The 231,927-nt window shown below is 35.0% G+C and overlaps 7 protein-coding genes and 1 pseudogene across 8 annotated transcripts; 4 read left to right on the top strand and 4 right to left on the bottom strand.

Moving 5' to 3' along the window:
- The first annotated feature begins 250 nt into the window (after window positions 1-250).
- LOC137923047 (uncharacterized) lies at window positions 251-15,390 on the top strand. The gene is made up of 5 exons (XM_068766168.1): window positions 251-346; window positions 8,299-8,584; window positions 11,998-12,144; window positions 13,054-13,170; window positions 14,981-15,390. Exons 1-5 carry the CDS (start codon window positions 251-253, stop codon window positions 15,142-15,144), a joined length of 810 nt encoding a protein of 269 aa, XP_068622269.1. The 3' UTR covers window positions 15,145-15,390.
- Window positions 15,391-26,100: 10,710 nt separating this feature from the next.
- On the top strand, window positions 26,101-30,121 carry LOC137923103 (oocyte zinc finger protein XlCOF6-like). Its single transcript, XM_068766245.1, has 2 exons — window positions 26,101-27,014; window positions 29,203-30,121. The coding sequence occupies exons 1-2, from the start codon at window positions 26,191-26,193 to the stop codon at window positions 30,086-30,088; spliced, it is 1,710 nt and encodes a 569-aa protein (XP_068622346.1). The 5' UTR covers window positions 26,101-26,190; the 3' UTR covers window positions 30,089-30,121.
- A 4,815-nt stretch (window positions 30,122-34,936) lies between these two features.
- LOC137923104 (zinc finger protein 846-like) lies at window positions 34,937-37,583 on the bottom strand (annotated as a pseudogene).
- A 2,867-nt stretch (window positions 37,584-40,450) lies between these two features.
- LOC137923046 (zinc finger protein 718-like) lies at window positions 40,451-42,121 on the top strand. Its single transcript, XM_068766167.1, has one exon. The coding sequence runs from the start codon at window positions 40,538-40,540 to the stop codon at window positions 42,119-42,121; it is 1,584 nt and encodes a 527-aa protein (XP_068622268.1). The 5' UTR covers window positions 40,451-40,537.
- Window positions 42,122-42,486: 365 nt separating this feature from the next.
- Window positions 42,487-44,676, bottom strand: LOC137922856 (methyltransferase-like protein 25B). The gene is made up of 3 exons (XM_068765946.1): window positions 44,176-44,676; window positions 43,216-43,756; window positions 42,487-42,896 (listed from the first exon to the last, which is right to left on the bottom strand). Exons 1-3 carry the CDS (start codon window positions 44,572-44,574, stop codon window positions 42,487-42,489), a joined length of 1,350 nt encoding a protein of 449 aa, XP_068622047.1. The 5' UTR covers window positions 44,575-44,676.
- Window positions 44,677-46,857: 2,181 nt separating this feature from the next.
- On the bottom strand, window positions 46,858-50,217 carry LOC137922681 (presequence protease, mitochondrial). Its single transcript, XM_068765705.1, has one exon. The coding sequence runs from the start codon at window positions 50,168-50,170 to the stop codon at window positions 47,123-47,125; it is 3,048 nt and encodes a 1,015-aa protein (XP_068621806.1). The 5' UTR covers window positions 50,171-50,217; the 3' UTR covers window positions 46,858-47,122.
- Window positions 50,218-51,324: 1,107 nt separating this feature from the next.
- Non1 (nucleolar GTP-binding protein 1) lies at window positions 51,325-64,795 on the top strand. Its single transcript, XM_068766205.1, has 15 exons — window positions 51,325-51,465; window positions 51,546-51,698; window positions 51,827-51,948; window positions 53,257-53,392; window positions 54,028-54,129; window positions 54,299-54,391; window positions 56,667-56,816; window positions 57,550-57,707; window positions 58,712-58,853; window positions 59,305-59,485; window positions 60,431-60,540; window positions 61,413-61,531; window positions 62,437-62,570; window positions 63,125-63,291; window positions 64,545-64,795. The coding sequence occupies exons 1-15, from the start codon at window positions 51,418-51,420 to the stop codon at window positions 64,698-64,700; spliced, it is 1,971 nt and encodes a 656-aa protein (XP_068622306.1). The 5' UTR covers window positions 51,325-51,417; the 3' UTR covers window positions 64,701-64,795.
- A 1,715-nt stretch (window positions 64,796-66,510) lies between these two features.
- da (daughterless) lies at window positions 66,511-125,992 on the bottom strand. 2 transcript variants are annotated; one of them, XM_068766203.1, is made up of 15 exons: window positions 125,841-125,992; window positions 100,469-100,983; window positions 86,767-86,935; window positions 85,698-85,849; window positions 84,802-84,990; window positions 84,209-84,382; window positions 82,063-82,131; window positions 80,113-80,218; window positions 78,899-78,973; window positions 77,728-77,833; window positions 76,296-76,385; window positions 72,693-72,788; window positions 71,759-71,904; window positions 70,732-70,841; window positions 66,511-69,730 (listed from the first exon to the last, which is right to left on the bottom strand). In XM_068766203.1, exons 2-15 carry the CDS (start codon window positions 100,901-100,903, stop codon window positions 69,680-69,682), a joined length of 1,968 nt encoding a protein of 655 aa, XP_068622304.1. In that variant the 5' UTR covers window positions 100,904-100,983; window positions 125,841-125,992; the 3' UTR covers window positions 66,511-69,679. The 2 variants fall into 2 exon arrangements, with proteins under 2 accessions (XP_068622304.1, XP_068622305.1); XM_068766204.1 differs by lacking the exon at window positions 72,693-72,788 and having other exon boundaries at window positions 76,296-76,403.
- Between the last annotated feature and the right edge of the window lie 105,935 nt (window positions 125,993-231,927).

Genomic DNA, 231,927 nt, shown 5'->3' with positions numbered 1-231,927 from the left:
AGTTGTATTATTTATTACATCTGAAACAATTGATTTTTGGATCGGGTACTGTACATAAATTTACTACAAATGACCCATTGGTACATCTTTTTAAAGCTTTTACATCTAAAACCAATAAACCTGTATTGATGCCTACAAAGAAGTTATTAATTTTATCGCTCCTAAAGTAGCATAGGTAGGAAGCAACCAGGAAGTCTATAAAAGCTGATTGTCATAGGATGGGTAGAAAAATCTTTCCCTACGACCAAGAATGTGGTCACCGACCCAATGGGCGGACTCTGTGAAGTTGGTGACGGGCCTCAGAGAGACGAAAGCGCTCAGAAAGGAAACAACGAGATCTGTAGAGGTAACTCGCCGATTCCTCCACGAAGGCTTTCCAGGAGGGTTGCGAATTTCACCAATGAACATAAACGACCAAGAAGAGAATAAAAAACTCATGTTTATTTATAATGATTTTTGTGTGTGATACTAGGCAAGTTTTTCATATTAGCTATGTATTGTAAATAATTATTCGTAACCAAACATTTAGTTGTGTGCTCTTTTCAACTTTAGAGCATTATGTATACAATGAATCTTGAAGTATACATTGTAAATAAAGATATGTAATTTCTCTTACAATCTGTATTACTGCTTCAACCATGAATTTATTAAATAAATATATATTCTTTCGTATAGGTTTGCTACCTTCGAAAAGTCAAGTCATTGATATAATGTTCAACTATTTTTAACACGATAAGTACGTTCATCAAAAAGTATGAAAAAAATACATGAATGTTGCATGTTAAATTAGCCAACATTTAAGATAAAAAAACGTTTACATATTTTCCTAACAAACCGTGCAAATAAATATAAAATTGATGCGTGTGTCTGTCTGACGAAGAACTCAAAAACCATACATCCAATCGCCGTAAAAATTTAGTAAATTATTAGATAAATTTCAGACTATGTTTTTGACAAATTGTTTTTTTTTATCTATTTATGTTTGAGGCAATCGGTTTTTTTTGACATTTTTAATTAGATGCATAACATGGCAACAAGTAAAAAAAAATCAACTCATGAGTATGAAACATATAAATGAATGGAATAAAATGTATATACTATTTATTAACAACTATTTTTAATGATACCAAAGAAATATAACTTCTCGTGCAGCTACATAAATGCAAGCAGCCATTTTTTTTCTATTGCATTACGAGATGACAAAACCTTTTGACATAGAAAACTAACACTTTTATTACACGTAACATTTATAACTATTACAGCGAGTTAGTTTAATATATTAATATAAAACCATTAAAATATATAGAGCTTATCAGAAGTTGTTTCCATTGGTTGCAATAAAGTGCTTTAAAAATTTGACCTAATTAACAATAGCACCACGCACTCTTTTTATAGGAAAATCCTTCACTGACAATCATATGGATTGCTGAGATTTAAAATTATTACGGCGTTTAGAGCAAACTTTACTCCTTAAAACTGACCATAAATCATAATCTATGACTAGATGACAGCCAGTCTTCAGCTCTGATGAAATCGGGAACGTAATATTAAGCATATGGAGAATTTTAAAAATTGTATTTGGCACCATACCTACTTTATACAACGCACAGCGATTCGGTTCTTTTTATCATCACACTACATATTAATAACACAAAATATTTTACAATATTATTACAAAGCACGAGTTACAGAACCCTCTAAACAATAAACACTGAACCCTAGAATCAAGAACACGCGTGACTATACAGTTATTCATAGATTTTTGTGTACGGTTCTCGGAAATTCTAATCGAGTACTATCGCGAACTTACTAGAACCTTCTCCGTAGTATAAATAGGTGTACTTCCCATGTCGACAGTTCAATTTTGTTTTTTGATTTTTAAGATTGAGATCTACGATCAGTGATACAAAGTGACTATTTGGCAAGTTATTTGGACAGTGATTTCTTGAGCGATTTGAAAGCGTAGTTTGGACTAAGCGAAAGCATACTTTATGTTAAAGAAGCATCTGATTTGTAAATAAAGGACTCCTTGTGAACCATTGATGTTGCATTCCGAGTCAGAACACACAAGATGAACAGTCGTATAAAATGACAGATTCCAAATTTAAAAGTGATATAACTTTTATTTTTAATTATGACTGTATTTATGGCCAGACTAAATAATATAGGCTCTGTTGATTATTAGTCTACATTCAATTCCAGTTTATCTCTTACCCGGGTTACCGACAGTGTGTAAGCGGGCGTGACACTATACAGTTCATAAATGTAAGTGCTCTGTTTTATTTTAATACGTTACTATTACAGTCATTGTACGTAGTAATTAGAAATTTTTACTTTACTACCTTATCTGCCTTTCCTTAGAAGAGGACCTGATGATATTCTATATATCTTTGAGAGCGACTCTTTGCGGTTTAACTATATATTCTTATGATAATAAAGCTTGAACTATGGAGACAACTATGCTCAGAATTTTTCTACTAGACCTATAGATGAACGTAAGTAAATGACGAAGTCTAGTGGATTAGCAAGTAGTAGTGGCAGTGGACCAACCAAATAGAGAGCAGAACAGACGGTCGCTGAAGCTTTGAGACTCTAGAATGGAGACCATAGAGCAGGTCTTCAGACCTCGTTAAAGGTCGTTAAACCTCGTTAAAAGACCTTGGCTGTAGGTCGCTTTTAACTAATGTTATTGGAAATCTATAATGGCGGTATATTGCAATAGACGCTTTGCAATTGAAATATGACGATATGTTTTGAAAAAAAAATGTATTTACAATTATCATTCCAATTTATTCATTTATTCGTGCAAAAAGTAAAAATTAAAAATACGGATCTTGTATACTTCGTTTTGCTTTTCTTCCACTTTTACGATTTCTTTCTTTCCGATAGGATTTTCTCCTACATATTCCAGCAACTTCCAGAATCTTCTTCTGTGTGTTTTTGTTTTGGGTTCCACTTGAAGATGGTATTAACAGCCCTGGTGTCGGTCATTCTTCAAGTGGCTTGCCCATCTGAGTCTTTGTGACATGCAGAACCTTATAATTGCTTGTAATTCATTCCTACACGGTAAATCGTTTTCAAGATTTTCCTATCAAACATTGCCAGCTTTATTTCGTCTTTGCGTGAATTGAAACGATTCTTGTACAAATTTAAATATTCTTTATTCAACAAACGATAGACCTCACCTTTTGTTAACGTCAAATTTAATCTACCACGTGTTTGAATTACAAATTTCTCAGACCACAAAAAAAAGACGAAAAAAAATTCGAGGAGAAAATTATAAGATATTATAATGTAAGACTACATATATTATTATATAATTTCCTAGATATGTTATATAAGTCATTTAGTAAGCGTACAAATATTCTGTGACATTTTTAAATCAAGTAATAGAAGCTTTATAATCTCGGTTCCGTCCATTTATAAAAGTGTATACATAGCCTAAATAAAAAAGTTAAGTTAAGTTAAATGTTAATTCAACGATGTCGCGTCTTAAGAACACAAAAAATTATTTCTGCCTCTCGTATTTACATAACATAATGCTATCAATGAATTTCTTTTAATTTTACCTACTGGTTTATATATATTTAATATGACAAAAGGTGCTTCGATAAGTTACAGATATAAATAAAAGCAAATACAAATTTTCCGATAAGGCATACTTGTAATGAACCGCAACAAATCAAACACCTCCCGTGGATTTAGTACACAATCTCCAATTATATACCGAACATACATAGCCACGGTAAATAAGGCCCCAATCAATACACGGAATGTTTCTATCCTGCTCCAAAGCATATCGCCGTCTCTATCGGATCAATAGAACCTTCCTCCGGGTTAGAATTGGAAAACGTTTTAAAAATTTATCCATTTATTCAAATTATTATCAACACGATCATTTATAGTTACTTAATATAAGCATGAATAAACCTAAGTTTTTATATAATGGCGTCCTGAAGCATAAATAAAACTACGAGCTTCGTAACCTGATGAGAGAAAATCCTACAACAACCTCAAGGCTTTTATCCGTAATCAATTTGACAAACAACGTTATTTAGAGCAAGATTTTCAAGTTTAATTATCGCTTATAAATCCTTTTCGCAGAAATACGATTTTACGACTTTTAAATTATATATTAAAACTAGCTGATCCCGTAAACGTTGTTTTGCAAAAAAAATTAAAGTTTTTAATTAACAATTAAAAAATTAGGGTTGATCGTAAAGGGGTGAAAATTGGGGTTGTATGTATTTTTGTATGCTGTATTATAATAAAATAAAAACCAAAAATTTTGTCTAAAAAATAAAAAAAAAGATTTAGGGATGGACCACCCTTATCACTTAGGGGTATGGAAAATAGATAGTAGCTGATTTTCAGACCTACTGAATATGCGTATAAAATTTGGTAAAAATCGGTCAAGCCGTTTCGGAGGAATACGGTAACTAACATTGTGACAAGGAAATGTTATATATTTGATAAAATATGAACATATGTACAAAAGATTTTAATTATCCTAATAGATATATTATTATAAAGTATATATAATGTAAAAGCTTCAAATAAGCTGTAAGATTTCAGAAATAATTACGTAATTATGACATATTAGGAAAAAAAAGTTTAAAAAAATTCGTATTATCATTACTATATGTCCCTCAGATTTTATTCTACCTGTCACATTCATATAGAAGAAAAAAATATTGTAAAATATTTCAAGGTGATCAAAATCTTTAAAGCTTTTGGCTGATAAATGAACTACATTCACCCCTATGAAGCATTGACATCTTTTTCTGATCATCTAGTATGTATAAATTAAAAAACTTATTTATTCAAAAAGGTTTTACTATATTTCAAGTTATTACTATTGCTTTTTATATAAATGTACATATACATACAAAAGAAACGAAAAAATAAGCAACGAAATAAAATCTAGATGAAAAAATTTAAAAAAAAATCGCAAAACTTTGACGCAAACGTTTAGTTTTGTAATCTAGAGCGGAAACGTGACGCACGCCACAAAGTGCAATCGAATACAAAAGTGTTTTTGCCTCTTATATTTAATAATTATTATTTTAAATTTAATTTCAGGCTCTAGCGAATCGATATAATATAAGTTAGTAGTAATCTTAAATAATTTAGTCATTTATTTCTTCTAATTTATTTTTTATTGGAATGTGACGGACCAATAAATTCTGAAATTTTATTCTGTAAAAACTACAGAGTCAGTAAACAATAAATCATTACGTTATTTATTATTTCTGAGACTGTTGATTTTGATAGAGGTACATTAAAAGCAAGTGTACATACAGTTAAATTACTTTTATACAGAATTAGATTTTAGCATAAAAAAAATTCTCAATTATTAACAGGTGCCATAAATGTTATTACAAAGAAAAACAACTTTTTTTATTGTACGTATCATTTATTTCTATCTCAGTGTGTTAATTTAATACATTAACACAAAACCTTCAAACGTATAAATCTTTTTCTAAATAGTCTTCGTCGGAGGCAATACAATCTTCCAGACATTGATCATCCAGTTATCAATAGCAGTGCGGACTCTTTCTATGAGAAAATTCGTGCCAATTGTATAGATTATTTAGTTTTTATTTATCATGGCGTTTAGAGCAAACCTTACTCTCTAAAACTGGCCACAAATCATAATGCAATTTAAGATCCGGACTGGATGATGGCCAGTCTTCAGCTCTGTTGAAGTCCAAATCATTGGTCCAAAACCAACATTGGGTGGATCGAGATTTATGACAGGCACAGAGTCTTGCTGAAGGGTCTATTCTTGGTCATTGGACATGATGCTGTTGAGAAACTTAACTACCTTCTCAAGAATAATACCTTAATACATTTGAATCTACTTATTTAGAATCTTTTTTCACAAAAATATGGCTCAGTCACTTCTTCGTAACTAACACCCCATCAAACCATCACTGATGTCGGATAGTGACATCCTTGTACTCTATTGACTAATTGCGAAGCTTCTTAAGAGCTTTCAGCAAAAATACGATAATATTTTTTTTGTTAAAATATCGATGAATTGTAAACATTTTTACGTAACGCTTCAGTAATTATTTTTGATTTTTCCATACCATATTTTTTTTAAATTACCAATTAAGAAATGACCAGTACACCTCTAAAAGGCTGCAAATCCTTAATGATCTTTTAAAATACACAACATGGTTTTAGGTACTATCTTCATCTCCCAAGATAAAATCTTTTGCTTTCGGACAGGATTTCTTATAATTATTCCTTTACTGCTTCGATTGCCTTTGTCGATCGGCCAGATATTTTTCTGTCACAAACAGAGAACCTTTAATTGTACCTATCAATAACCCGGTACACAAACATTTGACTAATACGAGGCCTATGGAGGCTTTTAAAAATTGTATTTTGCACCATACCTACTATATTTAATGCAAACACAGCACGTTTCTCTTTATCGCCCCACTCCATTTTAATATCCCAAAATAAACAATCATATAAAAATGACAGATTCTAAATTCAAATGTTCTTATCAAATTTTTTTTTAATTATAGCAGTATTTGTCGCCAGACTAAGCATAACCGTCTCTTCTAACTTATTTTGATATTTACGATTTTTCGATGATTTTTGACCCTTTGAAATTAAAACTTCAACAGCTTTGATAGCAAAGCGGTGACGGTAATTTTCATAGACCTCTTTATAGTATCTTAACTCGGGGTACTCCCTCAGGGACCTCTGATTATTAACCTCCCTTCTCGTAGCCTCTATAAAATGATTAACTTATTAGTTTCCTGGAAAATTATTATATCATTTATTAATGGGGGGACAGTTTTCAGAACGTAACGTTTCTACTTTTCTTAATGACTGTACATATTTTGTTTTTCAATCTTCAGCCTACAATAGAGTTCTCTCTGCTCCAGTTTGCACTTTGTCTTGTTATTTCAAATTTTTTTTCAAGAAATTCAAATAGCCAAAGACACGGCGGTTGTACGTCACATTGATACGATGCTCTTTTTTGGTAAATGTAAAATTAAAACGATGATAAAACTTGATATATTTGTAACTTAACATTTAGTTAATTATTACTTATGCACTTAATATTGCGTATTTGCGTGCATATGTGTTTATCTATATGAAATTATATATTATATAGTTATGCATACAATAATTCAAATTTATTATTATTAAACATTTCTTTTTGACATACGTTTCCTATTTTTTACATATAATACCTCAGAACTAACATAAAAAAAACTTATGACATTTATATATAACTAGCTGTACCCGCGGCTTCGTCTGCATGAAATTTTACAAAATAAAAGTAACCTAAGATAATCATTATATCAGCTAACTGCTAGTATAAGTCACGTCAAAAACAGTCCAGACATTTCAAGGATTACCCGTAATAAACAGACAGAAATATGTAAGACTGTATCTCCAGAATTGAAAACATAAATAAATAAACCTACTTTTCGAGGTTCTTGACATGGAATGTTTTTTTTCCTGACATTTAGTTTGCTTTGCAACACTCATGGTGATATCAAATTGGTTTTGATCCATTTGACGTTGTACCTTCTAACTTTCTAACTTTTCAACCCATAAACGTCTTCTGCAAGGCATAAGCCAAAGATAGGTATTATATATTAATCTTCACATTTGGGAGGTGAGTTAGCGATCGCTGTGTGGTATTATGGTACGCAAAGGATGGCCCATCTTTTATAAACTTGTTTGTGAGCAGTGGCAATCTGATATAATTAATGTAAAAAAATGTGAATTATATGCAACTGTATCCTTAGAATCGAACCCGTGACTTTGATCGCTAGCTACCACTGTACTGCAGAGGTAGTGTCTTAAAATTTAATAATTATTTTTAGTGATACAATCCACGTGGTACGCTCATGGTATTTTAAAGTCTTACTTGTTGTGATTAGTTTTTTATTTAATTATACAGAGTGATTAGTTATGTATCTAATTTGTCATCAAAAACTTTTAAAGCTTTTACAGTTTTTTAATTAGTCTGTATAAAATAATCACTCTTATAACTTACTAAACGGATTATATTTACGATTATCCATGTTGTAAAATGAATGAATTATTTCACGTTTTTCGCTGAATAATTTCGAAAAGTTCTTTTTTTTAATACAATAGTAATATATTTAGAAATATCATATTATAAAAAAAACATTATATTAATAAAGCGGTAACAGATGAGCGGTCTTTTGTTTAGACGCAAACATTAGAACACAAAAACAATCTGCACAGGCCGAACAAAGAGCTTTTTATCCTTAATATAAACCCTTTGTGCCGCAGATGAAGGCAAAAACGATTCTCACCCTCCTGGGCGTATCGTGGATAGCATTCGCCCTTGGCAACCACAGCGAATCGGAAGACGGGGTGGTTGCGCCGCAGCCAATGGAGTTGAGGGATGCAGGAGTGGGAGGGAGGACGATCGAAACCCCGGAGGTGGTTCTTCAGTTGAAGTACGACAGGGGGGAGTTGGATAGAGTCTACCTCGCCCAGTTCCGACAGGGGGTGAGCAAGTGGGCGCCTTCAGTACCTGCCCGGAGCGATCTTTGTGCGGACCTCTGCCACGCAGGTTTTACTTTTTTTTTTGTTTTTTTTTTATGTTGCGTGATGTTAGTGAAAACTCTTGATTCTCTGCCCGGTAACAACAATGGAATTTCGGTAAGGAAACTTTTTATAATTTTTATTGAATTAATTTAAACAAAATTGAACTATGTTATTTTTATGTTATACGTAATTATTATTATTTTATTCAGTATATTAAAAACGCTTTATTTCTGTTAAAATATTTAGTATTGATATCGTATAATTTATAAAGAGTTAATAAAAACTCTAAATTGTTTTTCCAATGTACACAATAAAAATAAATAATTTTGTATATTATGAATTTAAATTGGTAATATTTAGCATAATTACAGTTTTTTTTGTTACAATGCGACATGCAACTTGCAGCTTGCAGCATTTTCTGTTGTTAAATGTTTTATTTGTCATAAGCTATTTTACTTTTGTTATAACAATTGTTTGATTTGAGTAGCTAATAATCTTTACAGAAAATTAAAATGGTAGTGTCTGTTTGTTACGTTAACCGCTTTTTGCTACGTGCATATGAATATATACACGGTACATATACCAAAATTATGTTTTTTTTTTTATTTTTCTGTCTGTTTGTTCCAGCTAATCTCTGAAATGTCTGGACCGATTTTGATAGGACTTATACTGGGAGATATCTAATGTAATAAGGAATAACTTAGGCTACTATTATAGTTTTTAACCAAAAAAAAAAAACTAAATAAACATAAGTATTTTTTTGTTAAATTTCAAGCGGACGAAGTCACGTGCACAGCTAGTATATTATAAAATATAACTGTTTGATATTGTACTTCGTCTGTGCCATGGTTTCTTGTGTGTTATATAAACTAGATTAAAATAGGTCTATAGTTAGTACCTTCAATGCTCTGTAACTTAAAACCCGATGTAAACTGTAAAATGGGCATGTAATTATTTATTTATTTATTTAATATTCTTTATTGTACACGATAAGATACATTTAATAAGTTTTACAATAATATACAGAAAAGTACAATGGGTGGTCTTATCACACAAGGCAATCTCTTACAGACAACCATAGTAAGGAAAAGATAAAAGTACTTATAAAGGGTAGTTCACGTGTACAAAAAAATACATATTCACAAACAAATGAACATAAATATACATAGACATACAAACTTAAACATACACACATACGTATATAACATATATACTTATAATAAAAAAGGTAATTAATTCATGACCAAAATAAATCATAGTGTTTGTCAAGTGGCAACCTCGAGCTGGTACACGCAACGTGGGTAAGGACGCCTAGGTTGACAGGCAACATACTTAACACGTTCACTGCGGGCCCAATTTTGAAGAACTTTCAGCTGATGCGGCTGAGGTCGAATCAGCCTCAAGCTGAACTTCCTAGTAGTGCGGTTGAGGCCTTTTCTGCCTCATGTTCATCAATATTTTTTTACAATATTGAGTCAATGCTTCGCAGACATAAAGAAAGCTAAATTTGTCTTTGTCATACCTCATACGGTTGAGTGTAAACAGCCGCCGCACTAGAGAGAAAACACGAGTTTTACGCGCCGCACCAGTGCAAAGTCTACCATGAGGCTGAATCGACCTCAAGCCGCAGTGAACGTGTTAAAGTCGCTAGATGCGGGCAAAGATAGACCAATCATTATGGCGATCTTTAAAATGGGCTTATGGTTTACAATGGGCGTCTTTGAGCTAAAAAGAAAAAATAAAGAAATAAAAAACATTAATATTGTGACAAAGTTTAGTTACAAAAACATAACAAATTATTGTGTAACAGCCATGATACTGACTGATAAATGATAACTCTGTGTTTGGCACTAATCGGTGTAACATAACTCCTAAAGATGCCCCGTTGAGGGGTGAAGCGCGTGTTGAGCGATTTAACGGTGGCGGTTGTGTAATACGCATTGTTTGCCGCATGCGTATTTATCAGCGGGCTGGCGAGAGTCGCACTTTGTTGCACGACTACCGCTGCATGAAGAAGTGGCTAAATATTGGTCCTTATCTTACTTAGGATGGACTTCCGCAAAATAACGCCTGATTCCATTAAAACAGCCACGATATAGAAAACCATAATACCATTCATCATTAGCCATAGAACGTTCACTGCTGCACATAGGCTTCCCCCGTAGATTTTCAATAGAACCAAAAGATAGCATGTCCGCAGGCGATCCGAGGCTCATCAGCACTCGAGTTTTGCTAATGCAACAGCTAAGCTCTTTCTCATGACCCTTAAAACTGCGGAATCTGCAATCCATAGCATATTGGGTTGCAGTGATACTACAGTTCTAAAATTAAAATTAATCAAAATCTGCTAATTACGTGAGTACTTCTTAACAGTAAACGTTTTAAAAAAGAAAAAAGTTTAAATGTCACCATAGATAAACAAAAAGTAAACATTTCTTAGTGTTTATTATAAAAATCTAGATTTTTTATAGCCTCGTTTTTGGATCGTCTCCTTAATCTCTGAGAGGGACGGGTTCTTTTATATGTTTATAATAATTTTTCCATATTTCTATTTTCTTTCTCTCCTTTTTAATCGTAATTTCATTCATTCGTTCATCTATTATGGAGACCGGAAAGTAATGTCGTCTTAAGTTAAATTCACACGGCTACATTTTTAACAAATCTTCAATTCTAATCAAAAATATACTCATCTTCGTTATCAACAACCTTTTGCAATCTAGTACACAAATACGGAGCGGTAAAAATCAATCAGTTTTTCTGTAAATATGTCGACAGAAACGACATAACTTTCCGGTGTCTTGAATATTTGTCGCAATATCTTACATTACTCTAGCTTACTTGTCTAATTTTATACATCGCCTTCCTTCCATTTCCTCCCTTCATATCACAATTGGTTATTACTTTATATCAAGTACAGTTATTTCAAATCCTAGATATTTTTGGTCTTTCTTGTTTATGTATTTTCTAGTTGAAAAAAATACTATTTACGTTTTGACATTGTTTTGTTTTTATTCCTTGCAACCCGTATGATTTCTCTGCAGTATTTTAGGAACGAAGGGTGATATTTATCGTCGCCCACCAAGGAGGTTCCTAACATCAATCCTTTTTCCCATCTCAATTCCCAATTTCGTTTTTTGTCTTTCAAAGGCAGAACAGCCGGTGACCAGAAAGCACGAGCGAATCTCCTTGAGCTTGCACCTATTTAGGTGCTCCGAGAATCGCCCATGCTCCGCGAACATCTGGACCAGTACCGTATATAGCTGCACTTGGCGAAGTGCGAGATAGGTCTTCGTGATGATCGAGAAAAATATCAGCGTTATTTAAGCTATATTTCCATCCACATACCTCCTAGTCCATTAGTCGAGCGACTCTATATAATGAACTGAATGATTTGGTTGTACTAGTACATTATACTATACATTATATTGCCTCTATAAGGGCTAGGTGGCGCTGCATGCGGTTCCAGCTGCCAGCAGATGGTTCCCGTGGGTCTGAAGTCAGCTCTAACCGATGGCAACCAGTCAGACATCGTCTACGGTAAACCCAGAGACTACGTTTGCCCTACCCTTTGCGACAATCACCTTGGTAAGTTTAATACAAGTTGATTGGATACTGTGATCAAAAAGTCAGATAACATTTTCATTTAAATCTTACAAAAGCAGGGCGTTTTCCTAGATAGGTAGGACTATGTATAACATTTGCCATGCGTCTGTTTGTTAAAGTTGAAATATCATTTGGTTCAGCCCAAAACATTTTGAGAATATTAAACGAATTCTGCATTGATTGTTCTCGACATTTTTGCCAAAAAAACGACAGATATCGTTTCGCAACCACCGTATTCGCCTGATATGACTCCGTGCGACTTTTGTCTATTCAGCAAACCTAAAACACCAATTTGGAGACGTCGTTTTGACACGATCAAGGAGATAAAAACCTAATCGAAGATCTTGAAGGCTAAACTGGAAAAAGACTTTTTCTACTTTTTCAACGGCTGGAAAAACGTTGGCAAAAGTGCGTTTTTCGAACCGGGATTACTTTCAAGGAGATAAGATTCAGTTGGAAGACTAAACAAAGAAGCATTTTATTAACAAAACCGCCTCACTTTTTAATCAAATTATTAGGTGTAAAAGTTCAAAAAGTGTAAATAGTATAATGTGGTAAAATAAGGTAAATGGCTAATATAGCTATAGCATATAGCTCATTTGTTACGAAAAAGCTTTCAAAGCTTTTACAGATAACCGATTACCTTGTATAAGAATACAAAATTTAAAAATCTCCACAGTATTAGAACCTCGCTTTCTTTTTAGACCTTTTAGTATACTATTCACGCTATTTAATTTAGCATGTGACTTTTTAATTTATTTTTGTAATTTGTTGTAATAAACAACTTTGTTATAGCACACTCAATCTCTCAAATGTCAAAGTGACATTAGTAATTTTTTTTTATCTTTGACAACCCGGTCACTATCATTAATAAAAATAAATTGAACGCAGGCGATCCATTATGCAGTTGCGCAGAAAAGAAACAACTGGAAGCGGATATGCGCAGGGAAGTAGACTGGAGTGCGATTTGCGATGCATTCTGCATTACTGACAGATTCCAGTTGGCGGGTAAGTTTTACGTAATAATACACAACATTGAACAAGACAATAACGCGTTCAACTAAATATGTGTCTACTCTACAGAAAATTTGACTAAAATTAAAAAGAATAAATATAATTATCAAAAGAAGCAAATGATACTTGTTTTAACAGCTCCTAATAGATTTGAGACTGTTTGTATTTCGTGCGACACAGACAATGCTCTCCGAAGCCGAAATTAGCCGATTATCTCTTTCCAAAGGTCGATATGCAATATTTAACGCCGGCTATTGTAAATTACAACGCGGTGACTTAATTTTTGACAATTAATATAATTAATGTTAAATAATGTTTTTATGTGTTTGTTTAACACTATTTAAAGTTAAATGAGTTTCCAAGAAATATTGTGCAATTTTGATTTTAATAGCAAATTTCTTATTAAACAAACCTAGTTAATAACAGTAACATTGTTTTATTGAAAATCTTGTATTTATTTAGAGCATAAATATGTAAATAAATAAAGTAATTAAAATTTACATATATAAATAAAATAAATATTGTAATACGCGTATAATAAATGTACTAAAAATAGTGGTAAAATTAACATTTAACTGGTAACACCCGATTTAATTAATACGATGGCAACAATATTACAGTTATTCATTCTCGACTCTATGACCAGTTGGTGCATATGTACATTGTTATTGTTAATTCAATCAGTTCACAAAGGTCTCCTCCATTAGAATTAGTTAAAATTATGGAAGTTGGTCTCTTTAATAATATTCACGCCACTACTTGTACCGTGTACGTCTAGAGCAGTGATTCCTAAAGTGGTCTACATCGACCCCTAGGGGTCTATGACAATCTGCAAGGGGTCTACGTCAGCGAAAAAAAATTTGAGGGTCCATGAAATGAAAATGGGGGTCCACGATAGTGGATCTCAACACATACTCTGATAGTACCTATTTACTTACATCATACTATCTTATAATATCAAAACATTTACATTATTTATAAAAGTACCTATGAAGTAAAAAATTTGTTTTTTAATGTTACGCATATTTTACATAACAGATACAAAATTTTATTTTAAGTAGTTTAAATTTAAATTCAATTAATAAATGTATAAATTAACATGTGTTTTTACTTTAAGTTTTTAACACTAAACTTCACTACAGTTAGAAATTTACAGGAAATGAATATCAGGTAAGTAGGGGGTCTACCCAACACGGAAAAACATGGCAAGGGGTCTACGACACAAAAAGTTTGGGGAACTCTAGTCTAGAGCAAAATAGTAGCAAGTTTTGCTTTTTTTCGTTTTTATTGATCATCACCATTTTAGCCATAAGCCGTCTATTTCTCTATATATTTCTCACGCAAAGATTTCCAAAAGAAAATTTACAAACACCTTCCAACAACATCGACGTGCGTTCGCCGGTCTGTAGTCCCCACACTAGAACCTTAGTTCCGGTTATATTAGTAACTATCTAATTACTGATATAAAGACTAATATTTCAAAGACAGAACTGGTATTCAACATCATGATTGTTAGTTCAGCCATAAGACGTCCACAGCTTGTTTGAGGTCTTCTCTATATATTTCCTATAGCATCAGTTGAAAGCGGCTTGCTTAGAGCGTCTTTCAACGACCAAAGTCAATTTGCCGATCCTTGACCAACTCCAAAGCCTTAAGACCTAAGCGGTTCTGCAACGCTATGTAATCTGCTCAAGTTATAGGTATTGCACCATAACAAAATACATCGATATAGCAATTATTGTCGTGTCAAATTAAAAAACAAAAACTCAAAGTGAAATAAAGAATAAACTGTTCATTTTAACAGGTTGTCCAGCGTGTCGAGAGAATTATCAATCCTCAGTGCCCGCGCTAACAGGTCAGATGAGAGTCCTGAACACGGCCGAAGGATGGTCATCCTGGTGCAACGTGCAATGTCGCCAGGGTCAAGGTGGCGCCGCTTGCAACTGTGACCGAGCCCCATTCCAGTAGACCTTAACATTCTAGACAACCGGAATGCTTTTCGAACAAAGGTGATTTAATTGTTGGCAACACTTAACTACGAAATTTGTTTTATTATATTTAATCCTTTTTATAATAAATTAGTTTTCTTGCAGTGAACACAATGCTTATATAATGTAAAAATTATAATGTATAAGACATATCAAAATCAAATAATATTCGTTATACCGTTAGTATATGTACAATAAGTTAATCTTTAATGTGCAATTAAGTAAATTAAAATCGATAATTTTTAATCATTTAACATATAATCTTATATATGTCAATGTATATTGTAATAGGGTCTAGCTATATTCCCTATGATACGTCTTTTATCTAGTCACTTATTAAATTTTATTTTCATTTTTTTCTTTCTTTTATTTTTATTTTCTTACTTCCTTTCATACCTACCAGTCAATTAATATCATCGACCGAATTATTGTGATTTTTAATGACGGTTAAAGTTTAATTAAATCACAATAATTAAAAAAAAAGCGTCGACATACATTTATTTCGACTCCCTAAATTTTTCAATTTTAAAAAAGTCGTGTTACAGTAGATAGATTCGGTGTAGCCGGTGTTGTGAAGGTGACATAATGATATTGATTTTTTTTTTCATTTTATTTATTTTGTAAATACATTATTTTTTTTATTTAGCTTTAAAAAACCTTTCGTAATTCTTTACAAAAAATCTACATTACATTAGTCATAAATTATTTTAACGTAATTAAACATACTCACCTTTTAAAATGATCATATTTAACATAAAAAAAACGACAGTTAAAAAAAACATGCAAAATGGCAGTAATAGTTGACATAACACTTGCCGCGCACAATAAAAAAAAACACATCCATAGATTTTCGCGCCTTAATTTTGACTGATTAATACTGCATGATGTCAGAATCGCTCGACCTAATTAATTGCCAGCGTGTTAAAACAGATCTTAATAAAGACATATAACTGTTAATATTATAATAACAGGTATGATTTCTTTGATAATTCATATTTATTGTTTTTGTTAGACTTGTATATAATTAATTGAATAGAAATAAAATATTTAACCAGTAAATTAAATTACTGATATCAAAACAATACATATTATATATGTACAATTCTTTTTGTCAATAAATAATTCGTAGTTTGTAGTTATTAATTGTAAAATTAGGTTATAATATTTGGTACGGTCTGTGAGTGAATGAAATACATCTAAATTTTATTATTTTTTATCGGCATTTATTTAACATGATATAATTACGTAATTTATTAATAATTTCATTTTGGGTTCTAATAATTGACAACGGGTGGAACTAATTTTTCTAGAATCTTTATTATTAATAGTTCAAGAATTTTATCGAGAAAAATGGAATATTGATATAATATTAAATACAAGAGCTCTTACGTGCATATCTAAACATATTTAATTTATAATGTAAGCAATCTTGTATAGGAAACTGCTTATAACGGGTGTTTGGTGGCAGATTTATGTTTTTAATTTATAACAATTATTTTAAAAAGTAAAAACTGCGCGGGAAGGGGGATAGTGCCGTTGGAATCACTGCTTGTTTCTTAGTCACGATGTTGCAGCGGTCGAACGAGGTACGCGCTTTCGCTGTTGGGACATTTTTTAAGAATAATGATTCTTACTGCTCGTTCACACATTGATATTCGACGAATAAATATCTAAATTTAAATCTGTTCCTAAATTCAAAGATTCTATTAGATCTAGATTCCACGCAACTGCTTCGGCTATGAACACCCTACGGCTAGTGTCTAGTCGATTTTTAAGAACTCCCGTAAACATTGAAATGGTTCAAAGCAGTTTACTTTTAATATGAAAAAGGGCAGTCTCACTAAGACTTCTAAGATATATCAAAAAAGGATCTGAAGTTCCATCATTTTAAATTTTAGTTGTTCAAGAACTAAAAGGTGGTGCGATGTCGGATCATTTTCGCACATCAAAACCCATTTTTTTGAAGCGATGAATCTTATTTTAACTTAAACGGCCACATCTAAAAGCAAAACCGCTTCCACCGGTCTCCAAAACCGGCAACCCTCGAATTAAATACCAAAAGCAGTTGCATTGACCCAGGGTAACTGTTTGGTATACTTCATCCACGACAAGGATAATCGGACAATTTTTTTTTTAAATACTCGAAGCGAAAGCTGTCCAATGTCAGTAATGAGAATTGTCGACTCATGATTACGAGTTTTTTACTCATATGGTTCTAACAGGATGGTGCAGCTGCATAAACTGCCCCTTCTTCTCCTACTTTCGTCAAAAAACTGATCTGGAAATATCCCATGGCTGCCGAAGTCACCGGACTTAACTCCAATCGGATACGGAACTATCTCGAAGAGAAAGCTTACAATAACAATTTCTGGACTATTGTAAATTTAAAAGATAATATTCGTTGAGAAATCAGTTTAAATGAAGCATGTTTGTTGCAGCGTGTGGCGCAGAACACAAGGCTGCGTTTTGTAGTGTGTGCAATTTAACAGAAGACATTTCGTTGACATACTACTTAAATACACAATATATAAAAACCTCATTTGTATTCTATCTTTTAATGTTTTTTTTAAAAAAAAAATTTCAATTGTTATATTCTTTATTTAAATTTGAAAATATAAATTTGCCACCAGACACCTGTATAGAGTGACAGTCATCAGAATGCAATAATATCTGTTACTTTTTATATGTAATTTTCCGAGAGATGCACCTGTCTAAATATTATTAATTCTCCACACGAGAGAAGATTTATTGGCTGACGCAACGGATACTAGAATAATAATTATTACATTGAGAAAATCGTTTAAAGTTTCCAGTGACCAATATAGATGGCGCTATTATTAATATTTGAGCTACATGAATATCTTTCTGCATTTTCCAGTATTTACGAGAATTTATCATATATATTACATTCCTGATATGGTAATTACAATATTTAAACAAGATATATGGGAGATATTTCTAAATAACTTGAATTTTTTTGTAATACCGGATATATTCGTATATACGTTTGTCATCGTTTTCCATAAATCGATCTAGTCTTGTGTTTACATTGTAAAATATGCATTTTTTTTTTAAATTAGCCTACTGAACCCCTTTTGCAAGAAGAATTTTGTGTCTTTTCTTAGGTAATCTTTAAAAGGCAATATGAATATTTGAACCAAACTTCAAGGCTCTAAACCTTATGGTTCCATAGATATCGTGATGAGTATGTCATACATATAATATTAATTGTGGCCATTTGGCATTCACATCTTTAGTAGATTAAATAAAATCCATTGGTTTTAAAGTTTTTATATTTTCGATAAGCAAAATTATATATTTATATATCATTTATTTTAACATATTATTAAAGTTAGTATGTATGTATGGAGATGGATGAAATACAGGTGGTTGCAGCAAAATATAGTCTTTAGGAGATTCATTGCGAATTTATCTTCTGTTTTTAACTATTTTAAGTTATTTGAATATTGGTGGAAAATTATAACGTGTAACTAATTTTTTAATTTATTATCTGTATTCTCTTTTGTCTGGCAACATATGGCACGTCATAATAGATAGTTACTAAAGGAATAGAAGAATCTCTTGTTCGTTATTTAAATATTTATATCTGTTGATATATTTTGCTGCAAAAACCTCTTTAGTATTAGGATTCAACCAAGAATTATCACGACGAACAATATCACAAAAGTCTTCCAATAGTCGATAAGTTTAATGTAAAAATAAACTACATATGTGTATTAAATTATCTTTATTAAATGTTAATGCATAAAATATATTTAGACGTAAATAAACGTATCTGTACTTTAATAATTAGATTAGAGATAGTAACACGCCCGCGGCCCATCAACATGCATTTCTAAAATTGAATGTATTTTAACGACTTTCTCCCATCAATATTTTGTTGTAAAATTGTTTATTATAACGCTTGTGGACTTATTCAAATATGAAATCTTTTTCATTTAATTTAAAAAAAAACTGCATACGAACCGACATACAATTTAAAAAGATAAAATGGTACGTTGACTAAAAAGGTTGCTCACTCCTGAACATATCGAATAATCGAATGCATATCTACTAGAAGTTTTGCCATGTTGAAACTTATGGGTTGCGGCGGGTATTCATCGAATGAAAAGAAGTAATGTTTATAACGTGTCATATCTTTTATTCCTCTTATTAAACATTAAACATATGCAAAAGATTGTAATAATATGCTAGTAAAACAAGAAACTCTTAGGATCAGTATTTTTATAACGAGGTTAGCGAAAAAATTCCCCATGACATTTGATGTTTACGAAGTTAGAAAGATATCTTGAAACGAATGGAAGAATACAATAAGGATATATTTAATCGCTAGAGGAAGCCTACATCCAGAAAAGTCAAAATCATGTATAATACAATTAATACAAATTAATAACATTACACCAAAATAACCTAATTACATTCGAAATACATTTTTTAAAAATTTTGTAATAAATGTATTCTATTCTGATTATTAAACGTTCTATCTTTGAATTCAAATCACCGGATTAAAGATCCGCTTTTATAATTTTTTAACCAAAAAAACTAATTCAATAATTAACATCATGATTTAAAAATACTACACTGTATCGTATAATGAGTATTAATTCAATTATACGAACTCTAGCATTAAGTTTAAAAGTTATCAATAATAATTAAAAATAAGTACATTTGACATTAGTTCATAGGTGTTACCATATGATAAAATTTGAAAAAAAATGAATATATTTTAACAGCGCGCTTTATGTATCTTCTTATCATGAAATATTAACGCACAACGTTACGTAATTCTAGTTTAGATAATATTAAATATTCCATTTATAATATCTATTTAGAGTATCAAAATATAAATCATTAGTTACGTAAAAAATACTTTAAACAATGGTTGGTTGTTTCTAATATCGTAACAAAAAGCATTTAGGTCATTGTATATAACTTTTAATTGTAATATAATATACTATCCTACCAGAATAACAATTTTAAGTATTTTTTTTAAATTATTTCATTTATACCAATAACAGAATTTTAATGATTTATTAACTTTCAGAACAATTTTAAAAAGTTTAAAATTTACAATAAACAATTCTATAACAATTATATTTATTTAATATGTTCACCAAATTTTTAATCTGTAAAACTAAATGCACCTTTTATCTCCCATAACGCTGGCACGACGTGTATATATTTTAAAAGAATATTTCAAATTTCGAATTGCTATAGACACTTCGATTCATAAGGATTAATAAAACAATAACTTTCAAATTTTTATTATCAATATATAAATTGCGTATTAACTATTAACAACACGTATTAGCACAAAGCTTATCTGTATTTGGCTATTTTATCTGCTGAAATACATTTTTATATGTACCAACTCTGTACATTCATTATATTTTATAATAGATTTGATTTAAATTAAATTATTTATCTTTAAATATAAAATACTTTTAAGTACACACACGTTAAGTATTAAATAAGATTGATTATAAATACATTGTTGTATTGTCCTTAAATTTAACATATATAGATATATAGATTTAATTAGTTATAATAAACAAAGCTGCTGTGCTGACAATAATTAAATAGGATATTCATTATCATAGTGCGTGTACACTAGGTATAATTTAAGATTTTAACCTAATATAACCTAAAATAAGAGTATAAATAGATTCGAATCAATATCTCTATAACTTATGTATTAAAACATGTAGATATTTTTATCATATGTGTATTATAAGTACTATGCATTTTCATAGCAATCGATACAATAATTTTCATGTTAAACCTCTTAAAATATCACTTTTTATGCAGTATGTCCTATGTATATATATTTAATCAAGGTCAAGTAGCTATACTGAAAATAGTTTAATAAAGCAAGTCAAGAATGTTTTAATTAATAATTTCGAAAATATGATTAGATAAATTGCACATTTTCCTTTTAAAATCTAGTATGTTTACTAAATTTGTATGTACATCGCATCTCTTTCTATAACTTGATGACGCGCTCTCTCTCTCTCTCTCTCTCTTTCTTTCTTTCTTTCTATTAAAGTTGATGTTGATTTCCTTGCGGGCTGTAACAGCTCCGTACAAATGAATTCGCGGAAACAGTGTGGTCCCAAAGTATATAGATAAACAACAGTTTGTTGAAGACTTCCGCAGGGCTATACCCTGTGTATGTGTCCTCCGGTGATAAGTGTGCATGTGGCGATTTGACGAAGCGGCCCTCTTTGTTTTTTCTTGGTAACCAAGCCCATCCAACGGTTTTAAAAAAATGACCGTTTGCGATAAGACCGCACTTCTTCCATTGTATATTATATTTATTTTTTACTTATGTCTTGATTTAAAATATCAATGATCTAACATTTATTCTTTAGAATAGATTTTGTTAAACACCTTATACATGGTGTTATTTATTCCAATTTTTCCTATATACTACTGGCAGGTTCGAAATGTTGATTCTATTGACAAAAAACCGGTCATAAAACTTTAGTTGTACTATCAACGTCAATTTTACAATTTTATTATGTTATAAATCTTCTATCTGACACATGAAAGTCAGCCATGACACTAATCAAAGGAATTTTTATCTTCTATATAATCTTTAATAATATGCTTTATTAATAAATCTTTACTTAATCAAAAGCTTTATTTTTTCGCGTAGGATTATAAAATTGCTGCAAGCATTTTATCATAAAAGCGTTTATATTGTTGCAAAGAAAATTTTTCGCTGTTCTTTTTAAAATTATTGTCGTGATATTGTGTGTGTGCGTGTGTGTTGTGATATTGTCAATAAATGTTTTTTGTTATTTCATTTATGGATTTTGTGCATTGCTGTCAATATATATGTACATAATAATAATAACACTATTTAATTATATAACAGGAAATTTTCGTTATAAAATGGAAAAAAAATAGCGGCTCTACGTCATACGTAATATTATTCATACTTTGAAATGAAATAGGCGTGTAATTAAAATAATGCTTATTTATGAATACAATATACAATTAAACTATAAAACAAATATTTATTTTATGTAATAATAAATAGTTAATTTATTGAAATGCTAAATTATCACATAACAAGATATTTATTTTTCAAAATTAAAATCAAATGATAATTATCGCATGCATTTTACTCTTATGTATATACATAAATATCAAAATTAAATTTTTGTAACTAAAATTTTCTATTATGTTAAGTTATAATAACTTTCGCACCATTTCTCGTCCTTTTTTAAAAAATGCTGTCAATGTACCGAAGATAATATTTAGTCATCCATTTAAAGTATTCCTCGTAGTAACATGAGATTTAAATAATAGAATGTATATGATTAATTTTTTTAACGATTTTTGTAAATTATTATTATTATAAACGTCATTTATCTTGATTGAAGTTTAAAAAAATATTTATTTTTGACAACTAATATCAACATGATAATAATCGCATACATTTTGGTCTCCTGTATATAGGTAAATATGGAAGTTAAATTTTTCTAAATAAAATCTTCAATAATTTTAGGTTATAATAATTTTCGCGCTGTTTCTCGATCTTTTTTAAACATGCTGTCAATATACCGAAGATAATATTTAGTTATTCATTTAAATTATTCGTCTACAAATATATACTTGAGATTTAAATAAAAAAAAGTATTTGATAGCTTTTTTTCAATATTTTTGTTAATTATTATTTAAATATCTTTATCTTAAAAAAATGTTTTTTAGTTACTAATTTATCTTTATGGGACAATATATGTAATTGAATATTACAGATAACATATGTACACCATTAGGTAAGTTATTATGTAATGAAAATAGGTATAGTCTACGTGTTTCTGTTGTAAAAATGAATATTACTTCCTTCGGCTTACTTCATACTATGTTTTAAATGTTTAGCTTTAACATATAAATGTGTAGCGAGCAATAGGCACTATATATTACACTTGCGTGCAATAATATACTTAATCTTATAAGCTAAATTGTTAACGCTTAATATATATGTGTGGTTCTTGAACATAATAAAGTTATTTCGTTAGTGGTTCATTCATTGTTCCTATGTATCAATATAAAAAGCATATTACAATATCTTTGACATGTGTGTGTTTTCGGTGATGGTCCATAACACTTTTTGAGCTTCGATGTTATCGAATTAGAAATTCGATGAATAACCTGCGTTGCTTATGTTCTTCGAAGAAATGCCGTCTGAAGTGGCAATGGGCAGTACACATCGCTCATACTTCCGACGAACGTAAGAGCTGGAAGGTGCTATAGTGGTGACCACGAGCCGGTATACGCGGCGTGGTTAGATCGCCCCCCCCCCCCCAAGGTTTTTTTAATAGCCTCCTCTTTTGAGTCCCCTCTCATACAAACCCTTCCTGGGTTCACAGATACCGTTTTTTTCTAATTTATTTATTCACTTTTCCTCCACTAGTTGGACCGACGACATAGTTATGACCAAACACAGAGTCTAGCACTAATCGGTGTAACATAACTCCTGAAGATGCCCCGTGGAGGGGTGAAACACGTGTTGAGTGATTTGGCGGTGGCAGTTGTGTGATTCGCATTGTTTGCCGCATATGCATTTATCAGCGGGCTGGCGGGTGGTGCACTTTGTTGCACGACTATCACTGTATGTGCGGAAGTAGCTAAATATTGTTCCTTTTCTGACATAGTTATGGTCGCGAAGTCGCATGATGTGGGCAGCGTAAAACTAGTCCTCGCGAGATACTTTGTCAGTAAAATAAACACGTAAATTATGATGTGCTAATTAAAAACTCCTAACGACGCTATAAAATCGGTAACTACTCAATAAATAGAGCTATATTGATATAGCAAAATGTAATGAATATTGTAAAATTGATCAGACTGTTTTTGAAATATTCATTATGAATATTAATACTCCAAATACCACTCAAATTGCTTAAAAACACACGACTAAAACAATATCGGAAAGTTAAAAGTGCAACATAAAATAAAATGAAAAAATGTCGCTGCCACGTTGTCTGTCACTAGACAAATTACAAATAATAATTGTTATTACAGCCTATATACAGGATGATATACCATGATCACCTCTCTAGGCAGACGGTTTGTCGACGAGATGTTGGGAGCTCTACAAGTGACTTCGGCCCTGTTTTAAATTTCCATGTCCACATGGATGTAATATTTTAAAAACTACAAAATCCGAGCCAATTCAGATTAAAAAATACTTTTGTACATTTTGTGGGCTTGGGTCGATTTAGATGCACGCGTGTGTATTATTTTAATATTTACTAATTATTGAAAATTAGTAGTCCGTACTGGTTTTGGCGAAAAAAAAAATGTCGTAACTGTCAGTTCAAATCGTATAACTGTTACAGATAAGCAAAGGAAATAAACTATAGGAAAATATTAATTCATTTGAATATTATTACGCTTACATCTTTTAAAGCAACTTAAAATGATAAAATGAGTTATAATCCATTCCAATATGTGTAGCTCCTGTACTAGAAACTACAACCAATAATTATAAACATTGTTAACACACTTTTTGCGCGTCATATCCGCGGAATCTGCAAATACATTTTGAAAAAAAAAATTTATTTACATTCGACCTTTCACCATACCATTTCACGCCGCCACAAATGTGTTGACAAACATCTCAACATCTTGCCATTCATAGTTCGGGCAAGTGTGAAAACTTTATGATATTACTCTCGCTGTACACCCGCCAGTGTGAGTAAATGTTGACAAAGTTACATAGCTATCTAAACTTGTCAACGTAAACATTCCTTAGAAGCACTCCGTATTGAACAATTATAATATAGAACCTAGCTCTTTTATATGTGAGACCAAAAATTATTACAACAAAGCACAAGAACAAAGCAGCTAACTTTAGACAATTTTTCAAATATAAGTATAATATATAAGTAAACAATTCGGCCAGTATATTTCCTAAACGAAAAAGTTTCTATTGCTCTACTTTTTTATAATTAGCTTATGACGTATGGCATTATTTGACGCAATTATCGCAAAAAGAATTACTTCCGAAATTTACTTTTATTTTGGACACAATTTACAAAGCATTCATAGAGAAATGTCAAAGATCAACACTGGCGCTGGCATCGGTATCCCTAACTACCCCTAGATCAATCCATCGTAAAAATTAATAATATTATTAACATTGAAAATTAAAATTTTAAAATATGGCTTTTTGAAAGTTTTTTTAATACATGAAATAATATAATCTACAAATATTGAAAATTTATTATTATAAGATAGATGTATTTTTAACAAGATGATGTTAAAAAGTAATGATTGAGGGTAGACTTGTTTTATTATATTACATATAATTATAGCACAATAGAAAATGTTGTTGCTTTTTGCTGTTGAAGCGGCGTGTTGTTAGGATCCGTCAATATGTTATTGAACGATGGCTGTGAAATATAAGAGGATGTCCGAAATTAAATCTGTAAGTAACAGAAATATGTTGGAGTCGCTAATAATATGTAAGTGATTTGAGGTTATTTTTCCGAAATATATACTCTTTATTTGCCGGACAGAGTTAGTATAATCTAACGCGCTATCTTTTAACCGCACTTACCTCGCTATTATTAAGCAATGAGATAAGAATAAGAGTGTATTTTGAAATATTTCCCGCTAAAGTTTATATAACCATTTATATATTATACATTGTTTATTAAAACCATAGAAGTCCTTTCGAAAAAATATAATGAATTATTATTTATATGAATATATTTTTTCCCATTTTACTATATTTTACTAAGATTAAATATAAGAAATATTTAATCTTCCAACAGTACTTATGATTTCGAATAGGATTTCGTTAAAGATAAGCATCTTTATCTTTTGACGAAAGTAGAAAGGTAAACAGACCTTAGTATTGTCTGTGGCATACGGGCAAAAAAAAGGTTATGATTTATTTTGTTTGGCAATGTTTCTGATTGATTTATAAATCAATGTTATTGAAATTGAAATTTACCGGAGTCGATAATGAATTAGTGAAACCACAATGGCGAAGATCGAGCCCTGCTACTCCTATTGCCGGTTATGTGCGGAACCAAAGGCTTCGGATAAAGTGTTAAATTTAATTAAAAGCAATGAGAAATACGAAGAAGTTTTACATAAATTATCTTTCTTAAATGCGATTTACGTTAATATATCTAGTGATAATAATATCTTACCTAAGACTGTATGTTTCGTATGCTACGATTCATTAAATAAATCCTACGAATTTCTGGAGAAAGTGAAAAGATCACAGGAAGTTCTGTTGTCTTTACTCACAAATGACTGCACGAAGACTGATCTTTCTGACGAGGATAGAATGGGATACGATGATTACGTCTCACCGGACTCTGTTGCAGAACAATCGCCATTAATAAAGGAAGAGGATTCTCTTGACGACACAAAGTTAACTATAAATCTAGAAAATATTTGTGACGGTGTTTTAAAAGTTAAAGAGGAGCCTAAAGAAGAGATATTTAATAAAACAGCGGACGGTGACACCGAAAGTACTGTATCCGGCATTGATAAAACACTTAAAGTCCAGGATATACTTGGAGCAACTATATGTGATGTGCCATACTCATCAGATGTGACAATCTACGCTAGAGAGATCCCTGACAGAAGTAAAAGAATAGTTCCACAATGGAAGAATTATCCTTGGATATGTGCACACTGCAACATTGAGTTCCTAGATTTACCAACATTAAGATCTCATTCTAAGATAACACATGGAAAATGCAATGCATTTGTTTGCATTGATTGTAAGGGTTACGCTAAGAGTGACTTTGAATCATTCATAAAGCATGTAAGAAGACATAGGAGAAGACTGAGGTATTGGTTAGTTTTTTATGATATTGCATGAGTTATTTATGATAATCAGGTGTATACAGGACACATTTAATGATGATAAGTGATTCCATACTGCCAGCAGTATTGTCTAGAGGATTTTGTTATTAAACAACAGATTGAGAATTAATTTTCATAGTAATATCACATGCTTTATTTTAGTTGCAAGTATGGTGTATTGGTGGCACATAAACAGTCTAGAGAACATAACTAGTCTTACACTCTATAATGTCTTTAATTATACTATGTCCCTTGATCTACATAGAAACAAAAAGGAAGTCATATCATTATCATTTCAGTCACATGAAGTCCACGGCTGGACATACATTCCTCAAAGATTTCCTATAGGACTTTGCTCTTTGGACTTTGCTCCAGAACCTTAAAGCCACAGAAGCTATTTGTTCTATTTTCTGTATATTCAGCCCACTGCCAAACCGCCAGGCTATTTTGGTAGCTTTTATTTGTCCATGGAATTGGAGCTCTGTTTTCTTTTAAATATAATGTAGAAATAATTAAATTGTCTAGAGTTTCTTATCAATGTTAAACATATTACCCTACAAGACTTCTGCATATAGACCATGGCAATCACAATCCATTCTTTGTCAGAGTTTATTGCCTCAATAGCTCCTTACCATGTAATATATATATGAATTTATACTTAATATTATACCTATTGATTTGTTTTATGTCAGTATATGAAAACTGAATTTTTTTTTACTTAACAATTAATCAAAATTCAATGTATGCAACTAAATCTATTTAATTTTTTTATTAAATGGACAGTTATTATTTTTTCTCTATGTCAAATTTGGTAACTGGCATACAGTGTTAGTGGCCATAAAATTGCATAATAAACTATTTTAAAAAGATGTGGACAATATACAGTATTCCATTTTTTTAATTTACAAATTGGTAACTAATATATTTGAAACAAAAGATTTTGCTAAACATGAAAGAAATGCATAGTCTAAACAGTATTTGTTGTATGAAAATAATAAATGTTTTGAATATTACCCCACAAAATCCAGTTTCCAGTTTTTTGTGAGCCTAATCACTATGAGATGCTTTTTAAAACACCATTACACAGATTTATCATCTGTTTTATAAGATTTTATATAATCAATAATAAGAATTTAAAATTAAGAATGAAAAAAAGAAGAACGCTTTTGTAAATTATAAGTACCTATTGATAAGGAGAAAGTCTTTTTTAAACAAAATAAAATAATTACTTTGACTTATTGAAAGAAAAATCCCAATTTTTTGTAGAAGTTACCAAACGTCTTTGAATCTGTTTTTTGAATACCACAATTTTTTTCAGTTTTCATTACAATTTTTCAGTTTTAAAAATACAAAAGGCACTACATACCCACAAAAAATCATATGTAACATTAACTATTATGATATTTATTAATAACAAACTATAATAAATTACCTAATTGGATTCTCAATCAGACATGAATGTTATGTGCAATGTTACTGGACTTCTGCAATCATAAATAGTTTCTAAGCAATATATATGTATTACAATTGCGATTATCAATTTTTTAAGTCTAAACTACTTATTTCTGCAATTTTTTTTTTAAATTAACACATTGCCACGTATGAAGAATTACAAAAATTATGGAGGAGGCTTTCGTTCCGAAAGGAATACCAAGTTTAACTGTGGAATGACAGACAGCACCTGCTTACGATGTTGTTCGTCATCACGTCATAAGCAGGTGTTGTCTGTTATCTCACTAGGACAAGCAGCAATAATTCACCATAATTTTCCATTCACAAAATTAATTTCAAAAATGGCTTCCATAATAAGCCAACACTTCATCATTGGGTAAATATGAATCAGGTTATCTGTTCTCTGATCTTAATGTGTAATATATGTGCATAGTAATAATAAAATATAATACAATCTATGTAAACTCGTACTGAATGTCAAACCCTAGAGAAATGACTTCTGATTGGAGATGTCATTTTTTTTAAATTCTGCTTATTTTTTTCTTCTGGTTGTTTATTAAAATTAATTTACTGAGTTTCATGTTAAGTTTCTGAAGTGCCACAGCTAATTTTAGTTTTTTTGACTAAATTTATTACTTATATTTTCCAATGGATGTTATTTATGATTATATGGTAATGAGTTTTTACTTAGTTTGAAGGTAAAAGATAGTATTGATTTCAGAAAGCGATGCCACTATTGTGATGCTCACGTCACAGAGGACTCCCTCTCCACACATGTGGCACAACATCTCATCAAACTACAGGTCCCTTGTGGTCTGTGTGGTGAAATATTGAAGAATGAAGAAGCGTTACAGAAGCATTTGGGTGATTACAATTCCACAAAACCTAAACGAAAACCTCGCAGAAAACGAGGAACACCAATCACAGTTGCTGATCTAACTTGCGAATTATGTAAGAAGGTATATAAAAATCCTAATAGTCTACGGGATCATATGAAAATTCATACGAATGATCGAAAGAGAAATTACACATGTGACCGCTGTGGTAAAATGTTTTATAACAAAGGTACTCTAACATCGCACATTATGTCCCATGATCAGATCAGACCACACATATGTAGGATTTGTAACAAATCATTTCTCTTTCCAAACATGTTACGCAGGCATGTTGAAATGCATTCCGGTGTGAAACCGTTTTCTTGTGAACAGTGTGGTCGCTGCTTTAGACTCCAGTACCAACTGAACGCGCATAAAATCATTCACACAGATGCAATGCCTTACGTCTGTGTATACTGCAATAAAGCGTTCCGTTTCAAACAGATCCTCAAGAACCATGAACGGCAGCATACTGGAGCTAAACCATATGCATGTCAGAATTGTGGCATGGAATTCACTAATTGGTCAAACTACAACAAGCATATGAAACGTCGACATGGTACAGACACTTCCAAGAAAAAAATTACACCAGATGGTGTATTTCCCATCAACCCTGAAACAGGACAGATTGTGCAATTAAGAGATGCTGGAACAGAAGAATGGAAGACGAAAATAATGATACCTGGAAAGAGAGGAAAAAAGAAATTAATAAAGGAAGAAGATGCTAGTTAGTAAGATATAAATAATAGAGGCTTTATGAAATTATCACGAAATAGTTTTCTTTATTATACATATACTGTTTATACAAATGTCAATTATTTCAGTTTTACATCAGGTTTATGTGGACCAATTTCCAACTATCCTTCAAACCATAGAGCCTGTCCTATCCTTTTTGTCAAACCTTAAAATATATTTAATAAAATATTAAACAAAAAGAAGGCACATGTTGCTGTGATATGGAAATGTAAAAAACTTAAAATCATTTTAATCATGGCTTAATGTGAGTATTAAACTTGAAATGTCTGGCACACAATAACAACCTTATTTATTTACACTTTATTGTACACCATAGATGATAACTAAAACATACAAGGAACTATTCATATAGGGGTACAAGGGGTGGTCTTGTCACTCAAGGGGATCTACCAGACAACCTTTGGAGATAAGAAACGTGAAGGAGAGGGCAATTTAAGATGTACATACATACAAAAACATTTATACAAAAATACTTATATATACATATGTCTGGAAAACGTTTTACAAATAGATAAAAAATGTTACACAATATCCTATTAAGAGACCAAGGAAGTGTTTTTTTTTACCATTTTTAAAATGCTGACAGCGATTTAGCACATTTTATTAATTCTGGTAGCTCATTCAATAATCTGACAATAAGCACAAAAAAGATTTCATTAATTTTCATAAATATAGTAGAACAAGCAGACATAGTCAATTTCAAGTCAATCTCGGAAGATATCAAAATAAAATTATAATTTATATATAGAAATTTTTATTATTGACTACATCATATAATTTAATGAGTAATGTTCATCATCATCACCATTTCAGCCATAGGATGTCCATTGGACAAGACCTCCCAAATATTTCTAATAGGACCAGTTAGAGGCACCTGACATCTTCCGAGTAACATTCATACTTGGAAGACATTATGAGTATTGACTAAAACAATAATATATATTTACTTCTAAATATTATGTATTTAATTTATAAATTCAATTTGTTTACTCTTACTTTTTGTACATTAAACCATCCATTGATAAATGCCGATTAGTGCCAAACACAGAGTTCTGTGGTGTTGGTGTGGATTACCAGCGGGCTGGCGGGCGGGTATACTTTGTTGCACGACTACCACTGCATGTGCGGAAGTGGCTAAATATTGGTCCTTTTCTTACTTCGCTACATTCGCCGTGGAACAGATCTTAGACTCAGAATTGTAAGACACGTTGACCGCTTCGTACTTGAAATTGAAAAAATTTAGCGTACCAGGTACCGACATTTCTATTTTTTGCGATGTATCCGCTAAAAAAAAGTCGTCCTTACCTGACTCAAAACTTCCGTCGTCCGTTTAAGAAAATCCATATTCTCAGTCACCCAGGAGCACAGGCAACTTCGAAGCTAGTAACCCAAAGATTAGTGTGGCTTAACATGATTAGAGATTGTCGCAAACTGGCGCGATAATGCATTGCCTGCCAGCGCAGCAGTTTCCAAGCAAACTTTTATTCCTCGCGAAACCTTCTTCAGTCAATCTGTACAGGAAACAGCTAGTATTTGCTAAATTTACAGACTGTATGATGAATATGAAAATCCCTACCCTTGTTGCATGTTGATGGAGAAGTCTCCACTAACCTTTCGACCACAGTCACCCTGGAAAGGTGGAAGACCAGACTCTAAGGTAGCAGCAAGATACGACGTTACGTGATGGGTGTGGTTCATATTATTTAAAGGAAACAAAATTCGGATAGCATGGATTCCAACAAATGATTAGTTAAAATAATTAACAATAAAAGCACCTAATTAGCGCTTTTTTATACCAAACGTTCGTAACGATGCGACGGCGCAGGGAGCTTCCTGCCGTTATTCGAATAAAATTAGTAGCGCTTTGAAATATTATCCTACCCACTTTGGTTTATATATGTATATGTGTTTCATTTGTCCCCTAACTCATAATCTAGGCTACCAATATCGTAACACAGGCTTAGTTGCTGCCCCGACGCATAGCCGGTTGTTAATACGACGGCGGAAGAATGCGATAGAACCTATTTCCGTGGGTGGATTGTGCGTTTGGTGTTCCTTTTATTGTTACGGAGGATCAGGATCGACAATTTGAGCCGTCACTTTATCAGGCCCATACAACTTTGCAGCTCCAAACGACTGCTCACCACAAGCTGGTTCCTTGCTGGTACGGTCTCGTAGAGAGCTTGCATAGGCAACTCAAGGCGTCAATAATCTAACAGCAAGAGTCATGGCATAAAGTTTTACCTATTATCCTTCTAGACATGCGCGCTGCTCTATAAAACCTTCAGAGTTCCTGCCGAGCTTGTTTATGGGGAACAACTTTGCTTATCCGGCAAGTTTTTTCAGTTCTCCATTGACAGATCGCGTTGAGGACATCAACACACCGCCACTTCATCAACACATTACCCGTTTACGCCCAACACTAGCTTGATGCCACGGTCAAAGACCTACATTAGTATCCAAGGACCTGTAAACCGCGTCAAAAATATTTTTATATGACGAAACTGTAAGGCCCTCGCTGAAACCGTTATTTTCCGGACACCACAAGGTTATTTCCAAGAGGTAACAAAACCATCACTATCGGCGTCAACTTACAGGTGTTTGGACGGAGTTAAACTAGCATTATTTTACAGCGACTTGCCTTCGACAGCTCCTGAGGGACCAGCTGCAGCTATGACGTCACTTTCCATATCATCAATTAGTCCTCCAGTTTCAATCATACTTGAGGCTGCCATTCGAAACACAGGTTGGTAGAACGGGCCAATCGCGACACGATTAATTTTATAATTATTTTAAAGTGTTACATTAAACCATTATGTTTTATCTGTTGTCTTAAGGATTCTCTAACACATGGCGCGAAAATGTACGTCATAATGTAAGGTAGGTTAAAAATATAATATATGTTACTAGTTTTTTTATCAGAATTTTCCTCTGACTCCATTAAACTAAGAATTTTATTAGTTTCTAGATTATAGACAATAATAGGACCTTGAAAAAGTTCTCGCTGTTTTTTGAAAGATGGCGTTGCGGCACTCTGTGCCTGGAATTTCGTACGGTAACAAATCACCACAGTAGTGCTATATGTAACCTCAAATTATAGTAGAATAGAGTTTACCACAGTGTCAACTACATATTTATTTGCCTTTTGTGAAAATGTGTACTTTTGTGCCAAATAAAGTGTTTTTGCGGGGAATTTTATTGCACTGCTTTATTCAGAAAAAATCTGCAGCAGAAGCACACAGAATTCTCGTTGAGACATATGGTGACAATGCTTTGTCGAATACAACGTGCAGAGACTGGTTTAGGCGCTTCAAAAGTAATGATTTTGACCTTGAAGACAAAGAGCGTTCTGGAGCACCGACAAAATTTGAAGACAAAGAATTGGTGGCATTGCTTGAAGATGATCTATGTCAGACGTTAGTAGAGCTTGGGAAAACGTTACAAGTAGATGCGTCAATAGTTTCAAAACGTTTAAAAGCGTTAGGAATGATCCAAAAGCAAGGACATTGGGTGCCGTATGAGTTGAAGCCGAGAGACATAGAGCGACGTTTTCTCATGTGTGAATTGTTGCTTCAACGACAAAAGAGAAAAGGTTTTCTGCACCGTATCGTCACTGGGGATGAAAAGTGACAATTCAAAGCGAAAAAAATCGTGGGGTATGCCGGGTCACGCATCAACATCGTCGCCTAAACCAAATATCCATGGTTCTAAGCTTCTTCTCTGCATTAGGTGGGATCTGCGGGGCGTAATTTATTATGGGCTGCTTAAACCTAATGAAACTATCACGGGAGCTCGCTATCGACTTCAGTTGATGCGTTTGAGTCGCGCTCTGAGAGAAAAGCGGCCACTATACGAGCAGAGACACGACAAAGCGATTTTATTACATGATAATGCCACGTGTGGCAAAACCAGTCAAAACTTACCTGGAAACACTTCAATGGGAAGTTCTACCCCACCCACCGTATTCACCGGACATAGCCCTCTCCGATTATCACTTGTTTCGGTCGATGGCGCACGGTTTAAGCGAGCAGCGCTTCCATTTTTTTGAAAAAGCCGAAAAATGGCTTGATTAATGGATTGCCTCGAAAGATGAGTCATTTTTCCGACGGGGGATTCAATTGCTACCAGAGAGATGGGAGAAAGTGGTCTCTAATGATGGACAATACTTTGAGTAATGTCATTGTAAGCATTGTATTTTACATAAACTTTTTTGAAAATAAAAAACAGCGAGAACTTATTCAAGGTCCTAATATTATTGTAAAACACAGCTTTAAGTTGATACGTTTTACTTATTCTCTTTCATTGTTTTTTTAATTAAATTATAATTTAATTTTCTCATAGGCGGGTGTGGCAATTTTCTCTTCCACTTAATATTGAAAATTCAATATTCAACGCCACTCTTTTAGAAACGGTAATTGAAAACACATGACCCACTTTGGAAATATCCAGCTGTTCACATAATTGCGGATTCATGTAACATATGCTTCATATAATATTATGCGAGTGAACTTTAAATCAAGTGTTTCCGTTATGCTTTTTTATGATATACAGATGAACGATATTACAAAATATGTAGGTAATGCTATATATATTAGGGGGACCGGAAAGTAATGTTTCTATCGACATATTTTCAAGGGCGGCTCTAACTCGTGTAGCGCCAGTGTGCAATGAAACCCTGGCGCCCCTATGCTTGACCCCCCCCCCCCCCCCCGGTTATAATTATTAACTTCAAGAGTCAAGTAATTATGAATTTTATTTATTAAATTACAATACATTAATGAATAATTTAATTTAATAAAATTAATAATTTAATTATGGCCAAAGCTGTTTCAAGTCTAATATGCGAACATTTATTTTTATGCAATAATGCATAAAACTTTTGTTTACATATATTATCTTGCCTATATGAAATATATGTGGACATAATACACAATTATCAGATCTATATTCTCTAGCTCAGAAGAAGTTTACGCTAAATTGATAAAGCCATTGTTTCAAAGTTCTTTTGAGACTTTAAATAATAATTAGTGGGTAAATCTCTCATACATATTAAAATTCAATGTTTATTACGGCCCAAAAGTTCCATTATGGTTAAGTTCAGATCTCTCATATCAGAGCACATTGAAGTTAATAAATTGAACAAAGAATGAAAAATGTCAAGCTTAAAAGGCAATGGCTACTATAAGCTGCCGGCTCCCACAACCCTGCCTCGGCTGTAATGACTCTCACTACATCTAGCAGCAGTGATTTTAACTAAACATGGTCCTATTGACAAACATCTGTTTACTTTTGGTGTAATAGACAGTGCTCTGTGCAGGGTATGTCTAGAAGAGTAGACTGCTGCTCATGTATTGCTCCAGTGACTGAGTGTAGCATAGGAGCCATCCACCTTGGTACACTGGTTGGCCTCTCAACATCATCAGCAACATTAAGGGTCTGCTGGAATATCTTGAGGAGTTGGGCTGGCAAAACTAAAGCCATACTTGACACAAAATTTATGCAATTTCGCATTATTGCCAGACCTTCAGTTCAGACAAATTCTTGTCTTAATATGCAGTGGAGAGAGAGATACAATCTAAAATTATTTTTATAATAAATATGATAAATTATTTACAGAAATTAAAGACTATTGTCAATACATAATAGAGTTCAATTGCTAATAGTAATAAATTCAAATGCTTTTACAACTATTCTTATAACTGTTTACTACCTAAGTTCACTTTAATTTCTAATTGTTCTTGTTCTAGTATATTGAAATTGTTAGACTCCTTTTGAAATAGTTGAGGCGTTCCTTGCATATTCCTCTGTGAAACCTGATTTTGCCATTCAACAGTCTTGTGAGTTTCATCAATCCTTATAATTTCTCCTGTAGATGGATTGAATAAACTCCTTCTGGGGTTCGTTTCTTCTTAGCCATATCTAATCCATGTTTTCTTTTCATATGTTTGTTATAATTTGTTACATGTGAAAAGTCTTTTTGACAAATATCACAAGAATACGGTTTGACATTGCTGTGCTCACATAGATGCTGGTTTAGTCTAGTTTTGAAACGAAATTTTTTATTACAATAACTGCATACATGCGGCAATAAGTCTGTATGCATAATTCTATGTGAGTTGAGATACCTTTGTAAACGGAATCCTCGACCGCACTGATCACATCTATGTGGTTTATCATCATTGTGAGTCCCTTCATGGTCTTTCAATTCCCTTGAAGTTTTAAAGCTATATATACAGAACTTGCACTTATATGGTCTGACGTTGTCATGCATTATCATGTGTGATGATAAGTTGGATTTATTTAAAAAACCTTTACCACATTTCCCACAAGTGTGTTCCCGCTTTCTATTAGTGTGAATAAGTAAATGTGAGTTTAGTGCCGAATTTGTTTTAAAGGTTTTCTGACAAGTCCCACATGTTAAGCAGTCATCTTGATTAAACATGAGACTGTGCTCATTAAATTCATCTATATCATGAAACTCTGTATTGCAATAAAGACAAACATAATCTGATTTTGGAGCATGGTCCTTCTTCATATGCCTGTGCAATTGATATGAGTACTGAAATTTTTTATTGCACTTATAGCACAAAAGTTTTAAATATTTTCTATGGCTTTTCACATGAACAATGAAGAGTTTCAAATGAAATTTTCTTTTATTACAGTCTTTACATTTAAATGCATTACAACAATGATGGTATTGTATTGAATGAATTTTTAATTCCTCTATACTGGCAAACTGTGTTTCACAGTATGCACATATACATGGATAATCATTCCAAGATAATTCAGAGTGTTTTAAGGAAATTATATTGGAGTTTTCACTTATTTCATTGACTTCCATACTCTGAGATTTGTCAAAGCTATTGTTTGTAATTTCTACCGCTACAAAGTTGTCTGACTGTACTTGCTTAACAGAAAAGTCATCGGGATTATCGCTTATTACATTAATTTCCATCTGCAAATGTTCTTCCTTCATTTTTCTATTCTCTGATGCAATTGAATTGTCTAACTGTGCATCAAATTCTTCTTTGATTGTTATACTGCAATCGGACTTGTTCTCCGAAACTTCACACTTTTGGTCTACCTCAAATGAACAGTCCTCTATTTTTATTTGATTTATAAGTAGTTCTTTTAAAGTTTTCTGAGCATTTTCAACCTCAAACACAAACTCGGCCGCTCTATTTAGACTTTCTATGCATAATAGACAGATTGTTTTAGATGAAATCTCTTTGAAATTCTCGTAAAGAATATTTAAACGCGCCAATTTCGCCTCCGTTTTGTGAAGCAGCTCGGTATCTTTTTCGACATGTATCAATTTGAAAAAGGATTTCAGTTGGGCACAAAGTAAGCAATAAGCTGGAGGCGTCTTTTCCATATTGTCAATTTTATAATATCACAATTATTTCGAATAATTCACAGTTATTCCGTTAAAATGTATACATTACTATTGTATTATTTTTATACTGTTCAAATTGACATTTGCTGCAAAACACAGATAAGTCACAAATAAACACGATTTAAACAACTGATTGCACTTTTGAATTTCCTGTTTTTCCTTTAAATTTATAGCTTTTAATATTATTACAATTTAGACCTACCAAAGTAATTTGATATTATGATATAACAAAAATGTCTAATCTAATAAAATAGTACCTTAAAACTTAAGGAATTCTAAAGGCGTTTTTACACATTATTTACATCTTTTAAAAATTAACTGTCAGTTTCTTTTATGAATTATTGTTATTAATATTAAGCAAAAGAATATTTTCAGACTTTCAAAATAGTTGCCATATGTAAGCACGAGCTCAGATTTTATTACAATTGTTGACAATCACTATATTTATGTAGCTTTGCACACCTCTAGCCCGAATCAATATTTTCATTAAATTTAAAGGAATAATTCAAGGGTGATAGAGCCTTAAGTTATTCCTTTTTCACATTTTTTTAAGTAATAAAATCCATTGAGACTAAGTAGACGTAGAGTCGGCAATCAATAAAAGTCTCAGTCACAATAAAACAATTTACAATTATTATGTACTTTTATTTTTTACAATTTTCTTCAATATTAAACTGTTAAATTCAGATAAATAATTCCAACTGCATTTCATTCTACATTTTTTATTAATTATTATCAAGGAACATTTTAGGTAGTGGTAGAGGGGAAGTTCCCTGGCCTTGAAAAGAGATTGCGGCTGGGACCTTATGGTTCTGAAGTGTACATTAAAGAGCAGATAGCATAGCGTATAAGTCCACTTGCAAGGTGAACAGGTGAAATCTATTTACGGTTGTTGAAAAAAACTTGATGCAAGACATTTCCTGCTGGTATTACTACAAATCTATGAGGAGGCCTATGTCCAGCAGTAGATGTAATGAAGTGTCAGCTGAAGTGATGATGTAACATATCATTTTTAACTGTTTTTTTAGCTTATTCATATTTTATATGCTTTTCCTCTGTAAAATCAAATTTTTCAATTTGAAATCACATAACATTTTTCTAGTACTATAATTTCTACAGTTGATGAATTACTTGGATTAACACCTCCTGGGGTTAGTTTTATTCTAACCATATGTGAGCCCTGCCACATTTTCATGTGTTTGCATGGCCATGTGATTGTATTTGGCCAATGTTGTCTCTCTTGCAAATAACACAGGAGTAAGATTTAACATCAGTGTGCTCATGTAGATGTTGGTGCAATGTTGTAGAGAATCAAAATTTTTCATTATAATGACTAAGTATGTATGATAGTAATCCTGTATATATAATTTTATAAGAGGGTATCTTTGTGGGTGGAATTCTCATCAACACTTGTTGCAAGTATATGCTCCATCACCGTTGTGAACACTGACATGATCATTTAATTCCTGTGTAGTTTTATGGCTGCATTTACATAACTTGCATTGATACACATTTGATATTGTCATGGATTAACATGTGTTCTGCTAAATTGTGTTTATTTAAAAACAATTTACCGCATTCCACACATGAGTACTCCCTCTTTTTATCAGTATGTGTAAGTAAGTGTGCATTGAGTGTGCCCTTTGTTTTAAAAGATTTTTTACAAATTCCACATGCCAAGCTCTCAATGGATTTTATTGCTATGGGCGCTTCTCTTAAACTCTTGCCTTTAAAGAACAACTCATTGTGCTCATTGAGTTTATCTGAACTCTCAAACTCTGCATTGCAACCAACACAAACGTATTTCGATTTTGGTGCATGGGCTTTCTTCATATGCAAGTGCATTTGATGCGGGAACATAAACTTATTGTTGCATTTATAACATAGGAGTTTTAAATATTTTCTATGCCTTTTCACATGCACAATGAAGCGTTTCAAATGTAAATTTCTTTTATTACAGTCTTTACATTTAAATGCATTGCAACATTGATGATATTTTATTGAATGTTCATTAAGTTCATCTATACTGGAAAACTGTGTTTCACAGAAGGCACACGTCCACATATAATCATTCCAAGATAATTCTGGATGATTTACAGAAACGACTTCAGAATTATCGCTTATTACATTGACTTCCCTACTCAGCAATTGTTCCTCATTTGTGTTTGTATTCTCTGATGCTATTGAATTGTCCGACTGTGCATCAAATTCCTCTTTGATTGTTATAATGCAATCAAACTTATTCTCAGAAGCTTCATTTTGGTTTTCTTCTGACGAATATTCCTCTATCTTTATTTGGTTTTTATTTAGATCTTTTAAAGTTTTCTGAGCACTTTCAACCTCCAACACAAATTCGACTGCTTTATTTAGACTTTCTATACACAGTAGACAGATAGTTTTTGATGAAATCTCTTTGAAATTCTCATAAAGAATATTTAAACGCGCTAATTTTGCCTCTGTTTTGCGAAGCATATCATCATCCTTTTCAACCTGTACCAATTTGTTGAAACATTTCAATCGGGCACACAGTAAACAGTAAGTTGGATCTCTCTTTTCCATGATAACACTTATAGGTCAAATACTGTGTTTTATCTGTTTAGAATAAACAATAACACATCCAATGGTAATTAATTAAAATCCAAATACACTATATTTTTATTTGTATTTTGTTTCAGATTGACATTTCTTAACAACACAGATAAATTATTACTGGCGATTGAAAGGTTAGAGATGCGTTATAGAAAAAAAATGAGTTTTACAAAGATATTTATTTATTGCCTCTTAATAAAACCCTTTATTTATCATTCTATAGGTACCAAAATTATTTTAAATTAGAAATAAAATTTAATGTAAGAATTATTAGAAATGCCACTAATAAGTTATCTGTTTTAAGATAGATGTCAATGTAAAAGGTATATAAAAGATAATATACAAGATATGTTTACATTTTATTTTAAGTCAATAAAAGTAAATGTTTTAGAATTTTTGTGACATCCTATACGGATAAAATACTGTTTTTGGGTGATATCATGGAAGAGAAAGATGCGACTTTCTGTTTACTGTGTGCACGATTGAAATGCTTCAACAAATTGATACAGGTCGAAAAGGACAATGTGATGCTTCACAAAACAGAGCGTAAATTGGAGCGATTAAATATTCTTTACGAGGATTTTAAAGTTATTTCACCTAAAACTATCTGTCTTATGTGTATAGATAGTCTAAATAAAGCCACAGAATTCGTGTTGGAAGTTGAAAATGCTCAAAAAACTTTGAAGGATCTATATAAAAAACAAATAAAGGCAGAGGATTATTCATCAGAGGAAGACCAAAGAAATGTAGTTTCGGATAATAAGTCTGATTGCAGTATAACAATCAAACAAGAATTTAATGAACAGTCAGACAATTCAGATGCATTAGATAATACAAGTATAAACTGGGAAGCGTCTAACAGTAGAGAAATCAATGAAAGGAGCAAAAACTCCAAAGTGACTTCATTAAAACACCCAGAATTATCTTGGAATGATTATCTGTGGACGTGCGCGTTTTGTGAAACACAGTTTGCCAGTATAGAGGAATTAAAAATCCATTCAATGCAATACCATCAATGTTGCAATGCATTTAAATGTAATAATTGCAATATAAGAAAGTTACATTTGAAACGCTTTATTGTGCATGTTAAAAGGCATAGAAAATATTTAAAACTTTTATGTTATAAATGCAATAGAAAATTTATGTTTCCGCACCAATTGCATCTGCACATGAGGAAGGCCCATGCACCAAAATCGAATTATGTTTGTCTAGGTTGCAATGCAGAGTTTGAGAGTGTAGATGAACTTAATGAGCACAATCGCATGTTCAATCGTAGTAAGCGTCTAAGAGAAATACCCATGGCACTGAAATCTGTTAACAGCTTGGCTTGTGTCATTTGTAAGAAAACTTTTAAAACAAAGGGAACGTTGAACACACATTTGCTTATACATACCAACAGAAAAAGGGAACACACTTGTGAGAAATGTGGAAAATGTTTTTTAAATGAACATAACTTGGTGGGACACATGATAATGCATGATAATATAAGACCACATCATTGCGAGATATGTAAATGTAGCTTTAAAACCTCAAAGCAATTGAAAGATCATGTAGGTATTCACAATGGTGATAAACCACATAGATGTGACCAATGCGGAAGAGGCTTTCGTCTACAGAGGTATCTTAATTCACATAAAATTGTTCATACAGACTTATTACCATACATTTGCAGCTATTGTAATAAAAAATTTCGATTCAAAACTATACTTAACCAGCATCTTCGTCAGCATACCGGTGTTAAACCTTATTCTTGTGATATTTGCAAAAGAGACTTTACAAATTGGCCCAATTATAATAAGCATATGAAAAGAAGACATGGCTTAGATATGGCAAAAAAGAAACGAACTCCAGAAGGAGTTTATCCAATCAATCCATCTACTGGAGAAATTATAAGGATTGATGAATCTCATGAGACTGTTGAATGGAAAAATAAAATTTTACAGAGGAAGAGTAAAGGAAGGCCTAGAATATTGCAAAAGGAGTCTAACAATTTAAATGTGCCCAAACAAGAACAACTATTATAAATTGAAATGAAAGAAATAAATAAAAAGTAAAAAAACTTGTTTTGAAATTATTTACTTCATTAAATAATTATAATTATTTTGAGCTGTGGGTATATTAGATATTAATGGTATCTATAGCCCAAAATCATTTCAAATAATTATGTAAAATGATTTTGGGCTATAGATATACAAATCCTGGCCAAAGGCCCTGTAGTATACAAAATTATGAAAATATTTTTTTTATATCTACAGGGTGCTTAAAGTGTAAAAGAGAGTAATAAATATGAAGCATATAGTGTATTTTAATGTGGACAGTGTTAATATTATCCAATTGTCAATCATACACATATTATAATAGAAAAGAAAAAAGTCTTAATTTTTATAATTTATTTGTGAGCAAATAAAGCTAAACATCTTGGTGATATTTTATCATTGACAATCTTCTTACATGATATATTTAATAAACCTTTTTCCCTAAAATATACAATTCTATCCAATAAAATAAAGTTTTCAATCACTGGTTGCAAATAATTTTGTAATAAAATAAAAATGGCTGCCTTTTTAAATGTCAGCGGCGGTATTTCGCGCCAAATCAACTTCAGCTCTTCAAATATAACTTTATGACCTGAAGATTTGTTTTTATGTTTAAAATCAATGCATTCATTTAGCTCTGTAGGGTCATTATTGATGAATAAAAATCCTTCAGTGCAAGCGTCATACGCGTAACTTTTAAAATTGTTTTCAATTGTTCTGACCTTGACTGCCTTGCGTTTTTTTCTTTTAATTTTATAATGATCTGAAACAAATATATTTTTAAATGGACATTTTAACAAAAAATGAATTTTCTGTAAAGTTGAAATACTACAATACCCTAATAAATATTGTACATCGACCTTTGGAAAGAGACAATCGGATAATTTCGGCTTCGTAGAGCGTTATCTCTGTCGCACGAAATACAACGACTGACAAAACGTCACGTAGGTAGTGTGGGACAGAGACAGTGCTCTACAAGCCGAAATTAGCAAATTGTCTCTTTCCAAAGTTCGATGTGCAATATTTATCTCTGGGTACTGTAATATTTTTGTAAACACTCGAATAAAATAATAAATACTTACGTTTGTGCGCGTATACTTGAAGAACTGCTCTTGCAAGTAAATTAAAAACTAAATTCTTTATGTTACACTGGCTGGTAAGATGCGGTTGTGCCGCTAACCTAAGAAACGGTACTCTCATATATTCAAATCCACTCTTCTTCAGAAATTTCTCTTTTAGACAGTTACTCAGTGGGAAATTAGCAAATTTCTCGTCGGATAAATTTTCTAAGCGCATTTTGTGATAACAACATGGCATCAGGATCATGGATTTTGCGTCGGGCATTTTTAAAAATATATTCATTGCGTCAACTGTCAAATCTGCACAAGCATGGAGGCCGGTGATGCAAAAGTTTTTATAATTCGGAAACTTATCGTTCAAAAATCCTTCCAGATTTAAATTCGATTGATCAGTTATCCTATGCCTAATAAATTTAACGCTGTCGGTTGAATCGATGTGATATTTATTCTGCCGTTTCTTCGCTCCAACATAGTGATTTTCGTTAGCTTCTAAACCCAATACATTATAATTTGTTATATCGAAAATTACTTGATCTAGGTAACCCTGGAATACGTTAATAATATTTAGTAAAATCTTACAGGAACTACAATTAATTTCATGTCTATTAACTATACTGCTAATTATAAACAAATATAACTTTTAAATGATAAGACAGGCGAAGGTAATTTTAACTTAAAGGTTTAGGGTCGAGCTACATTACGTTCGTCCGGGATGTCCCACATGAGGATCTCACGCCAAAATAATTTTATTTTTCTTAATTAAGTTATAATTATATTAAATATTACATATTAAAGTTACTTGCCTTTCGAATTACAATAGTATTTCAGAGTGATCGGAAATAAGTGTAAAAGTTTTAAGGGTTTTTTATGACAAATGAGTGGAATATTCACCCCTGCTAGGTTCCAACATATTGTCAATCACCCTGTATATTTATATATTCAGTTAAAAAGAGAAATACTCACTAATCCAGAGCCGAAGTCAACGACAGTATCACAACCAATTTTTTCACATAATTTCGCTATTTCCGTCGCTAGATATACGATTTCATGCTTTTTCTTTGGACCTAATGGTACGTTGATAGTGTGGACATCTTGTTCCTCGACGAAAGAATAATCAGCATGCAGTCTGTCTAACTTATTAAAGAATTCATCTATAAATGGATCATCTATTTCATTGCGGATATTAAAGTCATCCTTGTAAACATCGATGTTTATAAGGTCATCTATACATATGTCATCTAAAACACCCTTTATAAGTATATCGGTGTTCGCAAAATTATACAAATGCTGATATTCTTCGAAGAACGCAGTGGACTCCTCAAAATAGTCGTCGTAACTGTCAAAACATGGTGGCAGAGTCATGACAAAGACCTGGAATCAGAAATGAATAAAGCTTTAATTTATCTACAATAAGTAAACACGAGAAAGGGGAGATTCGCGGAAGGTCCAGGGTAATTGGAAAAATTGAGGTATGAAGTGGCAATGGAAGAGGCTGAAAGGTTCTCGAATGGCGACCAGTGCGTAAACGCAGGTTGAGTGACCCGGTAGTAATTGATCGACTAGGTGGACAAAGGACATAGTCTAGATACCTAAGGATACAGGCAACGCAAGACTGGTCATCTTGGTGATCTTTGAGGAAAGACTATGCCTTGTAGTGAGCGTCTATCGGTTGACATGGTGATAATGGACAGACATTGTTAATATAAGATGAGAAATTCAAGAAAGAATCGAGGAGGGAGCCACCCCCTCACTAGTGAACAAAAGGGAAAGTCACCAGATCGGAAGGTCATAGGACCTATGATAAGAGCCAACCAATAAAGGATATATGTAATTGAAACAAAAAAAAAAGAAAGTAATTTTAAGAGTCTACTAAATATGATCTGTGATATAGACAATAATGACACAAAATTTTATTAATACTAAACTAAGGTTTTAGCGACGCGCGAAGAACCGCCCTCGGTCACGAGGAGTACGAGAGGTCATTGTATTGTTTCTGAAGGTGTTAATGCTGTTAGCCTTAAGACATTTACAGCTTCGTCTCTACTGAATTCACGGAGCTGAAGGATCCGTGAACTAGATTTAAAAAGTAAAAACCAAAGCTGGGGGAGCGCCTACCAGTTGCACGGGGACTCGCATGTTGTTAAGGCTTTTAGCGGTAGAGCTTTGACGGGGTGTGTTGCTGGAGTGTGCTTGCGGGTTGGGACGGCAGCGTGGACCACAGGCGAGCCGAAGAGGGATCCGGATCCAACCACGGTCCGCCCACGCTGTTCGCGGTTAGGGAGCGGGCGGCCGCTCACTAAAAACGGGACGAGCGATCAGCGCGGTGTGTCGCGGCGTGAATTATATTTAAGAAATAGTCAGTACGAATTTACGAACCTTACGTGCGGTCTACACTTCCGTTCATGGTAACTCTTTTTAATTTGGACCCATTTTTTGCGAAATATAAAAATTCTCAAAAAGTTTCCGGGAGGTACTTTTTTTATTCCTACTGCGAGACCTGGGTAGTCTACATAAGGCAAATGTAAATCTAGGATCCTTCAGAGAAGGCGATGGAAGTAGTGTTGTACAAAAGGAAAGGTAAAAAAAGGAATGCACGTTATTGTGAAGGGAAAAAAAGAAAAATAAATAGAAGATATTAAGATAAGAGGGTAGTAGTAAAAAATATTAATTGTATGAATAGTCCCCGCTTTGCTGTGGTAGGGGAGAACGAGATGTTCCTAAAATCGGGGCCAAAACAAAAAAAAAACTATGACAAGAGTACAATGAGGTTAAACTTGCTCTTTCTCCACAACTATAACACCTTGCGAAGCAGAGCAGAGTCAAGAAAAAAATAGATTCAGATAAAAAGTTGACGAGTGCTGTTAAAAGTGGCAGTGTTAATTAAATTAGTTTTAGCCTTATGTTTATAAAGTCTTTATTGTGCATTTTGCCTTGACTATTTACGTTTTAATGTAAATGTAATATATGTATCTTGTATTATCTGCAAGATATATATATACACTACAATGCAAGGAAAAATAGCATATATGTAAAATAAATTTTTTACATTTATTTTTTGATAAGCCTTATTTTGCAGATATAGAACACCATGCATTTGCTGTACACTACATTTAAGTTCCATCTAAATTCAAAGTTAGCTTTCCCCATAGATAATGCCTATACTAATGAATGAAAACATGCATGTACATGCATTCTATTGTTAATTTCAACAAAATCAAAAACCTAATAGCTGTACTGTTTTTTCCCATTTTTCACAATGTTCATGCTATCCAAAGGGGTAAAAAGGTAATTTTTTTTCAGATAACACCAAGTAATTAGCTAGATTGATTGATCTCAGAGGGCCTTTGCGTTTATCCTGGTGGAAAATTCAATGTAATTGCATTAACTTTCAAAGTAAAAAAAAGTCGCTGAATAAAATGGAGGATATAGAATATTAAAAGAAAAAAAAACGATTAAATTATGTTTATTGACAGACAGACAGAGAGACAGTATTGGTTAATAAATTTTGGCATTTTTGACTACCTTTTCAAATTTTAAACAATTATGACATATCAATTTTATTTAATTGTAAGGTTTACGAGAATGTCAACATAAATCAAGACTAAAAAGGAATATTAAGTCTATTAAGCAAAACAAATTAACATTGACACAAATTAAACTTTATTTTATATTTATAACTGGACTACAATCTCAGATTAAGTCACATTTTAACTCAATAATAACAACATATCTCAACAACGCCATAAAACCTCTGTTTTTTATAAAATAATGTATCTTTCCAACTTATCTAATAGCTATTTTAACTCTAATTGCCAATTTGTTCAATGTTGTATGAATTTCTCACAATTCTAACCTAAAAATGCTTATTTATACAGCAGTCTTCAATTATTTTTTGTATGTTGCATACATTTTACTGCTGAGGTCCGCTCAACTTCTTCCAGACTTCATCATTCTTCTGCAACTCTTGAGAAGCCCCGTCTCCAATAACACACCTTCCCGCCCATCTGTCTGGGTTTAGATATTTTTGACAAACTTCTATCAGATCTTCCTTAGTAACTGCCAGTACTCTATCTCTTTGAGTCTGCCAAATGTCAAAGGATAACCCATAGAGAAATAGATCCATACCCTTCATGTACTCAGCTACTGGTTGATCCATTTGCTGCAATATTGAGAGCTTAGCTTCAAAGAGGTTTTGATCATCCAATAGACTAACATTATTCTTCATCCATTCCGTGGTTTCATCATACACATCCAAGGTTTTACGAGAGTTAGGATCTCTGTATGAATAGTAATTGAAAATCCCATCAAGTGATAATAATGCACCACCACCATATGCCCCATTCTGTTCTCTAACTATTGGGTGAAGATATTTAGATGTTAAAAACCTAGATAATACTCTTAGTTTGGGGAAGTCCGCATCCGTGTAAGGTACAGTTTGGATCGCTTTAGCGCAGAAGTTGACTGGGATATTCATGGAGATGTGAATACCTTTTTGTTGTTGGGGCATTTGCTTAGATTCCACCCAGTTGATGCGATTTACATCCTTGTTTTCATCTGCGTTACTTAAATTTGTACAGAAACCATTGACATTGTCATAGAACTCATTATTAGTGCTACTGTAGTGAAAGGCTGCTCTCAAATTATTTCCCGAGAGTATTTGTGTGGCTATTTCATCAACAGCTGTTTGTATTTCATTCACTTTGTACTGTTTTTGAATAGCCTGCATATTTATTACATGACATAAACCTAGTAAACTTTCCTTGCATTCATCAACAGATGATATTAATGATCTAGCTGCTTGCATAGCATATGTATGCCCACTATCAATAATTCCACTTGTTAAAGATGAACAATAATTTGTTAGAAGCATGGTCATCCTTTCTTCATTCCCAAAGTTGGGCTTATTGAATATCTCTGACCAAATATCAAGCATTTTTGGCAAATTTTCATCAAGGCAATGGCTTCCAATCAGTACTCCTTGTTCATACTGACCATGCTGATCAATATGCTCTGTGACATGAGTCAGAAAACTTAATCCTGAGGTACTTTTACTAACATATTTATCAAAATCTCGGAAATTATAGGATTTGGTATCAAATTTATCAATAATATAGTTGAAGAATGGCAAAAACCTCCTTTGTTCATCATTTAAGGCCTCTGTACCTAATATACCTTTAAAATATATGACTCCATTGGTATTCGCTTCACATAGTTGTAGTGGTATTGTACCAGAAACAGTGTGTTTTAATGGTGGCGCTGTTTTATTAAGAGTAATATCGTCAATTTTCAAACAAGGTAACACATCCAAATTCTGTGCCTTCTTTTGTGCTTCCGACAACTCCAACCCATCGGCATAAATTTGTTTTTTCTCATCCTCTGTCAGTGCTTCTACTTTTTTCTTTAGTAATAATTGCTCAGCACTATTGAAAGCCTCGTCAAATTGTGAATCTGGCTGCATGGTCATAATCAATTTGTGATTATTTGATAAAAAGTATTTATCCAAGACATTCTTGACAAAATTATAGTCTTTGAGGTTTACCTTCAGTTGCTCTAGCAATTGATTTACTTTCAGAGCATTCAATATGGGGCCATTGTGATTCCAAAGAGGCATTAAATTAAATAGTAAATTAAGTCCAAATTTGGGTGAGTGATGCTTGATAGCTAGTTCAAATCCATGCAATACACTTTCAATGTGATCCTTTTCAAAACCTTTCTCATATATCTGTTGAATAGTTTCATTTGTAATTTTTTCAACTAATTCAAAGTTTGTTTTCTCTACATCCCTCAGACCAACGACAAAAAGTGTGTCTCTAATCTGATTATCATAGCCGGTTAGTGAGTTGTAGCCACCAGAAATGTTCTTTTCAATTAGACTTTTATAGAATGCAGAGTTTGGACCAATTATCATAAGCTCTGATAAAGCTGTGAGCATGAATGTTTCATAAATATTTGTAATATCTGACATCACATATCCAATTGCAATTTGATTTTGCTTTTCAACAGGGCCTCCATACTGGTCAACTCTACAAGTGATTGTTGATCTTTTAGGCTCTCTCCATCTATCCTGTGGAGAGACAATAGTATGCTTCGGATCTAAGTATTGATACTCACTTAAGTATGTTTCATTCAGGAATTTCAAATTTGCTTCAAGAGGGAAATTTCCATAAGAGTAAATTCTAGCATTACTAGGATGATAGTGCGTTGCATGGAAATTCTTCAAATGCTCATGCGATAACTCTGGGATACATAAAGGATCACCACCTGAAACATAACCATATGTGCCTTGTGGCAAAATTTGGTTCATGAACTTCTGACCAAATAATGAACTTGTTTCTGAAAAGGCACCCTTCATTTCATTGTAAACAACACCTTTGAATATTAAATCAGATGATTTGTTTTCTAAATTTGAATGCTCTAATCTCCAGCCTTCTTGTAGAAAATCAAGCCTTGCCAAATTTGGTCTAAACACAGCGTCTAGATAAACTTTTTGAAGGTTTCTATAGTCCACTTCATTTTGTGAAGAAAATGGGTAAAATGTGTAATCAGGACCAGTCAATGCATTCATAAAGGTTGCTAAGGATCTATTAAGCATTTTAAAGAAAGGATCCCTAACTGGATATTTTTCAGAGCCACACAAAACTGTGTGTTCCAGTATGTGTGGAGTTCCCATGGAGTCTAGAGGTGTAGTTCGGAAGCCAATAGAAAATACATTGTTAGAATCATCTCTTTCTAAATGTAGGTATTGTGTCTTTGTTTTTTCATGTGAAAGAAAATAAGCTGTCATGTTATACTCCTTAATATGTTCCACATCAGAGCATATAAAGCCATGGGAAACTTTCCCGGGCTGTACATTTTTTCCCAAAAATTCTTTCTTCTTTAATATGCTCCCACTGTAGCCGCGACAGGATAGTAGCAGCCTATTTGGCACAATTGCAATTTTGTTGAGTCTTGAATACATTTTCTTTGATAGGTATCTATTTATCCTGGAATATAACACAGCACTCACTGTTTAAGTCAATCAGAATACTACTATAGCAATGATAAATAGCACTTCTTCACATAATTAGTTGAATAATTATGAATGGTTTTATGTATCACATGTCTTGTCGTCCGGCACAAATTTTTTAACGTGATTAGTGACGAAAAACCAACTGTGAGGCGAAGATATAAATCACATAGTTAGGTTTTACGAAAACTCTAACGTCCGTATAATATTAAACATTAAATGTAGTTGTTTAATATCTTTTTCTTTGATGACACCGGTAAACGAAAAAGAAACAAAAGCGTAATGATGCAATATTTTTACTTACGAGGAATAAGAAGTGTCCTAAAAGGATGAGTGAATTTTATATTTATTATAATTCACTTTCTAGTATTCATATTTTAAATTACTCCATAACCTTTCAGGTTTTTTGCAACATTAAAATGGTGAAAAGTAAAAGGGATTTATGTAAATCCAATGACTTTAATAGTAATTATTGCCATACTGCAATAAAATTTAGGGAAGTATTAACTTTAAATCATTACTTAATTTTCTAGTCAATTTTAAGTAGGTAAAGAAACAAATTTAAGGAATTCTATTTGTAAAAATAAAAAAATTAAATTTTAACTTATACGAAGTATTTTTTCGTTATTAGATAACCACACTTAAAAATTAGGTTCTTGGTGATTAATACATACATTAGCTTCTACAATTCACAAAGTAACAATATGATGAGGTGAATTAAATTTTAAATGAAGAAAGTAACTAACAAGGGAATAAAAGTAATATAACTGTGTAAGATTGCGCATTCATTGATTTACTAACTTAACATAAGCGAGTTCGTAATAAAGCACTGGCCAGCTATGATTGGTACAATAAATTTAATTTATAAGATATTTTTTAAAATTAAGATTAATTTAAGTTAAAAATTCTTGAAAAATCGTGTTAAAGCGTGTAATAATTATTGTATGTCTCTATTTTTTGTAAAAAGCATAATTTATATATAACGAGGATATAAATTTATACTATTGTAAAAACTTATTTTGTCCATCAATAAGTTAACTTCTGAAACGATAGGAAAATGAAAGTACATTTTGACAGTTAGACGTTGACAGGTTTATTTGACAGATCTTAAGCTCTTTTAATACGCGGATCCGCACGTGTTTACGTGTGGATACTGCGTGTAGTTATTTGTGCTGAAAACGATAATATTATAAGAAAAAATGAGTTTGTACAACTTTAAAAAGATTGCCGTAGTGCCCACGGCCAAGGTAAGTTAAGGAGACGTTGATAATGTTTAATCATATAGTTTTTAATCATATTATAACCTATAAATCGCTCTCTGTTTTAGGATTTTATCGATATAATATTATCGAAAACTCAAAGAAAAACACCGACAGTGGTACACAAACATTATAAAATAACAAGGATACGTGCCTTTTACATAAGAAAAGTGAAATTTACGCAGCAAAATTTTCATGATCGTTTATCAAGGATTATTCAGGTAAGAATGATTTGTAGATAAATGAATGTTAATAGCTTTTTGGGTAAATTATTTAACGTTCCTAAGTAAATATTAAGTTGAATTATTTTTTTTCTACACACTTAACATTTGAAATAATTCTTTTTCAGGAATTTCCAAAACTTGATGATGTTCATCCATTCTATGCGGATCTTATGAATGTGTTGTATGATAAAGACCACTACAAACTTGGTCTCGGCCAACTGAACACTGCACGCCATCTTATTGATACGTAAGTTATACTCTATAACTAAATTTTATGCAATAGTTATTTATCATAATAAATATTACCTAAATATTTATGTTTCCTAAATAACATGTTAGTTATTTAGGAGAACATAACAGAACAATACATTGATATGACTTTCATCAAAGCAACATTATAATGTTTACCTTTTACAATAATTTGACCACATAGAAATTGTTGTGCAATAAAGATGATTTCATTGTATACAAATGCTTATAAACACAGCAGACCACTTAATGCAGATTAATGTGTAGGCTAAGAGATAATATATATTTTTTAGACTTCTTTTTGACAAGTAAGCTGTCTGTTAGATAGTGTAAATATCCAATGTCTTCTCCAAGAAAACAAATAAACAATGCAAGGGATATTGGATGGTAATAAAGTTCTGGGTTAGGCTCCAGGGGAATTGCTGCTCACTAGAGTACTAGCTCAGACTCACGAAGCCCAAACTATTAAAAAGTAAAATACAATAGCATATAACAGATTTAGTATTTTTAAAACGAAGTCTCCTAACAATGAAGCTTTACTACTTACTAAAGAGGCATAATGATTGAACTAATTAATTTAGAAAAAAGTTTATGCATTCAAAAAAATTAAGTACAGCAAAAAACTTTGTAACTACTAAAAGATGGTAAAACAATAGCAATATAATTTAACAAGACATCTAAAGTAATGGGTTTGGAAAATGTTAACAATACAGAAAGAATAAAGTATAAATTAATAATAATAATAATGTTTTATATGGCTTGGCATGGTAAAGTAATGTATGTGTTTGTATGTATGTTTGTGTATTTATCTGCAAGTATATGTACTAAGTGTATTATGTTCTGAAATATGTTGTCTAGTACCAACTATAGTCTAGTAGTACCTGATCTATCATCTCCATCCAAAGGTTGTCTGGTACAGATTGACTTCAGCAAATAGACCGAGTATATCACCACTCCTATAATGTATTTAACATTTGTTTATGTATCTAGTGGCTTCAGTGGAAGCCACCCTTATCCTGACATACACCACATAAAATATCTGCTTATAGTCACCAGACTAATGCTGATGTGTTAGCAAATTATCCATATTTCTACATCAAACATAATATATGTATAGTAGTATATGTTGTAATAATTCATAATTTTATTAACAGATTTTAATCCTTTATATGACAAGTGTATATCGTGTGTATATATTGGGTTATTGAAAAAACTGGTATTTAAGAGACAAACAAGGTCAAATTAGAGCCTTTCTTATATGTACCATAGGTACCAAAAAATTGATTTTTTTTTTCAATTTTTACAGTGTAGCGAAGGATTATGTTAGATTGCTCAAATATGGTGATTCATTGTACCGTTGCAAGCAGCTTAAACGCGCCGCCTTGGGTCGGATGGCGACCATTATGAAGAGACAAGGCGCTAACCTTACATATCTTGAACAGGTGAGCTATTCTAATATATTTATTAATATACATATATATATACATGTATATATATAAATATGTATATATATTTAAATACTCAGACCAATTTTTGTGTAATTATATAATAATTTGGATAGCATAAAAGGAAACACGTTAAAAATCGCAAAAAAACTTTAGTATGTTAGAGATAATTTTTGTAACACAATTAAAAAGTATTTTACGCAGTGAATGGGAGGACAGATTAAAAATTTGATAAGAACGAAATTTTACTATTATTTATAGACAACTTGCTTATGTTGGTTGAGACTTATCTTCTGATCTGGTAAAATAGTAGTATGTAGCAGCCCAGGAACTCTGCTATTTAAAATAAGTCTTGGTCTAGGCGCACTCTGCACCCTGCCATTACAAACCCTCAAAATAGGCCGTAGATTTGGGCAGTAATGAGAAACGACTAGTTAAAAAAACAACTATATTAATAGATGTACTCACAGAGTCTTCATGTCAAGCATGACTGGGTTTCTTCTGGGCAAGCATGTACCATTGTAGGAAGTCAAATGCTTCCCTTTGCGATTACTTATGATAAAATTGTATTTGAAACAGAAAGACAGTTACTTATTTTAGATAAATTTATTTTATAATCAATATTTGTCCAGGTGCGACAACATTTGGCTCGATTGCCATCAATAGATCCATACACGCGCACAATCATCATCTGCGGTTTCCCAAATGTTGGCAAATCCAGCTTTATCAATAAGGTATTTATTAATTTCATTACTCACATCAAATTATATGCAAAATTATCAAAATAGTCCTATTTTGAATTTCTGAAATGTGTGAATTGTTTTAACCATTTTATTTCCTTTTTTAAAACTATTTTCCTGATATCAATAATTGTTAGTATTTTATGAAATGTTATAATTGCAGATAACCCGAGCTGATGTAGAAGTTCAGCCTTATGCTTTCACCACAAAAAGCTTGTATGTTGGACACACAGACTACAAATATCTAAGATGGCAGGTAAGGCACTAAACTTTTTAAAGATTGCAACTAGGAATAGACAATGCTATGATTACGTTATGTATTTTTATATGTTATTGTACATACCAATTCAAAATATTTTTGTTCAAGTAGGCATTGACATGTCATTTTGTATCATCAATTATTTTAAAATTAAATGGTATGCAGCTCAGTCATAATTCCAACAGTTGTTAATTTTAAATGAAATTTAACAATTTGATGTCTACATTATAATTACAACTATGCGAGTTTATGTAATATAATTTTAGTTTTAGATTTAAAACCAAAAAAAAAAGTTTAAGACATCTTGTGTCATCTTGTGGAATTTTATTATACATGGGTACACTCAGATCTTTGAAGGACTTGTTAACTTTCTGAAGAAGAAAAGCTACTTCATGGGTCTGAGATTTTCTTTTAGATGTTTTATATATGTTCACAGAATTTCCATATATGGTTTAATACACACTCACTACTCACTCATTACTCAAGTTTATCTGTGAATTTAAATTAAATGTTATATCTTGAGTAAAAGATAAAGATGAAGAAGAAGAAGATTCCATTGGAACTTATAATAGGACTTTTAACCTTTAACTGTGGACGCGCGGTCTCACAGACCGCTTGCAGTTTGTAATTTTTGTGTTTACCCCTTTCCTTGCTCCCCGAGTTTAATGCTCTCAGTAGCTTTAGTTTTAGCGCCGAAATGTATGTTGAAATGAGAAGTTGTGTCGGCGGCCACAAATTAGCTGAATTATTTTACTTTATACTTTAACCTGTTTCCTGCGTAAATAATATAAACGGTGATTTTGTTTAATTTGATTGTTTTATGTTATTTTAATTCAAAATGTCAATAAATATTGAACGAGAAGATGGCCTATGCTCATTTTATATCGCATTCTTGACTTGTGTGGTATAAATGCTCATGTACTACACAATGAGCACCAGAGCAAAAAAAATGGAAAGTGGAGTATTCCTTAAAAAAATAGCACGATCTTTAGTCGTTCCACATATGCAAAGACGAGCAATAACATCAAACATTTCAAACGAATTGAAAATTACTATGAGGCGAGTTTTATTAGGGGGACATATGCTCCTAGATGAACCCCTTAGCCAGGAGAGTAATTCATTAAAGCGAAAAACATGTCGTCTTTGTCCACCAAAACTAAAGAGAAAGTCCAATTACACTTGTATAAGTTGTAGGAAGGTCATATATTTACAGTGTTCCAAACCCTTGTGCAAGGAATGCCAATAATTTTAAACAATTGGACTGATGTCAAAAATTTTGTATTTTAATTTGAGTAGACTTTTATTCGTTTTTATATTAGGTTAAACCTTAGATTTATAGTTTTGATTGTTATTTTTTCTAAAAAGTTTAATTCATTCGAGTTTTTCGTTCTAAAATTGATCTCTAGTAAATGTATGCCAAAAAGTGCATTTAATTGTTAGCATGCTTTATTTTATTTACAAATAAAGAAAGATTGATTAAAAGCCTCGAATTTATTTAATTTCAATATAACTAAAAAACAATAAATACAAAAGTGTACAAATAAAATTAATATTTACGTAATATTTGGACTTCAGAACATAGCGGTCCGAGAGACCGCGCGTCCATGGTAGTGTGACAAAAAAATGACGTCCATAGTTAAAGGTTGAAAAATATAATTAAATGTTCGTCAATTTTTTTAAAATCTGTTTTACATTTAACTCTACTTCGCAAGCTGCTATAGTTGTGAAAAAGCAGGAAGAATCTTCACAACAGACTTTTTCAAAAAAATTTAACTATATGCTTTATATAACAATATTTACACATGACCACCTTCTGTCAGACATAGCCGAAATAAAAACATAATAATTAAGCGACATCATTGCCTAGGATTCTTGTCTTCTATTGAATAATATGGTCTTTATCTATGAGTTATAAAAACAGTATAGGTAATTTAGAATTAGGACAACTAAGTACAATGAAATTAGAATATAAAAAATTATATATTATATGTGTGTATATTCCATACATAAAATATACAGATAAATTTCTCTGAAACAGCCTCTTATTATATGTCATACATTGTGTCTTTGTTTTATGCTTTAATCTTCCGTATTATTTAAAGTACTTCAGGTGCCCATAATGGGCACAGGAGTTTAACAACTATATTATCTTTCTTATTGTAAGTATATTTTTTAAATTTTATGATGGAAATAGTGTTATATTTATTCTTCTTATTATTAGGTTCATGTAAAAGAAAATTTGTTAAGTTTTATAATACAATATTATTTCCAGGTGATAGATACGCCAGGTATCCTGGACCACCCGCTAGAGGAAAGGAATGTGATAGAGATGCAAGCAGTGACAGCGCTCGCTCATTTAAGAGCTGCCATCCTATATTTCATAGACCCCTCGGAGCAGTGTGGACACAGTATTGAAGAACAGGTAATATTATTGGCTACCCGAATAGGTACTTTCAAATTTTATGCGCCTGTCACATTTCAATGAAAGAAAAAAAATATCAAATTTATCTTAGGAAAGGCTAATAATATAAATTTTAATAGGTAACAAAGTAATAAAGCATATCTCAAAGTGATCACTCCATTTTTTGATTTAATGTTTTATTAATAAAGATGGATTAATTAAAAAAAAATAAGTTTTCTATTATCTACTTGAAAGACCAGTAGTATTGTGATTACATATTCATTGTAATGCTAAGTACATGGCCTTTTAATTACTATTTTTTATATTATTTACCTGCATATGATTTTTTAACGACAATTTTGATAAAATAGATATAAAAATGGGACTAAATGGTGAATTTTGCAGATAGTAACACATTTGGTTATAACAGTGGTATTTATTATCTAATTAAAAAATGCTTTATAAGTGCTACAAATTTAATATTTTTGATAAATAAAAATACAGATACATATTATCTGTCTTAATTTGAATAAAAAAATACACAATATTATAAATAAATATTACCAAGTAGCTGAAGTTAGGTTAGTTATCTATTATATATGTTATAAGATACTAATAATGTAAATTATATGGTGTTATTAATAGTATATAAACTAGTCTAACCTAGTGTCTTATATACAGTATGTTTTTACTGTTTGATAATACTTATGCATTACTAAATTCTTTAATATTATTATCTGTGTTTTATTTCAAGATATCACTGTTCGAGAGCATAAAGCCGTTGTTCAGCAATAAGCCGTTGATTGTGGTGTTGAACAAGATTGACGTGGTGAAGCCTGAGGAGCTGCCTTCGGGCAAGAGGCAACTGATTGAGCAGCTGGAGCAAGCTTGCTCTCAGAGCAATGTGGTCAAGTAAGGCCTAGATTTATTAACTCTAGATTCATAAACATGTTTCTCATTAATTCCACTTTTGGTATACTTTGTATGATGTAGCTAACTCTGAAAATCAACAAAAAAAACTTATTGTTCATTATTCAAATTGTAAAGCATTGATTTATTGAAACTAAAATTAAAATTAGAAATAAACCAAATAAAAATATGCTCATCTATTCAAAGCAATAGAAAAGGTTTGTGACCTTTTCACCCTGACCATTTTCACCTGCAAATGTCACATATGTATGGAACATCGCGGTAGTTTGTAGCTGGAATTTTCAAATAATATATATTTTTTTTTCGTAGTTTAATTGTCATTTAAAGTTTTTTCTGCTAAATATTCGATACTGGCTTTTGTGTCTCAGGTTCATACCCAGTTACTTTGCGTTGGCACTTTGGCTGTCTCGCCAAACTCTAGACAATGTATAAAACAGTGATGAAGCCAATATGAATTTACTTAAATAAAAGTAAAATTATATAATTTGATGCAGTGATTTGTAAATACAAATAGTTAATTGACTCTCGGAGCAGTGAAGTGTTATATACACTCAAAGTCAATTGAATTTCAACACAGCCTCTTAATAATACAATTTATAGCGAATAATTTGTATATATATATATATATATATATATATATATATATATATATATATATATATATATATATATATATATATATATATATATATATATATATATATATATATATACATATATATATACATATATATATATATATATATATATATATATATATATATACATATATATATATATATAAGTAATATAAGTTTTATGCAATTGCTCTAAATCTAGTTAATGTTAGTTCTAGTCTAGTTAATGTTTTCTTTGATAGATTCAATATGACTTGATCATCAGAACAAATGATAATCAGTCACATTTTTATAAAAACATCTCTGAATTTTTTAGTTTTCAAACATGATGTTATTTCATATATTTCAAGGGTCTGTTTATGATTCCAGTGCGGATTCGAACTCTGAACTACGGACAGTTCCTGTGATGCGCATGTCTACTATTACTGAGGAGGGTGTACAGGAGGTCAAGATTGAGGCCTGCGAGAGGCTGCTGGGACACCGAGTCACCGAGAAAATGAGGAGTAAAAAGGTATGAAGTTATCACGTTAGGTTTTTACATGGAAGATCACAGTCATCATCAGCTTATTACACTTATATCACCTGGGCTTTGGTCTGATTTTCAGTCTTCTATCTTATATGGTTCTCATTTATAACTTTTGATGGAGTTTGTCTTTTTGTTAGGATGGGCCAGTAGCGATGGTGGTTGTTTTCGTTTGTTTATGGAGCTCCTCTAGAGAAATTCCCAACATAACTTTCTCAATAAGTGACTGACAAATTCTAAATATGAAGAATGATGACTGAGGACTAGTAAGGGGCAGCATAGAACTTTCACGCACAAGACCCGCACATTGAGCGGTGTGTACTGTTCTTTTTGAAAATCTCTAGAGAATGCCAGCAATGGACGTCAGATGATGATGTGATAAAAATCTCGTATTCTTTAATGTATTTCATAATATATTTTTATTTATACCTGTCTGCAGGTGGACGGCATCCTGAATCGTCTGCACGTGGCGGTGCCGGCACCGCGCGATGGTAAGGCTCGGCCGCCCGTCATTCCGCCAGCGGCCGCTGCTAAGCAGCAACAGCGCGCGCAGAAGGAGGCCAGGAAACGCAAGCTGGAGAGAGAGATAGAGCTAGAACAAGGAGACGACTATGTCCTCGGTATGTTATCTATATTTATTTATTCATTCATGTGTTCATCATCATCTAGTCACTTGAATGACATCCTGAAGCTATATGAATGTTATAGAGCTTTGTGTGAAAAGGGAGTGATTTCGCGAGAAACCATATCCTGACATACTCCTCGCAAAACATCTGCATGTAGACTTCAGACTGATTGTGGAGTAGTATAAAGGGAAAAAAATATTCACAAGAAACTAAGCAGAGTTTGACTTGTCTTTAGGATAAAAAAAAACAACGGCTATGAGGTCTCTAGTTCAGATCCGGTTCAATGGTTTGTTTTGTTGAGGATTTATCTCTGTAGGCTGTTAACTAGTTTAATGTAAGTTTTTTATTGTATTGGACCTAACAATCTTTTTATGTTAGCGCAATGGTAATTATGTATAATATAAATAATTACTATTTAGCAGTAAATCTTATACAGAGATAGTAATATCTTTATATTAATGTCTGATAATGTACACCCAAGTCTTTACACATACATACAATTCTTAGAGAAGCATGCAAAATAATTGTGAAAAAAGTACGATCGGCATTTTGGATATTTGGGGACATATTAAAATTCATAATATATAATAAAACAGAAACGTTATTTTTTTTACAAAATAGTTAAAATTTAGTTTACAATGAAAATTCAATTCATATACCTAAAACAAAAATACAAATAAAAATCTTTATCGTAATAATTAAAACTTTTATATCAAGCTTACACATTTATTAAGGACTGTATCAAAACTATGGGTATTCTGTATTTATTTCTGTATTTTCTTAATTGTATTTTGTTTCTGTATAGATAAGTTTCTGTAAGCACTGTCAAAAATATTGGTGAACCGCCTTATTTCAATATGGTATCAAAGAGTTGTGTGAATATGTATGATGAGCTTGGAAACACAATGAATACATTTTTTTTTCATTACATTTTTTTAGATCTGCAAAAGAACTACTCAGAGATCCCGGAGGAAGAGCGCCACGATCCCATCCCGGAGTTCTGGGAGGGGCACAACATCGCAGACTACATCGACCCGGAGATATTCGACGTAAGTGTTTGCGGGAACTTCTTCACTTCGTATACAATGATATGCTATGAGGAACATGGTGAAAGAACAAGATTCACCAGGCCAGGTCTTGCTCAATCAAGTCATTGGGCTGATGAAGATATTTTGGTGAGCGTGTGGACTGTATGAACAGATTAACCACTACGGTACGAGCGTCGACTATACTCGACAGCCACAGATTAATACGCGTAGCCGACTCTTATCTGCCGCCAAACTGAGCCTTGAGTTCGTCTCTTATAGGTTGCAAGTCTTGAATCATCTTTTTAAAATGTGCGATGTCTTCATCTCCCGTGATAAAATCTTTTACCTTCCGACAGGATTTATTCGAATTCTTTCGCTTATTACTTTGATCGCATTTTTCGTACGAAAATTATGGACTATAATATATAAAAACATAGAGGCGGTTTCATTGTACCTATTAATAGTCTGGTACAAAAACATTTAATCAATATCAAGCATATGGAGGATTTTAAAAATTGTATTTGACACCATATATACTTCATGCATTGCAATTACAGTGATTCTTTTCTCTTTATCACTCCACTCTAATTTATAATATCACAAAATATTTTAAAAACGTATTGGCGCGAAAATAAAAAAACACAATGAACATTTATGAAAATGTCAGATTCTAAATTCAAAAATATTTTTTTTGTTTATTTTTAATTGTAGCTGTATTTGTGCCAGATATACGTCGGAGAAAAAGCCTCGGTAATGCTAATTCCGTCATCACCAATGTTATTTCGGTGATTACAATAAATTTGTCATAAAACGGTTTTGTTGATTCTTGTTGCCCGTTAACATTTAATGAAGTTTATATGTACTATATATTGATCTCTCTCATTTTTTCGCAGAAACTGGCTGAGCTGGAGAAGGAAGAGGAGATGCGCGTTGCGGGCGGTATGTACGCGGTGCCCAAGATCGAACTGGACGAGACCATGCGCGAGATCAAGGACCTGGCGCGACAGATCAGGTAAGAGACTTATTGTTATTATATTATTCTTCTTTTTTTTATTTCCCACATATGGACAAGAATGGTATGTAATGAATAAAATCGATAGACCGGTTTAAGTTAGGGTACTTGTGGAACTCAAAGATAAGAATTAAAGCGAGGAATTTATAAAACATTAGATTGGATTAGCGGCAAATGTAGTAAAAAGAAACATACACTCAAGATTCCATTGTATTTAGGAATATATTTATAATTAGTAATAAGCAAGACATTGTAAATAAAACATAAGAGTAGAAACAATAACAGTATTAAATATAAGATGTCAGCAAGTTACACAAATATGATATGTATGAAAAAACCTATGAAAGGACACTGGGTCTCCATGGCAGTGGAATTATAATTACTTACTTCGTTATATAATCCTTACTTCATGACTGGGTCGTAGCTAATCATGTCGTGTACTTCGCTGTCATATTTCTGCTGGTTTTCCTTTTTTCTGAAAATTTATTGGAGACTTGCGCAGTGATATATGTTTTTATAAGTAAGTAAGTCAATCCAGCGAGAGACTGTCCTTTGGTCATTTTATCTTTTACAATACCAATATAATACAATACCAAGATTTTCTGTATTATAACAAATTGTTATTTCAAAGTTAGAAGACAAGTGTGTATATATTATATATATATATATATATATATATATATATATATAGTTAATGCCATGTTTGGCTATGAAATGAGCGGCTAGGTATGTACATATAATATTTGAAACTAAGTTAAGGATTAATATATCCGGCGTGCCATATCAAATGTCGGGTACTACATTTAAAAGATTATACATATAATTATTCCAGTCAATATTAGATAAATGGTACCACACTGTTGCCGATTTTTTCGAAAAAAACTAAACAAGAAGTGTGTTTGTAGAAACAAGAAGGCGATCCTGAAGGACGAGTCGCTGCTGACGAAGCAGTCCACGAAGCCGGTGATGCCGCGCACGAGCCGCGCCCGCGGCCGCACGCGCTCCGCCAGCAAGCTGCGCGACGAGATGGAGAAACTCGGTACGACATTACCTCAATCACTCCCATCCATACACACATGCCACCCAGACATACATACCATCTAAACCAGAGTTCCCCAAACTTGTGTCGTAGACCCCTTGCCATGTTTTTCCGTGTTGGTTAGACCCCCTACTTACCTGATATTGATTTCCTGTAAATTTCTAACTGTAGTGAAGTTTAGTGTTAAAAACTTAAAGTAAAAACACATGTTAATTTACACATTTATTAATTGAATTTAAATTAAAACTACTCAAAATGTTATGTAAAATATACGTAACATATTATTTTTTTTTTACTTCATAGGTACTTTTATAAATAATGTAAATGTTTTGATATTATAAGATAGTATGATGTAAGTAAATAGGTACTATCAGTGTATGTGTTGAGATCCACCATCGTGGACCACCATATTTTTTTTCGGGGGTTAGGGGTCGATATAGACCACTTTGGGAATCACTGATCTCAACCACACCATATACACATATAAACACCAAAAAATACTCTGGTATATTCATTTATTGTGTATAATAATGAATATTATTATGGTTTCCCAGGCGTGGACATGTCGGACACGAAGTCCGCCCACTTCACGAAGTCGCGACCGCGGTCCCGCTCGCGCTCGCTGTCGGCGCCGGCCGCCAAGCGCGCGCGCACCGACGCCTCGCTCGGCCGCTCGCTCAGCCGCCCGGCGCGCGACACGCAGGGCGTCAAGGACGTGGCGGTGAGCACGCGATACATATACACACATACACAAGTCCATGTATACATACGTACGTTCATACATATTAACACATGTAATAATAAAGCCCTTTATTCCGAAATTAGTATTTACAAAATAATCTATTGCTCACATTTTAAAACTAAATTTATTTTTAAAGTATGTCTCTAATTTCAGTGTGCCTGTTGGCATAGGCCTCCTCCAAAAACTTCCATTGACTTCTGTCGCTTGCAACCCTTCTCCATTTTACACCCGCAGTCAGTTTTAAATCATCTTCCCATCTTATCTTTTGTCTTCCTCGATTTCTTTTTCCGTCTCTCGGGTACCATTCTCTTATGGCCTTGCTCCATTTCAAATTCTTGTCACGAATCATGTGACCGGTCCATCGCCACTTTTGCTGGTCTATTCTTTAATATATTCGTCAGTTTAGTTTTCGATCTTACAATGGTATTTCTGATCCGATCTTGTCTTCGTATGCCTGTCATACTTCGCCCCATTGCTCTTTGACATATGGCTAGTTTTTCCCTGAGCGATTTGGTTAATGACCAAGTTTCGCATCCATAAGTTAGACAAGGTAGTATGCATGTGTTAAAGGTTATTAACACATGTACATACGTTTATATACACATGCATATATGTATTTACATGCATACATTCGTACCATACATACATGCGTTCATGCATACATACAGACTTACGAACGTATGTATCATATATATGTACATACGTTCGTACGTTCCAATAGCACACGTACATATTTATATATAGGAATACTAGCTGTTCCCGCAAACGAATAAGGGTTGATCGTAGAGTGGTGAAAATTTAGAGTTGTATGTATTTTTGTATGTTGTATCATAAAAAAATAAAAACCAAAAAAATTGTCTAAAAAATAAAAAAAATAATTTAGGGGTGGACCACCCTTATCACTTAGGGGTATAAAAAATAGATAGAAGCCGATTCTCAGATCTACTGAATACGCATATAAAATTTGGTAAAAGTCGGTCAAGCCGTTTAGGAGGAGTTCAAGTTCGAACACCGTGACACGAGAATTTTATGTATTAGAAGATATATTCAAACATTCCTATATAAACGTACATACAATATACACAAATTTTAGCCGCGAAACGCAAATAATGCTTCGCACATTCTTATGCGACGAAGACACTGATTGTTTTGAACACAAGTATGTTTTGCGCGTATCAAACACAACGTCATATACAAATTTTAAATATACATATATCTCTTATATGAAACAGATGCAGAAGAAGGCGAAGAACCTCGCGCACGTGGCCATCGCGAAGAAAACGAAGAAGATGGGTCTCAAGGGAGAGGCGGATCGGTTCATAGGCACCAAGAAACCCAAACATCTGTTCGCGGGCAAACGCGGCGTCGGCAAGACCGACCGCCGGTAACCGCGGTGCACACCGGCTCCCCCATCGACAGCAGAAACTATACAATTCAACTGTTTAAGACCTTTAGCCTCTTGTACTGGAGACAGTACGTTATATATCACGCGCGTTTCACATTTAAATGTAAGTCAGAGGCAATACAAAACAGAAAATGCTGGTGAATGATATATTCATCTATTTTGTTTTAATAAAGTTGTATGAAACTATTTTGGTTTTTCAAATATAAATAACACGTAGACATGTAATAACGGCTACCTACGATCGCAATGAATTTACAGTTCAAACCGAGAAAAATTAATGAAGGTAGTTCAACAACTGAAAATATTAACGGAATAAATGTACTTTATCTCAAACTATTTTTTGAACAGCTGTCTTCTGGTAACTATATTTTAGAATAAATATACTAACACGCACTCTATTTTACATTTCTTCAGAATTAATTTACAGAAGTTATTTTGTTGGTTTAGCTAAAAAAGCAGACAATGTATTTTAACGCATTGTTGACAATAACAACGACAGTTAGGTTCCGCAGTGCATAAGCGAAAGCGTTTTGACGTTCGCGATTATGTCGCTATAAACCCGTACCATAGATGATTTTTAATAAGTAGCCAGTTATTTCATTATTGTCATTAAATGGTCTGCCAATATTGTTCGCAACAATAATTAATGGTGGGATTTGGAATTAAAATAGATAAAGTAAAGAAATATAGATGCATGTATTCAGTTTTCGTCAATACACTGAGCAATGTCGATAGTAACTTAAGGTGCTTTTAAAATTGTAACAAAGCCTATAATAGTGTGTTGGTACTTAGGGAAAATATTTGACAGTACTTCGAGAAATTCATAAATATGGCGACGAATGATAACCTGAATATAAGAAAAGTCTTCTGACAGCTGCTGCTACAGCATTACGCTTTTCGGAGAACATTTGGAAGTAAATATTTAAAATTAGAACTAGAATAATAAATAAAATTAAATTTTGAATTGATCTGTGCGAGTGTTCCTCGCTCGTTATTCCACTCATACTCTGTGCTCATTGCGATGGATGAAGCAAAGAATGGTAATTTTAATTACAACAGATAATTAAATTTTAGTTTATGGTTCTGTATCAATTTTCAAGGCCATTGTAATTATTTTTGAGTGTAAATAAACATTTATTCTTATTACCTTGATATATTGACTTAGACTGGTAAATTATAAAACACAATTGTTACACTAAAACATGATCTAGAACACCATATACAATATGTACTCTTTGATATTGATGAGTATATCATCGTTTTAGTTTGAGACGTCCACAGCTGAACATTGGCTTTCTTCATATTTCCAATAGGCCTTGCACTGCTCTTGCCGATCCGTGGTCTCCACTCGAACCTTATGACTCTACCATCATCTGTTCTGCGCGCTGTGCGTCTGCCCACTACTAACTTTATCATCATCATCATCATTTTAGCCATAGAATGTCGATTGCATTTTATATATATGATACAATCAGGTACATATTTATCTAGTAATCAATATAACATTAGTAAAGGAAATGGACTATAATTGTTTAAAGCAGTTTCCCAACGCGAGGCCTACGCTCCAGGGGGCAGTTTATTAAGAAGGGGCAATTCAAATATATATGTTATACAGGGGGCGTAGGAATTTTAAAAGGCCTAAGGAAAAACGTTAAAAAATTTTGGACCAGAGAAACGATAAATTTAATTTTAGATATTGTTTTACAAAAGTTACTGAAAATTCGTGTCTCCATAGTCCACAACCTTAATCCTATGAACATTTAGCCGAAGAAATGGGAAATAAAACACATCAGTAGCAAAATGAATGGCACATTTATATTTAATTAATATTATTCATTTTTATAATTAGAACTTTCTTGTAATTATATCATTTTAAGCTATGCATTTGAACAATGTGGGAACGTACCAAACGCTCTATGATACAGTGCTCGGCCGCTGGTGTCGCCTTAACAGAAACAAAATTAAAAAAAAAATAAAACAAACAAAAAAAAATTGCAAAATAAGCCTCATCTTGTACATAATCTCCAGGATTTATGTAACAGAACAGAATATAATACCTCCGGTGCCTTAAGATCTGAGCTTTCGATATAAATTATGGATCTGTATGTACCAATCTGTCTTCTCGTCCGGCCGGACAGGGAACACATTCATATAATAATTAATTAAAAAAAAAAAACTTAAATTAAATTCTATATGGAAGAGAAAGTCAACTAAGCTAAACTAAAGAGTCGCAAGTAATGTTAAGTGACCTAAGAACTACGATAGAACACTAAAAAAATAATTTTTGAACTTTTCATCGAATAAGAAATTTTTAGTTCATAACGCAGTATTGGGTGCCTATAGTTAAAATCACCGCAGTCGATAATCAACCTTATTGCTATATAATACAAGGTTCAAGTAGAACCTAACGCGGAAACAACTAGCAATATTGTACTTTACTCATAATCTAACAGATTACTTATCTAGTACACATTGTAATTGTTCCTTTGTAGACCTCAAACGGACCTCTGTTAGGTAAATTAAACATTTGTTTGATTAAAAAAAATCATTATCAATTGTTTGGTGCGATGATTAATTCATTGAGCTTTTGGCAGCTTCGAATTATTTACATTAAAATAAAAATCATATTATCAACAAAAAAAATCATTCCAATTGTAATTTGATTGATTGCGCTGATTTATAAAGTCTTTTTGACATAAATAAAAAGTAAACATTCGACTGATTAAACGAGTGTTGCATAATTTCCACGTACACTGGATATAATTTTACCCCATATATTGGGGTGATTTACACATATGGCAACACTATTTCACTTTTTGACATAACATTAAAATATTATCAATAATAACTGTATAGTGTGTAAATATTGTCATGATCGCGTCCCGATATAAATTAAATGTTAAAATTAACATTACCAATACGATTTTACGACTCAACATAACGTAATATAGATTAAAAAAATTGATTTTTGTCTATTTGATGACGTCACAACAAAATTTACTACGCGAAACGGGATGACACATTCAAAATTATACTGTAAACGCTATATCTAATATAAAATGCTGATAAAATAACGTTTAGTTTCCACATAGTAAATTGTGTGGTGATCAATCACAAAATCCGTAAGTACGTCATCCAAAAAAAAAAAAAAACATCTACAACAAATAGCTACCAAATAAAAATAAATGTATACAATAAAAAATAAAATAAAATAAAAAATAACTACGACCGCGCGTAGATTAACACTAATTGTCAAACCAATAGAGTTTCACTGGAGAGTTTTGGTACAGAGAGAACGAAATAATATCCCTTAAGTACATCCTTAAGTTAGCAGCCACGCAACGATTCAAATTGTTTTCTATAAATGCATGCGTTTAATAAATAATATGGCCGCGCGACGAGCCCACACATTTATAAAAAGCAATCTATCCCAAACCAATCCGCACCGGCAAAATCATCAACTGGATTCACCAACTCAAACCGTTGTCACTCCACTTCAACTCATATAAGAGTTCATTTAAAAACACATTTCATTTATTATTTTAAAAATATAATACAATGATTTGAGCAGGAAAATCGAGATGGCGAATTTGCAACTGAATACAGTCAGGGCACCGCTGTCTTTCCCAAAAAAAAAAAGACTCTTGTCGAACATCCAAAGTCCATTCACGAGTGAATTATTGTCGATTTGCGAAATGACCGCTGGGATGAATCGTTTTGGGTAAATAATGCAGGACAGCGTGCGGCGATGCAATGATATTTAAAATTACCCGAAAATGGACCTATAAATGGACTTACATTATGGCAGCGAAACGAAAAATTTAAAATCGTAATTAAAAATATCTTTTCTCATAGATTTATCAATTAATCTATAATACCTATATAGTTTCTAGGCTAGTAATTTACAAGATCAGGCCAACCTCGACCCGCTCGTCTCCGAGATATATAAAACTATAGTCTATATCTAGTAATATACACACTTACAACTATCATAGTCCAAGGTATATGTCACTACGCGCTGCATTTCATAAACACTCTTTGGGACGAACGCTCGCTGATCATGGTGGGGCAACAACCAGTGTCTTTAAGACCTGTTTGTACGAACTCGTACGTTGCCCTAGAAGTTGAGGGTATTTGTAAAATTTTTCACATCGCCATTTCCATTACACGTTCAATTCAAGGCGAACAGTCGTTTTATTAAAAGGTAAATTTAAAACAAACGATTATCGACAGAGGAGACAAAACACAATAATACATATAGGTAAACACATAATCAATAATAGAGAAATGACAAATATTTACAAAGAGATGAAATTAGATTAGAAATCGTTCGTTCTAAATCTACCCTCATTTGTATTTGGGTACAATAAAAAATCTATTCCAAATTTACTCATGTAGAATTTGAAATGCCTTTTAACGTGTAATGATGTAGAGCGATGGGGTTAGCTCGCTGGGGTGCTTTAGTGCCCCTCCCTGGTAGACGCGACTCCAAGGCACTGACTCTCTGATTCGTCCGTACGCCCCATTTGAGATTGCCAGGAGTCCGGTGGGAGTTATCTGGCAGACGTAACTTAAAGTTGATTGCAGTGGCGTCTACTCCGGAGGCTTTCCCCGCCCCCAACTGAGTCACCAGAAGAAAGTGGCGTTCGGAATAAGGGTTAATCTGGTACACGTATCCCTAAGTTGACTCCAAAGACGATAGGCTTCCATCTCATCTCTCTTCGCGCCCTCTGTCAAGGTCAATAGACGCAGGTGGGCCTCGGAATGGAAGTTGTCCTTTTAGGCGTGCTTGATGTTGACTTCAATGATGCCAGCCTCCCGTTTGGTCTCTCCCCACGTCCCCAGGCGAGGTCGCTAGAGATAGGAGGGGGATAGAGTTAGGCCGGAGCCCCGGGCAGGTAGACGCAGGTAGTGCGGTGTGGGCTGGTGTCAGTGCAGCGCGCAGGGGCGGGCGACGCGTCGCTATTGCGGCGGCGCGCCAGTGGGCGGCTGGCCTCCCAGCGGGCCCAAACCCTGAAGACAAAACGACAACTAGTTAGATACAATCGGCAACAATTTGACACTATATGAAATAATAGAGTAAAATCCCTTGTTCGTTAAAAATATGATGTAAACACATGTTTTGTAAAAATTTCATTCTTTAAAATTAACTCTGATATCCTCATACCAAATAACAAACCGGCATGCGTAACAGTTTTCACAGAACCGTCGGGGCATCTGGATATTTGCAGAGTTGTTACGCTGTTAATTGTATGTAACAAAATTCTCAGAAACTGTGTTATGGGAAGGGTGTTGTCAACACTAGAAATATGTTAGTGACATCGAACTCAAACATTACTCAGACAAATAGGCCCTTTATGTATGCCGGAAATATATACATATATCTGTCGACATATATAATATTCAGTCCATACAGGACAGTGTTTCATAAATATACCTCATATCTATTTATGTCTTGAGTATGACAAATTCTACTATATCAGGGATGAACAAGACGCGGCCCGCGAGCCGCTTGTAGCTTAAACATGTTTATTATATATAAAATTGTATTAGTTATGTCGACTTTCTCTCATCAATGTATTGTTATAAAATTAATGATAATAGAATAGTAGTACATGCTTAACCGAAATAACTAATAATAAACACCGATCACATCTGATTGACGCACGATTAGTAAGCTGCGTATGTATATATACAGTTGTATCAAAAAAATGATTTTCGTTTTTCTTTTGTATTAGAATTGGTATATTTTTTAATTCTGATGTTTATTAAAAATAAAGTTTTGTTAATAATTAACCAATGTTAAAATTTAAATTGGCCTTTTGATTAAAAAGGTTGGTCACCCCTGTACTGTATATTATTGTGTTAATGAAATTACTAAAACCTTATTTCAACTTCTTACAGCTGATATAACGTTCGATAAGAGAAACATGAGAAAAATGTAAGTGTAGAAGAAGAAAGATATACATGTGTGGATAATCTGTATTGGTAAAGTTAACAAAAAAGCATCAAACCGGCATGGGCTGGTAGTGCTGCAGCGGCGCCGCCAGCAGTTTGGGCGCTTCTTCCGCCTTCTCCTCTTCGCGACGCTTGAGGCACGCCGCCTTCGGGTTTAGGTTGCGTTCTGTGTACAACACACATGCAATTAATTCATCTACATTTAATACATAGATATATATGTTCGTCTAATCCAGTGATTCCCAAATTGGTCTATATCGACCGCTAGGGGTCTATGCAGGTTTGCAGGTTGCAAGGGGTCTACGTCAGCGAAAATAAATTTGGGGGGTCCATGAAATGAAAATGGGGGTCCACGATAGTGGATCTCAACACAAACACCGATAGTACCTATTTACTTACATCATACTATCTTATAATATCAAAACATTTACATTATTTATAAAAGTACCTATGTATTAAACCTTACAAAATTGATGCCAAATGTTGATAATTTATTTTTAAAACATTAGGTTCATCCTTCTCACTAAAAATATTGACTTATTGCTTATGATATTTTATTTATAGTTTATTTTATGTTTATTTAATGTTACGTATATTTTACATAACAGATACACAATTTTATTTTGAGTAGTTTTAATTTAAATTCAATTAATAAATGTATAAATTAACATGTGTTTTTACTTTAAGTTTTTATCACTAAACTTCACTACAGTTAGAAATTTACAGGAAATCAATATCAGGTAAGTAGGGGGTCTACTCAACACGGAAAAACATGGCAAGGGGTCTACGACAAAAAAAGTTTGGGGAACTCTGGTCTAATCTATAATACGAGAGCGAGAAAGAGGAGTTTTGTCAAGAAATATAATAATAGTATATAATCAATGTATATACAGGATAATTGCTGTCATTTAATGTATGGAACACGCTATTAAAAAATGAATGACATCAGAAATATAGATAACGCAATGACAATATAGTAATAAAGAGCGTTTTTAAATTTCGAACGACTACAGATAAAAAATAATTATTGTTTACTATCTGCCCCCGCTAACCTGGTGGAAGTTATTGGAATCTCCCACTCACCTCTGACTTGCTGTTCCAGCGTCATGATGACCTCCACTGCCATGTTCAGTATCCCGAGCTTCGTCTGCGGCTTATCACTCTTCAGATGTGTCATACACATCCTGCCCAGCTCCTTTAGCGCTTCGTTTATATCTCGTATCCTTATCCTGCAAAATTTCAAATTGGCATCCTGTACCTTCTTAACACGTCACGCCTGAGACATTTCATACTTCATTGATATAGGATATCAAAATTGATATATAAAGAAGTTATAAACATTTTATTTTGTGATCGAATTATTATACAGATGATATATGCTACATTGCTAGCGACTTAAGTTCCATCTCCGAGTACAAATTCAGGATAAAAATTAAAAAAACATTAAAGAAACGTTGAAAATACACACGTAACATTTCGAATCCATCATTACGTCTGGTTATTTGGAGAAATAAAAAAGTTTCAGTACAAATGCACTACTTATTCCGCAACGAACTGTTCGGGTCTATTGTTTTTTTTATATAAATACAATACATAGTTAATAAATTTATTTAATACGATAAATAAATATGGTAAAATTAGAAAATGAATTTTCTACAGTGCAAATTAAAAGGCTATCAAAGTAACAAACGCCACTAAATCATTGTATTAACATATATTCAAGTTTGCAATTTACATTTATTCCCTTATATTTGACAGCAGTAACAATAGTTCCATATATTTCATATTATTGACACAAACTTACGATCTAAATTTATATCTATATATAGTGAACCGAACATATGATTTGGGTCATAGTGTATTTTGACAATAAGCGTTGTCTTATGCCAACGTACGCCGTGTATTCGAGGGCCTATAAGGCAGGTCTTGCCCGATTAGGTTCAGGGCTAGTATAGGCAGGCTAGGGCCAGTTTGGACAGGCTAAGGTCAGTACGGGCAGGCTAGGGTGGCCGCTCACCTCTCGCGCGCGTTGTTCGCTTGCCGCCGCTCCTTCTCGCGCAGCGCTTTCGCCTGAGGGTCCGCGTCATCGTCGCCTTCGTCCGCCGACGAGCAACTATTGGCAAACGCCATCTTTAGACTACCTTCAATCTCTCTTTATAAACCCTTTTAAAAGTTTTACATACATTATAGTTTTACTCTAAGTCTTTTTTAACATCCATATTCTTATTTAGAAATATTTCTAACATATTTTCTTTATTGATCTACTCTTTTAATTTGTAGTCAATAGGAGTTGCCCTATCCTGAAATATAGACGCAATACAACACGCCTTACCTCGGGCACGTAGGTTGCGCGCGAGAGAGAGAGACAGCCGACCTCCTGTTCAAATAGATTAAACTCGACCGGAATGAACCCAAGACCTTTTGTTAGCTTCAAGCGAATGAACGAAAGATTGTAAATGAATGACTCGTTAATACTTTGAAAACGTCACCGAAACGATGATTTATTTGTTTAGTTTAGGCTATCATGCGGGAATGTTAAGTCCTTTTATAATAAATTAATTAAAAAAAGGTAACACCAGAAATTTGACAAAGATATTTTGATAAAGACCGTTATTCAAAGTCCGTTACGAAGATGTCGCTCAACTAATCTTGACCCTTTCCAGGACGAGAAATATAATTTTATTAATATTTTAAACTAGCTGTCAGTGCAGATTTTTTTTTTATTAGAAAGGATTATAGTCGTAGTAGCGGTTGAGGATTGAGACTTGCGACCGCATATCACAGGTTCGATTTTCAGAAAAAAATCTTATATAAATCACACTTTGTGCCTTAATTATATAGGATTGTCACTGCACATAAACAAGTTTTCAAAGAATGAGCGATCCATTACACGTACTGCGATTGTAAACCCGTCTGAGAAGCATGACGATAACGATAACGTAGAATATTTGGGGAAGACATAAGCCTTATAAATTAATTTTGCTATCGATACTTTCACACGTAGTAAAGTTCATAGTGAACTGACAAATACGCAAAGTTTAAAGTTTGAAGTTTTCCAGTTCTTGTTTTGCACATTTGTGTTCAAAACTCACAGAGTTTTACCATAAAAACCTTCTACAAAGTACTACTTCAAACTTTAAGAAATGTTAATTAAATCTGTCAATTTGGTCTCAAGTTGTGATGTGACTAAAAAAAATTCGATTCATATATATTTCATTCATTTTTATACAGTCCTAAATCTCACCAAGACGATCCGACTTTCACAATCTAACCCTTGTCTACCAGCGTCATGTCTACTGGCTTGTGATCGCCATTCTAGAATCTTTAAAGCGACCGCAGTATATATAATGTGGCATTATATATACTTTTTAAAATTATTTAAAACAAGTAAAGGACGTTAAATATAAAATCCCTATGTAATTAATAGGGATTAACAACAATAAAACGTAGTTAAACATAAAATATTGTAAGTCTTATTATATATTTAATCTTATTAAAATAGATTTATTAAAATCAAAATAAAAAATATAAAATTAATGTACATGAGAAAAATAAATAAACTAAAAGCTGTGATACTGCAATAGAAAATACAACTGAAGTATTTGAGGATGGATGAAAGGAATGGAATGATTGAGAAATGGAAGATCGAATTATGGAATGATAGAAGGAAGAAAATAAGATATTGTGAACTATGGAAGACGAGGACGAAAATAAAAAATTCATTTGAAAAAATTGTTAAGAAATAAAAAACCCTGTTCCCAACAAAATAGGGGTGGAAGGAGAGGTCCCAATAGCGGAGGCCTCATAAAAAAAATCACAACTTGGTAGACAGTTCTAAGTTTGTTCGAAAACCTTACATCTTCCGTTTGGAAATATACCTGCATAACAGTAGAGCACATCACGTTGAAAGGAGTTTTTTTCTTATGTGATTTCTTAAAAAATCTTTTAGCAATGAGGGATGTCTTTAAGGTTAATATATATAATGGATAAGATTCAAATGATATATTTTGTGCTAAGAAAACTTACCTGCGACCTATAAGACACAAAAACATACATACAGACAATGACACGAGACAATTAGTGACAGTATATACACTATGACCCAATTGCAGTTAGTTAGCGATGATGTTGCAAGCTCTGAAAAATTTAACTTTGATGGTTTGTGTTATTTGATTGAATTAAACAATGTTCCTATTATGTTCTGTCTATTTCTTTTTATACATGCCTACAATTAATAATTCTTTTATATATTAATACCAAAATAAGAAAACCCGATAAAACGGTACTTTTTAGCATTCCTATATATTTAGAAAAAATGAATATTGAAATAATAATTAATTGTTTATGTAAATAAATAATAATAGTTGTAGAGGTATAAATGACATGAATATAGATATATAACTAGACAATCGAGCTAGAAATCTAAAATCTAGATTTCAAAGCTTATCACGACGCAAATGGCCATATGCAAGAATGACACGCATGCGAAAAGTTCGGGATTGCGTATGTACAGTACCCTGCGATAAATATCGCACATGACCTTTGGAAAGAGACAATCGGCTAATTTTGCCTCCGTAGAGCGTTATCTCTCTCGCACGAAATACAACGACTGACAAAACGTCACATAAGTATTGTGGGACAGAGATAGTGCTCTATGAAGCCGAAATTAGCCGATTGTCTCTTTCTATCGATGTGCAATATTCATCGCCGGGTACTGTAAGAATCTAATTACAGTTTTAAAGTTTAATTTTATTTGACAGTGACAATTTACTCAGGCCATTTAGTAACGGATCAAAGCGAAGACGAAGGTTGCCTTTTGCGCGTTAGCGACATGCGCACTTTAAGTGTTGTCATGTTGCATGGATCATGGCATTGGTCTGTCCATGAGGGAAACGGATTTGGGAGTAATTGCGCTTTAAGCCTTCTATTGCATTGGCGTAATTTTTCTGGGATTAATTATCACTGTCCTAGGACATGTGATGGTATGTGCAGCGAAGCCAGAGGTATAGAAACAGGCGTCGTCTGCAAAAAGAAGTAGCTCTACTTTTGACGCGTTATGTCATTAGTATAGAGCAGGGATGAGCAACCCGCGGCCCGTGGGCCGCATGCGGCCCTCGAGGCAAGTAAATTTTAATTTTTTAAAAAAAGTCTAGAATCAAGGCTCTAAAGATAATAAAAGTGTCTAATTAGTTGTAAATCGGTTGATTACGAACATAAATTACGTTAAGAACATGGTTTAAATATTGAATATACTTTTTTTTTTTCATGGCCCACTGTTTTTGAAACTGCGGCCCTCCGACCAAAAAAGGTTGCTCACACCTGGTATAGAGCATGTATAGAACCGGCCCTAGGACCTATCCTTGGGACACGCCTGCCCGGACAGGGCGTGGTCGGGAACAGACTCCCTCGACATGATACTGGAAAGTTCGATCGCTCATAAAGTCTCACACGAGACGGTCTGGCAAACCGGCATCGTGCAGCTTGTATACGAGTCCATTATACCAGATTTTGTCGAACGCTTTAGTCATGCAGATGGTTACTATGACGGATTCCTTATTTCACATATCCGCACTGCGGTGTGTGGGTGTGTGTGTGTGTGTATGAATGTGTGCGTAAGTACCTCTCGCGCACGTTGTTGGCCTGTCGCCGCTCTCTCTCGCGCGCCGCCTTCGTGTCCGGGTCGACGTCCTCCTCGTCCGCCGACGAGCAGCTGCGCGCCACAACACCACTTCCAAACTTGTTACATGGCTCTTTCTCTTACCCACCAGCTCACTTCCCACTCCCACGTATAACACCACAAACCCATAACACTGACGTAGTTTAACACGGTTAATAAAAAACTAAAACATTTCATCATGTCAGCTGATTGACGGCCCCTGCAAGGCATAGGCCTCCCCGATTATTTTGTGGGGGGGGGGGGCTTCGTACGCTACGCTTACGACCATAGCCTGGTATTACTTCATCATCATCATGCCAGTCTATAGTCACCTTCTGCAAGGGATATGCTTCCCTCAATAAACGCCACAATGACTGCTCTTGAGCTGCCTGGATCCACCTGCTTTCTGCGACCCTGACTATATGGTCTATTCCACTAGCAGGGGATCTTCCCAAGCCGCGTCTATCGGCTAGTCGTCGCCGTTTGGGAACCTTTCGGCCCCAATCTCCGGCGTGGTTGCTCGAGTGATGTGCATAAGATAAAAGGTCTCACAAATAGCAAATACCTACGTCAGAATTACGGTTTGTGTATTATGTGGGAATGAGAGGTGAACAATGGTATAGGAATAAACATAATAATGTAAAACGATATAAACAATTTCATATAAACAGTAATGCTATATATAGGACAAATTTTAAATTATTAACTGTTGAACAGACACAAGTTCAGAGAATAATTGAAGTATTGTGTAATAATGATTACGAATTCACTGGTAATAAATGTTATTAAACTTTAAAAATTCATACGAAATACAAGTATCTATTCATTACACATAAAAGTAATCAATATAAAGACTGCGACTCTAAAAATATTAATTCATATTCAAATATACAATGTTGGTCACAAATATTTTAATGTGGGTAGTTCATAAATTTAAAAATTTTACAACTACCCACAAAAAATACTACTATGGAATAACAGTTTTAATGCATTTGCCATACCTATTAGTAGTTAATATAAATATGACCAGCATTATATATTAGCAAACATATATGTGTTTAAAAATGTGTAGTGTCAGTTGCGGTCTGCCCTATTTACCATACCAAAAAGTTTTGAACGAAGATTATTTAAATAGATTAAATTTTAAAAATATGAAATGGAAGAGAGTATGTTTATCTCATTCTCTGTGTATCTCTCTCTGTGAGTGTGTGTTCAATCTTTTACTATTGTCCAAAAGTTTGGAGAATCAGAACCCACAAGTTTGGGGAGATAGGGCGAAGAGAGCGCCTAGCATAAAACCTCTTTAAGGTATCGAAGATCCAAGCCTTCCAAAGGAGCCGGTGTGTATGCTTGTGTGTGTGTATGTGTCCGTGCATATGCATGCGTGTAGACTCACTATCTGCGCGATCGCTTGTTGGCGGGCGGCTTGCTGCTGTGTTCCGCGGCGCTGGAGGATGAAGGCTTGGCTTCCAGCACCGCGTCAGGTGGCTCTTTACGTTTCTCTGAAAGAATAAAAATAAGTTCATTATAGACACAACAATTATCCAAAAGAAATCTTAACCGCAAAATCCATCTTACTGACAAGCTTATAGTCACTCAATGAGCCATGGAGGGAGCTAAACAGAGGATTACTCTACAGGATCTATTTATGAAGAGATGAGAAGTAACGGACCTCCACGTGCCAAATGAAGTGGCAGTGGTCACGTCACATAATGTACTCTATTGATGCCGATGGTGCCTTAAGGTTCTGAAGTGGAAACCACGGATCACCCAAAAGCTAGAAAGACCTTATTAAGGTCCTCGGATGACCTTGGATACAGGCCGCTTTGAACTGTAACTTCTATTTGAAGTCTATGGGGGGGTATATGTTCAAGTGGTTGAAGCCGATGTGCTATACCGATTAGGGTATTTACATATTAACGCCACTGAAGCAATCGCGTTAATATGCCAATAGACATGAACTAGCCTTTTTATGGGTGGAAGGGAATTTTGCGAATTTTTTGGCAGATCAGGACATCCCGCCTGTGATTGTATAATAAAGCTGTCAAAGTTAGAATCCAAATCAAAAGTTACGAAGGCATTATGATGTAGGTACTTCTCTTAGTATTGTTACGTATATGTATACTGTACTGTACAGAGCAGTGTTTCCCAACCTTTTTTGTGCCATGCCCCATTTTAAAATTCTTTCAGCGACCCTATGTAAGATATATAATATTTATATAAAAGAGGGTTAAACTCGTGTAGAGTACATTTTCAAATGCCAACAATAAACAATTAACTTCCGGAAGCCAAGCGGAAATCGACTTTAATGTATGGTTCGTAAGGTCCAATATCGTTTAAATACTCTCCTCATATGAATACCTTTAGGTAATACAGAGCTAAAAAAACTAAACATTTTCACCACTTTCGTCTATAACAATATTAAAACATGTGGTGTGAGGCGCGAAGGGAGATCAGGGTTGTCAAAAATTTTAGTTATACACTATCGGTACTAAAAAAATGTCAAATCTGTAGTATGCAAGTTAATTACGTAAGTACCAAGATTAGTATAAATACAATTTATTTACTGGTATTGGGCAGTAGATGTCGCTCCAGTTTGACTGGCGGTTCGGGGGCATGCGCCAGCGCTCCCAGCCGGCTCGCTGTCGACAAACCAAATGTTCATTAATTATTATTTTTATTTGGTAAGAAATTAACTTAGACACTTAGCAGCACGCCTTAAAACGAGTTTACTCTATTTAAACATATTACAGTGACCAATCAGTTCAATGCGTCATGAAAAGAATACCATAGGAGCAATTGGTACAAACTGGAATCAGATTGAACTTCCCTATAATGGCAAGCCACAACTAATATATTTTTTAATTAATTTCTTAAAATATTAAAAAAGTATTTTTTGTAATGTGTGCACTTGCCCCCAAACGAGTTACCATCTTCTAACTCTAAGCAGTCTGACAATTATGACGATATAACTATAGTCTTTGAATTCTCGGTAATTATGTTAACCCTTGATGGTATGGCAAAAAAGTTCGTTACAGCCTAATGCCCGCAAGAATTACGTTATTGCGCGTATCGTACATACATAACTTTGGAAAGTTATACTCTTAACAAAAAAAAAAATAACAAAAATGTAACTACTGATAAAAATAATAGTAAATTTTATTATTAATATTAGAATAATTATATGAAATTGTATTCCAGTAATAAAAAAAATCAAAGACAAGTTACTCTTGCGTGAATTCACGCTCCCGGATCGCAACGGTCTTTTGCTCGGGCGTAAAACTCCCGCAGATGGAGGGAGATTAAGCTAGCCATGAAGTGGTTTGCTCGGAACTTCTCCATAAAAAAGAATCGTGAATAAAGAGACACGTAGACGAAAGAAAATAACTAACATAGCTAAGCAGATTGGTTCAAGTAGCACCAGGCAGGTGACCTGAAGGTTCTAGAAAGGAGGTACGGACCGGCAACCGCAGTTAAGGGCTTATTAACAGCCGTCGAAAGACGCTGTGTACAGGCCACCTCCAAACATTACTATTGGAATTGTATTTAGAAGACTATGAGTAGAGGAGTAGTCATCTCATAGTTGAAATAATGATACAGTGAACCCTGAAGCAGGCTGAACAGATCTTGTTTAAAGTCCAAAAAATCGCTTGCAACCGAAAATATAAATATGTGGGAATCTTAATGAAGCGAAACCTAAGTCTGTTGAAACACAAAATATACTGGAAAACAAAGATAACAAGTCAGTATTTAATTTAGGATAATGTTATAGGATGATCACCTGTGGGGGGTTGATGGTGAACGTCGTGTGGGTACAGCTCTGGTGCCTCGGCGTGATTACGCAGCACATTGATTGCATCATCTAATCTCTCCTCCATTCTTGCGCCCTGCAAACAAATGTTTCACTTATAGATAGATATATAAATAACTATACCAAAAAAATTAGGTATCTATTTCAAAGGTTTCCAACCTCTGTTTGAGACTCAAAATAACAAGTGTGGACAGTTTAAAAAGGTTTACTTATTATTAACTTAAGCTGACATAAGTTTTCTGATTTATTAATAACATGATGAAAATGTATTGAAAATTATATTTGCACCAGATAATAGTAGTGATATATCAATCTTTGTTTAAAATAATTTTGTTAATGCATGATATTATCAGAGTTTTAAATTAAAAATTTAATTTTAAAATAACTATCTATTAATAATAAAAAATAACTATTTTTTATTTTCTTGTATCAAGGCAGATATATATTGTTATAGCTGTGAAGGAGTGTATGTGTGCCGTTTGTCAGCAAAAAAACTTTTGTAGCGATTTCTAAAAGTCCTGTATAAAGTGATCACTTTAAAATATGATATCCCAAATCACTTATTTCAATGCGATAAGCAAATAACTTCAGGTAGTACGAACTCTGCAGGGACATTAATAATAATTTTAATTAGTGGTATACCAAATTTTTAAAACGCCTTTTATACTGTAATAAAATTACAGGATAGGGTATACCATACATTAAATGACAATAAATGATCTATACATTCAACCCTTATAAACTATTGCACCTATAACTAATCAGCCTGTATAATTCTCTGGTTGAGCCCATTTTTATGTACACAGATAACAATAGAAAAAGATATTTTAAACTGTAAAAACATATAAATTTATAACACTTCAAAAACATTATCTAGCCATATCACGCAAAAATAATAAGCTAGTAAATCCATGCCACAAGATCTACAAAACTAGATCCAACACTTCGTTAAAAAAATAAACTATACAGATTATATAAAACCATTCATGCATTATTACAATCACTTACTGGATATTATAGCTTGTCAGCAGCAATTAACGCTATAGCTATAACAGTTATTTATAACGAATCGCACATTTAGCGGGTTATGATTAATTTAATATATTAGTATGTTGTCGCGGGCTAAGATTCACAACTTCGTTGGATTCCCCGATGTGATACATATAGTGTATGTGTGTGTTCGTGATGTGAACGGCAGGTAAGATCATGGGTGATGTAAGTGGGAGATGTGAGGATCGCAGGGATTGTGTGTATCGCAGAGGGCATAAGTAGAAGGCGAAAAGATTTAAGAGATGCGAGTGGAATATGACAGGATGATTAGGATACGAGTGGAAGGTGTGCGGATCATGGAAGATGTGATTTTAAGATTACAGGATCATGAGGATATGGGAGATTAGAGAAAAATGGGGGATGTGAGAGGATCTTGGGGAATGTAAGCATATCATGAAGGATGTAAGCGTATCATGAGGGATGTAAGATGATCAAAGGGGATGTAAGAGGGTCACAGAGGATGTAAGAAGTTAATGAGGGATATAAGAGGATTATGGGGGGCATGGGTTGGAGATTGATGAATCGTGAAGGATGTGAGAGGATCATGGAGGATGTGAGAGGATCATGGAGGATGTGATTAGTACGTGACAATGGGAGGTATAAGAGTCATGAGAGGTGCGAGTGTCGAGGGAGATTTGGAAGATTGTGTGTATCAAGAGAGTTAAAATAGGCGTTGGGATGAAACGGAATTTAACTGACAGGGGTGCAAATTAGAAGGGATGGGATTGGAAGGTCTGTCGAATAGAAGAGAAGGAAGTAGAAGGTTTGTATATTAGAGGATATGGGAGTGAAAGCTGTTTTGATCATGGGATATGGGTATGGGAGGTATAAGGAGCACCAGAAGGCGTTTGGTTTGGCGTGTGTACTCACTACGATGTCGGAGTGGTCGCGCAGGAACACCATGGCCTCGTCCAGCTGCCGCTGCTCCGCCGGCGCGCCCTACCGCACCGCTCACCGTCAGCGCTCGCTCGAACCCGCACCCTACCCACTAACACTATGTCCCACTATATCCCACTCTACTCTATACTCCCCCGATCGCTATTTAGAACCAATCACATTCTTCTTCGGTTGTTGTCAAACTTTATTTAAATTATAAATAATTTCTTTATTCGAAATTTTTAAATGACGTTAGAGTAACTAGTGAGTTTGTAAAGTTCTTTGCGATAGAATCTAGATTCTGAACCTAATAATAGCCTATATATTAATACATATTTAAATGTTTTTTTACATAAATTTCATTGACTTTTGTACAATACTTTTGTTTACTGTACTTGTTTAAAATTTACTAACATTTAGAGGATTTCGAGAAACGCAAAATAGCATATATTTTTATTAAACATATTTTAAATGTTTCAGGACTAGCCAACTAATTGCTAGAATCAATAATTCAATTGTAAACTTTATATCGTTTTATTATTGTGGTACATAGTCTTTTTTACTGTTTTGTATTAAAAATGCAAAACGTATAGAATTTTTTTTTTCAAGTCTTGATAAGTTTAAATATCTTCCTTTTTCATCTTTTCTTTCTTGGAAAACTAATATCTCTTTTAAAAATTCATTAAGTAGGTTTATACGCGCGCGGCAGGAATGTTTTAAATATTTTATTTATATATATTACTGTAATTGACAATAATTCGTTTCTAATATCAAAGTATTATATTTTATTGCTTAACCAATAATAAAATAAGTCATACCCCGGTTTATTACCAAATTTCTATGCAATTTTCTTCTCAATATTATTTGCAATAACCGCCATCTATATCTAACTAGCGGTACTACAGCGGCAAATCTACAACGCCATCTAGTTCAAACAACTCAAAACGTAACGCACTAAATTCAAGATCTAATCGGTCCACAGGTTGCGGAGCGTTAGGATAAGGGTTCTACGCAAGTCGCTGATATTAAAATAAAAACACAACAAACAACAACAACAACAACAACAAAATCACTGTACGCCATGTTTTGCTGTTCATAAAAATAACAATTGACTTAAATTTACTAATCAAAATAATGTAAATATTTAGCAATACATGACGTTCTTTATTATAGTATAAAAATAAAAACAAATGAAGCCATAGAAAACAATTAGACTTGTTTAAAATAAGAACATATTTTTCACTTTTATTTTTTTTTTAATAAAACAACACAAGTCTAAATTGTTTAAAAAAAAACTAATTTAAAAGGGTTTATATACAAAATCATAGAGCCATGTTCCAGAACATTCTTTGAATAGTTAGACTACAAAAAGAAAGTCGGAACATGTAGCAACCTAGTGAAAGTAATTTAATTATTGATTAGTTACGCACATGCTAAAACTCATGCCAAAAAAGAAAACATCAAATATAGGCTGAATTTTAATTTTTTTTTCTTTTTTATTTACACTATTGCCAAAAGTGCATATTCAAAATTAAATTCTATGATTTATAAAGAAATAACATGTCTAATGAAAGTTAAAGAGGTGAATTTCAAGGTTATTAATGTTGGCAACATTGAGTCAGTTTTGACAACGTCAAACTTCAAACTTTTAATAGTGTCAAATAGTGTTGGAATTTAAATATATGTTATTTATAAAACTATTAAAAGAAACAGAAAATTTGCGAGCATCATTATTAAATGGTTCCCTTATGTAAAGAATTAAATTGAGTTAATATTGGTAATAAAATATGTTTACACTCTATTTTGGACTTAATTTTATGGACTTAATTGCAAGTTTTTTAATTACAGTAAGTTAAAACTTGCCTGTTTTTATTAAAAAATTATCCCTTTCTTATTATGTATACTAAGATTTATTAATTACAAAAAATAATCAAGTATCAAGAACATTTTTGTTTATACAGTATAACATATCAAGATTTTGAATATTTACCGCCTTTTTCACTTTCAACTTTTATTAGACAGTCTATATGGGTTATCTTACAAAATTAAGGATTTATTGAAAACTACACTAAAAACACTGATGAGATTGTTATATATACAGAGGTGTCTGTATGTATAGTGAATAGCCGTGAAAATGTACCATAACATTGTGAGGGAAGACGGCAACATGGTGCTGGTGGCCGTTGGGTAGCACGTTAGGCACGTTGCCCACGGCGCCCACGGGACCCACGCCACCCACCGAGCTCACGGAGCCCACGGAACCCACGGCTGCCCCTGGCGGTGACGATACGCCCGGCCAACCCGCCGCCTGTTGCTGTAACATGCACAGAGTTATATTAATATAAAAAAATTGTAACAATTTCCTTTTTGCGAGTGAATTTTATAATATCTTTTATCAGTTGTATTCTTATTGTCAAAAGGTACATTTCAAGCCAATTTAGTCTCTTAATGATTTTATACGAAATATGTCGTGATGAGTTAATACGAGTACACAGCTGGAAATGTTTTCGTATATAGAGTGTAACAAAATCAAACGTGAACCAGGGATGGGGTTCCTCTAAATGAACCGGATAAAATGAGAAAAATTACAAGTACGCAAAATATGTTGAACATTCAGGATAGGTATTGGCCACCAGGCCACGATCATGTTTCATCCATCGGTCGTGTAATATCGTGTATATATATTCATTCATGTACCTACATGCATAGATGGATAGTAAAGTGGTGGTATACCTGTCCGTTGTGGTGGTGCATGTGGTGCGCGTGGTGTGGCGAGTGTTTAAGCGGGTAGAGGCGCGTGTGCAGCGGCGGAGGCGAGTGCACGGGCGTGGAGGGCGACGAGCCGTACGACGAAAGGCTACCCGCCTCCGCTCCTGCCCCGCCCGCAGTGCCCGCTGCGCTCGTGGCCGCGCCGCCGTACATCTGCGAGAAGCGATGATCAGTAACGCGCTTGAGTTGTATTAACAATGTTCCGCTGTTTTGGAACTATCGCAGTTGTTAATTCGGCGAATGAACATAGCCTAGCGAATTGGTCAGTCGAAGTATAGAAGGCACAACGTGGCCACCAGGATCTAGAGTAGCGACAAAGGCCGGGCATGTGCAGCAAATCGTCAGCGAATCTTTTCACGGGTAACAATTTAACAAAAGTTTTAAATTTTGCGAACAGCATTGCATGTAAATAAAAGATATATTAATTCTTGAAATTCTTTTCATAGAAAACTATTAATTGAAAACATTCAACATACTTCTCTTGACAGTTCTTTAAAATTTGGTGAATGATTGGTAAACAAACAACAGCATTTTTTTTAAACGGCGGTTTGAATGACCTCGTTGTTGCGTATATTGAAATATTCTGAAAAGTAATTGAAGTCAAAAAATAATCTTTCAAAGTGCCGCATGTTGGCTCAGGCTGTTATTTAAATTGAAGAAGTAATATGTCCATTCCAGTGAAACTGCAGTATGAAGCATATAGAGCAGATACTTTAACTTCGCTACTAGAGGTTTCAAAATAAGCGCTCTTTTTTTCGATTCGGAATTTGCAAATGCCACTTGGACAGGAGTGTAAGCCAGGTCTAAAATAAAAAAGGAGTAATTTAGAAAGATTTATCAGTAAAGAAAGGTTTGCTCACCGGCTGCAGCGGCGGTTTGGTGAGCAGCATGGTGTCGGTCGGCGAGTGTACAGGCGCGGCTGCTCGGAATGAGGACATGGGCGGCAGGGGAAGCTCCGCGCCGCCCGCGCCCGCCGCAGCCGCCGCCTCGCCACCACCGCTGCCCGCTATGCCTGCAAGCCGTCACCACAAATTCATGGCCACACATCACCAAAGCAAGATGCGGTTGTAACAGCTCTGTATTATTGGTCACAATACTTTTTAGTTACACCTTTCGCTACGAACGCCTATACTCGTCATATGCGTGACGGCCTGTGTGTACAAAGTCGCCTATTGACGTCATAATTGTATAACATTTGATCATTAGTTCATGTGCCCGTAATGTCTTTAATTGTACGCATAGTGTACATACCGTTCAGCGTTGTCACAGGAACGGATGATACTGCCGTAGCACAAGGATTTTATTATTCGAACGCCATCAGAGATTTAAGCTCTAACGTATTTGGGTCGAAATTGTAAATATTCCACGATTGTAAATAGTCACTAAATAGATGTTACACACACCTCGATCACAACTGGCTGTGACTCCCTCGCCATCGAAGAAGACTCAAAGAAATATATTCACGAATAAACACAGTGATTGTCAACACCAACGGTATAACGCGTGCATCAATACACCTACTTGGATGGTTGGTTTGGTAGTTGGTGGTACACTGTTGCATGTACACTGTTGGGAGTGTATTAGCTGGATTGTATGTATATTGTTAAACAGTCTCCGATGACGCTTATATTAAGGAATTAGACAGATATCCGGTCAGAGTCAGATAGCCGGTCCAAGGTTGGACAGGGTCAGTAACCTGGTACGCAGTTGGGTGAGTTCAGTTGGTTTGTAAGCAATATGACGGATTCAGTAAGCTGGTATGCAATTGGACAGGGACAGTAAACTGGTACTCAGTTGGCCAGGTACAGTTAACTGGTACGTAGTTCAACTGGGTTAGTAAGCTAGTACTTAGTTAGACAGGGTCAGTAAGCTGGTACGCAGTTGGACAGGGTCAGTAATCTGGTATTCAATCTGGCAGTTGGTGGGTACCTGGCGAGGTGGCATAGGGGTCATGCTGGTAGGGCGGCGGCGGCTGGTAGTAGCCGGCGCCCCACTCGCCGCCCGCGTAGTACGGCTCCTGGTACGACGCACCGGCGCCTGCGCCTTTCGGTGACGCGTACCGACTGGGCGAGTCGTGCCCGAATTCATCGCTGCCGTACTGAAAAAAAAACCACAAATCTATTAGAACGACAACCTTGTATTGCTTTTACTCAATTATAAAAAAATATTTATAAACAGCACAACTGTATAATTTAAAGTTAGTATATTTTTCGAGTTATAAGTTTTACACGTTTTTTTTTATCTATCAAGAATAGCATATTTATATTTTTATTTTTTTGCGACAATGTACAGGCTCCGATGACGATTTTTTTCATAGTACGCGAAATACCTGACGTTCTTTATTTTAAGCTCGTATTTATTATGGAAGGTTATGGAAAGCACTTCATATAGAAAATTAGATCATCATAAAATCCAAAGCATCTTTCAATATGTACTAAATATGGAGTACATTGACTGAGATAATGATGACCACGACATTCTTATGAAGACCAGCGTGTCGCGTTTCGACTGCAATTCCATGTTGAATAGGTCCGCTTGCTCACACATACACGGACACCGTTCCGTTAATGACTAAGGAATAGTTTAATGAATATTTCCAATTAAATATTACATTATTTGCGAGTACATTTTGATACAGTTGGTGCAAAAATAATGTCATAATTTGAACCGGGAGCCAATTTATTAAAAAATTCATAAAAAAGATATCTTTTGTTTAAAAAAGTTTATTTGAAAGTGTAAGATTGAGGTCATTAATTGGAAAAAAATATCGCTCAAGTGACCACCTACAGAGTTGATGCATAATTGCGCCAGTTTTACAGCATTTTTGACTGTTGCTCGCAAAACATCTGGATCTAAAATTAGTTTTCAAGGCTTCTAAGGTACATGATTAGTAGGGGGTAACGGCGAGATTTTAAAAATCCGCAAAAGAATAAGTCTGGTGCTGTGTTAGATCCGGCGACCTGGCCGAAAAAATTCACACTGCGTTAAAACAACAGACCAAAAACTTGTCAAATAAGCAATAACAATAATTCCACGTTCGGTGTGTAATGGGACATTGCTTAGAGACAAAAAAATTCTCTATATATCTACATCATAAATATCAAAGCATAGTGATATTTTGCACTATTTGTAAAAATTAGGGCACGTTCACACTGAGCGCGAGAGGGCGTCCAAAAGCTACGTGGTGGTCTAATATCAGAAAGGAACTGGAAACCCGTCAACTTGATGCAGAGACAATCCAGGATAGAGTGGCCTGGCGCAAATTGATAAGAAGACCCGACCCCAAATAAAGGGAAAAGGGAAGGAAGAAGAAGAGGGCACGTTCACACTATGACATTACTTTTGCGCCACCTGTTATATATATGGTGTGCTATAAACATATAATTATTATGATTTATTTGTCGGACATATAATACCGCGTGGTATGGTCTCCGCGGCGCCGTCGTGGCCGCCGAACACAATGACTCTCGTTTTAGATTCGTTTCTGGAAATGCGATTTCGTAATTCGCAGACAATTACTCACACGCTCGATTACCGGTTACAGTTATCCTTGTTGGTTTAACAAAGCGATGATATTCGGACATGAATTGGTTTGAGCTCCTTAATATAGATCGATTCGTTGATATAGTGTTATAAAATATTAAAAAATTATGCGAATACAGTTGTATAACATACTAGCTGTGGCCCGCGACCTCGTCCGCGTAGAATCTTACAAAAAAAATTTTTTTTTTCGTTTTTATATTAATTATGTGAGCCGGGTATGATTTTCAATATTTACAAATTCTTATGTCACCCACATAACTCGAAATGTCATCATACGTTCGCTGTTTTCATGAAGCATGAATTGTCACGGCAATCTATGTAATTAATTGTAATGACAGTGGCGCTATCTGTCGAAAACTGGTCATACCAACTGAGAAACGTTCGTGAGCGCATACACAACTTTCTTAAAGGTCATCACACGATCAAATGCATAGTTTATGTTTCTATAAAAGACATACGGACAAACATCCATATTATATATATGTATAAATAATGTGTAGAATTTATTGTTATACGCTTCTCAAAGTGCGGAAACATGATAAATAACATCTTCCTTTCAGCTATATGACGTCCACAGCTGGAGATAGAACTATTCCATAGACTTCCAATAAGAGTAGTAGGAAACTGTATGTCCGAAGGTGTCATTCGACGGCCTTAACGAGTCCATCTGTTCACCTTTTGGGTGAAGACTCGTTATCTCGAGACGGTGACGTCAATATAGGGCAAACGGCGTAGTTTGACAACCAGTGGGGGTTGAAAGGTGCTCGAAAAGCGACCTTGGCCGGTTAAAAACCTGACCTCCCTACCTAACTTTGCTGGCGACAAAGTCAGGGTCGGGGCGATCTTTGGGAGATAACTACTACGTCCATCGACTGATATGTCGATGCTGATGAGAGGTTATATATTTAATGGAATCAGGCGTTACCTTGCGGAAGTCCATCGTAAGTAAGAAAAGGACCAATATTTATTTAGCCACTACCGCACATGCAGTGGTAGTCGTGCAACAGAGTGCACCACCCGCCAGCCCTCTGTCAGCCAGTGACTCTGTGTTTGGCACTAATCGTGTAACATAACTCCTGAAGATGCCCCGTCGAGGGGTGAAACACGTGTTGAGTAATTTGGCGGTGGCGGTTGTGTGATTCGCATTGTTTGCCGCATACGCATTTATTAGCGGGCTGGCGGGCGGTGCACTTTGCTGCACGACTACCACTGCATGTGCGGAAGCGGCTAAATATTGGTCCTTTTCTTACTGAGAGGTTATATTACCACAATGATCCGTAACATCTAAGTACATTCACAGTAGTAAGAACACGAGGATATATTAATACCTCTAACTTCTGAATTATTAACAGTATTGTATAGTAAGCTCTGTTATTAACTTAAAAAGTTTTTCTTAAGTAATATTCAATAAGGCGTAACGAATTTTTAAGTAACTTTACAAAATTTTCTGATAAGTTTAAAAGCCTATTGAAGTCGTAACTTAAACGGAACACGAAGTGGATTAATTTTAAATGCCGAATGCCTTAATGAACCATCGTTACGAAAAACTTTGATAGATATCCTTTTTAAAAAAGTATTAAAAAAATAGGAGTTATAAGAAACAGATTAGTAAAATAAATTCAGATAAAATAAAGTTTTAGGCGTTCGTCCACCTTCGTTGCGCTTGTTGCTTCGTAGTTACCACTCCAGAACTGTAAGGCCCCAGTGGCCATTCGATCTATGCCTTATGATGAAATGCCATTTAACCCTCCACTGTCCGCGGTTGTTAATTCACGCCTGAGCACAAGTACTGTTGCAGCCCGTGAGCGTGAATTCACGCTTGAGTGACTAATCTGTGATTTTTCTTTTTTTTTAATATTATAATAAAGCCTTAGAAATGTAGGCTTTACTGGAATACGATGGCATATGTGATTCTTTAGTTCTTTTAGCAAAAATCTTCTAGAATCTTTTTTATCAATAGTTTTTAAATTCCGATGTTCCAGTACCGCGCGATGTAATGACCACGCCAGTCCTCTGGGCAACCTCTTGTACTTTCGAACTCTACTGATTCCTTTATTTCTGATCAGCCCTCTCGTATGCCTTTGAGTTGGAAAGCTACGTGACTTACAAGTGACTTAAAAGGTCCCCTTGAAGGGTCCTTGATTCTAGTTTTAAATCGATTGTAATACTAAGCGTCCATCCGAATCCGGGGATCGCAGCATGTTAATGCTAGCTTCGCTACCTTCATGGCACGTGACTTCTACGCCCTGTCTTCACGAATTTGCGTAATCTACAAATGCAGTACGCAGTAGACTATATACAGTCACGTTGAAATTTCCTATTTGATCTCGAAGATAAACACCAAGTACGTTTGGCTGGTTGAACGAATATGAGCTTACCAATTGGTAGATCACGTTTTAATGCTTTTCATAGTACGACAATATCTTCACAAATATTCAATTGCAAATATTAAAGTATTTAAACGTATTGATCGAGAACTTTCTACCGGACAGCGGTAAATTTGGCGGCGCGAACGTTATTGTCTTCCGTATGAGGCGTTGCATTTTGCAAGAGGACTAAGTTAAAGTGGAAAATTTCACAGGCACTTACTCAACGCGGGCGGGCGTAAGATACTTCCATACTCGTCCGACACGTTGCGACACGCGCGAGTCCAAGCCTACAATTAAAGCTCATTGTTGAGAGTACACTCGCTGACACGGAAACGTGCGGGGTGTAAGGAAACATACTTTATACTGTCGCGCGTCGCTGAATATTCATTATTGATAATTATTTAACACAAGTAGCTGTATATTTTTCTATTCTATTCTAGTTTCGACAACAATGGGATGTGTGGTGGTAAATTATACAATTTTAGTTTCAGCAAGTATCAAAAATAGTCAATGTATCTAACTGTCACATTATTCATTTTAAAATTCTTACGCCCCCATATGTAACACATATATTTCTACCTTGACCTCCTTAACAATCACATTACCCACCTGTGGGACTTGAAACCCACGTCGGGAATCACTGGCCTAGACGATGTACGACAATTACATCAATCAGCGACATCTAGATTCAATAGATTGAATTCATTAAAAAATTTAACAACTTTTCGCAAACATTTCTGTCGTCGAGTGTACAGCATTAGTAACATTCGAGTGTTCTGTATTGTGTGCTCTATTAGGCACCGGCTTGTGACCACGCTATCGGGACGGCCAAAAACAGCTCGCTCCTATGCCTAATCAAGAGGGATTTGCAATCGGAAAGTGTACTCAATAGTACGTTCCGATAATTTGAACACGTTTTTTTTTCTAACAACCAAAAATATTCACACAGGTCATTAACCTCACGGTATAATCTTATCAATACTGTGAGATACTTCTCAATTGTTCTTTCTTCTACTTCAGATAGTAGCAACCAACTAAGTCTAAGTTCATTAGTCGGAATACTAAACCGAGTGTTATCGACGGGTGTCAGCCAATGTGCCTTCGAGGCGATTCTTCAGTAAAGTCACTGCAAGGATATCTTCAGCGATTTAAGAGCTGGATAGTTTTCCCATCTGAAGAAACTGTATTAAATAGCAGCCGGAAGCCTTCTAGCTTCGCTACTTTAAAGCGTATTAAGCTAAACGCCCTTCAACACGCGTAAGCTTATCACTTGGGCAGCAGTGGTAAAAAAAATGATAGTCATTTTCAATATTATTTTTCATCGCCGTTGTGAATACGAGTCAAAGTCATATGAGAGACAGAAATCGGAGAATAAATTATATAAACACTCGAGTCAATTCCGCTCCCAAACATTTTTTTAACACGTTGAACGCCAGACTAAAAACCATGTTTATTTCAGTGGGCCGCGACGGACACCATGTGACTGCCATCATGATGGATCCAAGAGGCCGCGTCGGACACCGTGTGTCCGCATGCCCTCGATCACTTCAGAAGCCTCAAGGGAGCCAACGGACAGTGTTTCGACTGTTTTTACCAAGGCATGTGACCCGCGCGGCCCCGCAGAAAAATAATGGGTAAATTGCTGTTTCCGTAAGTCGCCCATTATTTTTAAGGGTTTTACTGACAATATTTGCAAAAAAACACCTTGGCGATTTTTTGACGATTTTAGATTTAATGGTGTGGCCCCAGAGGACAGTATGCTGTCGGACACATGGTGTTCATGGCGTTCAACGTGTTAAGCTAAATTAAGTTTTTTGATGATTTTCACAAGGCTCTAGCCAGCTCTAGCTAGATATTCAATAGAAACCTTCTGTATTGAGTAATTTGGCGTTCTATAGAGATGTTCTCTGCCGAGAAATCTGGGAACGAATGACTCACACGGCCCGGCGCCCGCGACTGACGCAGCCGAACACGCTCGGCTTCCTGTACAGGATCGCACTCTGTATAAAGTAACAGATATTGTTTTAATATCCGTGACTCATTGTAAGGTGTACATGGCTTTGCTTATCGTCAGACAGATATTCTAATTAATTTTTTAATAGATAACGACTATTAGTCAGTTGACCCAAAATATTTAAGAATATATATATATATATATATATATATATAATATAATATGTTTTCTTAAATATATTCATAGCTTGTACATTTTTGTCTACCAACGCAGCGCATGCCAATGTTCCTCGATCATATTTTAGGACAGGATCTTTTACAATGATTTTTTTTTAAGATTTTTTACTTGCGTTCTCCTATCGTTCTTTACAGTTTTTATTACTACATATTCTTTCATTCATCACGTTTTCTTTTGTTTTTTCCTTTCATTAACATTCCGTATACACATCGTCCCTCTTCTTTCGTCACATTATTTCGTATCACAGTTATTTATAATTTTATATTTCTATTTAAAAAAATTTTTCTCTTTTTAACATAATTTTAAATTTTTCTCGACCTTCCATCGTAATAAATTTCTTCTTCTCTTAATATTTACTTTTATTTTTTACCTCCTTTATAATTCTTTTACAGTATTTAAGTAATTTGTCGAGGCGTTTTTATTTACCATTAGAGAGGCGATGGTACCGCTTTCCACTCTTTCTTCCAGCTTGACCTCACACTCACATCTCTCTCTTGTGACAACGACACGCTCGATATCGCGTACACCACGGTCAGGATAACAGATGCATAAAGGACTAAGTAAGAAAAGGACCAATATTTAGCCACTTCCGCACATGCAGTGGTAGTCATGCAACAAAGTGCACCGCCCGCCAGCCAGCTGATAAATGCGTATGCAGCAAACAATGCGAATTACACAACCACCACCGCCAAATTACTCAACACGTGTTTCACCCTTCCACGGGGCATCTTCAGGGGTTATGTTAGCATAAAGGACTCTCCCTGTGGACTCCACCTTAGAAACCTGAAAGCCTCGTGGCCTGCTTATTGCCATTTCGACTTGCCAACCCGCTGATCTATGGTTGGCTGATATATTCAGTTTCGATCTCGTAAATAATTTCCAACAGATATATCTTTAACAACGCCAAATCGCTTGTCACTTGAGGCAAACGAATAAAAAAAACAATTAAACGGTTAATTTGATACTTTTTATTGCAAACTAACGATCGAGATTTATATCGCGGCTCACAATAACCCAATTTGAATATTAATACTCGTCGTTATTTCGAGGGTCTTTACGATATCGTCGGACGATGATATCATACTTTTACAATCAAACCAGTTAATTATATTTTACGGGTTCATATTAAAACTATCGTATCGTATTTCTACAGCATCGGATAGAAAATGATACACGATAGATACGTTCCTTAGAAAAGCGTGCAAATAAATACATACGACATACAGTAAATTTAGGTATACGTTTTGCAACTAAAAAATCGTGTAAGATGATAAAACTAAATATTTTCCCAAAAAATACCGTGCAAAAGAAGTAGTCTTGAAACTAAGTTGTTTTATTCCAAAAAAATGAAATTAGTGTACAATGAAAAATACAGTCCATAAATACAAATGAAATAAGGAATAAAAATATTTTTTTCAACTGCTTGTCGCTACTTGATAACAAGCTGCGCGTTCATCACGGACTATACCGAAGACGCCATCATCTATAGTGATACGTCAGATACCTTCAGCACAACTGTCGTGTTTGATTCAAATAAAGAATTTCGTTAATTTTTAACGGCCTCTGTTGTTCTGTTGTTGTTGTAAACTGGACCACGTCACTAACACATCTATGGGCATAAACTGGCTGACATCTTCTTTATTATGTACACCTTTGTTACGGCATTCCCGCAATTGTATTTTGTTGCTATATACATAAGTCTCTTTAAAACATCGTCTAAAATGTTGCTTGCTTGGTTTCGGTTGAAGTTGATGCTGTTAGCCCGGAGGCTTTTAAAGCTTCATGGGTACTGAGTTCACGGAGCGGAAGGGTCCGTGAACAAGATTTAAAACTAGAAACTAAAAGCTGGTGGGGCGCCCACCAGTTGGACGGGTAGAGCTTTGACGGGGTGTGGTGCTGGCCACAGGCGGAAGCGGAAGGGTACGTGAACATAAATATAATACAGAAGCTGTACGATGACGTTCGCAAACAGTAAACCGCTCTACTCGAGTAGAGCTGTGTAGCCTATGGAATCCAATATAGGAATCGAAACCGCGACTAATAGTAAGTAGTACTAATAGTAATAATACATGACATTACATCTACAATGTAAGATTACATTTGAATATTTCAAGTGTCAATCCTTTGTCTTATCAGTATCGATAAGTATTCCTTATCACAACACAAGCGTACACGATCGTCGCAAAAATAATTTAATATCTAATATATAAGATTCTCGTGTCACGGTGTTCGAACTTGAACTCCTCTGAAACGGCTTGACTGATTTTTACCAAATTAAATATGCGTATTCAGTAGGTCTGAGAATCGGCTACTATCTATTTTTCATACCCCTAAGTGATAAGGGTGGTCCACCCCTAAATTTTATTTTTTAGACAATTTTTTTGGTTTTTATTTTTTTATGTTACAGCATACAAGAATACATACAACCTTAAATTTTCACCACTCTACGATCAATCCTTACTTTTTATTTGTAAATTAAAATATCAATTTTTTTTTTGCAAAACAACGTTTGCGGGAACAGCTAGTTTACTATAATAATTATAATTTACAACAGGATAAAACATTTGTGTGGAATAGAAAATATCTTACAGCTATGGCAGTGCGGTGCGAATGTTTTATAAACACGCGGCAAATACCAGCTCAGTGTAAACTGCACCTTATCGGGCGTACTGTGCACTTCGTACAAAGGGCTAAAGATTGAACACGTATGCGAAATGGTATAACGCGGTACGTGAGCAGCGACACGCACCAATCGCACACACCGCGTTCTGCTTATCGACAGCAGCGACCTTTGTACGATGTTTACGAATTCCATCCAGGATCATTGCTTGCACTTTGCATAACGGAAGGTGATATCGATTTATTATCAATTGAAATTAGAACTTAAAACTTACTCGTGATGATTTAAATAAAATCAAAATAACATCGAGTCACAACGCAATTTTATAATTTATTTATTTTATGATCATAAACATGACTCGTTAAAATTAATCAATCAAAGAGTAACCATCGAGGTTCTTGGCAGGTTCTTTTTGATAGCATCAACATTCCGAACTTGCTAGTAGTCATTTATATATGTGTGTGTGTGTTCCTACGTGTGTGCGTGTGTGTGTGTGCATGTGGGTGTGTGTGTTTACACATCCATGGCTTGCATTTTCAAATGTACTTAGCAAAACCTATTTGAAGGAATAAATATTTTTAGTTTATCTCACATGACAGCAAAATGCTTTAAAGCAGTGACCCAATGCAAGGCTCACGCTCTGCAGGTAGGCATTTTGAATGTAAAGAGAGGAAATTCTAAAGTGGACTCGACACTAGTTTAACCCTTTCGCTTTAATATTAAATTTTTTTATTACATAGAGGGGCATAAGTATTTTAAAAAAGCAAGACTCTTAATAGTTTGAAATATACCTAAATCAGCATTGCTTTGAGCTTTCACACTTTATTCTACTCATTTTGCAAAGTGATTATTCCAATACTCTATTGGAATACCGACCAATAACTTCTGGCAGTACAAAGTCTACAGCAAGAGAGAGAGAGAGAGAGAGAGGGAGTGGTAAACAATAATTATTTTTTAATTTTTAGTAATTCGAATATTGAAAACGCGTTTTCTTACTATATCATCATTGCATTATTATTTACATAACAATAGACTTTTATACATTAATCGACAGAAAATGAGCCATACATTCACACTAAAGCCTTTTTACACCTATAACCAATCTTGTATTTTCCTCACTAATGGTAAAATAACATACGAGTTTTCTTCAAAAAAATACTATAGGGACTCAATTCGGATTTTTACTGTTTCTTCGTTTTTCTTATAAGTATGTTTTTATAACGTATGCACTTGCATCTATCGATAACTTCAATCGATCTCACGTTTTCCCTCTTTGAATAAGACATGAATAATGATCACTATATTCCGCTTCACTCTGAACAACCCCAAGCCAACAGGCGAAATTACACACCGGCCTGTCTACCCGGTAATCAGGCATCGTCCCGATACAGCCGTCAATTACGAATACGTATCTCGTTTCAAATCCATTAGACGTAGCCGGTGTATTCTAGCGGGTCTCACAAAATACACGACCGTTCGTCAAATAGTTTCATATATTTATTGTCACACGTTCTTAGTTCCGTTCCGTTCTGTTCTGTTCTGTTGTTTTTTCTTTATGTTGATGTGTTTAATACAGCTACGACGATACAAGACGTTACGATGAATTTTGCTATATCACATTTCTCACTTATTAACATATATCAAGTAATAACATACTTTATAAAAATGAATGTTTATCTGTATGTCCTTTATGCAATCGTAAACTATGATTTGATCATGTGATGATATTTAACGAAGTTGTTGTGCATTAGCTCACGAATTTCTAAGTTAGTATAACCAATTTTCAACAGATGGCGCCACTGTCCAATTCCAATTTAAAAAAAATTGTGATGAATTTTATATATTCTCATGACAATTCATGCTTCATTAAAACAGTGAGAAACTGATGACGTTTTGACTTGTGGATGACATAAGAATATACGTAAATTGTGATTCATGCCCAGCTCACATAATACAAAAACTAAAAAAAAAACATTTTTTTTTATTTTCCATGTAGAACAAATCATGGGGCAAGGCTGTATTTCAGATAAAATATAAATCTTTTGTTGCAACTAAAGATTATTTATTTCGTCTAAGCCTCAATGAGATGTGAATGTATCATGTTCATTTAATATTTACGATAAAATCACAAATCGATAACCGACAGTTATTGTTGTTCTACACGATTATCAACGGGGTTACGTAGAAACTGTTTCCGGTGTTGTTTTTTTTCCACCCCGTCCCCGCATCCGGCGGCGTGTGAAAGGCACTCGAGAACGAGTGTCTCAGATCGCGGCATCGACGAATGATAATCATTAATTCTATTTCGGGAACAAACGGGCGAGGGCAATCGGGACTTTGTAATGTGAAACTTATTCTTTAGTTTGTTTATTTCCTGCTTTATAACGTAGAATATTTACCATACCGACACTCTGTGTAAATTGTGGAACATTCATGTTTAGAACATAGAAAGAAAAATAACTCTATTCACGTATGCATATACATGCCGCTTTTGAATTGTCAATTATTTTAGTAAGCTAGCACCGGCTCAGATCACTGATCTGCTGAGAACTGAGAAGAGCCGGTTAGAAAATTAACAGTCGCACTTTTAAATCAAATTGAGATTGTGTACGTTGAAATATCTACCATGTAAATGTGTTAAACAAAGTTCCACACATTTCGATCAAATGAAAACTCTTGACTGCCACATTACTTAGATATCTCGTGAACCTTTATTATATATTTGTACACCTAGATCCATGAAAGTTTCTAACTTTTTGAAGACGAAATTCAGACGAACTACTAACCAAGATACACTATATATAATGTCCAATTACGTTTAGTTATACAAAATAGGTACCTAATATAATTTTTCTATTTATATAAATTTGATATTTTAGTACATTGTACTATGCCAATAAAATTGCAGTATTTCTATGCTTGTTACTAGACCAGGCGTTATAATCTCCAAAGTGACTATGAAAGAACTTATAGATACAAAATTATCAATTGAAAAAAAAAATTACAGCTGGTTAAGTGACAAATTCACATAATTTTCTCAAGAAAATCTTGAGATTTTAAATGGTACTTCTTAACAAATTATTCTTGTAGCTAGTCAGTCCATAGACGCGCCTGTGCAAGGCCCAGGCTATCAGGCCCGAAGATATCTATAATCGTCACAACTGGCAGAGTACCCTGCTGCCTATCCTCTGGAAACTTTTTGTAAGCAGCGGCAATCCTATATAACTAATGCAATGTGAATCAAATCAAAATATTCCTTATTCGAATAGACTGTTACAAGCACTTTCGAACCGTCAATCGACATATAATATCGGCATTGTTGTCCCTGCAGGAAGCTACCATCGACTCTGAAGGCAGTTCTGCTGAAAACAGGCGAAACTCAACAGCTGCTCTTCAAGAATAGTTTTATAAAGAGTGTACGACAATAATTAGCTTCCTGAGTGAGCATCAACACTTAATTACACATATTAACATTAGTATACTATTTTTTAAATATAGGCTTTAAATCTCTAAGTAGCAGGTCTAAATTCATTGTGGAATTTTATTGTACATACGCATACTTTGTGTCACAAATGATTTACGCTACAACCAGCTCGGAAGGCAGTTCTCCTCAAGAGCCAGCGAGAAACTCGACAGTTGCTCCTTACAAATATAGTTTTATAAAGAACATCAACAACTTTTAAATCCACTCATTAACATCCGTATAGTAAAATACTCTTGGCTAGAATAACACACTTATTTCAATAATATTTTTCAGTAATAGTTTTAAATCTCGTGATTGGCAGATCTAAAAATGACTCTGAAATCAAACCCGCGACCTACCATCGCAAGTCTCAATACTCTACCGCTGTGCTACCTTTGCTCATCAACAGTACCTTATCCCTTAACAACCTAGAGTTTCAATTTTGATACCAATATTTTAAACCGAATGTTTACATTACTATTAGTTTTTTTATAGGTTGGCTGTACGTATTTTACTGTTGTATAATATTCTTTCCAACGAAATTAAATAAAAAATCTATTTTTCCCTTCATCTAGACCCTCAAACTCAGTAATATTAAAAAAATCACTTTCGTAAATCAGGCTATTAAGTGTTAAAACTTGTATTAAATTATAGAAGTTGATTTTAGGATAAATGGCCGCTGGAGCTTTTAGGTGGTGACCAAGGACTGACAAGTGCAGCGTTGAACGTTTGTCTAACAGACAGACGAAGTTGTTAAGGTTGGAAGACACTAGACACAGGCAGTTTTTCATCAGTCCTATTGGAAATCGAGGGCCTATATAAAACAGTGGCAGTCTTATGGCTGGAATGGTGATGATATTTATCTCATAGATCACAAATTCACTCTTCGTTTATGTTTACCCCTTGCAAATCGTTCTGATTTAGACTCTTACGTATCTCTCGGGCGCACTAGAGTCGGTCATGTAATTTGTTATGGCTGCAAGGTTCGTCTGTTTACTTACTACGGTATATTCCGCACAGATTCACCGCACGTTATTTACGTTTATTACTCTTGTGTCAGAACGTGAACTTTTTAACATACATTATATCTACTTGTACAAAAAACAAAATTGGAAACTAACAATGCGTTCATGTATCGTGATAAGTGATATATAACGTAAAAGAGAAATGTACTAATTTAAAACATAATCTTGCATATAATTTGCTTAGTTATAGTAACTAATAACACTGTATATTAGAAAAGATATACACGTATGTACTGACTCATTACGATATTTCTGGAACCATAGACTAAGGGACTTGAAATTCAGGTATAAATATTCATTACGTCAAACAGAGATCAACTAAGACAGTTTTGCTATCTAATTGTAGAAAATATTGAACTAATATTATAGTAAGATGTGACGGGGTACGACAAGACCGTAATGTGTTACTTGAGAACTCACCCCGCTCTCCTGGCTGGTCGCAGGCGGCTGGAGGCCGTGCTCTTCGTTGTATCTCCGTCTGGCGCGCTGCCGCAGAAGGGCAGACGCGTCAGGCTGTCCGAATTGAAATATCTGTTCATCTTTTGCGTTCAGAAACTTCTCGCTTCCAAACTCCGGTGCATATTCTTGGCGTGATTGCTTCGCGCCTTCATTTAGAAAGTCCGTGCTGATGAACTCGCCGTGTCCGCCTTCGAGTATATGTGCTGTGAGGCGTAGGGAATCGGACGTGGCGCGAAGTTCTGGCTGCGGTTCGGCTCTGTAACCGCCACATATCTGGTTGAAGGTATTGAAGTACTCCGTGGCGAGATCGCTGCGCTGGTTCGAGTGTGCGTCTGCCAGTGGAGGCGGGTCCGCTGGTAGGAAGTTATTTTCCATCGCGTCATGCCGTAGCGCCATACCGCTCGCATTTGTACTTGAATTTACACATCACCGTCGGCGCGCACACGCACTCATCTTGTCGGGGATGCCCCTTTTAACTGTAAAACCTGGTGTGTTTACGTTCCGATTCAGGGAGGCCACCCGTAAGCAGTCAAAGAGACCGAAAGAATTTACATTTGATTTGAATTCGACTCGCGTGCGGTAGGAGCGGATCCCGAGATGGATCTGTGAAACGCACTGCGCGCACAAAGCGAGCAGGTAAGCAGCCCCGTGCGGCGCAGTGCCCGGTGTGCACTGCACCAAACATCTATCGCTACAAAAAACCATTTCACTCGATACGATATACGATTTCGAAAATATGTCACTAGTTGTACGCGACCAAATCTAGTTGCCAAAATAACTTTGAGGAAGTAAATATTGAATTAAAATATTCGTACAAACAAATTTCGTTTGTTATTTTTAATATTATATTAATCTTGAATAAATAAAGCTATTTATTCATAAAAACCAAAACCATTTCTTTTGCTATTACGAAGCTTTTTCTAACCTGCATATATGTATGCATTTATCTAAATATTCTTTGTAATAATTTTATGGTAAAGAGCCTATAGGACAAAAGCTGGCAATTTTGTGTCGTCTTAATAGGAATCATTAATTTAACGTTGCTTTAACGTTGGAGGAAATTTCAGTTTCCAAGAGGCACGAGGTAGGGCGCAGAGAGCACTTATATTAAAACCTCTGTTAAGGTACCGAAGCTGTAAGTACTATTAGTAGTATTGGTATAGGTTACAAGCCCTTAGCGCTTTTCCACTTACTTGACATAGCTATGTCAATTTGAAATCATTATCAATAATGTATTTTTCATCATTTTTTCATCCGTAAGACATAAACCGCTGTATGCCTCCACCAGAGGTTTCATCTTACGGCGAACGAAATGAAATTTTTTATAACAAACGATTATTCAAAATCGTAAAATTAGTTTCAGATAAAATCAATAACCATTTTGTTATCTTCCCGTGTGTTAGGTTGTTAGTTAAAAAAATGATTTCACACAATACTGGATACAGCATTAACACTCAGGGAAGAGCCGAAGCGTGAAACAATATTCGCCGGCGAACAATGCAAGGGTAAGATAGACTCGCATCTTGCGAACACCTTTAAACCTCTTTGTGCAGCGAATAATGGATCAGATTGGGTGCGCGAAAGTGCAGGTAGTGAATTTAGAGAAATTTAATGTGTGCATTCTTGTAGCTGAATCTTGTGACCTATATTTCACCTTACGACGACATATATCAGTTATATATGCAGACATATTTTAATAAATTATTAGTTTTTTGTTTAGTTTCGATGATAATAGGTCAAAAAAGACAGCACAAGATCACTCAGAAAGCAAAAGCCTCTCCGTATGGCTTTGCTTGGAGTTCGAATTAGACGTAAATCTAAGAATTTACCGTCCGAAGTGGCAGTTTATTTAGTATCAGTTTTATTATTATTTTGTATTAATTTATAATACTTGAACGTACACTTTATAATTGTACCTAGCATGATCATGGACAGGTCAGACCTGTACACCTACGATAGCCAAACATATCTTACACTATGTTTGACTATGAGTACGGTTATAGAGGTGAAAGCTTTTTATAGAAGGCTAATTGTGTATATATATATATATATATACATATATATATATATAATCAGCCGTCTAAATACACCCTATCCACAGAACAATGGTTTTAGCAATAATAAATAAAACGTAATGATAACAATAAAATACTTTTTCAAAATTAGAATTACTCATTAAAATTAATTACTATTTATTATCTGTTACTGCAGACTTTACATTGACAAAAATTATCGGTCAGTCAATTTATATATTTAAATAAAATGAAATAAATTTTGTGATCGATATACACTGACAGATGCAGGTGTTAAACGACAATAAATATAAATCGGCGGCGCGTGAAATGTCACACGCATGAAGTTTGAAGCGAATAAAACGCAAATGAAAGTCTGTTATTTTATCATTTTTATATTATGAAAACATAAATATATTCATAAAGCATTAGTTATAAATAAATATGAATGAAATTATTCTCAGTTTTGATATAATCAAGGGAAATAAGTACTTCTTTAAAAAAATATTAAAATAGACGTTTGGATACACTGCTACCAACTGTCGAGGCCTATGTTCAGTAGTAGAATGTCCTATTGGAATTACGATCATTTTGATTTTATATGGTCGAAAAGTCAATCGAATAGCGATCACGAGGCAGTAGATTAGGCTAGGGTAGGTTCCCCTCTACGTATACCGACAACTTAGTCAAAGTCGACATATGCGTGCGATGCAAGACCGGACATCGTGGCCATCTTTGAGATATAATAAAGATACTTCTTTAGTATCGAAGTTTATTTAAAATACAGTAATACCCCGCTTTACGCGAGGGATACGTTCCAAAAAAAAAATCGCGTTAACTGAAATTCGCGTATAACGAGGTTTATGATTAAACATAGTCAAAAATTATTACAAAAAAAATACAAATCATTTTAATCAATCACTTTAATTCTAGGAACACTTTATGCAACACATACTCTTATTTTTAAGGAAAAAAACATCTATTGTCTTATGGGTAACGTATTGTTTACTTTCTTGTAAAATACGTTCAAAACACCCAACACTGTTTTTAATTGTTTGACAGATGGTCAAGACACCATAGAGAAGTTGATGACTACATTATATTTATATGCACTCTTTCGCGTAATTCGAGGCATTTGAGCGCGAAATTTGTAATTCGCGTTGAAGTGAAACCGCGTATAACGGGGTCGCGTAAAGCGGGGTATTACTGTAGTTGATTTATTTATTAAAAGGCGATATAGTCCGTTATCTGTTTGATAAAGTGACACTGCCGTATTGCTCATGTCGACAGGTGTGCTGTACAAAAACAAATTAAATCCGAAACGCAGCTGCCGCAATCAAATGTCAAACATTAACACAGTTCTATGGAATCGCCCAAAATTATTTGACGCCGGGTTTTTCAACCTGTATGTTGTTGATCTACTGTTACGTTTGTACTTAATGATATTTTGAATTTTAGATCGCATTTATCTACATTTTACTCATGATAAAAACACACATATGAGAAAAAAAATGTAGATTCGCTCTAAACTATTTCTTCTATTTTCAAAAAACATCGAAACCGGGTTTTTGTTTTTTTTTTACTCGTAACCCTGTTTTCGGTAAGCAGGGACAATTTTCCAAATAAATTGTTCACTTTTTCTCTTTCCTTCACAATCATTCCTTTGCCATTCATACATCCTCTTTTCTATCACAATCTCCTCCTGGACTGGTTTTTTACAATTTCATTTTACTATTTTGTCTGTATTTTTTAAACATTTTTTTATAATCATTTATTAATATAACTTAACCTTAACCTTAAACTTAACCTAAACCTTAACTTATACCTTTATCACAATTTTATTTGCTTATTTCTTTATCCCGGACTTTTCTGACTATGATTACGATTTATTGTCTTTTATTACTCTAACTATCACTTTTCTGCTTTTCTTATTCTAGGAAGATATGGTGGCTTTCCTCTTGTTCCATTAAGGAGGCAACGTTGCCCTTTTCTATTCTCTCCTGCAACCGATACCAGGTGAAAGCGAACTGGACTGAACTTCTCCCAACGACCTACCTTGATCAACTATATTTTTGGGAAAGAAGTCCAAGGCTGCGTTTAATAATCCGTGATCCCCACTTAAAAGCCTTAAAGCCCGAACTGCGTGCTGCGTGGCCTTCACACTGCCACTTCATCTTTCCAATCAGCTTGTTATGCTTGTTACTTTTAATAATCAACGGATTTCCTTATTCCTATTTCGATCTCGTAGGGAAATCCCGAATATAGACTGGGTCGGTTGGTATTATCAGAGTACATACATCTTTAAATAAGCGACTAGACTATTATTACGAATAGTGCAGTAAAACATAAGTAATAGAATAAAAAAGCATAAAAGAATTATATTTAACTGCAGACACAAAAAGCGACATTTAATTTAAAAAAAAAAACCATAACGAAATCGTTATCTTTTTACAAATGAAATTAATTATAATTATTAAAATTGAAACCAGTTTAACATAAAAACATAGCAACGAACATCTGCGACAAAATTCTTCACAGATTTTTCAATGGCTAATAATATCTTTGACATATCTGCGCAATATGTCAAATTACGTGTAAATATTATTTTATATCATTGAAATCAGGTGCCATGTGGAATTTTTTCAAGTTACACACATAAAGACACTTGTATTTACGTATATATATTTATATATATATATATTTTCACACTTATATATCTACGTGTGTGTAACTGAAGTCCTGATTTTAATATAACTAGAGTTTTTAATACAAGAAGTAAATTTTCAAGGATCACGGTCATAACACTTTATACAGAGCGATAGGAAATAGGCGTACAGGTTTCAAAAGTACGCTGAACAAATAAGCAACATATTCACCACTTTAAAGACTTCTTAAAGAATATAAAAGTAGATCATGTCGCATCTGGCGAATTTTGTATCAATAAAGCTTTGGCTTCTCGGTATGCGACTTTTTCTTGTCACATTGCACACCGAATGGCGACGCCCTAGGGCTTCCCTAAATCTAAACGCAGTCAGTGGGTCGAAGCGATTAAATTACTCATACTCAACTGCAGCTAGGGTCCAATGACCTCAAATGCACATAGTTAAAGGAATCCCATTAATCAACGACAACCCAATACCTAGACATGTGGTGGCTACCTACAAAAATTTAATTATTAAATATTATTTAAATTAGTCGTTTATTTTAACCCTTAGTAGCCTGATTTACGAAAGTGATTTTTTTATATTACTGTGTTTGCTTGATGGTCTAGATGAAGGGAAAAATAGATTTTTTTTTTAATTTCGTTGGATAGAATATTATTCAACAGTAAAATACGTACAACCAACCTATAAAAATAACTAATAGTAATGTGAACATTCGGTTTAAAAGATTGGTGTCAAAATTGAAACTCTAGGTTAAGGGTTAATAGTGGTCAAATTAGATCACTTCATCTCGAACCTCCATTTGAATAAAATAGAGAACTAGATAGATACATAGATAACATCTAAAACAGAACATCATATATACAGATAATACAATTAAAATGTCTCTTGATGTTTGTCGCAGCAGAATGAAATAGGTGATGATTCATTGCCCAGAATAGCAGTGTGGGTGAAATATATTTTCAAACATGTTCCTGCAGGCTATCATTGGCTGTTAAAAGAGCAATGTGTTTAAAACCTAACGCATAAGTTATGTAATATAAAATTATTTTAGCTTGAAAAATATGCAAGTAGCTGTTGTCTTTCGATAAAAGTTTCATATGAAATGATATCCTATGGAAGCCTAACGCTGCAGTCCCGCATGCGCAAACGCATCTCGGAGGTTTAAGGGCGGTGCGTGTGAATCAGCTGAGCGGTGTCGGGTGACCGCGCTGGTGGTCCGCGTGCGTGCGGGCTCTCACCCTCTGGCCCTCCGCTGTGACGTCACCAAACGTATCGTTACTTACAGAGCAAAAGGGAAAGACAGTAGAATTATGGAATGAAAGAATAAACCGAAAGACAATGTGAAGTATGAAAGAAGAGAAAGAAAATAATAAAAAATTCTGTGAAAAATTAAATAAATTTGCCCAAAAAATCCCTGTCCCACAAAAGATAGGGGGTACGAGAGGTCCCCAATAGCGGAGGCCATAAAAAAACGTATCGTTATTTTATTAGTAACATTTGTAGCGATATTACTCCCGGAAGACAAGCACTATCAATCGCGACGTCTATCGTCATTTTTTGTAACTTAAAAAATTAGGAATGCATTTGAAATATTTTCTGAACATTTACAAGGAGTAGAGATGATGGAACGGTCAAGGAAGACATTTGCCAACAATTTGGACACACAATCATGTTAGGGATGTCACGTAGCATAGAGGTTATTTGCAACGAACTGGTGATATAACCACCAGTGAACCTCCTGTGGCTAAAATGATGATGATAAGCAGTTCCATGAGTAAGGTCCTAGCGTTAATGTTTGGGTAGTTACGTATTATTATTATTACGTAATATTTGATTGTTAAGGGCGGCAATTCCAGAGTGACCCAACACGAGTTTAACCGTTTCGCTTTAATATAAAAAAATATTTTTTTTTAATACGGAGGCGTAAGAATTTTTCAGCAAAGGTAGTATGGTATAGTACAAGACATCCTTCAAGGATTCCAAATGGGCCTTAGTTTGAGTAGAACCTGCAGCAAGATCCGCCTAGTGTTAATTTTATTTGCAGCGCTTTCAATTTATCCTTAATAGAGTGTTAGATCAATTTATTCCCAAGCCTTGCAATAATTAAAAAAAATTATGATTTATTTATATATTTTCAAACTCAATTTTTTTTTGAAATTTACAAATATATATGACAAAGATAATTCTAAATAGTTTTTTTTTCGGTAAATTACCAATAGCAACCTATTCAGAGGTTCAGCTCTCTCGGGCACCATTGAATGAAAAAGCTGAACACGCTTCCTGTGACATCGCAAGCAGAGGCTCGATGATGACGACAATAAAGAGTAAAAAAGTAAAAAAAAAAACATTGTAACATATAAAATCAATGAAAATATTCCTTATTCGTATAGGCCGTTACAAGCACTTTCGAATCGTCAATCAACATATAATATCAGCATTGTTGTCCCTACAGGAAGCTACCATCGACTCTGAAGGCAGTTCTGCTGAGAGCAGGCGAGAAACTCAACAGCTGCTCTTCACGAATATAGTTTTATAAAGAGTGTGCGACAATAATTAGCTTCCTGAGTGAGCATCAACACTTAATTCCACATATTAACATCAGTATACTATTTTTAATATAGGCTTTAAATCTCTCAAGTAGCAGGTCTAAATTAATTTTATTGTACATACGCATACTTTGTGTCATAAATGATTTATTTAATTATTGAAGATAAAAACTAGGAGTATAGATATTATTAGCTTAAATTCTATTATTTGGAAACGCAACCGGTGTAAAGTCCCCAAAGCTCGTGTTTGTTTACGCTCCGTCACGTGGCGGCCTGCAGGTGCGGGCCTGGACATCTGAGCGGTCAAGGTCGCGTCGAGATATCGCCCTCCTCTGCCTAGCTACACCTAACCAGGTGTTAGATTGTAACATTCCGATACAAACTAAACATTTTTTATAATTTATTGGCCACAGTTCATCTTACATTGTCACATTGTATGTTGGGGATTATAGATGAGGAAACAAAGGCGATGTATCTAAAATTTGCAAATGAGGAAAGATAATATAGTAAATAATATAGTAATAATTAGATGTTGTGAAGGAAGGAGTATATAAAAAACTTATATTAAAAAAAATCGGAATAACTATTTTACCCGAAATATAACGCCCCAACCCCATACATGGCAAGGGGAATGATAAGTCACCAAAAAGGGTAGCAATAAAATTAAAAAAATACTGACACTGTAAAAAGTTATTTTTATAAATATGCAATTTTATTATAACTCAAATATGTTTAGTTTAAAATCAAAATATACTCGTCAATATGGGTGCCCGTGTTTATATAGCTTACTTTTTAACAATCCGCAAATTGGAATTAATTAATAATCTCAATTTTTCAATAGAAAAATAATTTAAAATATTTCAGTGATCACATTTTATACTATATTTAAAAAATATATTTTGTGATCGATAAATACTGACAATATAAATTTGCAGCGCGTGGAATGTCAAACGCGCGAAGTTCACACAGGCCCCTTCAGAGATTACAAAGTTCATAGCGAACTGTTAAATAAGTTAGAATTTCTATTCACATATTATTAAATTTTCTAGTTTCTACTCCACAATTTACTACTTTTTTGGTTACAGTCGGTTGGCAGTCGTATTACAGTCGTGTTCAAGCTGTCTGTGTCTTTCTGACAGTTCGAACATCCGAATCATGACACATGACATCATAGTGTTTTACAAATAATAATAAACTAAAACTAATACTAAATCTTAATTTCATCCGACTATATGTGTGTGTGTGTGTGTTTTTTCAGTAGCTTCCTAAATAAAAACATATTTTTTTTATTATAAATGATTACTAACATAGTGAGTAACGTTTGATTGGTATTTTATATCAGATATTTTATGGTGCCTTTTTATTTTTATTTATTTCACCTTTTATATTTATTTATTTCACCTACCGCGACAAATGTATTTTTATCACTCCATTGATTAGATGGTTGAGAATGCTTTCGGCCTGGAGTTCCAGGTTCAAATTCTTGTCACCCGATATACGTTCACTGCAAGGTAAAAGCCTCCCAGTTACCCCCGTAAACCTACTTTATTTATAAAATGCATATAAATAAATGTTATTTGTCGAGGTTGGAATTTCGAGGATATAATGGTGCGATAACGAAACGTGTGCTATTGTCTACTACGGTCAATTGCGACGCGAAATCCGTTGAGAAAGCTTCACGCAAGTGGCGCCCTATGAGCGTCGGCCACCAAAAAATCGGGGCCAGTCGCGCCGTAAAGAAGCCTCGGAATCGAACCGGTCGCACACAGCTGGCGGGCAGGTGCTCGACGCCGCGGCCGCACGGTGGTGGGAGAAAGCCCTATCTCATCGGCGACCTAATTCTTTTGACCATCAAGAAAACACTGTACATTCCTCACATTTTTATTTTTAACAATTAAAATATGTCTTTTGTTAAATCAATATCGAAACTATGGTATTTGCGGACCGCATCGCATTAATTAAGCGAAGAATTTATAAAACATTGCATTGATATAGCAACACAATAAATTAGACAAAACATAAAGCAATTATTAATCCTAATTTTTGATTAGACATGTAGCCTAAATCTACGCGTTGTGCAATAAACCTTTTCAGATAAATTTAAAAAGAAATTTTTTTTAAAAAGAACGCGTCAAATGTCGAAGTATAATATGGAAAAATAAAAAGCTATCGGGCATTCGATTTTCGGCTGCCGTATGACACATGCTACATGTATGTATACATATATATATTTACATGTTATTGTTAAATCACGTACGTTTCGCTAAAGATACTTAATAGAAGCGTATGAAAAACCACATAGAATCTCTGAGGCGATCACTTCTTAAAATGTTATTACTAAAAAATATTGATCAATTATTTTAAGTTTTTAACACAGATAATTTATGTAAAAGAAATTAGTTCCTTCTTCGCATACCTTCGAAATATACATTTACTTTCCGATTTTGAAAAATGACTTGTACAATATGGAAATATTAAAAAGCTTAGTTAGCTTCGATGAAAAGATTTCGCACGGAGTTTAATCATTGTTGAGGCAGAAGTTCCACCTGGCTGGAGGTAGCCGAGCATACACGTAGCTTGAGGAGTGTTGAGGTAGTATATTTTGTTTTATCAGAAAGACTTAATTACCATGTATATCACACGGTATATATTTCAACCACAGAACATTATTGTTGAACATGGCCTTCACCTATAAATTTCCAATAAGACCAGTTGAAAGCGGACTACATCTAGCGTCTTCTTGACCTTGGCAAACTCATCTGTCAAACTGTTCAGCGGATATCCTACTCTGTCTTTTTTATGACACTCTTCTTACGAATGTCGCGTTACCCCAGGCATATTTTGGGTACGAACGTTACAACTTCTTCTCCTTCATTTTATTCTATTATTTCACATTCTCCTTACATCCCTATCAATGTATTTTAATACAATCTTTCTGTCCTTCACAATCTCTATCTTTCTTCCAATACAAATCTTCTCCCATGCATCAACTTCCTTCTCTCGTCATCGATCCTAAACCACAGTTTGCTACATTATCACAGTTTTGTCTCAATAATTTCTCGGTTTATTTTTATACAATTATAGCTATTTTATTACGTTTTAATATTTACTACATCTGTATTCCTTTATTCGTGACTAGCTTGGAATATAACTACTCTTTTTAACTTATTATTTTCTATTGTATATTGACTGCGTTCTTGGAAAATCTACTCTGCGTTTTGCATTGCATGTTCTCCATTCAAAGGCTCCAATCGCTATATACGCTATATGGCCTGTCCACTAGAACTTACCAACCCGTTGAGATAACTCAACAATCTATTACTTATGTTCATTTACGCTTCTCCTCACATATGATTCAATTTCGTAAGTTTGGCAGTTATTTAACTGTCTGTTATAAATGAACATTTCATAGGCGCATACGTCACAAAGGCACAAATGAACGCAATACTATAACGACCCGTGACTAAGCATCTAACACCGCGCACACAACTCGAAACGCAACTTACAAATAAGCAAAACAACGCAATTACTGTGAATGAATATTATATAAACTATGTTTTTATTATTTGCTTTGTTAGATTGTCTTGTAACAAATTTGAGTACTATAGACAACGTATAGTACGTCTGCTGGTACCTAACTAAATCGACACTCCACTCTAGTGGGTAATGTAGAATTATGAAAAAATTATTTATAGACCTATTCCTTTTACTCATTTTGTTACACATGGAATCATTTCCCCAATCCGGTAAAATAGGAACAAGTAGCGACCTGAGACGAGGCTCCGTCGGAAGCACTCGAGCTTCTCTACTTTAAATGAGGTCTTAGGCTAGGAACACTCTGCGCCCTACCATCCCTCACACACGGAATCTGCCAATGCCATTTGGGCCGAAGTGAGAGTCCAATCCAGAAAAAAAATGAGCAGCAATCACTTTTATCACAAAAACATTTCTAGGAGACAATTGATTAGATACAATTTACAATCAGATCGAGCTCCCCTAATACGGTATCCTTCAACATAAAGCTAGGAGCTTTCTAAACGCGCCTAGATCTCATAAAAGCCTGCAACAAAGTCAGACCGATACATATTTTTTAACACTCACAATATACTTAATATAGTAGTAGAGAAATAATTTACCCGTTTCCCAACCTTTTTTATCCAATGCCCAAAAATTCTTATGCTCCGTATGAAAGAAATATAATTTTTATATATGCGAAGGTGTTAAACTCGTGTTAAGTCCATTTTAGAATTGTCCGCCTGTGGGGCACGGGCGACACATTGGGAAACATTTTTTACATTGTTATAAATGTTTTATAAATTTTATTAAACATTTTATATTAAATTATACATATAATGAGATACATTATACGAGTGTATTATAAAACAGTACATATTTCCACAAAAGTGTTCATCATCAGCTTATCAGTCAACAGGCACCCACTGCAAGGAATAAGCCTCTCACAAAAATCGCCATGACTACTCTCGTCAGCAACTTCCTAAGATTGACTATGATGACCTTCTAGAAGCAGGCCAAGAGTTACTAATTGGTATTGACATTACAATTTTATGAAAATGAACGTTTGGTAGGGAAGGGGGAGCAAATAGGAACAAAGAAGCAAAGTGAAGTTGTAGGCCGCATATAAATCAGCGCACTACAAAAGGATGTTATTTTCCTATTGCGGCTGTAGCACAGATTCCGCATTACGCATGCAGGAATGCTGTTTTCCCTCTCCGCTTTACGTTACAAATACGTAACGATAATAAAGACGTTGTTTAGTTATAAATTTAGAGATGAGGTAAAGATCGTCGTCATCAGAAATTAGACGTATGCAATTGAAAACATGGTGGATTGATCCCAAGAGAGACCAAGAGGGCGCCCAAAGACCAAACGGGCAGATGAAATTGTAGCTAGCGCAAGCAAAAATTGGCTGAAGAGAGCTTAGGACATAGAAAGAGAGGTTTTTCCCTAAATGAAGTACAAACGTACACCAAATAATTAAAAATAAATTAAAATTATAATCGAATAATAACTATAATTAGAATCAAATTTAACATTAACTATTTTTTTAATGGCACCCTGAATGACTGATCTCCTCTCGGTTTCCTTTTCCTATATTAACAAAATCAATAAATGAAATACCTATGTTTTAAAAATTTCCATTATTTTTTGGCAGTTGCTTCCTGCTATTTTACCTAATTTCGACTCGACGTTGATTTATGGGACCATGCGATAGATATACCGTAGTCCAAGTGACATAGGATCATATGTCAAAAGAGTAGTGCCTTTATTGTTCAAAGACACATAGTCGTGGGAACGATTGAAATGTTATGAAATATGCATGCTCATTATTGAGTTGACAGCTCCGTGTCGCGGAAACACGAGCACGGAGACCTCCGGGGAGACGCAAGCATTCGCTCGCCGCCGCGCTGTCTGCGCTCGACTTAGGTCTCCGGCAGACTAGCGAACGCATATCTTATATAACGGTTAATACCCGTACTCTACGGTAGAGCATTATAGACCACAGACATCATCGTACATTCAAAATAAAACATCTATATTTAATCGAAACAAAAACGATTCTGAGACTTGCGTTATCTAGCTGGATCGACTTCGAAAAGATGGGAACCTTTGCCCACCAACATTTTTGGTATGGCACCTAATACATATATATATATATATATATATACGAATGCTCTTTCGAATGGCGATAGTAGTAAATAGCCTCACGCTATAGTTTGACAGCCGCCAGAATGAGTCGGAATTATATATTCATTCTTTCATGTCAGCCGATAGTCGCCTCTTGCATCTGCCTCCCTCCAAAATCGCCACCACCCCCCAGTCACCGACTTCTTCTACTTCTCACGACGATAAGTATGTGTACAATAAAGAGTATTAAATTAAAAACATAAATAGTAATATTTAAAAATAGCAAAAACTGCCTAATCGCGTGTCTGCGAGAAGCCTTATTTCTAATGAATTCAATCAACGCAACCGCAAGCAAAACGTACACACGAGGTAAGCGAAAGATAATTCGGTGCACTTGCAATTCTGCGAAATATCGAGCAAAACATCGCGCTGACGTGGGTACCTCTTGAAAGGGAAGCCATCTCCATAGTTTTCTGCGAAATTTATAGCGTATATTGATTTCGGCACGTATGTAATAAGTATAACGTTCAGTATTTAATTACTCTGTATTAAAATACATGGGAAAGCGTACCTGCCGAATGTTCGTGAAAGAGATTACAAGACAAAAATCCGATAGAGTTTACATCTTTGGAACCATGAAGTTTTAATGAAAAGATTCCGTGTTAAGGGAGATCTTCTTTTCAGCTGACTGACGCCACTGCAAGGTTCAGGCCTTTCGCAAAGATTGCCATGACGACCGGTCCCTGCGCTGCTCGAATCCAGCGACCTCCCGTGACTTTAACTGTGTCGTCGCTCTATCTCATGGTTGCACAGACTTATTAAGACTAGGGGCCACTCGGGCAAATCATGAACTGATGGCGGGCCGGCCGCCAGAAGTATAGGTAATTAAATATATTTGATTTTATTCTGAAATAGAATTCAATATTTTTCGAATGTACAAGAGTATTATTGCTGTCGGCGGGCCACCAGTATTCGACAGGCGGGCCGCGGTCTGTGCATCCATGATCTACCTAATGGTGGGGGGCTACCCACGCCGCGTCTACCTGCTCGTCTCTACTCTAGAACCTTTCGCCTCCAACGGCCATAGATTCCATGAGCAATATTCCCCGGCCATTGTCACTTTGGACGAACAATTTTTCGAACTACGTCGGTGATGTTAGTTCTGCGGATTTTCTCATTTCTGAATCGACCTTGCTGCGAAACTCCGAGCATAATCCTCTCCTTGTTCTCTGGGAGGCCTTCAGACTTCTTATGAAGCCAGTCGTAAGAGACCACGTCTCGGATCCGGATCGAAAGATCTATTTGATTTAAATTTCTATCGAATAAATTTCATGTAGCAGTATTATTATTTAAAAACTACAAAACTATTTATTTGGGAGTATAAAACACAGGACTCCTACGCTTCGCATGCAGTTCCAAATGTCCACCTGACTTCAAAGTGGACAGAGACCTTTTTAGCAATTTTGGCAGTTTCCAATCCTTCTTATTGAAAATCTATGGGAGAGACCTATGTCTAGCAGGGTGTCCGTATATGATGCTAATGTTAATATCATAGAAGGTCGAGATATTATCCCATACCTATCCACTAACACCGTCTTGATGGTCGATCTCTTGTGAGATTGGGGAACTCCCGTGAAGAGCGCATTAATCCTACTCGTGTGCTAAAATAGAATTATAAAAAATCAACTGATCAAAATAAAACGCAATATATTTTCAATTTTGACACAAAATAAAACATGTTATTCTTTTTATTCGTTTAAATTAATAAAAGCATATATATAAACTAGACGAATGTTCTAGGAAATTACCAAGCGGTTCTATTAAACAAATACGTTAGGTTATAAATCATGACTTCCCTGTTCATTTGAATATTTTTTATTACTTATAAATCATTGGAATCAATTATACGTATTTTAAATTAATTTGGTTGATGCCAAAAAACAATGTGTCGTGTTTTAATCAAAAAGATTAATTGGTGTTCGAATTTGTGATCAACGTTTCGGCTATTAGACGTCCATAGCTGATCATAGGTCTACCCTAAGGATTTACATAAGGACTGGTTGGAAGTGCATTTTACATTTTTTTTTAAATATATTTATTTTATAACCTCGACTTCAAGAAGAGATGGAGAGAAAGAGAGAATTGATATTTAATTATTGATTATTAATATATAGATAAAAGATAGAGGTAATTGGTATAATTATCTATTTTGTATTGTGTTTTTTTTTGTTTTGAGAGCGATTGAATTTTTCTTCTTGCGTGTCTTCCACTACAGGGATTTTTTATGAGACGATATAATTTTAATTTGTATAAAAGGTATTTAGATTCACTTTCTTGTAAAGGGAGCGTTGCAATTATTCTTTTCAGTGTTTCAATTATTTTTTAAACTTTTCTTTCAAAGTGTGCAGTGATATTTTCTACCTACTGAAAATATTTTGTTACGTATAAACGCCACCGCAGTTAAAAATTTTGAGATTTCCTGGGATATACATTTTTTACCGACAAATAATAAAATAAAACACGTAAAGGATGCTATATAAGGTCGTGAACCCATGCACTTAACAACAGTTGTGTTCTATCGCATGGTGCGGCAAATTATCCATCCATCAATGCAACAGACTTGAAAATCGGCGGATGCGAATGAACGGAAGCCGATCAAAGCGGCTCGGGTTACCGGGGACACGAACCTGACACCTCTGAGATTTGCCCTATATAAATATGACTTGACGGAGACTTAGCTTTGCGTTTCCTCACGCAATACGTCCGATGGGAAACAGGAAGTACTCTGAGGATGCTGCGAAGAATGTAAAACAATGACGAGATTTGAACAAAAAAAAGCTTAAGTTGGAAATTAAAAAGAAATCTTATCTGTTATGACACTGTAGTCCGAGATTAGCGAACTAATTCTATGTTCCATATATTTGGAACCTTTCTATCTACGTATGACTCATCACGATATATCTAAAACTATAAGGCATAGAGATTTGAAATTTTGTAGGAATATTCATTTCGCCGAGTAGAGATCAACTAAGAATCTACTTTACGAAATTTTCACGGCAAATGATTAAAAAAGTGTTCATAATAAAACCGCTGTTTTCAAACTACAGCCTCTTACAAATGACTTGACCACAATTTTTTTAACAACTTTGCGCAGCGGATGAGACGATAGAAAGAAGGGAATATGATATAAGACAAGGAAATCCAGAAGGAATATCGTGAATATCGTGGTCTGCATTCAGCGTCTTCTGACGACTTCAACGCGGTCTATCGACTGCATATGCACGTGCTACAATACACCTTCATGTCTTTGGTCTCCACACTAGAACCATAAGGCTTCCATTTGTTCTACGCATTAGGTTGCCGGCAACTCACCTTCAACTTGCTCAGCCGCTAAGCAATATTACTTTCGTTCGTCTACGGAACTCATACTTGATTAAATCCCGAGCGTAATCCGAACATGTACGAAGGAAGCGCGAATCACAAGAGTACGTGTTAGTTGTCACTAAGGATGTTCGGGTCAAAACATAACATAAACCTAGTGGGTCTACTGCAAGTGTTTCCTAACGTGTAGCCCACGCCCCACAAAGGGACAATTCGAAAGTAAACTCAAAATGAGTTTAAACCTTTAGTTTTGATTTAAACATTATGTATGATAGATATGAGGTTATAAGAATTTTAGAAAGGCATAGGTGGAGTACAAAAAAGTTTGAGAAACACTGATCTAGTTGCTTGTGGATAGAAATAAGGAAAACTTATACAATCAGTACAAGACAAAAATGTTAAAAATGCAACGCGCAGTTGAATTCCAACTAATTGAGCATCGAGTGCACGTGATTAATTCATGGAGGATGCGATCGGGCGCATGAGATACGGCGACCGACGCAGACGCAGCGGCGGCGACTCGCACGCGGCCTGCATATGCATGCCTATCCATGCACTGATATTTATGCATGAGGATTCTTAGAAGCTTGTACATTACGGCCTCCGGTACCTTCTCAATGAGGCTCGAACTATAAACATTAAAACTGCGAGACGGAATGTCGGCGGAAGGTTTTTAACAAAAGACATTTAAACTTATCGAGTAGAAATAAGACATAAATTACTTTGTTCTAGATCGCTTTCGTGGCATCGAAAGACGATCCTTGAATGCGCGACATGACGCAAGATATTTTTATTTGCCAATATACATAATTATTGGTTATAGGTGTAAAAACTTCAAATGATGAATGTACAGCTTCACTTGTCTGACAATTAATGTTTATACAACATATCCAAAAGTCAATGTTTTACATAATGTGTAGGAAAGAATTAAAATAAATTCTTCCGTCAATGCAGACTTTGTATTGCCAGAAATTATTGTCCTTTCGTATTTAAACAGAAAAAGTAATTTATTATAATATATTTTAGAGTAATCAGATATAATTGTACAAGCTTACGATATGTCATATTTTAAAGATATGTATGTGTTTATGGGTTTATTTTTTGAAGATGCTAGATGTAGATAAGTTATGGAGGCGTTTTTGTATCCCCCCCCCCTCACGTTCCCCCACCATGTTTTAAGGCGGTGCATTACAATTATCAAGTTAAAAAGTTTTATATCTATTTACATATATTACTTCTTTCATACTTCATGATCTTTTATTCTCTCTTCTGTCATCCGTCACAAATTCTATCATACTTTTATTTTTATTTCGTTTCTACTGTTACCTTGCGGAAGTCCACCGTAAGTAAGAAAAGGACCAATATTTAGCCACTTCCGCAAATGCAGTAGTAGTCGTGCAACAAATGCACCCCCCGCCAGCCCGCTGATAAATGCGTATGCGGCAAACAATGCGAATCACACAACCGCCGCCGTCAAACTACTCTTCTATCTTTCATTCTTTATCTCTAATCTTAGTATATATAGTATTATTATTATTAGTTCAATTTTTTTACATATAGCGATAGATATCTTATGATGATGTACTGGTGTGGTTTTATCTAAATAAATAAAAAAAATCCTAGTATATACGCAGGTTTGCAAGGAAGCCACAGTCAACTGTAGCGAATCAATAGGCAGGGACTCGCCTGCGGCTACATTACTGTAATTCGCATTAATTGCTAGAAATCGATCTTTATTCGCGAAACGTATAAACTATTCATCGGGAGCTCTGACGTGGGCCAACGCTGTGAAGCAACGTGGCCTGTACTTCCGTGGGTACCTTTGATGTGGGAAAACGCCATACGCCATCACGTGGTGCATTCAAGTTTCTCTTTTTCAAACTTATACAAATGCTATCGGAATTACGCGCATTAAAAGCTATATATTATTAGCAATCATTGATATCACGCGTAAAAATGTTGTGTTTATTTAATTTTTAGAAATCTTATATTAAAAATAATTAATTAATAAACTCGTAAAGACCAAATTTCCACTGTGAATTAGTCGTATGTGTCTGGATGTACGCATATTTAATAAAATTCCATAAGATATCTGACTTTGCTTAATAATAAATCTTATTAAGAGTTTTTATTAAATCTAAATGCGTGGAATTTTGTAAGCTTGTTTATAAACATTGTTGATATATGTTTACACCAAAAATTGTTAAATTTTATCCAAATAATGCAACTGTTGAGTTTCTATCCGGCCAGCAGATCAGTTCCGAGGTGGTAACTTACTTATTCTCTGTTGATGTTCTTGCTGTTAGCGAGAAGGCTTTTACAGCTTCATCTGAGCTGTGTTAACGGAATGGAAGGGACCGTGAACTTAAAATTAAAAATAAAGCTGGTAGGGCGCGTACCAGTTGCATGAAAACTTTCGCACGTAGCAAAGCGCTCTACCCATGTAGAGCTGTGTATTGAATGTGTATACGGCTTGGGACGGAAGCGTGGACCTCAGGCGAGCCGAGGAGGGATCCGGATCCAACCACTGTTCGTCCACACTGTTCGCAGTGAAAGAGGAGTAACTTACTATTTACAATATATAAGTACACATTAACCACCTGTTAATTATCCTTCTATTGTTTTCATATTATGGTTGTCTGTAAGAAATTTCCTCTTGTGATAATACCGCATAGTTCTTTTAATTTAAGACCGCCCAATGTACTTTTGTGTGTATCATAATGCAATTATGTATATATTTTATAGCGTGTACATTAACGAGTATTAAATAAATAAATATTAAAACAATCCATGATTCAATATTCCGAATTCAATGAAGATATTTTAAATTTTGGAGGGAAGTTTAAGAGTTTGTTAGCAACGTCCACGTGAGTATAGTATCGTTGATGTTTTTTCTTTATTTAATTTTTTTTACGCCTACGTTTTACGAAATATTCTCTCTATACTTTTTTGGTTTTAAGCACTTTTTCCCCATCTTATTTTAGGGACAGGGACATACAATCTCCTACTTTCACCTTCCCTCTATCTTCCTCCACAATTTCTATCATACATCATACATTTAACATACAGCATTCACTCATATTACATTTACGCATTTCTCTCTATACTTAGTTTTAAAAGGAAATTTAGCATATTTTATTTATAAATTACCTACATATTTAAGACTGCCTTCCGTAGAGCAGAGGAGGATGAGAAAAATGAACTAAACACCTTCGTCCTTTCTTTGTTTACATAACATAATACCGATATAGGATTACAGTTGAAATACGTCATAATAATTATTACGGGACTATTGATAACAATAACATTGAAAAGGAAATTACTTTTGTGATAACAAATGCCATGATTGCGCAAGCGTAACACGTAACCGGCTGTAACACGTTTCGCGTATACAGGGTGATAGCTTTTAGGTGAAAATAATTTTATAGGGGTAAATATACAGTTAACTTATAACCAAAAAGTTTTTTTCTGTAATGGCCCGTTTTTGAGAACCTCTTTTTCCCCCTACCATGTGTGGGGGACGGGGGAGGGGGGTTTAGGGACTTGACATTTCGTATAAAAAAGTTTTTCAGGTTTTAATTTTTATTTACATACTTCTTTTTTCACTAAATGTCTATGACTTCCTTTTGATTTTCGGATTATTCTATCTTTCTATACATTGCCTCTCTTCTCTTATCTACATTCCCTGATCACAATTTTGTATTGCATACCATAATTTTTTTTATCTTTTTATATTTCTAGTTTTACAATTATAAACCGTACTTTTTTAAATAAAAATTTAGCAAAAACGTTTAAAGTGTTTACAATTGTTAATCTATTTTTTGATGTCGGAATGCCACAGGGCAATAACTTCTGGCATTAGTTTGTAGGGACAGATATTAATAAATAATTAATTTTATTATCTGTTACTAGTTTATTATTACGCCATTTATTATTGAATTTTGATTTTGTTTAGAGAATTAACCAGCTTTTACACCTACAACTAATATGGCCTTTAGTAAACCCATGGGAAGTTTTCCAGCAAAGGGCGATCTACTGCTGCAATAATGAGGAATCTGGAAAACCTAACAATCATCATGATCACAGTGTGCGCTCAAGTGCCAATATAAAAACCATCTGTTCTTAACTGTCTCGTGTGCGTCTTGTCAATGGCGTACTCTCTCGTCTTACCCCTCATTCATCATTTTATGAACCATGGAAGTGGTACTCGAGTTTTGCATTACAAAATCTGAATATATATATCAATCCGTCGATTAATTCTGATTTGTGAAGTAGGAATCTATACAACATTGTCGTATTATTTGATAAGGTCCGGCTGATAACGTTTCAGTTTACGTGACGTCACGGCTCTTTCATGAGTCACTGAAATTAATCACTACACTTCTGGTAGCTCCATTAACAAATTATAAACATTAATTAACTATATATTTATATGTTTACTCCATTGTTTTATACAGGGTGATTGGTTGTTGATGTAAAAGCTTTGATAGGGTGAAAGTATAGCAGGTTTGCTTAAGATACCGCTTATCAGTCAGCCGTTTGAAATCCAACCGGAATTGTCGGAATCGAAGTAGAGTCGAGTATCACAGTGATCGCAATCCTTCAATCATTATAGACGTGTTGCTGTAATTTATTTCGCTACTTCTTCTGCCAGTGATAATTCTACGCAAAATAGTAGTAACATTAGCCGAGAAATAGCAACTAGCAAAGTTGAGATTCGGCCCTCTCTCGCGTCCTAAGTCAAGGTACCCTTATAGGAGCATTTGAACCCAATCACTACACGAAGCATCCCCTGAAGCGATGTAAGAACACGACAGCCTCTCATTTCGGTGAAATTGCAGTATGTGGCGACCTGTGAAGGCTTCACAGGGAGCTTTCAAGCTTCGCTAACTTAAGAGGTTTGTTTAAGTACCCTTGGCGCCCTGCCTCCGCGCAACCGCGAAATCTGATAATGTCACTTGAAAAGCAGTGCAATCCAGGTATAAAAACACAGTTAAACAAGTGTTATGCGTGCGGCTGTAGTGTTATTCTGTTAAGTAGGCTGTATGTCAAGTACATTTAGTTCTAATAACTTCGGTATGTATAACAGTGTCCATCATGCAGTGGTAGCCAATATCACTTAACATAAATCGCGCGTGTATTAGTAACCTCAGTATAGCAATGTGAAGTAGGGATGAGAAAGTTGTCGCACGAACCGTCATTTTATAAACTAGACATTGTTAGGTCGTCGTTAAAAACAAACAAGACACAGATTATTTAATAAAAAATAATCATTATAATTAGTTGAATTCAATTTAGTGTTAATTATTTTATGATTTAAGTTATTAAACACTAACATAAAAAAATTCGGAATTATTAAGCGTAAATGTTAAAACATAGGCACGGACGCTAATATCTGTGAAATTTAAATGTGAATAAAAAATGTAATAAGCAAGGGTGAAGTGAAAACAGATAGTTTCGTACTCTTATGTGCAATACATACAAATAAAAGTAGAAAAATTCAACAAAGAAATCTATTGCAGACCAAATAACAATATCTAAACGCCATTAGTAATTTATCTTTGCCAAACTGCAATTCAAGAAGCCAAATGATCATGACTTAACCGCTTTTGGCCGCAAGAAGGCAATTAATTTGGCTCGAGTTAAGTTCCACGCGAACTTCGGTACTTGGGGGCGCAAAACCCCCAACCATTGGACGCAACTTTGAAAACTCTGGAAGCTTCGCTTTCTTTCCAACTCGCATTTATTTCACGATCGATGGACATAGCGAAGATAATGATCAAGTTTTTTTTTGTTAAGTAATTTAAATACCGCGTAGCCGGGTCTACGACAATAATCCTACGAATTAAAAAAAAAAAACCCTCGCCCGCTCTGTCCGGGTTCAGTAGCGTCACTTCGGCGGAACGGACTGCGGTAAGGAAAGGGTTACCAGTGTCCACAGTACTGACGCCTGACTTTTATAAATGATAGTAATAGTAGGGAATAGCCAGAAAAGGTGGACTTTAAGATACTTCAGGAATATTCTAATTTAATAATTACATAAGTACTCTCACATAATTTTAATCGTTGCAAACATGTTTATAGTTATACAGGATGATTGGTTATAGATGTTAAAGCTTAAAAGTACTCGTTGAAAGTAACACGGTAATTATGCTGGGAGCGCAAGACCGATCATCTAGATCTTTGAGGGAGGCCTAGCAGTTATTACTCGTAATTGCAATATCAAGGATTTTCAACCCTTTTCTTAATAATGTATCTATGAAATACATCAGAATTAAAAAAAAAATAGTGGCATCAATTTTGAACGCAAAGTAATCATTTGTATGTGAATGTTTAGGTAATTTATTAATTTTCCAACGCTTATTCAGTCTTTTCTGTTGGCATCCTTGGGTATTAAAAGTCAAGTGGTATGAATATTAATGTAATACTAGAAAAAAATCTGCCAAGTTAAGGGTTAATTAAGATTGGTATCGAATTACTGTAATTACTGTGCTAAGAGCATTGTAAAAATCATCACAAAAAAGCATCTAAAGTTTGTTGTAGATTCACACCTCCCATCGGGCCCCCGTCGGACGCGATGCACGACACACCCATCACACTCATGTTCACCACATCTCCCGCGTCATTCCTGACCGCCGAGTAGTTCTCGCTTCGCCAACCTACGCTGAACTACAATCACAACACTACACCTACACGGGTACAGATCCTTTTAGTACAAACGTCATCGTTGTAACTGAAATACGATCACAGAGTAAAATTTTTAGCACAAAAGCCTTTGTTCCGAGCTCTATTTCGAAGCTGCAAACCTGACAGCGTAACTTCAAACAAATAACTTACTACTGTGGGTTCTTCTCAGGTCAACTGCGCGTTTTAAGCCCCTGTAGCTTTAAGTTGAACGATGCCATTATAGACCTTAATTCTAATTTCTATATAATTAGGCTCGCCCGGCAAAGTGGATAATTATATGTATAAATAAATATTAATTTTACCAACGGACCTCAATAACAAAATTCCGCTGTTATATATATATATATATATATATATATATATATATATATATATATATATATATATATATATATATATATATATATATATATATATATATAGTGTGTGTGTGTGTGTATATATATATATCTTTTGTATTATTATTTATCATTTGATCACGTGATGATATTTAGCAAAGTCGTGCATGAGCCAACGAAGGTTTCTAAGTAGGCATTTATGTAATTGTGAAATTTACGTCCTACTAACTTAAAAAAATCGACAAAAAAAAAAAAACAAAATTATCTGTTCTTAAATTCCACGCGAACGAAGTCGCAGGGCGAAAAGCTAGTCTAATAAATTTCGTTCATACAGTAATGGTATAAGATTAAAATTTGGTATATTTTTTTTCTGCCTTTTGTATTGATAGTAAAATTCATAAATAAACATTGTTTTAACTTAGATATTATATACACAAATTTAGTAATGCTGTGTTTACTACTATATCTAATTTAGCAAGATTTTGTGTGCATTCAAATATGTAAAACTGATTAAATAAAACACATGCACGAAATAAAAACAATAAAAATGTTTTTATGTCATGCATGTGTTTTACAGCGGTATACATCAATGGCTTTGTCCTTTCGGGAAGCATAGAGACACATCGTCATAAAAACAAAGTAAATAATACTAGATTCTCATTTATAAAGTTTTAATTGCTCCGTGCGTTTAAATCCCATATCAAACAGGGACTACAATGTCATAAAAACACTGTCGTATTTACAACAATATCATTACGTACTCAAACATCATTATAAATCTAATATTTAGTTTTAAATGACAAAGAATCTTTGCAATAATCACAGTTTTTCACACACACACGTGTGCCTAACGTTATTTTATAAACATAAAAAATTGCAATAAAGGCCGAAACTAAAGAATTAAAAAATTCAAAGTTAGGCATGTATTTGTAGCGGGTCAAAACTACCACATTCAATTTTACATTGTTTCTTGAACACACTGGCAAAAGGTTGTACAAAAAATCGGGGACTTACAACTTTTGAGAATTAGCATGCCTGAAAAAATAAGTCACAGAGGCGCGGTCATATTTAACCTACGTTGGACTTTCGTGGAAAATAATTTAAGCTTCTCCAGGAGTTAATAATAAAAATTTACTATGCTATAAATGTTAAAAACTGGATCAACTGTCACTTCCTTATGATGACCAGGGCTTACTGGTGTGGCAATAAAAAAACTGTCTTCAATAAAATTACTAAGGCAAGTATTAGAACCTTGTACTTCACGTTAGGAGCGCTAACCGCTGAGACATCGTCAATTAAAACAATAATCAACTTGCACGTCATCCCGTGCATACGTCAAACTTCCGGGTTTAAATCTTTGCATTAATTTTCATATATGAATCAACTTCGAGCGTTGAGTTTAATTTTCTCTGTCTACTTTAACTTTGGCCTATTGGACTATTCGACGTATATAGATTATTAATTTTTACAGTTTTGTTATGCACTTTATATATATATATATATATATATATATATATATATATATATATATATATATATATGAATATTTAGATAAACAAATGTTTTTGTGATATTTATTAACAACAATTCGCAAATAGATATTTCTGCAAATATATCTAAATATCTGAAACATGTCGACACTATTGTATCTATTATTAAATTTGTGAATATTAGGCAAGATACGATAGTTATTAGTAAAACGTTTTTAATGATTCCTTTTTCAAATAAGCGCGTTTTAAAAAGAAAAAAACATTTCAATGACATCTGCGAAAATGTACTATTTTTATAATAAAAATAAAGGAGCTAGATCGCATCGTAAATTATCAATAACAATTGTATTTATACAATTGATATAAAAACTAATAAAAATATTATTTTTAGCTAACTTCAAATAACCAATTTTTTTGATTAACATATAAGCAACGTGTACACTCGCGTGTTCCCCTAGAGCACTGTACTCACATCTAGCATCCCATAGAATCGCATCTGTGGTAAACTTTTTGTTCAAAACAAGATCCCGACCGCCTTAATCGACTGCTTTCTTTGAAAATTCTTACCGTACGCGAAACAATCGAGGATCGGAACGTAAACACAGCGAGACAATGCCTCCGTATATCAACACTGGTTTATATCACGCACTGCACTTTGTTATAGGAGCACCAAACTTCGCGCGTAATTTTCCCGCGCTCGGCGTCACTGTATCGCTACGCGCGCTCCAACGCACTGAACGTCGGCCATGGCCGACCGCCGTTCACTCGCCGCCCGGTGTTGCACTCCACAATACCTCATTTCCCATTGTAAAAATATATTTAACATAATTATTTATAATTTAACCTCTACAATGTTATTATATTCTATTACAACAACTAATTGTAATTTTTACAATAAATATTTATTTATTTTTTCTACCCTGAACCATATACTATTAGATAAAATATGCTAAATATTTAAAATATAAAAATACAAAATACTTCACACAACGAGATGAACAACAAAAAATATTTATAGTAATATAGTTACATTGTACATACTGAAAGATTTTCGCATGAATAACTTAACAAATACCTAAGTTAAATTATACTAAAATGGAGCATAAATTTTATTTACCTTTGTATTAATTAACTAAACCGAATTTATGTATTCCAACATAAAATATAAATTTTAATAATTTATGATGACAATAACAATATTGAAATGATAAAAAATACTAAGAAAAATTACCCAAAACCGTCTACATAAAAGCTCAGTTACGACTGGCAACACAGCGGAACGAGGCGACGTTGCCAATTCTCCGCTCGCGGCCCGCGTTGCGCGTACAACAAAGCGAACGTTACAGTAATGAGGTTAAAGTTTCTGTACACAACTTTTTTTTTTGTTTCATTTTTCAGCTGAACGAACTCCGACGGTTAGGTGGTCTCGTCCTAAACATTAATTAATGGCCGGAATAAAGCTCTTCGTTATTAATGATGCACTTCGAGCGAGTTCCGCGGGAATAATAATATTGGGTTTAAACTTTCTTATCGTATTCATTTGAATAACAACATGTAATACGTATAAACATATACTATGACGCATAGTTTTCTATTTTGCGTCTTGAACAAAAGTAGTATCGCTAAATAATGTTTTTAGTGATGCAAAAATTCACCTCTGGATATTAGTAAACCAACGACAAAACATTAAAGTGGGCGTATGTTTGTAACTGGAGTAAGGTTAAACATCAAAAGAGATAATACGAGCGTGATATACACATATATATAGTACATATATATTTTATGAAAATATTACAAATAATTGTATTGATGTTTCTACCTTTTAGAACCTTTCAGATCTCTACCTAAATACTTTTAGCTTATCTATAGGCTAACAAATATTTTTGTTTTAAGAAGTAGTTACATATACAAAGTACCTTGCCCTCTGGATGGAGAAATACATATCTTTTTCTTAGAAACTTTTGTACGCAACTGTATATGACAAGAGGTATGTAGTAGCTCTAAATTATCTTGCAACAAGTAAAGTTTTTTAAATAAAAATTTGAAAAAAAAAAAGGATATTTTAAGATAGGAATTATAGCGCGAAGGATTTTAAAGTGATAATAAAGCTTGGGAATGAGTCAATTAAGTAAATAGCCAATAACATCTACAGTACCCGGCGGTAAATATTGCACATCGACCTTTAGAAAGAGACTGTCGGCTTATTTCGGCTTCGTAGACAACTGTCTCTGTCTCACATTACCTATGTGACGTTTTGCCAGTCGTTGTATTTTGTGCGACAGAGATAACGCTCTACAAAGCCGAAATTAGCTGATTGTCTCTTTCCAAAATTTGATGTACAATATTTATCGCCGGGTACTCTACTGTACTGTTACAGGTAAAAAACATTATGTATATTATATTCAGTTAAAATCCTATCTGAAATCCCCGACGATGTCAAAGGTCTGTTGGGATTTCTCGAAGACTTGCTAAAAGTAAAGCCAAACCCCGAGAAATAAGCAGTCGCTTGGTTGCGAACCATTCCGCTGATACAGGACATACTGTCACGAAGGCAAGAAACATCAACATAGCCGTCATCAACAAAATATTTAGAAAAGTTTCGAGTAGTTGGTATGACTAAAATCAATTAGAACGAGCATACAAATTATAGTTTTGTAACGACTGCAGAGGTTTTAGACTAAAGCTGGCTTACAAGAAAATTGATAGCATGTCATGACAAATTTATTACATATAAGAATGCTTGACTATAAAAGCCGATACTGGGGGAATTGTAGGTCTGCCTACTTCCTGTAAAGAAGTTAGAAACAAGAAGATTCATAATACTCACTATTATGAGTCTTCTTGGTAGAGAAAGAGATGTATGTTATGGGCAGAATCGCTGCTAGCTTCGTTGCTTGAACTCTATAAAATTAAAAGACATATTATTGAGCCTTCGTTTCCCTATCACCAACCCGAAATCGTGACAATACTATATCAAATCTCAAGGTACGGTTTTGTCAGTTTCTCTTACCGTAAGTAAAGGGGCGTTTCCACTATTTCATCTCATTATAGCCCAGATAAATATATAGTACTGCAAGTTTAACTTTGTCTTGTGAATAACTTTAGTGAATCGATATCTTAATTCTTATATATATCTACCACGTGTTGCGATGACGTCAGTTTCTAATTTATGTAGAGTTTTGAGTTGACAACACAAATCTAATCAGCGGAACGATGATATGAACAAAACGTAAGGTCCGTGAATGACATGGCGCGTCGTGGGAAATGTTGACGTGATTAAAATAAAAAATAATTTTCATTTCCGGCCGCCGCGCCGCTTTCGTGTCGAAGCCGGGACGTAATTAAACTGTTTATAAATTAAATTAATTTACAGTACCCGGCTATAAATATAGCACATCGACCTTTAGAAAGAGATAATCGGCTAATTTCGGCTTCGTAGAGCATTGTGTCTGTCCCACACTTCCAATGTGACGTTTTGTCGTTGTATGTCGTGTATACTTCTGTTTCTCTGAGTTCAATTTCGATGAATCTATGCAAAGCCAAAAATGTCTAGCAGCATATTATCATTTATAGAACCTTCTAGATTTTATTATATATCAATAATTGAATACTTTTCAAGACAATCAAATTTAATACTGAATATATGTATTAGAAAGAGTTAAAGCGAGAACTCTACTAGAAATCTCAGGGATGTTTATAATGTCAAGCAGTGGACCTCCTAGAAAGATAATAATAATGATTAAAGGAAACGCATTGATATCTTGCAAATGTTGATCTTGAATGTTGTTTTGTTTGAAATTTGCAGGACTTCAATTTAATATTCATGCATCGTTTCTCTGCCCTTTATAGACCATACTGACACTGTTGCCCAAATAGCGTTTGCGGATTCCGTGGGTATGAAATGGCATGGAGAGAGTACCTAGACTAAGACCTCTTTTAAAGTAGCGAAGTTCCAGCATTGTCAGTGGAGCTTCGGCTCGGCCAGCTAACTAACGGTAAAGTAGCGCATTGGGAGGCCGCCGAACGCTTCCGTGAACGCTCTATGGAATGACTAGACTTAAGGGCACCTACGAGGGGATCGAGGCTTGGGCTGTGATTATTGATATTGTCTGGCTAATATCTCTACTTCTACTTCGGCAAGCGCTAGCGCTGGGAGAAAAAGTGTCGAAAGAAACTCCAGCAATGCTTCTATCTAGTATGACCTAGTGTTCACTAGCATATTTAAAATAATTTAGCTAGCGTAAAAAGACATCGCTTAAGAGATTTTCTATCCAGAGTTCTAGTCTACTCTATCAACATTCAGAATATTTCATATTCAAATCGAGCAGTAGTATCTCAGCGGTAAGGACAGATACTTGCAATCTTATGCCGCGAGTCAGTTCCCAGAATACAATTTTATATGATTCACAATGTGTGCATTAATTATATAGGATTGTCACTGCTCCAAAATATGTTTCCTGATGATGAGCAGCAGTGTCCTCTGCATACCATAATACCATTCTGCGATCGTCCGTTCGTCTAGACAAGACAGATATCTTTGGGGGAGAGGGGGGAGGGGCAAAGCTTTGCAGTGGGCGTCTTTAGTCTGAGACTACTACATACTAAATTAATCTTAGTCTATTATCTCTGCAGAGATTGAATTGTAAGAAGCTATAAGCCTGTCGTACTTCAATATAGCTTTTACACTTATGACCAATAGCTTTATGTATAATATAAAAATGCGTAAAAAGTTAACATTTAAAGTTTTTTTTTTTGCCTCTCGTACCCTCTATCTTTTGTGGGACAGGGACTTTACGGGCAAATTTATTTGATTATTCACATCTTTTTTATTTTCTTTCTCTTCATATATACTTCTTAAGATCTTTCATTCAGTTTTCTTACACATTTCTCCATTCATTCTTTTTCGCTCTGTGACCTTTCATTCCTCTCTCGTTACACATTACATTTTATATTTTTATTTCTGTTTGTTTACATTAATATCACATTTTAGCACATTTACATTTCTTGTTATCTATTTACATTTCTATTATTTTCTTTACTTTTTGTTTTTGTGTATCACTTTTTTAATTATTTGTTTACAATATGCGAGGAAGTCGGGACATTTAAAGTATTAGTGAACAGTGAATTTTCTATCGGATGAACAAACCAATAATAATCTGCTAAAACTATAGCATAGCTTTGTATGCGGAGGTCAAATCTGTCTCGGTGTCGTTAGATTGGAACATAGCTTGCACCGAATATAGCATTGAGGCCGTCAATATATTTTTTAATTTATCCAACCTTGAAGCCTAAGGCTGGTGTCGCGTTCGCTATATATTCAGTCCGCGCGATTATTGCCGATATCAAATTCGGGATACAATTTTCGCGTGAGATGAATTCTTGATTAGACAGAGTTTGGTCAGACATAAATCCTTTGTTTTGTAAACGCGGCAACGTAATCTGTATTAGTCGGCTACCTATATAACACAGGATGATTGGTATCAGAATTAAAATGTTTAAAGAGGTAATTGTATGGCAAATTTGCCGTCAACTAATACATGGTACACCTTATCAATTTGGTAAATATTTAGAACTTTTTTATCATATTTTTTAAAAGCCTACTAGATGGCGCTAGTGAGCAAGTCGACGTAGTACTGATTTACCGACGTTTTTATTTTTCTCTTTAAAACTCATTATACGTGTAATACGTGCTCTAAAAATAAATTAATATATATCATAAAAGTTGTGTTTTTGTCTGTCTGCTCCTTGAAAAGCAGCCAACCATCTTCTACACCAATCAATGGTTTCATAAATAATTAAAATGATAATATAACAAGAAAATGCGATTTTAAAATTCTAAATATATATATTTATATATATATATATATATATATATATATATATATATATATATATATATATATATATATAATATACTGCCAGAAGTTATTATCGTGTCACACTGTAATAGTTTCAGAGTGATCACCTTATATAGGGGGTGATTGGAAATATGTGTAAGTTGTTTAAAACTTTTTGTTGACAAATGAGCATTCACACTTCGGCTTCACGCTTCACATTCAGCTTTTACACTTATAACCAGTTGCCCTGTTTTTCCTGCCCAAATTTCGTAAAAATCATGCGACGATCGAAACAGGTTTTTTTTTTCATAGGAGGTCACTGTTGCTTTTTTCGATTTATAGGTTTCACGGGATTTACAGGGCAGGGTGCAAATGGCTTTAGATAAATATATATCTAGGCGCCATCAACGTCTTAAAAAGCTTCAGGCAGCTCAAAAGCTCAACCAGAAGTCTAGGCAGGGGCAGCTACTTACATTACTTTATTATCGTATTGCGAGGCTGCTCAAAGATCGCTAGGGACTTACACTGCTGCCCAAAAAGCCTTTGCAGATTCTAGAGTCATACGGGAACAAGTTTTTTTTTATGGCCCTTCTTTTTGGGGAACCCCCATTCATCTCTATCATGGTAGAGACAGGGTCGTTTTCAATCTTTAATAAATCTTTTCACTTTTAATTATTTATTTCTGTATTCTTCTTTTATCTTCTCAAGATCTCTCAATTCTTCTTCTTACGCACTTCACATGATCTTTCATTCTACTCCATGTTTATTTTCCGTCTCTATCATCTCTCATTTTTCACTTCGCTTCCTAAACATCACAGGTGGTGGGTCAATGTCACTTCGTATTACTTTATTTACTATTTTATTACTACTAAATTTTTTTAATAATCAGTTTTTCTTGTCACATTATTTATTTTTATTTCTTACAATGTTTCATTTCCTATTTCAGTGTATACGTTTTCATTTAATTTGCTTATTAGACCTGATGCTATACAATTGTGTTGCAACATGTACCTTCTGCAAAATCTAAGTCTCCCTGGACAGGTTCGAGGATGCAGAGCGCAGATGTCGCTTAGCCAAAACCTCGGTAGCAAAGGTGAGTGCCCCTCAGGAGCTTCAGATCAGGCTGTTACGTAAGCCATCGAGCTTTTAATAGCTTATGCTGACTCTAGAGCGTGACCTGATAGTCCCGCCTCGAGAGAGGTCCTCAAGGGCTCCCGCGAGGATCGAACCTCTACTTGTTCGGTAGCCATTACGTGGCTAAAACTACTACACCTAGGAGAGCGTTTGAAGAACGGTAGAATACGATCCAAGGGTTATGGATGCGTTTGTAACCTTCGCAGCTTTAAGATAATTATAATAAATTCATGAATGAAATTGAACAAGTTCGGGTAAGATCTATTTTCGTAGTCTTTGTGTTTTAAAACCACAATAGCTTCGAAATAAGTCTATTATTTTTTTGATACTGGTAATATTTACAGTAATTACAAATCCTTTGAAATCGGAACCTCAATACAGGTACTAAAATATTTTATATTTGTATTTGTTTATATTGACTATATAGTCAAAGTCGCGGGAGTCATTGGATGCGAGCAGCACAAGACCGGTGATCATGGCGATCTTTGGAAAGTGCCAACGCTTACAGGGGGCTGATGATAATGATGAACCCGATAGTACCTACAACTTTTTCGAATTTGAAATTTTATTTATTATCTTAACAAGTCTAAATCGAGTGATTTTTCTTGAATTTTTTTAGGTAATTTCTTTTAGTATTAAGGTTAATCCAGGTGGATATTATACTTGAATAAGTAACATTACTAAAGTTGCATGTGAACAAGTTAGAAATGGAATAACGAACGAATAGGCAAACTGTTTTGTAATCACAAAACTTCTCGAGTTATCAGTCGTACGCGCGGCGTTGCCGCTACTCTCCCCCAATCGCGGGCGAACGGGACGGAGATAGGCGAGGAGAGGGAGAGCCACGGGACAGCGGGAACTGGGCTCCGTAGGTCGGAGGGAAACGACAACAGCGGGGAGCGACTGCGCTTTTCATACGATCCTGTAAGTACGGCGCACGGGCACGTTTTCATATCGCTACAATTTGTTGATATTTATCTGTGCAATCAATCTCAAGTTTTGTAACTCGGATTAATATTTTAATTACGTAACATTTAATTAAAAATCTCAAAAACAAATAAACGAATGATTTATGAAGGTAAACATTACAAAATCGAACACATCTCTTAAATTACAATGTTTTAAACCTCGTAGAGAGAGAATGCTGGCAATCTCTGCGATTCCAATACGAATTGATGAAAGTCGCATATCTTTTTATTCCTTTCAATGTAAAATCAAAACTGTTAACAATAACTATTTCAATTCTTAGCAAATGTGGCTCCCTGAAATTGAACTCGCAATGTGTTCTTATTTTAAAAAATCAATTATTCCTATTCTGTATTATTACAATAACGATATATAGAATGATTCGTTATAGGTGTAAACTCCCACTAGCATAAGCGACACAGGGGGATGATGGATCGACATGACCTCGAACTATCGCGATAAAGGGAAGAACGTGTATCCTGAGAAAGATTATTTAAAACAACGCGAGGGACTGCAGAATCAAAGACTCCCAAAACAAACATTGAGGAGGTCCCAGATTGCAGGAACACTACAATATCCAATTTTTTCCCCAAGATGTATCTTCATTTGCAGAAGAGATTTCACCACCGAAATAAAAATGTGAAAAAATGTCTAGTCATTTCTTATTTGATCTCCATAACTTTTTGGTTGATTCATCGTGTTTAATTTTAAGTTTAAACGATAGCTTAATATAGAAATGAAACCTGCTAAAACTTTGGTGTGGAGTACTTAACCCAAAAGACATCACTTGATCACTTCAAAGTCGGTGCGACGCTGACGGCAGGGAACGGTGGGGGGACGGTGGGGGGGACGGCGACAATGCACCCCAGCGCGTCCGTCGCAGGGGAGCCGCACTTGCACGATTTATTACCGCTCTTTATTACCAACTTATTGTATTAAAAATTACGCGGATCACTCGAAAGCACCAATTCAATGGGGTTTGATATATAAGTGGAGACTTTTTTTCATATTTTTCTACGTAAAATAACAATTTCTGTGATATATATAGAAATTTCAGCGCATGGGGAATGTTTTAACACCGTACGTAATTGTAAAATCGGTATACTGGTGTAACATAGAACATTCCGTATTTTTTTTTTATAAGAATGAAAATAAAAATAAAATATTATTATGAATCTGTATGTAATATCATAACTTTGATATAGACCAGTGTTTTCCAAAGTGTGGCCCACGCCCCACAGGTGAGCAATTCGATTGTTAAGTAATTCAAAAATTTACTCGACATGATTTAAAACATTTCGCTTTAATATAAAAATTATGTATATTACATAGGTAGACGTAAGAATTTTTGGAAAAGTTTAGATGGAACATGGTACAAAAAAGGTTGGGAAACACTGATGTACACTATAGGTTCGATAAAATCGATGTACACTTGGTATACAGTAGATATTTTTCAACCACATAGTTACAGACGCATGTGGCAGCTATTGGCAAGTCCAGAATACCGTTGGCCAACGTACGGGTATACACCTGGCAGATCAATCCGATTCTTTGCACGAGGGGACGCCGCCATGAAAGTAATTGGCAATCTATTGCGTTACTAAATCTTATCAGATTTTTGCAATGAGTATTATTATCAGTTATCTAATAGCCGCTAGGTCTTTAAGGTTTTGGAAAGAAGACCAGGGATCGGCCAGCGTGGCGCATGACTTCCACCCACAATGTGCCCAATCCACTCAACATGACCTTGTTGAGATCAACAAATGAAGTGACGCAAGTCGCTTTCAACCGGTCTTTTATATCTATGAAGAAGACTATGTCCAGTAGAGGACTACCTTCGGCTTATATAACGATATGAACTCACGTATCCGTGGGCAACAACTAACATCACCAAACAACAATCGAATTAAGTCAAATTGAACGTAGCTAATTTACTTAAATCTAGGAAATACTTCTTCAAACATCCTGTATATTTAAAATAATCGTACGCTCTTGTTTCGATGACATTCCTACTAATGTATTTGATTGCGTCATCCTTAATTTTGTCTGTCTGTTTTCTAAGGTACATTTAATAAGGAAGAGGCAATAGAAGCAACAGAAGCAACCATTGGTTGACAGTTGAAAAAAAATGTAAATAAAACCTTTGGATATATTTTAAAATTGATTTATTTACCGAAACGGGTGATTCATTGGGATTCATTTTTTATAATTTATTGACCACCATTTAGATAGATTCTTTTAAACTAGTGCGGAAATTGACTCATCGGTAAAGACAATGTGAGGTCGCCCGACATCTCCTTGCTGTTTTTTCTTTTAGTCAAAAATAAAATTCATTTATACAACCTGCGAACCTTTATCATCAACTTATTATTTATTTAATTTTATAATCTATAAAGTTGTGGAGTAGCAGAGAGAAACTCCACAACAACACAAATTTTAATAAAGTTTAAAAATACAGATTTACGCATACATACTTTGTCAGATATACCCTAAATTAAATCAATATAATCAGGCGACATCACTACCAAGGATTCGCAAGATGAAGATGTAGACAAGACTACCTAAATTACTCTATAAAATTAAGTCTACAGGGGATGTATATCTAGGCTCCTGAGTGACTTTGGGACGTCGCCTCATATGGAAATCAGCTTTGGTAACAAAAAGGACCAATATTTAGCCACTTCCGCACATGCAGTGGTAGTCGTGCAATAAAGTGCACCGCCCGCCGGCCCGCTGATAAATGCATATGCGGCAAACAACGCGTATCACACAACCGCCACCGCCAAATTACTCAATACGTGTTTCTCCCATCCATGGGGCATCTTCAGGAGTTATGTTACACCGATTATTGCCAAACACAGAGTCATCAAATCCGCTTTTCCGGAAAAATTTCTTTGACCAGCGATATGATTCGTTAGACGGTTGACAAGTGGCTTCATCTTACTGTTACTAATGTATCCAGAAAATTCTAGTAGCATCGGTGGAAAAAATTCGTTCGTTGTGTTTGCTTGGTGCGTGAGGTTCAAATGTTTACCAACTAAAACAATTCGGACCAAAATGAATTATTTTGAAAAATTTGTGGAAATTTTAATTCAAAATTTGATAGATAATGTTCAGTATTTAAACAGCCGTGCAGTAGAAGGGTTAGTAAAGGTGTGACATATATAGAACATCTAAAAAGGTCAGTCGGTGAAGGCAACAGTTCTGCTTCAACGTTTAACTATTCACAAAACAATTACAAGTACAGGCCGTCGGTAACTACAAAGTAATTGTTACTGGACAGCCGCGCGCAACTCTCCATTAATTTACGAGAAGTTGTACTTACTGAGCTACCTCTATATAATTTAATATTCCGTCGATTGACAGACTTAATCGTATCGAATTTGGTTTAGTTGTATATTTTCATAGCATACACTAGGTATTCCGTAATGCTAGGTTATTGTTTCTATGGCTTACAACATTTTATTCCTTTGTTATTATGTTTACGTATAATACAGGATGACTACAATGTGTGAGGACTTAAACCCTTATTAGCCTAGAGTTTCAATTTTGATACCAATCTTTTAAATCGAATGTCCACATTACTATTAGTTTTTTATAGGTCGTAATTTTACTGTTGTATAATATTCTTTCCAAAGAAATTAAAAAAAAAAATCTATTTTACCCTCCATATAGACCATCAAGCAAACACAGTAATACTAAAAAAAACACTTTCGTAAATCAGGCCATTAAGGGTTAAAGCTGTAAATTAATGTATGATAAAAGCCTTATCTAAAAATTAATAGTTTCAGAAATAATAAATAACGTAATAGTAGTTTAGTTAGAAAAAGCTTTTTCGAAATTGGAATTCTCCTTATCAGCCTATGACCGACCACAACTACCTTCCATGACCATGGACCCATTTGGAAGACCACACTACCCTGTGACCACTCAACAACCTTTCGGCCCCAACGGCTGTTGAGGTTCTGTAAGGATCTTTTGCGTATCTCCATTCCAATCGATCTAGCAGCGAAACTCTGAACACAGCATATAAGAATATAAAAGTTTATTTAACATTGCAAATGGTAGAAAAGTAGCGAACGAGGTGTTTACAAGGAGGTACGTTTGCGCAGGTGGTCGGTGAGATAGGCGCGCGTTCAATGTTCGCTTTCATGGTGCTTCGCAAATATTTACGGTCCTCTTTTACACCAGCTGTAATGGTGATGATTTTAAATTTTAATTCTACTATTAATAAAGACAAAACAATATGAAGAAATTTCACAGACCTAAGTCTTTTCTACATATTTATTTTTGAGGTTTGTGGAGGTAAAACGCAAAGGGCGCCTAGCCTAAATCCTCTTCAAATGCAATGAAACCCGTAGTCTCCCTGGGAAGTCCCATCTCGGGCCGGTTCATACTAAAGTCTCACTGGATCGGGACACCGCCGAGTTCGTAGATCACTTAGTTCGTAACTCCAACGCGTAGTCTAGATCAGAAATGAGTAACCTTTTTAAACAACTGGCCAATTTAAATTTGAGAATTTCTTGACCGACCGCGGATAAAGTAACACGTAATAATAATTTACAAAACTATATTTATAATAAACATGAGAGTTTAAAATTTAAGTTTTCACGTGCAAACTTTAATGCAAAATGTAAAAACACAAGAAATAAACTAAAAAACGAAATCACTTATAAATTGTAATGAGAAGTTTGGCAGTGCTTTTCGATACAAGCTGATGATTGTAAATCGGAATTGATGTGGCAGCTACACGTATGCAGTTTCCTAATCGTGCATCGCTTAGCCTTAATTGATGGTCATTTTTAATTAATTATTTTGGTCTGGCAAGTACTATCATTTTATTATAATTAATTTTATGACATGTTGATGAGAGATAATCGATAAAATAAATTCAATTTTGGAAATACTTGGCGGGTCGCATAAGCGTGTTTAAACGGACCGCGTGTTTGTCATCCCTGGTCTAAAGTCTTTCGCCCCCGCGTCTTATTTCACCCCACTTTACGCCCCGTTTTCCGTCACACATGATTTATATAGCTAGTTTAGCTTCACCTAGAGGCATCTATTATTTACTTTATTATGTATACTACTCACTGTCTCTTCTAGTGCTTGAATTCAATATCAAGTGTAGTTCTTTTGTTCCTGTCTATATATCATCACATACTTACTTCTTATGTTGTCCTGCAATCTGATATTAGAACCTCACTGCTACTGCAGTATAGCATTTGCCTAGTGTGGAAAGCAACAGCACTCATGTTGGCACACGTCTAAATTTAAAAAAAACTTAATTTTTCTACTAAGTAGAATCCTACTTTATATTTACCGACGGTCGAAACGTAATTATAGCAGGCTATATACTATCCGTGTCGATAGACCCTGGGCAGGTCGAATTAATGTTTAAGCGGGCGGGAATTCTACACTTTGTTCTAAATCTAGGGCCAGCTGTGGGCTTCCTCATGAGTCATTAGCTTGGGCCGCTCTAAGATATTTTAATTAACAAATTTGCTACCAAGAAAGTTAGTACCTTAAATATTTAATGGAATCAGGCGTTATTTTGCGAAAGTCCATCCTAAATAAGAAAAAGGCCAATATTTAGCCACTTACGCATATGCTGCATGTGCGGAAGTGGCTTTTCTTACTTAGTATAGTATCTTGTTTACAGATGACTTTAATCATAAGCGGTGAAGTGAGGGCCCATAATCTAAATAAAAAGAAGATTTTTGTAAGATTATATTATTTTTCAGTTTTATTTTTTCCTCCTTTTTTTCAGCCGATGTTCGCCCATTGTAAGGTATAGGCGGAGGCCTATACCTGTGGGAGCTTCGAGTTCGTCACGATGCCAGGTCCTGAGCTGCCGCATACAGAACCTTCTCGCGACCTTAACTATATTATTGGTCGACCTGGTGGGAACTCTAGGCACGCTGCTTCTACCGATTCGTGGTCGCCACTCGAGAAACTTTCAGCCCCAACGGCCATCAGTTGCACGAGCCACTTCTGATGTGCAATTCTTCGGGCTACGACGGTATTCTATGTTCTTCTGCGGATTTCATTTCTGATTTGATCTCGCAGCGCTCCATATACAGCCATCTGAGCTTTCATATAAGGCCCGTCGTATGTGACTTTGGTTTTATTCACATGATAATCGACAAAACACCAGACTGTTGAAGAGCTCCGTATTTCTTAACACTATTAATTAAATACTTACCTAAAGGGAACGTACTGTAAAACATTTTCCGAACATCGGATGCAGATAATACGCCTGTGACGTCACGAATGCAAACCGAACCGCTTTGTAGTAAAGATTAAATAATTGAATTGTATTAATTCGCAGTGCAGCGCGGCCGCTATGATACAATCGATGCAAATAAGCCCCCGGGCCGTTTCGAATGCAACAGAAATTACAAGGCGCGGCTAACTACAGGCCGCGGCTCCCTTCGACGTGTCCAGTACCGTTCCACAATCGCTGACTGTGGCGAGGAGATCGATAAAAACTTATAAAACTGTTTGTGAACTTTAACAGGTCAATATTACTTGTATAAACACCACCAAGTTATGATATCGGGTCACTAAGAAGAAAAATTGTGATAGTATGTAAAGTACAAATTAACAAAGCAAAAATAAAAATGTAAATTAAAAATTGGAATAAACAGTAGTAAAAATAATAAATCTGAATAACTGCCTTCGATTTATTTTCATTCTCCGCAAATTCGATCACATATCTATCTACCGTTTTCAGCTAAAATGGCTGCCAACTAACTACACTCTTCCCTTTACTCTTTTCTTACACTTTACCAGACTATTTAACATCTCAATTATAGTCTCTAGTATAAACTAGAGACTATAATTGAGATGTTAAAAAGTCTGGATGTAAAAGTGTTTTTTTTGTGTGTACTGGATATAAATCCAGTACACACAAAAAAAAAACACTTCGCTCCTCGAGCAATCGTCTACTTAGATCCGACCCCCCGTAGTACTAACTTTACTCACTTCTTCGCAATACAACCTATTCTTTTCTTAAACGCGCTCACCCTCGATGTTAGGATGATCAGGTATCGTAGCGCATTCAAAGCAAAAGTTCGAAAGCTGTTACTTGACAAGATGACGAAGTCATCTATATATAATTACATTATGTAGAAGCAATTGATATTTTTATTTAAGGTGTTTTAATGTGAATTTACTCTGTCAATTTGATTTAACTTTTTTATTTCATTTTCTTTTATTATTAATTTTATTGTTAATTAGTAGAGAATGGCTTCGGCATTAAGTTCGCTATTATACATAAAAGGTTTAAAAAGTGTTTGAATAAAAAAAATAATAAAAATATAAAAAAGTACTCTGGACCTGAAGGTGAAGTAAGGAAGGTGACGTAAGAAAGGAAAATAAAGTATGGAAAGGAATGAAAGATAATGTGACGAATAAAAGAAATATGTGTAGAAGGTAATGTCAACGGTAAATGATGAGGATGGAAATAGAAGTCAGTAAAACAAAATATTGTCCATGCGATGCCCACTGCAAGATAAAATACTCTCCCAAATATATCTATTGGCAGATATATCATAATCGCCACGCTGTTCAGGCGGATGGGCGATTATAGTGTTATTCCGCTGCTGCCCGTTCTCTGGTTTGTTTTTGTGAGCAGTGACAATTCTATGTGAATATTGCACAAAGTGTGAATTATATGTAAGACTGTTTCTCGAGAATCGAATCTGCGGCCTTCATTTGTATTTCTCAGTACTCTACCGCAGGGTTACGACTGCTCAATACCAATGTTCAATAAATACGTAATCTTATTAATATCTTAGAGAAAAAGTAATCAACGAATTTATTGCAAACTTTAAAAAGCCTAATAAAATATACTCTTTTTTTTTTACATACTTTAGAGACCCGTGTTATATATTTAACATGTACACCAATCTTTATATATCTAATCAAGCACGCTTTGACATAAAAGAGTAAACATTCACAGGTCAGACGGAAGAGCACACCAACATTTATTCATATATAAAAGTGAATAAGGAAAAACCGACGACCGCAAAGGGTCTAGGCCCGCGTCCCGGTCATCGACTCACGGGCAAACAAGACGTCGCATATCTACCCTCTCACCCTGAAGGAGTCCACACCTGCACAAATCTATGCCCGTGCGCATACGGTGTCCACACGTACGTGCTAATTAGGAATATCATTTATCGTACAAACAATTGTGACGTCACAATTCATACTAATTACAAATTGACAAGTGTGACAGACGGAAAGAAAATTGATACAAAACCACAGGTAGACTAGTAAATAAGACTGTTGCAAATTAAGTAGCAAAGTATATGCAAGCGACAATATCACACATTTGTACCGATATATTAGGGGAACCGAAAAGTAACGTCGTTTCTGTCGACATATTTTACAGAAAAACCGATTAATTTGTTACCGCTCTGGCGGTAAAAATTTGTATACTAGACGGCAAAAAGTTGTTGATAACGAAGGTGAATATATTGTTGATCAAAAATAAAATTTGTTAAAAATGTAGTCGCGTGAATTTAAATTAAGCGACATTACTTTCCGGTCCCCCTAATATATAAAGATAAGAATAACCTTGAAATGTAAGCCGGGAAGGCTTCATTGGTCCGATAGACAAGTAGTATAAAGTAATTAAAAGTAAACGGTTGAGCACAGAGACTTGCGATCATTGGAAGTGCTTTTGATTCCTGGGATACCTTTTTATATAATTCTCACTTCTACATTAATTATATAGGATTGCCACTGCTCACAAACAACCTTCACGAGGATGGAGAGCATCGTCATGTGTATACCGTAATACGACACTACTATGGCCAACCCATCTGCTAAGTATAGCGATTATGGTATATTCCACCATAGATATAAATATTCTTGAGGCGTATTCTGTTGGGCCTCTATAATCAGAAACGACAACGATGCAAGCGTCACTGTGTTACACATTGTTTACTAACAGAGGTAAACATTTAATGGAATCAGGCGTTACCTAACCTAACCTAACCTAACCTAACCACGCAAATACTGGCTGGCTCGCGGTCGCTAGTAGAGAACCTTTCGGTCCCTACTGTCGTCTGTTGCACAAGCGACGTAACCACGCCCACCGTCACTTCCGACAAGCAATATTTAGAGTTACGTCTGTGATATTGTGTCTTATAGGAATCTTCTATATATCTGTCTATATAAAAGGTTGTCAAATATCTCCCTTCCGCCTTTTTGTCTTTTGAATTTCGCGGCTATGTACAAAGCGCTACAGAGCTCGTATCTGGCAATACTATACATAACCTACAAAATGACGCTATGCATGATTAGTTTGGATATTGCGTTCAACAGTTATAGACGTGTAAACATGGAGTTCACTAACGCCGAAATTCGCGCTATTTTAAAGTTTTCCTTCGTTAAAGGCAAATCCGCTAGAGAAACGTTCCGTGAGATTAATGGTGTTTTGGGGGATGGTACTCTATCACTTCGAACCGCGGAGGAATGGTTTCGACGATTCAGAGCCGGCGAAAACGACACCATGGATAAGCCAGCCGGCGGAAGACCTGTGACGACAAATACCGATCAAATCATGGACTACATCGAGTTAGACCGGCATGTGGCATCTCGTGACATCGCCCAGGAGATGGGAGTTAGTCACCAAACCATTTTAAACCATCTGCAGAAGGCTGGATACAAAAAAAGCTTGATGTTTGGGTGCCGCATGATTTGACGCAAAAAAAACCTTCTGGACCGAATCAACGCCTGCGATATGCTGCTGAAACGGAACGAACTCGACCCATTCTTGACGCGGATGGTGACTGGCGACGAAAAATGGATCACATACGACAATATCAAGCGAAAACGGTCGTGGTCGAAGGCCGGTGAATCGTCCCAAACAGTGGTCAAGCCGGGATTGACGGCCAGGAAGGTTTTGCTGTGTGTTTGGTGGGATTGGAAGGGAATCATCCACTATGAGCTGCTCCCATATGGCCAGACGCTTAATTCTACCATCTACTGCGAACTACTGGACCGCTTGAAGCAGGCGATCGACCAGAAGCGTCCAGAATTGGCCAACAGGAAGGGTGTAGTGTTCCACCAGGACAACGCCAGACCACACACTTCGTTGATGACTCGTCAGAAGCTACGGGAGCTCGGATGGGAGGTTTTATCACATCCACCATATAGCCCGGACATAGCGCCAAGTGATTACTACCTGTTCCTGTCCATGGCGAACGCCCTTGGTGGTGTAAAGTTGAACTCAAAAGAGGTTTGTGAAAAGTGGCTGTCCGAGTTCTTCGCAAGTAAGGAGGGGGGCTTCTACGAGGGAGGTATTATGAAGTTGCCGTCTAGATGGAAACAGATTATCGAACAAAACGGCGCATATTTGAACTAAATCCGATCACTGTAATACTTTTTATAAAGCATTGAATAAAGAGCAAAAAAGCGAAAGGGAGATATTTGACAACCTTATATTTAGAAATAAATTTTTGTCTGTATGTCCTTTATAGGATCGTAAACTATGCATTTAATCATGTGATGATCTTTAGCGAAGTTGTTATGCATGAGTCTACGAAGGTTTCTAAGTTGGTTTTTTTTAATAAATAGAATGACTTTGAATGACATTTAAATTTATTTTAGTTAGCGACGCGCACAGTGTATAACCAGTACTATGTATATAAATAATCGATACAATAGTATAGACGAGTAAAATATTATTCTGAGACGTTCAGAATGTCCGTCTAGTTTGGTCACCCTACTAGTATTGCTCGCAAAGCAGGTCCGTAGGTAGATAATAATAGCGTTACGGGTACGAGCGCACGCGCCACCCGACAGATGTGCGCGCTCGGCCACCTTCGGGAGCGATCGGCTCGCCCCGACACACGAGAGGGGTTGATACGTTCAAAGAACTTTTATCCGGGCCTATTCGAGTCTTTGTCCTTTATTGCATGATTTAATAATACCTTTACGTAATCTGATTTCGGCAACTTGTTTCATTTAATCTATGATTATTGGTAATACACTCATCAAAGTTGCTTTCCAAGTTTTGATTCTAGTCAAAAAACAATTTTCATGGACCTGTCAAAGTACCAAGATTTTATTAGAGTTTACTTCAAGTTAAACCATACAAATATGTTTAATAGAGTATTTCTTTAAGAATATACATCGGTTTATGATCGGTTTTCATAGTTATATGATTATAAAACACCTAAGTTTTTAGGTCCTTTACGGACCCTCTATGAAGCGATTTGATGCAAAAAGCATCAAGAGACCTTGACTTTTATATTTCGCTTTGACGGTGCACGAGAGGGTCGAACCTAGTGAGAAATAGCGATCTAAGGTGAGGTCCTTGGGGTATCCCTCGAGCTTATTTATTGTAATAAAGTCTAAGCTAGGAGCTTTTAGCGTTCCGCCACATTAAACCATAAATAGCTGTAAATTACAAAAAACAAAAGGTGTTTTCCGTGTCAAAATAAAAGTTTTGATAATTAAAAAAATCTACATAGATGTAAAACGAGTGCGTGTATGTAAATAGGATATTCTGAACCATTGCTTGTTTATACATATTTATGTAATACCTTATATATATATATATATATATATATATATATATATATATATATATATATATATATATATATATATATATATATATATATTATGTATGTATGTGTGTATAGTAATGTATGTATGTACACCCTAAATTGTACTGTCCTTCATGTCTCTCGTCTCTATCCAAAAGTTGTCTGGTAGAGATCGCCTCGAGCGATAAGACTTCTTGTATCTCTATATGAATTGTTTCTTTTTTTTTAACTATTACCTATGGTGTACAAAAATTTGTAAATAAATAACGTAATACACACGTACAGTAAGAAATAACCAATATTAAAATTAATTACTCCTAACTATCCTTCGCTGTAGAATTTGAACTGTCAGAATTCATTGGCCTGACGCATTTCAACAAACAAATGGAACCTATTTCAGAGTTTTCTTTTTATACTGTCGATTTGACATAGATGTAAAAGCTAAAAAGGTTTTTGCTAACTATTCCTTTTGCACGGTAAATCAATTACAACACGTATAAACAATTATACTGCCTTCATTTTAATTTCGCCCCCTAATATTAATCAATAATTCACCGTGATGCAATATATTGCGCAATAATATTTAACAACAGAAATATTCGATGTGTGCGTTTGCGCATAGCATTACAATTTCTTACGCACGGGTCGGGGGGGGGGGGAGAGGCAGGCGGGGGGTATATGACCCGTGCGTGGGGGACCCGTCGACGGCGCGGGTCGCGTGAAAAGAAATCGCCATTCAACTCCCGTTCCCCCAGCTTTTTAGCCTTTTTTACACGCCCCGGTCGTTCAACTTGTCTTTCTGATGGGATAAAAGTGACTAGACCTTTTTTAGCAATCCGCTCACTTGTGCAGGGAACCATATGAACTATATCACAGTAATTTAGGGCTTATAAGACTGACATAGGATGGGGAAAGTGGATGGATACTGGTAGCGTATGACCAGATATCGTGACGATCTTTGGGAAATGCTTATATCTTGGAATAATGATGATGATTGCTGACAACTTCAAAATATAACATATATATATCTTCTTATTTTTATAGTGATGAAAGATAGCGTATAGTGAAGCGATTACTGCAAAACACTTGGTATTGTTTAAGACTATTTTATAGTGAAGCTAATGACGTTACACACACACACACACGCACTTCTATATATACATACATATGTAGATATATGTATATATATATATATATATATATAAATGTTTGACAGGTAGATGTATGTGTATAAGAATTGTAATAAATTTCTATTATAGTGTGAACAGTTTTAAGTGATAATAAAACTTAGGAATAAAGCCTGTTTTTTTAGGCCCCCGTTATTGTGGACCTCTCCACCCCTATTTGTGTGGGAACAGGAATTTTATTTTCTCTTATCAACTTTTTCACATTTCATTTCCTATTACTATACTCTTCTTCCACGCATCACGTTATCTATCTTTCCTTTCTTTCACTCTATCTATTTTTCTCTTCTATTCTATCCTAAGCCTGTGTCCAGCTGTGGATGTCCTTCGGCTGAAATAATAATAATATTATTGTTACTGACCAATAAAACTTTTACAGTATGATGCCTTTCAGAAAAACTATTATGCACTAAACAAAATATATAAGTACATTTATTCTTATAATATACATTTTATTAATCCAGAGCTTTCTTTATGCATCGCACCCTTTTAAAAATGTACACAAATATTGCATACGACATTTAAATGTATAAATCACAAGAGAAAGTTGATATCGGAACACTGCGTCGGAATATGTCACACGAGGTCCTTTAAAATTATCCTTTTCCACGGACCCCGGTTCGTTATATTCCTTACGGCGTATCGCACTTGAATAACGCATTATAGGAGGGTAGATTGATGACGTATGGGCGTATTGAACGATTAACTCTATGAATTTAAACTTTATGACTAACACGATAGGGTTAATTTTAGATTAAAAAATTCGTTTTCGATTTTAAATATTCTTTGTTATCGAATTTCAATAAAACGTAAGTGTGGTTATGCGTGACGATAAGCTTGCTGGTCTTGGATCGAGACCAGGGCCTGGACAAACCGGATTACGTCATTAGTCTTAAGATCATGATCATAGCCACCGCAGGAGGTCCACTGCTAGATAGGCTGCCCAACAGGACCTGTAGGAAGCGACTCGCATCCAGTTCTTCGACTATCTTAACAATGTCACCTGCCAACAGTGTAGTTGGACGTTCTACGCTGCAATTGCCTATTCTTTATCTCCACGATATCGTTATATATGTTAAATTATATGTCTTTGGGTTTCCTAATAGTTTAAGTACCACAGATAAAGAAAGTCTTAAGGTTGTAGACGCCCTTTCACAATCGTATATAAGTGTCAACCTTACCTACCATGCCCCCCTCATCCTTCCTAAAATTCTTGCGCTCCCCCCTCCTAAATATTTTTCATATTGAAGCGAAAGGATAAATTCGTATCGAGTCCACTTTCGGATTGCCCCCTGTGAAGAGTGGGCCCCACGTTGACAAACACTGGTATAAAAGAAGAAGGAACAGCTCCCAATTATTATTTATCTAGTGTATTCGAGTTAAAGAATGTGGTGTGGGAGAAAATGCAAAGCATACCATGAACAGCTAGTCATCAATATGTCTATCTTCAATCAACCCAAGATAAAGTTCAGGATCTCCACAATACGCTATTAAGGAGTCCTAAGTTATTTTGGTCGAACATAAATAAAAAAAATAAAGAACGCATATGTGCTATAGATTAATTTAATCTAAAATTGTTTGTTGATATTTTTGTATTGTAGTTGCATCATAGTAAACAAATAGTACAACGGGCGAATTTACCACACAAGGCAAATTCTTCAGGACTACCACAGTATGGAAGAGCAGTAGGGGGATTAATAATGAGTAGTTAACGTCTACATATCGACTAAACATATATATATCTATATATCTATATATACATATATATATATATATATATAGCATGTATAGTAGTAATAAACACAATATAATACATAATTATAAATACTATCATAAATAAAAACATCGGAGCGACTTGGATCGCATGTATCAGAAAGAATAAAGAAACAGAGCAAGATAAAAAATGTATTAATGGATAATTAATCAAATAAATATATAACATTTCTTAACACTTTTCTTACGTGTACAGGAAAAATAATGTAAAATGATTGTAATTACATAAACGGCAAAAAATGTAAATAAACAGAATGAGTCAATCAATCTGTGATAAACAATGTGAAGAACTGTGGTCTGAGAATGTAGATGAAAGAAGGCGAAGCAAAAAAGAGGATTTGCAAGTGACGAAAGGCAGATATGAGGCATAAAGAGAAAGTATAAAAGAATGTGAAGGATGAAAAGAAGTGCAGAATAAAAATTAAAACTTGAAAAACTTATTTAACCCGATTTTGTAACGTCCCTACGAGAGTCCCAAAAACAGGAGTCGTTGAAAAAAAATATTGCCATAAAAATGCTACACTGTAAATAACTCTATAGGAGATAGTACACATTAGAATTGAACAGGTGTTAGATTCAACTTAAAGTCAACAAGAGAACGAATTAAAATTTAAAAATCGAACTTCTTATTTTAAAATAATCGAACTCTGTTAGACAGATATAAACTTAGTTTTGAGACAGAGATTGTAATCGTAATAAAATTTAAAACTATCAATTAATTCGAATATAGAATGCGGACGATCACGAAGCTCGCGTCTGTGGGCGCGCAAACTGGACGCCAGTGCACCTGCCGCGGAGCTCCCCGCCACGATCGACTCCCGGGCCGGGCCCTGCCTTTTTATTTACAAATAAATTATTCATACACTACGACCGTAATATAAAGGAAGAGTCGGTAGAACAAAAAATCTTTCAAATTAATCCTATATATCTGTAGGCAGTCGGAATTTATATCTACCCTCATACACTATTGGAATGGGAATAATAAAATATCGCTGTAATATATGTAAAACCGATTACATATGGAGTGTAAGTCCAGCGATTACGCCTTTTAATATTATAAGTTCCAGTATCTCGAGGTAAGTCCGTCAATAATTTATTTATTTACGTACATACAAGGCAATTTGAACCATAATATAAATATAATATAAATATATAAACAAACATAATGTAGATGTATAAACCGTAGTCTTTGATCCCTGTCTAGTAATGTTTGTATTTTTATTTGTTTATTCATTGTTTGACTATAAATCATTATGTGTTCTCAGTGAGATAGTTATAAGGTAACAACTGTAATTAATTTTATATTTCTAAGCTTCTAAGTTTGTACTTTCTTACTGCCTTTTGTTACTGTCTATCTCCTATAAAGTAAATAAATAAATAAGTAAATAAGTTAAGTTACACCAGCAGTACACATAAATTAAAATCAAATTAAAAATTACCGCATAAATAATGGTTCTGTTATGTGTTCCTTTATAGGTGATACGACATTAAAAATTTACTTTATACAACTTTGCAAGAATATCAAACCAAATCAAATAAAAAAATTGAGGAGAAAAGTGATTGCACGTAAGAGAAAACAATTGGCTTTTGACTTAGGATACCAAAAGGGCTTTTACTTTGACAATGTTTCCTCCTGCGCGCATTGTTCTCTAAGGCTATGTGGATAAAAATACTAAATTAAAATTAAAAATCTGTTATGGATACAGTGAATCATTAAGACGCTTTCTAAATACTCTATAAGAAACGCGAAATATATCCACTGTAGGCAATTGTTCAGATATACTGTTGTAATAACTGCAAATTCTTGAAATAGGAGATTACAATCCAAAGTTTGTCTGATAATGGGGCCCATGCAGGAGTGCTTTCATGGCTTTAATGTCAGAATCTATTCATTGAGTTACATCTTCATTAGTAAAACATTTGATATCCAATATCGTACAGCATTTCAGATAGCCGCTGGGGCCTTTAGATTCTGGAATGGAGAATACGGTCCACCCACAAGAGGAATAGACGATCTTGTTAACGATAGAACATGCCGTAATCAGGCTTTCAACCGGTCCTATTGGAAATCTATAGGGAAGCATATGTCCAGAATTGGACGTCTCACGGCTCAAATGATGATAATGACAGTATTTTATTTTTAAAAAATGATATACATATTACGTATGAAGTGTATGTTAGGTGCCATAGTGCAGCCTACTGCATAAGAATAAACGAAAAAACAACCAAAGTTTAATGAACTAGTGATGTGTAACTTAGCTGCGATGACGATCGATTATATCAGATAGAAGCGTTGGAAATAGCCGCCACTCAAAGCGCCTAACGCTTTCCGAAGTTGTAAATTCGAATTGTTAAGTTAGGTCTTGAACTGTTGTAGTAATTTTTATAATTTTTGTCGGCTATTTCAATAATCGTTTATTGTCCGGAGCATCAAAACCAGTTGGGGCGAGAGTTTCGAGATGGATCATGTCACTCGTCGCCATTTAGCTGAGCTATGGGCGACCGGTCCGCGGGGCCCCGCGGGGGTCACGCCGTGCGCACACCTGGTCAACGTATTTGCATACGCCGCCGACACCTACCATTGTTAAATTCGAGTTAAATTCGAGTAGGTGTCGTCAAGTGTTCAGATTTGATAGCCGGCAGCAAAATGTCCGCGATCGTTTATAATATAAAATTATTCATATAATCTAAAAATTTATGATGAATTATTGATTCTGAAATTTAAAATGCTATATTTAATAGCATAAAACTTTATTGGTGCAAGGATGCAAAGCTTTCCATGACCAAACGACAGCGCGGTATAGGATTTTACATTAAGATCCTAAATAATGTTAAAAAAAAGCTTCCTTTGCCAGATTTATAAAAATGTTCGTAGTGTTACTGCACAGTAAATGACTCCATAGAAGATATCGCTGAGTTTCTTTCGCCTGTTCTTCTCAGGTTCGAGGCATCTATCATTCGAACATGAGGTAGACTCAACTTGACGTCACTTTCATGTTATCTTATTACCTAGCCCAAGGTCAGGACCTTACTTCAGGGCTTAGAACGTTTCTGGGAATCCCATATTTAGTAAAAATATTTGTCTTTTCGTACACTCTACCATTCCCATTATTTAGTTTTCTTTAATAAAGTTATGGATTTGCGGGAAGGAAATTTATTAATGCTAGGTTTACGCATGCTCTATACTCTATTTTATTTTCTATCTGTATTGGATTGCTTGTAAATCCTGGATATAATGCCTTAGATATTCCCAAAAATACCGGTTGGAAATGGCCAGGATCCAGTGTCTTCCCATTACTATAGGATTATAATATATATATATATATATATATATATATATATATATATATATATATATATATATATACTGTATATTGTACAGTGACGCATTATGTACGTCTTGAAAAAAAAAGCAAGAATAGCCCAATATTACCAGAACTAGACTTTGTCCAGAACCAGATCAAACTTACGAGGTACTGTCGTAAGATCAATCTGGTCCTATCTGATCTGGTACGTCAACCATCCACCTTGAGAATGGAAGTCTTACGCTGGGCTTGCTCGACTCTGGTCTCCAACACACAACTTTATTAATACAAGCCAAATAATATTTTAAAATAATTTCGGTTTCAAATTTATAATACCGAGATACTATCGAGAAGCGATGGTAGTGGCGAGGTGTCAATCCATCAATAATTATGCCAGTTTTGTAGTAATTGGGACATTTGTATGCGCTCGTCTGACCGCCGCGGTGTCGGGTTACGGCCGGAGGGAAGACGATCGCGAGCGACGCAGAGGTGACGGAGATCAAAGCCACCAGCACGCCGCGCCCGCGTGATGTCAGCTTTGTTTTATTAAACCTCGGCATGCGATTATCCGATACTTACCCTAATAGATAAGTCTAATTCGAATCCAATAATCGTTTTTTTAACATGTGATAGATTATATCTCTCGTTGACGTCACCTGTTGATATATATATATACTCAGCTAGTATATATATATATATATACTAGCTGATCCCGCAAGTGTTGTTTTGCCATGTATGTTATTTCTAGGGAACATTAAAAAAATAAAAAAATAAGGGTTGATCGTAGAGGGATGACAATTTAGGGTTGTATGTATTTTTGTAAGCTGTATAAAAATAAAAAATAAAAACGAAAAATTAAAAAAAAATTGATGGTGGACCACCTTTAACATAAGACGGTATAATATAAGGTATAATAAGGCCCCTACTGCAAGGCATAGGCCTCCATCAAAGATCTCTTAGGGGGCGACCGCCCGCTCCCTAGTCGCGAAAAGCGTGGCGGTCCACACTGCCGTCTCTAGCTCCATAAACACAACATAAACAGTAGATAGCTCTACTTGGGCAGAGCGGTTTAATAAGTGCGAACGTCATCGTACAACTGGAATATCTGTCCAGCTTCTGTTTTACTTTTAAGTTCACGGACCCTTCCTCTCCGTGAAGCTGTAAAAGCCTCCGAGCTAACAGCATCAACTTCAACCGAAACCAAGCTAGCACCAAAGATCACCACGAACACCGGTCTTTCGCTGCGCACATACATCGACTTGTCGCGACTTTTAAGTATGTCGTGGTCGCCTATTGAACCTTTCGGTTCTGCAGTCAATCAACCATCGGCTGCACGACCGATGAGCCCTGCCAACTGTCATTTCAGACGAGCAATTCTTCGAGCTACTTTCGGAACTTTGTGACTTTTTATTAAGGCAACTAAAATTACTAACTTACACTTTAGTTGATTTAAATAATTTAAAAAACCAATTCAAGCACTTTCCACATCAGCCGATAAACGCCTACCACGACATAGTTTTCTCTGTAGGCATATAAAATTTGTTCTATACTTGTATTCACTTATATTTCCGTATCTCAGGAATCGTCATATATTTTATTTATCATTTTTGTAACAGTTGCCGGTAGAAAGAAATAAAACGCGTGTCATGTTTGTCATGTTGAATGTTTTATCTCGCCTATCCACACTGTGCAGCTGATAAGTATTCCTAATAGTAATTAGATATCAAATGAATCACATGTATTGCATGTAAACATTATCGGTAATGACGCAAATAATTATAACAGATAATTACAATGAAATAGTAGCTTCTTATACTAAATAGTAAATGAAGAACTAGCTAGATCAGTGTATTCCAACGTATGGCCCGCGTGCAAAAGGGGCGCAATTTGATTGTCAAAGAGAGCAATTCGAAAGTGGATCCGACACAAGTGTTACCCTTTCGCTTTAATATACAAAATACATATTTTATATATATATAAGGGGGGGGGGGGGGTGTAAAGAAAAGCTAAGGTGTGCCATGGCATATAAAAGGTTGAAACAAAGTACCGTCATAGCCACTGGCAAGTTCAGAACGTCAACAGCACATTGTCCACCCACATAATGGACAGAGACGAGTCGATCTACGATTATTAACGTCTTCAAATCAAAATTATGAATCCATGGAAATGGACTACATCCGACAATTGACTTCCAAGACTGATTTGTAATGTTTTTTTGTGATAAAAAGTTATATTGATACAATAAATATTACAAATCCAGCCGGCGTCAATGTATTCATTCAATTGTACTTTCATCTATTGCAAGTCAAATTAAAAGCACTTAATATCGCGGTATGCAATCGTCATCATATACCAGTGTACCAGTTATTCATTATCACGTTTAGTAGACACCCACTGATAAACTTATTTACCAAAAAAAGTCGCAATAGCCGATGCGCTTACTGCGACCTTGACTAAGTAGTAGTCAGTCTACCTAGTCGGGGGCATCTACCCAGGCCGCAACTATCTGTTCATTGTAAGTACTCAACAACCTACCATTTATTACAAATCACACACACTGGCATACGCAGATACACTACAACCTAGTTGTAAACACCTCGATTTCTGCGATACGATTTTAGAGCCCAGTGATGAGACATACGTTAGAATTCCTTCACAAATGTTACAGTTCTTACTTACTCACTTACTCCGCTGGCTCAGTGACCCAAAGTGAGTCCTGGCCTCCGAAACGAGAGACTTCCACTTTCCTCTATCTTGCGCTATCGTCTGCCATTGGTTGACATTCAAATCGCGCAAGTTTGCCTCAACGCGATCGATTCAGCGATACCTGGGTCTACCCGCTAGTCTTCGACCCCTCGGTTTTTCCAGGTACGCTACCTTCACGCTCCGATCCGATACCATTCGCTCCAAGTGACCAAGCCAGCGGATTCGTTGAGCTTTATATTCGCCAATGATATTTGGCTGTGCTACTAAAGTCTCAATTTCGGCATTCTTTCGGAGCCTCCAAGATCCGTCTTGATTACAGTTCTTACATCTCTTAAAAGAGTATGAATGTATTTTAAAAAAAAATTTAGTTTGTAAATTTTTAACACATTTTATGTACCTGTTCAGCTGTCTTATTGAGTAGTTTTTGTAATTTCCTATTAAATAACTTTTATTAACTAAATTTTGCTAAATTCTCAAACTTGCGATAACCCATTGTTGTCTATATCCTCTATTATCATGTTACTAGCTTTAAGTTTCGTTAATAAGAGAAAAATAATAACTAAATTTGATTGCATTGCATTCTTCTTTATATCTCAACAATAGGACCCGTGGCCCGTGTCCCGTGCCCCGTACAACGCGAGCGCACGGGTCAGCAGCGCCCACATGCGTGTGCATTGTAAATTTTTCGCGGGTGCTTGACCGGGCTATTTCCGACCGAGAATCGAACCGCCACTTTATCGCTCGGGGGAACGACATCGACGATGGCCCAAGTCACAAAATAAACGCGTTCCTTAATTAAACTAAAAAAGTGTCTTTTTTGTTTTGTAAAATATGTGTGGTAAATAATTACATATTACCTCGATGTTACCAATTGTTAACGCTCGGTGAAATTGCGTATATTTTATCTTTAATCGATTTATTTTTTCTGTTTTAATGTATTTTGGTAGTAACTGCCGACCATAAATATACAAATAACTAAATTAAAAATCAGCGTTGTGATACATACGGGTTAAGTTCGATTGTAGTATGTAGCAAAGAAAAAGTTTCCATTATAGATATTCTAATAACATCTTTTTTGCATTAATTGTAAGCTATATATAAGGATAAGTTCTTTCTTTACACATTTTTATATCAAGATAATGGAATGTCAATAAATAATGATAAATTATAAGCATGCATGTCGCCCGCTACAGCCTGTGAGGTCGCCGCTGTCGCTTATGTCTCGCGGCAAGCGACCGCGCTGAACCCGCGGGATGAACTGCGAGCTTATTGTTACCTTAACGGATCCACGCCACCGCTCCACTACTCACCTGCCGGACAAACGAACCGCGTTAGTAGAGTCAACTCAACGTGTACACGCGAGCACACAAGTGGTTAACTATTTATTTCAAAATTTACATACTACTTTTACAAAAATTATAAGTGTTTATATATGAGAATTTAGCTAATAAATTGACTACAATATAATATAACGAAATTAAAAAAAAAATGCAAAAAACACTGTTAATAATTGGTTTGAAAATAAAAATACTTTATTTGTTCAGTACGCATGTACCTAGACTTATCTGTATCAAACACAGGCTGGTTTGACTAAATACCAGCTCGAAACTCTTGATTCGGTAGAACTTCGGTGATAATGAGTTAGATTTCTAGAAGTTTCTCAGCTTTGAGCATCGCCATCGATATAGCACGTTCGTCAATTTTTTATGGGATCGATTCTCGATCTTATCCTACCATTTTCGTTTCTCTATATTATGAGTAGTAAGTACACCTGCTGCCATACATACACCGTGGAGTTTCCATGGAAGCGTACCAAGCGTTTCGACTCAACGCTTCTATTCTAATACATACAGCCTGATTATGAAACGATCTGCCTGCCTCCTTATTTCCCGAGAAATCTATCTCGGGTATCTTCAGGGTCAGAGTGAATAGGTACCTAACTCTGTGTGATTCATCTTGGATCACAGAATTGTGGGTCAAATGAGGACAAGCATCAAAAAAATTATATAAGCATGCATCAAATAAAACTTACATGCTTATAATTATATAAGTCGTGTGTCACTACTTATTTTTAATAAAATATTTAATTAAGAACTATTTACTAGACCTATGATTATTTATTCTTTAATTCATTTTCTTTTTCCTCTTCTATTTCTTTATTCTTTCTCAGACAAGTGCGGTCCAAGTCGGTTGGATGTTTTTATTTATTTTTTTGTTATACCTTATTCATTATAAGTATATAAGCATTGTATTATAAGTATGTATATATGTACGTTTTGTACACGTCAACTACACATTATTTATACTATCTTTATTCTAGCTTTTCCATAGTATGGTTGTCTGTAAAAAATTGCCTTGTGTGATAATACCGTCCATTGTACATTTTTATTTATTATTATGAAACTACATAAATCAATCTTACTTAATATTATTTATTGTACACAATAAAGAATATTAAATTTAAAAAAAACAGTTTATATTCACTAAACAATCAACTATGTTAAAGTAACGGAATATCTATATACAATTAAATCCATTATATCAATATATGAGAAGATAGCAAGTAAAGAAATAGTGTTACAGTACGACTAATACAGTTTGAGCGATAAGGAAAACTAGAAATAAATATAAGAAGACATGTTAATGAAAATATATCTATTAAAAATAAGATTAATGTAAAAATAATGACATGCAAATTGAAAATGTCAGCGAATATGTTAACAGTTTAAAAGCTAATAAAAGTATACGTAATATTATATGTATTTAAATATATACATACATATAATATTATAAACATAATAATATAATATATCCAAACTTTTGGCATTAAGCCTCTTATCAAAGTGAACTGATAATTACGAATATCAACAGCGAAATGACTTTAAAAATCTATCTCTATTTCTTTTCCTAATGAAGTAAAACACAAATTTTGACTTGGCTTTCGTTTTGTCAAGTTTAACTTAATTTAATACAATACAAAAATACTACAAATATGAAGTGTAATTTAAAAGGCTATAAGTACAAAAAATCTTTTAAATCGTAAAACGTACTTGTGACTTCATTTAAATTTTAATAGTACCTTAAGATACTACTGTAATAAAAAAAAAATTGTCATATAAAACCGTCCAGGGCCACGTTCAAAAACTCAAAGATTTGATGGTTACAAATCGTCAATTGACAATTATTGACCTTGGTGATAGTATAGGAATATTTTGAAGGATGTTTTCTATGTTAAAACGTTTCAAGTCTAGATTATTCGATGTCGTATTATATTCATCAAGCACAAAAGACCAGTTAGAGGACGTTATGATAGGATTGAATAGACAAATACCGAATCGAATGTCTTCAAGTCTTAAAAATTCCGACAAGCCAATAACTTCTAGCAGTACGAATTCTGCAGGGACGGATATTAAACTATATTTAATTTTAATATGTAGCAATGCTAATTTTTAAAACCGTTTGTTTTACTATATTATTATTATGTTATTTATTATTTCTGAAACCATTGATTTTGGCGAGAGTGTACCATACATTATCTGAGAACTAATGACCTATAAATTCACGCCTTTACTTACAACCTTGTATATATATGTAAAGGGGGCAAATATTATTTACAAAAATCAAAGATCTCTAAATAAAAACAAACCATTCACGACATAAGGGAATGCATCAAAAATGCAACATCATGGCAACCCTATCAATTTTAATGCGAAACTGTTTCCAAAAATTGGCGAAAACGTATTAACCTCACCCGAGTCTCTGTTGCGGAGCCTTCGTACCTGTACATCGCCATATGTCCCGGACGAGATCTTTCAAGCTTAAGCTCATTGTTCGGGACCGAATCGAAAGAAGAGAAAAAAAAAGCATGGCCGAAACATCTGGCGCTACACCCCCGTCGGCCCACCCCCCACGAAGGAGACGCACGTATTTAATTCTACCGGGAAAGAAAGGAACAGAAAGTCCGGTCTCTACAAAGCACCCTCGTGAGAGCAAAAAAGCAAAAATTGGATGCGCGCACGCATCGAGCCGGGTTCCGTTTCCGAATCCAAATCGTATTGTTTGACTCCGAAATGCCTTCTTGATTGTCTCACTTGTTTTACTATGCCTTACGACAGAAAAAATAATGTAGCTTATATTCAAGTCAACTATAACATATTAAAAAAAAATTAAAATATAAAATTGAAACTTGTAGTATTTGCTATATTTTATTCCTAGGTCTGTTCGTCGTCAAATGCCTCCCTCAGCCTTTTCCACTTTTACGAAAGAATACGAATTAAAATTTCATTTCATTTTAAGACTCAAAAGCTTTGTCGTAAATTCTTTCATAACTTAAATATTTTTAAAACTTTATAAATTATTTCTGTCACTAAATAAAACGTTACCGAGAGAGACAGAGGGTGAAAATAAGATACTTTGTAATAAAAAAACATCGTAAAACATATCTCTGTTCCAAAAATAAGACAGGGGACATTAAAAATTGTCTTTCAACTGACTGACGGTATTACTGGCTTTTATATTAAAACAAATTTTCCAAAATTTTACCACCTATTTTTAACCTATAAATTCGAGAGATTTATCGATAGGTAATCGTGGGCGTAAATTTTCGAGTTCTACGAGTTCAATGTTCTAGGTTTTGTTTGACCCTAATCAAACGTTTATATTGTGGATGATAGTTTAGTTAAGTATATCTAAACTGAAAAGCCTAATTCTGTATTATTCTACAATATATTTAAGAATTTTACTGATCAAAAAAAATTGTTAAAATATTTTAGTGGGGACGATTTTTTAATGATAATAAAGTTTAGGTTAATATTTTACTATTTATTAAGAAGTTGCTTCATACTACTATTTCAGCGGATTGTGAAATGGTAGTATGTCTCGTGTTGCGCCCGACAAGACCCTTGGACCCACAGAATCTGCAAATGCCACTCGAGCATTAGTTATAGCAACGTTAAAAAAAACAAATAGGTTTTCTAACACTTAATACACAACATATTATAATAACATATTGTAATGTGGTATATAATGATGAATATAAGAAATAAAACAAAAGATACACTAGTAGCGCCTAAATTTTGACTTTGAAAAGCTAACAGATCTTACATTGGTCTGAATGTTCGCATAATAAAATTTCACGAGACGTATTAGACCATGGATGCAAAGACCGCGGCCCGCCGGTCGAATACTGGTGGCCCGCCGACAGCAAAATTGATACTCTCGTACATTCGAAAAATATTGAATTCTATTCCAGAATAAAACCAAAAAAATTTAATTACCTATACTTCTGGCGGCCGCCGGCCTGCCATCAGTTCACGATTTGCCCGAGTGGCCCCTAGTCTTAATAAGTCTGTGCAACCATGTATTAGACCTTAAAATTCTTAGTTTTAAATCTTAAATTATATATTATTAAATAAATCTCATTATGGCATTCAATAGTGTTTAGTTGATCGAAATGTGTGAAACTTGCTTTGTTGACGTTATATGATTAATATTATGTACACTAAAAAAAAATTATTAAATTTCATTTAAAAGAGCAACTTCTGAGTTTGTTTCCGAACTGATGGTAGCTCGCTGCTTATAAAGTTTAATAAATAATCCTTGAATTTTGAATAATAACGAGTACACCCGCGGGCAATGGCTAGTCGATCATAAATATCCATGCAACATGAAACATCTGTCTTTCCCAGTATAATCAGTTTTAAATACCTGTTTCATAACAGCTTAATTTACAAAAAAACAAAAAAGAGAAACAAACCGGACAATGCGACACCTAGACATCTGTTTTAACGCGTTTAACAATAACGTTATCTGAGTTTATTATTTTTCGCAAACAAATAGTTGTATTTACGGTGCGTAATTGTCTTTGGAGCCGAGGGACGCCGTCGCCGAACATCTGCGCGGGCGCTTACTGTCGGCGCGAAACGAACGGGTCAGAGACACGGGCGGATTCCCACGCGGCCCGGAAGCGGCGAATAGACCTTCCATGTAGGGTAACCATGCGATGCGTTAAAATATAAGAACTAAGTACCGGCAACAGATAACATTTCTCAACTACAGCCTTCGCCTATGAAAGATATATAAACAATATTCCTGTTGTTTTTGATTGTCCTGATGGTTTTTTGAAAGCAATAATATCTATGCAAATCAGAATACTTCAACAAAGCGTCCTTTATAGATCTTAATGGTTAATTAATTTGTAAGCAAAATGCTTTAAAGATTTTACATATTCCTACAGTACCCGGTGATGAATATTTCACATCGATCTTTAGAAAGAGACAGTCGGCTAATTTCGGTTTCGTAGAGCGTTATCTCTGTCGTACGACCGACAAACCGTCACATAGGTAGTGTGGGACATAGAAAATGCCGAAATTAGCATAGTGTCTCTTTCCAAAGGTCGATGTACAATATTTATCGCCGGGTACTGTAATCACCTTATATAGATAGCTTTAAATATGTTATGGAATTTTTTATTTTTTTTTTCAATTGGAATAGCTCAGGACAAAAACTTTTGGCAGTACGTTTACAAGTACAGATAATAATTTTAAATATATAAATCTGATATTTTCATTATGTTATTTTTTAAAATAATATTTTTTTAAGAATGTACCGTACATTAGTTGGCCACTAATGAGGTATACAACTACCTTTCAAAGCCTTTACACCTACCCCCAATAATCCTGTGAACCAAATTCTTTTGTTTACGTTGTATTACAACATTTAACAGGCAATCCCGCTCGTTTGACTCCATTCATAACTTCTTTGACTTCATTCATCACTTTTTATAGATAGAATGTTTTTCGTGTCATTTGTGAAGTAAGAAAGACATTTTTTTTCAATAAGATACGGATCCGCGAGCCCTGAGTCCGATGAAGCTGTAAAAGCCAAAACGGCTAACAGCACGCATCAACATTCGAATATAGCAGTCTTTAAAATAAATATTTTAATTGCACTAAAGTTTAGATTTGTAATAATTATTGGCCACGATTGTTCCACAGACATTATCTTAGCTATGAATTAATTTTTAAATCCTTATCTATCAAAAGCTATAACATGAAGTACTTACAAAATTTTCGAAAATAATATTTGTTTATCTTAATTTATAAGTGATTGATCTGAACACGAGCATTGGCAGCTTAACGGTAGAGTACTGAGATTTGCAATCTTAGGTCTCGGGTTCAATTCTCAAGATTCTTATATATAATTCACAAGTTGTCTATTAATTATATAGGATTGCTACTGCTGACAAAACAAGTTTCTAGAGGAGAAACAGCAGCGTCCACTGCGTACCATAATACCACACAGCGATCGCTAATCTGCCTGCTAAGCATAGCGATTATGGTATATCCCTCCATAGATTTCTATTTTATGTGGTTTAATCTATTCTGTATATATCTAGATATAGTTAGCTGTTAGCCCTAAGGCTTTTACAGCTTCATCGGTACTAAGCTCACGGAGCGGAAGGGTCCGTAAACTAGATGTGGTTTAATAATTTCTCCACGTTCTTTTATATTTGCTCACTCTTCTTATATCTTTCATTCGTTCTTCTTTATACTTCACATTATCTATCATTCCCATTCATTCCTTTACCTTTCATACATCGCCTATTTTTCTTTACCATTGCTTTCAGACTGCTACTTTACAATATTTATTTTGTTTACTATATTTATTTAACATTTTACTATCCTTTACTTATTTCTTATATCTATATCATCCATAAATATCTTTGGGGGAGGCCTATTTGGGATATTTAGGAGGGAGCGAAGAGAGATTTAGTCTAAAAGCTACTTTAAGGTAGTATAACTCGAAAGCCACCTTAGGAACCTCGGTTTTTGTCGCTACATACTACAATTTATTTTCAAAATAATATTTATTTTGCCGTGTTAAAATTTACCAATGAAATATTTTATGAAAATACACCTACAGAGGGCAGTGCGAGCAGTAGAAACGGCTATCGTCAGTTGGCTATCAATATTAAATACTATCCATATAGATAACACTAAAATAGCCTTGAATGTTGAATAATTTGTAATATTCTTCGACTTAGTAAGCAAGTGAACACTAGGAAGTGACGGAGGACTCGGACGTGTTCGATCAATTGTACCAGGCGTGACATTCACGAGGCTAATTAAATCGAAATCTAGTTTAATTATTAAAACTCACTCGGATAGCTTTAATCGATTTCAAATTCGGCACGTGCTCGGAATGTGGTGGACCCTGATGAAAACTTGTCTAGACTATTTGCTAGCTTAAAGCTAATATTCACTTCCGAGAAAAAATTTTTATACTTTGATACGTTCGCGACAGTCTCGGTGTATGTGACATCGCCGATAAGGTTCTAGAAAGCAGACAACGTTGGTTTGGACACGAAAAGAGGAAACTCCCAAAGTACTTAAGCAACGTCGCATCCAATCTCAAAATACCAGTCCCCAGACCCAGAGGGCAACCGAAAAGTAGATGGATGGATGTGGTGGAAAAAAGACATGCGGTTCTGCACTGTTTTCAAAAATGAAACGTCTGATAGAGCGAAGTGGAAAACGAGAAAGGCAGACCCCACCATCAGATGGGAATTATAAATGTCAAAGAGAGAGAGAGATAACCGAAGCATTTTACCTCTGTGTATTGCTTTATGTTAAGCGATAATGAGGTCTACGATGCAACATGCTTGCTTAAAATAAACCTGTTCACTTTTGTCTTGAAGACACCTAAGTTATAATTGTCTAGAAACAATAACAGCGGTAGTTTTTCCACACGGCCATTCGCATATAAAAGTATTAGCAAAACGCTCAGTGCGGGTGGAAGGAATTTTAACCGTGTACGGATATTATGAACCCGTGCTTCTTGTTGTCCGATGAAAGAAAGGAGATGTAGGAATTATTTGGTGTAATTCAAGTACACTTTCCAAAATGAAGTTAGCGATATAGCGTTAAAGCGATAAACTGGCAACTTTTTGCCGATGCTCAGAGCTTTAAAGCTTAGCGCTTAGCCTTAGTAGTGCTTTATTATTAGTAGTGTTAGCATTACTGATATCAACAACATAAGTTTGGTTGGGTCCGTTTCTATACAGGAAAGTAATAGGTAAGAATGAAGAGCTATACTAAATCTTCCAAATACGACTCTCTTTCTCTCTCTCTCTCTATATATATATATATATATATATATATATATATATATATATATATATTTTATGATAACACTGTCAGAAACTTTTATTCGTTTAATCAAACTCAATATACGTCGTCCAACTACAAAGTGGCCAAAACTTTGTTAAAATCTAAACACACTATAGATACACGCCGCTTTTCAACTGGTCCTTTTGGAAATCTATAGAGATGATATTGTCCACGAGTGGACCACCTACGGCTGAAACGATGAAGATATGTACAACGCTTTAAGCGACGAATATTTCACATATGTTTTGCGGTGCACGATTGAAAACAAGATTACCCTCGATTTCAGCAATCACTTTTAAGATTACCCTCACTTTTAAAACCTAAATTATTTCATAAACTTTCGCCGAAAAATCTTTAATGAACATTACACAATACAACACCAAAATTACTAAAATACAGTTTCGGAGAACTTTCTTATATTTGATATCAAAGAACAGACAAGTCTCTCTTATGCCGTCAGTGCGTTTTTTATTCCCACTAACAAGCAACTACATTTGAACATCTTAAATAATTACTTGATAAAAAACATGTGTTTACAAAATTTAAATTCCATCATCTTCACTTCAGCTAAAGGACTTTCACTGCTGGGACTAGTTCTCCTCCGTAGATCGTCATCTAGTACTATTTTCTTTTAATGGTTCTCGTTTTTGAGGACCTCTCGTTCAACTCTTGCCACGTGTGGGGCAGAAACGTTACATTTCGGATGAGTTTTTCAGGTTTTTTCAGTTTTATTTACATACTCCTTCCTTCCTCCACAACATCTTTTATGCCTTCCTTTTGTCCTTCACATGTTCTGTCGTTATTTGCAAATCTTCTTCCATACATCGGCTTTCTTCCCTCATCTACATTCTCTGATTACAATTTTACATTACATATGAGATTTTATGACTTATTTTTATTTAAATACATTTAATTTCTTGTTTCCCGATTGTCATTATACACCATTATTTTTAAAAATTTCGTTATTTTTGCCTGTATTGCTTTTACGTGAGTTTGTCATAGTTTTGTTAATTTACCTCAAGTCTTACCCGAATTTTTATATCTAGGGTTGATTGTCTTATTCCTATTTATTGTGACCTGCGCCACCTTTTTTAGAATACTCAAAGAATTTGCGCAGATTGTCGTCGTACATTAGGGAGGCAATGCTTGATACCTCTTTCTTCTCTACCGCGGAATCAGAGCGGACTTATAGTCACAGATTGGAATCTTCTGACGACGTCAACAAGGACGTCTTTCCTCTTTGAGTCGGTCCGTTGCCAATCCCGTCGTGTCGGCCGTGTGTTTCAACTTCAACTTATCTGCTGTCGGTAACTTTCGATCGTCAACGGATCTCCTCATCCCATGCGGAGATTTTACTCAAATGTAAAGCTAAGTGTGTTGGACTGTGACCAGGTCATTAAAAACAAACTCGACGTGTGTTGGGACTGGGTCACGCATGGTTAACCGAGTCCTAAGTTACCTTCGTAATTTAAAAAAAAAAAAACGCCCGCATATTATACTCTGCATACTTTCGTATTCGAACATCTGTCCCTGCGGTTGCTGCGTCTCGCTCGCGTCGGCGGTTATGTGAATAGTTGCGTCCCTGTCGCACGCGTCAGCAGGTAGAACTTGTCGCGGCGCGCAAGTGTGTATACGTTTAGCGTGTGGAAACACTTCTAGGAACGAATCAACTATCTAATAATAAACTATTTTAATATGTATTTCTGTACAAACGATCAATTCGAACAATTATACGCATCGGAATGCTCCAGGCAGAAAAAGTGAAAAAGAAATGAATGATTTTCATTTTTGGCTTACATCTTAACTCGTATTAAAACGTTGAATTTTATTAGTACAGACAATATCACCTTGATTTTCGTTTACAATATTAAGTCTATTACGTCCATTCATAGACAAACACTCTCCTAATCCACTTCTTTATCATCAGCGCATTGTTACCATCTCTTCAGAAAAAAAGAGAACTACAAATAAATCTCTATATTCAATGTTAGATCTTGTGTTTAAAATTATTTATTGTTGACTATCCAGCATGTCTTTTTCTAATAAAAAAATATTCCACAATGATATGATGATGAAAGCTTTTACATCTTTAACAATCAACTTAAAATTGATCTGATGATCAATTGCACACATTCAGACACTACCTAAGAATATAATCAAAACTAATTACGTGCAGATATGGAGATATAAAAACTGTTTTAAATTCGCATGACTAAACTCGAATATTAAAATGACCAAAGCTATATCTTGATTTGTTGATTAAATAAATCTAAAGTTTCAATATTGTCCCCCTTCGAAGTTCATTTGAATTCAACCCCTTTCGAGTCAGTGGATCGAAACGAGGGTCGCTTGCGCACCCTAATGAACAACTATCGGCGTCTCATTCTCATCACATATTGAGCTATACCTCCAACTCGCTCGCACGTTACGCGGGTGGCTTTAAGGTCACTTGGGGACCTAATATTGCTCGAAACACGAAATTGTTTTTTTATTACACTACATGAATGAAAAATTATTTTTTAGTCGATGGCATAGAATGGTTTATTACGTCGTATGCGGTTTTACATTATTGCTTAGTTCACACGGTATCAATTATTAGTTGTATAATTAAAATGGGTTTAATAAATATGGGATCCTGTCAATGGGGTAGATAAAAAAATTTATACCTTCCTTTAGATATTTTCAAGTATTTCTCGAAATATGTTTCGATGTAAAACAGTTTGTTTTTTTGTAGATATACAATCTTTGAATATGTGAATGTATAGCTCATTTCCTGTCAATTATTTTACATACTATCCAAAAATATAATGGTTTTAGAAGTAATAAATAACGTATTGAGAATATAGTAAGAAAAAGCGTGTGAATTATTGTTTACTACATGTCCATGCAGACTTTATACATTCAAAAGTTTTAGTCCTGTCACATTCTAATACAAAAAATAAATTTAATGTAACATATTTCAGAGTGAATACATATACACGATAAATGTATACAGTTGAAACAATGAGCTTTTCGTAAAAGCTCACTCTACACTATTTTTATATAGCTTTCACATCTGTAAACAAAAAGGATTTAAATTTAAAGTTTAAATCGAAATAGCTTTATCGATGCGATTAAAATCATTTATTTTTCACTGCTTAAAATAAAGTTTAGTTCATAACGCGCCATATAGTGAAAAGAACTAACAAGAAACTGAATGTAGGTTGGCCATTTTTTTTTCTATAAAGTTAAACAATATTATTTTTTTGCCATAATTTTGGGGTTTATAAGAGAGTGGGTTTGCAACTTTTTTTTAATTATTTCATTGAAAACTTTTATCTGTATCGTGAACATAATCTGTGGCTGTGTAATAATATGTCTTTCCGCAGAGCCTGTTCGTAATCAATCTCTTGAATTTACTTATATATATATTTTCCGCGTTGTGTCTTAGTTTGTTATAAAACGAATGAGACACACAATGGAGCCTCGTAGCGGATACAGTAAGTTTATTTTAATTCCTTAGATCAGATAGATTGTGGCCACTATTTCTCTGCGCCTGTCCTAGCCGTAGATAAGATTAACTGTGGGCAGGTCAAATAATTACATTGCAAATCCTCTACCTATCTTTTTCACTATAACAATCTATTTCGTGTCAAAAATAAATATAAAAAGTAACTAAATTGGACGAGACGTTTTAGAGTTTTGCGCTAAAAAGGTATTCAATTTTTTTAATTTATTTTCCACTTATATATCTCGCAAATAAAGTACCTACTAAATCGCAAAACGCACACCTGGTCTGTTAGCTAAAATTGGTACACTTACATATCTTTATTACCAAAACGTATATATATATATATATATATATATATAAATATATAGCAGATATATAATAAGTAAAATTTTAAATTTATTTACATCAATACTTCGTAAAAAAAGACTGATAAAAGCGTGAAGCAAAGAGACTTAAAAATATCTCCTATAGAGTTGTTAATACTAAGGTTTTTGGTGACGTTTTGTATGAAATTTATTTAGATAAAATATCACCGGGGTCAAATATTTTAGAGTTCTCACACAGTTTCGTACGGACAGTGTCATATACTTTCCTTGTTTGCCTCATTTAGTGATTCATTTTTATTTATAGAGCTGACGAAATCTTAATACTAATAAAAACATGATGAATAACATTAAAATGACGGTGGAGTGACGAAAGCGTTATGCAACATTCCTTAATCCTCTTTTTGCGTACAAAACGAAACGTCAGGAGGGCAAACGCGTTCGATGCATTAAAAGTCGATTAAAAAACGAAAGTGGACGGACTCCAGATAAACCGGTGCCGGTCAAAGTACCCGCGCGGCCCAGCTGTACGCGCGCGACGACCGCGGGCCTGGATCATCCGATGTTTATCCTGATTCGCGCGTCAGATCACAGACCACGACGGTGACCACGCGTCTAGACTAGATCCATACATTTTTATATCTAATATATAAAATTCTCGTGTCACGGTGTTCGAACTTGAACTCCCCCGAAACGGCTTGACCGATTTTTACCAAATTTTACATGCGTATTCAGTATGTCTGAGAATCGGCTACTATCTATTTTCCATACCCCTAGGTGATAAGGGTGGTCCACCCCTAAATTTAATTTTTAATTTTTTAGACAATTTTTTGGGTTTTTATTTTATTATGATACAGCATACAAAAATACATACAAACCTAAATTTTCACCCCTCTACGATCAACCCTTATCTTGCATTTGTTAATTAAAAACTTATTTTTTTTTTGCAAAACAACGTTTGCGGGATCAGCTAGTATATAAATAAATAACTCGTCTAATGTCAAAATGTTAAATCGAAAACGAATCCATAAAAATTTAAGATAATAGGTCTATGTTCAGATTTAATCATTCACCCTTTTACACAATTTGTATAAGGGCGGATTTGATGATTTATGTGTGTCTCCATATGTTTAAATCAGTATATCCTTTGTGAATAACGGATTACAGTTTTACTATACATATACATGTAACGACTCTGAATTTAAATGTAATAAATTATATATATATATATATATATATATATATATATATATATATATATATATATATATATATATATATATTTATATATATTTATGTGTGTGCGTATATATATAGAGCCGACCAGAAACTCGACAGTGGCTCTTTTTAAATTAAATTTAACAATGTTCGATTATAGAATGAACCATGTGAATTCGTTAACAAACCGAGTTTAACACCTTTCGATCAAATGAAAACTGTTAAATGCAATAATAAGATTTAATTTAAAATGTACTTTTAATTTCAGATTCAAAACTAAGAAAAGAAAGGTCAGAGATATCTCGTAAAACTTTTTTACATACGTTCACTGAAAACCATGAAGGATTTTGATTTTGTATTTTGAAGACGAAATTAAGGCTCAATCAGTTTATTTTTATTTCTTGTATTTTACTTATATCTGTCACCATTTTTATAAGTTTGATATTTGGCGTATAATTAAGTAAAGAAAATTTAGTGATTGGTCGTATAGTCATTGTTATACAAGCAAGTGAGTAAAATCGGTGTTGTAGGAGTATGGTCGAACCACGTGTTCGGAGTAGCGCTCGCGCACGGTGCGAGGGCAGGCGCGCGCGCAGGCACGCGATTGGCGCCGCGGTCGACAGCTGCTTCCCCCTTCCCCCAACCCCCGCCCGCAACATAAAAACTATCGCGCGAAAGCTCATGACACGTAGAGATGTGGTAAAAACATATCGATACATCATTTTTTAAGTAAGGCCATCTTTTGATTTATTGATTTTTTTATATCTGGCTTACCAAGTGGCATTTGCAGATTCCGCGGGTTTGGAGGGCCAGGGGTCTTATCTTAAAACTTATCGAAGTCGCCCTGTGTTTCTAAGGTTTAGAAATAAGACCTAGAAGAAGGCTCGGATAAGATCTCACAAACAGGGGAAAAACTTACTATGATAATATTGTATTAAATTAAATCTTGAAATAAATAAATAAATTAAGTGTTAAAATAAAAGAAATACAAGAGTAAATAGTAACTGAGGCTGTGCTAAATGCCCAAAAATAGGACCAAAAAAAGAAGGTTAAAGGACTCCATAGGAAAGCTCAGCCGGTTTCAACTACACGAATGCATACGCTTGCATAATACTAGAAGACTCGACCCATATCGACCCCCTCAACATAGAAAATATCTATAGGGTTCACGACATGACTTAATCTTCAATTACCATTTGTCTTGTCTATTAATTTTAAGTAAATAAATTCGAAAGCTCTCTCAGGAGCCACGACTCGAGTCGATACATGGATTTATTACAGAATTGGCAAGAGACCAAATTTTTCAGTTTGCTTAAATAGATGCTCCTTTGATAAACCATGTGAAACGTGGTTACAGAGAGACTATGAAAATTATTTGCAGTAGAACCCGAGATTATAGCTTAATAGATATGATGAAATAACCTTAATAGATTAAAATAACCTGTTCATAGTTTATTGTATTAATTTTTGATTACAACATAGTTTTTTTTTAACTAGCTGTTCCCCGCAACTTCGTCCGCTTGAAATTTAACAAAAAAATATTTAGCTTATTTAGTATTTTCTTCCTTTTTATTTTAATCATATGAACAGGACTTATATTTCGATTCAAATCAGCATGAACTGCACGACAATACATAAAAATCATTGGAATGAAAGTGGCGCCATCTGTTGAAAATTTGTCCTACCGACTCAGAAACTGACAAAAAGTTTTCTATGCTTTACTAAAGATCATTACATAATCAAATGCATAATTTACGTTTCTATAAAGGACCGACAGAAAAAAACAGACTTTTTTATATATACGGACAAATAAATATTCATATTTATCCAATACGGGACCAGACGACTTACAGTCGGCCATGTGGAACCTTGGATTTTTTTAGATCGATGCCACAAACTCCTTAGGAACCTAAACCCGTTCCCAAGTTATGACGTGACCTTAAAAAATAAAGATATTTCGATTTAAAAAGTAATAAATCGAGGATTCAATATTAAAATTTTTATCAGAATTCTTATTAATCGTCAAAAATTTTAGCAAAATGTTATAGTTATCTAGAAGAAACATAAAGAAACTCCAGAACCCTACTTTGAACCAAATATACAAAAAGCCAATGAAAATTATAAAACAACATTTTATTGATATTAAATCTAAAATATCGATATGTATTACTATCGATACATCTACACATCACTATTTGTTAAAAAATGGTACTCGCCCCGTACAGGTAAATAAAAGGCACCAGTCAAATGAACGCAAACGAAATCGCTTAACTGTAACGCGTGTGATTACGTTCAATTCACAGTGCTTTGCTGAAGAGGCACACAACATGCCCTGTGATTACTCTATTTACTTTCTGACTTACAATGCTGCCCAAGTAAGAAAAGTACCAATATTTAGCCACTTCCGCACATGCAGTGGTAGTCGTGCAACAAAATGCACCGCCGGCCGCGTCTCTCACAGAGTGACTCTGTGTTTGGCACTAATCGGTGTAACATAACTCCTGAAGATGCCCCGTGGAGGGGTGAAACACGTGTTGAGTGATTTGACGGTGGCAGTTGTGTAATTCGCATTATTTGCCGCATACGCATTTATCAGCGGGCTGGCGGGCGGTGCACTTTGTTGCACGACTACCACTGCATGTGCGGAAGTGGCTAAATATTGGTCCTTTTCTTACTTAGGATGGACTTCTGCAATGTAACGCCTGATTCCATTAAATAATGCTGCCCAAGTGGAATTTACAGATTCCGCGGGTACGAGGGTTCAGGGCGATGAGGGAGTGAAACTCCAAGGCTTTCTGGGGAGCTTTGGCTCAGGCTGCTACGTACTAGTTTCACCGGATTGAAACTCGAACTACTGTCATTTGTTTAAGTTTTATAAGATTCAATAATACAGTATGATTAGTTATAGGCGTAAATGATTTAAAGTCTGGAATATACCTGTTTCTTATCAACCTGTATAAAGTGAATACTCTTGAATACGTTAAATTGATTTATTTTTCCAAATTACGACAGTAAAAAGTTTTCAGAGACAAATAGTAGTCAAAAATTAATTATAATATATAGTAATCTGTATTTTGAAAATAGTATCATTACTTTATTTATTATTTTTGAAACCATCGAGTTTATGGATAGTATGTACCATACATTACTTCACCGTATCAATCACCCTGTGTACAATGGTGTTAAGATTTCATCAACAAATATATTTACTTACATGTTTCTATCATCAAGTAACTGCGTTACAATTTTATTTATTTTATAGCTTCTTGTAGATAAATAGTCATGAGATCATAGACTTATTTTTGATAAACATGTACATGAATAAATAAAATTAGTTTATTCAACATTGGAACTTTTAACAGAACTATTATTGATCGTCTTTATTTTATTATTTTTTTATTTTCACTCTAGAACTTTGCGGCTCTAGTACTATGCGTGCTATGTGTCTTACATCTCATTAACACGTTGAACGCCATATGTCCGACAGCATACTGTCCCCTGGGGCCACACCATTAAATCGAAAATCGTCCAAAAATCGCCAAGGTGTTTTTTTTGCAAATATTGTCAGTAAAACCCTTAAAAATAATAGGCGTCTTACGGAAACAGTGATTTACCCATTATTTTTTTGCGGGGCCGCGCGGGTCATATGCCTTGGTAAAAACAGTCGAAACACTGTCCGTTGGCTCCCTAGAGGCTTCTGAAGTGATCAAGGGCATGCGGACACACGGTGTCCGACGCGGCCTCTTGGACCCAACATGGTGGCAGTCACATGGTGTCCGTCGCGGCCCACTGAACTAAACATGGTTTTTAGTCTGGCGTTCAACGTGTTAATCTAGTAACAACATAAAAAACATCACATTCCGTTTAATTAACAATAACAAAATCCCGGTACTTAGTTGCATCCGGTTTCTAACGATGATCGATATAATCTGTGTACTAACCTACAAGTCGTCGTTGAAATCTATTAGCGTTAAATTCTAGTGCTCCATTAACTGCGCACTACGGAGAGATCTCCGTCCGATCCATATCGGAGCAGCAGTGTACAGCTATAAATTAATTGCCGACAGTGCTTGCAGATATAAATGTTAAACATTTGATAACGAACCCATTGCGGTCACAAGACTTTGAAATAAGAACTTACCTATAAACCTTTGGTGTGGACGACATATGGAATGTAGAAAAAATTATATCTTTTATATATAAAAGCAATTTAAATATAATGTTTATAGCCCGCAAACATGAGAACGATTTGAACCATTACAAACTTTTTTCATATATTCGTTAAGAAAAAATTGTAAGGACAAAAGTGACAATTTATTTATTTTAGTTTTAATATCCTTTATTGTACACGCAAGTACACTTTAATAGTTTCATAACAATAAACAAAAAGTACGAGCGGCCTTATCACACGAGGCAATCTCTTACAGACAAGGTAGAAGTATAAATAATGGGTAGTTAGCATGTACAAAACATACATACACACAAACATACGTGCATAAACATACATACTTTATAAACGATAAATAAAATTAAAACACCTGTTATTAAATTTGTGGACTCATTATCGAGCTCGCTGTCGCTCAACGATCATGGGATTCCCCTACGACATCGAGTCAGGAATGAGGAAATCGGTTTTCAAACTAAACTAAACGATACTGCCAAGCTAGTCGGAAAGTTGAAGCAGCAGCGAGCAGGTCACATAGCGAATATATGGCCACTCGAGCCTTAAGTTTCTATATCGGATACCAGAGACGGGGAATAACAGCGCAAGACGAACATTCACATGGTCAAAAGACTTTGTAAACTCTTTCGTTACCAGAGCCCGAGATAGCAGGCATTCACCTTGTAATGTGCGCTTTTGTGTAGATCCCTGTTTTAAGATTTAGAACCTTTTGTTTTATTTCAGGGGGGAAATCTTCCGGACGTTCAAGATCCCCGCCTCTGAGGGGAGGACAGGAGTATGTGGGATTCCTACCCTCTAACCCCCCGCCCCATGATCGCCCTCTGCGCCATACGGGGGACCGCGGTATCTCCCGGTCAGGGATCGCTACGCGATTTTCCCTCGCGCCGTGCTATTTTTTCGATAGCCCGTCCTGGGGTATGCGTGTATACGCTACCCCCGGAACCCTCGTGGTGCTATCACGATGGTTCGAGACCACGTCGAACCATCGTCCGCCTCAGAGTCACCGAAGCTAGTGGGTGTTTAGGGCCCCTACCCTAAACTCCCGCGACTCTAAAAAGATTTCTAACCTAACCTAACCTTACTTCCATTTTTAATTGATATACCTGGAAAATCTTTAAATATGTAACACAAATGAGAAAATTCGAACACCAGCGTATCGCCATGCAATGTGCATATATGGCATCGCGCTGCCTAGTTCAGTAGAGTCACTTTGGTGGAACGTACTGCGATAACGAAAGGGTTAAGGGTCGATGAAAGAAGCTAACGGTCGCTTCCAATCGGGCATATATTATGAGACGTCTTATGGTTGAAATGATAAATATGATCAATACTTCTTGTTCGTTGAAATTTTCAACTTCCCTGGGGTAAGGTGACACAGATCTGAGGAGGCATAACCCTAGCAATTTTACAATAACTAGGCTTCAGGGTTCCAAAAGAATCTTAGCATTACTTAATTAACCGGAATTGGTGGTCGCATCAATCTTAGGTCATTTAGACGGGTGCATTTATTCCGGAATCAAACGTCAATTACTAAACTATATTAAAAACAACGGCTTTTTGATTCTCTCGTTTGCCATTCAATACTTGAAACACTCTTCCGCATTTAGTAGAGGAGTTTTCTTGTATTTTATAACTAATCATGCCCAAACGCTTCTTGAAATGAACATGCCTTTCAATTATCATACGGTACGTCAGTTATTGGGATGGATAACGAGCAAACGTGGGCGGTTGGTGTCGCTACATGCTCAATCAATTACTGTTAATAAAAATATTTAATGGAATCAGGCGTTACCTTGCGGAAGTCCACCCTAAGTAAGAAAAGGACCAATATTAAAGACACTTCCGCACATGCAGTGATAGTCGTGCAACAAAGTGCACCGCCAAACACAGAGTCACTAATTGGTGTAACATAACCCCTGAAGATGCCCCGTGGAGGGGTGAAACACGTGTTGAGTGATTTGACTGGCGGGCGGTGCACTTTGTTGCACGACTACCACTGCATGTGTGGAAGTGGCTAAATATAGGTCCTTTTCTTAGTTAATAAAAATTTTAAATCAATGCTATATTCCGTCATCACCATTATCATTTCAACAATAGGTCGTCAACAGTTATTTCTAAAAGGACCGGTTGGAAGCAACTTGCATATTATATTCCGTAAACATGTCTAAATAATACAATCTCTGCAAAAGCTGTCTATGTTCGTATATGGGTTTCAGGAACACGTTTATGCGCATTCGTAGCTCCAAATGACAGTCAGCCTGATAGAGCACGCCACCCGGACCTAGGGGATATCGCGTCACTTCAACGCCATTGTCCTGTCCACGAGCGACGACGTCACCTAATCTAGCTCACGACGCACTGATTGGTGACTAAACGACCAGTCGGTCTAGATTTATCTCTGGAATGTATTAGGAAGAATGATAAGCTAAATTAATACTTAAATATGATGCTTTTGAGAACAAAATGACAGTATTCGAATTAGAACGCAATTTGAATTTAAACGACAATAATAGTACATAACAAGTAGTATTGTACAAAAGTGGGATTCTATCCGAACACCGTTGAAAATAATACTTTCTGATGATGTTGTTATTGTTAGCCCGGAGAGCTTTTACTGCTTGAGTTTACGAAACCCTATCTTTCTGAGAACTTCCAAAATTCATTACTGGACAGAGGTATTCCAATTGCCCGATGATGATACGAAGGCTTTCTACACGTGCAGTTGTCAGGTTTGGGATTGTAGCGAGGACCAGTGGATAATTTAAGGTAAGTTACAGATACTTCCTCGGATCATCCTCGCTGTACGCGAAGGCAGGGGCGGGAGGCTGCCCCAAAAGGAGTCGGATTATAACTTGTGTGATGCCTAATCTTGCTGCATCGCACACGTTTATATTTACGATGTGTCGCAGAGCGGGATCGCATGCAGTATCGTGAGTTTCTACAGCGTGTGTGGTGTGTCGTTTGGATTGTGGAAACCCTGAGATGGGATCGGTGAACTTGTTCAGGACTCCCCTTACTAGTCTTGTACTAGAGACTAGAACTGGTTTTAAGTTGTTTGAGGTACGTAAAGGCTACCTTAAAGGCGGTCTTTGAGTAAGCCTGAAAGAATTCCTGGATCGCTGGGAAGTTGAGGTAGCCGTGAAGGTTTATGTTACGTTTGAACCACTCCGCACCGATAGAGATTCCGAAAGGTTGGAATAAACATTTTGTTTTTATTAAGACAGTCGATTTGATCTTCAATTTCTATAGCCAAAGCCTGTATAAACCAATAACCAGCGCCATCATAGAGTTTTCATAGTAGTAAGGCAAATATTTATTTTAAAAAATACTGACGGCGTTTAAAAGATTTTTATACTACAATGACATATCGAATAACACCACAATCGATTCAAACTAATTATATCTAACTTACCTGTCACTAGACGATCATAACCTAAAATTATTTAAAATAAGCTTTTTTAATTAAAACAACACAAAAAACCAAAGATTACATCAACACTCTAAAAAAAAACTAATTACATCAATAGAGCAACTGTACAATAAACACCAAATAAAAAAGTGCAACAAAGAATGACAACAAGGCATGGTGCGAAAAGGACGGACAACACATCACAACAAAGCGAAACAATCGTTGAAATCAGTTGGGCGAGCGTTTAAATAAACCAAACAGTTGAAGCAGAACGCCGTCTCACCCATTGCGGCGGGACGTCAGCGTGCTGATGGTGCTGGTGGTGGTGGTGGTGGCGACGGTCGGGCTGGTGGTGACCGTTCGCTGCCGCGCACGATGTCGCCGCCACGCCGTACTGGCGTGCACAAAGCTACCGTTACATTCCGGTGGTGAACATTGACATATTGTTACAAAACATATAAAGTGTTTAATATATCTAAATGCGTTTAAACATAATCTAGATAGACACATAGTAATTAACAGCTGAATATCTTTCAAAGCTCAAAATTCGACTATTTCTTTTTATATATTCGTCAAGCCACGATGAAAGTTTCTGTCAAAAATCTTTTCTCACACAAACTAATTTACATATAACACATTCATTAAATGAAACATTTGACATTAGCAGTCAAATTAGCGTGTAAGGATGTAAAAATTAAATATCGTGTACCATAAAGAATTGCAATGAAAATTTATTTATTGTTCTGGGCTGGAACAGACCAATAACATTTAATAAAACGAAATTCATTGTGGCAGTTAGTAAAAATATATGCCATTTAATTTCAAATAATAATATACAGGTGATTGTGTGGCAGCCGTGTTACTTTACGTCAGTGATTCCCAAAGTGGTCTATATCGACCCCTAAGGGTCTATGACAACCTGCAAGGGATCTATGTCAGCGAAAAAAAATTTGGGGGTCCATGAAATGAATATGGGGGTCCACGATAGTGGATCTCAACACATACACTGATAGTACCTATTTACTTACATCATACTGTCTTATAATATCAAAACATTTACATTATTTATAAAAGTACCTATGAAGTAAAGAAATTATTATATCTGTTTATAAAATTGTGTAAGTTGTAGGATGTTGGATATCATTAGCCGAGGAGATTTAAGATTAACCCTTACAAAATTGACGCCAAATGTTGATAATTTATTATTAAAGCATCTGGTTCATCCTTCTCACTTAAAATATTTACCTATTGTTTATGTTGTTTTATTTATAGTTTATTTAATGTTACCTATATTGTACATAACAGATACAAAATTTTATTTTGAGTAGTTTTAATTTAAATTCAATTAATAAATGTATAAATTAACATGTGTTTTTAATTTAAGTTTTTAACACTAAACTTCACTACAGTTAGAAATTTACAGGAAATCAATATCAGGTAAGCAGGGGGTCTACCCAACACGGAAAAACATGGCAAGGGGTCTACGACACAAAAAAGTTTGGGAAACTGCTCTACGTCATCTAGCGGAGTTGCAGTGAACGAGATCGGGTGCAAAGCGCAGAGCCGCGTGCGCAGGCGGCGAGCGTCGACGACGTCGGTGCCTGCAAGCAGCGGTGACGTAGATGCTCGCAAACATCAATCGTCCTAGAGAGAGCTCGAGCACAGCGGCGAACGCGTGTGTTTCTTTGTTTATTTTCTTACCGCGTGATCTATTAAAAATTGTCTCGCATACCCAATAAACTCATATTCACAAAAGTGTTGTTTACAGTTCATATCTGACAAGTTATGTCCTATACCTATCCTACAATTGGTTTCAGTAGTAAAGGCATTAAGTTTGTTTACAATAAATAACATCATTACGTTATCATTATAAGCATTACAATTAAAACCTTCATCATAATTTCAACCGCAAGAAGCCCACTGCTGGACTTGAACCTCTCTCACTGTTCACCAATTGGACAAGTTGAAATAATTCTACATCCAATGCCCTCTGAAGCCCTCAATAAGATCACTCTTCTCCTCTTACGGATGGACATCGTTTACCTTACACTTGCAGAACCTCAAGACTCTACCAGCAACCTGTTCTACGCGGAACATTGCCTGCCACATGCCACTACAACTTCTTAACCAGATACACTACATGCAGAAACATTTATATCCTTGTGTATTTCACTTCTAATTGGGGTATTTCCAATTTCCTTCTTTCCTCATCCCTCTTCCAATGCACTATTTTGAATTTAATTATATACTTTAAAAGCAAGACGAAAATTTGACGTTGACATTTTATTAGAAGACATCACAGATCTTTCGTTAATGCGAATCAGGTTCACGATTTTGATAAATAAGTACATACATTAAAAAGAAACATATTGAAAAGACACATGTAAGGAATAGTAAGGTACAGACAATTGTCTGTACGTATACAAAAAAGGGAACCCTTCTAAACATAAACACTGAATAGGAAGGGACAGGGACCATTGGTAAGTAACTATAAAGGGACAATTAAGTGTCCAGTCCTCTGAGATCGAGCATTACGCCGGGAGGGACCAAAGCGACCTCTTTAATGTAAGACCTCTTGGCCAAAGTACTCGCGACCGGAGGAAAACGAGCGGAACTATATAAAACAAGGGCGATATAAGTGAAAATAAAAGTGAAGCATTGTGACAACGTCAACTGAAATCTCTAAGTAAAAAGGAATTTCGTGTTTTGTTACGATTTTAATAGAAAATTAGACACTAATGAAGTGTCACATAAAAACAATGCATAATTACTGAGCTGCTTTGACCACCGCCTTCTAGAACGGACTTCTCGTGATTTTTTATGTTGATGTTTTGAGTGATTTCAAGAACTCATGGTCTACATAATCGCGGTTCGTGATCCGTCTTATCGGACTGACGTGATGAACGTCCATCGTCACTATTTCAGCCATAGGACGTCCACCGCTGGACATCATCGTTTCCCACTGCAAGGCATAGATCTTCCCCTTAGATTTATAAAAGGGGATATATATACTATAATCACCACGCTTAGCATGCGGGTTGGCGAAAGCAGTGTGGTATTATGGTACGCAGTTGACGATGCTGCCAATCCTCAGGAAACTTTTTTATGAGTAGTGGCAATTCTATATAAATAATGCATTAAATGTGAATTATTTGTAAGACTATCGAAGGAGGGAATCGAACCCGCGATCTGCGATCCTAAGTCTTAGACCTCTACCGCAAGGCTACCTTGCTGATGCAACTTGTTGATACAAGCCCGTCTGCCGACCTTATGGATAGGTAGACGTATCACGCTGCTATTTCTGAGCTGTTATCTCATTTCCAGAATCATAAGGCATTAAACAGCCACCTATTTTGCGAGCCATAGTGGCTACTGTCGTCTACGAATCTCCTCGTTCCAAATTCGATTTCGTAGAGAAATCTCGAGCATAGCCCTCACTAGGTCTCGATGACCAACTGTAATCTTATAGACCTCTATACCGTATCTATACCGTAAGTCAACACTAGTAAAACATTGGTTTTAGACTTTTGTTTTTACGAAAGATGTTTTGTAGTTTCACGAAAACTATCCGACATGAATTCGATGATTGACCTTTTTCACCAAGTTGGACTACTATTGATATAGGTCGTATAGTAAACTCCATCATCATGTCAGCCAATAAACATTCACTGCAAAGATTTTCACGATGATCAGTCTTGCGCTGCCCGGATTCTGTGACTTCCTGCAACCCTGACTATGTAGTCGGTCTACCTAGTGAGCTCTATACCGTGTCTTTTGGGTCGTGATCGCCAATCTAGGTCCTTAAACTTAAACTCAATAATGAATATAAAAAGTTCTAAATTTAAACTATGTTACACGTCACTAAATTCAGTTAAATATAACCTAATATAAAAATGATGTTTTTTGATACACACCACGAGTTATTTACTTTTTTGAACCGTTGCATCTACCGACCATTTTTTCAACTTGAATGACCATATATTAATAAGAATCTAATTTATAAAGCCATAACTTCTTAAATGTATTTGAAGATAGGTGACAATGTAAAACGCTAAGGCCTAATAAACACAGTGGCCCCCTTCCTGCGAGGCGGTGGAGGCGGCGTAACACACGCATTAGCTCCGCCGACTCCCTACGTCCTCAGCTTTACGACCTACGAAAATGTCCTCGTGTACTTTCGCTCGAAAAAGTGCTTACGTTACCTATTTAATTCTCACTCCAACAACTTTTATTTTTAGTATAGCGTATAGAAGAATAAACTACAACATTAATGCAAATAAAAAAAAAACTAATTGAGGTATATATTGGTTTGGTAGCAACATGACCAGATTCATACACTCTCACTCACACACACAGAATCATCATCACCATTTGAGCCGACGTTGTCCACAGCTGAACATGTTTTCCCAGAGATTTGTTATAGACCGGTTGCAAGCAGTCCATATCAAGCCTCTTCTTACTACCTGAACATGATTATCTAGTTAAAACGGATACATAATTATTGTAATTTGAATGTCAATGATTATATATTTAATGGAATCAGGCGTTACCTTGCGGAAGTCCATCCTTAGTAAGAAAACACAGAGTTTAATCAGACTAATCAAACACAAAGTCAGGCACTAATCGGACTAACTCCTGAAGATGCTCCGTGGAGGGGTGAAGCGCGTGTTGAGTGGTTTGATGGTGGCGGTTGTGTGATTCGCATTGTTTGCCGCATGCGCATTTATCAGCGGGCTGGCGGGCGGTGCACTATGTTGCGCGACTGCCACTGCATGTGCGGAGGTGGCTGAATATTGGTCTTTTTACTACTTAATGAATATATAGTTGAATTTAATTATAAATAAATGAACACTTGTCGGCGACTGTACGTTTGATGCGACCAAGGGAAGGCCGCGAATTAAAAGAAAGTTATCTCCCTCACATCCACCCTTTTCGCCCCCGTATCGCCACGTCATGTCCCTCTCGCAATACATGGAACCTTTATTTACGTCGCAGCCACTGTTTGAACGACTTTAAAGGTTTCTATTTAATACATAGAACACTTAGTAACCGGTGTTATGAAAGGGCAAATAATAATTCGCTTTTTATATATTAGATCATTTCAGTAAGATGATAAAGATTGTCATCATCATTTTAGCAATAGCACGTCCGGATTAAGTGATCGATAAGCTTTTCAATCTCTTAGGCAGCCAAGGACCTCCTATTGGACTATCACCAACAAAGTGTTTACCATTCCAACTCAAGGGCTCCCGAGATGTCCACACCGCGACTTAGACGGTTCATATTACTTCACTACCATCATCACCACTACAAATAGAGTTCGACTCTTGAAGAAGAGGCTAGAGAGACCTCAGCAATGCTATTCGTTCGGAGAAGGCTTATCCGGTACGTGGACAGCATGGTATTGTCTGGCTGCGAATTGTATTTTTTGAACTATGCCTCATTGTTGCCCAAGTGGCATTTGCAAAGACCACCGAGCTCTTAGATCACTTCGGTGATGATGTCTGGCTGATATCACTGTTACCACTTCGGAAAGCGATAGTGTTGGGAGAAGTGGTGGAAGAAACTCCAGCGGCGATTCTGTCTAGTATGATCGCGGGTTGGTGTTACATGTTATATACGATCCGACCTCATTCTCTACGAGACCGGTTGGTGGTGACGAAGAATTATGCTTATTTTGGTTTATATGTGGGTTTGTCGATCTTCATCAAATTGGTCGCCTACTTCAAGGGAACCTTCAAAGGGCCTTTAACTTAAGTCAAGCGCTTTGTATGTGTGTGCGAAATAATACATCTAAATCAAATATAATACCAGAGCTTTACCGGTAAGGGTAATTTTATAATTAACGCATGTCTACCTAATTACCGTTCTTATAACCGCCACAGCGCACTAACAACTCTATTACGCAACGTAAATAACGTTACCCCGTAACGTTGCCGCAAAACATAAAAAGCTCGGCCCGCTTACCGACCGCCGTGTAGGGTGTCCTCGCGTTTAATATTACGAAGGACAGGAATATAACAAAACAATTCATAGTCGCTCATTTTTTAGAAAATAATTATAGAGACAGTGTCCCACATTTCTTATTCGATCTCGCAGAAAAACTTAACTATATTACCTCTTTTTATTTTTCTCGAATTTATCTCCAAGTGCAACAGGCCAATAACTTTTGACTATACGTAGTCTGGCAGAACAGGTACATAAACTTCGTGTCGGATAATTGAAATATTATTCAATAATGTAAACACATTGTTCCATCGAGTAAAGCTTCATTTTTACTAACCCTAAATTGTCATCTAATTGTTTTTTTTTTTGGAGTACCTACACTTCATTGGTAAAACAGTAACAGGTTCATTTCTTGCGTTAATTTTGTACCAGCCCATGTAAAATACATAAAATACAGTAATTATAGTTGAGACTTTCCGCAAAACGAATGCGACTTGGTCACCCTAGCGTACCTTAATTAGACTGAGTCCGTTAAATTTAACGTTATGATTAATCTCCATCTCGCGAAGGCGAGCCTACGCCGGGTTCCGTTCAGCTGCCGATACGCGATTGGGCAAACTAAACGATATTTACATATTCATGTGCCGAGAGATGCGAGCGGTGAACAGGTAGCGGGTGCAGAATCCCTGCGCCAAGAAATTTTTACCTCTTTTTTATTGCCCTTGTTTTTGGACCTCCACTTGTCTAGGGTACACGGGGACTATTTTTACGAAATATTTTTTTCACAGATTATACTTTTTGCGTTCTGATCTTTTTTCCTTCTCTATTTCATTCATTCATTCAACTCTCTTCTTCGCAAATCCTTTCATTCCATTCATTTTTTTTCCTAATTCTTTAATTCAACACCTGACTTTCATCGCCTTCCCACCAGAATACTACAGGTTTACATTTTGTTCTGTTCTCAATGTAAGGAATAGACCTCCCCCAGAGATATCTATAGGCGGACATATCTCTTCGTATTATAAATATTTCCTTGTTTCAGCCTATAGACGCTCACTGTAAGGAATAGACCTCTCCCAGAGATATCTGTAGGTGGATATATCACTTCGTATTATATTTTTTTGATTCAGCCTATAGACGCCCACTGTAAGGAATAGACTTCCCCCAGAGATATCTATATATATATACGCTAGGCGGGTGTGTTGGCGATCGCAGTATAGTAGTATGGCACGCAGAGGACGCTGCTGCCCATCCTCAGTAAACTTGTTTATGAGCATTGTCAATCATTTATAACACAAGATTGCATCCCGGGAATCGAATCGTGCGATCGCAAGTCAATCCTTACCGCTGAGCTATCAACTCTAGGCTGAGTTATATATATATATTTAGAGATAAAAAAATTAAAATGCACAGTGGTTCCCGACATGTACATGTCGCGGCGTGCGACGAACCGACACGGCCACTTCGGCACACGGAATGCGACTCGACCAGCAGATGTTCCGCCTATTCCGCTATCGCAACTAGTTCGGCCGCTAGACGAGAACCTCGGATTAGGTCGGCTCTAACCCAACCTGTCCAGCGACCGGGTATTTGTCGCGTGTCTTATGCGCCGGGAATGTAAAAGGTCCACTCGTGTACAATTCTATTTTGTTTTTAACCCTCCACAAGCCCTATAGAGCGCTAGTCTCTTAATATTTTATTAATAAACTAAACGGTTTTAAAATAAATTTACAACATAATAAATCATGACGGCAGAGCGAGTTTGACCACTAAAACTGCGAACTTTATATTAAAGTAAACAAGCTCTATTATTACATGTTATATAAATACTAATAATGTAAAAAACAAATACTAAAATAAGTATCTATTCTATCGAATATGCTTTACAAAGAACCTTCAAAATATTAATAGATAAAAAGATTCCACCGTGACACATCACTGTAACCTAAATTACTGATGATTAAATATAAAATGAACAACTTTTCATAAAATCAAACACTTTAAAAGCCAAACCTACACCTACCTTCTTGTTTTATCGGCTTGTTAATAGAATTTTTGCCGCGGTGGCTTTAATACGTAAGTACCTATTGATATAATAAACTTTTAAATATGTAATTTGAATATAAATATATTGCAAGTATTTACGAATCTTCATATATATATATATATATATATATAAAGGATATATATATATATATATATATATATATATATATATCCTTTATATATATATAAAGGATTATTCCATTAGACGAACAGACGAAGTTCGGGGGAAGCGCAAGATCGGTCATGTTGGCGACCTTTAGGTCAGGTCTATGCTTTACAGAGGGCGTTCATCAGCTGAAAAGATTAAGAAGATATTAATATTCATTTTATGTAGGTGATTATAGATTCCCTGTCGTCACAAACGACTAGACAAGTACGATCTTTCTATTATATTATAGGGACCGGAAAGTAATGTCTGTTTCTTAAGTTAAATTCACACTACTACATTTATACAAGTTTTTATTTCTAATCAACAATATATTCACGTTCGTTATCAACAACCTTTTGCCGTCTAGTATACAAATGTTTAATACCGGAGCGGTAATCAATCAATCGATCTTTCTATAATATCTGTCGACAGAAACTGCATTACTTTCCGGTTCCCCTTATATAAATATAATAAATATTATCATATTTCCAACATATACAGTTTCAAAGAAATAAACTCCTGTGTTTATAAACATAATCATTTCCAATTTCCTCCGCATCGTACTAGCAAGTTCGGACTTTTGAAAACCTGACAAGATACTCGATATTTACTCTTTTAACGCAAATCTTATAATTTTTAAGGCGTAATACATCTTCTATTCCTCGCGATAAACTCTTGCCTTAACATAAACTTTAAATTTTTTTTTTCGATCACATAAAAATGCTTATTTATCTAAACTAGACTCTATCTAGAAAAATCCTGTGCTATTATATGGTTCACAATAATTAAAACGAAAAAGGAATTATAGCAGTATATGTTATACAAAGGTAATACCTTAACCAGCGTTATGTGTGGTAAAAGATGTGTTACACGAACAAAATGTAGTATATAGCCATAAATAAGTCTATAACACGATATATACGGCAAATCATATGGAGTAAAACATGGAATCGCATTACTTATTCTTACTTATTCTTTGTTGATGTAAGTGCTGTTAGTCCGAAGGCTTTTACAGCATCATCGGAGGTGAGTTCACGGAGCGGAAGGGCCCGTGAACTTAAAGGAATCGCATTATAAGTGTACCACTTTATCTAGAGGATCTAGAGTACACTAAGTGTACAGCGTTTAAACGGGTAAAACATGCGTGATTTGATGTGTATGGAATAATGGGTGTAAAGAGTCATATTAGGAAACACTAATTATAGGGGAATATGGAATCTCATTATAAGTGTATCGCGTTAAATGAGTAGAATAGGTAGTATAAGAAGGACATCAAATAGAATTAAAAGTGTACTGCGTTGATTTGGGCAAGAGACGTGTTATACGAGATAAATTTAATAGTAATAATTACGTTTTCAGCGTTATACGGGGCAAAACATGTGGTGTAAGAGAAACATGAAATCGCATGGATAGATTAATGATCGCATGAATCACCCAGTTCTGACTTGTGACGGAATTTATTAAGAAGATTTTTGTAGTGGCAACCCTAATGTAAGCAGTTATAAAAATTAGAGATACACATTAAACAGTTTTACAAGATAGAGGTCGACGGGGCCGCCTACGCAGCAGGGCCTGCGCCGACGCACCTGCCAACGACTGCCTCGCTTTCGCGCATTCTCGACGCAACCCGCGCTGCCGTCACGTGTTACTGGTAATCAATGCACGCACCTTTACGGAAGCCGAAGAATTCGGAAACATATAACATAGTTTCTATTTAGACCATTTTAAGTTCATTATTCAAGTTTAACCCTTTCGTTAGTTGGAGTTAGACGGCATCCATCGGACACGCCGTGTGTACTAGTGTCGCATTCAGGTGGCACCCATTTGCCGTTTCTTATATTGAAATGATTTCTCTAAGGGTACAATCATGTTATTGAATGCGCCTTTACTCAAAAACAAAACTAAAATTAAAAAAAAATATCACCGCAATAATAATTTTCTTAGGTTGATCGAATGATATTTCACTTTCAATTTATAAATCATTAAGAATAAATCGAAGTAAAAGGTGCGTTGTTTGCAATGCAAATGGCAAAAGACGGGAATCTAAATATGAACGTAAAAATTGTAATGTGGACTTATGTGTAGATCCCTGTTTTAAGATTTATCACAGCCAAATAAATTAAGAATCATCCTAACTTTTATTTTAAATTAATATACCAGTAAAATCTTTAAATATGTAAGACAAATGAGAAAATTCGAACATCAGCTTACCGCCATGCACACTTCGGCGGAATGTGTTGCGGTAAGGAAAGGGTTAAGTATCTTGAGTCCCAATAACTAACCAGTAGACGCGACATAGTCAGGGTCACAAGAAGCGTAAGACCGGCCATCATAGATATCTTAGGGGGGGGGGGGGGACTCGGAAGGCTATGCTTTCCAGTGTGTGTCTACCGGCTGCCATGATGATGAAGTTTACTATACGAACAATATGTATAAACAGGTCCTAGTTCGTGAAAGAGGCCAATCGTCGAATCCAACTCGGTTGGTCAACGTTCAAGAAACTACGAAACATTTTGTAAGTCCATCTCTCAGTGCGCACAGAAGATCTGTGACCAATATTTATTAATATTGAAAACTTATGAAACCCTGGTCTTAAACATGCCATTGGCAAGATTAACAAGCCATGAAGAGAGCTATATGCTCGAAATTCTTCTATGAGATTTAATCAGATATGAGGTGATCCGTAGAAGACTTAACCCAGCATGTTGGCAAATTGAAGGGGTAGTAATCACATAGCAGCACAGGTTAGCGCCTGAGGCCTTCAGATTCAGGTGTGGCGTCCAAAGACCGGCAATCGTAGGTGGCACACGTCCACCTAGGTGAACATACGACTTTAGGCTATCTGAGGACACTGGACTGAACACTGTAGACTGCTTCCAACCGGCCTTGGACATCGTGTCGCTGAACTGATGATGAACTTACACTTACATCAAGCGTATTAGGTGCTGCCATCTATCAAATGAAAATCCAAAAAAATTCCGTTGTAATGTGGAAGACTTGACATGTCCAGCTTATACGGCTTCAAGAAGCAAGAGGCAATGTAATTATTAAATACAGCTTATAATTGCCGTCATTATTTAAGCGATTAGAGAAACAACCCCCCCCCCCCCCCAACCGCGCCACTTGTAAATACGAATTGATTGCTTTGCGACAATTAGTCGACGAAGCAAAAAGTAGATCAAGACAACACCTGTCGACTCGTGGCGGCGGCGATCACAATTTACAAGCGAGGAAATGGTCATATGGAATCCACATACAAGTTCCACAATTGTGTTCTTGAAAAACAAAATTTTTCTGCGACCTCTCTTGCGTACTGCTTAAGTAGTTCTTTCGATTTTACTAACCTATTCTTTTTCAAATTATCAAGTGGCCAGTGCGTCTCTTATTGGTTGCAAGTCCGAAGTCATCCCTTAAAAAACACGACACGGTTCTATGTGCCATCTTAATCTTAGAAGTTAAAATCTTTGGTTTTAAACAGGATTTCTTTGATTTTTTTCCCTTATTGCTTTGATCACCTTTTGTGTGCGAACACTACGTAGACAGTCAAATATTTTTCTGTCGCAAACAGAGGAGGTTTCATTGTACCAACCAATATCCCGGTACATAACATTTGACTAATAGCAATGGTTTGAATGATTTTTTTTCTGGCACCACAAGCACACAAAATCTCTGTGTTTGGCACTAATCGATGTAACATAACTCCTGAAGATGTCCCGTGGAGGGGTGAAACACGTGTTGAGTGATTTGACGGTGGCAGTTGTGTAATTCGCATTGTTTGCCGCATACGCATTTAGCAGCGGGCTGGCGGGCGGTGCACTTTGTTGCACGACTACCACCGTCCTTTTCTTACTAAGGATGGACTTCCGCAAGGTAACGCCTGATTCCATTAAATATTCTAGCACCATATTTTCTTTATGTAATGCAATCCAATCCGATTCGGTTTTCTTTGAAACTTCACTACATTTTAATATAAAAATACTTTACAATATATGAACAATAACATATAAATGATTCCAAATTCAAAGGTAATGTTTTGTTTATTAATTATGTCGTTGTCGTTCACCTAGCAGGGTGTTTACCCACACCGCGTCTACCCTAATATATTTAATTATAACATTAATTATGGCATAAATTATAAATATATATAATTCTTTAGCCTTCGTTTGTAAGATGAGAAAACTGAAAAATAAGTTTCTGACTGTACCAATAAATACATAGAGACATCGTGAGCGTATTACATTCAAATGTTAGCGTTGAAATATAAATGTTAGTTTTTACACGCTCGGAAGATATATCGTGCGTTTTGATTTATAGTAGGTGAACCTTTTTGTGGCGCGCTACAAAAAGCTGACGCCGCAACCCTTAGCTTGGTTTTTCTGGGTCAGCTTGAACACGGCTACTGCTTGTTCGATGGTGTTATATCAGAACTCATAAAAGATATACATAGCTTGCTTTGTGAGTTAACATTTTTTTGTGTGTTATATCAGGGTAATCCCCGGGTCTTTAAAACACATATTTAATACATCAACCACTATAAATTCGAACTCAAAAATTCTTTTCAAGAAAGGCTTGATTACATCTCTTATTGACGTCATAAGTCTACCACCTGTTCGGATAATAAATGCCTCAGATCTGAGAAGAACACGCGAAAGAAACTCAGCCTGACTTTATTTATTGATAAGAATATACAATATTTAATTAACATTAAAATAGCTTTACTCGATGAAATCGATTCTTAAGTATAACAGAATTTGATTTTGCTTCTGATATTTATTTATATATAAAATTCCCGAAAATAATGGCTTTTTTATATAAACATGCTATATTTACCCATACGTGTATTATGAAGCAAGGCAATATTTTAATATCTTTAAAAAGCAGTTTACGACACATGTAGAGTTTGGTAGCAATTTAACATATTCCAATGGAGAGATCCTTGAAATTTATATCATTATTCATATTGTTATTAATATTTTTACATTTATGTAATAAGCTCGGAATGATGATCTGCTGAGAAGTTGCCTATATCAACCATGTAAATGAGTCAACAAACGAAGTTTCATACATTTCTTCGACACTTGAATGCTATAAAATTTATTTAATAATATTTTTTTAATTTTTTAAATTGAAAACTTAGAAACTTTATTATATATGCGCACAATCAGAACAATAAATAATATATTAACTTTTTCAGAACGAAATTTAGTCGTCACGATTTTATTTCTATTTCTTGTATTTATCATGTGTCCGTCACTATTTTTTAAATAAACATTTAAACTTTGGGGCGTAAACTATATATTGTTAAATATATGTTAGATGCTCAATGGAAAAACACTCGAATTTACTTATAAAACTTGAATTAATACAACTACTTAAAAGTCCTTCTCCTGACCACACCACAACCGTCATCTGTTACTCCTTCCATCTTTCTATTCTAATGTTGCTATTTTCTCCCACATATACAAAAGCAAGCGTTTATTGTACGAAATCCGTTTATGATATTAAGATAAATCGAACAGTGTGTTGAATCCAACTGGTAATTTAAAGCAAATTAAACTTTAGTAATATGTAAAAACAAACTCACCATTCCATTGTCCATTCCTCCATATGGCGACTGGTATCCAGCTTTTTCGGTGACTGCAAAGAGAGCATCATTATAACACTGTGCTTGTACCACCACATGTAATACCGTCGCGTTCCTCAAACATTGCGATGATCACCAAACCGCCGCGTGTTATGCCTTTAGTAGAATTACAATGGTATCTTAAATTTTTAACACTCACTCACGAGTTATGTTTCGAATATTATTACATACATATTACGCAATACAGACTTTTATTTAGGACTTAGACGCAGGTTACCATGGGTTCTGAGGGAAGAGGGTCGGGCTCCATAGCTTCCGAGAGGCTGTTGAAACCTCAAAGTTCCAACTAAGTATTGTACCAAGGCACATTCCAACTGAAAGCTGTATCTCCCCCGTTCTACATAAAAGTTCGTATACTGCAGCTGCTGATAAATGGATTCTTTTGGTTCATAAACACAACTTTCACGTCTGTTCTGGAAACGCATCACTGAACCAACGTTCGTCACCGATACTGGCGAAGAAGAATCCTATGATTGAGGAAAGGTATTACATACATAATTATAATTAAAGTTTATTTCCAACAAACTCATTTTTACGTGACTATGTGAACACATATAAGGCTTTCAAAATGTCAGGTACATAAGAATGAATTAAACCGCGATTTAATCTTAAAAATATATATATATATATAGCCCATTTGTCAGTAAAAGTCTTTAAAACTTATAAACCTATTTGCAATCAACCTGTAATATGTAAAAATCACCTAAATCTGTTTTTCTATTGGAATGCTACAGGCCTACAACTTCTGACTTCTCTATACGAACAGATATTAAAGGATAATGTATTTTTTATATTTTCTTATAACTAATATATAGTCGTTCGAATTTTGATATCGGTTTTTCGTACTTTATTATCATTACGCTATTAATTATTTCTAAAATCATTTATTTAACTGAATTTTCGCAGCAAACGAGTAATATATTCATCACTAAAAGCTTTCACAATTATAACTAATCATACTATGTAGTATATTCTCGTAGAGACTAAATTCCATTTAAAAAAAAAAAACGTGATGGTACATTTTTGGATGCCGTTAACATACTGCGCTTGTACGTATAAGCATTGAAAGTCAAATTAAAAGGTGTAAGAAAAGGACCAATATTTAGCCACTTCCGCACATGCAGTGGTAGTCGTGCTTCCTGCATGTGCGGAAGTGGCTAAATATTGGTCCTCTTCTTACTTAGGATGGACTTCCGCAAGGTAACGCCTGATTCCATTAAAAATAGTAAAGATGTGATTTTCTTAATGTATTCCTTAATTATAAAAACTTATTCAATGTGGTACATTTACAGCTCACGTTCCGAGAGTAATTAAAGTTAATTATTCATCAATTTACTGTTAAAATAAGTTTTTTCACCTTATGTTGTTTTATTTACACAGGCCTATACGTCTAGGCCTCCGTCAAACATGTCTTTTATGAGATATATCTTTAAGGCCCCCGTTATTGGGGGATACGCTGGAGCAATATGTGATCAATAAAATTTTCACTGATTTTTCTATATCCATCCTCATCATTTACCGTTGACATTATCTTCTACACATCTTTCTTTTATTCGTCACATTATCTTCTATTCCTTTTCATTCTTTATTTTCATTTCTTTATTTTCATTTTTTACGTCACCTTCCTTACTTCGCCTTCTCGTTACATTTTTTTAATTATTTAAAGTTTATGGCAAAAAATTAATGCTGAGTGTGAATTATGTAAGATTGTATATTTAGAATCGAAACCGCGACCTACGAACTTAAGTCTCAATCCTCTATCGCTGGGCTATCTTTGCTTAAAGACTATGAAATATTAGTTTATACTTGTTGTCCTTACAGACTTTGTACAAACAAGTTATTAACTTGTCACGTTACTAAAGATAAATAAAGTAATGTAACACATTTCAGATAGAACCCTGAATATATAGATAAAATGTGTGAAAAAATGATTAATTTTGTGATTGATAGATACAGACCGTTTCAACTGTTAACCCTTAATTAGGCGCATGGGGTCAGGGCCACTTGAGATTCAAAAAATATTGGCTTACAGTCTTCAGAGCGTACTAACGCTCTTTCTAGCTTCCTCACTCCCCCCGGGGTACGCAGATTAGTCGCATCTAGAACATTAACTCTTGCACACACATCGCTGTCCTTTAGAGAGCTGACCCCATGCGCCCAGTTACGTTACATTTTTTGGCGAAGGTAAGTTTTAACTTTTGTGATTTTTTTTGTGTTTATATTAGTATATTGTTTACTGTTTATCTTTGTATGTGTGTATTTTGATACGGTATGATTTCTTTATGTATTTTTGAGTTTAAACGACAAACAAATATTGCAATGGCCAGATGAAGTGCTTGATGAAGAGCAAGATGTTGCTGCTTCGGATTCGTAAGATGAAACTTTAAACCATGCTGTCATTGATAGTGCTCATAATTCAGAAAGCGAAATTGAGGCGTCTGAACATATCCAAAACATCCCTGTATCAACGGAAGATAATTATTTTTTATCCCGACATACACAGAGAAATGGCCCGAAAGTGAAATGGTGTAAAGTACCACCATCGTACGCAGTAAGGACCCGAGCACAAAATATTATTTTACATTTACCTAGAGTATAAACGTATCTGGCATCAACGCATTTGTCATACACAAAGCGAATACTGGGAAGACTATGACATATACACGGATTTTCTTAAAGAAAATAGCTGCGGCACTTGTGGAAGATCACCAAAAACGTTGCATACAACTACGTGCTGTACCAGCGACAACAAAAAAAAAGGCTCCGTGAAGTTTATAATGTGAACAAGGCGGTTTATCAATCGACAGCTTAGCGCGGGCGCTGTTCATCATGTCCTAGAAAGGACGACAAAAAAAGTGCCAACAAAATGTTTCAAGTGTCGTAAATTTATTTGTCAGCAACACTCAAGGATTTACTGCGTCGGATGCAGAACAGAAGATTCCGCTGATGAGGCTGAATAAACTTTATTTCTTAAGTTGATCTCGGCTATCCCAAAAAAAATAGTTTAAAGAGAGGGTTAACTGTTTGTGTTTTTTTTTAATATTTATAATGACATAGTAAGTATTTGTTTCTAAAAGTTAAGTATATTAAAGAACTTTATTAATTACTATAGAAATCCATTAAGTTTTATTCCTTTTTGATACTCTTTTCCCAATGTTTTTTTGGGGTCATTTAAGACCCCATGCGCCTAATTGTGTGATTTTCTTAATGCGCCTAATTAAGGGTTAAACGACTATATTTACTTGCAGCGCGTGAACTATCAAACGCGAGAAGTTCACAGCGAACTGTCAAATTTGTAAAGTTTAAAATAATTATTATATCGGGGGGATCGAAAAGTAATGTCGTTTCTGCGCATATCGATATTTGATTGTCATTCAGCTAATTACGTACTTGGAAGACGTTGTATACTACAGTACTTATTCTCTGTCGATGTAAGTGCTGTTAGCCAGAAGGCTTTTGCAGTTCCATCTGAGCTAAGTTCACGTAGCGGAAGTGTCCGGGAACTTAAAAACTTAAAAATAAAGCTGGTAGGGCGAATACCAGTTGCATGGAACAAGTTCGCATATAGCAAAGCGCTCTGCCTGTGCAGAATTGTGTATTGAATGTGTTGATGATGTGTGCATGCGGCTTGGTACGGGGGGAATAGTGGAAGGCGTTCGCAATGAGGGGGTTGTATACTAGATGGCAAAAGGTTGTTGATAACGAAGGTGAATATATCGTTGTTTATAAATTAAAAAATGTTAAAAATGTAATCGTGTGCATTTAACTTAAGAAAGCGACATTACTTTCCGGTCCCCCTAATATTTACATATTTTGATTAATCCATTTGGTGAAGTTTTATATATACAGGGTGATGGATAATAAGTTAAAAATCTTTAAAGGGGAAATACATGGTGTTTAATGTATGTTACACTCGAAATAATAAATAATGTAATAATAAAGTCAGAAAATTCAGTTTCAAAATTCGTAATGCTATGTATTAAAATTACTGCGAATAAATACAAAGATAAATTAACACAGTTCAAAGAGATCACTTAATATAGTATGATTTTAAAAAGGTGTAAAAATGCTTTTATTGACAAATAAGCTAGTTACTCCCTTTAAAGCTTTATAAGTATAACCAGTCATCCTGTACATAAGACACTTGGAAGGTAATAACGCATAAATTGTCACTTAACGTGTACTTAAAATATACTAAGTTTAGCGTAGGGATTCGCCCTTTACGACCCCTGGGAGAATGGGTAGAGGGTGAGGAGGGGGCAGAGGGGGCGCAGGGTAGCAGATTCGTTTTCTTTAAGTGTGAGGATACTTTAAAACCCAGAACAAGGACAGCGACGCCCAAACGGCCCATTAAATGGCACCGCGCTTTTTGTATAAATAAACTCGAGGCAAGGAAGCCGCGTAATGCGCCTCAATCGCCAAACATTTGCATTATTTGCAGGTCACCCCTTACGAACGACTCGTCATTGCCTTGCAGTGTTTATTGTTGATAATAAACCAAGAAGGTGCGTATCTATGCTATATCTAAACTTGTGCAAATGTGCTTAGAGTACCTGTATAGGTGTAAGCTCAAAGGCTCCACGTGTATTTGTGAGACCCAGCGGATGACCAAATTGTCCTGCACGCAAATACATGCTCTGTCCCGTATGTGGAAGGCTTAGAGATGCTTGTGAAGTGAAAATGGGCCAGAGCATTGCTTGCGGCAGCATAGCTTTCCTTTTGGAAGAGGAGAGCCATTTTCTTGCAGTTTCGTTGCGGGGTAGTGGGTGACGTAATTAGGCATAACAAAATCATGTAACAGAAATTGTGGCGAGGAATGGGAGGCGATGCGTAAATGCTATACGTTGAATGTATGCTGAATGATTAAAAAGACGAAGGATATATATAATACAGAAAGAAATTGGAAGGATGAGAAACAATGTACTAAAGGTGTACAAGATATGGAAATGAATGAAAGAGAATGTGATAGAAAAGAGAAGAACTAAACAAAGATGATGAGACGGATAAAAGAACATCAAGAAAGTAAAAGTTATTATGTAAATATATATTTAACAAAATATTGTCTCTGTCCGCCCATGTAGGAAGTATGAGAGGCCAAAAAAAACATGTGTTATGCACATCATAGCACATGTCTTTTGGCCTCTCACCATACTTTTATTCTAGAGTACAATTGTGTATAACCTTTTCGAAATATGGTTTGTTAAAGAATATTATCCTTTTCACAAACAGTATGCCTTCATCAAAGAAATTATGGAGGATATTCTATAACCGCCACGCTTGATGATCGTAGTGTAGCATTATGGAACGCAGAGGATGCTGCCCATCCTCTGGAAACCTATTTGTGAGCAGTGGCAATCATCTATAATTAATGCATAGTGTAAATTATACATGATTGTATCCCGGAAATCGAAACGACCTATGATCACCAAGTCTCACTTCTCTACCGCTGGACTGCCGGTGCTCTATTTCTTTGGCTGTATCTATTATATCTGGATGGTTTTCATATCAAAAAGTTTTCATTTTAAAAAGAAACTAGTTACTAAAATTTGGTTTCTGTTTTTATTTCTGTCAAAATGAGTGAACAACATAAATCTGTGACGTTTATGAACATCATATTAGGTCAGAGAGATTAGGATAAAGTCGGTTTTTTAATAATTCTTATTTATATCGCTATTGTTTTTTATAATATTTTTTTCACTTTTACTAAATGCAGACAGTTGGAGAGTGTCGGCGCTATTTGATACGGATCTTTCTTCTTCCAGCTGCGAGGCACGACAGCGTTTAATCATTATTTACAATTTTTCTTCACATAACCTAAAATTCATACATATAAACAATACACTTTGAAAGTTTTACTAATTTGTACATTAATTGGTACATTATTTTATTTCAAGTCGCTGCCCAAGCGCTACAGACCGTTAAATGCCTTAAGGTTTAGGACAATGTGCCGGGCCAACTCATCAAAAGATTGCACAAAGTCGGTATAAGCTGTTTTTAATCCGGTAATTTTGTTGCACAGCGCTTGGGTCGTAAATAATTTAAGTCAGTTTTAAAACGATGATAATAATTATATTTGCACGAAATAGCTCGCGCTCTGCATCTGACTGTACCCAACCTTCGCGACCCCATCAAGTCAAGACGCGGCTAATTATTTAAGCTCCTTGGGTTCCTGACGAAGCCGTACAGCGCTACACTCGAGTTGTACTAATTACCGGCATGTATAATTATCTGTTGTTTACTATTTATACACTTATTTATTATTATTTATACGCATTATCCTCAGGTACTTTCCTTGACTAATTTACGCACGCCCTCCAATAAACAATCGCGTGCTAAAGATATATAAATTTTAAATATATATATATGAAAGTATCAAAACTGTTTGACTATTTAAATAAATATATTCTAACAGTTAATTACCATAAGTAAAAAAAGATGAATTTTAAAATACATGTCATAATTATAAATACGTATATTACATTATTAATCATCTAAACAGATGGTTGACTCAATTTAACAGTGTTAACCCTAAACTTGGCAGATTTTTTTTTAAATATTACATTAATATTCATACCACTTAACTTTTAAGACCCAAGTATGCCAACAGAAAAAACTGAACATGCGTTCGAAAATTAAAAAAATACCTAAACATTCACATACGAATGATTACTTTGCGTTCAAAATTAATGCCACTATTTTTTTTTATTCTGATGTATCCCTACAGATATATTATCAAGAAAAGGGTTGAGAAACGTAAACCACAGTATGTTAAGTAAAGAATCTTTGAATTTGTTTTATCAAAAATAATCAGCCTCATCTCTAGGTTCCATCGAAACATTACTATGAACTCAAACTTGCAAAACAAACGTTACGTTTCACAATTCCACGCACGTACCGCAACAAGTCGCTCATTACACTTAATTACTTGTCGTTTTAATGATTTAGTTGCTAGAACAGCATAGCTGTGGTCCGGTTGGTACGAACGCTAACTGTTTTGTACAACAAGACAATGTTTTACCTTTTCTTAGAGACACTAAGTAGCTTACAAAAGTGTAATTTTACTAACTTAAGAGTGCAAAACAAACGCTGATAGAGCCTTAAGGTTTAGCAGTGTAGACCAACGATCGGCAAGCGTAACGTCTATCAGAGACAAACTTTTAAGCACATCAAGACACTGAATTTAAGTCGCTTCCAACCGTTTCTATTCGAAATCTATATGGAAGCCCAGCATTGAACGTCTTACGGCTGAAATGTTAATATGCATTTTAATTATAAATCAATTTCCAACGCATATGCGTAGCGTAAATGGATTTTTGTCATTTGAATATGCCGTTTATTAAATAATAAGCCTGTTCCGTCAATTTACTTTTAATATGCGTTTTGAATTTTGCAACATGTCCAATAAAATCTAATTCCGTCTATTACAAATGAATTAGAGACTTTTTGCTGTCGAAACTTTCGTACAGCAAATTTTTCACGAAGGTTTTTAAATACACTATGGACGTCCTATATATTTTTTAATTTATTATAATTATTGTAAACGTACAAAATATTATCATAAATTTATTGTGAAGACACTGTAAGAATATTGATCTCTTTAACCGCTCTCTCAGGAAGAATCGCGGCACTAAGCCGTAAAAAGCGCTCCTTAAGCCGTAAATGCTCTCCTTAGCAAAACATAGTGTCGTACCACTCACTAACATCTAAAGCACCCGCCACCAGTCCAACAAACTACGACATTCGCGTAAAAGCGCATTGTATGGTCGCAAACGATATCGGAACATATCCCGTAAAGGGCGAGTAGGGTGACCACGAGATCGGTACTATGAAGAACTTTCCGAACCTTATATATTGATAAAAATATTGTAAAAGTAATATCACAATGTGAACGTGCCTTAATTAAAAAAAATAGCACTCCTGCGCTCGTTGAGAACTAATTCTCTGTATGCTTACATCATATATGTCAATACACAGTGACATTTGGCGCCGTTTGTAATAATAACAAGTTCTATTTTTATGTATATGGCTGCTTTTCTTGTATTTGTGCTTGACTTGTTTACATAGATGACGTCATAAGTTATAGCGGTGGACATAGTAGATAAAGCAGAGCTGAGCTGTCAAAAGCAATGGAGTGAATATCGATGTTAAGTTAAAAATTTTATTGTTTATAACAATGTAATTAGACTATAGACTTTAATTGTCGTTTATTTGTTCAACAGGTAAGCTAGTATACCTTATATTTAACGAAGAAACTGTCATCGATCTGTCTTACTAATCAACGCTTTTATTTCTACTGAAATCTACAATTCCCATAAAATTTGGAAATATTATCTTATATATTCAATTATATTTTTAAGCACGTACACAATATTATCATAAATAAACAAACCATGATTTGAGGAGAGCCAACAACAAACTATAATAAGATTTATTTACATATAGACGTGTCCTGCAAGATGAAAAATCATGGTTACCGTAGCGTGGCATAAAATGCGCTGTAGAGCGAATAAATTTCAATTAGTTCCCGGGCAGCGAGAGCCCTTCCGTGACGCGGCACCCCGTGTGGGGACACCAGCCCCGGCTGGAGTGACGTCGAGTGTTGAGAAATAAAGTGCACGCTAGCTGTGTATATATTCTTTACAACTTTATAAAAAAACATATACTTGCTGAAATCACAAACGCAAACAAAAAATTGTTTCTATTTTAGGAGCTACATTACGTCATCGTCGGCGGCGCATCGAAAAGGGGAATCCCACAGAAATATAATTCTTTATTTACATCGAGCGAAAGATAGCGCTATACAATACTTCTCGACTTCTAATTGTTTTAAGATTTTTATTGGTCAATCATTGTTTTGGCGAAGCTCTAATTTCCAACATTTCTATTACGGACTCCGTGTTGCTATTACTTCCGAAGACTGTGAACGCTGTTAGATTTTTTCATTACAAATCCACATTGCAACATATCCTAGTGAATTCTGATGAATACAAAAGGAACATATATTCAAAATAAGCAACTTCCTTAACTATTTGTTTAATGGAATCAGGCGTTACCTCACGGAAGTCAATTCTAAGTAAGAAAAAGTGCGGAAGTGGCTAAATATTGGTCCTTTTCTTACTTAACTATTTGTAACAGTTTTCTATACCACTCTATGAACATAAAAAATTGTCAGGTATGAGAATGCTAAGAATAGTAACAACTATGATCTTATCATTATTAGGCGAAATTTTAAGTGTATCAATTTTTGAGATACAATTTTTATTTACTTTTTCGTCTCTTTTGAAAAGTTTCATTTTCGGACTTCATTTTATTCGTTGAGGGTGTCATATTATAAATATTTAATTTGAACGTATTCAACAAATATCTGTCGTTATCGCCAGATTTTCGATTTACGTTGATTTATGGGACATTCTGTACAGACTTATAAATCTACCCCCGTGAGTATTTCAAACGGGATAAGCTGCCCTAGTCACCCTAAGCTCCTGTACATGTAAACCCGTTAAATCGAAACTAGCTTGACGACGGGTAAACACGGGGGTCGAGCGTTGTACGTCGACACCCCAGCGAGACGCTTCGAGTCGCATTGCATACTGTGTTCGGTGAGGATAAAATCTTTTTTCTTTTTAATGACAAAAGATTACTAGTTCCAATTAGTGACATGTACAGTTTAGATCTGAAGCTCCAAGAGTAATTTCGATCATAGAACACTTAGTGTTTTTTGGCCCCTGCTATTGGGTGCCGTTCTTTTGGGACTTTTATTCTCATTTATAAGTTTTTAATATAATACTATTATTTTCGCGCTCTTCTTTCGTTCTTCTTATGTTCTTTCGTATTTTTTTCTTTCTTTCTACATTTCTTCTAACTTTACCTTTTATTCCCTACCTCGTCCTTCAATTTTACATATCTTTAAAGTTTAGGGGGTCACCCTTGCAACTACATTTCTACTATATTCCCAAAATTAAAAAAAAATGTAATATTGGATCGTTCATACTGAGTGAAAAGTTGCCCAATATTTTAAAATGTTATCTACTTTGATATGTGAAATCCCGCCAATATTTTGGTTATATCTCTATCGAAAGCAGATACCTTTTCGTGAACGCTCGTTTATGATTTATGAATCCAAAACTTTATATCAACGTAACCTACTGTCGAACCTACTGTGTAGCCTCTGAGGTCTATCTGAACCACTTTGGGAACCAATGGTTTCGAAAAATTTGAGATGAAGAGAGACAGAGATGTCCACATTCTTAATGGAAGATACGTCATGACCATAGGGGTCCCTCATAGCCCTGATAATAATCTCACACCAAGTTTCTCACTCCGAGGACCTTCGTACATAGAAAGAGAAATAAGTCTGATGTCTTAGACAGAATTTACTTTAATTTTCTATACTAATTATTAATTTTATCTACTCTACTTCTTCTTTTAGCTGATAGAGGCCCACTGCAATTTACTTTAATTCATTATCATCAAAAACTACATTAATAGATAAAGAATATAAGAATAAATTACATACACACTATAACTAACAAAATCTTCATTTATAAATATAGATAACAATCATAATAAAAAGTATTTTCATACAAATTAAAAATGTAAACATATTTAATGAAATACAAAAGTTTACATTTTTATTAAAACTGTATATCCTCTGAATAAACGTACGTAATCAAATATCCATGCATTCAAAGCATACATTTTATGGAGTCATATAAAATTGTTTTAACTACCCCCCCTGTCACATTCACTGCGGCATTTAACGTGTTGAACTCGAAAACGCCCGCCGGGCACGATACTCGATCGGAATAAACGTCCAAAAGGTACAAAAACGAATGGTTGAACAACAATTTATATCGCGATATACACTTCCAAAAATAATCAGTTAAAGTAGCACGGCGAGGGTTTACTGAAGAGCCATCAAAGCGTTTGCTGTCCCCCATTCGACTCCTCGGCCGGGAGCGACCCTCGTGCCGCATTGTTCGGGATAATCCAAATTACACGCTGCCTCTCAATGCCGGGGGACGGGCCGACGTCACGCTATTCACTTTGAAATGATTTGTCGACTTAATTCGACATGATTTTTTTATGAATTTTAATTTTTATGTCATCATCATCTACACACCTAGGCATCTCCCATAGATTTGCAATAGGTTGAAAGCAGGCTATCTCCAGTGCTCTCCGACGATTATAACACGATACAGAAAGATCACATATTTACATAACATTGAAATAGCATGAAGGAAAAAACAATATGACTTGTGCTATCTTTTCATTATTTATTTTCATATTAATCTAGTTCACGGACCCTTCCGCTCCGTGAACTCAGTACCGATGAAGCTGTAAAAGCCTTAGGGCTAACAGCATTAACATCTTCAGAAACAATAGAAACAATAGATTTTCATTTAGACATAGACTTCCCTTGTAGATTTCCAGTACAACTAATTGAAAGCGTCATGTATCGCCTTATATTGATTTTAACACTATACCACCTAAAATCCTTTGAATGAATTATTTACAGTAATTGTTTTTGTCGATCTAAAAATTAAAAAAAAAAATTGTACATTACATTGGGGATGTGGCTCCAACAGCCACAAGCACTCAAGTGCTCCCAAATCCTGTCACATCATGGACCATCCATCTAAGCAATGTAACTTTTCGACCTTCTAATTCAATTATATGAATAAAGTAGTTGACCAAACATAGGCCCCTGCGGTACTCCTCGAACTTAATTATTGCAAAGAGATCTAGACTGCGCCCATACAATTCGGACACTTCTAAGTAGGTACAGCTATAAATCTTAAACATGGCTAGCAGGATTTGTCAATAAGACACAAATTAGAAAGTCATTGTTTTTTTATGGCTCCTATTTTTAGGGACCTCTGCTCCTTTCTTGAATGCCTAAGTTCAATAAGTTTTCAGTATATTTTTAGTCTCTTTTTTTCTTCTTTCGTCCGTCACAATCATCTATCTTCTTTCTTCATTCACATTTTTAGGATATCATTAGTAGAATCTTTGATTCAATTATTTACAGTAATTATTTTTGCCATTATAAAAATTTAAAAAAAAATATAAATATTGACAATCCCATTAGGGATGTCATACCGATGAGCAGCCACATTTCATGCCATAATTACTTAGGCATACAGTGTGACATATTTGTCGAAAGCAGAAATAAAAAGCGCGGCGCACGCGTCGGCCACGCGCCGCCACCACATCCTCCCCACCATCACCGCGCTACAGTAAATTGCCGCTAATGTCGTGGTTTAATTACATCTCGCATTTATTGTTGCGTGAATTATGTCTACGAGGAAGGGCTGGGGTGTGTCAGACGCTGGGAAATATGTTATTATTTACTTTACAATAAATAAATAATCATGTAAGTATTTATATCTGACCACTAAACAAGCACAGTATTAATTGAGATGACATATGTATTCAGTCTAAATGTATGAATGATTTTTTATTGCCTTATTCATATGTTTAGCATGACAGCGAATAAAGGCGACGTAAGCCATAACCTTTTTACAATGGCTAATCTAGAAGGCTTTATTCATCATTAAATGACGGGAATCTTAAGGAATTATGTAGCTTGATTATTCCAATATCATTAAGGCTATACCTGATAAAGTGTAAGTGTATGGATCTTTGTTTGGCACTAATCGGTGTAACATTACTCCCGAAGATGCCCCGTGGAGGGGTGAAACACGTGTTGAGTAATTTGGCGGTGGCCGTTGTGTGATTCGCATTGTTTGCCGCATACACATTTATCAGCGGGCTGGCGGGCGGTGCATTTTATTGCATGACTACCACCATTCCGCATGTGCGGAAGTGGCTAAGTATTGGTCCTTTTCTTACTTAGGATGGACTTCCGCGAGGTAACGCCTGATTCCATTAAATATTTGGATCTGTGTTGTTAACTTTATTAAAAGATGTTTTGTGGAATTTATTACTGCTTCTTCACAACTATAACACCTGGCGAAGCAGTATAGAGTCAAAAATAAAATAGATTAAAAAAATAAATAGATAATAAATTGAAGATCAATAAGAGTTCTGTTAAAAATTCCAATGTTAAATAAATGATTCTTTTTATCTTATCTTAAAAGATAAATGCATCAGACCCGAGAAGAACAGGCAAGACACTAAGCAAAGCTATGTATTTTTATTTAATTGAAATAAGCTGGAGGTGAACAAGCAACGAAAGGTTCGTAAGGTGCGCTATTTTCAAGGAAATCAATTACATTATAATAACCATTAACACACACGTTTTTAGGACTTGCCTGTATATACCGCATTATTACACAAATCTTTTATTGAACATAATTAAAAAATCAATTAAGTAAGTAATAGTTGTTTATTATTACGTCATTAAATCAATAAATATTTTTTTTTCTATTTTTCGGCAACTGGCCTATGACATTTTAGTCCGTTGAGGCAGCTAGTAAAAATAATTATTACATGTAATATAAAAAATGATAGATGATATCCTAAACAAACAATAAACACAATAAATTTAAATCCACCCTCCAATGCCATTGAATTAACGAATACAGATAAAAAATTTCAAACTCGAGAGCACTCGACAATATGGCAACACTGTTGCCTTATTGCATCGGGGGTTTTGCCATTAGGGTTTGTATCACCGAGGATACATTATCGTTTTCAAACAAAAATATCTGCTATGTACATTGACTACATATATGATATACAGGATGTTTAGTAAACGGTGTAAAAGCTTTAAAGGATATATGAATAGCCAATTTCCTGACAACCTGTCGTACACTCTATCAAATCAAAGGTTCCAGAAGTAATAAATACAACAAACTCTTTTATAATACGGTTGATATATTCCTTACAAAAGCATGCAAAAAACATTTAAAAAAATACATGCGATATAATGTAAATTTGGAGACATATTCCACCTTTACATTAGAATTTGTAAAAAAAAATTATTACAAAAAAAAATTAAATCAGTGCCCTAAGAAAATACAGTACATAAGTACAAAACATATAAAAAAATTAATTAGAAATAAAAAATAAATTTTGCAACTGCTCATCCCTACTTGATAACAAGCTGCGCGTTTATCACGGACTGGACCGAAGATGCCATCATCTGATACCTCCAGCACAACTGTCAGATTTGATTCAAATAAAGAATATCGTTCATTTTAACGGTCTCTCTTGTTTTTTTTTGTTATAAAGAAAACCAAATCTAACACGTCTATAGGCATAAACTGGCAGTTGACGGTTTGTTTACTATATATACCTTTGTTACGGTATTCCACCAATTGTATTATGTTGCTTTATACATAAGTTTCTGTATGACACTGTCAAAAAAACTTAAAAGATCGTACAAAGTAGTATATACATTTCTTATCGCTGAACCGCGGTATTTTAAAATTATGTAAGAAATGCAAAGTTGAAATTAGTTGTAATATAATGATAATATAGTAAAAAAATGCGTTTTAAAAATTATGATTACTACATATTAATTATTGTTTACCATCTGTCTCTGCAGACTTTATACTGCCAAAGGTTGATCTATCGCATTCTTATAGAAAAATATTTGGAGTCCTCGCTGCATACGGGTAAAATTAAAATAAGTGAAAAATTTACAGATTTTTGTTGACAATTAAGCTATGCATTTATGCCCTAAAAACCTTTACATCTGCAAACAATCACCCTGTTTATTGCCTTTGTCTATTATTGTCTCTGCGTCAATTTTATGTCAAACTATTTTTTCTCACTCCTCACCTCTTCCGTTGAATAACAGAAGCTTTTTATAATAAAGGCGTAATAATCTTTTGATCCGATTTTCGTTTATGCTATTATTGATCCTATTTCTTACCTTTTTTTCTAATTTTACTCTTTATTTATAAAATTATGATTATAGTTTCAATTAGCATATATCGTTGCACCCAATTTAAAATATGAACGTTGTGATCTGTCATCACCGTGTGCGCTGGGTTTTAAATTTTGATTGTTTATGTACCATAAAAATAAATTAAAAAAAGTGTACTTCTACCTTTAACCCTTCGCTGTGAACAGCGCCTTTTGGCGCTTGACTATAGATGCTTTCTCTCAGCGAACATCGTCGTCTGGCGCCGTGCATTTGTTTTACATTATCGTGTCAATAATTGCATGATCATGGTCATTAGTTTGTTATTAACGCGATATCTGCACACGCTTCCTGTGCGGATATTTTGTCACATAGCCAAATATAATCATTCATCAATTTTGCCCCTGTCATGGCTGAGCAAACTGGTTAAATTTGATCTTTGATAAAACTTGTAAAACATGCGAAATGATTTTTTAATATGCAAAACAAAATAGCAGTCGGTAGTAAATAAGCTATTCATTTCCGGTGCGTTTATGCTGCTGATCTCGTTTAGTTAACGAGCGTGATGGTATAATCTAGTGTGCGTCGTGCCGGAGACGCACAGTTACCGCGGCGGGATCGAACCGCGCTCCGTTCGTGCATCCTGGCGTTAAATTCCCGCGATTAATCAGTACGCCAGTCAGACGGAGGCCGTATCTATAGTCGTGATTTTGTTCTCGCACCCCACTCTATTGATTACGAAAAAATAATGCTAAAATTTAATACAAAATTATACTTCGCGAATTTGAAATATTTAATATTTTATTGACAATTAATTTAATTTAATTTTATTTCTTTAAAACAAAAACTTAAAATGTATACTTCATCAATTGTTACACGTAATAAAACCGTATTTAAGGTCCTTTTTTAAGTGTTTTACATGCTAAAATATAAATCCATATATAAAATGTTTACTAACATATACAATAATTATAATGTATACATGTACCTTAAAGGACATACACACACATACGTACAAAAAGTGTCGTAATTTATCTTAGATTTTAGATCAATTAATCAATGACACATTACGTTTATGGGTGGGTAATGGAATAGTTTTTTGATTTCACTTACCCTGCTACTTAAAAGACATTTGCAGATTCCGCGGTTAGAAAGCCACAGGGCACAGAATGTGGTAACCTTGTTAAGGTAGTGAAATTTTCAGCCTTCCTGAAAACCCTAACATCTAGCCACTTCATACTACAGTTTTATATGTAACGGAATATTATTAAAACCAAAAAAATAATTCTATTTGAGCTTAAAAGTCTAAAACGTAATTGAATTGTTTTAGAAAATATAAACAACCAGTTCCTATTGGGAATCTATGGTGGAGAAGTTAGTAACCAAGTCCATCCAAAAGCTGTCTGTAGAAAATCGCCATTTGCTACAAAATAATTTGAAAAAAAAAATGTTTGACTCGGTCTATGAATACGACAAAGCTAACCCCCCAATAATCACTCTCTCGGCTCGACAATATTTGCTACATCCCCGTAGAATCCGTCGCACTCCACAACACGGCGCAACTGTCCCGCTCTCTCGCCACAGCAATTCGGTTAGCCAGATAAGGACGTAATGAAATATTATTTTCCCTTTCGATTCACCGACGTGGAAAATTGTCGTGGTACTCGTGATTTTATTGTGTTATTATAAGCCAGTGGCTGTGGAAATCATAAATAAAAAAATAATATAAAATCAGATTTGTTTTTGATAACTTAATGATCACAGACTATATACTGTGTATGTTATATCAAATATCATATAGTCTATATGATTTTACGGTGTCGTAGAGCATTGTTAGACAGAATAAGGCTGTACCACTAAAACCAGTAAGGTTGTACCCGAAACAGCCGGCTCTTGCAGTTAAATAAAGTAAAATTTAAGGTCTGTGAAGAAATTCGAAAATTTTTACCTCTCTAAATAAAAAAAGAGAAATTTCCAAAAGTATTACATGGCATCATCTCCAAATGAAAAAAAAAGAGAAATATTTCAAAACACATCCAAAGAAGAACATTAACTGTGACCACCACTTGTGGACATCACGAGAAGAGTGACAGTGGAAACCAATTTTATAAAAACTAGAATAAGATTGAATTCTCCAACGATGACATACTTTATTTTTTGACCATATTCTTCTTCGCAAGGTGATATACTTGTGGAGAAGAATCAGGAAGAAACTCCGGAACGACACATCTTTCTAGAATCTAGTAGTATGTTATTCCAAACAATGAGAATATATCGAAGAAATTCTTATTATGTTTGAAATATTAATCAGGTCTGGGCTTATCAAGTAAATAAGTAACCAAGTGTGTTATTAAAGAAGGTGGCAAATAAAGAGAAAGAGAAAACGTACAGTGTGAAAGAAGATATAGTCTTATAGTGTGAAGAGAATATATAAATAAAAATAATGAAAAATTATATGTAAAACACTACACTGTGTCAAGAAAAAGATAGGGGTAACGAAAGCCACCAAATAAGGAAGCAATTTAAAAAAAATATATGAGTATGAAATATGTCTGTCCATACGTTTACTGAGAATCTTCACGAGAGCTCTTTCTATAATCAATTGGGGACTTTCAGTGACGTCGTCTATTAAAAAAATTTATGAAATTTTGTAATACTGCCTTCGTTTCACCGCTTCATAATATTTTAACGAGATTTTTTTAATCCGCATACAGCATATAACGTCACGTCTCGTATGTCGCTTCATTGTCTATTTCCCATCACCGTGTATATGTTTAGTTGAAAATAATATTTATTTACAATAACGGTATTCAATACGCGGTCATTAAATTCCCAAGTACACAATACGTATGATATACACTATGTGGAGCCAAAAACCGACAAGGGTGACCAATGTTGGCGGACAAATATTGGACTCGGCGCTATTTGGGGTCAAATCATTGGGGTTTGCCTGTGCTACGCTCGGATTACTTCATTAAACTGTTTACTCGGTGCGTCACTGTCCGGGGAGATAGGTGAGACGAGATATATGATAGGTCAGGTTATTTCAAAATATACCGATAGATGGTGAGAGTAATAAAAAAAATATATTTTTTTAAAGCCACCTATAATCTCTTGCCGGCAAATGGCAGAGATCTTTTATATTGGTTACGTTTACTATCATTTCTATATATATTTCTTTACCGCTAATTCTTCATTTTTTTCTCTATACGATACCTTATTATTACTTCCTTATTATTTACCTAGATTGCTTATTGCTTATTGTTAATCTATTTATTAGAGGGACTGGAAAGTAATGTCTTTTCTTCGCCATATTTTACAGAAAATCCGATTGAATTATTACCGCTCCGGCATTGAACATTTGTGTATTAGATTGCAAAAGGTTGTTCATAACGAAAGCGAATATATTGTTAATTAGAAATAAAAACTTGGTAAAAATGTAGTAGTGTGAATTTAACTCAAACTGACATTGCTTTATCTTTATCTATCTATATGTACAATTTACACGCAAGGATTCCATCTTTAACAAATATATGGCATATATTTATAGATTTGTTTTAAAATATGATATTAATTAATTTAGAAAAAAATAACATTGCTATCAATCCAAAGATCAATGTAGCCATTAAAGCTAAAAAATAATCCTTCAATGACTTGCAGGATGTCTCCCCATCCTATTAACCCATCATCATCATCTCAATGAAGACCGGTCATGTGTTGCTCGCTTCAAGCGACCTTTATTTCGGTCGGTCTTTGTAATGGCGTGCCTACCTATGTTACGTCTACTGACACGTAGTCTCAACTTGAAGACCTTTCTGCCCCAAACAGCCTTCGATTACTCGAGTGATCTGCCCCCCCCCCCCACCTCCCACTGCCACTTCAGAGGAGCAATTCCACAAGCTACGTCGGTGACCTTGGTTCTCCTTGGATCATGAATCGAACTCGCATCGTATTGTAAGTTAGTATTTTTAGCGCAAAAAAGGTGTCAGCTAATTTATTTCAGAGATAAATAAATACAAGTTCGACCGCCATGTTAGCACTAAAAGCCAACGACGTCGCTGTTAAGTCCATGTTAGGCCTTATGAGATTTATTACGGCAATTTTCACGTCAAATGAAAATTCCACGAGCGGTGAATCACATCGCACGCCGGTGTTTAACGCGTTCAAAACTACTCCTGTTATTTAATCGACCGTTTAAAGTTCTGTTAACATTATGGATTTATTAGTTTAGTGCAATTAGTATGCTCTACGTGTGTGATTTCAAAAATTACTTTAAGGATTAACATTTCGTTTTCGTATTAGACATTTTATTAATTGGTTTAATTAATAAAAGAGTCTTAGACCATTCTCACAAAGGGACAGAAATGTAGCATGTCATCATTTATCAACATTACGTCTAATTTAGTCTAGTTCAAGTTAAGTTTCGTCTTATCAAAGTTAGACAAAAGCCTCCTAGATAGATTTTCATTAAGACCGATTGGAAGCGGTACATTTTGCGTTTTCTGACAACCTAAACAAAGTTGTCTGTCCACCTTGTGGGTGGAAGTCTCCGAAGTGAAAAGAAGAGGAAGGAATTAGTAGTATGCAGACCTGAACCAAGTCTCCTCCGGGAGCCCTCGAGGTTCACTATCTTAGTACAATTGCTGCGTCAACGTTTTCAAAGAACTATAAGCATGTTTCAAGAAGAACGCCCCATAATAATTTTTATCTGTACTGCGTATGAGACCAAAAAAGTCCTCAATATTTACTTTATTATGCCATCCTTCAACTTACTTTCAACTTGGCTTCTGTTTCAGAGTGTGTAATGATTTTATTCAATGCATTAAACAAAAATCGAGGGGTCTTTCAGACCTCTTAACGCCATGAACGTGTTAAAAGAAGTCTTAGGTTAAGGCCGCTTTTGTGCTCTGCCAATTGGAACCCTGGAAATCAGGAAATACTAAAAAATACATGGTGACGAACCTCTATAATGAACATTACGGCGCGAGGGGAATAAGTGAATGGTTTTAATACACGTACTCCACATATGTAAGTATGTACAGGGTATATATAACAGGTACCTTCGAGCGGGCCTGGCTTTCTGGGTATACACGGACTCATCAATATTTTTAATGGAATCGGGCGTTATTTTGCGGAAGTCCATCTTAAGTAAGAAAAGGACCAATATTTAGCCACTTCCGCACATGCAGTGGTAATCGTGCAATAAAGTGCACCGCTCGCTAGCCCGCTGATAAAGCGCATGCAGCAAACAATGCGAATTAAACAACTACCACCGTAAAATCACTCAACACGTGTTTCACGCCTCCACGGGGCATCTTCAGGAGTTATGTTACACCGATTAGTGCCAAACACAGTGGCAGTCCAAACACAGAGTCCTCTATATTTTATTTTTAGGTTTTTGGTTATTGGGGTAATATTGGTGATTGGTTAAAGAGTTATAAATGTTCTAAATAGTTATATCAAACAAAAAAAAAAGTACGGACATTGAATATAGATCACACCAATACCTCGCTTTGCGTCGTTTCGTTTTCGTTTTTTTTTTTTCAAAGTTGCGTCGCTGCTTAATTTGTACTAATTTTCACTGCGTGTCGTTAGATTTTCGAGGTTGCTTTGTTTTTGGTTAGAGTATTTTTTTTTAATTTTCTTTTTTTTTCTAAAAGATGGCACTGCTTTTGTTTCTAATTGCACCATGCCATCAAAACTCTGGGATTCCCTTTCTAACTAAAAATCAACGCAATTTGAATACAGTGTTATCTTCACTTTGTTTTGTTAATTTTAGAGTTCAGTTTCAATAACGTAGTGTGTTGTGCTTACCGCCCGATAGCCCGCTGATAAATGCGCATGCGGCATACAAAGTGTTTCACCCCTCCACGGGGCATCTTCAGGAGCTATGTTACACCGATTAGTGCCAAACACAGAGTTCTCTGTGATTGACGTGTTGAGTGATTTGGTGGTGGCAGTTGTGTGATTCGCATTGTTTGCTGCATGCGCATTTATCAGCGGGCTGGCGGGCGGTGCATTTCATTGCACGACTACCACTGCATGTGCGGAAGTGGCTAAATATTGGTTCTTTTCTTACTTAGGATGGACTTCCGCGAAGTAACGCCTGATTCCATTAAATAATGGAGTAGTTGTCCAAAACAATTTAAATTTTAATAAATACCTACATAATTAAAAACACAAACTTTTAGTATAAACGTAGAATAAAAGCATATCGTCTCCAATCACCTTCTGCCTATCTTAAAGTAAGCCGCTGACACGGGATTCGCGTAAGCAGTTTATTTGTACAGATGCGCAGCATTCACCATTTACATGTTGCTATTATTCCAATATTTAATTATCAAATAAACTGTAGAATAATATAAACTGTAAATTTTTGTGACCATAGACAGCGGTTTGAAAATTATTTGGTGATTTCATAGGATGACTTGTTATTGGAGAAAAAGGGTTTAACCCTTAATAGCCTAGAGTTTCAATTTTGATACCAATCTTTTAAACCGAACGTTCACATTACTATTAGTTTTTTTTATAGGTTGGCTGTACGAATTTTACTGTAGTATAATATTCTGTCTGACGAAATAAAAAAAAGTCTATTCTTCCCTTCATTTAGACACTCAAGCAAACACAGTAATATTAAAAAAAAATCACTTTCGTAAATCAGGCTACTAAGGGTTCAGGGAAGAATTTGTAGCTTTTTTGCCTGCAAAAGATTTTGCACCTATTTGCAATCAACCTGTATAAAGATATCATTTTGAAATACATTACATACATTTATTATTCCTATTGAATTGCGACAGACTCATTTCTTCAACCCAGTAAACAACAATAAATTAATTTTAATACGTAAAAACCTAATTTTGAAAAAGCATTTTTACTATATTATCATTACGTTGTTTATTATATCTGAAACCATTGATTTTTAGACTACAATACCCGGCGATAAATATTGCACATAGACCTTTGAAAAGAGACAACCGGCTAATTTCAGATTCGTAGAGCATTATCTCTGTCGCAGGAAATACAACGACTGGCAAAACGTCACATAGGTAGTGTGGGACAGAGACTGTGCTTTACGAAGCCGAAATTAACCTATTGTCTCTTTCCAAAGGTCGATGTGCAATATTTATGGCCGGGTATTGTGCAGTTCCTACATTAATAAACAGTAAATGACCTATACATTCGCTTTTAAAGTTACTTATTACCAATAACATTGTTTTTAAAGGGGGCAAATATTATTTTGACAAACTAAAGACCTCTAAATAAAAGCAAGTCATTCACGGCATAAGGCAATGCATCAAAAACGCAATATCATGGCAACCCTATGAATTTTAATGCGAAACTGTTTCCAAAAATTGGCGAAAACGTATTAACCTCACCCGAGTCTCTGTTGCAGAGCCTTCGTACCTGTACATCGCCATATGTCCCGGACGAGATCTTTCTGAAATATGTTACATTCGTTTTTTCTATTTAAATGCGACAGACCAATAACTTCTGGCAGTCTGCAAGCACAGATAACTCCGGCACGACTTCGAGTGCCGGTCTGGCGTTGAAATCAGGGAGGAGACAATACCCTCCCTGATAGGCGGAAAAGAAACCATGAAAGAATTCCTCAGTTATTGCAAAAGAATTATACAATATGCAGTAGAAAAAATAAAAGTTAGGCATCAACAAACAAAAACAAAAAATATATGCAAAAATAAATAATATTAATCTGTGATAAAGATAAAGATAAAAATGTGATACAACAAAACTAGAAATTAAGAAAATGTAAAATGAAAAGAGGATGAAAGAATGGTAAAACAGAGCAAAAGGGAAAGAAAGCAGAATTGTGGTAGGAAAGAACAGAATGAAAGATTATGTGAAGATTGAAAATAAAATAGTTAAGTGAATAAATTAAATGCTAATAAAGTCCCTATCCCACCACAAATAGGGGTACGAGAGGCCCCCAATAGCGGGGGTCATAAAAAAAGCACAGATAACTAATAATTAATTTTAATATAGTCGCCCTCACCGAATCACAATAGTCATTATCACTTTATCTTGTTTTTTTTTAATATTTGCAATCTAAGAGTTGCGATACACTTTTCAATTATTTTCATAATTTCCATCTAAAAATGGCGAAGATAGGTAATCTTTTTTTTCTAAATAAACAAGGTAAAGTAGAAATAAGAATAAACACGATTATACGTAAAAAATTCTTTCCAATATAAATATTCAAAGATTGTTCGGTACGAAATTAGCTTTTAAATCATACAGAGATAAATTTTTTTTATAGTAACAAATATTTAGATTTTTTCGTCTCTTCTGAAAAGTTGCAGTTGAACTTATCATTTAATTTGGTGGGAACGTGACGTGTCGTGTTGTATTTGTAAGTTCATCTCAGAGATGTCTCAATAACTCGGATGCCGGCGGTGGACGCTTTTAGTATCGTTGAAGAAGCGAGCGACAATAAATAAATTAATGACGAACAATTTATTTGGAGATGCCATAAACAATGACCCAGAGACATTGCTCCCAGCGTTTTATGCGCGGTGATACAGGGTGATTATTTATAAGTGAAAAAGATTTAAATAGATGAATGTATATTTAGCTCTTTTTGTCTTAATTATCGTATGGTACACCATATCCAGAAATCAAAAGTTTCTGAAGTAACAATACTAAACAAAGAGTGTTTAAAAAATTCGGATAAATTTACATTGAAATTAAATTTTGTTTACTATCTATCCGTGTATTCTTTGTACTGTCAGAGTTGTTGACTGTAAAATTATATTATTTAACATATTTCAGAATAATCACTTTATTTAGTATGAATGGAATTAGATGGAAAATTTTACAGTTTCTATTTAGACAAATGAACAATGTACATTGATTAATATTTTTAGGACCATTAAAATAAAATAAATAAAAGCTCTGTTATCTTTATACTTAATAGAGCTTGAGAACAAAAAACCGTCTGAGTTTTTTTGTGGGGGTATTCTTAGATTCGGGATTGAATCCGGAACCGCCCTAGCTTTAAGCCTGAAGGCTGCCTCTGTAGAGGAATTCATTCTGTTCTAGCTTATTTAACTAGTCTCCTCTTCCACCAAGAACAAGAATCAATAGAGAACATATATATATATATATATATATATATATATATAAATACATAGAAATATAAAACAGACTAATAATAGTAATACATATACTAAGATTAGAGATAAAGAATGAAAGATATATGTAAAAAATTTAAACAAAATAAAAATAAAAGAATCACAGAATTTGCGACGGATGACAGAAGAGAAAATAAAAGATCATGAAATATGAAAGAAGTAATATATGTATTTACATTAAGTATGTAGTATGTATTTACATTTTTATCTATTTAGATATAAAACTTTATAACTTGATAATTGTAATGCACCGCCTTAAAACATGGTGGGGGAACGTGAGACCCTGAAAATCAGGAGGTATAACAAAACCGTTTCACTGCTACGCGGTCTAAAAGCAATGCGGAATTGTCTAGAAAACCACGAAGCTGTTTCAGTCTGTCTTTGTTGCTCCTAGATGTACGCCTCCCTCCGATGCTTCACCCATAATATATTTTAATTTATTTTTACCGCATCACTTGAAACCATCGTATGAAAAGAATTATTAAAATCTATTGATATTTGTCTAAACGAGTGTTTTATTTGAGATCAAGTCAAAATACAACATGCAATATTCTTGCGTTCTTGTAACCATTGCTTAGCAGTCCAAGTGACGACATCATCAGCTAAGAGATCGTTATAAAATATATTCAACCCTTAATAGCCTAGAGTTTCAATTTTGATACCAATCTTTTAATCCTAATGTTCACATTACTATTAGTTTTTTTTATAGGTTAGCTGTACGTATTTTACTGTTGTATAATATTCTTTCCAACGAAATTAAAAAAAAAAAAAACTATTTTTCCCTTCATCTAGACCCTCAAGCAAACACAGTAATATTAAAAAAAATCACTTTCGTAAATCAGGCTACTAAGGGTTAAATTCGGAATATTTCCGTGACATTCCGCTATGGGATTTAACCCTTAATTAGGCGCATTGAGAAAATCACTCAATTAGGCGCATGGGGTCTTAAATGACCCCAAAAAAATATTGAGAAAAGAGTATCAAAAAGGAATAAAACTTAATGTATTTCTTTAGTAATTAATAAAGTACTTTAATATACTTAAGAAACAAATACTTACTATGACATTAAAAATATTAAAAAAAAAAAAACAAAAACAGTAAACCTGTCTTTAAACTAATTTTTTTGGCATAGCCAAGATCAACTTAAGAAATAAAGTTTATTCAGCCTCATCAACGGAATCTTCTGTTCTGCATCCGACACAGTAAATCCTTGAGTGTTGCTGACAAATAAATTTACGACACTTGAAACATTTTGGTGGCACTTTTTTGTCGTCCTTTCTAGGACATGATGAACAGCGCCCGCGCTTAGCTGTCGATTGATAAACCGCCTTGTTCACATTATAAACTTCATGGAGCCGTCTTTTTGTTGTCGCTGGTACAACACGTAGTTGTATGCGACGTTTTTAGTGATCTTCCACATGTGCCGCAGCTATTTTCTTCAAGAAAATCCGTCTTGTATATGTCAAAGTTTTCTCAGTATTCGCTTTGTGTATGACAAATGGGTTGATCCCAGATATGTTTATACTCCAGGTAAATGTAAAATAATATTTTGTGCTCGGGTCCTTACTGCGTTCGATGGTGGTACTTTACACCATTTCACTTTCGGGCCATTTCTCTGAGTATGTCGAGATAAAAAATAATTATCTTCCGTCGATACAGGGATGTTTTGGATATGTTCAGACTCCTCAATTTCGCTTTCTGAATTATGAGCACTATCAATGACAGCATCGTTTAAAGTTTCGTCTTGCGAATCCGAACCAGCAACATCTTGCTCTTCATCAAGCACTTCATCCAGCCATTGCAATATTTGTTTGTCGTTAGGCATTTCAATTCAAAAAAAAGAAAAAGCATAGAAAAAAACTCAAAAATACGTAAAGAAATCATACCGTATCAAAATACACACATACAAAGATAAACAGTAAACAATATACTAATATAAACACAAAAAAAATCACAAAAGTTAAAACTTACCTTCGCCAAAAAATGTAACGTAACTGGGCGCATGGGGTCAGCTCTCTAAAGGATAGCGATGTGTGTGCAAGAGTTAATGTTCTGGATGCGACTAATTTGCGTACCCCGAGGGGAATGAGGAAGCTAGAAAGAGCGTTAGTACGCTCTGAAGACTGTATGCCATTATTTTTTGAATTTTAAGCGGCCCTGACCCCATGCGCCTAATTAAGGGTTAAACGGGTCGCCACAAAAAGGGAGCAATGAAAAATTTCGTTCATAAAAGGGTTATTAAAGCAAATACTGCCACTAATTACAGCCTTCGACAAAACACACAATAAGTAATTATTACAAACCCTTTGTTTGACAGCGACGTACATTAATATCAGACATCGAAACGGTTCCTTTGACAATTATCCCAAATTGACTGAAAATTTATTTTTTTATTCTAAATTTATTCACCGTTGTGTAGAAAGCGACTTTTTACAGCTTTTAAAACAAACTTAGAAATAAACACATGGAATTGACAATAAACACTTGATCAGGATTTGTAACAGACAATACTTCACACTGGCCTATGAGTAACACACATTATGTGCTGACAGTATAGGCCAGTGATTCCCAACATGGGGCCCTATAGGGGGACAGTCCGAAAATAGACTCGAGCCGAATTTGACCCTTTCGCTTTATTATAAAGTTCCATAAGAATTTAAGAAAGGCGAAGGTTGAACATAGCATAAAGGTTGGGAAATACAATAGGCATTCTCTACCAGTAAACCTAGTAATCCGTTCCTATACAAGGAAGTGCTACTCTATATCTTCCAAATTCCACATAGCATTGTTCGAACTGGTACTGGCGTAGAGATAGCAAATAGGCATGTGTAAGTGTTAGACAGAGAGATAATCACATAGGCATCCCCATAGATATAGGAGCAGTTGGAATCGTACTGAAACAACAAAGACGTCCACTACGCTTGCTAGTCCTTGGTCTGCCGACTGCCACTTTAAACTTGTAATCCTCTGGGCTAGAGCTATAGGTATTCATAAATAATTTTAGCATAGCACCGGGATTCCTAGGTGCAAAGTCGAGTAGGTCGAATTAATACCAGCGCACGTCAATTGGCACGCCGAGTGCGGCGAGCGCGTCAACAACTCTTGGCATGAGCCGCCTCGTCACAACCTGTCACTTAGCTGTGCCGCGGCGACGTTGAAATATAACCGCCGGCTCTGCCGCCCCCGTCGAATGATCACTGCGACATTTACGCAACGGAGAAACTCGATCCACGGGACACATAACCGTCGATGACTCGCAGAAAGAAAAAGAAGAAAATAGAATGTGATGAATGAAAGAGAGGAGTACGAAAATAATATAGCAACAATGAAAAAAATATTGATAAATAAAGTCCCTGTCCCTAACCCAAATACAACGGGAACAAGGGACCTCCAATAACGGGTACCATAAAGAACTCTGAAAATTTTGGAGAAGCAAAAATAATGACAGTATAAGTAAGAAAAGGACCAATATTTACCAATGTGCGGAAGTGGCTAAATATTGGTCCTTTTCTTACTTAGGATGGACTTCCGCAAGGTAACGCCTGATTCCATAAAATATTTATGACAGTATATACACGGTATACATGATTTCTTTCGATCTGACAGTCTCTGTTCCGCAAATGACACTAGTATATTCCGTGGTTTTGATTTGGCATGGCCTTGGCGACGGAGTCGGGGTGATCCGCCGCAAGTAAGGAGTCGAGGCATTGGACCACCGCCGTTGAAACTGCGGTAGTAAGCGATCCCGTAGTTTCAACAAAAGGCGTAAAAGACCCTGGGGTTTTAGCGGGTGGGAGCCTGGCATAACCCTATCATTGCCCCCGCAGTGAAATGGTATCCCATGCAGGATTTCCTCATGAGTAAAAAAAAAGCGTAGAGTGCGCCTAGACTAACACCTCTTGAAGTAGCGAAGCTCAGGCCATTATCTTCTACTTTAATGTATTGGGAGGCCGCCTAACTCCTAGATCACTTCGGTGAACGCCCCAGACATACAATGATAGGCTATAGACGTAAAATCATTGAAGAGGTAATTGTATAGCACATCTCCTCAATCATTGCGTTCAGAATTAATAATATAGTGAGTGAAAGCATTTTCTCTACCTGTAGACTTTGTGTTGTATCACAAGTCACGATATTCGTGAAAGGCATTGGAGCATTTTATAAGAGATACCGGCGCAAAATGCCGACTTTTTGGTTCATCATGACGTAAAGAAAAGCGAAGGAGGCGTGAAATTAGACAACTTCCTTAGAAGTATCCGACACACTTATTAATGACAATTAACGGAAAAATACGAGAAATTATAAAAACATTGGATACATGAATGTCTTGATAATATATTCTGAGACATCACAGTGGTTAAATGTACAGAACAATTTTGAAACAACTTGAAAACGAATACCTAAGTAATAGAGACTCCCGGAAAGAGAATAAGAAGTAATAACGCAACTCAGTTTTATTTTGTCATTTTATCAACTTATCTTTTCTTTAAAAATGTTATAAGCTGTCTGCTATATCTAGGTATATTGACTTAAAAAAACCCCCAAAAATATTTAATGGAATCAGGCGTTACCTTGCGAAAGTCCATCCAGAGTAAGAAAAGGACCAATATTTAGCCACTTCCGCACATGCAGTGGCAGTCGTGCAATAAAGCGCACCGCCCGCCAGCCCGCTGATAAATGCGCAAGCGGCAAACAATGCGAATTACACAACTGCCACCGTCAAATCTCTCAACACGTGTTTCACCCCTCCACGGGGCATCTTCAGGAGTTATGTTACACCGATTAGTGCCAGTGACTGTGTTTGGGGTGAAAGTATAACTCATTTCATATGTATAACCTATCTAAAAATCAATGATTTCATGAATAATACATAAATTACCCGGCGATAAATATTGCACATAGACCTCTGGAAAGAGACAATCGGCTAATTTCTGCTTCGTAGAGCGTTATCTCTGTCACAAGAAATACAACGTCTGACAAAACGTGGTAGTGTGCGACGGAGATAATGCTTTACAAAGCCGAAACTAGCCGATGTGCAATATTTATCATCAGGTACTGTAACGTAGCGTTTTCAGAATTAAGATTTTTTTTAATTAATTATTATTTACTATCTGTCCGTTTAGTCTTTGTACTGTCAGAAGTTATTGACCTGTGTTAAATGTAACATATTCCAAAGTGAACACTTGATGCAGGGTGATAATAAATAGGTGTAATTTTTTTTAAAGCTGTTTATAGTCAAGCAGAGTATACACATATATTTGTCTAACTTAGTCAAGTTACATTTCAAAAGGGAGCGTACTCCAAATGAAAATTGCGATAACGCGAGTGCCGTCAAGTCTGCAACTGCGCAATAATATGCGATAATAATATTAACATTACATTGCAACGGACAGCGAAGCTTAAACAACGCAATGTATTGGGCCAGTGCTGCGACGGGAACGCGCTCGATACATTGCCGGCGCAGTATACTTAATAATGTCTTGTCTTATGGTGACATGCGTAATAATACGATAAGTGTAAATTTTATTTATTTATTATCAAATAACTTACATGACACCGCGTAGTTGTATGATATTATATATAGAATTTTCTAATTATTTTTGGGGACCCTTTTTCAAAACCTATATTGATAATCTTGAAAAGATTCAAATTGAATTTATCAAATTTATTCATTACAAGTTAAAATTGTACTATTTTCATATGCGGAGTCCTGTCATTGCCATAAAATAAACAAACTAGTAGCACACCGAAAAGTTGTCAAGTGGTGAAGTGGCGTGTCTAAGTCCCCCCATTAACTTTTTAAGTGCCATGAGGACCGCCGGCTACCTCACGATAGCCAACAATAGGTGCCGTGAGGGCCGCCGGCTACCTCACAATTTTTCATCTGTACATCTAAGGAATATTATTTTTTTCCGACCCTCCGGTAATTATTAGCTTCATTAGGCACCTAGCAACGGTTTTTTAGAAGCGGTTACCATGGGTGCCAATGAGACCGCGGGCGGCCTCACTTTTTATATAAAATTTACATTAGAATATGTATATAGAAACCTTTCTTTGTATTGAATTCACAATTCATTCATATTTCAAAGCTGGCTTTGAAAAGCTATCGTATTTTCTGTGTTACAAAAACGTGACCCGCCGGCGACCTCATGGCACACCGAGTACTCTGTTGCCTTTAAGTGCCATGAAGGTCGCCGGCGGTCTCAGTACATAATGATATATACATAATGTGTTATATTCATTCATAGAATGTAAAGATCCCAAATTTTCAAATAAGGAAAGCCTACACTTGATATTTCCATTTGGCACCTGGGGAAGTCATGGCCAAAACAGCTTGGCAGTTAGAATGTTAAGTGCACCGACCGTTGGCAAACCACCTTGAGCTCCTAGGTTCGATTTACCCCGACACTAAGCAATGGGAACTACCTTCAATCTAGGGCAAAATTAGCTGGATATCTTGAATAAGGTCTGGCAGTATATTACACTTGGACAATAACTGTTCGACTTATAAGTGATAATAAGTTAGTATGTAAACTTCTCAGCCCTGAACACCGCACAGCCTGAGTATAGAACGATCGTCAGGCTACTTTATTTCACGAGAATTACAATCCAGGTCTCTTCAGAGGCAAAGGTAACCAATGAGTGCATGCTACGTTTTCGACCGCATCGTTGATTGCAAAAATAAACAAAAGGCCATGCACTGGGTGGACCAACGACACGAAGTCGCTGATTGTAGGTAGCGCAAGACCTATCACTGTATTTAATGGAATCAGGCGTTACCTCGCGGTAGTCCATCCTAAGTAAGAAAAGGACCAATATTTAGCCACTTCCGCACATGCAGTGGTAGTCGTGCAATAAAGTGCACCGCCCGCCAGCCCGCTGATAAATAACCACTGCATGTGCGAAAGTGGCTAAATATTGGTCCTTTTCTTACCTATCACTGTGTCAAGTTTTGTAGGAGTCCTGGCCTTTTCAATAGGCATCTATCGGCTGATATAACAATGATGATTGTAATATTAGATAATAAGATTATTTAGAGCTAATAGTAGCCATTCTAAAGATGGTCCAATAATATTACTCTTTTGAAATAATTTAACAAACTTATTTTACGATCTATCGACATCGATAGACCTTCGATAAGATAAGTCACATCTCTAGAACACCAATATGGGTAGTAGCGTTGCAAATGAACACAAAAACTATATGTTTAGGTAAACATAGTGGAGATATATAGAAACTGGTGTTAGGACCGCGGCCGATACGTAGTAACCCCCGGGCTATCTCGGTTCAGTTCAAAATAATGCAATTAATTATAATCGACGAGACAACGTAAACTAAAACTACAAATGTGCGATACGCTGATAACGGTGTATATATATATATATATATATATATATATATATATATATATATATATATAAATATATACAAAATGTCTTTTTTGAAGTAGACATTTACATTTAACATTATAAGTAGTAAGCTATCTGCTGAGAAACTCAATAGTTGATTATTTTTGGACCAGACTGTAACTACTCCCAAAATAAATTCCATCTTAGGACCTCTTTTAAAGGGCTTCTGGAGGAACCTCCTCCCAGGCCGTGTATGTAGCGACATATTAATATTTCACCAGATTAAAAAGCAGCCGAGCTCTTAGATCGCTTCGGTGAATGCTCCATGGAGTGGATCGCTAGCAGCCCCACTAGGCTGAAGTGTCTCCACGAGGGAACTTCAGCTTGGGCTGTCACACATCAATAATACCTCCTTAGAATTATCACACAAGGGCACCTGAAAGGGTCCAACCTCGGTTTGGCGAGTTGCTATAGCTTGGCTAATAACTCCCCTACCATAAACGGGGCCTTCGCAGTCGCGGGAGTTTAGGGTGGGGGCCCTAAACTCACACTAGCTTCGACGACTCTGAGGCGGACGATGGTTCGACGTGGTCTCGAACCATCGTGATAGCACCACGAGGGTTTCGGGGGCAGCGTATACACGCATACGCCGGGACGGGCTATCGAAGAAATAGTACGGCGCGAGGGGAGACCGCGTGGCGATCCCTGACCGGGAGATACCGCGGTCCCCCGTATAGCAAGGAGGCGACCAACGGGGGGGGGGGGGGGCAGTGAGTAGATATCCCACATACCCCTGTCCTCCCCACAGAGGCGGGGCAACTTGAACACCGGAAGATTTCCCAAAAAAAAAAGCTTGGCTAATAACATAACTACTATTTCGTAAAGTTAGTGCTGCAAGAAGTGACGGAAGAAACTGCAGCAACGCTTCTTTCTAGGTAGGGAATTGGTTTCCCTTGTGATAGACCATCCAACCGTTTCCGAATAGATCGGTTGATATTCGAATTATCAATAGTTGCTCTTTTATATGAAACTTAACAATGTTTATGTGTTTGTTGCCTTCAAATGTTTTTAGTCGATCGAAATGTGTGTAACTTGATTTGTTGACACATTTACATGATTGATATTATAATGTATGCGTGAAAATTGTTAGATTTCATTTAAAATAGCAACTGTTGAGTATATTGCCGGGTGTTCTTAACAGATCGGCGTTATGAGTCGGTTGTATCTTACCATTTATGTTAAAATAATAGACGATTTAAAAACGCATGTAAATGCCTACTTGAATAAAGATATTTTAAATTTCGAATATTTTATCTGAACACGTTTAAATTCAAGACATCAATGTAATTCATTTTGTACGATCTTCTATGTAATTTAAATCTTTATACGGTGAACTATCACGCCATAACTGGAGAAATACTTAACCTGTTTCATTCATTTTTTTTATAAATCTCCAAATACATTGTAAAGGTTTTATATATGTCGATAAATATATCGCAAGCATACCATAGTGTTTGTGGCATCGATCTTAAAAATCAATATTTATGTATTTCCAATTCTATATCGTCTAATCCCGTGTTAGAAAAACATTAATAAATTTTACGCATATAAATATCATTAACAAAAATGATGATTATCAAAAGGCATTACACAAACACTATATAATTAACTATTTTTATTAAAGTTCGAATTTATTATTTTATACATATATAACATATAACACGTAATCTGTCGGATCAGACACCATCAAGGAAATTTTTAAGTACCCACAATGACACTCCGTATAGTAGATTGGTAGAAATGACTACAGGATTTGCTTATGTCCAGAGGAATATGATAAATGTTGTCTAAAAAATATGTTCGCAAATGTCTTTTATTCAGGTTAAATATTAACTAAAATTAATATTCTAAAAAATCCCGCATATCCTAAGACTGAAAATAGGCAAATACATAATATTCGTCGATTACAGATTATATGGCAATATTACGAAGCTGTCATCATCATTCTTTCAACAGTAAGACAAGACGAAGGCCTATTCCGTATATTTTGTAATAGGATTATTTGGAAGCGGCCTGCACACTTGCTTCTTCCTTCTGATGATCTTAAAAAGATCGCCTGTCCAAATCGAAGGTGAACTTTCCACGTTGCGCTTGCAGATTCGTAGTCTCCAAAGCTATAGTAATACCTAAACCGCTCTACCGCGCCTTAGGTCAGTGGCGAGAGGGGGGGAGTGCCGGTCTCTCCGACTCGACAACCCTGCCGGCTGCGGCACTTGTACTCCAGGCTCCACATCACCGCGTTTTTAACGAGCAGTACAACGGTTAAGGTTCTACTATAATCTCCAAATAGGTTGCGTTCTTCTTCCTTCTTATATCGCATTCTGTTTCTTCAGCGGTTTATATTGCTTCTTCTGTTATGGCATCATGTGATATTCTGACCTGATCAGCATGTAGAGCTGCGGTTTCGTCGCTGTCCATTCAAAGCTGCCTTGATCAAAAGTTTTTTTCCACTTTGTCACCGCTTTACCTGGCTATGTAACTGAAAATCTCCAAAATCTTTAACTATGACTTCAGTTCCGTACCGACTCGTGGTCGCCATTCCAGAAGCTTCCGGCAATGAACTCTCAAAGATCCGCTTTTTTATTATTAAGATCTACATTCCACAGACATTAGCGTCATTTGTTTTACATTTACGATTAATATTTCCAACTCTTTTTTGCTCATGTTTTGCCTGCCACCGTGTTTATTAAGCTAAATGTTATTCCAGTCTATTTTTCAATTGTTTCCTAAGTTAAATCTTAAACTATTAGGGGGACCGAGAAGTAATATCGCTTTCTTGAGTTAAATTCACACGCCTACATTTTTGACAAGTTTTTATTTCTAATCAAAGATATACTCAACTTCGTTATCAACAACCTTTTACTGTCTAGTATACAAACTTTCAACGCCGGAGCGGTAACCAATCAATCGATTTTTCTGTAATATATGTCGACAGAAACGACATTACTTTTCGGTTCCCCTAATATAAATATTATCATATAACATGATAACCGTGCAAAAACCGAACCTGCGACTTACGTTCCTAAGCCATATACTAACTATGCAACCGCTATTTCCAACATATTCAGTTTCAAAGAAATCCTCCTGTGTTTATGAACATGTATACTAGATACAAATTTTCAATGCCGTAGCGGTAAAATCAATGGGTGTTTAAAGAAAAAAAAACACTCCTTTAATGATGTCCAGTTTTTAACATTACATTTCGTGCGACTATTTCCTCATCCCTACTCCATACTGCCATCATCAGGTTGTGCGCCTGTATCTGTGCTTACGGTTGCCGTATTCGCCACATCGATGAATCTTGCGATCGCATCTTGAGTCTCATCCGTGCAATACACGCGCGAGCTCATGTGACGTGATATTGCTACCGCTGCACGCACACTGTCATACATCCCGAGGGTGTCTCTTGTTCAAAGGACAAATATGACCGCGCCGCTCTTTAGCCCCTGAGCCTTGTGGAAAAATCCGTAATGTATATAAACAGATCATAGCGCATGTTGAGACATTACAGTGACAAATGTATAGTTATTATCTGCACAGATTTAAATCAAATATGTATTATAGATAGTCGTAATGTGACCGAGTTGGAGCTAATTGAGCCGTAAGTCGCCGATAGCTCAGCGGTTGCAAGTCGGTCGAGGCCAGTCGCTTGTTCGATAACGCCGCCGTCACATAACTTGCACTTTATTGCAATCTTGTCACTTTACATGTTAGTTATTGGTTTGGGTTCCGTTTAACTGACCATATAGTAAATGATATATACAACTATCGTCATCGACTTCAATTTAGTGTTAAATATTTTTCGATTCAAGTTAATTACAGAATATAATATATAAATAAACACAGTAACTATTACATATATGTATGTTGATGTGTTAAAGTAAATAGTTTGCCTTTAACACTGTAACATGTATTTAATGGAATCAGGCGTTATTTTGCGGAAGTCCATCCTAAGTAAGAAAAGAACCAATATGTTCGGCACTAATCGGTGTAACATAACTCCTGAAGATGTCCAGTGGAGGGGTGAAACACGTGTTGAGTGATTTAACTGTGGCAGTTGTGTAATTCGCATTGTTTGCCGCATGCGCATTTATCAGCGGGCTGGCGGGCGGTGCACTTTATTGCACGACTACCACTGCATGTGCGAAAGTGGCTAAATATTGATATTTTCTTACTGTAACATGTAAAAACGTATGCAAAAAAAATCGTTAAACGTAATTGTAAAAATAAAGACACGGACGCTAACGTCTTGTAATATAAACCCTCTTAAAAATAGATCGGAGTAAAAGAGGCTATTGCAGATATTTATAAACTTGCAATAAAATTCTTTGACTGTACTATTTGTAAAAACATAATATTGCATATATAATATCTATATGTATATAATATCGAACGAAGGAATAGTTAAGGCTGAAAGTCACTGGATGCAGGCATCGCAGGACCGTTCATCGCGGCGATCCTTGATGAAAGCCTATACCTGCAGCCTTGCGTCTACCAGCTGAGAAGAAGAAGTACATAAACTACATTTTCACATATTCATAAAACAGTATTTAATACATGATATATATGTGATGATGATGAATATATATGTGGTAAAAATAACAATGTACATAAGATGAGTATTTAAATTAACTTGTTATACTAGGTTACCAAATTTTTACTGTAATACAAAACACTACCATATGATTTGTGGAATTATTATGCAATAAATTTAAAATACTTATAGTCCTATATTATTATTTATTATATTGTAAAAAGATTTTAAGTATATACATAGATATATACACATATACATAAATATATATATAAAATAAAAACTCAGGGATGAATTGCTTTACTATCCTTAAGGATATAGTGAAAGTGACCAAGACTTTGTGGGATCTCAGGACTGAGCGAGTTTGGAACCCTTCAACTCTGAAACAAGGCTTTAAGTTAAACGATGTCAACAAATCCTCCATATTCCCTATAGATTCGGCTCTTAATGTATTTCCAAACTGAGTAATACTTCTTATTATTAAAAATTTTATATTCTGCTTAACAATTTTAACATACCACACGTCATCCGTTTAAACATTAATTGATACGTCTTATTTGTGATATAAATGTTCAATACTCGGAGCATAATGTCGAATAGGCGTGACTCACCCGTCTAGACGTTCTAGATTTATCCAAACAATATGCTGCGGCAGTTTAAAACCTAAATTCTTCTCGAAGCTTCCACAGCGAACTTTGAAACGAGTCACTTACAGTTTAAGAAATTTTACAACTTCGTCTTACATGACAAAAACATCAACTCCCTGGCTATATCTTTTGCTGAAATAAACGTTGGAGTAAAGGTACTTATTTTGCGAAATATACCAAATAAATATCAATTTATTCTTTCTTTCAGTAGATGGATGTCCTCTGCAAGGAATAGGTCTACCCCAAAGATCGCCACGACGCCTGGCCCTGCGCTTCTCGCATCCAATGACTACCCGCGACCCTAATTATGTCGTCGTCTATACCTAAGAACCTTTCGGCCCCATCGGTCGCACGAGCGATGTGCTCTTCCTACTGCCACTTCCGATGAGCAATTCTTTGATCTAAAGTAAGAAAAGGACCAATATTTACCCACTTCCGCACTTGCAGTGGTAGTTGTGCAACAAAGTGCACCGCCCGCCAGTCCGCTGATAAATACGCGTGCGGCAAACAATGCGAATTACACAACTACCACCTTTACATCACTCAACACGTGTTTCACCCCTTCACGAGATATCCTCAGGAGTAATGTTACACCGATTAGTGCCAAACAGTCTACTAGAGGCACTTTATTGAACGACTACTGCTGCATGACGGAAGTAGCTATATATTGATCCTTTTCTTATTTAGGATGGACTTTCCCCAAACGAAAAGTCGTCGTAAAAGCATTCAAAAAATGGTAAAAGAGCACTTCGTTGGCCTCTAAAATAGGATATTGTGTAGCATCGGTCATTTGTTCGTATTTATATAATACCTTTTCCACGTATATTATAGTACCCGGCGATAAATATGACACATCGACATTTGGAAAGAGACGATTAATTTCTGCTTCGTAGAGCGTTATCTCTTTCGCACGAAATACAAACAGCCAGGTATCTATTAGGAACTGTTAAAACAAGTAACATTTGCTTCTTTTGATAATTATTTTTACTCTTTGAATAAAATCCACTTTTCCATATATATATATATATATATATATATATATATATATATATATATATATATATATATATGGAAAAGTTGGTGTATTTTATTGTGTGGTGTGTTTGTACATTTTTTTATATAAGTATTTTGTATAGTAATCTTTGTGTATAAATGTATGCATATTCATAGAAGTATATATGGTATGTATAAATGTGTGTATAGTAATGTATGTACACCCTAAACTGCCCTCTCCATGTCTTTCATCTCCATCCAAAGATTGTCTGGTAGAGATCGTCACAAGCAATAAGACCGCCTATTGTACCTCTATTCGAATTTATTCTTTTTTTAGTTATTATCTATGGTATACAATAAAGTAAAAAAATTAATAAAAGATTTTCAGGGACTGAATACATAGCTCATTTGTGAGTGACCTTTTAAGCTTTTACACCTATTTCCAATCATACTGTATGTAGTCATCACTCTGAAATATGTTACATTATTTATCTAATATATAAAATTCTCGTGTCACGGTGTTCAAGCTTGAACTCCTCTGAAACGGCTTGACCGATTTTTACGAAATTCTATATGCGTATTCAGTAGGTCTGAGAATCGGCTACTATCTATTTTCCATACCCCTAAGTGATAAGGGTGGTCCACCCCTAAATTATTTTTATTTATTTTTTAGACAATTTTTTTAGTTTTTATTTTATTATGATACAGCATACAGAAATACATACAACCCTAAATTTTCACCCCTCTACGATCAACCCTTATTTTTTATTTGTTAATCAAAAACTTAATTTTTTTTGCAGCTAGTTTTTATATATTGGAACGCGTCTGGTCAATCTGACAATTCATGTATACAGATAATATATACCTAATTTTAATATCTAGTATTAGTGTAATGGTGTTTTTATTAAGTTATCTTTACGTTATTTAAATCTATCCACACTGTCCGTTCCGCCGAAGTGACACTACTGAACCGGACATGTACGCCGCGAAGTGTATACATTGCATGGCGGTAGGCTCATGTTCAAATTTTCTCATCTGTGTTACATATTCAAAGATTTTACTGGTATATTTATTAAAAATAGTAGTTAGGATAATTGTTAGTAGTTTATTTGGCTGTGATAAATGTTAAAACAGGGATCTACACATAACAAGGTGGATTCCGGCTAACTCCGTGGCTGGTTACGAAAAGATTAATATCTAAAACCATCACTTTCTGTATGGATACCATACATTAATTTAGAACAATGAGCTTTACATTCAACCCCCTTTAAAGTTTTTAGGTCTATAATTAATCATCCTGTAGTATCAAATGTTACCACAGATAAATCAGTGTGCACGTTATGGCAGCTAACAAATTTATAAACGGTATAAATATTATCCGAGCCAAAGCAGCGCCGCGAGAGCGGTCTTTGTAAATAAACTCACACTAAGATATGTGGTAAGGGCTAAATGGGCGAATTCGCAAATCTTTATAAATATTTTAATATTAACACGTTCATTGCTTTAAGAGATCTAAAAGATCTCTTGATTTATGTTTTATGCGACGAACGGTGTCACGCTGTATAGCAGAAGCCATGTTTAAACTTGTGTATATTTGTGTTAGATTTGTTGGTATATTAAAATAATATTAGGAACATGTTCCATACGCAGCATAGGAAAATTAAGTTATCGAGTTATACTTCTCGAAACAACAAGTACAGTACCCGGCGATAAATATTGCACATCGACCTTTGGAAAGAGACAATCGGGTAATTTCGGCTTCGTAGAGCACTGTCTCTGTCTCACAATACCTGTGTGACGTTTTGTCAGTCGTTGTATTTCGACAGAGATAACGCTATTATATATTTTAAAAAAAATCACTTTTACACACATGGTTTGATAAAACACAAAATTAACTTTAAAAAACTTTCGTTAAACAAAAATAGACATTTTAACATATGTATGAAATGTACATTTCGCGCCAACGTCTACTTCGGGGGCGTATTCCAATGCGGTGCTTATAATAATAGGTGGTTAAAAATTAAATTACCGGTTTCACGTACTGGCCGTTTAGACCGATAGCAACACTGCCATGATGATATGAATCGAACTTTTACTTCTTTATATTAAATTCCACCTGTTCTAAATTCAAAAGAAATAAATGTACTAATTTATATGAGACATTAGATATTTAAAATTAAAACTAATTGTGTTTAATAATCTGTATCTGTTTGTAATATTAAAATAACAGCTTTTTACGAACATCAAAATTATTATTACTTTATCTTTTTGTTTTTCCGGCTAATCTTAGAAATGCCTGGATCGTTTTTGACGAGACTTATACTGGCAGGTATCTAGATGCAATAATGACTAATTTAAGTTATTTTTAGGAGACAAATTTTATTTTAAAAAAAAACTTAGCGAAAAAAAAAATTCCATTTTGTTAGATTTCATGCGACATCGAAAACAATTAGTATAATCATAAAAATAGCCTAAAAATGAGACACAACTAGAGGATGTTGAAACAATTGGTCATTTATGTGCATTAAAAAATTTCATAGTATGAATCAATTTGATGATGATTCAGATTACAAGGAACAGCCAATTATAGGCGCAAATCATTCATCTTAACCATTTAACAGTAAAATTTCATGTTTAAATGTAAAACATTAAAGAGTATCCAATGAAATATACAAGAAAAACATACTAGGAGATTTTAAGTGTTGTGGCAAATATAAAAAAATATACTACATTATATATATACTAAATTTGTCATATTAATGTATTTTTCCTATTGGAATGCGACTGGCCAATAACTACTGGCAGTATATAGCCTGCAGGGACAGGTATAGTAAACAACACTTAATTTTAATATACAAATTAAATATGCAATACGAATTTCAAAAATTCTTTTTCCAAATAAAAACTATAATCATTTTTTAACCATTGTTTTATTGATAAATTACTTAACATTCATTTTATCTTTAATACTTTAATCGTCCTGTATATATTAGACATATGAAAATTATAATAATTATTTAATTAAAAATATTATAATAATAATTCATAGGAATTGGAACATGATTATTTATATAAGGTATCATAGAAAAACTACATATAAAATCTTATTGAAACAGGTTTTGTGTAAATTTACTGATTATTCGTTTCACAAAAAAATTTAGAACATTAAATTATTTTTACTTGTGATCAAAAAATACCTATTCCATGTATTACTTATTCATGGCCCATAACTGTAAACAATAGACCACTGCATTTATTTGATATAGAAACTGTTTACACAAGTGCTATACTGGTTAAAAACACAATTAAGAAACAACATTGATTTAGTCATGGATAATTTTATTCATACCCTGTGGCTGTATGACTATGAAACATATTTAGGATTTTTTAAAAAAAGGTGGAATAAAGCGATAATGACATTTTAAGTGGTAAAATTTAGGTTTTTGTTGCCTGTTGACAATTTTATATATCTACTGGGAATGTGTTGTTATTATCTTAGACAACATATACCTCAATGTGATGTCAAATAATTGTAACATATATATTATATGAAGGTATTAATGTTATTTTCTAATAATAATATATATTTATTGCACGAAAACATTTCTTAATTGTTCCAAATGAAACAGTATTTGTGTATGTGTTACTTTATGTTTTGTACATTAGTACAAATGGAACTATTCAGGATGGAACCACGGAAGAGCCGCGGCAAGCCAATCTTTCATAGACCCATGGTGTATAATGTCACATTAAAAAAATAAGTAAGGCATAGAACAAACCGCCACCAGCACACTGTGCTCCAAAATTTGTAAGAGTGATCATTAGGTTGATTAGCAAGCATTTTTTATCTTGTGATGCCTTATTAAACTGTTTCCTTGATCTGAACAAAACTATTGTTTGAAGACTACATACATGTAACAGTAAGAGTATTATATATATCCTCAGATCAACAAAGTTGTGGCCAAAGTAATATATTCTATTATGAGTAGTTAACTAAAAAAAATTGGAATAATAAAAAAAAATATTCAGTGTCCATCAGAAATTAAATATTTATTAGATCAGTTTAAAAGCTATATTTAGCTTTACACACTATTCATAACTATAGAATGGTTGAACCAATCTCTATGTTTTTGTGTTTTTAGACTTGTCTTCATTCCAAATAGAATAATAAGTATTAAAATATGATATTTATTTATTAAATAATTGAAATCTATTCATTGATGATCTATTCATAGACTGACCAAAGTTTACCTGATCAGCTAGATTTTTATGACAAATAGATGGTCATCGTACATTTAAAAAACCTTATAACTATGTTCATGTTGTGCACCAAACCGCTATTGACACCATTATAACAGCCAATCTCTAAAAAATTGTTCATTAACTGTCGCTAAAGGTAAATTAAAATTCTACCACAGAATATTAAAATACAGTATCTCAATATTATATTAATCTCATAATAGATATTGCTGTGAAAACTATGATAAATAAGCCTGTATACCGCCTGCCATATGTAGCTGTACATAGCCTGCAGCTACACTTAAATAACTCCCTGCAATTTACAAAGGTATCAAATGTTTCTAGAAACGTCCAATAACAGACCCGTTGACATGTTAATAAGTGCAATAGTTTGCGAATCCATTGTGTCAATCAACATGAATCCTTGATCTAAATAATAGCATGTTGATATTAGAAGCATATGGGCCTATAATTATCATATGGTCTAGTGTTCACCGTCATGGAATAATTACTGGTTGATACAGAGGCATTTTCTTTGAAAGTTTTAATAGTGAGAATACTCAATAATGTAGGCAGTTGAATTCAGAATTATTAGTTATAGATGTAAAAGTTTCATAGGTAAGATGATCCCTCATTTGTGTTATCAATTAATATATATATAATGTATATCAATTAATGGGTATGCGCTATCCAACAATCAGTTGTATCAGAAATATCAAACAACAAAATAATAATATAGCAAGAAAAAGCATTTTCTAAATTAATTATTGTTATTAGAAATTAAATTAATTATTATTA

This window comes from Battus philenor, unplaced genomic scaffold, assembly GCF_028537555.1.
Source record: "Battus philenor isolate CCGP_79_NKW_IND1 unplaced genomic scaffold, ilBatPhil1.0.hap1 SCAF_20, whole genome shotgun sequence".
NCBI lineage: Eukaryota > Metazoa > Arthropoda > Insecta > Lepidoptera > Papilionidae > Battus > Battus philenor.
Note: the sequence above shows the minus strand (reverse complement) of the source record. Positions and strands in the feature narration are given on the sequence as shown.

Coding starts and splice junctions, on each gene's coding strand:
- LOC137923047 (XM_068766168.1), top strand. CDS start 251: ATGTGGTCACCGACCCAATGGGCGGACTCTGTGAAGTTGGTGACGGGC. Junction 8,585..11,997: donor TGCGGACCTCTGCCACGCAG/GTTTTACTTTTT, acceptor TGCCTCTATAAG/GGCTAGGTGGCGCTGCATGC. Junction 12,145..13,053: donor CCTTTGCGACAATCACCTTG/GTAAGTTTAATA, acceptor AATTGAACGCAG/GCGATCCATTATGCAGTTGC.
- LOC137923103 (XM_068766245.1), top strand. CDS start 26,191: ATGGCGAAGATCGAGCCCTGCTACTCCTATTGCCGGTTATGTGCGGAA. Junction 27,015..29,202: donor AGACATAGGAGAAGACTGAG/GTATTGGTTAGT, acceptor TATTGATTTCAG/AAAGCGATGCCACTATTGTG.
- LOC137923046 (XM_068766167.1), top strand. CDS start 40,538: ATGGAAGAGAAAGATGCGACTTTCTGTTTACTGTGTGCACGATTGAAA.
- LOC137922856 (XM_068765946.1), bottom strand. CDS start 44,574: ATGACTCTGCCACCATGTTTTGACAGTTACGACGACTATTTTGAGGAG. Junction 43,757..44,175: donor TTGACTTCGGCTCTGGATTA/GTGAGTATTTCT, acceptor AACGTATTCCAG/GGTTACCTAGATCAAGTAAT. Junction 42,897..43,215: donor TCAAGTATACGCGCACAAAC/GTAAGTATTTAT, acceptor TATTTGTTTCAG/ATCATTATAAAATTAAAAGA.
- LOC137922681 (XM_068765705.1), bottom strand. CDS start 50,170: ATGTATTCAAGACTCAACAAAATTGCAATTGTGCCAAATAGGCTGCTA.
- Non1 (XM_068766205.1), top strand. CDS start 51,418: ATGAGTTTGTACAACTTTAAAAAGATTGCCGTAGTGCCCACGGCCAAG. Junction 56,817..57,549: donor GACACAGTATTGAAGAACAG/GTAATATTATTG, acceptor TTTTATTTCAAG/ATATCACTGTTCGAGAGCAT. Junction 63,292..64,544: donor AGGGCGTCAAGGACGTGGCG/GTGAGCACGCGA, acceptor TATATGAAACAG/ATGCAGAAGAAGGCGAAGAA.
- da (XM_068766203.1), bottom strand. CDS start 100,903: ATGGCGCTACGGCATGACGCGATGGAAAATAACTTCCTACCAGCGGAC. Junction 71,905..72,692: donor GCGAACAACGCGCGCGAGAG/GTGAGCGGCCAC, acceptor GAAATTTTGCAG/GATAAGGATACGAGATATAA. Junction 70,842..71,758: donor GCTGGAACAGCAAGTCAGAG/GTGAGTGGGAGA, acceptor TGTTGTACACAG/AACGCAACCTAAACCCGAAG.